The sequence below is a fragment of the Buteo buteo genome, chromosome 4 (genome assembly GCF_964188355.1).
Source record: "Buteo buteo chromosome 4, bButBut1.hap1.1, whole genome shotgun sequence".
NCBI lineage: Eukaryota > Metazoa > Chordata > Aves > Accipitriformes > Accipitridae > Buteo > Buteo buteo.
This window is the reverse complement of record NC_134174.1, coordinates 3,682,676-3,926,468: the sequence shown is the minus strand read 5'-3', so window position 1 is coordinate 3,926,468 and position 243,793 is coordinate 3,682,676. Positions and strand designations below refer to the sequence as shown.

Genomic DNA, 243,793 nt, shown 5'->3' with positions numbered 1-243,793 from the left:
GCACAGGTTGGGATCTACCCGGCTGGGGAGCAGCTCTGTGGAAAAGGACCTGGGTGGACAACCAACTCAATATGAGTGAACAGTGTGCTGCTGCGGCAAAGCAAGCCAACAGGATGCTGGGTTGCATCAACAAGGGCATCACCAGCAGAGATAAAGAAGTCATTATCCCACTCTACTCAGCGCTTGTCAGGCCACACCTGGAATACTGTGTTCAGTTTTGGTCCTCGCTACATAAAAAAGCTGTGGACAGGCTGGAGAGGGTCCAGAGAAGGGCCACAAAGATGATCCAAGGACTGGGAAGCCTGCCCTATGAGGGAAGGCTGAGAGAACTGGCTTTGTTCAGCCTTGAGAAAAGAAGGCTTAGGGGAGACCTTATCACCATGTTCCAGTATTTACAGGTGGCTACAAAGAAGATGGAGACTCCCTTTTTACAAGGAGTCACGTGCAAAAGATGAGGGGTAATGGGTACAGGTTACTCCTGGGGAGATTCTGACTGGACACAAGAGGAAAATTTCTCACAATGAGAACAATCGGCCATTGGAATAATCTCCCCAGGGAAGTGGTGGATTCCCCAACATTGGATACTTGTTAAGATTTGGCTGGACAAGGTGCTGGGCCATCCTTAGACCATGCTTTTGCCAAGAAAGTTTGGACCAGATGATCCTTGAGGTCCCTTCCAACCTGGTATTCTGTGATTCTATGATTAAATACAAGTTATTTCCTAAAATCCAGAGCAAAAAAAAAAAAAAGTTATTAAATATGACAGTGCACAAGATGTGGGAAACCACTTGGGTTCCTTCCCAACCTGAGCCTCCAGGTTGTCTCTCCATGAAGCACGTAGATGAGTTGTTGTATGGACTGAAAAAATGACCCAAGATAAAAAAACCCCAACAAACCCTGATTAATTCTGGCGCCCAGTGCTCAATTTGCAATTCCTTTCAAATGGGACTGTTGGTCAAAAGCTAAATCTGGGCACCACTCGATCATCCACATTTTCATTTTAGTTGTTATTTACTTTTATTTATCTGTTTACTGTTATTTATGGTGACTTTAATAGCTCCTTCTTGGAAAAGAAAAAAAACTGAGCCCCTCAGCATTTAAAAACGGGCAGAAATGTCAAAACGAGCTTCCTGGGAAGTTTAAGTATACACGGTCAAATATTCAGCTGATAAAACGGAGCGAGGGAGGTTAACTCTGCTACCCGTGACAAGGAACTGGTGCAGGAGCCAGCACAGGATCAAACCCCGCTGGGTTTTCCTAGATCCCTTTCCCAAGCACTCACCGCCGTGGGGCCGGGAAAGGAGATGTCCCCTTTGGCAATCAACACCCCACTCCCGCCCCACTGTGCCTCCCCCCGAGCCCCACAGCCCACCTCAGCCCCACGGGGCATCTCTCTGAGGCCCCCCCCCCAGCCCCACGGGGCATTCCCTTGATCCCCACAACCCACCTCAAGCCCCACAGGGCCTCCCCCTGACCCCCCCCTCAGCCCCATTCAGTGTCTCCCTGAGCCCCACAGCCCACCTCAGCCCCATGGGGCATCCCCCTGAGCCCCCCCTCAGCCCCACAGGGCATCTCCCTGAGCCCCACAGCCCACCTCAGCCCCACAGGGCCTCCCCCTGACCCCCCCCTCAGCCCCATTCAGTGTCTCCCTGAGCCCCACAGCCCACCTCAGCCCCACAGGGCCTCCCCCTGACCCCCCCCTCAGTCCCATTCAGTGTGTCTCTGAGCCCCACAGCCCACCTCAGCCCCACAGGGCCTCCCCCTGACCCCCCCCTCAGCCACATTCAGTGTGTCCCTGAGCCCCACAGCCCACCTCAGCCCCACAGGGCCTCTCCCTCATCCCCCCTCAGCCCCATTCAGTGTCTCCCTGAGCCCCACAGCCCACCTCAGCCCCACAGGGCCTCCCCCTGACCCCCCCCTCAGTCCCATTCAGTGTGTCTCTGAGCCCCACAGCCCACCTCAGCCCCACAGGGCCTCCCCCTGACCCCCCCCTCAGCCCCATTCAGTGTCTCCCTGAGCCCCACAGCCCACCTCAGCCCCACAGGGCCTCCCCCTGACCCCCCCTCAACCCCATTCAGTGTGTCCCTGAGCCCCACAGCCCACCTCAGCCCCACAAGGCCTCTCCCTCATCCCCCCTCAGCCCCATTCAGTGTGTCCCTGAGCCCCACAGCCCACCTCAGCCCCACAGGGCCTCCCCCTGACCCCCCCTCAGCCCCATTCAGTGTCTCCCTGAGCCCCACAGCCCACCTCAGCCCCACAAGGCCTCTCCCTCATCCCCCCTCAGCCCCATTCAGTGTCTCCCTGAGCCCCTCACAGCCCCCCTCAGCCCCACGGGGCCTCCCCCTGAGCCCCCCCTCAGCTCCATGAGGCGTCTCCCTGAGCCCCACAGCCCACTAGCTCCAGGGGCTGTCACCCTCTAGACCCCACTGGAGCCCCACGGCCCGTCCTCCTCACCGCACCCGCGTCCTCCCCACGGCGGCCCCGCCACCCACCCGCGCCCGCGCGGCCCCTTTAAGAGCGCGGCCCCGCCCCCCGCGGTCGCTGCCGGGGCCGCGGCTGCCGCTGCTGACAACAAGATGGCGGCGGCGGGGCCGGCGGGCCCCGAGAGCCGGGTGCTGGGTTATACCCTGCACCGCTGGAGCAGCTTCTCCTCCACCTACCTGCCCGAGTGAGTCCCGGTCTCGGTCCCGGTTTCGGTCCTGGGTCGCTCGGCGCCGCGGCGGGCTGCCGGGCCTGCGCCGGGCCCTTTGCCGGGGCCTGCTCGGGGAGGCCGCGGCGGGCCGCGCTGCGGTAGCGGCCGCTTTTGGGGGGGGGTGGTGGGATATAGTCAGCGCCGGCGGAGGGGTGCCGGGGCCGCCCGGGGCTGAAGAGGCACGGTTTGTGAGGGGGAAGTGTTTTGTGTGAGGGAGAGGTTGGTCGGCGTGGTTTTTTTTTGGGGGGGGGGAGCTGCGTGTGAGGGAGGGTCTGTGGAGCAGGATTGGGGGGCGGTGTGTGTGTGGGAGGCGGTGGGCAGGAGGATTTGGGGGGGGGGGCTGTGTGGGGGAAGGGGTGCTTATGAGGGTTGGGAGGGTGTTTGAGGAGAGAGTTGAGCGCCAGCGGTAGGGGTGTGTTTGGGGGAGCGGCTGATGAACAGATTGGGGAGGGGGGCTTTGTGTGGGGTGGAGGGTCTGGGATGCTGGTTTTTGGGGAGGGCCTGGCTGCCAGGCTAGGGTCAGGTGAGGGGGGGGGGTTGAGCAGGAGGCTTGAGGGGGGAGGGCAGTGTGCATGGGGTGTTGAGTATGGGCAAGGGGAGGGTGCGCATAAGGAGGAGAATCTGGCCCTAGATTTGGGGGGAAAACGGGCACTGTGTGTGGGAGAGGCTGGTCACCAGGTTAAATGAGGAGAAGGGTAAGTAAACCTTCCCCCCCAGCCCCACCCCGCAGATTTGGGTAAGTCAGGTGCCTGTGGGCAGTGTGTTTTTTGGCAGCCGGGCTTCCTCTCCTGCCCCTGACCTCTGAAACGCTGGAGGCTCGCTGGGCTGCCGTCGTGTGTGGGTTTTGGGGAAGGGGGTCATCTGCTGCCCTCGTGTTCTGCTTTTAGGAATTTGGGGTTTGGCAAAAGGAGGCTGGAGTGTGTTTCACAGTCATCAGTTTGCGCTGCTGTACTAATGTGAACCTGTCCCAAATGGGAGGCTTGGCTGTGTGGCAGTCCAGCTATGGCTTGTTAATTTCCTCTAGTTACTGAAGGTAAAATTTGGAGTGACTGTAATGTGGTCTAGGTGTGCTATTTTTGATACACCTTTTTGATAAGTTAGCTTCAGTGTTGGAGGTCAGGAGGACCGTTAGGATTACTGCACTTGGACACCTTAGTCATTGCAGGCTGTAGAGTCTTGTCTAATCATTGATTGTGCTGAATTTATTAACCTTTGATTGAAATGTCTTTAAGTCATCCACTATCAACAAGTGACAGGGTTGCTTTATTTGTTAATTAGTAATGTCATGAGTTATCTCTACTTTCCAAAATGAAATGAACCTTAAAAAAAAAAGTTTTTCTGACTAAACTAGTTGTCATATCTTTCTGTATATTTACTTTGTTAGACATTAAAAAGAACCGGTTTCTTTTCTAATTGATAATCTTTGGTGATAATTTAGTAATCCGTTTACCCTTCTGGTTAAAAAGACTTGACTTTAAGGCCTTTCTTTCAGGTCTGTCTTCATGCTTGTAGTGATTTCTACCAGCATTTCTGGCTTTCAACATTGTATTGAAGTGTTGGTCCCTGAATAGAAGGGTGGCAGTCCATTATTGATCTTACTGATGCTATATAAAAAGATAACACCATCTTTCTCCTTGATATTCCTTTCCAAGGCTTCCATTAGTTCTTTTTGCTACAGTCTTGTGTCAGGAATTAATGCTCACATGGTATCTGCAGTGCTGCCCAAAGTCCTTAATGTCATTGCCTTCCATGATACAATTCCCTTTTCCTATAGTAGGGCCGGTGTTTTACAAATGCATGACCTTGCATTTGGCTGTTTTTTAAGACGACGTTTAAATGTGCTTATCATCAGTAAAAACAATTTTAATGGCTTTTAAGCAGTGTTCAATAATCCCAGTGATGGGGTTATTCTCCAGCATGCAGACCTTGGTCTGAGGGATGCTGGTCCTAATGCTTGCATGCTGTCTTCTATGAAAGTTTTGGTTTTTGCTTGCTGTCTGCTGACTTTTGATTCCAGTGTTCTGGGAGAGAGCTTAACTGCAATCTGAAGTGGAAAAGGGAGGCTTTGACCTGCAATTTAAGATTAGATTCTTGAAAGGAGAAAATTTATAAAGAAACATATGGGAGGGTAGGTTTTTGGGGATGGAGTGAAGATGGAAAACTTTAAAATTGCTGGGACAGGAGCATAACATACTGTGGGATGAACACACAGATAGAGCTAAAAATTGTCCTAGTATTTAATATGTGGAACAGAATGATGCTTTTCTGGAAGGATATTGGGAATTCTGGTTATACTGTAGTTTAAATAAGTTTGCTAGCGTAACTGGGAAGAAACCACTTTAACCTTGAAGTAAAAGAGAGACTCTGCCATAATGTATGTAGGAATACATTACTTTATTGAATAATGTTGCTTGTTGTTGGGAGCTGTGGTATTGCAAGCAAAGTGCTTGTGGAAGAGGAACAGAGTAGATTACCCATGTTCTTTGTCAGCTAAGTACAACTTAAACACACTTCGTAAGTAGTTTTGAATGGTTTTGAATGTAAAACAAAGCAATGAAATATAAAATTTCCATTACTGCTGTCCAGGGAAAAATTAGATGTCTAGTAACTTAGATCGCATCTGCTTATGGGATGCTGAACTGATATTGAAGTTTTTCAGAACACGGAAATTGCCTGATAACTGCTCTTGTTAATTAAAAAACAAAAGTGTTTTTCAAAGACCTTTCTGGTCATGTTCTATTTTAGAATCAGTAGTCATTGAAAAATAACAGTTTTCTTTCAATGACAGAGAATTTTCTTCTGGTGAATGCCAGCATCTTTCCTGTTGTGTTTGCTGGTGGTATTAGAGGATTAGTTAGTGCTGGATCCAATTTCTGGCTGTTTGACCAGTGCTGCCGCTACCTGCATGTTTGCAAAGACCTTTCCAAACATTAAATGAAGATAGTCCTTCTCTAGGCTGCCAAAGAATAGTTCTACTGTTTTTCAGACTGCTGGAGTTATCCTCTATTGGCTTGTAGCTGCCAGCAGGAAGACTGACTTGGATATTTATTTTAAAAACTCTGTGGGTAGAAGTGAAAGAGCTGGTCTAGTAATAGTGTCTAGTTCAGCCTGCGTTGTAGGGGAGGTTGTGCCTTTGGGAAGAAAATTGATCCAAGAGGAAATTTGTTCTTGAAACATCTGGCGTTTGCAGAGACACTCTGCCTGTGCAGAGGCAACAGTGTGTTGAGAGGCTTCAGCTTGTCCAACTTGGAAAATGTTCAACCCAGCACGTCGCCTGAGATTCCTCCATCAGATCCCTTCCTTGCCTCTCCACAGTTCCTCCCCAAAGGAATGGAGCCATGTGGGAGGCTGCTCCCTGATAGAATGTCTCATGAGGGACCGGCCTAGGGATTTCCCCACCACTAACAGTTGCTTCACATGAGCCACACAGACGAGTTCTGGTGTCTTTTGACGTACGCTGGGAGAGAGAGACCTGGACTTTATTCCCCTCTCTCTTCTAGCCTTCTGCAGGAAGTGATGAGCTCAGTCACTTCTCTTTTTGGTCAAGGAGGGAATAAACAATTTATAGAAGGTAATGTGGCCCTTGTTCAAACTTGGTTTTTTTTTGGTAAGGAAGAGAACCAAAAGTTGTTGCTGTGCATTCTGAGAGAAGCACTTCATATCCTGATTTTTTTAATAGCCTGTTTTTGTACCTACTCCAATTTGAACTGCCTGCTAAGGCGAATAAAAGGTGAAGTATTGTGCTCTTTGCCATGGCAGTCATGTACCCTTTTCTATTGCCGAATGCTAAATTACTGTATCCTAGGACCATGATTTCTAGTGGTTGCATCAGACTAGTGACTGATGATACCTTGTAGTTGGCTAATGCACTCGGGTCCTTCTGTCACTGTTTTGTATGGCTGAAATCCTACTTCAGAGACTAACGAAAGCTTTTTACTGTGTTATGCTAGTCATGTAACTTTGTGAGGAAGTTTAATCCCATTTCTATTCCACAGTCATTCAGGTTTTCCTGTATGGTATCTATGTAGAAGACGATCAGTATATTTCCTAGATTTGACTTTAGGATTCTTATTGGTATTTTGCTCAATTATTTCTTGTGCTAAGGTCATTAGAAAGAATATAAAATAAGATTGGTTTCTTAGCTGATAATTAAATGCCATTAGCAACGTCCTCCTAATTGGTAGTCACTTTTTCATCCAACCCATTTTTATCTATTTCACTGTGGACTTCAGTTATCCTGATAATTCCAGTCTTTTCTAGTTTGACGCCTTGTGTGGTACTGCATCAAATGCTGAAGGCTGGATGGGTCTGTTGTCTCTTTCCTAGAGAGCAGACTGAAACAGAGAAAGATCCAGCTGATTTGTTACAATACACTTAAAATGAATGTGTGCGTTTTTGCTGTTTTTTCTGTATTTCCATCAAACCAGAGGAAGTAAATGAAGTGAAAGATGCTTTGATAGTAAAGTATGAGTGACTCGTAGGCTTCAAAAGTGAGAATGCAAGTGTTGTTTGCTTTTTAGTTAAGAGGATGTGACAGTAAGTTCCTGCCCAGTCTAACCAAACATCTACTGCTGTATTGTGTTTACTCTGAAAGAGAGATGTACTCTCCTGTGTTTTCAAATCTAAGGATTGCAAAGCATTAGTAAGAAGATACTGAGAACATGTGTAACAAACTTTTGGGGGTAAAGTCCATAAGGATTAAAAAAAAAAAAAGCAGCCTTAAAATAACCTGAATTCCAGCTACCCTGTTCTCTGAGGTTTCTGTATCAGGAAAAAACATGCATTTGTGGCTAGTGAAACATGACTTGGTTTTGCCTCCTACCGTGTGAAACCGATGATTCAGGTCTGTACCTTATAGGTTCATAAATCTTGTTATAGATGCATCCAGGTCTTGAAGACTCTCATGTTCAAGTTGAGATCAGTCATGATGAATGAAAAGGGTTGTTTTTACTGTTCTGTTTTCTGATACTGAGCTTTGTTTCCCTGACAAGGTGAAGATACCTTATGTTGAGGTCTCAGCAGTTTAGGGCTATCTAAACCAGACCAACACAGTGGACTAGCAAACTGTGATTTAGAGCTTCTCTGGCAGGGTGAACTGTGTTCATTGTCCATATGCTAGAAGTTTTAATGATACAGCTTATGTCTCATGGTCTCTTAAATAACTTCAGTTACGTAGCAGTGATGATTTCCATTCTAGTTGTAGAACTGCAACTTTGGGTTTGTTTGTTTTTTTTCTACATATAAGCATGAATGTATTTTTTTAACTTAATTTGTCAGCATTTATAGCTTTGAGTATTTTCATGTAGCCGTTTCACTTTCCTTGTCCTAATTGCTTTGCCTTTAGATATGGGAAGATGAACAGGCACACCTGTTGGCTATCTGTAATTATGTCCTTGTGATGTCTTTGCAATATTGATCAATACTTTTAACATTTACTAAAATGAGCTAGGAATGCAAACACTGGTTAATGAAGTGAGCTGACTGACTCTGTTCCCCTCTGGTGAACCCTGTGTATAGAAATGTTCTCAGTTCTGCTTCTCGTCGTTTTCAGTATCCAGTGAAAAATATTTTTTTTTTCCCATTTGTTGGTGTGGATTTTCTGGATGTTTCTAGACAACCTCATATTCTGACAGGTATTTTCCCCCTTGCTTACGTCACTTCTGTAGCCTAGGATTTTTCTCTGAAAGCTGAAATTCAGTACTTAAAAAGCAAAGTATTTCTGTAGAAAATAAAGTTACTTACAGATTGAATACATAAATATTGGGTGCTTCTCTAGTGTCTGGTAAGGTGAAGTGTTGAGAAAGAAAAAGGTCAGAGAGGTGCAGGGAGTGAAAAAAATCACAAAATTATGAAACTGTTCATTCCTTACATTGGCATCAGAAGTCTGATAGCCCTTGCTTCCCAGGTAAAAGCACAAATGCTGTAGTATGAGAAGAAATTTCTTTAAGCTGCAGTTAAAATATAGACATTATTTAAGAGATTAGACAGAGTTATTCACTGGCAGAAGGATGAAGGTGAAATGCTAATTGCTCTAGTTCCCTGGTGTGACTAACCTCGCAGAACCTGTATTACTCCAATGTTCAACCTTTTCTGGGATGGCAATTTTGGGGAACATTAAGAATGTAAAATTTTCATAGGAGGTGTTAACATCATCAGATTATGGATCATTTGTTCTGTATGTGACTTTATATCCTGCAAGCTTAATAAAGGCTTTCAAGCTCCTGATTACTAATTACTTGCTTAAAGACTAAAACATTATTTCAAACAGAGCACGTTTTCCTGGGATAACTGTTGTTACTGCTCAGACAGCATGTACAGTCTGTTTGATTTTTTTCATGGCAAAGAATATAGTTTCTTATTCTGTGCATTCATCTTCTTTTTAGTAGATTCCTCTTAGAATGCATGGTTAGGTTTATTGCAATCATTGATTTTATGATGTGATCATGATTTTTCTGTTGAGGTTAAGTGGTATGTGCAGCATTGATTCAGTCAGTTATCTAGAGGTCAACATGTTCCAAATGTCCAAACCAAGCCAGTGCTTGACTTGCTTTATTTGCATGTTAATATAAGCTTCTGAAACCAAATGTAGTTTTGCTTTTTTGACTATGGCCTGTTGAATTTTGTAGGAACAGTGGACTGTAAGTTCAGCTGGGTCAAAATTCAATAATATACTAGTTACTGGAAGGGGAGGAGGGAGCGCTGAAGATGTAGAGTGGTTTGTTACCTTAGGTAGTTGCTATTTTAGTCATTACTTGAAACTTAGTATGCATAATCTTTGAGAAATTATTTCCTGGATCAATTTAAATCAAGGAGCACAACCATGTATTTAAGTTGAGGATAGCAGCCTGCATGTCTGAATTTAAACTGCAAAAGCAAACTGGTTGATAGTGCTTGCTCCTCCTCTGCTGGTGTGTTCTGCAGTTCCTGGAAAATGACATGATCTTGATAATGGAGAAAAATTGTGCACTGGTAATTTTGAGTTTGGTGTTTTCCTCAGTCCTCTCTGCCTTTTCTCCCCAGACTGACTGCTGGGTTCATAATGTCACTCTCAAGCACTGGAAAGGTGCCTGAAAAACACTGAAACTCTGCTTAGGACATTATCTGTATTTTTCTTGAATGCTTTTCTGTAGGTACATACTTTAAGCAGTGTTTGGCTCTTACAGTAGCTATTTAAATACTAATTTGCTAGTCTGTTCTATATTTGAAAGTTGTATTAGTAAAGAGGTGCTTCTTGACACAGAGTGTTAAAATGGAAGAAAAAAATTTGGATAAGGTAAATTGACCTGTGAGTAAGGAATTGCTGAATGAGTTTCCACCCTGCTTTTTCATGACGGTGTGCTATTGCTAACTTTCACGTTTTGTCTCCTAAAAAAACTGCTTTCTGGTACAGGGTTTGGAAGCTGTACCTAGGAAAGTAATGTTGGCTTGGGAACTGGTGTACCCTTTAGCATGAATTATTTATATTGCCCCAAAATAAGGAATTATTCCATAATGTCGCTCTAGGGGCAGATGTTCCTGACTTGTAATGCAATTCCCCAAATAACCAGGACTTAATGACAGGCTGGTATTTCTTTATTTTCCCAGGTCAATATTTTGTCTTCTGGACTCCCTGAGTAGAGTTACATCATTAGTGAGAGACCTTAATTTTGAAAGGAAAGCTAATACAGTGAAGGTTGTCCCAGCTGGAACCAGGAGGCATTTTCCATAGTTCTGGTGAAAAATCTCCATACCTGATGTTAGTTTGGGTGTGAGGGGGCTTCATCTGTTTTGTTGAACGTAGTCTGCTTTAAATTCTTTTACAGGCATCGTTTTTTTTGGTGAACTTTTTACTAAGTGTGAAGTTACAGTGCTGATGAGCATTAAAGATGTGTTTATGGCTTACATTAAGAATTTATATCTTTACATGTAATCACTTAGTCTGTTTTTGTGGATTTCTCTGTTGAGTGGAAATATTACTAATACTGTGGCATGTAAGAACATTGTTGCAATGCTGTGAAAACATGGAAGACCTAAATCTACTTCCTGGCCTTCATAAAATTTTTCCATGTGTGTGTTAGTCAAACAAAAATACTCCAAGGTTGTGATGCTTCCAAAATACAGCGTAGGGGCTTGACATAGATGTGTGCTAGACATTGATTTCTTCTAATCTTATAATCTTGTCCATTTCCACGAAAATGCTTTTGGAAATGAGAAGTGAGAGCAATGCAGTACTAAAGTGCTTTATACCACTAATATTGTGGAAGATTGTGGTGATTGCTGGAAGTAGAAGAGTGGCTTTTCTGGTGATTGCTGGCAGTAGAAATCCCAATGTTCACAGACTGACTAAACTATTTTCCCAGCAAGAAGTGAGGTTTTTTTTTTTTTTTTTTTTAAATGAAAACTGAACTTCATTATAAAGTGGCTGTGGCTGGTCATGTCTTAAACTCTGGCAAATTTTACTACAGTATTTTATTTATTGGCAACAAATCCAGTGAGATGAAGAATCTAATATCTTTGTCTTTTTCCTTGAATATTGAAGAGTAGAATTCATCCTATTCTTGGTCTTTATATCAAGCCAGGGTTTTATTTCTGCTCAGGGAACCTCCTGGAACCTCACATAAGCTAGATTGCATGCATGTCATGTTGCTGGAGTTAGTACTTTGTGTATCACTTAAAAGAATGGATTTCAAATATCCTTGTGGCTTAGACATGTAGAAATGAACACTGAGTATGAAAAGTGGACAAAAGAAAAGGTTCAAGATAATCTTAGATTTACTAATATCAGTTCACTAAGTTGATCAGGTGAAGCAGTCTTTATAATTGCTGATTTCATCAGCATTTCAAGTTTTTTGGTTTTTTTTTTCTAAAAAGTAGATAGACTTCAAGTACATGGAAAAGATCTGTTGTTTCAGTGATCTAACAATTCTTAAATTTAAAACCAAAGCTAGTGTGGGGAGAGAACAAACATTGGTAATTTTTAAGCTTAAGGGTTCAGCACCACTTACCAGTTAAATTGCATCTGAACTATAATCCCTAAACATTGGGACAATTAGGCTGGTAATCATCTGTGATATGTGAAGTTACTGTGGTTACCAACATATGTGCATAGGCCTGACTTTATTTTATTTTTTCTCCAATTTGTTTTTCTGCTGTGCTAGCACTGATATTACCAAAGTGAAACTGGGAGCTCTTGCTGCTGAGGATTTTGGTTGCTCAGTGCTGTGATACAGTCAAAAGTTTAATCTGTGATTTAGGGTTGTTGAGTGTCACTAGAATAGAAGTTATTTACCAGGCTCTGATAACTTGCTGGGAATTGACTATACTGCTGCAGTTTTAGTCACTATTGGTAACATTTAATTCCTGGTGTGTCAGGAGGAAGCGCTGATGAATCAAAGATATCTGTCTTGTTTAAAGAAGCCTTAACTAGAGGGGGGGAGTGAAAAGGAGTGCTTTCTAACTTGCGTTACTGGAAATGTCTGCAACAGTGTAATTCTGTGTTTAAGGAGCAGTTTGGTTTTTAGTAAAGGCCTTTGCCTATCACTGGGCTGGCAGTGATGATGGGCAGCTTAAAAAAAAAAGTAAACTGTTCCTTGAAAGAAATAATTGAGAAACTGGTTTTAATAGAACTATTTCTAGGCTAGAGCTAAGTGATACCTGTTTTTTGTCCAGTATAGTCAGCTGTGATCTGATAAGTATATTTCTGTGTGGTGATTTCTAAATTCATCAGTTTATTTTTGTATGCTGTACTTGCTTAGCTATTTTACTTTTGATAGAAGTAAACTTATAATATACTGGATGTTTGTGTGAAACTCTGCGGCTGAGGAGATAGAAGCAAATTCGAGCAATACATTGACAAAGCTCATGACAGTATAGTATTTAAAATTGCACACCTGTGTACATGTTTAACTCAAACTTTGTTTTACTATGCAAGAGGTCCTCCTGTACTTCTCAGCATGGCGTTAAGTCCTGTGTTTTAAAAAATGCAAAACCAAAAAACCACATCCAAACCTCCCAAAACCTGTTTCCTCAATGTATATGCATACTGCATAATAATTGGGCATGTTTTACTGTGTTTCAACGAGGAAACTTTCATGTCTTCACATCCTTATGCCATTTTAAACAGAGAACTTTTCCAATGGAAAAGAGAGAAACTTTATAACAAAGTCTAAAAAGCTTTTTTTGAACTGCTTTGGGGGAGAGCCATAGGTACATATAGCTTTTTAAACATCATAGCCAGGTGGTTTGAAATCAATGTTAGCTGCACTGAGTTTCTGGGAGTTGCAGGAGAAAGATTTCTCTAATTCTTTCCAGATCTAAGGAAGAGGGTTTTTTTTGGTGGTGTGGTTTTTTTTTTTTTTTTCCTTTTTTTTCCCGTTTTTCTTGGTTAAGACTGTGTGTACATTCCAGTGTCTAGGCTGGGCAAGAGTGTCTCCGTTGATACTTTGTACTTGCTGGTGTGATGGTTCCATGTGTTTGAAATAGTTGTCCCACCATACCTTACAGCCTTCTGTAAAGGGGAGTTAGTGGAAATTTTAATCTGTGTGTTCTAGTGGCAGTATTCTTACTAGTCTGTTTTGGGATGGTTGTAGGGGGGAAAAAAAAAAAGAAAAAAAAGTGTCACATGAACAGCCCTGAAGATCTTTGTCCATTTTCAGTCAGACTGTGTTTTCATAGCACTCCAAATGCTTTTTTGCAGCTTAATGGCATGGTACCTTGGCAGTTTTCTAGAAGAACAGCATCTGAGTTCCAAGTCCTCTTGGAGATGTGCGTGTCCTTTTCTGCACAGCTGCTCTCTGAAGAGCAATTTGAATATGCCAAGCAAAGCTAGTGTTTTTGGATTTGTTTATTCTTAAGCACTTGTTCCTAAAGTCATGGATTTCTTTAACAGCAGCTTCATGAAAATATTTAGGTTAGATGCAAATTATAGCAGCCTTAAACCTAATTTGCAGTATATTCTGCAAAGTCGTCTTATTTTTCCCTTCCTCCCCCCTTAGAGTTTGTCATGCCTGAAACCACAGAGCTTTTTGCACAGAGAAGTCCTCTGGTAATACCAAGCGTGGGGACATCTCTAATTCCAGCAGAGATCAGCCAGCAGTTGGTACAACGGATATGATGGTTTCTGGGTTGGTAAAAGGAAAAATTATCAACTTCCAGCAGTTGCAAGACCAGTGTCTGCATGGGTAATAAAAGGAAACTTCCACTGTCTTCTGCCAAGAGGGCTTTCTACGCAAAGCAACCAGAATGATCCACTTCTCTTATTTAGCAATGGGAACGCTTACAATAATGGCTTAGATGCTAATAGCCACGAAGGAAGCTAGATGATGAATTAAGGCACACCAGTACTGCCTCTGGACATGTTATTGTTTGTGGTGCAAATAAAGTAGCTCCTTCTGCTTAGCCTTCAGTGTGGGGTAGGATTGCCCACAAAGTAGCAGAGGTACCATGATACCTAATTTTTTTTTTAGGAGTTACTTGCCAGTGGGAGAGTGGTATTCGGAGTTCACTCTAGTATGAACCCCTAGTCTGCATCCAGCTGCTCATCTTTTTTTCTCCTTTTGTGCTGGTGCTAGTAGTAAGCTGAATTGGAGAACTGATCTGACTAAAGAAGTTATTTATGCTAATCTTTATTATAGCTGCTGGTGTAGGGAGGGGGAGGATCAGGCATGAGTGGGTGGAATGGTCCCTCTTGGCAGTGTTGTAGATTTATGCTAGACTAGATCTTGTATCTACAGTTTATGATTATGAGTTATCTCAAACCGCATTTAATGGGTTGCTTTTTTTCACAGGAAAAGCTTGCGTAAAACTGTTTTGTACTTGCCGTAGCTCAAGGGCTTGCAAATACCTTTTTTTAATGCTTTGTGAAAATTACATGGAAAGTCATTGAGTTAATGGAATTTTCACTTCTAAAGTTTCTCAGATTTTAATCTAGGTGTCATATCTGAAAAGCCTGCCTCCAGGTACTGTGTAAGAGTTTTGTGATGTCTAGAAAAAGGGCTTTACATGGAAAAAGGCGTGTGTCATTAGGATATGCATTTGTTTGTTTCTTACTGTCTCATGACTGCTGGAATGCTGGAATTCTTCCAAATCCATAAATTTTCTCAAACCATTATGGTAAATTGGCTTTGTATATACGGACTTCTGTCTTCAATGTTTGTTTAATATTAATAAATTAATAACCCATATATTTTTAAACATATGTATAACTCCATTGACACTGCTATCTTTATCTTTTAAATTTTTTAGCCTTAATTTTTTGTGAGCTGCCCATCCCTTTTCTCTCTCTCTGCAGAAGGATTTTTATCTTGTCTAGCTGTACTGATTGAGGTCCTCTTTGGTTGTGGCAAACTGATCTTTGACCCGGAGAAGCAAACAAATCTACTTCTAAAAATACGATCTTTGGGATCTGTCCCAGTTATAAAATGCCTCTTTCCAGCAGGGTATTATCTGACCACGTAACAGTGCCAATTCCTGCAAGTGTTGCCTAATGTATGAAGAGCTTATCGTCTAATGTTTAAGCAAATGTAACAGCATCATAAATAAAATTTATTCTGTAGGGTAAATTGTCTTCTTGCATGCTAGGATAAAGTTCCATAAAGAAGAAAAACCCTACAGTGTTATCTGGTTTTATCTGCCTTCATGTCCCTTAAGTATTTAATATAAGACATATATCTCTTTCACGTTGAGCATTTTTTTCTCTCTCCAGATATTAAAAGGTATTAAGAAATAAATATGCTTTTGCCTTGCCTGTGGCATGGTATAAACAACTGCAGGTATGATTCTCCTCAAAACAAGTGTGTTTTGGTTTCTAGTGGTGACTTAGCTTTGAGATTGGCAACTTTTATTAGAAATCTGTGTCTCATCAGTACCCAAATTCTTCTCTTTGGTTTGGTTGGTTCATTTTGTCCCTGTTGTAATTAAAGACGGGGACTAGGTTTTCTCTTGGAGTTGAGCCTCTTTGCGCTGCATATTAGATGTACTTAGCTGGTCGTTTAGTTATGCAGACCAATGGCTTAATGTTTCCTATTTTGATGGGGTTAGAGCAAGAGGGTAGTGCATGTACGTATGCTGTTCAAACGCGTTTTCCCCCTTGGGGCTGCATGAATAAACCAGCTGCAGGCATGGGCCGGTGCTGGCATTGCTGTGTTAATACATGCCGTGCTATGATGGAAACTAGCTAAAGGGAGAGGGAACCTGAGTTTTGCTCCTATGCTGTGTAAAAATCATGACATGTCCCTTGTAAAGCCCGCAGATGGACAGCCACTAGGCCAGTGCTCTAAAATGTACGTATTTTAAGGGGCCACCCTGATCTAGCTCCTTGCTGTCTCCCTTGTCACTGTGCGGGACTGCTTGGATACTGTTGCTAGCGTGGTGATTTTGGTCTGCCCAATGTGGAAAGAGCGAGCTAATTTCTCTGTCTGTTAACGCTCAACCTCTGACTTAATCTCTTTCCCTTCTGAGCTTTTGTATGAGTGCTTTTTCCTCCAGTCCTTTGTAGTAATCCAGATGCTCGTGTTCTTTTCCTCCTACACAGCAGATGGAGATGGCATAAGCCTTTTGATGACTGCTTCCTTCTTTTTACATAAGTTTTACGAGCTGGTGAGTTCGTTAGTTGGACATGGTAGAACTCGTAAGCCCTGTCCAGCAGGTGGTGCATCATTACCTTGCCAATAATTATATATATTTTAAGGATTTTTTTTTAAAGTTTTTAATTTAATCTGGGAGGTGAGCTTTACCGCATGGTTATAGGAGAGGGGAAGGCAGATCCCTTATATGACTCTCTGATGAATCTGTTTCATTTTAGCCAAAAAACCTATTCTGAATTTAAGTTAATTACCGAAATGCTGCGCTATTCCAAACTGTAAGAAAGCGACTTGGAGGTAATTTTGCTGGTTGAAGAGTTGAACTTCTGCTTTCTTGTGTGTTGTTCCAGGCTTGTAGCTCATATGAAAAATACTTGTTAAAATTTGGCATGAGTTAGATGGTCATCTTCTACCCTCCAAGAAAGTTTAAGTAGGTTAGCAGCTCACTCTCTCTGTTCCAGTATTGCCTGTCTAGTGGAGGACAGTTTTTGGCTTGCTAACTGCTGTGCTGCTCGTCATTTTAACCTTATTGAAAAGTTCTCACCCCACTGAGGTGAATGAGACCATTTTTTCCATTTCATTGCGGACTTGGGCCTACATAAATTCATCTGTTTTACATTTATTTCACAATTTACTTTTTTTTTTATTATTATTTTTTATTTTTTATTTTGCAACTTGGAGCTCCATTTCACAACCACAAGGCTTGGAGGCGTATTTTGATGGGTCCTGTAAAAGAGCGATGTAGAAAATTTTTAATAAAAGAAGGGGAGCTTAGTCTCCACCTAGCGATTTAGGTAGTTGCATGAGAATGTTACTGATCTGCACGTATGACAGATCTTCCTGGAGATGTAAAATATAATGTGGCTGTTATTTAAATTAATTCTGGCTTCTCATTTTTTAGGAATATCTTGGTGGATAAGCCCAATGATCAGTCTTCAAGATGGTCTTCAGAAAGCAATTATCCTCCCCAGGTAAGCATCTGAATCTCAGCAACTGTATAGCTGTGTGGTACAACTTAATATATACTGGAGTTTTTATTTTAAATGTAGGCCCCTACTATTTATATTGACAGCCTTTATAGGCTACCTTCTCTCAGTAAAATGCAGGTTGTTGGTACATTAGGTATTTACATTTCCAGCAATTTATTTGTGATCTTTCAAGAAGTGCTTTTTAGTGGGGGAGGTTTCACGTTTCATCCTTGACAATCGCGGTTGTACTGGAAATAATATAACCTTATGGTTAGATTAAGCTGCTAATGAGGCATGCAGGTCCCCCTTTGTCAGCACTACTGGAAACTGTTGTAGATTGCTGGCCTGGAATCCTAGATCTAAGGAGCTTGTATTTGTTTCCCCAGTAGCACATTTAGGAGTGTAGACTCTGTTTAAAGAGACATGAATGTCACCTCTTCTGTTGGTTAAGCAGCTTATTAAAATAAGATTTGTATTGATTTTAGCATCTAATTTGCTTTTTCACTATTAATTAGATTGTTAGATTATCCAGAAAAATATGCCTATCCTTTTACTTAATTTTTTTCTCCAGTAGACGTGTTACCCTTCTCTTTGTGCTGGTTCTATACCTTATTACTCTGGTACTGTTTGGTCAGCTTCTCTCTCTCTTATGCTGGTTGTTTTAAATTCTTTTGTATAAAACACTGATGCGCAGCAGAGTGTGTTGTGCAGTATCTCTCTCATGCAAAGTTCTTCTGCTTATCTACTTATTTAATTCCAGTACCCCTCATGAGTTAAGTCTCAGAATTTTTGTCTACGTAAATCTTGCTACTTTGAAGGTGTGTATAGACTGGCAGCTCCTTATTGCAGCAGGTCATCTCATCCAGCTGAAAAGCTTTCATCTTGATGAGAGGGAAAACTATCCTGTTTATTCCATTAACATGTTTCATAAACCTGCTTGTGAAGACTAGTAATTTTGATCCTCTTGATGCCTTTGTGCATCTACTGCTCTTTTAATTTTGTTTTTTTACATAAATAAATAAATATATATAGATAAACAGCATAGGAATTTAGTCCATAGCCTTAAGCACTTTTAGTCTATCTAGGAACTATCAATTGCAGGGTAATGGGTATAGAGCATATATTGTATACCAGTCTGTGCCATCCTTTACTTCCTTTCATGCAGGAAGCACGTGTTTTTCTTAGGGCTGTCTTGTTCACAAAGCAAGGCTGGCTTGTGGTGTAGCTTTGGGCAGGGTTTTTCACCTGAGGTGCACTTAGTTGTTGCTAATAGTTGCTCTTTCATTTTCTGAGCCATCCTGAATATTTTGTGCTTTTAAAAACCTGATTCTGGAATGGGAATATATCTCTTGTAACTAGATGCTTTAGAATATTCCCAACCTGTGTTTAAAGCTGGCAAGCAGCGATACAAGTTATATTCAGGCATGTAGATTAAGCAGGGAATAATTAGTGGCAGACTTCTGTATAAACCACATGAGCTTGTTAAAGAGATGTCTTCCAACAATTTTCTATGTATTGATCATGACCTGAATTAAGATGCTGTTGCAGAACTGTTGAATCCTGCATGCTAAGGAAGTCATTTAAACCAAACTCTTCGATAGGGGAGAAATGAATTAACGTCACGAATCTACCTCTTGCTACCTTGCATCTACCTCATCACTCTCTCTTATCTCGTATCACTCTAGCTCTCTCTCTCACCTCTCCCTCATACACACCCTGCATTCTCTCTTACCTCCCCTTCCTCACACACCTCTGCCCCCCCTTTCCCTCGCACATCTCCCTCTGTTGTACCCCCTGCGCTGTCTCTCATACCCTGCCCCGCACCCCCCGTCCCTCCCTCTGTCATACCTATCTCTCTATATACGAGGTATCCAGATTTGAGGTCCTTTGATCTGACTTAGAAAAAGTTAGTCTTCATAGTGGCAACTGAGATTGGCAAGACAGTATTTCAGTTTTATTCTGTGTTATTTAGAGACAAAACCAACAGAAAACCTGGCTGCCTAAGTGGAAAAAGCCATCCTGCTGGATTCCTCTTACTGGAATCCCTGTATCCAATAGTGACAATATAAAATGCTGCGTAGTTGCTCGTGTATTCCACAAGCCGAATCCTGAGTGCTGAGTGAGAGAGATGATCTGTTTGCAGTGTCTCTAATATGTACTTTAGCTAATTCTCATGCTTCTAACTTGATTGTTTAATTATTCATGTAAAGCATTTTTTACAGTGTAACTTCTCAGTTGAAAAATTAACTGGAAAGAGGGAATAGGGAATTAAAATTGTCAGAAGAGGCCTGTGTGCAAAGAATGCTGCTTTTGTTATTTCTGTGTATACAGAGAAACAGTTCCAAATTGTGTTGTCTCATACTTGACAAAAGAACTTCAGATTTGGTTGCACTTTGCTCAAAATAGCTAGTTCTCGCACCTTGCCCATTGAAAGACTGCCACATTTTAATGCAGGTAAAACTTTTATACAGGTTTTCTGCTTCCTCGTTCTTGCAGATGGCTGAAGTTCTTAAGGCATATTCTTAGCTTGAAAAACTTCAGTTGAGACAGTGGGTGACTGAATTGTAAGTGTGGTGAGGAGAGAAGCCGGGGGGGAAGTTTGTTGCTTTATGTTACAATTCAGGTATTTCATATTCAAAAAAATGATGATATATACACATGACTTTAAATCCCCAGAATAACATCATGTATTCTATGGAAAATGAAGTTGCAAAGCATTTTATGGCTTGTGTGTTGGCATCATTTCATTTGAAAATTGGTCGCTTTGGCAGTGACGTACTTGTTAAAATGTGTGGGTGGCCATAATAGTCCAGGATAGGAAGTGAACTAAAACTCTGTAAAATAAAGCTTTCCTTGTTTCCAACTTTGTTAGCTGAAACTAGGGCTAAGACACAACACAAGGACTAATGTCAGTCATGCTCACTGGAATGTGCCATGAGATATTTTAATAAGCTCTGCAGCCCTAATCGCTAGTGTTTGTCTCATCAGCGTGTCTCACCTTAATGTAAGGGTTTAGTAACTCTGTGCTGAGGTGGTGGTCCTCTGCTGGCTTTGAGGTGAAAATATGAGTGAGTCCTTAAACATTGATTTATTCCGTTCCCTTGTTGAGTGAAACAAAACCTCTCCAGGAACCTTTTCTTTCAGAGTATTCCTCTTACGAGGATGAGCATGAATCAGAAGAACATAGGTAAAAATCTGAGAACGCGTTCAGTAGCTCAACAAAGATCCATACGTTGCAGTAAATGTGCTGGAGTCTGTATTAAACCTTTTTGAAAAGGGAAAGAAAATGAAAGTGGAAGTCTAGGCACTTGAAATGCTGCCATGTGACTATATTTAGTAAAGGGTTTCCTCGCTTTATGGGTATGGTAGAGTTAAATAATTCTTGTGGCCATGAAAGCCACCAGTTGGTTATGAATGAGTGCCAGTGAAAGGAAATACATATGACAGCTGTTTTTCTGTTTATTAAACTAGATATCTTTCTTGAGTCTTGAAATAGAATGACCCAGAAATTATGTATTCAATAACAAACCTGTTATGTAGTAACCTATTCAGGCAGAAGAGGGCTGATCGTTCTATTTTTAAACTAGTTCTAGGCTTACATAGGAAGTGTTGAAGCAATAAGGCTGGTAATGCTGAAGACCTTGGCCATGTCATAAATGCTCATCCTGATGGCTTCAGTGATGGCCTGACTTGGAAGACTGTGTGCAGAAGAGCAATTAATTCCCTGCAGTGGCTTGATTAATAATGCGTAGAACAAAAGGATAGATTTTTATTTAGTCACGAGCTTAATTGCAAAAGCAATGGGTAGGTTTGTGCAGTGGACAGGGGCACCTCCTGTTGTTTTGTGTTTTTATTTGCACATGTAATACAAGTTTCACTACTCCCTAATAAAAAATGCTTGAGCAGAAATGGTTAAAGAGAAAGAAATTAATGAAGTACAGTGGGACTCCAATTGCACAGGCAACTTGCATAGTGCAGTTTGGAATCTCATCCAGTGTATTTGATGTGGAGATGTAAATTTTGAACAGTTGAAGAGCATGTGTATAAAGTTAGTGACACTGTCCAAACAATTGGTTTCAGTTTTGCATCTGAGAAGACCAGTTTTCTTCTCTTGATTTCCATCCTGCTATGTAGATTGTATCAGGAACTAATTTAAAGTACATCAATAAAGTTGTGTGATGCAGAGGCTTACATATGGTTGTTATCAAATGGTAGCAGAGACCAGAGCTTCAAAAAAGCTTGGAATTTGCTGCAGCTCCCGGTGTGACAGGGCTGGATTTGCCCCTTTTTTTTTTTTTTTTTTTTTTTTGGGTGTACCATAACAAGCTGTTGAGGTGCTGAAGTTCCATACATGACTTCCTCTACTCTGCGCTTTGTGCATCTTCACTTACAAATGTATTTAATCATAAAGCAGAAGTTTTACTCTTCTAATGTTTTGTAGCTTTTTTTTGTAAGTGTTGTAATTTGAGGCTTAACAATTAGGCTGAGGTTTTTGCGCATTTGCACCAATTAATGTCTGTGTGCCATGCTTCTAATGAACAAACACTTCAGTTTATAATTTGGATTTTTGGAGTACTTCATGAATACTTGGACATTAAATGTCCTGAAGTTGCTTAGAGCAATAGGATGGAAAGGTGTCAAATATCTTTGTATATGTATTTGTCTGAAATATCATAGACTTGCTCTCTCCAGGTTGAATAAATGACTTAATCTTATGCACACTTCTATCACATCTTTCAAAGTTACAGAGAATAGTCTGTCACATCTAAAATCCCGGTAGCAGTCCAAAAATATCCATGCAGCCAGCTGTTTGTGGCTCTTGAGGCAATGTATTTTTTCAATATCAGTGGGATTTGTAGCTGGTTCCTGTGGTGGCAGCAGTGTGTATGTTTGTGTATAAAACCAAAAAGTACATCTATGTATATCTTTTTATATGTGTCTGTGTATATGTATTAAAAAAATATAAAAATGCATATGTATGTACAGGTATTGGGCCACGGGCTTTAAAGCAAACCTGTCTTTTGTTTCCATATCAGTCAGCAGATAAAATCACAAAAAGGTTGTGTTTAGCTTTTGTGCTTATGTTTTCTGTAAGGTCTGCCTGACTTGGCAGGTGATGGGATATGTGGAAGCAGGAAGGAGGGCTGCAGAGTTCCCTCTATCTGTAGGTTTAAGAAATGACTGATAGCCATGTGGAGTAATTGCCATACCTTGGTCCCTTCTAGGCATGTATGCCAGGATAAAGGATTTAACTGCAGTCCTGGTTTTCTCTCCCTTCATTTAGGGCAAGAATTGAATAATGCAGGATGATCTTTGTGCCAAGCTTTTGCAAATCTTATGTGGTACTTGAGAAAGTATGTCTTCATGACCCAAGCATTAGGTTTGTGATTTCAAGCAAGATTAAGAATTGCAGTTGCTGATGCTGGTAGTGCTAGCTTCACTTTCTCAGCTTCAGGAGAAATCTGCAGGGAAGATATGATGATGTAGGAGGAGTTCTTAGATGTTGTTGTGTACTGTCTGTTCTGCACGGGAATTTTGGCAGCGGGCTGTACCATGTATCAAGTACTGCCTTGCTCATTACAGGACCATCCTTTTGCTCATACCTTCCTTTTCTCTGCTTTAGAAAAAGCTGTTTTCTGTATAGAATTTTGTTTTTTCTGAAGTTTGGGAAGTACTTTGAGACAAAAGCATGGCTTACTGCTAGTTAAACTAACAGTGGGTTCTGACATTATGTGGATGGTGTTCACAAAACTAGAAATTTTTCGTCAAAAAAATAAAATCTGGAAAAGCACCAAAGCACTTTTCTCTTGTACCCTAGCAGTGCTGATACTCGTTTATTTTCTTAATTCTGAAAAATTTTGAGTTACTGGAAACATCTTTGGCAGTAAATCTTCCTTATTCTATTAGGTACCTATCCAGTCTGCGTTACCATCTGTAACTAGTACGTGTACAAGTATTTCTTTTAAGCTAAGTTTTTTGTAAATGTAGTGAGAACCAGCCATTGAAATCAGACGCTTATCCTGATGCTCTCTAGAACGATGTCAGTACTGCTCCTAGATTGAGTATTAGTTGTTTTGTAGGGCTGTGACAGACTGAAAACTAAATTGATGGCAAAATTTGTTCTGCTTCTCAGCCAAAAGATATGCTTCTAGGGTAAGATTGTCCTACTAATGGAGCTGTTTAGCACAAGCAGAGTGATGCCCATGGCACTTTATAGGGAGATACTAGTCTCTACTCAGGAACCATAGAAAACAGCCAAATGCATGCAAATACTCGATGTCGATGAAAGACTCAAAATACTGTGTCATGTCTAGTTTGGGAGTGCTCCTTCTTGAAGGAAAGGGCCACCAGCAGGGCCTGCAGTGGGAGGTGTCGTACAACGCCTTACTGCTCTACTTGTACTGTAGCCTTGATCACAGGGTTTTGTAACAAAATCCAACATGATGAGTAATTGCGATTCTGCACTTTGTCTCGTTTCTCTGTTGTGTACTGCTTATTTCTGAGAAGTTAAGGAAGAGAACTAAACACATTGTTTTCAGGTATAAAACTTGACGTATTCTGCAAAACAGGATGTCTCCAGGCTCCCTCCAAGACCTGTTTTGTAGGGGAAGGTTAAATAAACTTGGTGTTTGATGGTCCCTGATGAATGGTGCAAGTGCTTCTTTGCATATGCTTTTCCAGTGGAACAGATCTTTTCTTCCAGCGGTGCTGGTGAAGCTGGTAGCTGGGGCCTGAATATAAATAATCTGACTATTCATATACTGTGGGGTGGACATCTGTGTAAGGGGGGAGCAAATGTTCACAAGGGAGAACATTTTCATTGTTGTATGTGTAAAGCCCCTTTATTGTCAGTTAAGTGGCTTGGTTTTATTTGGTACGGTTAATAAGCAGTTGGTTCCTATGCTAGCCACACATCAAACTTAGTCTGTGTTCAGTGGTTAAATAGTGTCGGCCCAGAGAGGAAAAGTAATTGGATGTTCTCTTAGCATGTGGAACATACTGTATTTATCTAATTGTGTATTCAGTTTAGGTTTCATTTCAGGCTGTAGTGGGCGTTTGAATCATCACTCTCCGTAGTTTGATCCTATTTGCCAGATTTCAGGAAGTCTTGCATCCAGCTTGAAGGAATATATGTAAGCCCTGAATAGAAATGCTAGGAATAGGTAGTTTGACCAAATCTTTTTCCTGGATAAACTGCTTTTAAAGTAATATCCCTAAAAACTCTTTGCTTCATTCCAGGAACAAAGGAGAAAATATAATAATGGGGAGAGATCATCTTAACTTTCATTCTCTGGCTTTGTAAACTGAATTTTTGAAGGCTGTAATGCTTCTCCTTTTGTGTGTTTTGCAGCCTTGGCTTTAATACTAAAATTCACTGTTCTTTATTCTGCAGTATTTGATTCTGAAACTTGAAAGACCTGCCATAGTCCAGAGCATCACATTTGGCAAATATGAGAAAACGCATGTCTGCAACTTAAAGAAGTTTAAAGTCTTTGGTGGGATGAATGAGGAAAACATGACAGATCTCTTATCCAGGTAAGATGTGATTTCATCAGCTATGGTAATCATAAAGGCTGGACCAAAATGCTGTTCCCCTTCACTCCCAAGCAGACATGTGGCTAACAGTGTAATAGAGTTGTGGTTGTGATCCTGTAATTAGCTGCACTTGTGTTTATGGTTAGGTCAGAGAGCAGCAATCCCAACACTTGCTCCAGGAAGCCTTCCTTATTCTGCTCTAACCACAGAGGATTTGTGGAGAGTGAACTCTTTGAGATTTGGAAGAGCTGAGAGCAGGGTGCTGTGTTGCTGGATTGTGATTCCTTTCTTCTGTGTGCTTGAGGCACAAGAGAAATGAGTCCCCAGGTGTGGGTAACTTACAGTAGCTTTTAAAAGCCCAAGTAACTTGCCTATGTCAAGAATCTTGTTGCAGCTGTAAAGGTCTGAACTAGTCAGCTGCTCTGCCTTTTCCTGAATGGGTAAATAAATCAAATAAGCAAATGGAAAATCCGTGATTTCCTTTGTTTAGTTTGATTTGTTAGTTGTGCTGATAGGGACTAAAGAAAGAGCCTTTTGGCTATTCAAGCTATCCAGAACTTCTGAGTAGTTGCCATTGTAAATTTGCAAGGGCCTTTTAAGGAGTCTTCTGTTTCAGAAAGGGAAATGATAATTTTGGTATCTAGGAGTACAAGAGAAACGAGTAGCAAGAACTAGTCTTTTGGAGGCCTACAGAAGGAAAGCCCACCTCTGGGGAATGTATGGGTGTACATCATCTGTAGTCAAGCAGAATAGCGATGGAGAAACATGGGAAGTTCTTTGTTGCAGGTGTCCTTCAGGACCATATAGAAACTAGCCACAACCCTTCTCACCCTTTTGCCCTCTTTAGATAGACCAGTCTTGCAATTTGACTTTATTGCTGCTAGAATTACGGGGGAAGAGGTCTTAGTAGCATAGTAGTTATTGATATCTAATGCCATTTCACTTGCACTGAAGTTTAATAAAAATCCTTATTTTGGGACCTGTACTTGCATCTTCAGTAAAAATGGACTTAAGAGTTTTGATAAATTATACTAAATATTTGATATTTTTATAAAGTAATGCCCATAAATGGATCACAGAGCACTTTGGCAGTGTGATAATTCTGAGAGCTGGTCCATCTCTGTCTTGAAAATGGAAAAGTGTGGTTCAGGCAGATCACTTGCTGAAGTCGCAGGGTTACAGGTGCAGATGAGCAGCATTGATCCAATGTCAGTTCCCTCCTGAAACCATTAGCCAGTTCTGCCTCCCAGGGAGATATAAGATGGTGGATAGCAGTCCAGGCATTGGTCCAGCATGCGTACTTATGATTCATAGTAATATGAAACAAGCTTCGCATTTCAGGCATGACCTAGATTGCGTTTATTAGCTAGTCCTAAAATACAAGGTAAGATTTAGTAACCTTATTTATTTTTTCCCACAGTGGCTTAAAGAATGATTATAACAAAGAAACATTCACCTTGAAGCATAAAATTGATGAACAGATGTTCCCCTGTCGATTCATTAAGATAGGTAAATGCATTTTTTCAGCATTCTGAGTAGAAAATAATCTCTTCTTATACTTGTGCCAGTCTTGGCACTTGTGACTTCATTGTACTCAGGCAAAGTATCCACATTAGCTGTTCCATTTCATGATCTTTTAGGCTGGTTAGATTGGAACACAGTAAAGTCCTGTTACTGAGAAATAATAGCTTCATAATTTAAATCCTGGGGAATGAAAGTGAAATACAGTAATTTTCAGAAATACAGTTGCTGAGTCAACTAATTGCTGGAGAAGCTGCTTACTGTCCTACTATAAATTGCGATGCAGAGCTTTAAAAAAAAATCATTAAGCTAAATACTGGTAAAAGTTTCAGCATTGACAACCCTAGAGTTTGAAAAAGGTTGAAGTCTTTTGTTCTCAAACGTGCTCACAACACATAGAGCAACAGCAGAAGCCTTTCTTGTTCTCTTCCTGCTATTCTAATCATTATGTCTCATTTTTGGCTAAAGATGACATCCAGGGGCAAAGAAGAATTATAACCTGTGATGCCTAGTCTTGTTTCTCTGGTGAAGCTTGCTAACGGGGGTGCTAACGAAGACTGGTTATTATGACTTGTGATGGGAGCAGGTGAGGATCTCTCTTCCTTGCTTCATGCAGGTCAGAGAGAACAAGTGTCTTACAGTGGATGTCAGTGATACTTGTTGGATTTAATCCAAGACTTTAGAGCCTTTCAGCTTTTCATAGCTCAGTAAATTTATCTACCCTTCCTACCTACTGAGATAGTAAAAGAATTACTGTTTTTAAACTAGCTGTTTAAGTTTAAAAATAGAGCAAGGAGGTAATTGCTGAAAAATGAGATAAGATCCTGTTGATTAATTTAGATGCATTTAGGAGGGTTTTAAAGTGTTGGGCAATTCCTTTGCCGAGACTTGGATGATAGTGGCTGTGTAGGGGCTCCCGTTGGAGCCCTTTGCTCTAGTGTTTTCTACACAGCTTTCTGAATCTCCTCTCACATTTGCCTGAAGAATTGAAAGCTTCAGGCTGGGAATCAACTTACTTGTGTGCCATAAACAGTGGTATTTCCCATTCTCAGAGAAGTAGAGAAATTGGTTGTTCATTGGATTTGGTTTTGGCTGCTATTTTTGGAACCCTCTGTAATACTTGGCTTTAGGAAACCTCAAGAGGAGTAGAAGAGTAGTTAAGAGTTAAAGGTTGACTACATCAGGAAAGTTAAATTGATTTTTTTTTTTTAAATGTATTCTGACGCTTCCTGCATTAGGTTTTTGGGAAGTGTTATTTTTCAGTGGCTAAAAACCAGCAAGTAGTTACTGGAGGGCTTAAAGGGGTAAATGGAAAGATTACTAGCTACTTCTTTGGATGTGTAAATTATATTCCAGCAAAATGTGTTCTGAGGTTATGAAATGTAGCAGTAGGTTGAAACTTGTTAGGAAAGTGAAATGCTGATTAATTTGTACTAGCAGGATTTTCTCTCTGACATGACATGAGTAGTATTAATAGTTATGTGGCTTGTTTTGTTGGCATGGGTTCCTTGTGTAGCAATAAACATTCTGTGTTATATACATTAATATTAGATTTGTATTTAACTGTCACTTGCTCACTAGTTATGGTTTGAGATGAATTTTCCTTTTAGCTACATCTATACCTTTTGTTTTTTGAAGCTATCTTCTATGAAGAAATTCCTAAGCTAGGACAGAAATTAAAATGCTCTCTTCATCAAAACGTATTAAAACCTCTAGCTGATGGCTAGCGTCATTTTGTTTATGAAGTTGTGAGTGTGTTTTTTGCTGTGAAACAACTGCAAAATGATGTTACGAAATTCTGTTATTTTTCAGATTCACAGCTTGAATATGTTTTCAGTTTGTTAAAATTTCCAAGCTGCTAGCCAAAGTAACTCAAAATTCGAAATACCGTGCTGTGTTCCTTGTAATGCTGCCAGTAAACACGAGGCCAAAATCTGCCCTTTTGGACTCTCAGAGACTGACACCACAAAAGTTACTGCTATCAGTGAGGTTTGTGTCTTTGGGGAAGGCATTAGTTCAGCAGCGACTTGTATCAGGCATTTGCTTTATAATTCTGCAGATAAGCATACTGACCTATACACCACTGTTAATAACACAACAGTGAGGTTTATATGCACGGACAGGGCAGGAGGAACATGACATGGGTACATCTGTGAGAGGGGAAAATACTTTCTACAGCTTCCATTGCTCATGTGTTAGAGGAATTTTCAGACCATAGAAAGCAGAAAAAATAACTTTTCTCCTTTTGTCAAGAAAAGACTTGCACTTCTTTTGATTTAATTAGTTCAACTGCAGTTTCTTAGCACTGAAATGCCCAGTTGTGCAGGCTTTTGACCTACTTGATAAGTGATTTTTACGTTTAATGTAGCACCTCACTGAAGAACTTGGGAGGAGGAAGAAGATATTTATCTGGACAAAATATTGAAGAACAATCTTTTAATGTCTGTAAGCTTTGTTTCTGGCTCTGTTTTTGTGGTTACTCCAAGTAGAGATTTTTCTTTGTACTGTGTCCTTGAAAGCAGAAGGTGGTATAAAGAGTGATTCCGATGAAAGAGCTTGAAGAAATGCCGGGTGTAATTCTCATGCCAGTTCATTACTAGCATGGGAGTTACTAACTAGGCTTCAAGATTTTTAAGCTTTGGTGTAATAGAAATGAGCAATACTTTCTTTATGGATGTTTCCTGCATTTTTACAAACGTACGCTGTTTGTGTGTCTACTGCCTGTAGATGTGGCATAAGGAAATTAGCTTGAGAGAGGTATTTGAAATTACTGTACTGTGTTTAATGCCTCTGCTGCTGTCCTGTCTAGCATACAGGGTTGCAGTCCTTGTCTAGGCATAGCTTTCAATTATTGAGAAATATCCACTAAAATCATCCTTGTGTGGGTAAAGAACTGTTTAAGTGACTTAAATACCTTCCATTTCTGTTAAAGGCATATTGATTTTTTATTATTATTTTTTTTTTTTCTCTGCTGGTCACCTCCCACTGTAGAGTGACAGTTCAACTAGTCTGAACAGTTATGTGTGTTTCAGGATGGATTGCTGTAGTACATGCAGCAAAAAACCATGGTGGGGTGGCTCTGTGGTAAAAACTGGAGGAATACTATAGCTTTAGGCTTCAGGTTCAACACCTTTAATTGTAGTTTATTTCCATCTCAAAGGTGTGTGTGGGGAAAAAAGCAACGTAGCAAAGAGTGGATAGCACAAAGTGTGGTCTCTACAACTGTATTGCAGGACATGGTATTCACTGATTTTTAGAAGGGGACATTTCTCAGCTCTTGCAGAGGCTTTAGTAGGTTTGTCTCTGCCTAGGCTGTGGTGTGAAATCTGAAGTGGGTGACGGGAAGGACAAATAAAAAACAGCCCTTGGGAGATGTGAGAAAAGAATGAGTTGCACCCAGGATCCTAGACTGCTGTTGCCTCCAAACTTTGTGCAAAAATAAAAATGGGATTTGTGTGTCACACTGACAAGTAATGCTTATTGCTGTTTGTATGACTGTTGCTACTTCCTTGCTGCACTTAGTGTCTCCTTCTTCCAGGTCTAGGTTAGATTGTGGCTGCTTTAAAAGGAGATTTGTCTAAAGAGCTATGCACACCTATGGCAGCCTCAAAAAGGAGAGGGCAGAGGAAAGGATGAGAGGTGTCTCCTTCGTGTAGCCTGGAAGCCAGGGAAGAGGTTCAAAAATGGGGAGGTGATCCAGCTTGATCTTTCCTAACTGGAATAGAAATGACATTACCGTTTCAACCCTTCTGCTTTCTTGCTTTTCCTACTCCTGTGGAGTAGTTTAAAAAGATCAGCTTCAGTTTTCTCTGTCTGTGCAGCACTGGGGAAGCATTTACTTTGCATTCCCTATACAACTTAAAGTCTGTGCTTTCCTTGAAGTAGATGATTGCACCATGAAAATCTTGATCTTAAAAATCAACATTTCTGGTGTTTTGTTTCCTTCTTATAAACAAGACTGTTGAAAGCTCTGAGTTAACTGGGGGGGTGGGAAGTGTTAGCAAGTTGATGGCTTTGCATTTTTTGTGTGTTGATAGCTACCCAGGGTTCTTATGCACATCCCCATAATGTCTTTTGTGCTGTAGTTGGCTACCAAGATAAGAGGGTGAATTGTTAAATTTTTCTGGGAGAAGTTCATATAAGTTCTGAGAGAAACTGTTGAAAAGAAATAGAGGTGGATGCATCTGTGTTTTTTCTGGGATGAGGTGAGAAGGTGGTAATACATGCGTTTTGCTTTTCACCCAGTAAACTCGGTGTTATGAAGTTGGCCTCAGGTTCGCCATCAGAAAATATATGGTCTTGGTCCATTTGAGGTGGTCTGTGGTTTGGTTCAGTGTTTCAGTGCAATAAGCTGATAGATAGACTTTGATTCGTTACAGCTGAGCAAATACCAAATTTAACTTCGGTTTGGTCTGGATCTATGTGTTCAGGTCTGAAGACAGATCAATGGTGTTAGCCTTACAGGTGGTATTTTGTTAGTCTGCTGCCTTAATAGGTGGGATATCCGGGATTAAATTTATCTGTGTACTTGGACGTAAAAGTAGTAATATTTTAGGGTATTAAGGTACCATATTGGCAGCACTCACCCTGTGCAGAGGACAAAACTAAGCAAGAAAGAAGTTTCTTGGGCAGAGTGTATGCAGTGTGTGCAATGCGGATGGAAGACAGGCAGCTCTTAGTTTTTCTGAGCAGTTCACTGTCCTGTGTCCACAAACATGTCACTACTGGAAACTGCTCTGAAAGCATCTCACTTTGTATGCTAAACAGTCAAGTAGAAAGAAACTGAACAGGATGATTTGAGAGCTGTAATGTACAAAGTGCCTACTTATGGATATTAAAATCAGTTAAGAATTGAATATTCAAAGTCTCTTTGGATCTTTTCTAAAAATCTCTTCTCTTGATGACTGTTCCCGGAAGTTGTCATAAGTCTTTAGCAATAGTTTTGTAGAAACACCCTTTAAAATTTAGAAAATCATGTGTTTGAATATATGCTTTGCGCCCAAACACATTGCAGAAAATAATAGAACTAGCTTGTTTGAAGTATAAATACTTAAGAACCTTTAAGAGATCAGGAATAACTTGAAGACAAATTTTAGGTTTTATTCCCTCAAGGAGTATGTCAGAAAACTTTTAGTTCAACAAGTTTATCTCAGTGGTATTTCATAGTGGTTTGAAAGACAACAAGCAATTTCTCTGTGGCAAAAATAGTTTCTGTGGAAGGGAGGAAGTATTGGACTCCATGCTGTTGCTGGTAACTACTCATTCATCTCTAATACTATCTTTTCCTGTTTATCAGTTACGGTCAAATAAAAAGGAAACAAAAGTATTTGAAATGAAACCACTTGATTTCACTGCAGTTCTAAGGAGTCAGAGTTCACACAAAAGTTTTCCGGGAGTTGGAATTGCTTCAAAAAGCAGAACCAAGTCTTAACTTGCAGATTAATCAATAGATCAGTGCAAGACCATAGATGTTAACACAGAGTAGTAAAGAAGCCTTAGGTGAGAGGCTGCAGTGTGTTTCATGGGTCATTTAATATTTTAAGTGTGTTTGTACCAATATGCAGATAAAACAGTATTATCCAAAAAGCTGCACAGATTTAAGCTTAAAAAAAAAAAAAATAGATACAGTTTTTAAAATGGAAACTGACAGTTTTCCCTCCCTCCCTCCTCCACAACTTGCAGACGTTACTAATTTTGTAAAATTTAAAATACCCAAGCTTCTTGTCTTCACCATTAGGGAAAATAATTGTTGCTGACAAATGTGGAAATAAATGTACTGTGAGGAGCAAATACTGTCGCTGGTATGCTCGTGATTCCCATCCATGTCAAAGCTTGTTGCCTCTTTGAGCTGTTTCAAATGATAATATTTTTGCTCTTTTGCTTAAAGCAAGCTTCTGCTTTGTAATGATCTGCTGTGTTAATGTTGCTCGGCACAGGTTACTTTAAATGACAACTTTAACGTGACTTATTTGGTAATTTTCCTAAGCTTACTTAAATGAACTAGAACTTATGTCAAATCAGAAATACTGAATTTTCTGTAACCTTTAAAATGTATTCTGTTGAAATAGTACTATGTATAGCCTGATGAGACTAATGCAGTGGTTGTTAGATGTTTATGCATCCTTTTTCTCCTTTTCCTTTCTTCTCCAGTTCCACTCTTATCCTGGGGACCTAGCTTCAATTTTAGTATCTGGTATGTTGAACTTAATGGCATTGATGATCCAGATGTGGTCCAACCGTGCCTCAACTGGTACAGCAAGGTAGGCCTGCATTTTAGATGTCTGTTTGAAGATTTGTAGTCTCAAAAATCTTGTGAAACTTCTCTTACTGGAATTACGTGACCTTTTCATTCCTTGAATATCAGCTATTAAAACAACAAACACGCACAGTTAAAACACAAACCACATGGCTGACTTTGACTCAAGTGAATCTTTTTGAATTGTTATCTGCTTGTTCTCTTTAAAAAAAACAAAACGAGATCCCCCCAAAAACCCCAAGCCACCACCACTAAAAAAAAACCACAAAAAACAACAAACAAACCCCCACCCAAAACACCCTACAAGAAAAAGCCTGCTAGGTAGACATCACAAGAAAAATATAAAAGAAAGGAACACTGAGTCAAACAGGACAGTATTAGTAAAATTGTATTTGTACTGGAAGGGAAATGAACTTAACAAAACCAGATTTCATTTTTCCCTCTACTTGCCTTTTGATTAGTCATTCTTTTACCATACCAGTCTTTCTGTAGAGCTGTATGTGAGCCTAGAGCCTTTTGGGTTATATATGCAACTTTTATTACAGGGTATAAAAATGAGCTTGTTCTAAAGAGAATCCATGTTGGTGTCTTTCCTGTTGCTGCTCCTTGCACATCTGATGTTTCCCTCTTACTGTCTTTTTGCTGAGTACTCTGGAACAGAAGGGAGCTGATGCCACTGGACTGAGATATACCATTTGTCACTCTGATAGACAGAAAGTTCAAAGGGTTCTAAACATTATTTGTATAAACTGTATTTGAGTACAACGGATGCCTCTTCTGTGGGAGGGAAGTGCACATTGACAACCAGAATTCATTTTGTTGCTGCTTTTTATGCAGAGAGCTTCTGGAACAATTAATGAAATTCATATTGTGTTGCAGAGAAGACATCTTTCCCAGCTGAATAAGACTGAGTAGTGGAACAGCATATCTCTGCTTCCAGAAGGAAAAACTTAAAGGGGGATAAAGATTCTGTGTGTTAATACTAAGACTCCCTCACCAGTTTATGGTGCTGCCAGTGTGGTAAAGAAACCTTGTGGCCATGCTATCTGGCTCATATGTGTTTATACCAGCACCACAACCTTCTTCATGGAGGATTTAAGAACAGTACTAACAGTCACAGTGGAAGTTGTCTGTAGCTGCTTTATGACTAAAGTGATATTGTGGTTGTCTGCTGATTACTGATGTCCAGTTCTGAAAAGTCTGGTTCACAGAGGCTGCTAATGGTTTTCTGTTTTCTTTCTGCTGCCTCTGCACATGGTGGTCTCGCTGGCTTTTTTGACCAGTTGCTGTAACTAGGAAGCTCTGATTTTTATATTTTTTGGTCAGGAGCCATTTGATGATGATGTCAGCATCTGTTTTGTTCCATCTTATTCCACGGAATCAACACTTCTCATGTTCAGCATGTATGTAGTGACAGCTGCTTCAAGGGGTGCCAGCATTGTTCTTCTAAAGCTTAGAGCCCTAAAGCAGCAAGGCAGAGACTTAGTCATGATTGTTTGGGCTCTACTAGGATCAGTTGCCAAGTTTTTGGTGATGAGTGCATGTCTCACTGATGTTCTCTCTCGCAGTCCTGAGAGGCTGCTGTTGCCGGATCCACATAGGAGGATATGTGTTGACCCATATTTGGGGAAAGGCAGAAGGGTTGACCTTTTTCTTCCAGTTCTTTGAGATGGTGTGAATATTCTCAGGCATGTTCTTGGAAGTCTCAAAGGCTTTGAAATCTAATAATTCTTTACTGCCTGAGACATCAGATGAGAAGAAGGTTCTACACGAAGTTGCCCATCCTTTTTGTTGTGTGTGCTTCAACCAACAAAACCTCCTTCCTGAAGGGAGTGATGTTGGGGTAACAGATAAGGACTCAAAGCAGCAAGCATGCTCCTCAGTGCCCTCCCTACTGCTTTCTCTTTGCTGACCAGCTCAGCCTACTGCCTCCTGAAAGCCTTAACCACTTTGCTTTTACTGAAGAGTGGGCATACTTTAGCAACTAAGAAGTGGCAGTTTATCGATGGCTATCACTTTTGGTTTTGATAATGAACACTTAAATATTTTTAATTCTGCTAGTGTATTTGACAGTGTTAATATCTCAGACTCATGATCTTGTTACATTTTTAACCATAGGAATTATTTACAGCTTCACATCAAAGCTATTATTTGGGTTGTCATCTCTTTAAACCTGTATGACAGCTTTTAAAAAGGAGCCTTTTATATACTTTTATACACCTTTTTGCATAAAAAAAGTTTTAACATTTAACTTCTGAAGTACTACTATGGTGTCACTTGAATACAAACTTTTATATTGCATCGAGTGGCTAACCTGCATTCAAGAGTAATTTCATGTTTTATAAGCTAAGCCTATCAGTCATGAGAGGCTCAGTGGAAATACATCAAGTCTGAATTTTGTCTAATGTCTAAACTAGAGGAGCTGGAAGTACAGAAGCTGGTTATTACTGGTGCGCAGCTATCCTTTTGCTTGCTATCCCTTTGAGCCACAAAGAATCTAATGTGGTTTTGGCCTTGACTGATGTAAGTGAATATTTGCTTAAAGACAATGTTTTGGGTATCTCTTAGAAAGAAAAAAAAGAAGTTTTTTTTTCTAGTTGTGCTGTAAAACTCTTTCAGCTTTAGTATTCCTTTACTACAGTCTTGCGTTTTTATCAGTACTTGTCCTTGGCCTTTTTCATGTGGGCTGGGAACTGATTTTCTAAAAATGCATAGTTCTGGCTATTTGCAGCTGTGAAATACTGATGGATTAAGAACTAAAAATATAGCACATGGCCGTGTTTCTTTTTAGCTGCTTCAGTTTGAGATTCTTGCTATAGAGCTATTATTTTGAGAGCACTAATTTTTGTTGAATGTCAGTGTTAGTTCTAGGTTTTCAGAAAGATTCTATTCATTTAAATACTATGAACTTCACTTTTAGCAGTGGTGTCCATTTAGTAGTAAAATCTTTTGTCTGTAATTTGATCAGTCTTATAGATGCTTAAAGGTACACTTGCTTTTTACCAGAGTAGATGTGTGTTGAAGATGGAAATTGAGATTATTTTTTTCTTTAATGCCATAAAATTTAGGTTTGAAGAGTCTATTCAAAATGAGTGGTTCTGCTACTTAACAACTTAAAAATCTGTGTTACTTATGCATATTGTTAACAGCTATGAAAATGCAGTGGATGATTTGATAGGTTAGCAGCACAAGCTGTAGCTCTTACGAGTTTACTATTCCCTCATGTTTCTGTGCCTGGATGTTTGACCCAGTGTGGGTTTCTCTAGCCGTTCTCACGCCTTCCCACAGCTGAGTGGGAATGAGCAGCTTTGGTTCATCTGCGGTATGAAAGCAGGGGTTCTGCTTCAAGATGCATAGGAAAATTTTGAAAGTAAAACTTTGGTGTGCATGTAAATCCTTGCTGCCATTGATCCGAAACCCTTGCGAACCCGCAGGATTTGGGGTCAGCCCTGACTTCTGCCTTTCTGTTGCTGAAGCGGTGGTCATTGCAAGTATTCCTATTCTTGTGGTTTTTTTTTTCTTCTGCTTCTAGAAAAGCTGTGACCTACTTACTCTTCTAAATTATTTTGTTATGTAAGAGTCATACAATCAAATTATGTAACGCTGATAGCGAAGGCTTTTTCCTGCTCTGTACTTCGTGTAGGCCTCGAACAGCAGGGCCAAGCAGATGGGGGGGAAATAATGGTCACTCCAGAGATCTGGGACACTGTGCACTCTCTTCTTCTGTGCTTATTAAATTGGATGATACCAAGTTGTGTAATTTCTATACTATTGGAAAGTAAATGCCTGCACAGCTTTTAATGTCTTTCATATAGTGTTCCTCTGTAAGCTCGTGAGCAATTTATGTGCAGCGTGTATAAGAGATCCTGCTTCTGTCTCCAGGAAGGTTCACAGGTAGTCCCCAGCAGTGCTGGTAAAAGAAAAATCTACATGTCTCATAGGTTTTCTTGTGTTCCAGTAGTACCGTGAACAGGAAGCCATTCGCCTTTGCCTAAAGCATTTTCGTCAGCACAACTACACTGAAGCTTTTGAGTCGCTGCAGAAGAAAACCAAGATTGCTCTGGAGCACCCTATGTTGACAGACCTGCATGACAAACTGGTGTTGAAGGGAGACTTCGATGCTTGTGAAGAACTGATAGAAAAAGCTGTCAATGGTAAGAGAATCAGAGGGATCTGCTATGTTAATTAAAAAAAAAAGTATTGAAATGTTACTGCTTTTAATGTTGTTGTATTTAGTGGTGGAATTGGCTAGTCCATGTACTATTTCGTATCTAGTGTGGTGTACTGTCGGCTTTTGGACTTGTGAGTGTGTGTATGATGAAGTCTAAAAGTTCAGTCATGAAATCTCTTGTTGCTGCTGCTTTTGGAGTCTCTTTCCCCTGGAGATGGCAATGTGGTGCACTTGAGTGGGTAAAGAAAAGTTCTTCATGTAAGTGGCTGGCAAGCTGAAGGTGGGATTAACTATCAGAAAAGTCACTGGAGTGGTGAGCAGGGAAGTATAAAACCTGAGTTCTCAGTAGTGATCTGCATCATAGTTTCTGGTTAGAGTTTACCGCCTAGTAGGTGTTTCAGCAGTTTTTATCTGTATTTGAATGAGAATGCTGTCTTTGTGGGGAAAATAGACCTTGGAGAACGGTGTAGAAGTCACAGTGACTGGAGGCAGAGCCTGTTTTCCCTTGCAGAGCCAGGCACTGGCAGCTAGTTTCATTGTAACTACTATTAATTCTCTGCTTGGAAGCTTTCAACTTAGAAGCTCCCCACCCCTAAAATGGGGGAGATGCGCCTTCTTTTGTTAGAATGGGATACAAAAAGAGTCAGACTATTGCACTGAAGTGTCTCCCAAGACCTGTGCAGTGATTTTGGGTCACAGTCTGATAAACAGAGGTGGTCTTGGCTGTGAGTGTAGTGCTTCGCTCTTTATGGGATACTTGTACTGGTGTGAGAAGAGAACCTTGTGTCTGATGCCAGTAGTTAGGGGCTTAGTGGACCCATTTCATGGATGTGTGGTGCCAGAGATGTTTTTTTCTAATTCTGTGCTAATCAGTCATTATGTGATACTTTTTGGGTAGATGCCAGTGTACCTGCTTGACTCCTTCAGTGCGATTTGTACCACTAAAGTTGGAACTGGTTCTCAGGATATGATAGAAATGATAGCTTTCAATCAAGGTTTGTCTTCCATGAAAACCCACAATCTTTTTGTGAATAAGCTGTTCAACTAAGCAGAGCGTTAGGGAGCTTATTGCAACAGGTCATGAAAAACTGCAGTAAATGGCTTTCTACGGGTTTTGGCTCAAGGTTTCTTGACTATATAGATAGAACAGCTGAGCTCTGCCCTGCGTTGAGCTTCCTGAGCAGCTACAAGCGTTGAGATGGAATTGCCAGCATTCATCCTTGTCCTCCTGAGTGTTGCCTGCCCTCCTGAGACAATGTAGTGTTGTTGGCTGGGATGGGAGCGTGAACAGCTTCCTGCAATGCAGGGGCATTTTGCAACTGGCAGCTTCCTCCTGAATCTTAAGGGCGAGGGAGGGTTGCAGGATGAAAAAGCAGCAGGGAGCTGTGGCTGGCTGTTACTGTCTTTGCAGTGTTTCTCAAAGACATGAGTGTCTGGGGGGAGTTGATGAGCCCACCAATGTGAGGCAGGATCTGCTGAGAGCCAGAGGAGTACTATGTGCTGATGGTGATGATTTTATCAATGCGTTGGTCTCCTGCCTTGGCTGTGGCTTAATCTTGTCAGTGCCTAGAGGCCGTCCTCTTTCCACTTCATTGCAGGCTGTAGTAGAAGCTATTTCTTGAATGGAATTTTTCTAGAAGTCTAGAATGTGCTGAAAAAGTTCCCTCAGAAATGGACTTTTTTTTTTCTTGGGCACTAATGAAGTGAGTGTTTGTGGCCTCATTTTTTGAGCTGTTACCTATTAATTTCTTCTACTACTTAATACTGAACATACTGCATTTATTCTATCCAGCAGTTTTTGCCTAGGACTTGAGCTGAGGTGGTGTTTCTGTTTCCCCTTGTATGTTGAGAGTGGGGTTGATGTCTGCAGTGCTCAGCTTTTCCAGGTGTGGAAGTACTGGCAAAGGACTTGCCTGGTAGAAGACTGTAGGTCTTGTATTGTACCGTCTGACAAACAGACACTTACGTCTTGTTAGATTTGATGTGAAAAATCCTGCTTCCCTGGTTCTTGTAATCATGTCCCTTTTTGGAGGCAGAGGAACTTGGTGTCACTTAAGCAAACTAGGGAAATGTGCTGTAGCTTGTTTTATTAGTCCTTTTCTGTTCCAGCAAGTACAGAAGCAAGTATTTCTAGTAACAGGTAGTGGATAACTTAGCAGGAGAGTCTTCAAGTAGCATCACTAAGTTTTGTCACTGCTTCTGAGGGACAGAATAATATGCATGAGGATGTTTATATTGCTTCCTTTTAATCTGGCACCTGGCTAGCTGAAGTTAAATGTCAGTGTATGCATCTCCCATTGCTCTGTTGCTCATCCTTAATGATTTTGCTTGTCTTTGAATATATTAACCTTCCTTCCCCCATCCTTCTGTAATTCTTTATGCTGTCTTCAGCTTTTGTACCCATTTAAAGCTCTGTCGCCTCCCAGCACCCTTCGGAGAGAAGTGCTATCTGTCCCGAGACACTGAGGCTGTATCTCATATTTGCTTTAAGCTGACACAACTGCGGGTTTTTACTAACTGGGTCAATCCTGCCCTTACTCAGGACAGTGTGTCCCCTGGCCCCTCGTTTGCTGGCACTGGTGCTCATGCTGCCACATGGCAAACCAGGTCAGGGAGCTGATCGGGCTACAATGGGGGAGAGGATAGCCTCAAAAAACCTGAAACTGCAGCTGGAATAGTTTGTCCAGAGTTGTACAAGATGATAGTCAAGTCAGGGTGTTGAATGTAGCTGGTATTTAACAGCTGGGTCCTTCTTCTTGGTAGGATGGGAATACGTGTTTTCAGCCTTCAACATGTTGTCCTATAGTATTGCTACCGTCTGCTCCCTGTGGTCCTCCACAGTTACCTGTCTTTACTCAGTTCTGTATCTCTCTCAAAATCCTCTGTTTGAAAGAGGCTCGTTAGCACCCAGCATTTTACCATTTTATTTTCTTAGCAGCTTTGTTGTGAAGTCTCTATAGCTTTCTGCTTAGTCTCTAAGGTGTGGGTGTTCTTACGACTGAACTCCTCTCTGATGTGTTGTTTTTCCAAATAAAAGCAGATTAACTTTAGTCCTGCGTATGGTCCATGTAGTGTACTTGAAGTGTAGAGTTAATTGAGATATACAGATCCTTAAATTATCCCTGAAATTGTTCAAAGAGCAAACTGTTCTGTAACAGACTGGACATGAATATGTGAACTTCTGACCTCTTGCTGATCTGAGAGTTCATTGCCTTAAAGGAACAAACAAGTGCAATGAGGTTGACAGAGATACTGCATACTCGGTTCGGCCTAAAATGTCTTCTGTAGAGGCTAATATTTGCAGTGGTAGGTATTTAAAAAGTGAAATGCAATGCATCTCTTGCAGGTTATTTCCATAGGCTTAGTCATGTAGAAAAAGAGTAGGTGGTCAAGAATTAGTGCTAGCAGAGCTAACTCTTGTTCTTTTGCATTGCTAATGATGAACGCTGTCTTCCACCTCACATCACCAGATGATTTCTTTTGAGAGCTCAGTGGCAGGCAGCCACACTTTTCCCGCAGATTCTTTTGACTTGTGCATTACACTTAGAAAATGGGCAAATGGAAACTCTGGCAGCTGCCTGACTTCCTCTCAAAAATAAAAGGTTCCCTAAATCTCAGCTGGTTCACAGACTTGGTTCAAATGCTTCACATTTGGATTCATTCCTATAGCTTTCAGATGGCCTATATTATTGAAGAAAAAATCTGCTTAATATTCCTACAGAGAGTATGTGGAGTGCAAATTATTTAGTTGAACTGTTTGCAGCTACTGTAGACATAGAAAGCTCCTTGAAATGGATTGAAGATCTGCTAGTTTCATTTTAGTGTTCTGGGGACCAAGGTGTTCCTCCTGGGCAGTTCTTGTGTCAGTATGTGATACGTTTTTATCTGTTGACAAGTTGGCCCCGGATGACAAACAAGAAGTTGTGATGCACAGCCTGCAGGCTCAAATGTCTCCCAAAACTTGGGATGCACAGGAGCAGTTGTAGTCTCCTGGAAGCTCTAGACAGACACGTATACCTTAATTTTACCATCAAATGTGTTTGGATTTGGTTCTGAGAAAGTATGGACGCTGGCTTGCTGCTCTGTAGTACTGGGATATATGGAGGGGAGAGGCTTGCTAGGAATCCAAGTAGGTGGTAGGGTTTGTGTAGAAGCAGCGTATATTCTAGGGATTTGAAGGCAAACCTTGTTTTGTATTTGTTAAGAAGAAAGTACAAGAGAATATTACAGCTTTGAGGCTGGAAAAAATTGTGTGTTTCCTTGTTGCTCCCATGTCTTCAGGAAATTGTGGAGTAATGGCTGGATTTTTATCTGGTGTCACCTTTGTTTTCTGTTTCAGCTTTTCTTTAGAAGGATTTTTGTGACTATAAAACCCTCAGTCTGTTTAGGTGTTTTGGGTATTTTTCTTTGGTTCAAGAAAAATCTTAAAAAACCAAACCCCAACACCCAGAAATTATGGGCTAAATGCCACTCTGAAGTTTTTTCAGCCATTGGCAGTGAAGTGAATGATTTTCGTAATCCTATCTAAAGATGTGTGTTGTCTAAAAAGAAACTTAATACAACTTTTACTTGTTCCTGATTGGCTTCAGCAAGTTAAATATTTTTGTCTGCAATGTTTGTCCTAGTCCTTTCTAGGTAACCTGTAATTGGCTGACAAAATAAAGGCTTCGTTTATCAGGGAGGTTGAATTTACTAAGCTTTAACCACTGTGAACTTCATGTTGTTACATCCAAAATGCGTCACAACTTGCTGCGAAGGGCTTGAACATAGTACAAAATAAAAGTACTGGTTTTGGCTGTAATTTTAGAGCGTAAACATGGACATCGAAATGAGAGGCCTCCGGAGTGAAAGAAAAGACTTGCTTTAAAAACTTGCACATAAGACTTTTTTTTTTTTCCTACAGGATCCTTGAAATTTAGTTTAAACTACTGATTCATTTGAAACAGCTGACAAACCTGAGCAGGCCTAGATCTGATCTTCAGTGCCTTGCAGAAGCTTTGGAGACCTTTTGGTCAGCAGTGCTATCCTGGCATGAAAAATAAGGAGTGTGCTAGAATAGGTCTGGCATTGGATACAGAATCCACCTAGAAATCCTTCTTTTTTCCCCTGGTGGTGTCAGACAGGTGGTGATTCAGCTTCCAAAACAAGCTGCTGCTGGTTTGCAGTGCAAGTAGAATGAATGTGGAACTGCTTCCAGCAGAAAGAAACATTTCTGGGAAGCAAGTTGGAGTATTTCCAAACCAATGTCCCATGGAAGACAAGAAGCATTATTAAAAGAGGCTGAAGGCACAGTAGGGGAGAAGTGTCATATCTTGACAAGTGCAGCCTGTGGGTGTTGAGCATGGGAGAGAGGTTAAATCACCCTTTCAGATTGTATGTGGTGTAATTCATCCTGTTGAGCTATTTATGTCCAATTATCTATTGGCTGCCATAGGGATAAATACAATTTTGCGTTCTGTCTTGAAAACCGAACGCTCTAATGATAACCAAAAGGCTGGATTTCTGTCTAGGTTTGTGGCTAGAAAAATCCGCCTGAGTCAGTATGGGATTTCTTACAGCGCATGCATTTGTTCTGTTGGAAGTTGGCTTTTCTGAATCAGAATTCATGAAATCTCACGCTTAAAGCCTCTCATGTCTTGTCCCAACATCATAAATGCTGAAGAAGTGGGAGTTAGGAACCCTACTCATATAACCAAAATAAATCACTTTTCTACATTCGTTGAGCAAACTTTTGGCTTTCCTCAATTACCTAATGCTAGGAGAGAGCTGATGTTTTTGGCTTGAAGACAGGTGAAAGTAAAATCTGCCCTGCTTTCACAGAGTATTTAATTTGAAAAACTTGCAGAGTTGAATTTATGGAAGTGGAAAGCAGTTTTGTATTTTAAGACCAAATTCAACACCTTTCAGGAGCTCTTGAGTGTCCTTATTTTCCTATTAGATGGTCTCTAGAGTATTCATCTTCTCCCAGGAAGTATTTGCTGGCTTCAGTTTTTAATTAAAATCTGGATTTCAGTCACGACAAACTACAGGATGCCAGGAAACATTTTAAAGTATTATCTGAACTTTCTGTCATGCTTAACAAAGATTTTTACCTTTCTGTAAATAAATAGGGATGTGTGCAATAAGGCTTATTCTTTTTTGTTTGTATGTCTACCAAGGGATTTTCTATAAATAAATTGAGGCATTCCTAATCTGTTAAATTCTTACCTCAAAGCCGCAATTACTGGGATCGGAAGAACTAAAAAGTATTAGATGCAACTTAGTAATTTCATTTTTCCTTTCTCTACTGGGGAATGTAAAACTGATTCCTGAGCAATTTTGTTGAGTACCATTCTACCAAAGAGCATAGCTGTTGAGTATTACGTGATTTAGGACTCCCGAATGCATCCTACATCTGAGCGGTGTATGTGCAATGTACTGTTTCAATACAAAACTGTCTAAATCTATCATTTGAGTCCTCAATCTGCCTGTGGTAGTTATCACTGTACTAGTGATGTAAACTGGGTGTCTGAACTCCCATTTTTTTTTATTTCAGGTAATGCATAAATGTGGAAGAAATGCTTGTCATGAAGAGCTTGTATCTTGAGATGGTGGGGTAATGGGTGGCCAATGGGTGGTGGGGGTAAGAGGCTGGCCATTGGTGGTCTAATAGTTCATTGTGCCTGCAGAAGGTAAGGTAGATTTTTTTTTTAGAGGGGACATTTGAAGAACAATAGCAACAAGTTCCCCAAATGCTTGCCAAGCCCTTCCCAGACTGAAGAGTGGTCCCAGAGACCGTGCGTGTTCTGAATCTCCTTTTCAAAAAATTAACATTTATGTGATAGACTGATACCGTGTAACCAGAATTAGGAACTGACCTCTGGATGCTGAAGAGATGAAATGTGGTAGATGTACAGAGGGAGAGAGATAGGCATAAGGGGAGCTTGAGTAGAGTGCTGGAGTTAATGCTTCTTACAGAAATGATGCAGTTGGCATATCTGGCCAGTGACCTAACATGTCTTCTGTTTCTCTTCTTTCTTAACTCTCTGAAAAGAATGTAAACTATTAGTTTTGTTTTTCATTCAGTGCTTGGTTGTCCCATATCGTAGCATTTAAGCAATCTGCTTTTCTTCCCTTTTCTTAGATGAAGCTCCAGAGATGCTGCCTGACCTAGTTTTAACTTAAAATGTAATAAAATGGTTGGATTTTACATGCACTCGCAACTTTCCTTTTGCTTAAATAAGGGGGAGGGATGCTATTCTTAATTAAATACACCACACTGGAGATTTATAGACAATTGGTGTGACCTGGCAGGCAAACTGGGTAATTCTTGATTGACCAGGTAATGAGTATTCTTTTTATTTTAGTGTGTACACATTCAGTTCATTAACAAGTTTAACAAACTAACTGACATATATAGAGAATTTGCTGAAAATAAGGGCTTTGAAGTAGCATACTGGATTGCGTTAGACTGAAGTTACCTGCATTAAAAGTGGTTTTGCTGTAATGGAAGTATAAACATTTCATCCTGCAAAATTTTTGTTTTGCAGATGGCTTATTCAATCAGTATATCAGCCAACAAGAATACAAACCTCGCTGGGGGCAGATCATCCCCAAAAGCACCAAAGGTAAGGACATTTCTTAAGATATAACTCATGTACTGCTAGCTCTATCTTGTTCCTTTGAGGATATTGAGCAAGAAAATGATGCAAGAAAGCTTCCTCTAGGACAGTTGTTCTAGGGAATGGTTTCATCTATGAAAAATGTGCATTTGTCTGCTAAGTCAGTGAAATGCAGCCTCGTTTGTGGTTGAGTGAAGAACACCACAGGAACACTAGCTGAAACTTCAAGGATAGCTAATCAGTTCAGAAACAAATCTCAGAATATAGGTTAAGCATGAGAGCAGTTACCTGTATGGCTGGTTTTAATGCATGGAGTCAACTTAAATGCACACCAAAGAGTGGCAAATGAATATGTTATCTTAACAGGGAGTACTTTAAATTTGAGATGCATCTTTTGGAGTCTTGGTCTGTTGTACAGTGAATCTTTTTCCATTGCTCTCTGCCTTGAAAGGAGACTCGTAGCCTTAACTACAGAGTACAAAAATCACTGTCATGCAGCAAATGTAGGATTCAGCGTGACAATTGCCAAACGTGTAGCACTGTACCCAAACCTCTTGGGAAGGGTTATCTATGAATACAAGCAGATTTCTTTTCCAGCACCATAAGGGTTATCTTTCTAATGTTGCTTCCCATAGACGACACCTGTCCTGAGTGCTTAAGATATCTAAAGTGGTTGGAAAGCTGCTTTAGTTGGACAGTTGGAATTCCCTTATGTGAGAATTTGTAATTGGTGCAAAGCTAGCTATGCTGTATCTATACCATTGCCTCTTTGCTTCCATCCTATGGGTACATTGTCGTTTGTGTATCTGTTTTCACTGCTTAGCCTTCAGGCAGCTCTCAGGTGGGGAGAGATGGAAGGGGAGCAAAAGGTTGTCTGTATCCTCACTGCTGGAGAGCTGCAAAGATAACTCAGACCTCAGTTATGTGGACCTGCATGCTTTGGGAACTCTCAAGCTCGAAGCCTCTCACAGTTGCAGTAGAGTACTGTATTCGCTTTAGCTATCTGTAATAGCAGTCACCAGATAATTCAATGCAAAACTGTACAGTTTTATAATGCACAGAAGAATACCACCTGGAGAAAGTGTTGTGTTAATGTTTAAAGAATGATGAGTTATTAAGTTGCTCTGCTTCCCTATAGTATTTAGGACATATGTGAGTTTGTATCTTTCTTTGGTTTGAAAAAAAATAATCTTATAGTGGAAAACTTTCCCCTCCCTCTTTTTTTAAAGGTGATGGGGAAGACAGCCGACCAGGAATGAGAGGTGGCCATCAGATGGTTATAGATGTTCAGACAGGTGAGCAGTTGTTAAATTTCATAACTTAATTATTTAATCAGATGTTTTTCAGACAAATATGCAAATGAGTTTTTCTTAAGAGACTGTCTTAACTTTAGGTTTTGAGGAAGAAATTGCACTTTCTAATAGTTGATTTAATACTCTGCCGTGTCTCTGGAACTATACTCCAACTGTCTTTCCCACCCCCTTCTTCCCTGTTAGTTCTCTGTTACGCCTTAATCATTGTCTTGTCTTAACTAAGAAACCAAGAACAATTGTCTTTAATTTTTTGCCCCTCCTACCCTCTTTGAGCAGGAGCTTAAACAAGAGAAGAGAAATTAGTGATGATAATTTCCCTTACTGGCTACATACTATGCTCTTTGGAATAGTGCTCCAGCAATAGATCTGATGTGTTGAAACATTCCTTGTGTTTTGGTTGGAGTGGCTTCTAATTGTGTGCAAGAAACTCCTGTTAAATGTAACTTGTTAGACATTTTTTACAAAAATGTTTTCTATAGCAGTTTAAAGAATGGTTCAGTCTCAGTTTCAAAGAGCCTGTAGAGAAATGAAAGCGGGGGAGGGTATAAGTAGCAGTTCCAGTGATTGTTGTTCTCCGTAATTTTCTATCTCTTTGTCTTGCTTTTATTTAATCAGATTTCTGTGGTATGTCATTCCTTACTGAAATAAGGAATGCATCTGCCTGCATCTTTGCTCAGTAAGTGATTTGTCTGAGTAAAAGGATTGTTCTTAGGAAAGGAGAAACAAGATCGGGATGTGAGTAGCATAGAGGACTATAGGGTGGCATTGAGGCAGTTGGCAAAATATTACCATGTCCTTATCTGTTGTGGTCATATGGATGGGGACTGAAGCATGTGACAGGATAGTACCTTCAAGAGTAATTTGCTAAGTCATGGTGAACAAGCAGAAATGCAGCAGTAGCTGCGGTCTGGCTTTTAGTCAGTGTAGTTACTGCTCTAGAGGAAGCACTAGGAGTTATTTTGCATGTGAAAGCAAACTTTTTTTTTTGTTGAAGAGGTTTGAGTTTCATTAGAATAAAAGCTGCTGGAGGATTGCTGGTGTTTGCCTACAAAAGAAGCTGTGAACGCTCCCTAGTGGCCTCGGCGAATAAGTAGACAGTGACTGTTTCACAAGCATGCCGAAGAAACATGAGGATTGTCAACTTGGAAGTGATAGTCCTCTAGACCTCCTGAAAATAATATATTCATGGTAGTGTGAGTCTTCATTTCCACTCCTGTTGGTTTTCTTAAGTCCTAGTAAGCTTATTATCTCTGCCTTTGACTTAAGTTTTCACTCTGCTTTAACAAGGCAGTAAAAAGCATTGGTTATCTTTTTTACTTGCACAAAACTGGAGAGCACCTACAGAGGTAGAGTCCCAGTGTGGGGAAAACTGGATCTCCCTCTGTCACGTGAGTCCTTTTCTTGCTGCAGCCATATCCAGAGGTGGCGGGATACCTTCAGAAAGTTTCTGTGGAATATTTGGGAAGTTGCTCTTAGTTTTGCTTCCGGGCCTGCTGAGCCTTGTAAAAGTGTAAGTGTTTTTGAGATTGTCAGTTTTGCCATTTAATTTGGCTCGTGAACAGGCCAGGGGAAGTTCTTGGTGCTGTTTATTCTTAAAACCAGCTGCTGATGATTGCTTGAGCTTTACTTTGGAATATATGTAGTGTTTAATGAGACCGTGGGAATTTAGCCAGTTATGTCAGGATGCGTTTTACAGACTGGAGCTGTAAAGCTCCCTGGCTAATCTTGAGCAAATCTAGTGTTAATGGAAAAAGGAGCAGTGGCGTACTCTTTCCTTCAAAGACATCGTCCCGTCCTTACCCACACACTTATTGAGTTGTTTTTTTCAGAAGTCTTTGGCAACTGATGAAAAATAAGGTCACTTTGCATTCCTTGTTAGAGGGGTGAAGTCCTTTTCAAAAATCAATATTTTCTTCAACTTTAATATTTTAGAAATGAAGTGAAACACCAAAATCACACATATAAGGAGGTTCTGAAGTTTCATACCACATAGAATAGGTGTTGGAAGCAAATTTTAATCTGTGATGTCCAGACCTGCTGTAGCTATAACTGAACTATAGATGGTTCTGCTTTTTGATTAACCTCAAGGAAATATTAACCAGTTATTACTCACTACAAAAATATAATTTTATTTTTAATAAGTTTTGTGATAGTACTGAGCCTGCTGGGAGCACCTGTGTTAGTGTTAGGATAGAGGATACAGATTGGTAAGCAGTTGAGCTAGACCTCAAGTTACTGATGGTGCGCTGAGTCACTGAGACTCTGTTTATGCTTTAAGTTTCAGGTAGAATGTAGTTTAACTTGGTCTAAACTGCCTTTTAGCGTGTTTTATCTTCCAGTTAGGATAGGCTGAAAGTAACTGAAAGAGCAATTCCGGCATCTCTGCTGGCAACTGTAACTTGTGCTGTAGCTCACTTCCATCTGATGTTCATGCTCTTAATACCTGCTGCAGCTATCTCAGATTAAGGGTAGTGTTCTTAGTGCTTTGAAAAACTCTTAAAGAAGTTTGAACTGAAAGTGTAGGCATTTTGGGATACAGAACTGAGAATGCAGCCTGATATCTTCCTATTAAAAAAAAATAAAAAAATTGGGAGTTACTGATTCTCAAAATGTCTTCCATGCTTTTAATCATATTAACACTCAGACTGGAGTGACTCTGGATGGCAGAATTAGGAAGTTGGTTTTGGTATGCATGTGCAGAAACATTTACTAAGAGGCATTCCTGGTTATAGTTGGAAACCACTGTTATGTGCTTTAAAGCTGTAGACTGTAAACGAAAACAGAAGGCTTATGTTATTTCTGCTTTTTCCTGCAAGGTCCATGACTTTTGTAGTTCTCCATATGGAGAACTGGAGAGTTTTCTGCACTTCTCTACAAGGAAAGGGAAGTATTTGTGTAGTAACAACCCAGGGGCGTAGATTAAAACAAAAGTATCCCCAAAACACCAAATGTGAAAACAAGCCCAAAACTACAGAAGAACATAATGTGTTAAGTGTACTGAATGTCAGTCATGAAAAACTATACTGCTATTTATGTAGGTCCTGGTGAAATATTCAAGCAGTAAAGCGCAGGCTTGTATGTACTGTGTACATACTGTACTGTGTACTTGTACTGTGTTCCCAGATGCGTTAAGCCCTGGTGCAGTTTTGGACGAGGATGTGGGCATCTAGCACTGGTACCTTGATTAACATAACTTTGATTATGCCCTCTCAGGGCTTTCTATAATTCAGATATGGCATGCATTTTGAAATACCAATGCTTATTCTGGAAGAAAGTGGGAATGGATAAGTTGATTGCCAAATTCAAGTTTTAAGAAATAATGTTGGTACTTCAGATGAATGTGAGTACTGTGTCTTGGAGACGTGGTTTATAATTTCATAGTTGAGGTGGAATTGATCTCCTGTGCTCTTACAGGGCAGACACAATTTTGTGTGAACAACAGTGTAGTCCATAAAGCCATACAATTTATTTTGGTAACAGAATTATAGACTATATAGAAATAATTCTATTTTAAAAAAAAAAAAAGGAATTTTTTGTGGTTATATCCTGTTTGTTTAAACATTCATCTTTCTGAAGTTTTCTGATGAGCCTGTTCTAGAAATAATAGCTAAGCAACCAGGATGATTTTTTTGGGTTTGCATTTCTCTTCTCTTTGGCAAGTGAAACAGTTTTTGAAGAAAAATGTTAGAGAAATGGTCTTTATTGTTGTGTTACCTCTGTTCACTCACTGGCTTGAAACTACTCTGTAATTTTGGTTGTAGATCATTTTGCTTTTCCTTTCGTAGGAGGGAATTCTGTTTACTTCATTCTGTTAGATAAGTGAGAACAAATCTGTAGGTTGGGAACAGTGGGAGATTCAGAGCAGTGGGCCCAGTGGGCCCATGGTATATGTGGGCAACCTAGTGGAAATGATGAGGCTAGTTCAAAAGCAGCCTGGAAAGACGAAAAAAATGAAGTGACAGCAGCAGACATGAAGAAGGATGCTGTTTTGCCTGAGGAAAACACTGCTATCCGTAAGATATTTAAAGACAGGACTTGTGTACAAGATGAAGAGATCTCTGAAACAAAACACAGATGGCTTCTAAGCTCTGAAACACAAACAGCTGCTGAATCCTGGAGGTTATTCAACTTCATGGTGCTTTCATATTTGAGAGGAAGACTGTATGCCTACCCAGACCAGCTCTGGCCTGAAAAAACTTATATCCAGCCACTATCTACACAGAACTGTGATTCAGAAACTGAGTGGTGTGATACTTCAAGAAAAGTTAGTCTGGCTTTATAGTTGTGCTCTAAGTGCTCCTTACAAAGTGGACGATGCTGCTTGCAGATTACTAAATCTATGGTTAATATATAGGAAAGTGATGTCCTTTCATAGAAGGCTTTTGAGATCTCTTACACCTAGATGTTTTTACTTCTGAGATGAGCCCTTCTTAGTTCTAGGGGCATTGATTCTCAAATACGCTCTCAGCAAGTTTGGGGTGATAGCAAATTGGGAGGGCAGTGGCTGACGAACTAGAGAATAGGGCTGTGAGTCAAAGGGACCTGATGGGCTGAAGGGGAGAGCCATGTGAGGTTCAGCCGAAACAACGCAGAGCCCCAAACCTGGGATGTAACAGCTGCGTGCAATGGTGTGGTCAGAGGACTGACTGCGTGGAAAGAAGATTTGCAAGCTGGTAGGCAGCTGAATGTGCGCCAGCATTGTGTCCTTGTGGCGATGAAGGCCAGCCTCCTGCTAGGCCGTGTTAGCAGAAGTACAGCCAGCAGGTTAAGGGAAGGGATGGTACTTGAGGCCACATCTGGAGTACTGTGCCCAGTTTGGGCTCTCTGGTACGATAAGGATGGTGAAAATCTGAAAGTGAGCCTGGTGAAGGGCCACCAAGGTGGTTGGGGGCTGGAGCATGTGAGGTATAAGGAGATGCATAGGGAGCTGGTTTTGTTCAGCTGGTTTTTTTTTTTTTTGGCTTGCAGAAGAAAAGACTCATGGGAGGATCTTAGAGTTGTCTTCAACTAGCTGGTGGGAGAGCATGGAGAAGTTAGCACGACGCGTTTTGGGAGGGTGCGGAGGGATAGGATCAAAGGCAATGGACACATTGGGCGAGGGAAAATCTAGTTAGATATTTGGAAAAAAAAAATCGTAATGAAGATGATCAGTCATTGGAGCAGGGGTCCAGGCAGTCTGAAATACCTATCTTTGGAGATATTCGAAGTGTAACTGAATACTTCCCTGTGCAATCTGGTCTGTTGCTGAAGTTAGTATTACTGTGAGGGGCATGGGAGATGACTGATGGACCAGATGACTTGCAGAGGTGTTCTAGGTCCATAATTTTCTCATATTCTGTGGAGAACTGTTCTAGCAGAGACACGGAAATACCATTTGACCAATGTGTTTAGTTAAATATGTCACCAGGATTGGAATGTATTCATTGTGCCTGTTTGTTAGAAGGTAAAAACAGGGATGCTCGGGCATACCAAGTATCTTTTATCAGCCTGGCTTTAGCAGTTTGCCCTGTAACATTCCGATCGGATGAGAAAGACCTGCTGTACCAGAATCCCACCAAAGATTTCACTACACAGGGAGGATGCAGTTAAGAGAAGTTAGAAAAGCTGACTTGGAGAACATATGTGAACCTAGACTGAAACTACCCCTGGTATTTAACAGGGATTGGAGAAGGGTGCTTTGCATACTCTTCTGAAAAATAGAACTTAAGGAGAGGTTGATGGGAAATATGTTAATTGGGGAACGTACATTCTCTAATAATTTGACGAGTGCTTTGGCACCTTCTAGTTTTCCAGAGCATAAGGGAAGAAGAGAATTCAGATATTACAGAAACATTTTTGACTGAGCAAGCAGTTTAGAAATATTCAGAGAACATAATTAATTCAAAGTGTTGGATTTGTATTAAAAAATAAATGTAGAGGAGATAAGGTTAAGATGCTGAAGGAGAAATTTGACTTCCTAAATGTAGCTGGTAAAAGCTTTGGGTAAATATAGCTGCTTTCACATTTTTCTTGTTGCCTTGCAGGTAGGTTTGAAAATTCTTCTGCTCTGTCCCTAAAGCAGAATAGAGGCTTGCTTTAATAAAGCAGCATCAATATTGCTGTGTTACATACTGCTCGGATACAAAGGAAGAATCCTTCTCTCTGCCAGAGCAAGATGCCCTGCTTGCATCTTGAGTTCCCTAGTGCTACTAAGTAGAAGTAGTTATATTGATGTGAGACTGCTGTGCTCCCTTCAAGCTCTCCTGCTCCTGCTGCCTGCAAGTTTGTGGTCTCTTCCCTGTGTCTGCCTCTTGTTTGAGTATTTGCTGATACGTCGTTTATGTGGCAATGCCTGGGAGTGCTGGGCATGCATCCTGGGTCTGTCCTGGTTGGATCTCTGCATGCAGGGTGAAAAAATAACCCTCCCCACAAAATCTGAATTGACAAGTAGAGCAGAAGATGTGATACTGGTTGGGGAACAGGGTGAAGTTTGACTTGTTTGTTTGGGTTTAAAAAAAAAACACCAAAGAAACAAATAAAGTAAAAAAACAAAGCAAAACCACACCCAAACCACCAAAAATCTAATTTTTCCTTATACCATGGGAGAACAATTGCAAACTTTGGAAGAACTATGAAAAATTATTTTCTTGGCATTACCAGCAACAGATGCATTTATGCATTAAGAAATGTTCCTTTAAAAATACAGAAGCTTCCTATAAAAATATGTATATAGTTCTGTACTAAGTCATAAGACTAAAGTTGATAGTCATTCTGAGGCTAGATAGTGATGGAGCCTTTCCTTCATCTGAGCTACAGTTTTACATCAAGATGAAAAATAAATTTGGCACGCTGTTCATGTGTACTTCTGTTATCACTGTCACTCTTGGACTCCGAAGATGCTCACAGTTTGCACTAGCTGTATGATTGTACTCCTCTTTTAGTGCTTACATGCCATTTAATTCTGTCAGCTCAGTTTAGGTAACTTTCAAAATCTGAGTTTTCATCAGAGTCATTCAGGTTTGCTATTAAATTTCATCTGAGACAACAAAGCCTTTACAGGCAGGCATGACGTTTTGGCAAGGCCCCAATAGGATACTTAGCTGGTGCCAAATCTTTTATTTTTCTCGGCTATCAATGAAGCTGTTGTGGTAATGTGGGTTTTGTGAGCTGTGAGAATTTATGCGCACAAAGGGACCTGCTCTTTGCAGGGAACACTGGGAGCCCTGAGTCCAGGAGGAAGGGTAATTAAAGTTAATGAACCAGGGTAACCTTTCCATGGTGATGACCACTATCCTGATGGTAGGTAAGGGTCAGGGACTATTCCCATTTTATAATCGCGCTTCTAACTCTGCTCTCTAATTGGTTTTGGATTAAAAAGTGGCCATTACCTCTATAGTAGAACTGGTTTGTGGATTTTAAAGGAGTTTTTCAAAGCTGTGCAAGTCTTCAGTGGCTTGTTCTTCTTTGACTTGGCTTTGTGTTGTGTTTTTAATGCAGTCTAAAAATGAAGTATTTTTAGCATTTGAGACCAGATAGTGGTGTTTCTATAATGGTTAGTTATCTCTTCCTATCAGAACAGAGACTTCTTTCTTAAATGCTTCCCATGTTCAGAGGCTTCATCTAGTTTTATCAGTGAGTCTGAGAAGGCTTTGAACTTGCTGTGCACGGAGCGGTTGTGGGTTTAAGGTGGCAGGCTCTGAAGATAGGCCTGAAACACTGACTTAAATCTGTAACTCTTCTACTTATTTGCTTTTGTGACATCAGGTAAGTTACTTTGTGCAAGGTATTCCCCTTGAAGAGGATTTCAAAGTTGGAAGTAAATTTTTCTTTCTCGGAGATGGACTAAACAGAAGAGCTTTGCTGCTGCTATCTCAGAAGTCTTTCTGATATATCGATCTTGCACCAAACAGGGTACAAGCTGAGACCTCATTGGTAGACTAAAATGCACAGTGTCCAAAATGTTAAATATTGTTCATTTGTCTGTCTTGATTTTTAATCAGAAGGCTGTGGATTTGATTGCCTCTTATGTAAATGTAGAAATAGAAAATGACTCCTTGAGAATTCGCTGTCTATCAATCCTAAAAACTTCCATTGCTAAACAAAATCACACCACAGTTCTTTGTCTTGGTGACTGGTTCCATTTAAAGAGGAGCAGTGCTTTAAGTAAGAATCGGTTTCAATTTCTCTTCGGATTGTTTGTCACGGGTGTTTTGTAGGTATTAGCCTGTTTAAAGGCATTCTCTTTTTAACATAAAATTAACATGTTATTCCTTTTTTTTAATAGAAACTGTTTATTTGTTTGGCGGCTGGGATGGTACTCAGGATCTGGCTGACTTCTGGGCATACAGTGTGAAGGAAAACCAGTGGACCTGCATATCCAGGGATACTGAGAAAGAGGCAAGTTCTGCAAACATCCATATTGTTAATAATACAGGAATTGTTGCACACAAAAATGCCATGCTTCTGAAGCGTTTGTACTGATGTGTAGTGTGCAGTGAGAGCCACAAAATTTGGACCTTCAATTTCTGAAGGCTTTTGAAATGCTTTCATTGGGAAAACGTGAGAGGGACGTAAATCTGAAGTGCTAAGATTACTGTAGGGGAAAGGTTTATTTCTCAAGAGCAGATTGATTGGCCAAAAATCAGTTCAGTGAGTAAAACACGAGTGAAATAATTTGATAGGACTGAACAACTAGACTTGCTAACGAACATTCTAAGCCTGATGCTGGTATTGAGCTTCAGAAACAAATTGTTTATTCTTTAGTTTCTGTCAAAAATGAGTAGAAATAGACAACTAACAGACAGAAATCTAGAGGAGAGGGGTAACTGCCAGAGGCCACACAATCCCGAGAGCTTTTGTGGTATTCATTTGAGCCATTTTCCTTGGCTTGTTTTGCTCACTATTTGACGTATGAAACCTTTGAAATGAATGTAGCTTGGGTTATAGGACGTAACAAAAAAAAGTCCAAGACCTTTGGCTTGTGTAATTCGTTCTACTGTATACTGTGTAAGGTTAAAGTTCCATGTGGTTATTGTGTTTTGAGTTTGTTACTTGTTTGTCAGAGCATAACTTAAGGAAATTCATGCAGCCTTTTCTTGAAGGTATGAAAGTTTGAGATTCCACCACTTTTTTTATGAATTTAGGTGTTGATTTCCTCAATTGTTTGAAAAAAGTATAAAAATGTCTTATTTCCCATTTGTATTTTTCCAGTTTCTTGTCATAGCCAGTTTTGTGAGCTTCCATACTAGATTAAATAACACTTTAATATTGCCTTTTTTTCCTGGCAAAGGTGTTTAGAGGTTGTAATCAAGTAGGACAAATAGCCTGAGCTGAAAAAAATCTCTCAGTAAGCCACTTCCCGTAGTCTTCAAATCTTTGTGTGTCATGCACTTACTGTTTCTAACATCCTTTACAAAATGGGCAATAACAAAACTGAACATGATTTTCTGGTTTCTATCATAATGGAGAGGTATAAAAATAAAATCGTCCTTACATTTTGTATCCTTATAAGTTGTTTATTCTTACTGTAAGTTGTGGTTTTTTTACTGTTAGTCCTTTCATCACTGTTCATGGCTACTCATTTGTTTACTGATACGATGCTGAAGCTGGATAGTCTTTCAGTGTCCAGTCCTGTAGGCTGGGCTTGTGTTGCTTCTGTTTGTCTTGAACCATGGGTTTTACTATTTTTCTCGCTGTATACCAATAGGTAACCTCCTTAAGATAAGGAGGGGGGGGTGTGACATAACACCAAGGGGGAATTGGGACTCCTCTCTTTTACTGACTGTATGGTAAACAGCTAGACCTTCCTTTCCTTTGCCTCCCTTTATAAGGAGGTTGGGAAAGTGAAGAGCAGTGATAGAAAAGAAGGCACAACAATTTTAATTGTCTCTTCTTTCACTTTTCTTCTGGCTTTGTAGCTGCTTAGTGTGTATGTTTGTCTAGCTCAGGATGCAGTGAAATAGGGCCTTCCTGTCATAAAGGGGTTACCGTGTTTTCTTCCCGCACAAACGAGTGTGCGTAGTTCTGGTGTTTAAGGGATTAATTTCCTTTCTTGCTGGGATCCTGCCGCATCCAGTTGAGCTTCTGTAAAGCTTGGGAGGCCTGGCTGGGATGCAAGGCGTCAGTGGTGCCAGAAGCAGCGTATGTTTTCTCTTCAAGTTCCTCGTGCCTGACTCTAGCCGGGTAATGCTGGGATGGGAGAAAGAAAGGATGTGCAAAAGAGGGCTGCAGAGGAGACACAGTAGAAGAGTTGTGAGTTGATACAATAAAGTGGCTGTAAAGGGGTTTTGGAGGTAAAAAAATACAGGGTGCAATGGAAGGTCAGGAAATTCAAATGGAAGTGGAGAAGGGTCTTGGGCTGAGAGGATGCAAGATAGGGGAATTTAAAAAAAATTGAGAATGAGATGCATGTATGGGGAATTTTGAAGAAGAGATGTACTTAATAGAGAAAAGTGCGAAGAAATGTGTGTGGCTTTAGAAATGGAGTTCTAGAAGGACTGTGTGGATATAGGCCGCAGAGGAGTTCAGAAGAAGGCCTGCCGAGGCATAATTCAGGGTTTTGGTGACTTACGGAGGTACAGTGAACTGGCGGCTTCTGTACTTGCAAACCAGTAGTGGTTTGGATTTGGGTTTTTTTTTTGTTTGTTTTTATATTTTTTTTTTTTCTAAAGCAATCTGGATAAAACCTGATTTAGAAATGAAAAGGTCAGTCCCAAATGTTGAGAAGTAAATTAAAAAACAAAGATTCCAGATGTTTCTCTAATAGGGACATCAACTGTTCACAAACAATTTGCTAAAAGGAAATGTCTGTTGACATGGAATTTTAAAAAATATTCAGAGTAGATTCCAGTAGGACTTAGTCTTGCTTTTGTGTTGTTTTGTCCTGGTTCTGCTTCTAGCTCTTTTGTTTTAATTAATTGGTGACAGTGGTTAAATTAGCCACTCAATAATTAAGCTTGAATAAGAAAAGAATATGATAAAAGTTGCATCTTACCCAGTGTTATTGTAGGGGTAACACGCAGTAACACTTTTGGGATAAAGGTACTGGTAGCTTCTGTTGCAATGCAGTGTGACCTTTTCAGTAAACTCTGCTGCTGCTGTTTTTCAAAATTTGCCAGTGAGCTGGAAAAATGGCTCTTTGTCACCTGAAGTCGCATTTGTGATTTTTAACAGTTAGACTACCAAAGCTAATTTTCCATAGCCCTTTTTACGTCAGGAAAAAATGCTCACAGCACTGCTGGAGTAGCTGATCACTTACAGTCTTAAAAAGGGGGTCTACAGGACCTGCTTGCAGTGTTGGGCTGAACTTCCAGCGTACGTACCACAGCTGCTGATAGACAATCAGACCTGAATTAGAACTTCCTGACCATCCCTTCAGTGTATGGATCCGGCAAGGCTCCTGCAGTCCTTGTCAAATCCTCCTCCTCCAAGCCTGTGTCCTTCCGAGGAGATGCACCGTGGAGCAGCTCCTGACCTCTCAACTGTACCCACAACTTCGGTCCTTGTGTCTCCCCTCGGAGTGCTCAAACACGCAACAGCTCTACGGATCAGTTGGCATGAGGCATAGCCAAAACATGTTTAGTCTAAGAGCCTTAAGGGTTTTTACCCTGAACAAAGTGGAATGTTCTGACAAATGCCATTGTCTCCAGGGGTTTATTACTGGTTGTAGATGGGTAGACCTCTCCAGTGTTTGGGAATAAATAGTTTTGAAAAAACAAACCTTGTCATTCCTTCGGCATTTTGATCATAGGCCAGTGTCAATTAATAGAGAAACTTAATGTGTGTGTTTTGATGTCTAATATTTCTGGTTTCCAAGCAGCAACTTTCTCTTTTGAAGGCCAATTTAGTGAAATTCAGTACAGGAGGACAGTTTAAGTGAACTGTAGGAAAGACTTCTCTTGATATAAATTGATAGTTATGTGGATTTTAAAATAGGATCAAAATGCTGAGGGATGTTGATGCTTCTGGAGATTTGATAAAGGAGAATAAAGAATCGTGATAGTTGGCATATTTGGTATATCACTAGTATTCTTGTGCCTTGTTTCAGTATTTCCTAGAGACATGAGAAGAGTTACAGGATCTCCTTCAAACAGTGTGTTACTACACAACTTGGTAGCTTCTGTGGTGCATATTTGTAAATATGGTATGTTGACTTATCCTCATTCTGGCTTTTTTTTAGAGGAAAATCCTGCTCACATATCAGCTCTGTGAAGGTCGTGGAAATTGTATAAACGGGTTAGGTTTAGTTGACACGGTGTTTCTCAAAAACTTTTTAAGTGTTTCTTGCCAAAGGTACAAGTGAAGGTCTTTGTCATGGGTTAACTGGTTGAGAGGCTAAATTGTTTTTCACAATGAAGGAAAGCGTAGGTCAACAAGTGCCTACTGTTCAGTAGATTCAAAACGATATAGAAAATCGGTGTATTGTTAGGTGACAGTTTGCTGCTAACACCAAGTGCTTTTCCTGGATACTGAAAGTGAAAGCTGACAAGTGTAGAAAGATCTCATAATAGTGAGAGCCAGGGTGAATTTCATCTGCTACTGTATTTTGAGTTAAGTTTTCTACGGTGTCTACATGCTTTTCTTTATGTTTGTTGACATGGATGAATTTACCCAAAGCTTCCAACATCGTATTACCCCATAATCATTTTATGTATTTGTAAGCATTTGTGACACCTATGACTGATGTTTGGGTTGGTTTGTTTTGTTTTTTTTTTTCCTGGTGTAATGCAGAAATATGTAAGCTTATCTATGTAAAGCTTTAAGTGTAGGAACTGAACTACTCTCAAATATTGACTTCTTCCCACAGATGGTGATACGCTTTGGAAGACACTTCAAGTAACTTGAGGGTTTTTTTTGTTTCAAATACTGTGATGTTTATGGACTTGATCTAATATACTGAATCTGCCATGTCTTACTTCTGAGTAGTTCCAGTTATACAGATGCTCAGTTGTACAAGATGCCTGGTGCCACAAAAGCACATAGGGAGAAAGCAGCTGTCCCCAAAAGCCTGCAATAGAAACTTGGATACTGCAGATACACCTCTGAGCCAGCTTCCTAAATAGTGTAAATGCCTACAAAAGTAGGGACAAAGAAGGCAGATGCTGAAGTGAACCAAATGAAAAGTGTTCTAGGCCGATCCTAAATATCGCATGCTAATGTTTTATTTTCCTCCCTGCTTAGTAGCATCACTAGCCACTCTGCTTTCTCCAAAATGTTAGACTTTCTGATACGCCTGACTGACTTCTCCAGTGATTTCCACATAGGCAGCCTAAAACAAAAAGACCCTGTTGAGGGAAGAGATTTTTTTTTTAAAAAGTAAACTTTTTGGAAAAGATCTTCAGCTTTTAAAGGTAACTTCTTATTTGCTTATGCTACCTTGTGTGCCTAAGGACCTTTGTCCTTTTAACCCTTGTTTATTTGTCTTTTTTAACCTTGACATTTTTTTAAAGAAAAGATCATTCATATTTTAAAACAGCTCTGGGTGTTAACTTATTCAGTTCCATCACTAGGTGCCTGTAGTTCTTGCTTCCAGCATAAAAAAGTGCAGAAAACCAGCCAAACTTTAGTTATTCCAAACACCAGATGTTTCAATGTGTGGAAGTCCCTTTCCTCCACACATTGATGTTGAAGTCAGTCTTGTAGAGAAGGGAGTACTTAAATAAATGCATTATGCACAGTGTTCTGAAGGCTGCAAAACTTTGGCAGTCCTGGAGCTCGTGTGTGCCAGTCTTCAGATTATATGTGGATTTCCAAACCATCACAAAGCCTTCAGTTGCAAAGGGTGCAGCTTGTAAACCACTTTTACACCTATAAGTAATGCATCATGCATAGTGGGTTTGTGGCGTTTCTGTTCTGATAAAAATCACCACTTCAACTCTAGCTTATGATGAGTTTACTGCTCTGATTTCTGATTTGGAATGTAGCTTTATTTTACTTATATGACTTTATTAGGAAGTTGTTGCATCATCCAGTTCCCTGTAAACTGCAGATGAGGCAGTATAGAGACACGCTAGGGTGGCTGTGAATGCATCTGAGGGAAGATGACATGTTATTCAACTGCTTAAAGTATTACAGAATTTTCAGGTAAGGATTTAGCAATGTGATGGATATTGTTATAAGGAATGCTGATTTATATCCTTTTGGGTTTTAAAGATACAGAAATACACACCTGAGAGGCGAGCCAGCTGGAATCGCTGGAACCCTGCATTTCCCACTGAATGGATGGGGAAGAAGGATTTTAAAGAAAAAGGAGAGTATGTGGGGGTAGAAGATGGGAGGAAAGCTTATTCTTTTGCCAGCAAGGTGAAAGTAGTTTCACACACCAATCAACTTTGCCTTGGAAGTAGAGTAGTCTCTTATTTCAGCTAGACTGTGAAAGACTTCTGTTATATTAACTTTCCTCAAGCTGTACAAATACAGAAATCCCTGAAGAAATATTGGTTATCCCAATACGGTAACATAGGGGAAGCATTCTCAAGTAGTATCATAGACAAATTCTTAGCTGAATTGTCTGGATAATTACATGCTTGAAAATGTAGTAAGTTTTTGTGGACCTTGCTGCTAATGATGTATTTCAGCCACTGGGTTTTGGAGGTAATTAGGACTTAAGCTTTCTAGACTGTCTCAAGAGCATATACTGGCAGAATGGATAGTGCATTGATATGTTGAGTTCTCAGACCTGAAAGAACTTTGTATGTTTAATAAGACTTAGTCCATGAATTTTCCAGGGCTTGTATGTGATGGAGACTTTATTGATACTTGGATTCAGGAACTGTTGGGTCCTAGTCCTTGCATTGCCCCATGCATGCTTTGTTTTCAGTGCTCTGCCTTTAAAAGCTTGTCCACATATGCTTGCTGCCATGCATTATACTTAGTCTTCTTAATATATGCACAGTGCTTCACAGACTTCCAGTGCAAATACTTGCACTGTTTCTTGGCTGATTTTCCTGTGTGGATTATTGCAAAGTTGAAGATGCCTTGTTTCTGAGGCTGTGACACAGCAGAGACTACCTGTGAGCTGCACTTCCAGTGGTAACTGGTGCGATTCCTGCAGCTGGGTAACTAAATTATGTTCTGAGAATAGCTGAAAGGTGATATAAACAAAAAAATTCACAATCTACATCCTTCCTTATCTGTCAGTAGTTCAAAAGAAGGCATGGCTGTCTCCACAGTTCTGTTTTTTTCAATGCCGAAAATATTCTATTCTGATATATTTCTATATTTTTCTCTTGCCATGTTGCTGTAATAGCTAACAGAGGAAGCCTGCGTTAAACTGTGCTTAGTATCTGTATACCTGAGATGGCAATCTCATAGCCGTGGGGTTAGCCTGAGGGGAAAAATTATACAGCCACTTTTATGACTTTCTAACACCTCTGGGTACAAACTACTCCTTTGTCATCTGTTTAAGACTGTCTTCACTTTCTCAGAAACATCTGAGAGCCTGTGGCTGTCAAAGTATTTAGACTTGTAATTTCATGTTTGTTTATCACCAGCTTTTCAAGGACAATTAGTTAGGGAAAAAAAAAACCCCTTCAAAAATTCTAGCCTTGCTGCATCCTCATCTTTGTGGCTAAACAGTCCATAAATGACTAGTTTTTTCAGCCTGCTAGCCTGTTGGTCTGCAAGTGTGACTGTAACTAAGCCGAATAGTTTGCATCTATGGAAAAATCTCTCTTGGCTGGATCTTCGCTAGCCATTGTTACTGGTAATGAGAGGACAGTGTGAACTTATGATGCATGCAAAAATGACCTCATTCAACATCCTGCAATTGTTAACGGGGTTAGTTAAATTCGGCACACGAGGGATGTTGTCCTGAGGGCCCATCTCTCAGAGCTGGTGAAAGCTCTGGTTCTGTGGTGGGTCATCTGTTATATTTCATCAGTGTTACTGAAAGCAAAGCTGAGCAGTTGATGTGTACCAAAGCAACAATTTACTCGTTAAAATTTAAGAAGCTACGTTTTTGTTCCTGTAGTATCAGTGTGAGTAGCCATCAGTTTGCAGGTAAATTGTGTCTTTTGTTAGAAATAGTGCAGTATTGCTATCCTTTTGCCTCAAGGTTGTCTTGTACTAGGGTATTACTTCAGTGCTTCTCTCGTTTGCGTTTGTAAGCTGAATCACGTAGGCTGGGTGACTTATTTTTGTAAACTAAAGCCTAGACAAGACCTTCGTACGTGTTCCTGCAACCTGCTTCACGTAAATGAAAGAATTATTTCACACTGTTTGCATGCTTGAAGCTCTGTGAGGTTTTTTTTTCCCTTTTCCACTATTCCACTTGCTTGCCTAGAAATTCTCTTCGTCATAGGATGCCTTGGTTTACTGCAACATGAGATCCACAAGTGTTACGCATTGCTGGAAGGCCTTGATGGTACCTTGGTGTGAGAGCAAGCCAAGTAAGAGCACATAGCTCAGAAATGACCCAGGCATGTGGCTCCGCTGCACTGGCAGTAAAGCAGGCATCGGTTGCCAAAGCTGTTTCTGCACTGTAGGTAAACTCATGCAACACAGCTGTCAAAAGCGGAATATCAGTGCTTTGGAAAGTTTGTGAGTGAATTCATAGGGCACACTTTATTTCTTCAGAGATGCGTTAATCAGGGTTCATCAGAAGCCAATAGATCATGTGCTAGTTCACTCCTTTATGAAAATACTCTGGAATTAGTTGTTTCTGCAAGCAGGCCTGCTGAGAGACTAATTTTTAACAGGCAGTATCATGGGAACAGAACATTAAGCATCTCTTCGTTTTCATAGCAATGCTCATGTGCTGCACTGAGTCTGTGCTGTGCTGAACCTGCACTGATCCCTGAAGGATGGAGCAAACAGTCTGAGTAAAGTCTTATGTAGGACTGGAAAGGATGGGTCCCTCATGGGTCATCAAATCCAGTCCACTGTGATCATAAGGATCATGTCGTATGATCTCTGAGCTTAATCATTTGACTTATAAGCTCATTGAACTGTTTTTCAAAAATAGAACACCGGGCCATTTATTTTTTACTTCTAGTGTAAGCAGAAAAAGTCTCTTTGTGGAAGGCTCAGCTTGAGGCCATGAAGTATCAACAGTGAGAAATTAGGACTATCCCAAATGTGTGTATGCTTTTAGGAAGAAAAAAAAACAAAACCCCTTCATCCTGTTTTTTTTTTGTTTGTTTTGTTTTCCCACCTTAAAGAGCTGAATCAAAACTGTGTGCTAAAAGCTGCCTCTGACTTTAATCTGCTCCATCATGTCTGAGTCAGATGCCCAGAAAGGACTTTGCAACTAAATCTATTTAGTTGCATTGCTATAGGAGGGCACTTGTAAGCAGATTAGCTATAGCTCAAATGCTATGTCAGCTGCCTGACCGAAGGATATCTTCCTTGTCTTAGCTGTGGCTAGACTTATTAATAGTTAATTATTTGCAAATACTTGTCAGAAACGTTTTGATATCCAAATCTAGTATTTGTCATAAGACTTTTAACTCTTTGTGTGAAAAATGGAGTAGACCTATGGCTTTCCACTATTCATCCTGGGGAGTTTTAAGCGTCATGACTGTTAGGCAGGTTCTGATCTATTTAATAGGCTTCCCAAAATATTTATTGGCAGAACATATTTAACTTGTATACTCTCAAAGAATATTCTGTATAGCTGGTACAGCAGCTGTAAAAGTAAGTTGGAATATCTGTTATCTTCCATAAGTAGTGGCAAGAATATCCTAGAGTGGAGATGCGTGGCTGCTGACCTAGTGTAACTGTTAGCTTCATATGCTGCTTTAAGCTTCTACTTAAGGCAAACTTGCAGAGTAACTGAATGAATGGAGTCTACATTCAGCATCGAGAATATGTTTTGTGGAGCTAGACTCACATCTTGTGCTCCTAGAAACATTTGAGATCCCAGTTTAATCTTTTGCTGTATCTACCCCATGTGACGTTTAAAGGTTTTTAAGTCTAGTGCTAGAGCTGTCAAGTCTTGACACCAGATGACACGTGTAGCACTGACTTCTGCCATCATACAGGGTAGGAAAAAGTAGCTGGGATATGCTGTTCATGGGAGGGTCTTGCACACTTAAGAAACCATTATAGACGGTGCACAGCCCTACCCATGTGCCTGTGCTGGGCTGCTCTGGCCACGAGTGCTGTCTGATGCTCTGGTTTTGTGCCTGAACGTGCAAGACCCTGTTCCCTCTCGTGACTTGGCGCTCCTGGCACATGGTTGGTGACTGCGTGGACATTAGAAGCAAACCAATACACCAGCCTCTGCTCATTTTGCTTTGTGTTTTGGGCTGACAGGCAATACAAATGCCCTACGCTATTGTAAAACCCTACAGATTCAACTCTTGTTAGGTTTCTGGCACCCTTAGGTTATGAGAACTTAAAATGCTTTCTGTAAGCAACTGGTATGGGATGAAAGTGTTTTATTTTGTGTATGGCTGTAGTTTTTTTCTCTTGCTGAATTTAGTACTCATCTAGAGTAAAGCAAATAATTTTGAGCTACAGCTTAGATTAAACATTTTGAGAGTATGCATTAGCTGAAGAGTGGCATTGATAAAGCACTAACAAGCTCTAATTTTAAAAAGAGTATGGACTTGAATGAATACTAAGAATAATATGCATTTCCTTTCATTTTCGAGATTGTGGAGAACTTTTCCTTTTTTTTGGGGGGGTGGGGTGGAGGAGGAAATGAATTATACTCTGAAACTGGGAAATGAGAGCAATTAATCTCTGCAGTTGTGTGTAGGCAGGAGGGACTATTTGTTGCATGACAGCCTGATCTCAGCACTGGAAACAAAGTAGGTTGTTTGTGTCTTTTTATGTCCTCGTCCTAGTTTGCTTTAGGACAAGAGCATTTACCTCATGACGCTTATTTTTGAACTTTATACTGGAGGCAGTGTTCACATTCCATTCAGTCTTTTACAGCACCAAGAAGGGAGAATTAGTCAGCTGTTCTTTGTTTTTATTTCCCTGACTCTTGAACAGGGTCCAGGCTTGCTCCTGAGGTTTTTCATCTGGATCAGTCTGAATAAAACAGATTTTCTTGCAGCTGAAAACCCTTTATTTGCAGAAGGTTGTGATAACCAAAAGAAGCCAAACTCCCCCAGTTTTTGTTTGGGGGTGGGATGGGGAGTGGAACTGTCTTCCTGCAGTCCTGTTCACATTAAAGCAGGTTCGTAGGACATTTATTTAAAAACAAAACAAAAAAATGAAAGCTATCATGTTTGCGCCTTAGCAGAGCATGCCAGGATGCTGTTGCTAAGATGATGCATGCTGATTCAGGCATAAATAGTTATTTGAGGAGACCCTACCCTAAGGAGTTGAGTCCCAATCCTTTCTCTCCTGTATAGGAACAAATCAATTATTCTAAGGAGGCAGTGTTGTCTCTTGGTGCTGTTGTGTTGCTTTTTGAAAACGTTTTGTAAGTTAGTCCTTAAGTGGGATAATTGCTTTCAGCATTTGCAAGTTAAATGAAGAAAGCTCTAATTAGATTTTATAAAGTGGCTTAGCATGTTGAGAAGGCTTTTCATAAAGTATACTGTGTATTCACTTGGCATTGCACAATTGAATTTCATGTAGCACTGACGAAACCAAAAAATCCTATTTGGCCTTGGTCGCTCCTGGGCGCTTAAAGGATTGAAAGCCTGTCTTAGGTACTCCTAGCTGTACATAATCTCTCCCTTTCCCTATCATCCCACCTCATCAGGGCATTTATCTGTATTTTAGAAACTGGAAGAGTTGCATCAAGACCAACCTGTTTGAGGAAGGATATTAGAGTAGGGCATAGAAGCTTGGTATTTTGTAGCACTTTCAAACAGGGCCATGGCACACACTGTTTAATCTGTTTTAGCTGTTGTTATGCTGTGCTAATTGTACGGTGGTGCTGGGTGGCAGAGAGCCATTCTGTTCGGGCTAGTCTTAGCTCCATGTGGGCACTTACTAGGTTCCACAGAAACCAAATGGTGCCTATGCTTAGTAATCTTTGGTATTGTTTGGTATCCTGTAGGTTAGAAATGTGATATGCTAATGCTTTACTATTGCCATCGCAGCCTTGGCATAAGCAGAGGGACTGGCCAAAGCAGCATAACACATTGCTTACCATCTGAATAAGAACTTAGCTTAGTCACAAGCTTCTTTCACGTGTGTTTTCTGAAGTGTGTGAGCCAGGAGCTTCCTGATGAGAATTGGAAAGAGTCCCCAAAGCTGGCATTTGTTCAGATCGTTTGGGCACTGTTGCTGGACGTGACTTACTAGAGTCTGTTTTCACTAAAATGCACTCTGTTTGGGAAGTAATACCTCTACTAAATCAGTAAATCAGTTCTTGAAGCTTCACCTGCAAAAACTTAGATCCCACGTGCGAACAACTTTGAAGACAGTTTGATGAAACTAGATCTAAAGAACAAGCATTTAACAAGAAGTCTTGCATTGATTTGTTATGAGTTCAGATAACCACAGAAGTAGATAAAAGGAAACTGGTCAAAACTGTTATTTGCCTTCTGCTCTGCTTGAGGAGGCTTGGGCTTGTTTAACCTTTTGTGGTTATCAGTGTGCGGGTGGAACTGTCTTTATTAGCTGCAAATATGTTTGGGAATGGCAGGTAGTAGGTTTAGAGGAGTAGCAAGTACAATAGATACTCTTTGTGTGTCTGCAGTTTATCTTTGGTGATAAGGCCCAAAGTTGAATAAGGGTATAGAGATCTCTAGTAAGATCCACTCACCTTGGGATGTCAACTCATGGGTCATCAACCAACCTACATCCTGGGAGGAGGGGACAAAAGGTTGTTCTCCTGCTCTCTAACCATACTTGAATCTCTTCAACTGTAGGTTCAAGAGAGTCATGTCTATCATGGTCAATTTTTCTCACTTGTTGCTTATAAGGGGTCAAGTTCTCTGAACGCTTCTGGAATCAACAAACTCTTTCCCATTTGAATTTGGTGGGTCACGTTCTCCGTGACAAGTTGTGGCAGTGTGTCCTTTGTCTGAACAACAGGCTTGGTATTGTAACCGCATGATGTACACGTCTTTGAATGAACATTTGCAACCGCCCACGGGCTCTTGATTCACTTAACCACATGTGCCTTGAAGTGTTTTATTCATTTTCAGTGTCTGCCCATATCTGTCTTTTTAAATGGACTTTGTGTCCCCTTTTGAAGTATATACATATTACAAGGATTTCCATGGTCAAATTGAGTAGTTTTCAAGTGAAGACAGATTTAGGCCTTTCCCCTCTTCTGCCTCAAATGTCAAACCAATGTGTACCACTGTTTAATGGAGTTATTTACTCATATTGGTAAACATGTAGTCTAAATTGGAAGCTTTTGGCAGGTTCCATGTGATCTTCTAAGTGATATGCAGGAATAACTCCAGTTTTCTTTGAGAAAAGATTACGAATTGGATGAAGTTTTCTTTATTACAAGAGATAGTTCATGCTATGGCAGGCTCTGCAAGCTGGTGAAATCAAAGTTCTTAAGTGAACTTGAGGTGGTGAAGTGTCTGTGCCTGTATACATGAAATGGTGAAACTTAAAACCTTTAGTAGCTCTTTAAAAAGGCGGATATTACTGTATGAGATGTGACCAATGCATATCTCAAGAATGAAGATATTTTTCCTGAATCCTTTCTTATTTTAACATAGTCTTAGGAGTTGAAATTTGTCTGTTGTATACTTAGCCAGTCTAGTACTGGTGCTGTTGGTGCCAATGGCTTGCAACTGGTATTGTAGGTTCTAAGTGTCTTAGACTTATGTCTGTACTTAAACAAATTTCAGTTGAAGGTGCAGCTTTTCTTCAAGGCAAGGCAGGTCTGGAGATCGATAAATTTGAGATTTATTCCTGAAAGTGCCAAAGATGTTATCTGAGCAAATTTAGTAGGATTTACTTTAGCCCATAGAGCATATAGAGGTGAGGGAGTGGGGGAAGATACTTAAATCAGCAGGTTCATTCAATTAAAAAACTGCAATGACCTGACAAAGAGGGGAGAGTCAGGAAGCACAGGTGGGTCTTAATGCTTCATCTACAAGGCAGCTGTCCCAAGGCAACTATGTGCTCTTTGGCAGGGGAACAGTGGCATATCCTTAAGTGTCCCAGCTGCATAACTAGAGATGGATGTTCTCTACTGGGCTTACTTTCTTGTGAATCAGGAGCAACCTTTGTGAATACTCAAATCGGTACTTTTCATGCAGAGAAACTGCCCTTTGTGTTTGGAACAGGGTCCTTTGGAAGATACTGATTTATATTTTCTAGGAACAAGATAAAGTATGTTGCTGCCTTCTCTGTCAACTTTTCCTTGTGACCAAAGGCAATGAATGAACTTTTGCTGCATTTCAGGATTTTATGCTAGTGTCTTGTGCTATGAGTATTTTTTTCAGAAAAGAAAATTATCTTAATTACCATGAAGTAACTAATCCTCAAAGCTGTACTGATTGCTGACATAATGCTTCATATTTACAAAATATGAACAATTCAGTTCACCTTTTCAGATTGTTGTTTGAATTACTGTAAGCAGTTTCTTGCAACTGTTCTTTAATCAAGAAATTGAATTCTATAACATGAGTAGTAAAGTTTTGACTACACAAATGTGAAGCTTCCTTTCATATTTCATCCAACTTAATGAAATATATTTCATCAGTGTATTTTAAGTTTCAGTAATAATTTCAGCATATTTTTTTACATGAAATGGTACAATTATGAAGATTTGTTTTCTGTAAAGGCAGTATTTGGTAGCACTTGGAGCAAATATTGTGCTGATTATTTGGTGTGGCATGGCTACTTTTCTTTAAGTCTAATAAATGGTGATTTATGTTACATCTTTGCTTAATGGCATAATCTTTATTTTTCAACAGATTTTAATAGATTTTTTCTTTCATACTTCAGTCTTCTGTACATTTTACCTTTTTTTCACTTTAAGTCTTTTCAGTTTTCATGTGGGTTTCCAGACTCTCAAAGTTAGCTAGCAAGCCTTGTTCTAGCATCCTCATTTACAAAGTGCCAAAATTATGCAAACGAAGGCCAAATAAACTACAGAGTTTATCTATAAGCGTGATGCCAGTTTTTACTTTTTCTTTTGTCTGATCTTTTGCAAATAGGCTTTGCACATCTTGATTTCTAGTATTTTGGAAGAAGTATCACTTATGCTTCAAGATGAGTGTGCAAAGGCTCTCAAAGTTAGATTTGGGAAGCAGAAAGGATACTGCCCAATAATGCGTAGCTTCGTTGTAATGCCACTGAATAAATTACTCTGTGATCTAAGTTGAGCGCTCCTGGATGGATAAGCACATAATTTGATAGGGGCCCTCTGTGTTTCTCTTGACGATCATAACTCATGGCAGTTTTGCTTACCATGGGAAACTTTCTTGTAGTTGGAGACTGGAACGGCTGTATCTATTTGTGAAGGACAGGGAGTGCTTTTATTACCTTCAAATACCCATTACGGGATATGATTGCTTGTGGGAGTGTCTGGTTATGATCTGTTAGAAAACAGCCTATTAATAAAACAGAGGCTCTTGTAATAGAGCACTTCTTAATCTTCTTCCTATGTAGTTATTTATAGGCTGTGGTATCTTAATTTGCCTCTCATGTGCATCAACTTCTGTTATTTTAAAAGATCAAGTAGCTTTCACACGCCTCTGAGAACCACTTCTGGAGGAAACAGTCTGTTTTCTAAGGAATCTTACAAAAAGGCTTCAAGTCATGAGTTTGTTGTAAAAAAACGTGTTAAGCTTTTTGCTGGTGTCTTTCTAAAGGACAAAGAAATTACAGAATGTCCTGATATATAGATACTTATATATTGATCCTGTATTTGTCTGATTACAATCAGGATTTTCTTGACTCTCAAAGGATTTCCAGTTGCTGATAGTACTTATTTGCCCTTAATGAGTGTGCAGTGTCCTACCTGGAGCGATATTAAATATATTATTCTCTTTATTTTTCTGGTCATTTTCTTTATTAGAGTGGTCCTAGTGCCAGATCTTGTCACAAGATGTGCATTGACATTCAACGAAGGCAGATCTACACGCTGGGACGCTATCTGGATTCCTCCGTGAGGAACAGTAAATCTCTGAAAAGTGACTTCTATCGCTATGACATTGACACAAACACATGGATGTTACTAAGTGAAGACACTGCAGCGGATGGAGGTCCAAAGCTGGTGTTTGATCATCAGGTCAGCTACACCGATACTCTTAGTGCAAGTTCTCAATGTTTGCAAATCAATTTGATCATAGCTTCCTGCAATTTAGAAGTGCTGTACTGGGGGTAACATAGGAGTGATGAGGAAGGCTGTGATCTGCATTCAGTTAAATTCTAATAGTATTGTTGTCCAATGCCACTGACTACTGGTATTCTAATCAAATTGAGTCAGTCATAAAAACCTTCGTAAACGAATTCATTTTAGTAAGACACATTTTATTAAAGCTCAAAGTAACAGTTCATCTGGTTTTAATCAGTCTCATTGAGCTGGGTTTGCAGATCTGGTTACTCAGAGGACTTTGGGGAACAACTTGCAAAGCTGTGTGTGGTACCTTCAGAAGAATACTGTAAGCAAGCTGCTGAAATGAGGCCAACAGGATCAGGATTCTTTCAAAATTGGTTATCTTTTAAAATTTGTAGAATGTGCTTGCTTTGTAGAGATTGAAACACCTTAGAGGAGTGGCTACTAATCTTTTAAAAAGCCACACCTGTCCATGTGTTCAAACTGAATATTTTTTTTTTTACTTCTGTTGTGTGTTTAATGGCTTTTGTGTACTTGAAAAAGGTATTTTGTTCTTAATTGATTTTTATAAAGCATGGCCAAGAAACAGCACATCACTACTCATTCTTAAAGCAGCCCAAGAACTGCTTTTATTGGTACTAGCTGTTTTGTAACTAAAGCTGTTGTTTGCCAGCATAATATGTGTTTCTGCTGACACCAAAATTTAAAGATGTGTGTTGTCTGCAGAACAAAAGCCAATCAGTCTTTCTGTTCTATTAATAACGAATACCAGTCTCCCAGGTGTTGGGGAAAAGGCAAAAGTAAATTGTCAGCTGGCAAGGCTACTCTGGGTACCTTGTTTGCCTGCTTCTGAAATGGTTTCTTTTTTTTTCCCTGCTGTCTCTTAGGAAAGAATGTCCTCCCTGAATTCTTTATCAATCTGCAGCTGCTCTTCTTCTCTCCCTCAGTACCTACTGTGATAGCGGTTTTTGTTTAACCTTCATGAAAATATGCTGCACTAGAACTGTTTTGTGTAGGCTTTGCTGAGTAGCATCTCTATCTTACTGTAATCTTGTCTGTTTTGGTGGTTGTGTTTGTTTTTTTTTCCCCCTCTGGTGTTTTGTAACCCTCTGCGTTTTACTGTGTCTGAAAACATCACCTGGAGTCAGGGAGTTTTGTCTGATTTGTACTGTGGTGCAGCTCTTGTGTGCCATAAACTGAATTCGGGTTTTGGGGATAAACATGTTTCTGCTGCAGTCTCATAAAAAATCCTTGGCTAGGTTATGTCCCTGCTTTATGTTGAAGTAACGGGGTAACAGTAAGTGTATGCTCGGGATGGAATCTGAGTGACAAATCACAGGCTGATTTTTGGATTGATTAAGTGGTGGTCAGTAAATTAGCTGTGATCTTGAATTTTTCTCTTACATGCCATTGTCAAAGGTGATATTCTGTTAACTTTCTGGCAGAATTGGCTACGAATTCTGGTGAAAGACTCTAAATGTTTTTTCTTGAAATGAGCAGCTAGAGGCAAGTTTTTTAGGTGATGAAGGGTACCTTTAGTCTTTTCTTTTTGCTTATTAAAAAATAAGTTGAAATTAGACTTGCATTTTAAATTAATTAATATTCTGAGATTAATACCTGTCAACCATGAAGACGTGTGTTCTTTTCTGTTTACTAGAGGTTCAGGAGATGTGCAGAGTACTGTCTAACTTACTAGCTATTACTTGCAGAGGAGGGATGTTTAATCTGTAGTCTTAGAGTGTTCAAGTCTTAATGCGCTGGCTTAAAACTACTTCTCTCATACTTAGATGTGCATGGATTCTGAAAAACACATGATATATACCTTTGGAGGCAGAATTCTGACCTGCAATGGCAGCGTTGATGACAGCAGAGCCAGTGAACCGCAGTTCAGTGGATTGTTTGCTTTTGACTGCCAGTGTCAGACATGGAAACTTTTGAGAGAGGATTCCTGTAATGCTGGACCTGAGGATATCCAGTCCCGAATAGGACACTGTATGCTGTTCCATTCTGTAAGTATCCACACCATACTTTGATTTATGAAGCCTGACTTTAAGGAAAACATATGTTTTTGATTTTTCTTGCAAGTTTGAAGCTCTTTAATCTCCCAAGTGGTGTGTTGTCTCACTTGATTTTATATTCACTGACATTCTGATGCTTCTTTGGTAAGTGCAGGTGGTATTAATTCAAGTCTTGGAGCTTTCATGACTTCAACTGAATAAAATTTCAAGTAAAAAGCAAGGTGAATTTTAAATAGTTGATTTTATTTGAATAATGGCAAATAGACCCAAAGGCTATGGTTCAATTTGATCTAAAGAGCTTTTCTTTTCAAGTTAGTAGAGCAACTTTAGAAGTTTCTGGTCTAGCAGATACCCTATGTAGTTACTGGAATGGTAAACTTAACTAGTGCAGGGGCTTACTGGGTGTGTATTGAGATGCACAGGCCTCATTCCTTTGTGCTGAGCACTCAGCTGCTGCTTGTTGTCTTGAGCAGCTGTTAACAGCTGGGCACAGATGGGTGTTATGGGCAGCGCATCCAGAGCCTGATGGAAAAGGGTGGGGGGCAGGGTGTGTATAGTATTTTATTTAGTATTGGGTATTTAAAACCACCTTCCATTGCCCTTCCAGTTGTGCTCATCAACCGCATGTTTGCTTAAGTGCAGAACATGGGAACTGTGGGGTGAGAGTGGTAAAGGGAGGATGGTTAGTGTCATATATCTTCCAGACTAGCTTTCCACATAGGTGTTTTCAGTGGAATAGCACAGTACGGAGGGGATTACTATCAAGCAGGAATGCTTGCGTGGGTAGGTGTGGTGCAGTGGCAGTTCTGCACTGAATTTACATGGCAGCTTCTTAGTGGTCGTAAGTGGAGTTTGTAGAGTTTTGCTGACATTAAACTCTGACTTGGGAGTGGGAAGAGAATTACAATTAATATTGTAGCATTCAAGTGTATACTGATACCACCGATTCAAAACTGGCCAGTTTTGAACAATTTACTGAGTTTATTTCTCTTTACCTTTCAAATGAAAGATCAGAATTTTTATAGTGAATACTGTGCTTTCAGAGCTTTCAATTTTATGCTTGTTTTGAATGGCTCTCTAAAATCTGGTGAAAAACATTGCCACACAAAATTCTGCACAGCTACCTGAGGATTTTTCAAGTACGTGTCTGTGGTAAACATAAGAATACAGGTTTCTGTAAGCACAGGTCATGGAAGTTTAGGTCCTTTGCTGTTTTCTCAACGATTTGAAAGAAAAATAATGCCTCTTACAGACTTTCCACTTGGCAAACTTGAAAGAAGTAATAAACCTGTTATTCTTGGCTTGCTGCTTGCCATTTGCCTGTTCTGAGTTTAGTAATGTGCTGGTACCTGGATGGTTTCTCTTACAGTCTGTCTTTTGTTCCTGTTTTGGGTTTTTTTTTTGGTGGTTTGGTTTTTTTGTTGTTGTTTTTTTTAACAGTGAAGTTACGACCTAATAGGTTTTAGGTATGGAGGCTGTTAATTCTTTATATTAAACTTGAAAAATGAATTGCTGTTTTAATGTTCTGAAGTTATAGCTTGATCAGACAGGGCTACAATAGTTAACTGTAAAATCTGCCTAGTCACTCTGGAGCTGAAACTGTTGGATCCAGGTTTGTCATTTCATATAGATCATGAAAAAGAAGTCTTTAAAATTGCATTTGTAAGAGGCTTTTTGGGGTGTAGAAGCTGTGAGTCCTTAATGGTTTAGCTCTTGAAACTGAGAAGTCATAAATTCAAGAATCCAGAAGATCAAGAATCCAATCAAGAATTCTTAAGTTTTTATTGAGTTTGAGAATAATACCCTGTTCTGCATAATTGTTCCCTGTGAATCTTTGTGGAGATGACAGTAAAAGATACTTACCAAATTAAAACTGGCAGACCTGATTGTTAAGGCATGATTTTAAATTTACAAGAAACATATCTATTACTCTCCGATTCATTAATGTTTCTGTTAATGGTCACAGTTGGCCAACATGCTTTCTTGAGCTTTGTGAAGACAAACTTTTTTTTTCCATTCTAGAAAAATCGCTGCTTATATGTGTTTGGTGGCCAGAGATCGAAGACTTATTTGAATGACTTCTTCAGTTATGATGTAGACAGCGATCATGTGGATATCATATCAGATGGCACTAAGAAAGATTCAGGGATGGGTAAGAGTATATATAACTACATATTAATTTCTTCACCTTGGTACAAATGAGAAATATATTGTTAAGTAGGTGAAAGGCCAGCTTCAGTGTCCTGTGGTATCAGGTTAGCATCCTTAACTAGCCCTACGTACCCAAGTAAAAACTCCACAGTATATAGGTTAAACTTATGCCACCTCTTTTGTCCTTCCTGTCATTTGACACTCACTGTCTTCAGTACAATACAAATAATTGATGTGTGAAACCACGTAGCACCTCCGAAAGAAAAAATTTTCACCAAAATAAGAACTAAAAATATCTCCTTTGAAACTCTAGCAAAGACCAAAAATAAAAAAAAGGCTGAAAAAAGTTTCCTTTAAACCAGGAAAGGAGACAGGAATTTTTTTCCCCTCTAGTTTTCACCAAGTGAAAGATGCCATAAAATAGAAATAATCTGCTCGATTTGAGATGCAGAAAAGCAGCTAGGATGCTCAAAGATAGAGAATTTGAGTAGAGGGACAGAGATTATTTTGCCTGGCAGGAGCTGACTAGAAAGATGAGGCCTGTTGTCCTGTCATTCTTGCACTAAATTATCAGGGAGGGCCAAAAAAAAGTAAGAGGAGGGAGCGAGGCTTCAGTCCTGTTTGGTTCATACCACTATATATGTGAGCTATATACAATAGGTATAGTTCTGTATAGCAGAAACCTTTAGAACCACCCAAAAGGCATTGTAATGTAACCATAAAGAACTGATTTTGTACCTTTTCCCTTTCAATGACATAGAGAAGAATGATCTTTTTTTTTTTCCAAAAAGGATTTCTGCATGTATAAGCACATCATTTTCCTGTCGCAAATATCCTGATTTTTAGCATATAGCTCAGAAGTTGAAATTTGTGTTGCATTGTGTACTACAGAAGTTATGAATATTTCTCATATTGGGTATATTTAGTCCCCATCTTGTTTTCTCTTCTTCCAGTTACCAAAATCCGAGGAAGCTAATTTATCTTGAATTTAGGCTGCCCTCCTTATTTTCATCAGGCTTAATTTTTAGCAAGTAATTTTGCTGAACTTTTGAAGTAAATTATTGATGTTTATGAGTTATTGTTTGCTCATTAATTTAGTTATGCCAATGAGGGAGAAGAGTACCCAAGCTCTTATTCTCTGGAGTCATTTATTTACTTGAGTGCTTCCAAGAAAGAACCAGCTTGTATTGTTGACAGTCGTCTTTATTAAGGTGCCTGCATGTTGTCTGATGCTGCTCTACACACACCTACGCACCGTTTGTTGTCCTTGGAGCTTTCAAAGAATTGATTTTTTTTTCCCATGAAATCGCTAGCATTCTGCCATTTTGCTTTTTTAAAACTACATTTCTTTATAGCCAGAAGCTTTAAAACATGCGGCTTTAAGCTGACACCTGTGTCTACTTCAGATTTAAAGATACCGAGTTTGTCTTATGGCTGGAGAAGACACTGAGCTCTGCTTCTCAGCAAGTACATTAACTGCAAGGTTTGGTTAAGCAAATGAGACTATAGTATTTAGCCCTCCTCCCCATTCCCACAGGTCCCAAAGTGGTAAAGTAGACTTTGACTTTGTAAGAAAATGACTCATTGGAAATAATTCATGAGTAGATTTTCAGTTTACTGTTCTCCTGTGTATAGAAAATAAACAGATTTGCATGTTTCCCTTGCTTTTGAAAGAAAATGCTAGGATTATTTGCACTTTAACAGGAGGAGAACAAAATGCTTGTTACATTCAGGCAGCAAATGTTGACAGCACTATTTTCACCCTAAAAGCAAGTCTTTTATTGGGCTCTTGTTAGATAGTGATATACCATTTTGATCTGTATGAACAAAGTGACTCCCTAACTGGTCGCTGTGTTTAAAGCTGCTCGGTGTGATGAGTCAAGTTGAGGATGCCTGACCTAAATGTTCCTTTAAAGTCTCATGATTACTTTTAGTTCCTGGCTTGCATGTGGCATTCAGTTCTATTCTTAGTTGAGCTATTTTGATTTTTACCCTTCCTAAAAGAACTTAATTGTGTATTTGTTTAAAATTTGTTAGAGGAGTAAGAAGACTTTAAAAAAAAAAGTAGTAAAATGGATAGTTAAGAATTATCAGTAATATAGAGTTGTTGCAATGCTAGAATGCTAGAAAACTATGGTAATGATGGCTGGTTTTGCTGCTCTCATCTTCTGGATGAGATATTTATGCTGTTCAGTGTTTCTTTGCTCTTAGTTGTGCCTTTGATCCTGGAACCACTTCCTTGTATTGCTGATGTGTGTGAGAATATTGGGTGATAAGTATCACTTAAATTTTCTTAATTTGGAGTAAAGAACAATAATTTCAGCAAGTTTAGATGTGTTTTTTTCATTTCTGGGAGAAGTTCAAATTTGATCAAGGTACAATTTATAAAAAAGATGGGTTTGCACACAGCTCTGCCTACTAAAAATGTCTCCTGACTTGATCTGCTTTGAACATGGGTAAGCCTTGCAGCTCTTCATGTCTGGCAAATGCCATTTGCCAGTGAGCGTGGGTTCTTTCTCCAGCTCATTGCATCTAAAAACCTGGTGCTTTCTCTTAGTTGTTAAAGGAGGGCACTGCAGTGAAATTAGGCCATTAGGGATGGTGCATGATAACTGTTAGGAGCAAGAAATTTGTTAGTTCAGCTAGAGAATGGACAAAATGGTACAGAAGAGCAGAGAATGCAACTGTGATAATGAGTTGGATGTGAAGAAAGGCAGTAGTGGTACAAATTGGAGGAAGTGAGTACAGTTGAATGGAGCCCGTGATTGGAGGAGAGGCAGAAATGTGTATGTTGACGAACAAACTTTTTTAGAGTAGTTGTATGCTTTAATTAATTATAAAAAAACCCCACAAACAACATGACCACCACCAAAAAAACCCAAACCCAACATGCATATGCCAGAGGGTATCTCTGAAGTGTACACATGGTCTAGAGATGCCACCAGTATCAGATGTCTTCAAAAGGCTGTACTGACAGCTTGCCTGACTTGCTTAGCACACAATCCATGACTAATCACAGGCAGTCATTTCAGGTCTGAGGGAGATAATGAGAACACTTGTGGTCAAGGTTCCTGTGATAATCCTTTTTGGCCCTGACTCAGGTGGTGTGTCAGAGCTGTCGGTCAGGGGGAGAATTTCCTTCTGCAAGAGAATCAAGATCATCTTGGATCCCTTGGCATTGAGTAACTTCCAAAGCTGAATAATAACAAGCGTTAAACGTTCTTGTGGCTCCTTTTAATGGTGAAGTAGTTCTTATGGGCAAACTGCAAATATTTTTTAGCTACCATTGAAGATCCCATGTCTCTTGCTGGGGCAGGTGCTCATTCCAGATCCAGAGCTGTGCACCTGGCAGACGGGAGATTTCATGGATAAGTACCACGGACAGAGGCAACACAGCCCCATCCAGGAAATCCTGATTTAAAACAAGACGATGTCAGAAAAACATTAATCAAAACAGATAGCACAGCTTGCTCAACATGGCCAGGATCCAGCTCAGACAAGCAGTCTGAATATCTCATTTTGATTGTCTTGTTTGTGACACCTGACATGTTTTGCCCTTGTTCAGTTTAAGGTCTACCTTGCCAGTGCCCAGCACATGTCTTGCCTTGGAAGCACTTTGTTTAGTGAGGGACTTTATGTGCTCTTCATCTCGTGAGGTGCTTCTCTGAACCAATCTCAAAATACTTTCCTCTGACAGTGAAGGTGAGGAGGAGAGCAGGCAGTCACCTAATCCTCAGATGCTTTATAGAGATGACGTAGCAGCAGAATTCCATTCAGATTTACTAACTGACTTGTTTTTACCAAAATCTCGTGTTGCTTGGGAGAGAACCGAGCGCTGGACATTGGGTTACTGCTTTTTCAACATGACAGCCGAACTGTTCAAATGGTTGTCTTAGCTGCTCCTTGGCTGACTGCCAAACGCAGTCTCATCATGAAAAATCCAAGAGGATAATCATTATCTTGCTGTGTCAACAGCTGGCCTGCATGCTATCTCTATCACTCATCAAGGTTTGCTCCATTAAAGTTCGTGCGAGGTGCTGCTTCAGTTTTATGTGGATTACAAGTTGTGGTATGGAGTAATTTGCTGACCTATTGGTTTTTAAAAATTAATCTGTCGGGGAGGTGCCAGGCTCTGGTGAACAACAATATCCATGTGATCTAGCTTCCTCCAGTTTTTTCATCACGAGGCTTCACAAGGAGGGACGATACTTGCGAGTCACTTGTAGTGGTATTAGGAGTAATGTGTTCTGAGGGTTTCATAACTTAGGTGGCACTAAAAGGCTGTCAATTAATTTGCTTCCCTTAATTATCCTTCACACAAATCCTTCAGAAGTGGTCTGTAGTCTACAAGTTTTATATAATTGTTTTGCCAATGCTGTGTTTCAAAGCATGTTTAAAAACATGCTATAGCATACCCTTGAATGTGAGAGATGAGACTTAATTTCCAAACTTCTGTTTAGTACTGTGAGAACCACATCTGTGAACTCCGATTTACTGCTTTGCAAACTCTGCCTCTGTGTAAAAGCTCTGTTTTCTTGCTTAGATACTGGCAGCAGCTAACAGTGTGCTTGAAATAACTAGCTGTTTGCACATACAAGCCAAAAAATATTCAGCTTGCTGAAGTGATCACTGTGATCAAATAAATGCCAGTAAGTAGGGACTGTGGTAGTGAGAACACCTCTGTTTCACAATTAGGTGTCACTTTTGTAGAAAAGCTTTTCCAATGTGTTACATTTAAATGGAAATTATATTGTGCAGGGTTACGCAGCATCTTATCAAAGCTTTCTCAGGAATTTCTACTTGTTTATGTAACTAGCTGCTAACTCAAGGCCTGTGTGGCTGAATATTGTTTTCAAATATTGAGGCCATGAGCTTTTTATTTTTGCTATATAAAAATAAATGAAAATGTTAAGTTCTGGAGAGAGGATTCAGGCTTCTTGTTCTCAATTAGTTACTGTCCTTCTACCCTGTACTGGTTAATGAGATTACAGGGGGAAAAAAAAATGGAGCGGCACAAGAAAAGGATTCACCATCTACTAGACTTTTTGGGACTGTATTATGTTTAGTAATTTCTCTCTACAGCTTTTCCCCTTCAATCAGTAATGCATTGTCATAGGAGCCAAGTTAATATCGCATAGCGACAGGCCAGTGCTGTGTTCAAAACAACCAGGGCTAAGTCCTCAGTTGCTGCCTTACGTCCTTTGAGTTGTCTGCCCACAGCTGACCTGAGTGATCACCGCGCTTGAGAGGCACTCTGAATGGTGTGAAATTGGTGGAGATTTGCTCCAAAGCTGATTTACATTTATGCAAAGAAGTGGAAGAGTGAGGGAACTTCCATGGAGCCATTCTTAGGACTTTATGCACCCCTTGGATCTAGTACATTGCAAATAATAGTTCTTGCAGTGCGCTGGCATTACTGCGTCTGATTCTCACCCCTTGTTCATGACTTTTTACTCTGAGTTTTAAAATGTAAAAAATATATCCTAAGCAATCAGTTACTGTCACAGGTTCAATTCTGTCTCCCATGGAGGATTAAATTTCCTTCCCAATATATGCTAAATTTGTTAGCTAAATATCACAAGTACTTTTCACAAGTTTACAGCCCATGTCCCTCTCTAATATGCTGACCGCAATCATTTGAATTATATCCAGCATTTACTGCAAGTCCGCTGCACTTGCAGATTATGAAGCTCTCTTACCCCCTAGTGGAAGTGTTTGTCAGTCGTGAGGATTTTATGTAGCCCTTTTGCTCTGTCAAGGATCAGACTTCCTTGGTAAACATCTTTTTGTCGTTTCTGTTGTGTTTAAAATATCATGGCATCTCCCTCTTACTGTGTAGTAGCTTGCCTTATTTTATATTTATTTTCAGGGACTTGTTTACCAAATTTGTATTGTCTTGTGGTTTGTGGGTTTGTTTTTTTTTTTTTAAATCGATTACATTTAACTTTCTAGTTCTGTCTTCCTCTGCAAAAAAAATGAGATGTCAACTTTGTCTAGCCCAAGGCACTACTTAAATATGGTTTCTACACAGTTGTTTAGATAGGTCAAAGTTTATGTAAGTTGTTCCTTATTTTAGGCCCTTACTAAATGTAGGATATATATATATTTTTGATATATTATTTTTCTAGACATTCTGCATTTCAAACAGTCTGAAGAAAAGATTGATTTACAACTGAGGGAAGCCTGAAATTACTTGACCTGAATTTGGTTTTGATTGCAGTTGCTGTGGATAAATCCTATTCTTACTATCAAGTAAAAAACCAAGAGGCCCTGAACTTTGGCGGCTTTTCCCCCCATTATTTAAATAATTTCAGCTTCAGGAAATTGAGCATAAACTAGACGCAAAACTCATTTATTTAACACTTCAGGAGGAGGGATGGGACTTCCATAGACAAGTTTTGTATGCTTTCTGTATCAATGGTAATATAGCAACCTTATTTCTCATGATTATAATAATTTTCATTTCAATGAGCCTGAGGTATTAATGCTCTGAAGATTTGCATGCTTTTTTTCTAAAAACTTGGCATGGTCTTGAATGTTCAAAGCAGCAGATAGGGTTGCAAAGACATTTTCCATGTACATTAGAATTGCTGATCAACTTTAGATGGCTCTTCTGGCAGACATGTCTCAAATATGCCTTGAATTTAATACTTTTGGGTCAATGATTTAGTCCTTGACTATGCAAGCAAACACATTACATGATACTTTTCAAAAATTAACAATATTTAGTCTATAATTGTCTCTTTGTTCTCAATTTCCTTATTGGGTGACTTTCACAGTACTCATTAGTCTTATTTAAAAACTTCCTTGTGGTCTGTAGCTAAAACAAGGTATGTAGTTGTTGTTGTGCCAGCATTGTTCCCTGCTTTTGTTCTCTGCTCTGCCACCCATTTGCTTATAAACTGGATTAATTTTCCTTTGAAACTTTGTGGCAAAATTGGAGGTCAAAATAGGCAGGCTTATGCTGATGAGGGCTCCAAAGGCTCTGCCTCCTGCTTTTCCGTAAAACCATAAGCAAGGATTTTGTCGGCAGGACTCTGAGAGTGACTGATCTGATCTTTTTATTTTTTAAGAAATGTTTGGTTTTTTTGGCTTTGCTAAACATTTCAGTAGGGGCTTAAACTGTAGAAAACCAAATGCTGCTCAGAATTTTTTAATTGATGTTTATTACTTTCTTGGCCTATCAAATGAGAAGAGTGAAGTAGGAGACCAAAACCTATTACAGAATGGGCTTGCAAAATACCATTTTGTGTGTTCTTAAACAGCAATATTAAATGATTTATTAGAGTAGGGCTTGTTTTCTAGTCCGTGTGTGTGGTTTGCAGTTAATTGCAGGGAAGAATTTGCAAAATACAAGAGTTCTGAGAATTTTTCATGCCAAAATCTTGATCGAAGGCCAGGAACCTTTACCAGCCTTTGTAAACTGACCCAGAAAGAGAAATGAGACAAACAGGGTCTGTAAACAAAGATCACGTGCTCTTCACAAATACATTTTGGAAGGATGGTTGCCTAGGGAAACAGGAAATGGGGAATTATACAACAAACAAAAAGGACTGCCAAACAAATTTGCTGACCTTTTTTTCGGGGAATTATGATGAAAACTGCTGGAATCCTCAGTATTTCACCATATTTCTAAATCTGAAGGTGGAACAGAAGAATAGCTTGGTAATTATACCACAACTATTTAGAATATACAAAAAACTTCCTTGACATCTTTGTCCTAAAGGAAGCAATGCAAGGTTGTGAGCTATGTAATCTTGAGTTCATCTTGAATTTTTTTGAGTTTCTCAGCTTTTGCAATTAAGCTTTTTGGAATCAATGGTTCCTTTTACAGATGAGATTACAAAGTCACTCTATTCATATCTGCAAGGGTCATCTAGCTCTATCTTTAGGCAGTTTAATCCTCATTTCTGAGCTGGTTGTCTCCCAGATAGCTCTGTCCGTACCTTTTCCTAGGAAACAGCAGCTCTCAGAATGTTTTTTGTGCTTCCATGAGTCACAAATAGGAAGGGAAGAAGAGAATTTGCATTGGACTTGTCCTTAGCAGGGAAGAAGTCAGCCTCTGGATGAAGTTTCTTCCTCTCCTCCCTCTCACCCTGCTTTGGAGGGCATGTGCAAGAAGCAAATTGTTTGCTTGGCGACTCCTGCATGCCTCCTGTTTTGAGATGTGCCATTTCAGTTTTAAGTTGTGGTAAATAACGAGATCGCTGTGCAGGAGAGGTCACAGAAAATACCAGCTTGGGACACTCAGTCCATTGGGCTTGGTTTTATGTGAAAGATGAAGAGGTGAAAGTAATTAAGTATAACCCATTTTCTTCTTTTTAAGATGCTATTTATCCCAGAATACTGAAGAGGTGGTTATGTGAAATCTCATGCTTACCATAGATATTAGAAAATCTGTTGAATTGCAGGGGGAGGGAAATGCATTTGTCTGATGCTTGGATCCCTTCCTGTGTCCTCAGTTGTTTTCAGTGTGTAACTTTTTTTTTTGTCAGTTCCAATGACAGGTTTCACTCAAAGGGCTACCATTGATCCAGAACTGAATGAAATCCATGTCTTGTCAGGGCTCAGTAAAGACAAGGAGAAGCGGGAAGAGAATGTAAGGAATTCCTTCTGGATTTATGACATTGTGAGGAACAGCTGGTGAGTCAATGAAAGAGGTGCTATTTCTAGCATCTACAATGACTTTCTTTAGAAAGCAATCCTACACGATCCTGTCTCCCAGGTAACTCTATAACCTCTTATAACCATGGAATGGTAAAGTTGAAGACAACTGAATTCCCTTGAGGCACATTTTTTTTCCCATAGTCTTTAGAGACACCATGGCAATAAGCCAAATGGAGGCAAATCATGTGAACTTCTTTATTGGAGGCAGGTGGAGGGGATGAGGGGAGGTAAGCCATTATAAGAAGTTTTTCCTGTAGGAAATGTTCAAGACCAGGTTTCATCATCACTGCAGAAAATTCAGTCAAATGTAAGTTGTTAATAGCAGTGTACATGGTACTAGTTATTAGGCACTAAGGAAACTGGTCTGCTGTATGAACGGTGGTGGAGAAATCTTCATGCTAGATCTATTAGCTCTTTTCAGACTGCATGCAGTGGTACTTCAGGTAGCTGCTAGATCCAGTATTTTGAGGAAATATCTGCTCGACTGTTTGCTGTATTGTATTTGGTAGCTGGTTGCCACTGTCGCTTTCCAGAGCTGGCAGCGTTATTTTGTACTCAAGGTCTCGTCTAATGTGGGGCCAATCACTTTGAAAGGTGTGAATGTTGTTTTTAAAAAAAAGATTTTCAGTTATCACTTAAGTCTGCTTGGAAATCAGTAATTGAAATAGTAGCTTTGCTGTATTCTGTGACCTTTGCTATAGTCTACTGTGTCCAAGATGGTATTCTCCATAATGAAAAATGCATTATGCTGACAATTCTGCTAGCAAATAGTGCAACATCTAAAGATACTTCCAAAGCTCATGATGTAAAATTTTCTAGAATTTTTTTCCTGTTTGTCTTGTGATTGAGGACTGTGTTCAGCCAAGATGACGTTCTCTTGATTGTTGGATGGGTTTCTTTGTAAAGCTAAGAATGGGAATAGGACAATACATAGAGAAGTAAGAAAATCTTTGGTGTTATATGCCAAGCAGTTCAAATTGACATCATTTGTATCTTATAGCCTTCCTGTAGGTACTACTAATCCTTGCTTACTGCCTTGTATTTCAGGTCTTGTGTCTATAAGAATGATCAAGCAGCAAAAGAGAATCCAGGTAAAAGCCTTCAGGAAGAGGAGCCCTGCCCAAGGTTTGCCCATCAACTGGTGTACGATGAGTTGCACAAGGTATGAGGGTCCAGATACGTATATGGTGATTTTTTTTTAGTCTTACTGCTCTTAAGGTGTACTTGCTTTTTCAAAGATGGTACAAAGAATATAGCTTTTTGTATAGTGTTAATGTTTGGGTTAATATGGTGGGTACCTTTCATTTAACTTACTATCATCTTTTGAAATAAGGTGCTAAGCTACTTTTTATGTCAATGTGAAGTAGACATGATAGCTCCTAGTTGAAATCAAAATGCAGACAATGGGATATACTATATCTCTACAAAGTTGTCAAGTGGCTAGCTCCTAGCTGTTTCAATGCTTGAGAATACTTGAAGCTTCGTTCATTATCCTCAGGGACTTAATCTCACAACCTGTTAGTGAATAAATGGTCACAGATTGTTACCAACATTTCTAGGAGAAAGTGCGTTTGAATGAACTAATCATTGTTAAGAATCTGCTCTAACAGAGGTGCCTTACTTAGCCCTGCATGTCAGAAGCAACTGTCATTCTTTAGCACTATCTGACTTTAATGGACATATTCATGCTTAAGTAGACTTAAAATTGTTTATAGTGTACATGACTGCTCAGTAAATTTAGGACTTTGTGCATATTAACCAATAAAGCACAAACCATGGATTAGGTTACCGTAACTTCATTAACGTATGAATTTAAATTACTGTGACGCACTTACTTAACCTTTCACGGATATTTTGCAATTACAATAAACTTTTTCTAAAACTTCTTTTTAGTCTGAAACAGTCCGGACTGAAAAAGACAAATATATTTTAGTCTTATCATTCCATGGGATGTTAATCAAATTTGGGAAACCCAATTAGTCCAAAAGTTTGGTGATAAGGGTGATTTTAAAGAGGAATAGGTGCAACTTCTCTAGGGAGAACTTGTATTTTTTGTTGTCTTCACCAGCTTTAATGATAGACTGTGAATACTGTTCTGCCTTTAATGGTTTACTTCTGAGTGTAAGGTACCTTGAGATTGAGAGTAGCGTTTTATAAGTTATTGTGAAGGCTGCTAAGTCATGGCAGTTGCCCAGCTTTATCTGAAGAGCTATTTCATGTGCTTGTTTTGAAGAGTCTTATTTTTAGAAACCTCTGTTCAAATGACCTTTCTAAACTCCTCTGATATAAATAAGGAGAGCCTACATCAGTGGGATGCAGAATACATTGTTTTGAGTGATTATTTTTAAAGCTGTAGAGAAAGGTAGCCTGTTGGACTTCTTGAACCTCAGTATTTAAAGACCCTTTGTGGCATGTTTAATATCAACAGTCCAGAGTCTGAAATACCAAATGATGTGAAAAGATAAAAAAGTGAAGAAATAAACAGTCCTTTTTTAACACTTCCACTTTTCTTGAGATTTGCCTTTCTCCATAAATCTAGCCTCGCATTTCAAAGGTGTTGTATCCTGAAACTATCAGAATGGCTGTTAGACTACTTCATTTCAGCTATTGTGAGCAAAAATAGATTTTACGTACAGGTATATTTAGTATGTCCATGATTGGCATCTCAGGATTGCTAGAATCTTTTTTGAAGACAATCACAGTAATGGTTGCGACTTCTGATTCTAGATAAGTTTGGTGTTTTCTTCCTCAGTTCTTCCTAACATTACAGTTTTGGCTTTTTTGTTTTACTCTTTATTCAGTTAGCTTTTTCCTTTCTGCCCATGTAGTGTATTGAGTGTCTTGCAGCTAGACTGCTGTATTGAGGCAAGACAAATCTGCCCTTCTAGAGACCATGGAAATATTTTTCCCTGCAAGTCAGATGAAGGCTCTGTAGAGTTTATGGGACATGTGGGGACACAGGCCTGCTGGTCATCTCCCAAGATTATGCTAGACTGGGCTTGTTGTCACTTGGAGCATCTTTAGGACTTCCCACTCACTCTGTCAGTGGAACCTTGTCTTTGGGGAAGATAATGGTCTTCGCTGACTCAAGGCAAAGGCTGCTTGTTGGAACTGTGGTGCTTTAGTAGTGCAGCTTCACCAACAGTGCTCTGACCAGAACCAGAGCATTAGTCTACAAAGTCCCTTTTTTCTGAGTCTTCCTAACAAGCATAAATGTTTCTTCTTCAAAGAAAATGCATGATTGGTGGAGTCATCTCTCAATTATATGGGTGTAATCTGCTCATCCCCAAATTAAAGAAAAGCTTAATACAAGTTCCTTAATTTAGTCTCTTGTGACAACGAGAATTTGAGTCTTTGAGGACAAGATTGGAGAAGAGGTTGGTAATCTATCAGTTTAAGTATTGTTTGCATCAAGTATTTTGAACTGGGCAAAAAGACTTGGATCAGATCCTTCTTTTCTGCTCATGTTTTAGATGCTTAAGGATTTATCACGCTCATAGGTTTTTTTCTAAAGAAAGAGATGGCATGTTTTGTGGATGCTTATAAATGTCTCAGGAATCTGCTAGAGGGAGGTGCTAACAGTGCAGCTTTTTTTATTTTAAAATGTAAGCAGTTTAAGAGAACTTTCTTCATCTCCTAGGGGACAAAGTAAGGCTAATAATAAGATGGAGCAGCTTGTCTAAAAGGCAGTTTTCTCCCTCCAGAATAAATCTCTACGACGATGCTGACATAGTAAATAGTCTTTGTTTAATGGATGTACACAAACAATCAACTTTTTGATCTGCCTCTGATTTGCTTAGGTTCATTATTTATTTGGAGGGAATCCTGGTAAGTCTTGCTCTCCAAAGATGAGATTAGACGATTTCTGGTCTCTGAAGCTCTGTCGACCTTCAAAGGAATACCTGCTAAGACACTGCAAATACCTCATAAGAAAGCACAGGTATAGAAACAAAAGGTGTTTTGCAATTTTCTTTTCCAATGTGTTTGGTGGTTTGTTGTGGGTTTTTTTTGGGGGGGGGAGGGGTTGTTTTTTATTTTGGGTTTTTTTTTAAGTTGCTAAAACTTGAATATTTTGTAAATTTTTGGCAGATGTCACTTCATTGATTGTGTGATCATCTTCAGGTTTCTTGATTATTATTAACATATTTTTTTAAAAATTAAAAATAAAAAGCAGTGGGGCAGGGCTAAACTACAAAATTAACTTCATTCTGGTTTTACCGTGTTATTCTAAAACTAGAAAAATCTGGCTGTTGTGTGGGGAGTTGTGGGGAATTTTTAGATTCCCTTTTCACTCTGCTGTTCATCAACATGTGTTTTGGTACTGTCACCTCCCAAGGAAATGGAGAATGTTTCTGAAACACTGTGCTAGGAGATAGTAACAGCTCTGAAGGATGCTAATGAAGTCTGGGGGCTGGATGCCTTTGCACATCTGAGGCTCAACCGTGGTGAGGTCATCAGAGTTTCTCATGCAGAATCACTTGAAAGATCTCACTTATGCAGAATTCAGCTACACTGTGATGCTTCTTGCACTCTGGATACTTCAGAGCTGCTTTATATGTGCTATTTAGGGCAACAGCTTTTCAAAATCAAGCTTATGGTGTTGCCTTAGGCAAGAAATTGCAGCAGCGAGACAGCCTTTCAAGACCCAGCAAATTATTTGAAGCCAATAAATAGCTCTTTCTGCATTCTTGGTGAGAATACTTTGTTATCAGGTTCTGCCAAGAGTTGGAGGTCAGTTTTTACTGATGGTGTTTTACTTCTGAGGCAGTAAGCAAATTGCTATACTCAACTCATAATCACTGTGGCTGGATGAGGCCTTCTGCGCGTTAGCCACGCAATAGATGTGAATACCTACAAGAATGAATAAAGGTCTTGCCCAGTAATCTGGGAGGTTTATTAAACCCACATGTGGTTGTATGCAAATGCAGCTGTACAGCCTCCAGAGACAGCTCTGGATTACTTGTTTTTACTTGCTTAAACTGCACTCAAAGGAAATGTTGCTGCATATTGTCTGGCAGAAGTTTGGGGTTTATGCACCATGCTCCCATTTATTGGGGTCCATATGAGGGAGCCAAACATGACCAGCCAGGGACTGGTATGATGGGTGCTTTGCCTCTCGAGTTCGTGTGCCTCTCGGGGCCGGAGCTGAACTGCTGCAGAGTCACTTGGCTGCCTGCTACCTGCATTCCATCAAGCTCTAGGTACCAGAACAGGTACTTGGCTTGCATACGCAGTGAATCCACTGCATCAGCTGGAGTCCTGTTTGGCCAATTAGCTTGTTTATTACCAGTCAGCCATAGTGGAACTAAGCTGGGTAGGCGTAGAAGAGCAAGGTGTTAGTGGTTCCACTTATTTCAGGTCCTTCAGCTCTCCTGGACCATGGCAATATCATCTTAAGAATATCTATGTGAATGTTTGGAAGAAATCATGCTTAAATACCCAAATGTCATGTTCATCAGGTAATAGACATAGTCTTAGTGCTCCATACACTGGCTAAATGACCTGCATCTTTAGACAATTTCAAAATTTGGGCTACACATCTCCACTACTGTATAAATAGCCAAGTTGATGACCCAAATAAAAATAACAATGTGATTAAATCTATTCAGTGTGACTTCTTTCAGTTTGACAAGCTATACTCTGTTAAAAGTAACTGAAATATATTATGAATAAAATGTGATGTGTTCCTGTAAGGCAGTTGATACAAGGCGCAGTTAAGTAGGGTCCTCATCTCTGGAAGGATCCAGAATTGTCTGTTTTCCTGGGAAGGCTTAATACTGTGTATTGGTGATGGAGAAGGCAACAAACAGAGTGCGATACTCCACTTGGCAGATAGGTGATAGGAGAAAAAGATAGGTAATTTAAACCTCACCTTTTCTAGGCTTATGCATCCAACTCAGTGCTGCAGGGAAGTAGCTTTGCTCACTGATGGTGCTGAGCCTAGAGTCATTTTCTGAGAGCTATATTAACTTCTTCAGGGAATTCACAGAAGTTACAGTTTCTGTTCATTAAAAGAAAATGAGAAAATAATGGTGGTAGTGCACAGGATTTTTACGTACATGTACTCTTTCCGAAGGTGGGATATTAAGGTGCAGTATTCATTGAATCTAGGGGGTTTCACCCCTGTCGTCCCTTTTTCCGTTGTCTGGCAGAAGCGGGGAGCGTTATCCATCCCTGTACTTTTAGTTGCACTTCTGCACAGTCAGGAATGTAAATATCCCTGGGACTGAAGTGCTGAAGGCTTGCCTGTGTCTGAACTGTGCTCCTCACATGAGGTGCTACTCATACCTTACTTTATTTGTGGAAAACGAACTGTACTAAGTGTTTTATATTTATGTATTAAGACGTTATTGTACATATGCTTTTGAATATTTTTAGTAAGAGTGTAATACTTTGCCCTTGTAACTCCCTTACACCGCCCCAAAATTCTCCTCTGTGTTTCAGTCTGGCTTGAAAGCGTGTACTGCTGCCAGTAGGAGGCTGAGCTGCCATTAACATTGTTTGGTAATACTGGGCTGAAGGTTTTGTTAGATGGGTTTTGCTCTTTGTAGAAATAGTAGTACTTAGTCCTGAAGGAAATGGCTGTGCTCAAATTTTCTTTCTCTTTGCAGATTTGAAGAAAAAGCTCAGACTGACCCTCTTAGTGCACTGAAGTACTTGCAGAATGATTTGTATGTAACCGTGGATCACTCGGACCCTGAGGAGACAAAAGAGGTAATGATGACCGATCCTTGTCTTAGTTATAAAAAAATGTAAACTGTGTTCTCATGTGGAGTTTTGAGCCTCTTAAGCCTTGTTTTTATTCAGTTTGAAAAAGCTCTACAGGTTCATGACACTTTGCTATATCATGTATTTCTCCGCTCTAAAGATCATACTGCTTTAGAAGCAGTCATTTTATCTGGAACTGCAGTTGTAGAATAGCTTTTGTACTCATAATAGTGAAGACTAGGCCTTTGTTTTAATTCCAACATACTGGTGTGTATTTTGGGAGCTTTAATTGAAATGTAAACTCTCTGAAATGTCACGAGTCTGTAGTTGCTTGTGTGGTAGAAAGTGAATAGAAACTCTTACTCACTCTGCCTTTTGACTTGTCAATATTAAGTAGCTCTGGGGGAGGGCAAGAGATTTTTCTCTAGATGATAAGTATTTCTGCAAGTAGATTGTATATATACATTGCTTGCTAACCTTAAAATCTTATTTCCTCTGCCTTTTAAATATTATCCAGTAGGCATGTTCTTTTATTTGTTCCAGAAATTTGTTCCCATTTCCTGTTTTGATTCCATTACTGCAGTATGTGTCGCTTTACAAAAAGGCTTAAAGAAATAGTGAAAAGTGTCAGATAAGGTGGTCGATTTGACTCTGCCATTAGTTTCCACATGGAACTTGGGGCAGCCAGCTATGGAATGAGGAAGAGGAGGCCATGGTTCTTACTCTCTTCTTCCCTTAATGACTTTGGAGGTGATTCGACAGCTTCTTTTATAAAATTGCAATAGGAGAATGGGTGCTTTTACTCCAGGCTGAGTCTCTGGATTAAATCACTTGATCTGGTGGTTTTAACTTGTTGCTGTACATAAAGAAAAGATCATTATACAGGCACTAGAAGCTTTTGGGGGAGAACATGTTTCTTGCATATGCACAGTATAGAATTGTAGGGTTAGAAGAATCAAGGAAAAAATATTTACTCATATTGGGATCTTGGAAGTGATCACATTTGTCAAATTCTGGTTAGCATTTATAAACATCTGATCCAGTAAAACATTTAAGTGCTGTGCCTGTAAGGTTTCTGTTAGATGGTTTCTCATTTAAATTGTTCCATATCAAGTAATTTCACATCCTTTCTAGCCATTTTAGCATAGGAAAGACAAATAATAGATTATGCTGATTTTCTTCAGCCAGAAAAGGAGATAATTTTTTTTTCCCCCCATGCAGCATGCATCAAGGGAGCTCAGCCCAATTATGCCCCATCTTCCCAGTGTGGTAGCACTTTCCTCTTCCTATTTGAACCTGTAATAACCTATAACATACAACAACCATTCTGATGCTCTCTTCTCCTGTTCTTCTCCCTCCCACCCGCCATAAGACCATGTCCTGTGTTCTCTGATCTCCCTTTTTCTTCATGTCGTACCTGTGTGCTGGTAGCCCCATCATGCCTCTGAAGGCCATGTCTCATTTTGGCCAGTTACTCCTGGAGAGATCTTGCATCTCATGACTGCCTGTGCCTTTTTATTGCCTGAACAGAAAACATTTGTGGTGAAATCAGCAAGCGCCTCTCCTTTTAGTTCATGCTGGCTACTGTCACTAGCAGACCAAAGGAACTGCCATAAAAGCTGCCCATTGTCCACATCTGGCATAGGAAATCCTTTAATAGTCTACATTTGATTTTCCCAGTTCAGGGTGTAGTATTTCACTTGTCCACCTTGTAATAATGAAGAATTTACCTGACTGCATGGGCTCTTCTCAGATTTTTGGGGAAAAGTAGTAGCTTTATCATACAAGATAGAAATAGAATAAAAATTTTTTAAAAAAAATCATCCCTTTTCGTAGAGCGTACTAGTGTTCTGCACACTAATGATGTAGCATGTGAGCTTAGGTAGCTCAGTCCAGCTGAGTGAATATGTTGTGAATCCTTTCTCTGCAGGCCTAATGCCCGATCTGAACAAAATTCAATAGCTTCTGTCCATCATGCTGGTCCATCTGATCAACGGACACCATTCAGCAGAATTCAAGCTTCTGTTCCAGTGGTCTCCTAAAATCATTTAACAATTTCTGGGAGGCTTTTTTGTTTGGGTTTTGGTGGTGGTTTGGGTTTTTTTTTGTTGTTGTTGTTGTTTTTCTTTTTTTTTACTTGTTTGTGGTTTGGTTTGGGTTTTTTTGTTTGTTTGTTTTGTTTTTGTTTAAATTGTGCTGGTCAAAAAGCTTTAACTTCCAAAGCTTTTTATGCTGCAGCAGATCTGCCAGCTATATGGCATAGAGCCAGCTACTGGGCTGGTACTGACCGGGTGTATTTCCAGTTGACGTCAATTTACCTTCCGGTTATCACATTGAGTTGGCTTTTTGCTCTGGCATTACATCTTCAGATTGCTCTTGTGCTTTCCAAAGGACTGACGCAGGCTCTTTGGATTTTGTATCAAATTTCAAGCACCAGTTTGTGTATCTCAGCCCAGACACCTACATATTCTGTCTATATTTGTAGTTGAGATCGTCTTAATTAATATCAAAGGCTATATATCTGATTGGCTTGCTTCGTGCTGGCTACAGTGATTGAATGTTGTACGGCTTCTTAGTGTGGCAGACGTTAAGGGAATTGGTTTCTGCCTGTTCGTTTCTCTATCTCTAGGGCAACTGCTAAATTTGAGAAGGACCAAGCTGAATAAGTTTATCCCCAGCTTCGTGCTACAGTTCTCTTGGAGACTGGTCTATATGGTTTCATGTTTTATGGATTGAGATATGGGTAGTGTTATCTAATATTACAAGTAGAATTTCACTTTGGGGTAAGGCTTACTGGCTTTGTAATAGAAGTAATTTCTTCTAACTTAGGCAAGTCTCTTCAGCTGTTTTGAGTTGGATGCCAAAGAAAATAAACAGACTGTTCTTGAAACTTTGGTGTTAGTAACCAATTTTGTTTAAAGTAGCATGAATGATTGATAGTAGAAACATAGCCCCAGACTTTTGTTCCTTTGTTGTGAATTTTAAGGATGTTAATAGGATTATAGTTTTACTTCCTTTTTTATTATTCTAAAGTGAAGTAGATGCGTGCAAGTAACAGGTATTGCATGGGTGCGTGCTATAGTAGCCACAGGCTATATGCCAGCTCTGTCTCTGCTGTTCCCCATAAGTGCAGATTCAGTTCTCTTTAACTGTGATTCTGCTTGAAATAGCTTAAAACTCTTCAGTTAGTTCAGTGTTCTCTGGTCAGTGAATCTTTTTTTTACTGGCTGTCGATTAATAGCTCTGACATTGTATGTAAAGGAGGATAGATCCCCAGAGCACATGGAAGTTTGTGTGTTCTAGTTCATGCAGAGGTTGAGGTTGTGTAAAAGACTGGCATTTGTTGGTGTAAAATTTTCTGGTGGCATGGATGTTCTTCTATTTCATATACACACAGATGTGCATCTGGTGGTAGTTTACAGCTAGAGGCTTTTAAAGATAAAAGGATGGTCAAGGTAGAAGATCAAAATGAATTCTAAGTTTTGTATTTGTGTCAAGGAAAAAAACAGGTGCTATTAGAGCACAGAAACATCAGTAGATCACATACAAGGCTAAAGGTGGTGTTCCTTGAACACTGGAGTAACATACCCAGAACTTGGCTGCTGCTTAGTGGGCTATGGAAGAAATAAAGATGATATAAAAAGTGCCCAGTGCTGTCCAAGTAAAGGGGAGTAAGATGACTTTGTATGTTGAGATTGAGATTCAACTCCTGGTGAAGCTCAATCCTGTGATCTCTGTATAAAACAGGTACAAAGTGCAAGTAAAACTTGGAAGTATGTTTTTCTTGGAGCATGGTAGAAGAAAGAGCAAGAACCTGGAGGCCAGTTTGAGGCCTGACTAGTTGTAGACTGAGGCTGGAGGCCCCTGTTCAAGGCTGCTTCATACTTTCCATTCCTAAGACCTTGTCTTTAATAAATTTGCCAGATGAAGCCAGCGGGGCCCCGAAGTATTGTTTGAGTCTGCATTAGACTGATATTTCTGGGAAAGTTGAAGCCCAAATGGGAAAAATAGTTCAAGGAAGGAGCTAAGAAAAGCATGCTTCTCTTCTTCGTGTCCTGCTGTGAGGTTTTTTTTTTTTGTGTGTGTAAAGCTTCAGAGTCTGAGTGCTGCAGGAGCAGAGGCTTTGGAGCCAAGGAGCCTTTACAAAAACAGCTTTCAGCCTTCCCAACTTCAGCTAGTGATGGCTCTGTCCTCAAAGAATTTGAGCCTCTCTTTTGCTGCTTTGAGCCTACACTACGAGAGGCACCATCCCAACACAACTGGTCAAAGCTGAGAAACTGTTTTACACTGTGATCCGAGCACTCGCCATATAGACATTACAGAGGAGGAATTATGCCTGATTCACACAACCAGCTGGGTATCCCAAAAAGGAGTTACTTATTCCCCCTTAGAGTTAACCATTTCATTTGTGCAAAAGGCAGAATCGTGCAGTAAATATACTAAAACTTGCATTGGCTGCCACGGGGCAGAATTGCTTTTTTGCTGTAGGTAGAAATGTAGATAAATCACACATAACTGATAAAAACACAGTAATGTTGGAAACATGAAGGTCATAAGATGGAAAATGCCAGAATTAATATTACCTATGTAGTCTTAATTTGGCCTCTCTCTGAATGTGGTTGATTATATTAGATTATATAACTAATGCACCAGATATGTAACTAATATAGCTTCATGTTGGTTAACCGTATACATTTATCTCTGAGGAACCCCTGCCTCAGTTCAGAAGGAGGGTTGGATCTCTGAGAGAAAAGCTAGTTGTGTAATGAAGAGAACTGTTGTCTTTTGAATGGACGCTTAATTTGGAATGGATGAAGCCAGTGAGCCAGAGGGATTGTCAGAAGGAAGTGGGAGGTGGTGTGATTAAAGCATTGGACGCTTCTGCTGGGTAATTGAATTCTGGTCCTGCCTTTGTAACACAGTTGCTGTGTGACGTTAAGCAAATCTTTTTTCGTAGGTGGTCATTAATTGGGTCTTTCATTCTGGTGCCTGTTGGGAGAGAGCTGAGGTGTGATTTCCTTGAGGGCTTTGCTCTTCTGGCTGCAAGTGAATTCAGAAGGTGCTGCATAATACTATGTATTTTGAAAAAATCAGGTTCTGGTAGTTTCAAATAGGGGACCCAAAATTAATCAGTTTGAAGTGCTGTCTGTTATGATAACAATATGATAGAAAAAACTGAAGAAGTTAATTCCTTCTTTAGAGAAGAGTTTAAACTTCATGAAGAAAACACTGTATTGGATATACGCTGTGAATGGTATGTAGGAAACGTGGTCTTGAGTAAGCAGTAACCTTTCTATGGATTGGACAAAAAAGTAGGGGTACTTTGGGAGAACATTACTGTTAGCTGGCATTGTAATGCAAATGTAGAGTGAACCAGGTTAGGCTCAGTGCTGTCCAAAACTGATGTTCTTAACTTACGTGCTTTACTTTTCTATCAGAAAGTGCTTTTTAAGTGTGAGATGATACATAAATTTTCCGGACAAACAACAAACCCCAAGGTTAACCGAAGTGCAGTGTCATCAGTGAAGAAGGAGACAAGATGCTCCTTCCCCACAAAGCTGGAAAGAAACTCCTAGCTGAAAATCCATCGTGCCTAGGGCAGATGAGGCCGGAATACTTGGCAGAGTGTCTTTTAAACAAATATTTGGTCTCAGTTCAGCGAGATTCTAGCTGGATCCTGCTTATATGGTCTCTTGGTTGGGCATCCTGAGACCCAACCTCAAGCACGGCTTGCTTTCTGTTTGCAGCAGGATGGCTGCTGGCGTTGCTGGGGGAGGCAAGGGAACCCCTCGAAGCATGTGGCGTCCGCTTTGTCCCGGCATAGCCAGCTTCACGTGCTACCAGGCAGTTGGCAGCAGGCCCGTAAAGCAATTGTGTAGGAGGGAAAGATGGCCAGGACATGGCGTTTGCTATCAGAAGCAGCACAGATTTAGCCACTGGTTTTATTGGAACTTTTTGGAGCTATTTATGCTGGGCATCTGTTGAAGTGCGTTGCTGATTCGGAGCCAAGCAACTCTTACAAGTTACGCTAGCAGTGAAATACACGTGTAGCATTGCAATCCCTTTTGATTTCATGTAACCAGACCTTGCACTGAAGAGGGTGCTTAAATCAACAGCTTCCCCCTGTTCTACAGTTTGTCAATCCTGTACCTTTCTAACCTGTTCTTAAATACCTACAGTGCTAGCTTCATGTGTTAGCATCCCCAAAAGATGCAAACTTAATCTGGCGTGCTACTGTCCCTATTTTAGACTGGTTTTTTCCTGATGAAATGTTGAAACTGATCTTGATGAAGTGTTTCTGTGGCTTCTTGCACTTAGTTGTAGATTTACATTTTTGTAGCGGCCTTTTACATTTGTGACTTTTTGCAGTTTTGTCCTTGGGACTTTCTTCTGTGGAAGCTCTGCAACCCTGACTCCTTTGAACTTTTATAGAGCTTGATTTTTCAGATCACTTGATTTTTTTTCTAGTGCTTTCCTCATATGTTGCTAATTGATATAGGGCATCCAGAAGTGGTTGCCTTACTGTGGATAAGACCTACGAGCCTTGATAACAGGAGTACTTGATTTATTTGAAGATCCTACTCCTTTGCATGCATTTTCTATACATTTGTCATTCTTGCAATAGGGTGATACTGATCTATTACAAATCCTAAATGCATTTTCACAGAGCCTGTGTATCCCAACCTGTTTTGTATAGCTGATTTCTCCTGTTTATGTTGATTTGCACTTGGCCCTAGTGAATTGCACCTTGATCCATCATTATAAGCTGGATGAAATGGATACAGTCTGAAGCGTGTCTGCTACCATGCTGGCAGTCTGTCTGAGTGTGGTGTAAGGTCTGTGGACTCAGTGAACGCCTCTTGTTCTGTCAAGCAGGTTATCACTGTAAAACCCAGAATTATGCTGACCCTGGGGCACAGATGAATCACTTCTGATTCATGGCTCCGTTTTGATGTCAAACCATTGACGGTTACCCACAGTAAAGTTATTTGACCTATTTGCCATTCCCTGTTAGCTTAATCTAGGGGATGCCCCAATAATTTGCCTTAAATATCATATAAAAGCATCAGAAGTCCTATGAAAGTCAAAATGGACAATGTCTATTGCCAAGTCTGATCCATAGGGCCTGCTGCCTTGTTGTAGAAGAAATCAGATTGATGTGATACAACTTGTTGCCAAATCGACATTGGCTGCTACTTGTCACCTTCTCTGCTCCTAGATGCCTGCAAATTGTCTGTGTTCCCATTTTTTCTTGAAATTGAAATTAAACTGATGGATATGTAATTCCTGGCTGTTCTTCCCACTCCTTCCCTGAACAGATTTGCTTCTCTTCTGTTCCCCCCCCCCCCCTTCTTTCCTTCGGGCTGTGTGCTGTAAAGACACAGACAGGAGACAAAAGATTACAAGCCTTTAAGGAATCGGCTAATTCTTTAAGGAAACATGACAAAAGCAGTAAGCTTTGCTACAAGTGGGTAACTGAAAACAGCAGCCGGAGGCAGAAGAAGATACTGTGTTCACTGTCTCAGTAAGACATTAAGGGAGAATAAAACCATGAACGTGTTACTTAAAACGTTCTTACTCATGATTCTGATGTTTCCCAAGCAAAGAATTTTGGTTTGTTTTGTTAAAAAGACGTTCCCTTAAACTTGTGATACGAGCTTCTCTGGTACTTCAGAAAGGTTGCTGCCATTTAAAGCTTTCTCTGTGTTCAAGAAGTTCATGTTGCACTGTAGCAGCTACCCTGTTTTCATGCCATCTAATCGTTGCTTGCTGAGACTGTACCACGTTCTTCCTTGGGAATGTTGTGTGGAAGAGGCTATACCTTCTGCACTGCGATATCTGCCAGAGAGGCAAAAGAGTATATATATAAAAAATAGGGTTTAGGGCTCCCAGTCAAGTACCTTTAATTGCATCAATGCTCCTCTAATTCTAGGAAAAATCATCCAACTTGCTCTGCCAAGGTGACAAATTGTATTGTTCACATGAAAGTGTCTGCCGTTGTTATTCGTGTGTATGGCACAGTACTTCTAAGGATTGTGCAAAGAAAACCCAGCAACTCTAAAGCCACTTGGACTTCTGTGAATCTTTTGGGTTTTTTTCCTGTGCAATTAATAATACTGTTTTTCTTCTTTCTTTGTCCCTCTACCTCCTCTTCTGCAGTTTCAGCTTCTTGCCTCAGCATTATTTAAGTCTGGCTCGGATTTCACCACTCTTGGTGAGTATTGTGTATTAGAAGAATTATACTGAGTATGTTCCCTCTGATAATGACTGTTAGTTTCTGCTGGTTTTTATATCAAACGTTATAGTTCATGTGAATGTTGTAGGCCTTTTTCGGTTTGAATATGCAAAGTGCCACTACGTAGACATTTGAGAGATTATTTACAATGACCAGTGTCCAGTGCCTTGGGCCCATATTTAAAACATCTGTCAGCAGTGGTTTTAAACCCATGCCTCCTGGGATCATTTTGTGTCTCTTATTACATCTGATGCTTCACTGTTACCCAAATAAACAGAAGCTTTGGTCAGAATAAAGCACCTCCTGTCATGTCACTTTGGAATCTCACAGCATGGCTACGGCTCTGTTTGCTGTGATAACTGCAATTCCTGGAGTAGTTTGGTTCGCTCTGTTCTTTGCAAAACTAGTTCTTTGGGCAGAATGTCAAGAGCGAAGAAAACAGTGGCGTGTAGGGCTGGAAACGGGAGGTCTGAGCCAAAGCCATAATTCGTTTCACTATTCTGTCCAGTTAACTCTTTTAAACAGTTGAGAGATTAATCCTGGGCAAGGTATAGGAAGGCTATAGGCATAGCTTACATTCTTGGAATAATGTGTTGTCCTCAAGTTACCGACTCTCTCTAGGAGCATGGATGACTTCAGTTTTTGATGAACGTGTAATTCCCAATCTAAGGAATTCAAGGAAGGAAGAAGCCCACTGCACTATCTGCCCTGCTGGATGAGGAAGCTCTGTTGAGCTTGTGTGGTTTGGAAGACATTGTCTAGTGGATGCTATAAGATGAATTTTTTTAAAGGAAGAAACCCCAAGTTTCAGAAAGTTGTTTTCTCCCTAGTTTTAAGTGTTCTAAAAGATGAATTAGTTCTTGACACAACACAATACTTTATTTAAAGATAGGAGGATACATACATGAAGTGGTACTTCTAAAATAAAACAAAAAAACCTAAGCCCTCCTTGATTTGATTAACTTGGTTGACTTTGATTAACTGAAGGGCAAGTTCACTGAATTAAAAAGCATTCCTTTGAGATACCAGTGATTGAAGTAATACAAAGCAGAGGAAATTGTTGTATGCCCGCTCTATTGTTCCTGCTGTTGATGGTTTAAGTATGGGGATTTGGATAAACAATGCTTCTGCTGCAGACTAAACCCTCCCCGGTTGGGAGGCAGCACTTCACAAAACTATTTTGCAAAGCACCCTTGTGCCAAGATGCAGCCTGGGTCCTCGGTGCAAGTCCAGTGATTAAATAGCAACTCTGACTTGGGACTCCTACCATTAGCAGAGCTTGTCTCAGGAAAAACTGCAAGCAATACAAGTACCAGTTCTGGTTAAGACAGTACTGAAGATAATGAGGAAAGCCTGAGGACAGAAGAAATGAGGCACCAAATAAAAATAGCTACACAGATTTTGTTTTCTGGGACATCAGAGCAGTCCCCTGAGGACTCTTGCTTCCCCCATTTCTTCAGGACTGTCAATGAGCTTGACAGCCGTTTGCTTACTACTTTTTATGGCATTTTGATTGCAGTGTTGGCTTGGGGTGACGTGATCTCTGTGTTTATATGCACATAGTAGTGGGACGGAGAGCTGGCAGCCTTGTTAGTTGAGGCAGAAGTAGCAAACAGTTAACATCTGTCCAAAATGGACAACTGGCATATCCCACAGCTAAACTGAGTGTTTAAAGTAGTGAGCACTGACTTGCTTTTCCTTTTTCTTCCTCCCCCAGGATTTTCAGATGTTGACCACACGTATGCGCAGAGAACTCAGCTGTTTGATACACTAGTCAACTTCTTTCCAGACAACATGACCCCTCCTAAAGGCAACCTGGTGGACCTCATCACGCTGTAATGGAGCAATCACTGGACATGTGGAAGAGGGGAAAAGCATCCATTTTCAGTATTTTAATTTTTTTACTGCATTGATTGACTGCTGGGATGAAGTAATATAGTAACCCCTAGGTGTTTGAAAGGGGTTTTATACTTGTATGGTGAATCCCTGAAGCTTTTCCCTTGGAGTAGGTTAATAAAATGTAACTGACGTACTTCTGACTAAATATATATATTTTTTCTGACTTTGGATTTTGAGTTAGCAAATGTAAGATGAAAAGGTGGGGGGAAAGATAAAAAAAATAAAACCCAATCATGAAGTGATCATTTTTGCCTGTAGGGGAAAATGGAGATTTGTGGGTTGTCTGGAATTAAAGATGATGGGTTTTATTTTGGGTTTTGTGAGAAAGGGGGAGGAGATTGTTCTTTGCTCATTTGTAGCTAGTCATGATATATTGCTTTATCCTACAAGTCCATCCTCAGCAGCTGAGTAACTTGGTGGCAGGACACTGGCACGCGTTGAGGTAATAGTAATGTATGTGTCTTGAGTCTTGTAATCGCAGTGTGTCCTGTGAAGGGGAGCATGTGTTACAAGTTATCTGTCTCCTTGTCCCAGAATCAGGCTGACAGTGGTGTCTAATTGTATCTGATACCCGATCTCAACCTGAATGCCTACATGCCTATCCGCTGTTCTCTGGAGCCTTCCACTTAAACCTGACAGGCAAGTGGGAACCTCAGAGAAATCACTGGAAAACGGGAGTGCGGTCGCCATCTGCACAGGCCCCTTTTCAGGGATTGTTCTGTTTTCGCTGCTGTGCTCTTCTGGTAAGAAACCGTGCAGGTCCTCACAGAGCCCAGCAGAACTGGGTCTTCCACCACACGCACACCCAACCTCTGCAACCTTACTCCCGGTTGGGTGTAGGATTTCTGAAGCAGATTGTCTTCGTTTACATGCACCTATGCCTCTGTGTGCGTTTGTCAATGTGTAAATGTAAAGAGGATTGCTCCGAACAGCTTGTCTCCTTCCTATGTAGTGCAGCTCATTCACTTTTAAATGCATTTTAGACCTAGATCTGAACGTGAGGGAGGCCTTTTTAGCATAAATCTCTTTGAAAACAAGCTCATGCATATGTATAGAAAATATATTCTTCCTCGCTGAAAGCCTTCTTTATAAATAAGGTAAGGGCTTGGTGCTGCACTATGAAGTGGAATGAAGGTTATGCATACCCAGCATTAGATACTTTTTGCATTTGGTGTCAGTGAGCATTCAGTACAAACTGGCAGATGTAAATATTTATATGAGACTACAAAGCTTTATGTCCAGAAATGTTCATTCCAGGAGGGTATCATTGCTGCACCCACTGTGGCTACATGACTCCTGTTGAACTTGATGGAAGTCTTGTGTGTGCAAAGGTGGTTTGGACTCTTGAAATAAAGAGTTAGTGAAGTGTCTTTTTCAGAGCTCGAGTGTCTGCTTGCTTTGATTGCATTGTATTACCTCTTTATCATGTTCTTTGTGTGACTTTTGTAGTCCTGGTACGTTAGAAATAACTTAAGAATCTCATACTAGTGTTCAGTCACTTAAGAACAATATGTTAGAGGCTGGGCTTTGCTTTGTCTTCAGGGAGGACTATACAAATATAGTGTTTTTAAGTAACCTGTAACTTGAGACTGTTTAGACATTGTATACTTCAGTGGATGGCAAATCAGATGTCTGTGGAAGAATCCACACAGTACATAGTGCAGTAAATGAAATCTGATTAAATTGTTTCTTTGAAACATTGCTTTTTTTTTTTTTCCAGTGACATGGAAAGTTTTACGTCACCACTAGGCTTTACAATGTGCTACCTTTGACACTTTTGTTAACTAGTTAAAGTGGAGATTATATGGTACGAATGTGGATGCTGGCAGTGCTATACTGGGGGAATATTCCAACTGAGGCATTGTTTCCATTGAGATTGAATTGAGCACTTCTAATGCAACCAGCCAAAATGTTGCAGTCCTCTAGTACATAAAACTATAGTGCTGTTGTGCTCCCTTATTGCTTGATCTCATTGCCTGTGTACTCTCCAACTTCAGTCAGATGATTAATTACTTTTTGTGACAGTTTTCTAATCAGCCAAGCTCTTTGTAAACTTCTATGCGTACACCTTTGATGACTATGTTGACGCTGAACCCAAGAGATACAACTAGACTGAGGAGCCCCCAGTGAGCAGGCAGTGGAAGTTTAGGAATGCCAAAAGCTTTGTGAATGGCGTTGGTGCCGAGCAGTGCATCGTGTCAGGCTTGATCTGTGTTATAGAAATTCGATCAAAACTCATTGTCCTCTGCGTCGGGGGTGCATGCAAAGCCAGACAGCCTGGCTCAGTTTTTTGTAGCATAGCATAAATGATTTGTCTGAACGAGGTGAACACTGCTTCTGCAGGACTGACAATCCCAGCTAATGAGAGCACTTCAGGATGATCAAATATTGACCTACCTTTATCCTGAGCAGATCGATTTCAACTCGCACGAGTACAGTTTATGGATTACAGCTGGTGATTAACTAGCAGAAACATTTGCTCAGCTTTGGAGTATTTGTTGAGCAGCAGAGGCACCCTGTGGCCAGAGAGGTTAATCCAAAGTGAGGGTTTCTTGTGGCATTGCCAAGGGTCTTTCCTGGTACTGTGTCCTTAAAGCTAGGAATCAAAATTAAATTATTTCTTTGCATTGGTGTATGCTGCACTACCTGATTTAAAAACTAATTAAAAATTCTGAGCATTGAAGTATAAATTTCCGTTCAAAATAAGCCAGTTATTAACAAGCAGTTACAGGGAGAGTTTGAATTTAAGTACGTGCAGATCTTTAAAGATACTGGTGATATTCCAGGAAAGCGTTAGATGTGGTCATTACAGAAATACTGAAGTACAAACAGAAAAAACCCTGACTTGATCTGAAAACAGCCACCTGAAAATGTTTCATAGCCCAGTGCATGCAGTGTTATAAATATACAAGCTGTATGTGAGAAGTCTTCAAACCTCACCCTTCTTGCTTGCAGGCTGTAGCAAAGACTGCTTTTTAACTTAAACAAGACAAACATACTATATTTGCCTTTACCTTATATTATAAGGTGACTTTTTATATGGATTTAGCACTGCATAATCTTTGCACTACAGTAGTTTATCTCTAAATGATGTGTTAACTTGTAAATTAGATATTGCAAAAGAAAGCATCATTACCTGTCAGAGAGATTCATTTATGATCACTGGGGTCTTTAAAGCCAAAGTTATAAGGTTCTGGTATGTTTTTTAAAATTATAGGAAGTCAGGGTGGGATAAACTTGATACAGACTTCAAGACTTCAGTCCTGATTTAGCTTTTTTTTTTAAAAAAAACCCTTTTGAGATCCATAAGTTTGGTTCTTCACTGACCCTTGCCTTTAGCCCAGTTGCCCTTACAATATTATTCAGCAGATCATCTCTTTGGAAAATGTGAAATTATTCTTTAAGCAAAGTTGTTCCTATCAAGTGACACATTTTCCTAGAGAAATAAAGCCCTTCAGGTTTGATTTTTGGTCACTTGGATTAAGCAGAATTAAGTGAGTTTCTTAATGTTTGTCTTATACAACCCCTCATAGTAGTCACGAGGTAAAAGTCCTTAAGAGTTCTCCCAAAATGACTTCTCCAAGCAAGTACTGCTATCGAAGTGTGACCTAACTTGTTTTTATGTGGTAGGTGGCAGAAGGACCTACTTAGATGATGTTGTTAAGAATGAGAAGACTATAGCCACCTTCTTAATTAATATTGATCCTGGGGAGACCTGAAGGGTGATGCAAAGTGGTTATTGAAATTAGTTGTAGCTTTTCTCTTCTGGCTCTTTTAAAGATAACATTTGTGACATATTTATTCTTAAGCATCTCTTCCTTTTGCTAAGTGTAATGAGGAAGGAGAACTTTGTTTCTGAAAAGTTTAGTTTGCCCTTTCTCTGAACAGCATCGTGTATGTGTAGTTGAGGTAGTCATATCCAGTTGTGTAAATAAATGTCTGGGATTCAGTTCAGTTTGCCCAGGATGGCTCTGTGTACACACAGGTACACGCTGGCTCAGGGCTCAGGCTGGAAGTTCCTACCAGAACACCAATTAGCAACATCATACTTTCATTTTGGAAAATCAGTCTTTGAAGACCCGGTTGGAAAGGCTTTTCTGAGGTATTTGCCTTGTGCAGTGGCAACTAGAGGGAGATTAGGAAACTTTCCTGAAGAGCATGCTAAAACTTCCCTTTATGAGGATTGTACTGGAGTAAGGATGCGGTGACAGGCTTAAATTGCTGAAACTTTTTGGTCACTGATTATAATAAACTAGCCTGAAAATTTAATGATTGAGTCGTCAGTAAGCAAATTAAGTGGACCCACCTATTGGCAGGAGGGCAGGCTCTTTGCGGAGGTACGGGGGCTAGTGACTCCTTCCAAAGCAGAGTAATGACTCTGGGAGAGTGTTTTCCATAGGGCTTTGTGGAACAGCTGTTTTCCGAATCATTTTCCTGATGTGTGCAAATTTTTAGAAGGGAGTTTTCTTTGTCACAAAGTTGTATGCTGATCTTGCCCTGCGGTGCAAACCTGCACTTGTGAGTGCCGCAGACAAGTGATAAATTCAGAGCAGTGTTCTGAGAAACACTTGAAACTTGTTTGCCGCTCTTATTGTACGAAAGATTAAGCATTAGTGCTGCTTGTTTCAGGTGCAGGAGGGTGGCAGGTACCTGTAACGTTAATACTATTAATTCTCTTGCTGCCTCCTGTATTTCAGAACTGAGAAGGAAATACTTTCGTAGAGCTTATCGAGTGAAACTTTTAGCATGAATTAGCTCTGTGCAACCTTAAACTTGAATGCTCCTACATCTCTGTACATGCAGTAATTCTGTTGATGTAATGCTGTGCTGCTTCTGGGAAAAATGGCAAAAATTATTAGATACATTTCCATTCAGTACCTTTGTTTTTAGAAGTGGAAAAATGTCTTGTGAAACCTTGAGTCCTGGTGTATGCTTTGAATTTTAGCTGCTTTGTTGTGTTTGGCTCAGAATTAAGGATTATTTGGCTATTGTCAAGTGAAGTCCTGACAGTAGAAGCAATTCATGTATGTCTCTGGAAGTGCTTGTGTTGTTTTATAGCTGTAGTTATTACAGAAACAGAGGTGGGCCCAGTTAAAAAAAATAAAAATTATTGCCGTTCTAATTAGGGGGAAGATTATAGAAACTCTGAATGAGCTTGGCCAATTTTAATAAGTACACATGATCATTTGGAGATGGGTCTTATTTTGTGAAAGGAGAGTTTAAGAACAACTGTATGACTTGTTCTTGATACAGATTGATAGTAGTATATAAGCTGTAAATACGGTTGAAATGTAAATGTGCTATCAGAAGCTTGTTAGTGTATCTCTAAATGCCTATGGGTAGGGTAGACCCGATGATATCCTGTCATGGAAAAGGTTGTGCTGGAAATTATTCAAGTTGTGCTAATGACTTATAGGCAAACTCCCTGTTTTACTGAAAGCCTCTATTATAATGAAAAGTTGGAGTGGAAAAAGTAGGTTTACTGTACTGGAACAATTATAATAATACATGGCTCAGCGCTTGGATAAATTGATTCCAGATGCTTTTATCTGTAGGCAATGGATCCAAATGCGGTTTTATAGTGGAAGCCAGTTAATGACCTGCGTATTGCCGTTTGAGAGTCCCACAAGAAAACGTTACAGTTGATGCCAGCAGGTATACTTTTGGTGTTCCTGGTAGAGGTCAAAGAACTGGATGGAGTTTTGGATTATCCACGGATGCTTTGGTTATATACGTAAACCTCTGAAGAAGATAGTGGTTGTGTGGGTTGTGTAGAGCACCAGCTATATGGCTTAGGTGTAGAGGTCTGCAAGGCAGCATCTTGCCCAAGCACAGATCCAAAACATGTTGCTGCTGTCTCCTTTGCTTTCATATGCTTGAACTGGTTTGTTAGCAGTGAACTCCAGATACTTGCTGTGATCTGCATTCAGGGCTCTGCTTCTGAATATCTACAGCCACAGACTTGCTTAAGCTGCTGTCAGTACCCTGAAATCTTAATTTATACTTGGTGCAGACAAAGGTACGTGTTTCTTGGCTTCCAGCTGTTAGCTGTAAGTCAGCACAGCTTTTACTGATGACCTGGAGACTGTAAGCATTTGAGTCCTGTCAGAAATCAGTTGACTCTGTTCAGCTCTAGTGTGGCATCGCAGTTCATTCCTGGGAGAGGTGGCGTGAGTGAATAGCTTAAAACTGGCTCTACCAGGTTAGATTTTTGGGTTTGCTACCAATTTGAAAGGAAAATCTATCATACTTTATATGCTGTCCAGCATGATGGTCAAAACATGGTCCCTTGGGTATTCCCCCATTTATTCTGACTTTTTCTTTCCCTGTGTGACTGTTCACTGCTATAAAGATGCTGTGCTTTCTGACTTCCCTAAAGTTTAATGGAGCATCTGCTGAAGAATTAAAGGTTAGAGCTGTGTGGTGGTTATTGAGGCATCAGTTTCTCCATGTCACATCCATGTCACATCATCATACTCTAGTTGCTTCCTTTGCAAAACTCCTTACTGCTGCCTCTGAAACAGGGAGGATCCCTGTGATTTGCATTGTTCTCCCCAAGGGCTGTTCCTTCTCCAGGGTAAGGATGGGGAAGCGTGGGAGCCGATTTCCCAGCAGCAGCACGGTGTGCTGTCAGCGTAACGCTGCAGCATACACCTATTTACTTGTGCCCCTCCGTGACCCCAACGTTCAGCCCTGTGATAAGCCTTCCCTCCTGTCTCAGCAGGGTTTATTTTGCGTGGCCCAAGGAGCGTGACAGCTGTTTGACAGAAGAAAAAGGTGATGATACCAACCCTTAAGTTGTCGTAGGTTTCTGGCACTTGCTTTCATCATCCCAAATCTTTCACCAGTGGAGGCAAACAGCTGGTAGTTGGGGTGTTTGGTTTATTTCTGCAGTGTAGCAGGGCAGAGAGAATGGGAAGAGAAATAGGCTTGGGATAACGTAGTGGTGGCTCATGTGAGTATGTGTTTAAAATGTGGTCTATCTTTTGTGGAAGGACTTTGAAGACTTTTCTAGCAAGTAGGTCTGCTGTGTAGAGCCCATTTTTTCATGTGAGCTGGATTCTCTGGCTCTTTTTCAAATCAAAGTGATGCAATACCAGGATCTTCTAGTCCTGGAACTTCGCCTTGAGCTTTGGCCCTCTCCACCCCAAAGACACCAAAGAGACTAATACAAAATTTTTTTCTCCCCAGTCGCTCTGCAGCGATTGCAAGGAAGCCAGCTGGGCTTAACACTATTCAAACATACTGGAGGTTGTGCAGCACAACCAGCTATCAGACCAGGTCTGGCCATCTTAAGAGATTGTTAAAACCTAAAAATGTTCAGAGCTTTCTGATGAAAGCTGCCAGTGACATTAAGGGAGATTAGCTTCTTAATTAATATGCTGGTGGGGAGGCTAGACCACAATCGTGGCTCCAGTGCTTGCAGTCTTCTTCATGTCCCAAATACCAATGGACAGGTTTTTCTCCCCAGTGATGAGAAAATACACTTTAAATATCCTGACTTTGTAACTAGCTGCCCAAGGGATTCAATCAATTACTTTGTGTTCACTAAATAGAAAAGTGCTGCAGCGTGTGAACAGGGTCTGTTCATTGAAGAAGCCACTTCGAGGCTAAAAAGTGAAATTTTTTTTTTGAGCTTTTGACAAAAAACCTCAGCTCTTAAAAGGGGAAAATGGCTGTTACCAACCTGTGCTTTCTTAGTTGCAAGTCAATGACTTGACTGCAAATGCTCCAGTCTGAACAGCAGATGATCCTTCTACCGCTGCTTACCCTGCAGTAATACATGCTAGTCAAGAGATGACAGCCTGATTTCCTTCCCCAAGCACTGTGGAAAACTCTTATACTGGAGAAGAGTTTTATCTACCTTGTATCTAACCATGGAGGAGATAACTATTGTGCCGCTGACTCCTTTACCCCTTTTGTCTGCTGTGGTAATTTGGAAGGCAAACTAGCAGTGAAGGCTGAATATTTTCTTCATCTCTCCCTCATCATTCCTATCCTTCCTCCCCTCTCTCCCTCCTGTTGATGTTTTGATGTGCAAAACGCTTTTCACTTCAGAAGCTGCTGTGCTGGGTAGTGGAAAAGAAAACAAACGCCTAGTTATTAGTAGTTGTTACTATTTACTAAAGCTGCATTTTCTGCTATGTCTTCCAGCATACCCTCCTCCACAGCAGGAAATGAGGGGATGCTGGGGAGATCGTAGGCCAGGGGAAAGAGCTTAATTATACAAACAACTGTGTTTATGGGAGTCTTGAGTCATGGAGGCCCCGAACCTTGCAGACCACTTTGCCCAGGGGCAGAAAATTAAAGCCCGTTGGCTCATTCTCAGTTAATGGGAGATGACGTTCCCATCCTTGTGGGCTGGTGGTGATGTGGATCTTGTACATTTAGATGCTGAGATGCAGCGTGCCTCATTTTAGAAGTATTGAGCCTCGGTAAATGTTTTCCTTTGAACATTGTACTTTGAAACTGCTGAAATCAACTCATCTAAAAGAGAGGTTATAGTGTAGACAGGATCTGGGTAGCTTGGGGTTTAACACCGATAAGCTGGCTGGCTGGACACCATCACCTGGTTAGGGGTGCTTTTTCAAGCTGTTTCTTTGAGCTGTTCCCTCTACTCTTACTGTAGTGCTATACGGTGTGATGGTTTGTTTGTCTGGACCTTCGATGTTTATCTTGTCCTCCTACACCCTTGTGTGGTCCCCAAAAGCTGGCTACCCCTATGTAGTGCTTGGAGTTTTGAGTGTCCACCCCCTGTCCACAATTTGGCCCTTTTTTCTGTTTTGGCATCCGACTTGAAGCATTTGCATCTTCACCGCAATCCCACAGACTCTGGTGTCGGTCTGAATTCCCTTTGGTGTCTGTCCTGAAGTCGTTGGCTCAGACACCTGACACAGGAGAGCTGAACCGAGAGGTGCAGACAGCCCTGGGCTGGAAAGGAGTGTCCGTGGGGTGATGAACGCTGTGAACTGCACACGTGTTTTAGTAGGCAAGTCAAATATTGACTGGTCCTATGTTGAGCCCATGGTGGTTACAGGCATTGTTCCTGGACTCTGGTGATTCCCCATCCTGCCCTTTTCTTTACAGATAAATGGATGATCTTTGTTCAGCCTGGAGTGTTAATTTTCTTCCTTGGCATAAATCATCTTTGATAATTTCTGGGTTGATATGTAAGCCCCATGCTGTACATAAATGAATGAGTGATATGAGGAATATCTACAAATGTAGTTATGTTGTATGTAATGTACATAAGGAGAGAATGTATTTTGTTCATTTTTTTTTCTTAATAAAAATGTATATGCTAGCAAGGGTGTTTAAGATCTGTTTGTTCTAACATTGCTTGCTTCTAAGAATGGAAAAATGTCTGTGAAGGTCTTGTAGTGGTGCCGAAATTGTGAATCTGGTGGTGTGTTGTGTCTGGGTAGCGGGCACTGTTCCTGCTGGAGGAGCCTGCCGTGTCCCTCTGCACTGCAGAACAGCTGAGAAAATATCCTGTTCCTTCAAATCAGGGATGGGCTGGGTTGGTATCCCATAAATTCAGCATGTGCTTAGCAGTCGCAAGAACTTTTATTGGGGAGGAACACGGAGTTAGAACATAGGCTGATGCAAACCACTGGTTTTTAATATTTGAATCAAACCAAATTCCTTTTTTTTTTTTTTCTTCTTCCTTTGCATAAGTGGAAACTTAACCTGAAACAAAATGTTTTATTTGGGGCACTTGAAGGCAAATGGAAATGCTGAACTGCTCATGCTGCTGCTCACCCTGCTGTTGCCCTCGTTTGATGGCCCTCCTTCGTTAGGGTGTTTTGGCTTAGGGACACGAGGTTTGATTCCCTCTCTCCACAGCCTGACCGAAGTGTGAGGAGGAGTTGCAGGGTAGGAGTGAGTTAGGATGACGTGCAGGAATAAGGGCAAGCTCCCTCTCCCTTCCTTCCATGAGCCTAAAGTAGTTCAAACAGGTGCCCTGGCTGTGGTGGGGCTGCCCTCACCCACATCAACTAAGCATCCCACCCCTCTGAGTCTTCTGGTTTTTGAATTAAGAGAAATTTTCCACCACTATCATACTTCTTTCTGCATGGGGAAAAATACAAGTTCTTCTATGGCTGGTTACCTCTGAAGGTCTGGGTTGGTTTTGCTCCTGCTCGTCCGATGTTTTCACAGAATCTTGCTAGCAGGACCATGCAGACCCTGTGGTGCTGGGTTTCCAGATAAGCTCAGACCATTGCCAGTTGTAACATCTACTAAGGGCTAGTTGTGGCTCTTGAGCACAAGCTCTACTTCTCCCACCCCTTTTCACTCAGCCAAGAAAGAAGTCTTTTACATAAGAATGTTTATTGACAGAAATACATGATGCTTTCAAAATATATTTGTAGGAAAATGCAAGAATAATCTCTACAATCCAGTTCCTCAGTAAATTCCAGTGTAAATCAGACTCCTGTCCCCATGAGAGATGCTGCTATACAGTACGTAAGAGCTCTAGTATATGTGCAAGATTCAATGGGTAGCCGCCTTGGGAAATAGGTTCTCCTTCTGCAGTTCTTTGTGGATTATGTGTTCTTCTGTATGTCTTCTGTAGGCAACAGTCACAGTATCAACCTCATCAGTTGGGCCGTGGCACTGTGAGCAGGAGATAAGTGGTCCTAAAATATTTACACATTCCTCATGAATCTGAAAATAGAAAAGTCTCTTGCAAGGCCATCTGAGCTGCTTGTAAAACTCTCACCAAAAGGTAAGAGCGGTAATCTCTTTGTACAACGTGTCAGATGTTAAAGCTGTTTTGGGGGAGAGAAGAGGAGCATGGGGAAGGGAGGAGGGGCAGGGAGGGAGGAAATGAATGCCTGGGTAGATTTTTTTTTTTTGTTATTTTTGGTCTAACAATTATGGCTACAGTCTACAAAGGGAAGGATTAAGGCCAAAGATGCTCATCACTGCATTTCCTACCTGATTTTTTTTTTTTCCAAAAGGAATGTTCTCAACATAAAAAACGTACTGTTTTTTCCATGGAAATAGTTCTTTAAATAGGGGAAGGAAAATCTACTATAAAATATTAGTGGTTTAAAAATATGGTGTCTGGAAAAATAAATAAATGTACAATTCCTATTCAAATATAAATCACTATAAGCACTTGCTGAGCAGTTAATATCTTCACTGGTCTCTGCTTGGGAAGATTTAAGGTTGCTTATCTCAAGCTTTTGTAGGATTCTCTTGGAAAGTCTTTGGACCTGATTCATTAAAGCACTTTGGCATCTCTTTGCTGGGAAGGGGGATCTTTAGGCACATGCCAAAACCAGACTGCCTGGAGATGCTCTGCCAGGGGCATCCTTACGGCAACACCAGCCCCTGTGGCCAAAGCCTTGCTGCTGCCCCATGTTTTTGCCGCACTTATTTTCTGCAAAGGACAGAAACGCGAGGTCACCGACCAGCCGCTCATCTCTCGGGGCAACTGGGAAGCAAATGTGCTCACGAAAGCAATTGCAAATGCCAAGACCGGTTCTTTGAGCCTTGCTGCAATGTTAAAGAGCTGAACTTGATGCTGCTGGTGCGGGGACAAAGCCGTGGTGTGGGGTTATCTGGGCGGGAGGTGTTTTCCTGCTTCGTGTTGAATTTTGATCCCTTACCAGAGTGGCCTTTAGATTTTACTTTTTCTTTTTTTTTTCTTTTTTTTAATTCCCTCCAAAATTATTTCCCCATAGTGCAGTGCACGGGTAAGTGAAGTGTGCTGAATACGTTGCTAATGAATAGCAGGCATATTTACATACAAAAATATATAGGTTTGAACACTTGAAACTCTGCCCTTTGGTGCAGGAGAGAAGGGAGAAGAGCCAATTCCTTTGAGGAGACGTATCTTCTGCCAGCTTCTGTCCTGGGGCCGAGCAGACCATCCCAACCTTCTCCTTTGTAAGTACTTCCAAGGACTGACTCGACCTGGGTTTCTCCAAGCTTTCCATCGCTCGACTCCGCTTTTCCCCTTGTTCAGGGCAGCCGTGGGAGCGGATCCCCATCGTGTTGGCTTGGTGGCGGAGCCTGAAGGAAATCACCCCATGGTGCATTGGTGAATGCACGGTTTATGGCAAGCAGGGGAGAAGGGCCGTGCTTAGGCATTGCTTTTCCATCTGCAGCTTCTCTGGGTTGCAGAGGGCTTGGGACCACCTCCGTCCTCATGTGTTGGGAGATCCACTTGCCCAAGTGTCGTTCTGGTTCTCTCCTCTCTTTCCCATGTGCTGGAGGATGGAGCCCCACTCTGATCCCTGCCTCTGCCAGGGTTGAACTGCTTCACCAAAGCCAGAGCAAAGGTGTGAAACTCTCCCCATCCTTTTAGAGCCATTTGGGAGCTGTGATCAGGAGTGGAAAACCAGAGATGGCCTCAGTCCAGCCACTTTCTGCTCCTGCATATTTTTCTTTTGCCCTCTAAAGACTTATGGCAAAGGGAGACCTGGACAAGAGAACAAGGGCTGCAGGACAAAGCTCAGTCCCAGCTTTGCTGCTGTGCTGAAAGGTTTTTTTGCTGTTACTTTACTGGCTTTTGAAGAAGAGCTTGAATGTGGACTGAGCTTATAAACCTCGTGCAGAGGAAACACCAAGGGCTGTACCGATGGGAAAACCCTGAATACCACCAAGCTACCTGGCTCGTGCTTCTGTTGCTCTTTTACCACTTCTGCTGCTCACGCAGGAAAACGTGACTACAAAAATCACAAACCATCACAGTGTATGTAACCCACGGTCTCAGGAGAGGATGGATGTGGGCCGTGAGATGCTGCTGCATAATTACTGGAAGGCAGTCAATGCTTCTGTGGGGAAATGCAGTGGCAGCGCTGGCCTGTGCTGGAGCTGGGCTCCTGCACCACGACCAGGCATTGCTCTTGGTCTCATTACACTTCTCCTAGGAGGGATGAACTCAAGGAATTGCTCCCTTTTCCTCTCCCTCCCTTTTGCATCAATACAAGAAGCTGCTGTGCCTCTCCTGATCTCCAGCCGGGTGCAGGATCTGTCCCGCAGCCCTTTGCGGCGCAGCTGTGGGTGGTGCGGGACTGAGCATCACTTCGCACTGCTGCATCCCTCCCGTCCAGCCAGGTCTGGATGCGTTCGTTTGCCTATGGCACAATGCGGGGCTCTTGTGCGTTTCAGCCAGCAGTTTATGGGGAGAGGATGGAAACTGGATTAAAAAGGAACAGGCTGTTCCAGCTTTTTCCGCTCGATACCTGGGCGTTACATGTCGGGGAGGGCAGAGTGATGACTAAACCGCGTGGGCCAGAGGATTTTTCTAGCTCTAACTGCCAGGTGCCAGTTTGCTGCTGGGAGTTGTGCTCCCTCTCCCATCCTATTTACATTTATTTCTTTTTATTTTTGAGTTGCTCAGTAGCTGCAGGATGCAGTTGGCGTGGTCAGAGGCGGGACGGGAGGGGACGTGCTCGGAGGAGACACCAGCAGCTCTTCGGGAGCAAAGCCATCCCGTTTGCCCACGGCTGGTGTGGTAGGTCCTGCTGAGCACCTGCGGGTGATGGAGGATGCTTGTCTGGATGCGGCCACCATGGTGGCTTGTGTTGATGATGTGCCCTGGAGGTGTCTTCTTGTGTCCATTCCTCTTCCATCCTGCACCCCACGTGGTGACACAAGGGGCCATAATTAGTTCATTAAGGGATATTCTGGGGTTTGTTGGGAATTTTGCCTTGTTTTGGAGTTGTGTGGGTGTAGGGATTACGGGAGGGTTTTTTGGGGGGTGATGGTTGTTTTTTGCTTGATTGAGTTCTGTGTCCTATAAATGCGTGTCCTCCTCTTCCTCCAGGTCCTCCTTCATGAGGGTGTCGAGAGGAACGATCCAGCTGTCCCCCAGCTCGCCGTTGAGGTTGACTTTCTTTTCCTGCATTTCAGAGGAGGTCTCCATCACCTCCAGCGTGGGATTATCGTGGTAGCCGTTCTCCATCGTCTGCAGCTCCTCGGTCAGGCGCTGCTGCGAGGAAAGAAAACCCAGAAACCCCAGTGAAAAACAGCTTGGCCAGGTTGTGCATGCCACCTGGGGGCTGTCACCTCCCAGCCAGCCGTGGCTGCTGTCCCGTATAGATGTATATACAGAGACTTTGACGGTGAGGTAGAGGCTGGGGGCTGCAGTCAGCGCCAGCACAGCAAGGGGGTAGCATGGAGCTGGCAAGAGAGAGACTCTGCTAATGGTGGTAAGGAGGAAAGAGCAGCCAGAGACATGTGGAAAACCTCCAGGAGCAGCTGCCAGCTTCAGCCCAGCTGCAGCTTGGTCCCCTCAGGAACTTGGGAAAAGACTGAGCATCGCTGCCTCACCCTGACCCTGCATCCCAACTCCTGCCTCCCTAACTCAAATCCGTTCTTCCTCTCCCCTTTCTGGCCCCCCTGTCCCTTTTTAGCTGCTTTATTATTATTCTCTCCATTGACCTGGGGGCAGCTCCCACCTTGCAGATGCTGCTGGCCCACTTGCTTTCCTCATTCTTGAGCTCTTGGTTAAAACGAGGCAGGGAAAGATGAATCGGGTACTGTATCACCCCGGTCCTTTGGTATGCTGTGCTCCAGGCTCTGACCCAGCCCCTCATCCCCTGGCAGACCCCCAGTCCATCCTAATTTTGCCTTCATCCCTGTCGTGCCCTGGAGGGATTCACCGGGGAACTGCAGTCCTTGGTCATCCCTTTTCAGGGAGGGCAGGGCTCTCAGTGGGCACCCCTGTTAAAATCTGCCTGTGTTCACAGCTTGATTACAGTGCTCCTAATAAGTGTCAGGAGACAGCCATGGGAGGGAATCCACGGAGAAGGAAAGGGATGGAGAAGCAAAACTGCAGGGCTTGGCGCTAGCGGGGGGGGGCTGCGAAGGCACTGCTGGGGGTCCCCTGGCTCGCACGTGGCGGTGGGGCAGGAATCTGGGCAGGGATGGCGGGATGCTCGAAAGCAGAGGAGGCACCTGGGCTCTCGCAGGGGCTGTCTCACCCCGTGGGGTTGCTGGTACAATCCTCAGGTGGATGGATGCTCAGGCAGCGCTTTCTCCCGCCATGGCAAGGCACACCACCCCCCCCGGCCGTGCAGCAAGGGGAAGGGGTCTTTAAAGCTGGGCTTTAGTAGGCTTTAGTCCTGTTAAAAGCTACTGAACCCTACCAAGCACCAGGGGTGAGAGTTGGGGGTGTTACGGATGCGGCGCCCGCCCCTCCGATCCCTATGTTGGAACTCACGTTAAAGATCAGGGCCACATGTCCATCATCAAACCCGGGGAGATCAGGGTGGATGTGCTGGTTATTTCCAAGGTAAAACAACAGCAGGGTTTAAAAGGGCGGGGAGGGAGGGTTGGAGAAAAATAAAAATAAAAAAAACTTTCAAGTCATTTTTGGAAAAGAAGCAGGAGGAAAACAAAAGAAATAACCCAAAAACAAATCCAGAAAGGAGAAATGTGTTTGATTTTCTAAAAACCTACTGCAACTGCTTGGAAAAAGATCTTTTCCCATGCTCTGAGCAAGAGCCGTACCAAGGAGCTGGCATCCCTTGCTTTGGTTTTGCTACCTTCCCCTGTGGCTGGTAGGTATTTACCTCCAGAGCATTCAGCCAGAGCTGTTCCTCTGCACCAAGTAACTTGAGGGACATGCGTTCCCGTTGCTAAAAATACCCTATTTTTACCTGTTTTCTGAACAATATGGGACAAGAATGTTAACGCTGCTCCCTGTCCCTGCTGGGATGTTTTTCACCCCCACCAGGGAGATTTCAGCAGAGGGATGGCCCAGCTGTGAAACCCTGTAAGCTCCAAGGGCACCACGGGGGAGGTCAAATATCTGTCAAGGTCTTGCGTCCTCCCTCCTTCCCTCCTGAAAAATCAAGCCTTGGAAAAACAAGTCTGACGCCGGCATTGGTTTGCCCTTCCCTGCCTCCTGTGTTCATCTCTGTTAGACTGCAAATATTTAAAGCAAAGGCTGCCTTCTCCCTTGCCTTGACGCAGCTCCTGGCACGTGGGACAGGGATTGGGACCCCCTGGGAAGGATGAGCTGGTTTGGAGGGAAAACAATTTGTGTAGCATGCAGGGGTTTGCTTCTCCATCGGGAAGGTGGTTTACCCTAATTGCATCATTTAGTTTTTGGGTTTTGTTTTGGTTTTTTTTTTTCCCCCTTTCTGCTACTGTCTCTCCTCTGGAGCTAAATCCTCAGCAACAGCAGCAGGGGCCGATGGAAACCTCGAGCCCGTGGCAGAGCTCTCCCTGCCGGTGCCGCAGGGCGTGGGAACAGCCAGTCCTTGCAGGTGGATGCTACAGTAAAATCACCCAGAATTGCTTCCTGAGATAAAAATGATATTAATTTAATTTTTTTTTCCCCCCCCCATGTCTGTTCTTCCTTAAAATCCTGCTGCTGCTCTGAAATTTGGCCCTGGCCCAGCTCTCCTAAAGGCTGAGCCGTACAGTGTTGATGCCCTCCTGTGGCTGTTCTCCTGCCATCCTCCCACCCTGCAAACAGCTACGGGCTCCCCATAGCCGCTGGCACCCCTGCAAAGGCAGCGGCGTGATGCTGGGCACCCAACCCTGCTCCCCTACACATAAAAGTATTTTGAGAATTTTTTTGGGGGGAGGAGGGGGATTTTGGGTTGAGAAAGCATTTCTTGTCAAATTTAAGACCCAAGGATGCTGGTCACCGGCCTGGTGCCCTGGGTGGCAGCAGGGATGGGTGCTGCTCGTCACCGTACCCCACCACCACCAGCCCCTCATTTCCCTGGTTTTAATCCTGGCTGCCCCCCTCCCCAACCCTCCCAAAGGGGCAGCTCCTGCCCCTCCAGAGCCCCCACCTCTGTTGGGCACCCCTTGAGTAACAGGCAAGGGTGATGCCCGTTGGGCAAGCCAGGGTGTCTCCACCAGCGGAGACGGCAACTTTGATGATCTTCATCTCCTGAAGATGCCTCTGGGACAAAAAGGTCTCGGGGTACCTGTCCCACCCCCCCTCCCATCTTACCTGGTCCTTCTTTTGGGAAAAGCGTTGGTGGCAGCAGCCGTAGATGGCCGCGATCAGCAGCAGGGAGCCAGCCAGGGTGATGATGGTGATGATCAGGGGTGTGCTGAACTCATCGTTGATTATCATCTCCCTCTCCATTTTGCCATAGGTGATGTTGGCGATGCCCAGCTGCCATAGAAAGAACGGGTCAGGCCCCGCGGGGAGGGCTTTTGTGGGCCACCCACCTTGGGGGACATCCGCAGGGAAGCTACGCTGTGCCCAGGGACCCACTTACCTCCTCTAACTTATCCTTCTCCTGCAGCTCCTCGAGGACTTTTTCAGGGTCCAAAGGGACTGGGGGAAGAAAGAGGCTGCAATGAGCACGAGGTGGGGGGGCAGGTTGTGCCACCACCTCCCGGTCCATGGTGTGACCCCCTTTCTGGAGGAGGCGGATGGAGGTACGTGGGCATGAAGCCAACCCTGGCAGGTGCCTCCACAGCCAGACAAGGAGCCGGGACCTCTTCTCCTGGAAGGGGGACAGCCCCAGAGACCCGGGGCGCTGAATTTTAACCACTTGGGAGGAATTTTCCCTCCTGGATGCTGGTCCCTGCCTTGCCTCATCATGGATGGGAGAGGGTTCTGGTGCCTTCACTGGGGAGCAAAGCTCAGTTCTGGGGTCATTGTGCCTCTCCCAAGCCATTCAGATGGGGCAGCCCAAGGAAAGGAGCCCCTTGGCTCAAGCCTCAAGCTCCATCCTCATGCCAGGGTCCCCGACGCCATTCCCATCCTGTTCCCCTCCGGGCGGGATGGTGGGATCATACTCACGGTGCAAGACCGCCTGCACGGCCCAGTGCTGGGAACGGGGCTCACGGGAGGTCAGCATCACCGTGCACGTTTCCCTGCTGGCGTTGAAAGCGTGCTGGCCCGTCGAGCAGAAGCTCTCGAAGAAGGAGATGTTGATGCTGGCGGTCCTCCACTCAGCCTGCAGCGACAGCAAGGGCTCAGTCCTGTCCCCGAAACCGGGGACTGCCGCGGAGCATCCTGCCCCATCACCAGGGATGCTGTGGCCATCCCCGTCCTCCCCCATCCCTTTGCACCGCCGGACCGCCGCCAGCCCTCCCAGGCAACAGGAAAAGTTTAAAAGTCGTTTCTTTATGAGAAGCTGAGCTCTTGGCTGCCGTTCCTCACCGGGGCCCTGCGCTGGCCTTATCTGAGAGCCGCAGCTTTTGGCGTTACGGGAATAGCAGGTCCCAGAGGGAAGCGGGGCGGGGGGAGGCTGAGGGGCCACGGGGGGAGCGGGACAGGGCTGTGCATCCCCCCTGTCCCTCCACCAGCATCTGCGACCCTCCCATCACCTGCATTTCTACCCTCTGTCCCCACCAACACGGGTCCCTGTCCTCCCTAGAGCTTCCCCACGGCTCTGCAGAGGCAAGACAAAGCATTTTGCTTTCGGATAAACTGCAGCATCCCTGGAGGAGTTAGCCTGGATGGTGCCGGAGGGATGGTAGAGGGGTGGATGAAGCTCGTGTCCCCTCTGAGATGTTCTTGAGGCTTTTTGCATCTGCTTGATGCTTTGTAGCAGCTGGGAGTTCACTAAGGTAGAGATGATCGCTCTCCTGCACGCGCAGATGCTGCGTGCACAGGTCCTATATGTGAAGATGCTATATATACCAGTCGTGCGTGCACAAGCGCTGTACGCACAAGTCCTTTGTGCACAAGGTCTTGCCTGCGTGGGTCCTGTGTGCAGAAGTCCTCCGCGCACGCCGAAACCAGGCAAAACGTGCCTTGGCTGGGAAAAGCTCTGCTCCTGCCTGCTCCAACACCCCAAACCTTTCCCCTCCCTCTGCAACACCATCCACACGGGGACCCGCTCATCACCGATGGCCGGCAGCATTCCCCCTTGCTTTGCCGTAAGGGTGGGAGCTGCCCGGCCGAGGAAGGCACCTAATCTCACCCCATCTTATCTAAATATTTGGGAAGCGGCGGTGGAGACAGGATGCACTTGCCGGGGACGGAAGACCGGTCCTGGCCCCAGTGCGAGGGAGAGCTCGGCATCGTGAGGCCCTGGCCGTCCCTGGGAACCGCCGCTGGCCCTCGCCTGTCCTTTCGCTTTGCACGGGGAGAAACTTCCCCCAGGTCCTTCTGTTGAGTCCGCAGCATCCCGGCTGCATCCCTGGGAAAAGAGCTGGATGGGAAACCTGCCCCCAGCCCTGTGCCAGGGCAGCCCACGGGCAGCAAGGTGAGACCTCGGCAAGGCAGCATCCCCCAGAAAGCTCGTCCCCAGTGGGATGGAGGAGAGGGTTACGGCTTGGTTGGGGCGGTGTTCTTATCATCTTTGGACGCTGGGTTGTGCTCCTACGCTTTAAATGTCCTGCAGTTTATCAGTCTCTGCCTGTGCAGCATCTTCTGCTCAGCAGAGGCGTGAAAAGCCTCTCTGCTGCCTCCTTCCCCAGGTTTTGCTGCAGCTCTGCCTTCCCTCAGCCCTTAATAACCCATTTCTCCTGCTACCGCCCCACGGGGGAAAAAGAAAAGACCTTTAAAATGCTTTTTTTCTTGGTGGGAACGGATATCAGACGCAAGGCTAAAACCCAGCTGAGCACTGAACCGCTTTGCTGCCGGACGCTGAGCAGTTCCTAAGCCACTTTAGAGGCTGAACTGGAGGGATTTACCCTTTCCAGGGCTGGAAAGGGGCACGGTAAGGCCCGCTGTAGCCGGCAGGGATGCCCCGGCGGCGGTGCCATGGCCCCGGCAGCTTTCCCCTCCCGCTGCCGGAGTCGCTCGCATTCCTTGGCCGGAGTTGACAGGCGCTGCCGAGCAGCTCGAATCCGGTTCCCACACTGGCGGGGACCTAAAACTAACATCCCCGAATGAGGTAACAGCACTTGAGTCAACAAACCACCTCCGCCAGCTGGACAGGGCGAGGGGGACCGCGACCCCGCTCAGCGAGGGGGTCCCTCCGCCTGCTCCGGGGACCGTCCCGCTGTGCCCACGCTGGTGGGTGTCACACAGAAAATTCCCTTGGGCACCTGGGTGCGGGTCCGGGTGGTCCCGTGGTTGATTTTGCATCCCCTGGCTGGAGCAGGCTCTGGTGCTTCCCGGCGTCCTCCAGCTCAGCTTGCTGGGCACATCCATGTCCTGGTTGGGGACACGATGGAGGAGCCGTGCTGGTCCCCTGGGAGGTGGCCACAGGGTTGTGTGGCTCAACCAGAGCTTGGGGGACACTAGCCACCACTGACACGGTTACCTCTTGCTTCATCTAACGCATTTTGGGGTTGAGATGAGGAACAGAGCAGCCATCCATCCATCCGTCTACCCACCAACCCATCCCAAGGCTGGAGCATGGCAAGCAGCCAACAAAAACCCAACTGAAGATAGACTTGTAAGCTGGACCTTGGGAAAGTCATCCTATGGAATGCAAGGTACCGAGCTAATAAGCCTTGTTAAGAAATTCATTAAGATCCTTCTGTGATCTAAGGAAGGAGAAGGGGCAAAAAGGAGGGTGGGGGAACATGGACCAAACTGTTCAGTGCTTGGTGAAAAGCATCACCTGAAGAGGAAGGATACTGGGAACCAACCAGCCCATAAAATACCTTTGGTCCACAAAGTGGTACCAACCATGTATTTGGCTTTTTTGTTTAGGATTTACAGTTTGAGGTTTGGGGGTTTTTTTTTATTATTTTTTTTAAATTTACTTCAGCTGGAGAAACTGAGGCACAGCGGGGTGCAATGCAATGCCTGCGATCCCTGGGTTCAGTCCCAGCTGTTTTGCTGGGGTCCCTGCATCACCAGTGCTGCCCCAGGAGCCCAGGCGTGCGCGGGGTGGGCTGGTCTGCATTGCCCTCTCCCCTGCCATGTGTGACCTGGACACGTCCCCCACCACCGGGCCCCCACGTTGGCCTTGATGCTTCCCCAGCTTCTCTCTGGAGCTGAGCTTTTAGCACAATGCTGCCCCGACTCTGCCTCATTCTTGTGGACCAGGATTGGAGCCATTTCTGGAACACTTCTCCTTATAGCGCGCACTTTCCTGTTTTCCCACGGGCTGCGAAATGCAAAGGATTTTTTCACTTTGCTGTCAAGATTTGGCTACAGACTTGTTTACTGGGCCTACAAAGCAGGGAAACCAGATAGTGCCATTTCTCTGTTATCTGCTGGGCTTGGGAGGCATAAAAGTTGTTGCAATTTTCAGGAATACACCGAGTGGAAAGTTAACGGCAAGCGGGTGGGAGGCGTTTTGGCAGCCAAGGAGATGGATGCTATGGGAGGATGCACCCTTGCAGTCTTTCTACAGCTGTTTCAAGGCGTAATTGGCATTTTGTACTAACAATGCTTCGGCTCGTTATTACGCCCAGAGGAATCTAAGGGAAACAGGGTGGCAGACTTGCTGGCTCGCCAGCTCCAGCACGCCGTCGCCCAGCGGAGCAGGCAGAGAGGAGCGATGGATGATGCCAAGCCGTGATGTCTGCCCACCCCTTAGCTCGCCAGTGCATCACTGCGCACCGGCACTTCCCAGCCTCACCATCCCCATTTCCAAAAAGCCTCCTGGCACGGCTCCAGCGAAGCCACGGGGAGGACAGCGGCTCCGTGCAGAGCACGGCTGCGCCCAGAAGGAGGAGGGAAGCATTAAACATCAGCACAGTCATAAGGCGCCTGGCTGCGTTAGGCTCCAAAATTAGATTTTGTCAATCTGATGATATATTTTTATATATTCAATATAAAATTTGATGAGAAGCTTTCCCAGCGTGGACGCGGCTGCGGGTTCAGACGTTGCAGAAAGCAGGGCAGGGGATGTTCTCAGGAGAGGCTGTCCTGCTGTGGCGTCTGGGCCATGGGCATCATGGTAATAAGGTCCCTCCTTGGAGCCATCCTCAGCGTTAAGGGCAGCGTGGCTGACAACATCATTTCTGCAGGTGTGTGGGCAAGCAGCATTTACGCCCAGCAACAGCCAAAGCAGGAAGGTGACGACCATGAGATGGCACCAGACAGGTCCTTCCCCTCCTCCGTGAGCATGGTGGGTGCTATCAGGAGGTCCAAGACTTCTCCAGGGCTGCCAGGCAGGGCCATCACCAAACCACAGGGAATTTCAAGAGCCACTGTGGTCAGGAGGAATGATCGTGCTTGCCTCAGCACATATCTCCAGGGGTTTTATGAACACAGTGTGGTGGCTTCACTTCGCGTCTTACTACTGTATGGTGAAGTCAAGAGTCAGTCCATTTTACAGATGGGACAGCAGAGGTTCACGAACCTGAGCAGCTATTTCTGATGCTGTGCAGCACAAGCTGTGAGAAGGTCCTTGAAGTGCCAATTTCCCGATGCTTACGCTGCCTTGGCAGTGCCGAGATCCAGAAACCAGAGCTTTATAATGCCAAAACCCACCCCTGAGCCCTACCCACAGCTCAGATAGGTACGGTCTGTCAAGATCTCACCAGCCATGTGGTATTGGCTCTTCCTCTTTGTCATAAACTTAAAACTTCAGCCTATTGAAAAGTTATCAATATATTGCATCTTCCCTATTACAGGAAACTCATAGTTTCCACAAGAATTATTCTGAAGGTGGGTATCCCTCAGAAAAGCCAGCAGACTACCCACCCACCAGAAGAAGGGGTCTTGGTGTATAGTCTTGGGTTGAGCTTGCCTTTCCCCAACCTTGGCATTACATTTGACTACTCTCCAGTCTTGTAGAGGGTCTGAAACAAATGAAATGGAGTTTTTTGCTCTCACTTTAGGATTCTGTGAGAGCTGATATAGCATCGACGACCACAGTGATTCTCCAGGCTGCTGTGCTTCCCAGTTGCTCTGCAGTCAGATGTCACCCTACCCCAGCTGTGAGGTTGCAAGATCTCGCCAAGTACACAACTGTGGAGGAACTCCATATTTTTTGCTTGGGTTTTGGGATGGACTTCTGGTCTCTCTACAAAGGCAAAAAGCTTCCCCCCCTCTTTTTCACCCTTTAAAATTTCCCCCTGCTCTTTTTCTGAGACCTGGGTGGGCTCAGCTGGTCCTTCTACTTGAAGAAGACCACAGAGTCTTCTTCTTCTGCTATATCCCCTACCAGGTGATACTGCTGAGTGTGGGTTTGCATTTACCATTTTACACCCCAAAAGTGGTTGCATCTTCTTTTCATGAAATTACTTTCATCTCTGTAGGCTTACATGCTCAGAGTACCACAGGTTAAAAGCTGATCTCAAACAGCAACAGAGCTGCTAATCCTTCATAGAAGTCCAAAAGGGTGGTACTTACACAGGTTTTAGCTTCTTTCAGATACATGGTGGGCCAATTATTTTGTACCTCGTCTTTACAGATGACCTGGAAAGACAGAGGAAAAGCAACTCTCAAATCATTGACATAGGTTGGAAGGACAGTTGGTCACCGATAGAACAGACTGCCCCAAGCCAGGAGATATCCCAACCAAAGCTCTGATCCATCTTATGGAAATGAGACAGGCCCAGGAGCCCTTCACTCAACCTTTTATGTGTGGAAAGGGTTTTCACAAGTAACTGATGTGGTCACTAATCCGCTTCCCAAACCAGGCTTAGGATTTGCAGTATGGGGTAAAGCAGGAATTGGCTTGGGCTGTAGGAAGATCCATGCCTGTGGGCCGTGATGCAGTCCTGTCCTACAGAAGACAAGCATCTAGAAACAGAATCCCCTTCCCTCCTTTCTAGCACTGGGATCTTTAGCTATCCTGGCTTGTGTTCTGAGACCCCCTATGCTCCCAAACCATTTTCTGCTAATAACATCCATGCACAGTTGATGCTGAATTGTGGTCTTTGCCCTCTGATCAAGTCCAAGTCCACCCCAAGGCAGCTTCTGCTCTCCGTAGTGCTTCCCTCCCTCTTCCCAAATTTCACTTCTTCCCTTTTCAGCACCCAGACCATAATCCCCTTCACCTCCATCCTCCATGTCGCTTCACTGGAAAGCTACAGGAGAAGGGTTGGACTAGATGACCTTTAAAAGTCCCTTCCAACCCAAACCATTCTCTGATTCTCTGATCTACAATTATTTTGCTGCCTCATGTTTTCCTAAGGCAGATCTCTCTGACACAGACATGCACAGCAAGAAGGGCTGCAGGCTTTACACGTACGTGGGATGCCATCTAAATATTAATAGACACCACTACGAAGTGCCCACCTTCCCGTAGGCATCATTACCTCATTTTGGAAAGAAGTGTTAGGGTGCTGGTGGTGAGGACTGCTGCTCGCCGTCTGGTCCCCCAGGGCTGGGGCTGATGGCTGGGCACTGGCAGGGCTTTGGTCAGTACTTGCAGGTTTGGTTGACACAGATCCGGCGTCATGGCTTTTCTGGTCTGGGTCCCCAATATACACCAAAACACAAGAAGACAGACACTGATACAGTATAGAGGATACAGCTGACACAGCTCCATTCGTGAGCGGCTGAAAATAAGTTTTCAGCTCTAGCTCTGCCTTGAAGTTCATTGTGTCAAAGCTTGGAGAGGCTTTGGGTTGCTTCTAATTTTTTTTTTTTTTTCTTAATTAATTTTGAGCTGGAAAAAATATTATTGCTGATTTTATGTTCTGCTGCTGAAACCCATCAGACTGTTCTGGAGAGATGAACCCAAAGGCTATGATGGCTGTGCATTGGTAGATGGGTAATCATTTAAAAAAGGAGTATTGCTGGGTAAATGGGATGGCCCTCATTTCACTTTATCTGGGCTGTCTTCCAGGGAGTTTTCTACAACAGAGGTAGACTACCTGAGCTGGCTACCCATGATCTCCCAGTGAATGGAGTTCATTGTGCAATCCCACTGACAGCTGCAGCTGCCTCCATTAGGAAGGGATGAAATGCCATAACCTCTGTTGACTCCATCTGCATCACCTACGGAAGAAGAAGTTGAGGGTGTCATGCTTAGAAGTAGTGCCTGGTACTACGGGAGACAGCCTGGGGTGTCCTGCCTGCCTGCTCCTCCAGAAGGGCACATGCCCCACTTCTACCAGCCCCATCCAGGTGTCTCAGATACCTGAGATCATCTCAGATGCCTTTGTTAAGGTCTGTAGCATCTTACAGTTTCTTGTGCAATGGGAGTAGTGCAAGGAGCATAGCAGCCTCCTGCCTCCCCAAATCCTTTTGAAGAAATGGATCGCCATCTCTGGGTTCCTAACTGATCCTTAAATGGTGATAAAGAGAATTAAAATGCCACATCCTGTTCCTAGCCTGTTTGCTTTTTGGACTCCTGCCTCTTCCACAGAAAAGATGAGCGATATTTTTCTCCCAGACACATTCTGAAGGCTCTAGGAGAGAATTAATTTCAATGTAAAAGTTTTTTAGACCTCTTCATGCTCAATGCTTGAGGTCAGATTTGAACTAACATAATTTCATATATCATCATTTAATGGAGAACAGTCCTGTGGAATAGAAGGGGAAAGAAACATGAAGATGATACACATTTCACCTCCTCGTGCCTGCTAACATGCTCAAAACATGGCTTGGGTGAAGCCTCTGAAGATGCCTTACATTAAGACCTTGGCCCATTTAGTGATGCTGGCAGCTGGAAGGATGAGAGGGATGGAGATGTTTTTTTGAGTGGTTTCTGTATTGCAGGTAACTGGAAATTGGGTCAGGAACAACATTTCCAGTCCCACAGCGTGATTACTTCCCCATAAACACTACCAGACAAAATGTCAACACGGAGCCTAAACTGTGCTCACCAGGACACTTATGAACTAACATGACTCTGTAAGCTCCAGAGGTCTACAGGAAACATATTAATGGTGTTCAGCAGGATCCTAAACACCACACGGACACTCCTAATGCTGCTTAGACAGAAGACAGCAGCCAAACCCCCCCAGCACTGATAAATATCCTACCTAACTGCTTAGACTCTTTAGAGGTTGTAGACTCAGAATTTAGCCACAAAGTCTCCTTAGTCATCTAAAGTTTATTTTCTGTGCATGTGTCGTGGTTTAACCATGCCCAGACAGCCTTCACTAAGCTGTTAGCCATACTAGGGAACTTCTACAGTTAGCATTTGGGGTGCCGTCAATTTGTTTCACCGACTCTACAATGTCAGTCTCCACCTCCGAGCTCATCCCTGCTGGCTCCCTTTTGCAGTCACTGAAGATCGAGTCATTGCAGTTGATGGTGCTTTGGGCACAGTTTGGTCCATCCAAAAGCCAATGTCTACGCTTTGCCAGTTGATTCATGCCTTGAATTTCACTAACCGCATTGACTCGATCTCCACCGATGACAACAGGGACCTAAACACCCAGTTGTCATGGTGACAACTACACTGGAAAGTCCTAAAATGAGACAAGGTGATGATACCCCATAATGAGAGGAGGTGTTTAGGGTACCAAAGGAAAAGACCACAAAAGGGCTTCCCAGCACAAGAAGTCAAGGTTCTTGTCTTCTGGTACCTGCTCCAGGAGTTGACGTGATGGCTGCCTCTGAGACCTTGTCCACGCTGCCAGGTGACGAAGTCAGAGACGCTTTACTACTGGTGGGGGACACAGCTCCATCAAAAGGCGGAACAGAAGTATTGCTGCTTCCAGGTCTGGTGGAAGAGGCCGGTCCCTGGACTGGAGAACTGGAAGAAGAGTGAGGCAGCTTGGTGACAGATGTGGGAGAAGAGACACCATCGTCCTTGAGCCCAAGGGTAAGGTTGTTCTTTGGGATGCCGCTGCTCGCGGTCGTGCTGTTCGACTGGTCTGAAGGCTGGCTTGTCGGAGCTTCCGTGGTGGAAGGGGATGTGGCATTAGTCCCTAAACCTCCTGAGGTGTTTGCAGAGCTGTTCGCAGGAGTGAGGACTGCACTTCCAGCAGCGGTGGCTGCCAAGCTTCCCAAGCTTGCTGGAGTGCTAGTCTTCTGCTGGGCAGTGCTGAAGATTGCAGGAGGTTTGGTTGTTGAGGGTCTGGAGCTGGCTGAAGGGATGACCTGCTGAGGCGATGTCGTGGGGGTGGTTACCGGGTTTCCTGCTTTGCTTGTCAGGGTGGTCGCTTGAACTGTGGTAGGTGGTATCGCAGGGGTGGGTGATGTGTTTCTCAGGTTGCTTGAAGCGGTGTTGCTTTGACCAGTGCTGTGTGGTCTCTCAGAGGTGAGCGGTGAGTTTCCCGGCTTGCTTGTGGACTTCATCCCTTGAACCGTAGCAGGTGACGTCGTAGGGGTGGATGTTGTTTTTCCTGGATTGTCTGTAGTGGTCTTCCCTTGCACCTTGTTGCTGTTTGTAGGTGTGGTGATCTGCCCATTTTCTCCTGGGTTTGCAGATTTCGTTGTAACATCCTGAAAGCTGTCACCTAGGGAAAAGTTAAAAACGCCAAGATAAACTTTGAACTAAGGAAACTACCCTTGGTGTCCACCCAGAACAGGTATTTGTAGAAATAAATGCTGACCAGAAACTATGAGTCATTCACTCAGGGCTTGTCTCATGCTCTCTAAACTCATACCAAATGCCGTGTTCTGGTATCACTGAGTCAAGCAGAAAGCAGAGCAGAGGAGGAGGAAGAAGAGTCAAACTCACAGGACTTCAGAGGGGTTGGGCAAGACCTGCTGGTTCCCACAAGGCAGGTCTCCCTCGCATGGAAGGTGCACCAGCTCCCGTGCAGAGCTCTGCAAGTCATTCCCAAAATAAATTACGTCCAGCCCTTGTAAGGGAGCAGCCAAGGGATGCGCCGAGTGCTGTCTGTCCAACCCTGTTATGAGGGACTCTCACATCCCTGACGTGGTGAGGAGCCTCAGATAAATAAGGTGACACTTCTGACCATTCTGAAAGTTATATTCTTTTTGCAAGCTCAAGCTCTGTTTCTTTAATTACTCATATTTTGACTTAGGGGTTTTTTCCCTCCCAAACTCAGATAATTGCTATAAAAACATTATAAAATAGGCACTCTCACTTGAATCTACAGAACCAAACCACTGAGAGAGGTGAGACACTGGAGCAGGTTGCCCAGAGAGGCTGTGGCTGCCCCATCCCTGGCAGTGTTCAAGGCCAGGTTGGATGGGGCTTGGGGCAACCTGGTCTGGTGGAAGGTGTCCCTGCCCATGGCAGGGGGGTTGGAACTAGATCATCTTTAAGGTCCCTTCCAACCCAAACCATTCTATGGTTCTATGAAAATGCGTACACACTGAAATTCCCAGTTGGGTGAACTGTAGAAACAACATTTATTCTACTTGCTCTGAAAGAATGGGTCAACACTGGACAGAATTTGCATGTAAATACAAAAAGCATTTACTTGAAGCTGCGTTATTTTAATTTGAAGGATGTTCAGCTCAGCTGCGCATTGCAAATATTATCACCAATCTGCAATCACATACTTGTTTAGCTGATTATTTTGCTATTCTGAAAAGCCTGAGAAATTCACATAAAAATGTGTAAAGTCAGTGTTCACTTTCAAAGGAAAATCTTAAAAAAAAAATCAAAGGTTGCACTTAGGAAAAGGAGAAGCAAGCCAGGAAAACGAAGGGCTCCATCTACACGTACCATGCAAATCCCTAATGCCACCACCTGAACTGTGAAATTCCCATGTGTTTTTCCATGGTTTTTAGCCTGCATTTGTACATCACATAGAAATGCTACTATTATCATGGCTTATTTGTTTTTGAGGAAATCCATGAAGTATTTCGCTGAGAGCTGACATTACCTGAGTGGGAAAAAAACTCAGTCTCAAAGCAAAGAGGGTCGTCCATTGCTCAGTTGTCTCACATTACCATACATAAGGAGATCTGCAGTTGGTTTCTGAATAATACTTCAAATTTTCAAATTATGAAGCTGTTTCTCAGTGAGGGATGCAGCTGAAGGACAGCTTGCCTGACAAAAGTAAGCTCTCCAACAGCACACAGCTCTCCAACATCCCACAATGCTAAAACGTGGTATGTTCACTAGCAGACTGGTATAAAAACTTGGGTCCATTTTTCTGTTTGTATTCACTGCAGGAGCTCCATCAATTGCCACGGAGATAATTTCCCCACCCTCCCCGCCCATACCACACTGTAGCCACCAGCTCTGCGCTCTTGGCTCAAATTCACCCCAAGAAAGGTTCAACCAATTTTTTACCTTTCAGGAACCATGGGCTGCACTGAGCCACTTCATCCGTGGATCTGTCTGGAGTCAAGACAACAACCTGATTTTGGGGTGTGTGGGGGGTGTTGTGTGTCTCTTCCATTTGCTGACTGTGCAGAAGAGGGCTTTTTTTTTTTTCCCCATGAAACACTTGTATTATTTCCAACTCTCCAAAACAGGAGTCACACTTCCACACTTCCAGGGTTTGATTTTTAGCCATATCCTAATGCTGTTCTCCAGAGATCTGCTTTGTTCCTCTGTGCCGGCATACCGACAAAGTATTTTCTCTTACGGAGCCTGTTTATTAGCGCTGGTTATGCTTCAAAGATCTGATGAAAGCTCAGGTTTCTGAGATTCATACTGCTGGGGAAATCTAACTCCACCATGTCAGGACCCGGTGTGGTGGAGGTATGTTAGAGACAGGAACTGGGGAGTGGGATTTGGGATGAGGAGGCTGCAACAGGTTTGGGGTCCTACGGGAGCTGCCTGGGAACAGGGTGGGTTTGGAGGAGGCAGAGGAGCTACAGCTGGGCTCTGCATAGGCATCTGAACAGGGAACAGAACAGAACAGAATAGAATAGAATAGAATATTTTCAATTGGAAGGGACCTACAACGATTATCTAGTCCAACTGCCTGACCAATTCAGGGGAAATGCACAGCCAGGAGATGTGCAGACCCCCTCCTGAAACACGGTTCCTATTCCTGTTTTCCCACCAGCTGCTGGGAGTAGCTATTTCTGAAAACACCAGTAAGATGTGACTTTAACTGAAACTAGCAGTATCAATTATTTTAGGAAACCCTGGGCTTGCGAGAAAACATCTCCACTACATCTGCAGGAAAAGAGCTTTTGTGGACATAAGCCATATTTCCTATAGACTGACGACTGTCTGCAGGAGAAGAAGAGGTAAGGAAGGAAAACACAGGCATGGAGACCTAGCAGATGAAACCCAGGTACAAAAGATAGGAGGGATTTTTCATGTAGCCACCTCCTCAGTTGTATTATCAACTTGCCTGGCTTGAATCCTCAGTGATGGTTGCACCAAGCTAGAAACCAGGCATCCAGTTAACCACCAAATGGGTCTATCCCATAAACAGGGTTGTAAAAGTTTGACCGGAGTTTTGACAACAAGGGAGGTAAAAAAAAAAAAAAAAAAAATCCTTTAAAGGTAGAAACAATACAAAAGAGACGTAAATAAAGAAAGGGTCAGAAGGAAGGTGAAGGAAGTCCCCCACTGCTCCTGCTTCCTTTTCACGCCCCGGCCCCATCCCAGAGAGGCAGGAAGCAAACAGGCACCAAAGGAGAGGTAGAAAAGACAATTCAATTCAACTTGATCCAAAAGAGAAAGGGGCAGGTCCATGCTTTGGCTCTGGGCCAGCCTCGGTGGCCAGCTAGGACCCCACAAGCCAAGAATTGGTGTCCCAGCCCCATCGCTTCCTCGTCCCACCCCGGGGAGATGCAGATACATTTTTACCACTTTTAGCAAAAACGGGGGGAAAAAGCCCAAAGCAAGAGGTTGTTCTGCTGATGGAGAAAGCTGGTGTGATCCTCCAGGCTTGCCCTGGATGGGGTGGTAGGAGGGCTTCTTTCAAGGGACACAGGGTGACACAGCCCAAAAAGCAACCGGGAGAAGAACCAAGACTCAAGTTGATGCCCACAAAGCTTACTAGCATTTTATCATTCCATAGGTCTGCATCCACTCTTAGCTCTCCTCTCTTGCTAAGGTCAAGAGATGTTAAAAGATCAATTTATTCGTCATCATTAAGCCAGGCCCAGGGATTCAAGTGGGCTCAAAGCAACTTGAGGAGCCAGCGCACTCCTGCTTGCAAGTGGTGAGCCACCATGCAGGGGAATGGATGGATGGGTGGGATTGAAGGATGGATGGAATGGACGGATGGATGGATGGATGGATGGATGGATGGATGCATTCAATGGGTTCTGACTTTGTGGGCAGGTAGGACACTATCCATCCTACTACATGGGCCTGGCTGAGGTCAGGCAATGCTAAGTGCCACAGAGGTAGAAATCACTCTCCTTTGGTGGGTAATGACCTGCATCTCTTTGGCAAGTGGCAACACAAATGATATATGAGCCAGAAAACACCACACCATTCCCTCCCTACAAACCTGCTCTTGCTGCATTGGGCTGGATGGGACCACTAGGAAGTCCTTTGCAAAGGATCTCCCATCCCAAACTTGAGCTGAAGGTGATGTTTCTTTACTAACCTCCATCCCAGCTCAGCTGGGTTGCTACGAAATTTTCACTTTCTCCCTTTCTTTTTCCACAGCCTGCTTGTCTCAAAGCAGACTATTTTGAAGGATTACTGTTGCTGGCTGAAATGCAATGGCTGCGGTGAACAGCAGCCACGGAGATGGCCACGAGAAAAGGAAATCCAGGCAGGTTGCAAACGTGACACTCTTCAAGACAACGTGCACTCCAGGAGGCCAGACCCACAACATCCCAGAGGAGAGCAGCCACAGCTACAGCTGGGTGAAATCCTCCTTCCACAGAGGACCAGCACCCTTATCCATCCCCACACCTGTCCCGCAGATTTTTGGGCACCCATCTGTCAGCAAAATTTACCTTCTCTCTCCAGTTGCATTACATTAAACTCTTTTCTCACTGCTGGTGCACAAGGAGCCAGATGCTGCTGCAGTCGTGGGGTTGCACACCTTTCTGCAGTTTTATTGCTCTGGGCTTAATATTAGTTGTTTATCCAGGGACTGTCTCATTGCAGCATTGGGAAAAAAATGTGTTTTATTTAGACTGAGGAAAAACAAATTGCATTTTTTTGGTGTCTTGCAGGTTTACCACCTGCAGAAGACCTGGCTTATGCAAACTCACTGCTTTCATTTTCAGAAGCCTAGCAAATAATTCCAAAGCAGAAACAAATACAGAACAACCAGCAAGAGCACTGCAAGCCCAGGAGTCTCTGTTTTCCTTCCACACGTGCTATATCTCTTTCAAAAGCCAGAGAACTATTTTTTTATCTCTTCCTCCCTAACTGGCCGCCCGTGCCAAATTGCGGCGGCGGACCTGGGGGTAATAACTGGTAATGAGCCCCTGTTTGCCTGGGCTGGTAGCCAGTATTGCCTGACAACTGTCCTCAACAGAAGAAATGAAAAGGATCTGGTCAAAGGAGGAGAAAACCCCTGCAACCACAGACTGGCAGTAATAACAGCCAGACAGGACAGGATTATGTTTAGTGCCCCTTTAGCATGAAAATTACTCACAAAAGATGCAGTACGTCCTTTTGCAGGAAACAACCCTTTCATGCTGTGAGCCCCAGAGATAAAAGGATTTAATGCATGCTATGAGAGAGAAGGAGGAAGGAGGAGAGGTCCTCTAAGCTATCTTTCCCCTTAGCAGGAAGAGTTCCTTTCCAAAAGAAATTTCACCTGAATTTCAGCCCGAGTCCCTCACCCTGTTTTCCAGAAGGCAGAAAAAGCTACCTGCCCCTCACCTTCCTGGCTGGATTTTGGCAGGGCAAGGTCACTTATCTGCTTTCACTTTTTGGACTGTCATCAATTCCTCGTTTTAAGGAAAATAAAAGTAACGTAGCACCTACCGGTGTATTTTGACAGCACTGGTTGCAGTGAGTCTAATGCTTTGGTCTGCCCCTCTCCTCTTGCATGTATCACTCAGAAAACCCTAAACCTTTGCAATTCTGTGCTGGATGCAGGGTAGACCCTCAGGAGGAAAGTGCAAGCCCTCCATGCACACATCCGTGTGCACAGTGGCCAAACAGCCCGCGGGAAATGAGTATGCTGCAAAAACATGATTTCATTTCTGGATATGTGTATCCCATGACCGTGCCTGCAATACAGTGTCTGAGTAATGGGGACAGCCCCGGAGGGGAAACAACTTTCCCTTATTGCTAGCTATCAAGATGGGCTTGTTTGGCCCCCAGTGAGCAATATTTGGGAGGCTGGAAGTGCTGTCGTCGGTCCCTATTACTGCAGGCATTCCTGAATGGGGCTGGTGTGGGAGTGCTCTGGATAGGAGCTGCTGGGATGTGAAAAGCAACCCAAAAACGTAAAAGGAAAGCCGTGTTGGTTTGTGCCAACGCAGCTCCTTGCAATATCAGTCGAAGGCCACCGTTTTCAGCCACGGTGCACCATCACTAACCACGCCGTGAAGTGATGCTCCGGTTGTAACCTCATTGCAGTTGATACGTGGTATTTCGCAGGCTGGGGAAGATGCTTGGAGGGAGTAGCTTGTTTGGAAAGGTCACGGCTTGGAGCACAATAAGAGAAGAAAACCGGCACTAAATGCAAAGCGAAAGGACATGTCCTGTCCCTCCTCCCATCAGCCCACCCGAAGCCACCACCTCTCCACGCAGCTTCTCTGATTAATTCCCTGCCCAACAGCTTCCCGCTTCCTATTTCAGTAACGCCTCCTCCCCCCGCCGTCCACCTTGTTGAAACAGCTCAGATTGGCTGAAAATCTATTAATAGTGAGAAAAGGAAACCCAAAAGAATAACTTAGGAAATGGTGGGTGACACACCCCACGCCGGCAGGCTGAGCCCGGCTTGGAGCCTTACGCCAGCCGGCTCCTGCTCCTCCCAAGGCGGGATGAGAAACCTCGGGAGCCCGAGCGACCCAGGGAAGGGGAAGGGATGTGAGCCAGGCCTGAGGAAGTTCCTATTTTCCTCCCCTTTTTTGCAGCCTTTCCTGATTAAACAGGGGCAACGGGTTGAGTTTGTCAAAGGGAAAGTGGGGGCTGAGGCTCCAGGGGTGGCCTTTGCTAGGGGAAAGCGTGTGCCAAAGTGAGTGAGGAGGCTCCTGGTCTTTTCTTTGCATCGCAAGAAAAGGAGGGTATCCTGGGCAAAAGGAAGGTTTTATCCACCCGCTGCAATGCAGCCGTGTCTGAGCTGGAGCAGACTAGCCGCTGCAGAGGACAGGAAATTTGTCACCTCCTTTTAAAACTGTGAGAGCCATCAGATTGGCAGAGCATCACAGAACGGCGTTATTTATCCTGGAATTAAGCTGGGCTACCAGAGCAAATGGTTACCTCACCAGGTTTTAAAATTTTGCCTCTGTAGAGGCTCCCTTCCATCTGCTTAGAGAAAGATGAGCTGCAAACAAACAGCACCATCGTCCCTAGCTACCTGCCGAGATTTCGGTGAGGGATGTGGTACGAGGATGCTGTTAGCGCGCGTGCCACCCTTCGCCCTTGCAAAGAGGCACTCTCCATGTCGGAAGATACACTTTCAAACTGGCATCACCCAAACCCTTTGCTGCCAGTCTCACCATCAACGTTAGGAAATGGCTTCTCCCAGGCCAAAGACCAACTTGCCTTCCCGGGTAAGAAGACGGGGAAAGGTCCAACAGCCACTGCCAGAGCATTTTCAGACTCTAATCCATCAGTTCAATTAGCCAGTGCAGGGTTGTCTATAATCTCCAAAGCCCTGCCAGAATAAAAACTGCTCCAGAACAGTCTTAATAGAATTGCACTGCAAAATATTAAAGATGAGACCTAATGGTTGGATCTAATTAGTGCTACAGTATCACTCGGGAAGGAAACGGGTATGTCTGGACTCTGATTTAAAGCTAGCGGGCTTATTTTTAGCACGGAACCTCCTTCACCCTGCTGTGAAAAGCTCTATTGAAAAGACCCTTCAGATCAGTGCTGTTCAGATCTTGCATGCAAGTGACAGCAAAATCAAGGCAATAATACGGACAAGTCTCCTCTTCTCTGCTGTCAAGTGAAAAGAACCTACAGCCACAGCCTCTGTCCTGAAGGACATGGCTGGATATGGCAGGGAAAAATGGATATGCTTCAAGCCCTGAGGGGTTTTGCTCCATCTCCAGATGGAGAGGAGCATCCAGGGCTTCCTCCTGCATGGCTGCACTGCCAGCCTGGAGATACCCCTTGGCTGGAGATCTGGGGCATGTCCCCGCAGCACCTTAGCATCATCCTGAGGACTTTTATCAGTCTGCAGGATTTTGCAGTCACTCACATCCTTACAGTAGCCAAAAGCCGCTCTGCTTTAATTCAGACCTGGGAAAATTTAAAGTTGTCCCTATTTTACCCAGTGGAAGTAACCCTGAAGCTCAGAGAGCAGACGTTGGACCAAACCTCACGCAAGCTCTGGCTGCTCCATCCCGCCTGTTAGATCTGCCTCACTTTTTTTTATTCATATGACAGCCTTTAAATCTCCTTGGTTTTGACCAAGAAACCCATCCACAGCCTAAGATGTCTTTCCTGCCAGGACTGCAACACACATCCCCAAAATCCAGGTTCTGATGAACTGGCATTTTCTGATGAGAAACCTGCTTCATTAACAAATTCCCCATCAGCTCTTTCTGCTAGTATTTGAGCCAGCTCAGCTTGTCTGCTGTTTCACTTGGAAGTATGACAAATATTAAAAATAATCATCCCAAGGCACGTCTCCCCACTTGGACACACTCCTCTTTCCCTGCAGCCCTGACACATCTCCTCCTCACTCCCTTGGTCCCTCTAAACACCACATTTGGGGAGGCAGAAATGGGTTCATTTGCTGTACTAATTAATGACCAGACAGTGGATTTGAGGGAGCAGAAGTATCTCAGCACTCCTCACTCCCATCTTCTCAAAAACATTGTTGTTGAGTTGTCTTTCATGCCACGCTTGGACCTCTCCTGAATTTCTCCTCTAAGACTGGTTATTGCCAGAAAATTGTGATCCGAGGCATCTTTCACCCAAATGGATCCTACTGGTCCATCCCAGGCAGTGCTCCATCCCATGGCCAGCTCCAGCCAGAGGCGAGGGATGCCAGCGGTGGGAGGAAGCACCAGTCCAACCTCTCTTATGGATAAACATAGGACATCCTACTTAGGATTGTGTATCCACAACTCTTCCCATGGAAAGTCTGTAGCTATCTAAGAAGTGAAGGGAAAGACAAAAAAATAATCAAAAGGAGACAGGAAGACCAATGTGGAAAATGAAGGCTCTGAAATCCTTCACACCAGGTTGTCAAGGAGGCAAACAAACACAGACACACATGCACACCTCTATCCAAGCCACCCCCAGATATTTTTCATCACCGAGCCTGGAAACATCCTCTTTCCACCGAGGGCTGACAGGATTTGTAAGGGACCTGACTCCATCCCTGCACCTTTCCCAGGCTGCAAAATGAACCAGGGACTCTTTGCAGCCCGAGCAGAAACACGCCATCGTGCAGGAAACGGTAGCGGAGCTGCTGGAGCGGAAAGGCGGGGAGCACGAGCCAAAAAAGCCGCACGTCCCAGCCCGGCCAGACCCTCCAAAGCAGAGACTATAGCCACGCTCCTGCCGTTCTCCTGCCTCCTTTACGCTGCTAGCGTGGAGTTATCCCACGATGACCTTGCTGCTTCAAAGCAAGATTTGTGGCAGTACAGCCTACTCCCGTACCAAGCGAGCATCAATCTCCCATCAGCTGAAGGACGTCCTGGTACATTTAGCACTAAGACCCCTCTATTTCTTCAAAAGTCGCCCAAGGACTTTGGAAGAAACTCAAGGTTTACACTGAGTAATGGGCCACAGAAGTCGCTCTGCAGCAAGGTAAAGCCCAGCTACCTCTGGCCCTAAATAGCGGCCGTGAATCAAAATGACACTGAAAATCACAAGAATGCCATAAGACCACACAACTTTGTTATACATCGAACATTTGGGGTTTTTCCTATATGACTTCCATGTTGTAAGTCTTTAAGATACTCTTTCAGGGTTTTGTGTGAACATGAGTGCTAAAAAAGCCTGTTTTCTTCAAAAAAGTAAATCAATTAAAAGCCTAGATTTGTCTGAATTTGGAAAGGAATCTCAGGTCCATGGGAAGGACCAAGAGATTAAGACTACCAGATCGGCAATACCACCTTGACTTCGTGAGCAGACCACCCAGCTTCACCACCTCTCTCCAGCAAGGGTTGACGGCTGGCCCATGAATTGACTTCAGCAGTAAGGAGCTATGAAGCTGGCAGCGAGGTGGTGGGAGACCTTCAGAGAAGCCAACGCTAAGAGTTGCTTGGCCAAAGCCACCGGTTTGCTCTTGAGGGCTGAAGTGTCACATCACAGCAGCCCCTCCTGGAGACCTGACCTCCTTTCTCCAGCCCAGAGCTGCAGCTTGGTGCATGGGGATGGCTGGGGGGACAGATTTATTCATCAAGACGGAGCAGAAGTTCCTCCTCATGCTTTTCACCCCAGCAAGATGAATCATCCCGTGCTGGCTTTTCCTGGAGGACTACTCCAGACAACTTGAGAAGGAGTGAGGGCATGAGCCTCTGAGACAGGAATGATTTTTACTCAGCCTGATGGCTTGTCTACACAAAGGTACTCAAGAAAATTAATCTAAAATTAAAAGAAGGTATGATTTCAGAGTGGATTAGTCAAAGTGCACACAACCCACCAGGTGGCCACTCTTGTTCGGCTTTAAATCAGCTCTCATTTAATTTAGCTAAAATGAAGTAGGTTAAATCAAATTAAAGTCTCCTTAGCTCTGAAAGCCGACGAGGGGGAGCTGATGCAGTTTAAGAAAGATAATTCAGGAGAAATCTGGTGATGGTCCCCACACAAACAAGCCCCCAAACGTCGCATTGGGCACTGACACCGACCAAACATCGGGGATGGGGCACACCTGCCTCCCCAGGTGAGGTTGGCCTTTCCTGATTCCTGGATGTGGAAAGCTCTGATTGCTGTCAGATTTGATGTCACGTCAGCAGCTCTTGCTATTTGCTCAGTTTTTGTCATGGAGAAAGGCAGGACAAGAAGAAGACGGTAGACGGACCACACTATAGGACTGGGGCAGAGAGGCAAGGTGGGCTTGCCTATCCATAGTGAGAAACAGCCTCGCTGGGTGGCACAGGCAGACCAAATTCATCGCCCTGTCCTCCTCTCCAGCTGGCTGGTTTCATATTTGGGTTCATGTTGAGCAACGTGGGGAGGGAGTTAGCCCTGAGCTACTTATCCTGCTGGCTGAACCTCTGCCAGCTGGCCAGCACTGGGGAAGAGTTGTCACATCTAATGTCACTCAAGTTAGGCGCTGTGCATTGGCGATGAGTCTAGACTGTCCATGAGAGATGAGGGCCGCGAGGGTCTCGCAAAGGGACAAATGTGCAGACCTCCTGTGGGTAGGTTTTTCAGCCAAAAAAAATCCCCGCTTTTTGTATGAATCACACTAACTCTTGCAATGAGGAAGGAGAACGGAGGAAATATGCCCTTTCTTGTGGCAGGGGCTCTTCCTAAAGGGAAAGAGTCAACCCCAAACCCAAATAGGGACTATTGGCTTCTCTGGGACTTCACATACCAACAAAGCCAGACCACAGAGGGGCAATAGCAGGAGGGATCTAATCCCCAAACTTGTGCCATCAAAGTTGAGGATGCCAACCTCAGCTGGAGGCTGACACTTGCTGGAAGCCCAGCATGGAGGAGGTCCAAGCTGCAGTCCTAAGGGGCAGAAAACAAGAGGAGAGACTCCAAACCTAAAGGAATAAGAGGACCTCAGCCTGGTCACAGGCAGCTCCGGTACAAGGGGAAAAAAAAATGGAGACGGGTGACTGGAAGGTCAGTTTGTGCTGGCACACAGCACCGCTGTGGCGTTGCAAAGCGTTGTCCCTCGCTTCTTGCACCTCCCTTTCCTCCCCGCCTCCCCCGAAGATTTACAACAGGAATCGCCCTCCCGCAACAGCCTCTGCCTGTTCCTGCCACCGAGGTTTTCGGTGGGGAGGCTGCCAGACCCTGACCAGGGCTATGCTTCAAGGCAGGACTTGGAGGATGCTTGCCCACCCTGAGGGCAGAAAGGGCCAGCGGAAAAGCGATGGCGAGGAGGTGATAAGACCTGAAGCCTCACCCTCCTTTGTGCGCCCAGCACCTTCGGTGAGTCACAAGTCAGCCCAAATTTACGCCCTCCAGCCAGTCTATTTTTAACCTTTTTGGGGTCGTGAGTCACGTTGCCTCCCCCAGCCCATCCGTGTATTGCTCACCACTGAGCCAGGATGGACCCAAAGACAAGAAGCTGAACGCATCTTGCACTTGATGATCCTTATGGGTCCCTTCCAACTTGAGCTATTCTATGATTCTATGAACTTTGGTTCATTGAGACTCAAAGGTGCGGTGATGTGAAGTGGCTAAAGACACAAGTGATGTAGGAGCTACCTCCAAGAGGCACTAGTGACCTCCTCAAGCATCCCAGCCTCTCTAAGTAAAATTTTGGGTGATTCTTAGTCAAATACCCACTCCACAGTGACACCACTTTGGTGCTCATTGAAGCTATGCTGGGGACAAGTTCCCCTGCAGGCATGTCCGGGACACCTGTAAACCTTCGCTGACATAAAAGCTGCCACCGCACGCTCTTCACCCCACGTTTTTTTGCAGAAGAGCCAAGCTGGATGGCAGGATCTGTCCCTCTGCCGCGAAGAGTCCCCCATGACCTTGGCTAGCCAAGGTTACTGAGCCAGCAGCCCAAAGATTTCCTGTTAACGCCGCACGGAGGGCTCCACGTTTCCTTGGGATCCTTTGTGTGTCGGTGCTATTTCGGGTCCCACCTTTTTTTCTTCAGCTCCCCACCCACACCTCCCTCAGGGTGGGGTCTTCCCGGATAATTCGGAGCTCTATATATACACAAGCATATACATATGCACCTACCTATATTTATATAGCTGTGCATGCAAGTCAAGCCTTTGGGCATTGACTGGACACGGCGGACTTGGCAGGAGGCTCGGTGCTATTCTTTAGGTGGGGAGAGCCTAGGAAGGGAAGGACACAGCTAACCCTCCCTCCTATTCAAAACTATTTAAAGACTGTCTGGCACGGAGTTTCTTTCCCACCAAATGCCTCCAGTGACGATCTGGCTTTACAGGCTGTGTAATCTGATCAACTTCTATTGTTGGCAAATTCATAATTGCCTCATTATTTAACTCTCCTGAAACAGTCGGTTTTACAGAAAAAGAATATCCATTTTGGCTTGTTTTGTTTTGTTTTGTTTTTCAAGAGCACTGGGACTCGGTTTCCTTTTGAAGAACTTCTGTTCTTCAACAGCTCCTGCTCTTCCTCTCCTTAATATAATACACATGATCACAGGAATCACTGATGAAAGGCACAAATGGTGAGAGATGACCTTTTCCAGTGCTGTCCTAGTGCAGGATTCTCCAGCACAGCATATTTATTAACCAGTGGCCTCTTATATGTAGCTGTGAGCAGCACAAGTAGAGGAGCCTTAAGCATTTCCCCCCGAGAGGAAGGATGCTCTTGTAAGCACTATGCACTGGCTCACATCCTTGCTCAGCCGCAACCCTCTGAAGCAACCCTGGTTACATTTCTTCACCTCTCCCTGCCTCAGTTTCCCCTGTCTTTACATGCAAGAGTGGACAGATTTCGGATAGAGGAGCTGTCTTCTTTTACGGGCTGGTCCAGCACCTTGCTAACTGGGGCCCCAACCTTGGTTAGGTGCCAGAGCAATACAAATAATTACTAATAGTAATCCCCATGGGAGTCTATTACATTATGGTTCAACTTCCTCCCAAACAATTGCTCCTCTTCCTTGCTTTGTATGTTCTTCAAAAGAAGCGGCTGCTGTGCTTTAGGGCTGGGACACCAGCCGCGGTAAACATACACCCAGCGTTCCTGCTCTGCTGGGCCTGGGCAGCAAAAAGAAGATAAATCTGATTTAAGACAATCACATTGCGGGCAGGAAAAAAAAAAATTGAGGGTTTAATGGAAATGGCAACCTAGCAGCACTAAACAGCGTTTATCCTGAGAAGTCCCTTAGGGCACATTTATTCACTATTTACAGGATGATCTTATTCAGAATGGCAATAAGAACAAGAAATGTCGAGAGCAGAAGTGCCCACTGGTCTCAGGGCTCAAAACATCTTCATTCAGAGAGCGGTGAGGGTCCCGACACTGCAGGAGCACTCAGCTGAGGGAAGCAGTGATTTGCTGTGGACACATAGCTTCATAGGGTGTGTGGGCCAGGCAAATTGTCCTCGTAGGGTATACAGTGTATAGGAGCAGCCCAATGCCATAGGTTTAGGTGGACTATCAAACTCCTATGGGAGCTTGGAACCCAAAATATCCGGTGTCCAACAAAAGGTGGGATGGTAATGCAGAGAGGCCATCCCAAAGTGGTTTGAGCTGGGTCATGTTAGAGCACAGTGGGCTTTGGGTGGGCTCTCTTGAGGGCCTTGGTTCCTCATTCAAACAGTTAGCTTGCTCTGAAACACACGGTGGCACATGTCTAGGAGGTTTTTCCATTGCCAGGACCAGGAATTTAGGCCTACACAGCAAATCGCAAGGTGGAGAAGGAAGAAGGGTCTCGCTTAAGAGTTGGCCAACTGGCCTGACTTAATGCTGACAAAGAACAATGTGTATTTTGGTCACCCCTTCCAAGATGGAGCCTGCAATGGCTTTAATTAGTCAATTAAATGTGGCTTTGTCATAGGAGATGAGACACAACGGGGATCAGCCAGCTGGGTTCTTGGCTGCTGAATGACATTGTCTTTCCAGCCCAATGACCTCATTGTTATGACTCAATAGGGGAACAATGTTGTCCACCCAGCAGCCCAGCAAGGAGTGAGATTCCTGTGTGGTTACAGCTGAGCAGAAGAGCATGGGAAGTTGTGGGATGTCACCGGGTCGGGGATGCAGCGCTTTGCACTCAGTGCAAGCAGGCTGCGGTAGGTTTTAATGGCATGGTTGCATGTTGAGAAATTCCATCAAATCATATGATATATAATACAAATATAGCATGCAACAGTGGTCACGTTCAGGTCCCCAAAAACTCCCTGGACAGGTAGGTCCAGGTAGCGAGTTTAAGCATGAAGAGACTCACTGGTTAAGGAGGAAAATCCTAAATGCTATCCAGCGGAAAGGAGAGCTTGCAGCACTTACAGCCAAGGTGGTCTGGATGGAAAAGACCCCTGCCCATGTCACCTTTTGAGCTCAGGCCTTCACTGACATCTCCCTGCCACTGGAACCCTTCTCTCCAGGGCAGTGTCGTGCCGCAGGGCAGGCCATGGCAGGCCAAGGGAAGGGAGCAAAGGAAGCAGGAAGGAAGAAGGAGCTGCATCCCCTCCCTGCTGTTAATCATCCTCCTCTTTCTCCTAAAAGAGGCCGGCAGGTCTGCAAACCCAACGCTGGGCTCCCACCTTGGAGAGGACTCAGGGAGGTGACCAGCAGCTCTGGGTGCAGGAGGGGGACACGGGGCTGGGCTTCACGATAATATCCAAATTACTCTGCTCCCGGGACGGTGGAGACCAGATCCTGCTTTTGGCTCAGCAGCGAAACTCTGACACGTGATCTTGGATATTTCCTTTAGAAAGCCGAGCTGGAGTTGTGGTGGGGTTGGAGATGGGAGAAGAAGGCAGGGACTGCAGGTCAGGTCCGTGATGGGACCTGCAGAAAGTCATCAGCAGAGCAGAGGAGAGTGAGGGAGAGGGCTCTGCACTGCGATTCAGTGGGTGCTGCTGGTTGTAATCCTGGAGCTGGGGAGGAGGTATGGGGAGGGTGAGGGAGAGCAAATGCAGCCCAGTGTTGGGGATGTGCTACACTGGTGAAGGCTGCAGCTACCTGAACAGCTCTGTAATGTTTGCAAGTGATCACTGCCAAAGCAAAGCATGGCTTTGCTGCAAAAACTACTCTATTTTATGAGACACAAGAAAACCAGCATTCCTGATTATAGAAAGGCAGAACTGAAAAATTCCCACACAGACTTCAAATCCACATTTGGAGAAGCACAATCAGATGTGCAAAAAGACCCTCCTGTTGCCCTGAGCCCCATCTCATCCTGACATCTCTGGAAATTATTGTCTGGGCAAAATGCTCCTTGACTCCGGTCAGGGCAGCTCTCAGAAATCAAGCCCTGAGCCTGCTGACCACGGAGGCAAGAAAGACCTGAGACATCAAAAGCAACCGGCAACTTTTAGCACCGCTTATTGATAACTCTCGGTAACTGATTGTTGTATTATTGCTTTAAATAATTAAAAACTAGCAAGCCTATCTTCTCCAGATACTGCTGTCTGGTGCAAGCTTGCTCCTGGCCCATTAGCTGGCGTTGCTCTGCTTATCCATCACCAGTTCCCTCCAGTACCCAGACCTCTCTATGTGGGCCACAGTGTCACGGATGAGAGGCTGAAATGCTCGAATGATGCAAAACAACAGCACCAGGTCCTTTGCCCAGCAAGCTTTTGCCCATCACAGTAGCCAAATAAATAGGACACGCACGCTGGAAGCCAGGCATTGCATTTTGAGACTATGGACCCAGCAGATGGCCAAGTCCTGTGCTGCTGTAGGATTTGAACCAGCTTTCCCAAATGGGAGCAGAACAGTGTTGGAGAAAAGCAAGAAGTGCAGCAAATCCCCATCTTGCACACAGGGCAGATGCATGGAGGGCTGAAGGCACCTGCGATGGGGATGAGTTACAGCAGCAGGATGCTTGGCACTGTGCTGCTGCACGCACACACCGACACTCACCCCTGGGAAGCTGGGTCAAATCTTGATCCAATCAGATCCAAAAGGTGATATTTATTATTATGAAAAAAAAATGTATTATTCCTAATCTACGTCACCAAGGAGAGGGCTCCTCCTTTCCCCACTCTTGGTAGTTTTATGACAACAGCCGTGGACCGAACAGTTTGGGACAATTTGCAACTCTTTGGCTTTGGGAAGTCCAGTGAGGTCCAGGTGGCACCAAGTTGCTATAACAAGCCATTCCCTACCTTTTGGGGGGAGAAATGTGGGAAATCTGCCCACAGGCACCTCACACACATCTGTCCGTCTCAGCAAAGAACAGTCTTACTGCTTAAAACAGGAGCTGAGAGATCTGAGGTTCTTTCTCTGCCTCTGAAATAAATTCCTGCGGCAGGAATACTTCTACCTACTTCAGAGATAGGCTGTGAGCATCCGCTCTTGTCAGATTTGGGCAGAGGCAAAATCTTATTACCCCTTGCTCTCTCCTGTCGCTTGACGAGATGCACGCCTCTGCTCAGACCTAGCCGAAATCCTCGCAGAAACAGCTTGTGGGCTGCACTTTTCTTACCCTTCCCCAAGCCCCCTGCTGCGACGAGCGTCAGCCTTCAGGATGGGAGTAAATAAATAAATAAAGTGCAATCCTAAACGCGCTCTCCAAAAACCAGCTTCAAAGCCAATTCACCTACAGAGGTTTCCTAGCTCTGGTCCCACTCGCCCATCCGCATTACCAGCCCCTTTTCTTCCAGTGCCTCGGGGTACCAATTTTCCCAGCCAAAACAGAGATAAACCCCAGCCCCAAAACAGCTCCTGAGCTGGATTATAAGGAAACCCTCCCTCAAAGGCCAGCTGGGCTGTGTTCACTGGCTCTGGGCAGCCCCCGGGAAAGCAGCTTACATCCCTGCATCGCTGCTGCCGCCCCCCGAGCGAGCCCCTTCCTAATCAGATTGGAGCAGTCCCGCCAGACACGCGAAACGCTCTCACGGAAGACAAAGCGTAGAGCTGCAACCCTCATCCAACAGCTCAAACACAAACACAGCCCCGAAATAGCCGGCATTCCTTTGGCGTGGCTGTCCCCCAAGTATTTCTCATCAAATCCGCAAGGCACACGCAGCTTCTTCTTTTGGTGGTTTCCTGACTTTTTTTTTTTTTTTTTTCCCCAGGAGGCTTTTTCCAGGTTTTTATCAGGACTGTTAGTGGGATTTTTCTGCATAGCTGAGAGATATGGAGAGCTGTATGCAGCGGGACCTCATCAACCACCACGCCAGAGCTTGGATTTGGGTCTTGTCCAAAATGCACCAGCTCTCTGCGGTTCTCCCCTGACTTTCTCACCAGCAAACATCGTGCTGGGGCTCTGTACCCATCCTGATGCCTATCCAGTTGCTCACACCATGTCCTGCAATGATGAGAGCTTCTGCACTAGCCAGGGAGTGCGTGCAGAGGGTCCTGCAGGAGCAGGAGCTGCTGGCGGGGCCAAGTCACTTTGCTTCCATCAGAGATGCCGATGAGATGCCGTAATCTCCATCTCTAATGGGATGAAGAGAAGGGAGCAGCTCCCTCGGGGGCTGGCTGTGCCACTGAAAACCCTTGAAACCCCCCCCCAGTTTTACCTTGTGCAGTGTCAGCTACCCATGGCCAGACTTCATAATAGAAGCACAAAAAAGACAGGTATTTTTTAAGCAGAAAACCATCTCTTTCTTTTATCAACCCATCAGTTTGGACTTCTGCATTCCCCTCCCTAAGCCTTCACAAAGCGCATTCTTAAAGGACCGTACAAAGTACACATTGACCATGAGGTCCCCTACTTCTCTTGCTGTCAACCCAACCTTACGTACCCACTTTTCACTGCCCCCCTCCCACCCGTCCTCCCTTCTTCTTGTTGTGCCACTTTCTTTGCCAAAAGAACAGCTTTTGTTTCCCAACTCGGCTGCCCTAAATCACCCCCCCAGCAGCTGAAGCCATGATTTGGAGGAACACTGACATGAGGAAGGTGGACAGTGATGAGCGACAGGCTTTGTGCTTGGTTGTGCAGCCCACAGTGGTGGTTGTATTGGCCATCCTTGCCCTCATTAGGAATTGCTTAACACCACCCCACCTGCTATCAACCTTCTCCTGGTTGGAAAACTCCACAGAAAATAGGGGTTTGGGTGAGACGATAAATTACAGGCCAGCCTTTGAGAACCACTCACCGTGGCAGAGCTTCTCTGGAGCATGGCCATCATGGGATATTGCTCCTCCCAACAGCCCAAGAGGGTCTTGGCCTAATGAAACTCAGATTGAGGGCTGCAGGATCTGGCCCGGGGTCTGAATGATGTTAGTGCATCCTCCACCTTGAGCTGGGCCTAACTGCAGCATATCGGACAACTGTATCAGCCTTAACTGACGTGTCGTAGCAGAAGCAGATGTGTCCACACCGTGGAGGTGATAACCCAATAGCTGTAATGGCTACGTGCAGAGCAGTGGTGGCAGGAGTGGCAATTGCGATCATCTCGGTGGCAACGGATGCTCTCGGCAGCTTTCTGCCTAATGAAGATGTCCTTTGAAAAGGGTGTCTGATGGTGAGGAGCTCAAGACACTGCACCAAGGATGTGTCAGTTGTCAAGATTTTTTTTTTTCCCCTTCTTTTTTCCCCCTGTGATTGTTGCCTTAAACGGCAATGTTTGATTTTTCAGGTTTGTTGGAAAAAATGCTCTCATGTTGGATCAGCAAGGAGATGCACCTAAATAGGCTGGGTGAGGGTATCCAGGCTTCACCAGGCTTTGCAGAACTGTCTATTAGTAGTGTTTTACTTTGGAAAGAAAAGGGGGAATTAAGTTTATCACTCCCATCCTCTCGAGACTCCCATGACAGGCATGCAGTGTAGATGGAGGTCCACCAGGATCTGCTGGGCTACGTTGCTCTCCTGGACACAAGAAAGATTGCTCCAATCTGGCCTTGTCCCATTGAAAAAGGGTGTGTGCACTGCCATGGGCCACAATCCATCAGGACCAAATCTCCTCCTAATTTGTGAAAGGCTAGATTTTATCATCTAGCACCAAAGAGAAGATTAAATATATTGCAGCAGGACTAAACCCAACCAGGACACCCATGGCACTTCGGGAACTTGGATTTTCCAACACTAAATAGGACTGGATTTGGATGTGAGACAAAAACAGGGCAGCCAGTTAAAGGAAGCCTCATTAATTCTTCCTTTTCTTTCCTTTAATTGCTGTCTGTCCACACTTGGGCAGATATGCAGGGTACCCAGACACTAAGCATGGGGTTCTTCTGCCTTCAGTTAGACGGTCAAATGTATAAACCCCAGCTAGGCATTTAAATTCCCTCTGCAGATCAAGGAGAGACACATTCAGCCACTCCATCAATAGTTAATTCTAAGCTGCGAAAACAACTGGAAACTGGCAGCTGAAAAATAAAATTGCTTCCTCTCCCATTTTGAACAGTAAAAGTGAGTTTTAAGAGAATGACTCCTGTTTATTCAAAACCCTCGAGGGACATGAAACAATTCATTTCAGTCACTAACTCCATCAAAGATTGACGCTTGAGATTTGCTCAATGAATTGCTTAGCATTAAACTCAAAGTATGTTGAAAAGTTTATGTGCTAGGTATCCAGGCCCTTGGTTACTTCATATACCTTAAAGGAATTTAAAATGCTCTTTTGCATCTGTCAGTTTAACAAAAATTTCCTCTACAAGTAGAGTGATTTGCACCAATAAGCCCAAAATCAGTGTTATTCATCATTACCTAGGAAGACTTAAAAATGCATAAATTAGAAATCAAAATAGAGCAGTGGCAGGCTATAAAACTGCTTAAACAAATATGTTCATAGTGTGTCCACCTGGTTAGAAAACACAGTTGAAAGGCAAGAGTGGGCTGTAAATCTCCAAGTTTTACAATGAGCAACCGAGGAGAATCAGCCCTGCTTAAGGGATATAGCTATGAATTGTAAATGAAAAACATGATTAAAATCAAATCATTCAAATTAAGACTTTCTTCTTCTGTACTTTAAATCATGATTAAAATTCATAATTTAAGCCACATCAATTTAAATCAAAGCACCCTGCCACAAAATGAGGTTTTGAACCCTTTGTGAGGCTTTAATGAGAAAAAAGGACGTTCTCCTGTTGAATGCAGTTAATGGAGATTTATTGGTACCATTCATGGGTAGGAACTACCTTAGAAGCCTATAGAATTGCACAGACAGAGTCTTGAGGGCTTTTTTTAGCTGTCTGGGAAAATTTTAAGGAAACAAAATAATTTTCTATACTAGGGTGTTGTAATAAGCTCAAAACTTACTTTTCTGCAATATTCCACAGGACTCTTCAGGACAGGAAAATTTATCACTTGTGCCAAAGAGGTCAGCATCTCTCATTGCTTTTTTGGCATGGGAATTACCCCGAGGCTTGGGCGAGCGTGGAGGTGATGATCTCAAGAGCCACCGAGGCAGGCTGAGATTAACTCCTGCGTGCTTGAAAAACGGGGTCAAGGGTGTGATTTTTCACTTGCCGGCTTCACAGTCGATGTGATGCCGTGTCCCGTTTCGCTCATGTTTTGCCCTGGTTGTCTCTTGGCTGGATCAGGTTTTGCCGGGAGCCCCATGGCAATTGCTGGTTCATCCCATTTGCAGCACGCGCATCGCTGCTGCCCAGCTTTTCATTGCCACATGTGATTTTGGTGTGCTTAAGGCATTGCTTTGATTTGGTATAAATTCATGTGCCCTTTGCGAGAGGCAGTGGAAAGCACAAACATTGCATAGCATGTGTCAAACCAGATCAGGGGATGGATCCGTCCGAAAACTAAACCAATATTAGAAGAAAAAAATTTAAAAAAGGAAAATAAAACGAGAAGGGGTCGTTTCATGCATTTACTGCGTGTTGGTACTTTCTCCACGTTGCCAAGAGAAACCCATAGGAACAAATTTGTATTTGTTTATTTGTTGTTTTTATTTGTTTAGGCTCCGAAACCAAATCAGGTCACCAGCAGCTAGAGAGTGGGAAGAGGGCTGAAAAAATGCATGAATGAGAATGCTGGTTTTGGAGTTGTGCAATCGCAGCCTGGTTTGAGGATGCTCCTTATTAGCTGGCCTAGTACCTGGTAGAAAACTTGCTTCCCTTACCTGTGCTATAACATTTCTTCTGTTGCTTAATAAATTAGAAAAGTCCAACAAGGACAACTTTAACTGCTTATTTAGTATATATATATATACACTATATATATAGCCAGGACCTTGGTTACTTGATGTTATTCCAGTATAACCACTGCTAACTGGATCCGTGCTGGGGAGTACAGTGCATCGCTTTAACTTCTCTGCTTTTTCTCATAGTCAAGGCATCCAGTATCTTGATAAGCAGCATATAATAGTCACCCTGAGAGCTATCCATTTTCCACAGGCTGCAGCAGTATCATTTAAACTTTTCCGTTTTTTTTCCCCATTTGCGTACGTGGTGGAATGTCTTATCTCACCCTCCTGCCTTTAGACTCCAGGGAGGAGAAAAAAAAAAAAAAAGTGGTCTTTGCTATTAGGTTTCAAAGACGGACTTTCTCAAACACAGTTTCTCTAAACCCTTCTGCAGAGTCTTTCAAGTCCCCTTTGTCAAAGTTAGAAATCTGGCATTTTCTCTTTGCCTGTAACTAGCAGAAGCCACTTAGAATAAATGTCTGACAAGGTTGTCTCCTCATTTCTCTACAACAGATTTAATATAACTTTAAGTACTTCAGCTTAATAAGTCTAAGCCAATGTCTACCTCCTCCTCCAGTTAAATTTACGAAAATCAATTAAGGCTGAGAAAGAAAATTTCAGCCTTTGCCTTTAATAACTAAGGCCTTATTCTTCCACTGCAAAATGACCTTCCTCCTCCCTTTCACCAGTTTCATGAGCCATGTGGCATAAGACCAAAGCCCCCTGCACACAGAGCTTGTAAGACAGAGAAAAAGCCGCTGGATTAATCCAATTTTTATTAAGGATGCTAAGAATATGAGCCAGACCTCAAAGCAACATCTAAAATAGGACTAACTCTGAAATAAAAAATTACCTTTTCCGTTTTGGAGAAGGTTTTAACGCAGATCCTATCAGCCTATTTCTAAAGCATCTGTCCTGCACCTGACTTCCAACACAGACTTGGTTTTTAAACCCAAAGACCATGTTCTTCTTATCTGCCTTTCCATTTTGCAGCCTTTAGGGTGGAATCCTGACCCACCACCAAGAAGTTCTTCCAAATCCTGAAATCCACATTTTTAGGCAAATACAGATACTGTTATGCTACATAAGGGTTTCCAGGGGCAGATCCTGGACTTTTTTTTTGTGTAACGTCAGACCCTGTTGGGGAGCATGTATGGAGACAAACATCTGTAGGGGCCAAATCATCCCAAGACATATCTGAATTTTCTTCAGGAGGTGCCCCCCCCCCCTCTCTCCACTAAGAGCAGCTGGATTCAAGGACAACTCAGCTCCAACCTTAAACACCTGGGTTAAGTATCTGCACCTACATGGCATTACCTTGGGTCCTTCAGTGGGAGGAAAAAACAACTTGCCCACAACTGCAGAAGAGCTGGCAACACCAGGACTCCCGATTTTCCCGTCCTTTGCAAGACAGCTCATCCCAGCTTGGCCAAACCAGAGCCCATTCCCTTTCTGCTGCCACCCAACCCCAGCGCTACGCCAAGACACAGGACCTGGGACATTACGCAGAAGCGGAGCCATGCTGAAAGCCGAATCTCAACCCGGCGTGTTGCCTTCCCACAGCTGGTTTATTGCAGATGCACATCTAAAAGCAGGTGCTTCAGCGAAGCCGAATTCCGGTCACCCAAAATAAAGGGTCATTCCCCTTCGTTACCTCTTCTGCTCTATGCTGGGCGTTAAGGCATTACACTGAGTTAATTTTAATAAGTCATTTGCATTCTCCTTATCTCCTTGCAATACTTTGTCACCTAACTGTCACCGGCGTCTGCTGAGCGCTCCTGGCCTGCAGCCAAGCAAGCTGTGAGACGTACGTTATTTAAGGGACAGAAAAGGTGCCTGCAACATGCAGAGCAGCGTGCGCTGCAAAGATGCAAAGGTTTGCAAAGCAGCCCCATTTAGTGATGAGAAAAACTTCAGCGACAAGACCTGGGACCCAATAAGCAAATGATCAATGGAGGATATTGGTGCCTTTGGGGTTTGGAGCAACTTCATCTCTTGAAGAAGAGAGGATTTGTTTTCTCTTTAGGGTTGATGGGACATCCTGGCATTTGCTGTTTCCCAATGGCTTTCAGCCATATTCAGTACTGAAGGCTGACTCTGAGACACACTATGGCTCAAATCAAGTGAATATGTGCATGCAACCCTCAAGAAGGTCACCCCAAATAACCCACCACAGAGCTTTGCACTCCCAGAAGGCAGTAATATTACTCTTGGCATTTTCCAGGACTCCCCCAGGCACTCATTATTTCTAGCACTATTTGCAATTCAATGCCAGCAGCTAACTTGAAGTGGGTTAAGTCATCCTCTAAGGAACCTGTCCCTCTCCCTTGGCTGTGGAAGGAGGTGAGGACACTGATACCCATCACCTGGAAGTTTAGCTAGAAGAAAAATACCACCCCATCAGCATGGCCCCAAGCAGTCACATTGTAAAGGGGTAGAAATGAGCAGTGCAAAGTCAGCAACTCCTCCTGAATCACAGCACAGGGTCGAGCTCCAAATTTCCTAGGTGTCATGGTAAAAGCCCTCTAAATGTGACTTGTGACTTCTCCCCTTGCAGCGTCATGAGGTTGCTTCTGGCCGTGGAAAGCTGTTGTTGCATTGCAGCCCCCTGCTCGCCATCAACGAATAGTTGATGCTATTCGTACCGCAGCAGCCCCGGAGACCCCAAATGAGAGGATCTCCCCATCCCTGAACACTCACCACATGGTCTCTCCACCAAACAGCACGTAGTCTAAGCAGACACATGCAAAACAGAGAGAGAAACTGTGGCACAGCCAGTCCTTCAAACAGCATTTCAGCTCTTCAGTTTGTAGCAGGATATCTTATGTGATTTTTGTACAACAACAAGGAAGACCATCTTTTTCTCCCCCGCTCTGCCTACCTTCTCAGGCAGGGCTGTTTAGCTCAAAAGTAACATGGTTTCGGATATAGGCTAGTCCCAATGCTTAGGCACCCCGAAACTGGAGCTGTGGTACAGGCAGAGCACATCCCTCCTGCCTCCACTCAATTTTAAGTGGATCTACATATTCCCGAAGGACCTCCGGAGCAAAACACCATGAGGCTTCAGCCCAGCGCTACGACAGACAAAGACACAATTAGAGCTGTCAAAAACTGATGAAGCTCGGACGAACTGTCCCTGTCCCTCCCAAATAACAAAGAAGCAACAGGAGAAAGCACCTCACCCTGGGGTGTGGGACACCATCACGCCAGGCGGTTCGGGGAAGAAGACAGGGATTTTTTTGGTTAAGCCCCAACGGCACACGGAAAGGGTTTTGGGGGACATGGGTGGTGGATCCCCAAATCCCAGCAAGCAGTAGGACCTGCAAGACCCCCCCCCATGCAGAATCAGGCTCGAGCCCAGTTGTCTCACAAACTGCAAGACTCAGTGGATTTTCTTGGCAATCCCAAGACCAAAGGCACTGCTCTCTGCAACGTGGACTGCTCGCTGAAACCCTGGGGGTTGTGGTGAACTCAGAACAGGTATCTGGAGAACAACAAATGCCAGATGACTGTATGCATCATTTACAATTAAAAAAAAAAAAGAAAAAGCAAGGTTTGGTCGGGAGCTCTCTGTGAAGAAAAGGGCAGGCATTGCAAGAATTCAGAAACAACATCCTTAGGTGGAGATTGGCCAGTTATGGAAGAAGCTGTGCATGTAAACAGGTTTTTTGACACAGAAGTTGACAGAAGCATGTGAAAACGCTTCGGAGGGTTTGCGAGATCTCACATGCCTGCACATGGGGAATGGACCAAACCGGGCTACCCGGATTCCTGCAAAGTTCAAACCCTCTCGTGATGTTCGGCTCTTGGCAGAGCTGAGGGTGGCCGTCTGTCGTGCAAGCGTGCTGTTGGGCTGGGAGCAAGACTGAAGGTGAGACGGATACTCAGGCTCACAACCTGCACGTTTTCTGCCTGTGGGTCGCTCCCCATCGGCTCAGAAGCTGGGAGGGAGGAATTTCTGCACACCCACACCTTCTCTCTGCTCTCGTATGGTGTTATAACACCCAGAATAACAGGGGGGCTATTGCACAGCTTGAGGGATCCTCGCTGGCTATAATTAACCTCCATCAGTCCCCGTGGCCTGAGCCCCCAAACACCCCAGAGCTGGTGTCAGCAGGCTTAGGTCTTCTAGAGGGTGCAGATGGGGAGAGAAAATGCGTGATTTATAGGGCAAATAATAACCAAAGCGCAACCCCAGCCTCCCTGCAAATGCTGAGAGCAGATATTTCCAGCCGGTCTCCCATCACCGCCGACATGAATGATCACCAGCCTCCTCATCATAAGCCTTTAAAGCAACTCTCTGGAATTAAATCAGTGTATTGCATGGTTCCAGCTCCTTTCATCCAAGGATCTTCAAGTGCTTTACAAACAATTCGTTAATTAAGCCTTCTAAACAGACCCATGGGGTATCATTACTGTATCTGCTTTGCCACTGGGGAATCAAAGCCATTGCACTGCTAAAACAGCTTGCAAAAAGGTTGCAAAAATCTTATCGAAGTTCCTCCAACAGCAAATACATAAGAAGACATGCTCCGCTTCAATGCTGATCCTAAAACTCTCTGGTTAACAATTTTTTTCTCCTCCTGTAGACACAGCCCCAATTGCCTGCTCCTGCCCGTGTCGAGATTAGTATTCAATGGATAAAATGGATTTTAAAAAATGCACATCTTTGACAGCCTGTCTTGGACAAACACAAACCCCCAGTACCAGGGAGCCAGAGCAGCTTTGGGAATGAAAAGGGGTGTTTTGGCAACAAGGATTTAAAACCCATCAATCTGTGGTTAGCTTTGAGCTGAGCAAAGGGTTGATCGGTAAAACCCCTTCCTGCCTTTTTTGCCCCCAGGACAGGTTTGAGCCATGGCTCTTTTTAATCATCTGAGGATAAAAAGTATCTGTTTTCTCTTCCTGATGTAATTTTGCTATCATACCCCCTGTGGGAGAGAAGATCTAATATGGGGAAAGAATAAATAAAACGAAGTGTCCTGTGAACACGAGGTAATGGGTAACTCCGAGCCCCTCGCAAGCTGGTTGAATTTAAAGATGTTATGTGCCCGATGTCATGTTTGCTGCATCTCTTGTACGCACTGGCTGTGCCTTATCTGAGGCTGACTGTATTCTGATTTACGACAGGAGAAATTAGGTGGGATCTCTGCAGAATCAGAGGGTCGGGATGATATGAACCTGGAAGCCAGTATTTCTAGCAAAACAGCCGTACCCAAAATAGCTGCTTTTAAAAACTTCAGCAACCTCGGGCTCAGTTCTGCTCTGCCCCACAATGTTGTCACCTTCTTCCTCATGACACCTAAAACCATACTTCGAAAACCCAACTCTCTGCTCACCCACCCATTTCACATCCAATTTAAACAGAGCAAATCACGTGGGCTCCATCCCAATTACTATTTTTTAAGATACCAAAAATCTTACAGTTTCACTTACAAACCCAACTTCTTCCATTTTAGGGGGTACAAAAAGATGAATTTTAGGCTTTGAGTAACTCAGATGATTGCAGCAGATACCAGCCTCAGAGTTAAGCACTGCTGGGACTTCAAGCCCAAACACCCAGCAAAGAGGGATCCCTGTTTTGTCCCCTAAGGAAGAAAATCCTGGTGCCAATACCCAGGAAGCAACATAAAAGTGCCTCTAAGGAGCTTATTTCAAAACTTAAGAGCAGCAACGAATGGCAGAAAACACTGTTTTGAAGGCTTTAATCAAATAATTTCAGAGGAAAAATGTAATAGGATCACTTGAGAGTGCTATAGAAACAGGTGCCCCCCCATCCTCCCCCTAAAAGCCTGTTTTGTACCCATCCCAGCATATTTATCACCCCGTTTTGAAAAACAGAACAAAACCTTCTGAGAAGGCAAAGTCAGCTAAACTCAGCTACATTCTGGCCAGCACAAGAAAAATTGCATTAGCAGCTCCTACTTTATGCCAATATTAATGAGGCTGAGGCTTCTTGGCTTTTAATGGGAAGAGAAATCTTCTCTTTTAAAGCCCACGTTGGCATCAGGGGGAGATGGACCTGCTCGCCCACCAAGCCTCAGAACCGCAAGTCCCGAGAGGAGCAGGAAAAAACCAGGCAGGCAGAGATTTTAGCCAGACCTCCGTGAATTCACCCCATAGTTAAACCTCCCGGGCCCTGCCTCCACTTGTGCTTTTACCTCCGGAGCGTCGCCCAGCTTTTGTTACCTTGAATAAAAGCACATTCAGCTCAGCAGAGGCTCTGCTGGGAGACGTGACCCAGAGCAAGATTTCACCTTCTCTTATTTTATTTTATTTCTTTTCATTTTTATTTTATTTTATTTCCCCCCTTCCTCATCTTCCTTGAATACAGCGAGGAAATACCCCACTCCTCTACCTTTATTCACTTTTGAAACAATCAGTGCATTCCCTTTCCCCACTACTTTTCGGGGCTGTTTATGGCCATCTCTCCAACAAAACACCCCGCCAAAGAACGAGACGTCCCGTTTCATCACCCACAGCCCTCTCCACAGCACCCTTAACTATCACAGGACCCAAGACACCGTTTCCACTCCCAAACCTCCCCGGCGTGATGCATCCCTCACGGGTCTACAGCTGCCCCACACCAAAGCGTCTCCAAAAGTTTACCCTTTTGCCAACTCCACCATCAACTTCCATTAGGGAATTGCTGTCTCCCACCAGTTTTTCCCCCCTCTTTTCCCAAGCCATCTCCACGAACGAGGGGCGAGGGCTCACGTCCGATACGTGCAGCACCTGGCGCGCCGGACCGTTGCGAGAGCGGCCGTACCAAACCGAACCGAAGGGTCCCCTCTTTGCTGGATGGGACCCCAAAAGAGGGGCGTGCTTTGCACATCGGTGTCTCAAGAACCCCCAAACCCCTCACCGGGGGTTTTGCGAAAGCGGGTGAGGGATGAAGAAGCGGCGTGTTTAGCCGATAGCGTCGCATAAAGAAACAGAGCACTGCGGCTCTTTGCGCCCCAAGTTGAGCTGCCGTGGACGGTTTGATGTGCTTAGTTTCTAAATAAGAGGGTTAATCACCCTGGATTCAGAAAGCGGGTGGGCACTCGGCATCCCCCCAGTTTATTTTCCGCTTTTCAGCCCGATTTGCTTCAAACTAAAGTGGAAAAATAAGAGGGGGGGGGGGGGAGGCAAAAAGGCTAAAGATGCTTGAAAGGTGGTGATGGGGGGGGGGGGGGAAACCCATCAAGGCGAAGGCAAAAAAAAAGCAAAGGAGCTGAGGAAAGCGGGGGGAGAAGCTGGCACTTACCGAGCAGCAGCAGCAGCAGCAGCAGCGGTGCCCGCATGGTGCCTCGGCCCGGCCGGCCCCGCCGCCGCTCCCGGAGCTTTTTCTCCCCGGCGGGGCGGCCGCTGCCCTCCCCCGGGTTTTCCCGGTGTTCCCGGTCCCGTGTGTCCACTGTGTGTGTGTGTCCCCCCCCCCCCAGACCCCAATTCCCCCTTCTCTCGCTGCCGGGGGAGGTGCGCGCCGGCCCCGACCCGCCTCCGCCTCCGCCCGCCCTCCGGATCGGGAGGGAGAGAACGGGGGGGGGGGGATGGAGGGAGGCTGCAAGGGATTTGGGGGGGTCGTGGGGGTGGGGGGGATTTGGGGTTCTCGTCTGCATGGGGGGGGGGTGGGGGTTGGGGTGGGGTGGGGGTTTGGGGGGGGATTTGGGGGTTCTACCTACGTGGAGGGGGGGATTGGGGGGCTTCGTTGGGATGGGGGGGTTGGGGTTCTCACCTAGATGTGGGGGGGGATTTGGGGGTTTAGTTGGGATGAGGGTTTGGGGGAGATTTGGGGGTTTAATTGGATTTGGGGAGGATTTGGGGTTTTCGTTGGGATGAGGGTTTGGGGGGGATTTGGGGGTTCTACCTACGTGGAGGGGGGGATTGGGGGGGTTCGTTGGGATGGGGGGGTTGGGGTTCTCATCTAGATGTGGGGGGGGATTTGGGGGTTTAGCTGGGATAGGGGTCTGGGGGGGGATTTGGGGGTTTAATTGGATTTGGGGAGGATTTGGGGTTTTTGTTGGATTGAGGGGTTTGGGGGGATTTGGGGGTTCTACCTACGTGGAGGGGGGGATTGGGGGGGTTTAGTTGGGGTGGGGGTCTAGGGGGGGATTTGGGGTTTTTGTTGGGATGAGGGTTTGGGGGAGATTTGGGGGTTTAATTGGATTTGGGGAGGATTTGGGGTTTTCGTTGGGATGAGGGTTTGGGGGGGATTTGGGGGTTCTACCTACGTGGAGGGGGGGATTGGGGGGGTTAGTTGGGATGGGGGGGTTGGGGTTCTCATCTAGATGTGGGGGGGGATTTGGGGGTTTAGTTGGGATGGGGGTCTGGGGGGGGATTTGGGGGTTTAATTGGATTTGGGGAGGATTTGGGGTTTTTGTTGGATTGAGGGGTTTGGGGGGATTTGGGGGTTCTACCTACGTGGAGGGGGGGATTGGGGGGGTTTAGTTGGGGTGGGGGTCTAGGGGGGGATTTGGGGTTTTTGTTGGGATGAGGGTTTGGGGGAGATTTGGGGGTTTAATTGGATTTGGGGAGGATTTGGGGTTTTCGTTGGGATGAGGGTTTGGGGGGGATTTGGGGGTTCTACCTACGTGGAGGGAGGGATTGGGGGGTTAGTTGGTATGGGGGTTTGAGTTCTCACCTAGATGTGGGGGGGGATTTGGGGGTTTAGTTGGGATGAGGGTTTGGGGGAGATTTGGGGGTTTAATTGGATTTGGGGAGGATTTGGGGTTTTCGTTGGGATGAGGGTTTGGGGGAGATTTGGGGGTTTGATTGGATTTGGGGAGGATTTGGGGTTTTCGTTGGGATGAGGGTTTGGGGGGGATTTGGGGGTTCTACCTACGTGGAGGGGGGGATTGGGGGGGTTCGTTGGGATGGGGGGGTTGGGGTTCTCACCTAGATGTGGGGGGGGATTTGGGGGTCTAGTTGGGATGGGGTCTGGGGGGGGATTTGGGGTTTTTGTTGGGATGAGGGTTTGGGGGGTATTTGGGGGTTCTACCTACGTGGAGGGGGGGATTGGGGGGGTTAGCTGGGATGGGGGGGTTTGGGTTCTCATCTAGATGGGGGGGGGATTTGGGGGTTTAGTTGGGATGAGGGTTTGGGGGAGATTTGGGGGTTTGATTGGATTTGGGGAGGATTTGGGGTTTTTGTTGGGATGAGGGTTTGGGGGGGATTTGGGGGTTCTACCTACGTGGGGGGGGGGATGGGGGGGGTTCGTTGGGATGGGGGGGTTGGGGTTCTCATCTAGATGTGGGGGGGGATTTGGGGGTTTAATTGGATTTGGGGAGGATTTGGGGTTTTCGTTGGGATGAGGGTTTGGGGGGGATTTGGGGGTTCTACCTACGTGGAGGGGGGGATTGGGGGGGTTCGTTGGGATGGGGGGGTTGGGGTTCTCACCTAGATGTGGGGGGGGAATTGGGGGTTTAGTTGGGATGGGGGTCTGGGGGGGGATTTGGGGGTTTAATTGGATTTGGGGTTTTTGTTGGGATGAGGGTTTGGGGGGTATTTGGGGGTTCTACCTACGTGGAGGGGAGGATTGGGGGGGTTAGTTGGGATGGGGGGGTTTGGGTTCTCATCTAGATGGGGGGGGGATTTGGGGGTTTTTGTTGGGATGAGGGTTTGGGGGAGATTTGGGGGTTTGATTGGATTTGGGGAGGATTTGGGGTTTTCGTTGGGATGAGGGTTTGGGGGGGATTTGGGGGTTCTACCTACGTGGAGGGGGGGATTGGGGGGTTTAGTTGGGGTGGGGGTCTAGGGGGGGATTTGGGGTTTTTGTTGGGATGAGGGTTTGGGGGAGATTTGGGGGTTTAATTGGATTTGGGGAGGATTTGGGGTTTTCGTTGGGATGAGGGTTTGGGGGGGATTTGGGGGTTCTACCTACGTGGAGGGGGGGATTGGGGGGGTTCGTTGGGATGGGGGGGTTGGGGTTCTCACCTAGATGTGGGGGGGGATTTGGGGGTCTAGTTGGGATGGGGGTCTGGGGGGGGATTTGGGGTTCCCACCTACATGAATGTGGGGGGGATTTGGGGGTTTAGTTGGAATTGGGGAAGTGGGGAGGATTTGGGGGGTTTGTTGGGATGGGGGTTTGGGGGGGAATTGGGGGTTCCCACCTACATGAGTGGGGGGATTAGGGGGTTTAGTTGGGATGGTGGTTTGGGGTTCCCACCTACGGGGTGGGGGGATTTGGGGGTTTAATTGGATTTGGGGAGGTGGGGAGGATTTGGGGTTCCCACCTACATGGAGGGGGGAATTTGGGGGTTTAGTTGGGATGGAGGTTTGGGGTTCTCACCTAGATGGGGAGGGGGATTTGGGGGTTTAATTGGAATTGGGGAGGTGGGGAGGATTTGGGGTTTTCGTTGGGATGAGGGTTTGGGGGGGATTTGGGGTTCCCACCTACATGCGTGGGGGGATTGGGGGTTTAGTTGGGATGCGGATTTGGGGTTCCCACCTACATGGGGGGATTTGGGGTTTTGGGTGGGATGGGGATTTGGGGTTCTCACCTACATGGGGAGGGGGATTTGGGAGTTTAATTGGAATTGGGGAGGTGGGGAGGATTTGGGGTTTTCGTTGGGATGAGGGTTTGGGGGGGATTTGGGGTTCCCACCTACATGCGTGGGGGGATTGGGGGTTTAGTTGGGATGCGGATTTGGGGTTCCCACCTACATGGGGGGATTTGGGGTTTTGGGTGGGATGGGGATTTGGGGTTCTCACCTACATGGGGAGGGGGATTTGGGAGTTTAATTGGATTTGGGGAGGTGGGGAGGATTTGGGGATTTTGTTGGGATGAGGGTTTGGGGGAGGATTTGGGGTTCCTACTTACATGGTAGGGGGATTTGGGGGTTCAATTGGATTTGGGGAGATGGGGAAGATTTGGGGTTTTCATTGGGATGAGGGTTTGGTGGAGGATCTGGGGTTCCTACTTACATGGTGGGGGGATTTGGGGGTTCAATTGGATTTGGGGAGATGGGGAAGATTTGGGGTTTTTGTTGGGATGAGGGTTTGGGGGCGATTTGGGGTTCCCACTTACATGGTGGGGGAATTGGGGCATTTAGTTGGGATTGGGATTTGGGGTTCCCACCTACATGGGGGTGCGGATTTGGGGGTTTAATTGGAACTGGGGAGTTGGGGAGGTTTTGCCTGGGATGAGGGTTTGGAGGGTATTTGGGGTTCTCAACTGCATGGAGGGATTTGGGGGTTTCATTGGGTTTGAAGGCAGGTTTGGGGTTGTCATCAGGATTGGGACTTGACTGGTGATGGGATTCCTCCCTGAATGGGGGGCGATCTGGTTTTTTTTTTTTGTCAGGATGGGAGGTGTGGGGGGAATTTGGGGTTCCCACCTACATGGGTGGATTTGGGGTTTTCATTGGAATGGAGGTTTAAGGGGGATTTGGGATTCTCACCTGCATGGGGGTGATTTGGGGGTTTTGTTGGGTTTGAGAGTGGATTTGGGATTTTCATCACGGTGGGGACTTGAGGGATAGTGGGATTCCTCCCTGCATGGAGCAGATTTGGGGTACTTATCAGGACGAGGGCTTGGGAGGGATTTGGGGTTTTTGTCAGTCTGGGAACTTGAGGGGTGATTTGGGACTCCTGCCTGGATGGGGTGGATTTTGGGTTTTCATCAGGGTGGGAGGTTTGGAGGGGATTTGGGGTTCCCACCTACATAGGGTCATCTGGGGTTTTCATTGGAATTTGGGTTTTTTGTTGGCATGAGGATTTGGCATTCCCACCTGCCTGGGGGGATTTGGGGTTATCACTGGAATGAGGGGAGTGGGGATGGTTTGGGTTCCCCCCCCTGCATGGGGGGGATTTGGGGTGTTTACAAGGATGGCTGCGGGGGGGTGGGGATTTGGGGTTTTCATCAGGGTGGGGGCTTGGGAGGGATTGGGAATTTTCATCCGGATGGGGGTTTGTAGATTGATTTCGGATTCCTACCCACATGATTAAGGATTTGGGATTTTCGTCTGCATGGGGACTTGGGGATCAGTTTGGGATTCCCACCTGCATGGGGGAAATTTGGGATTTTTACCAGGGTGGGCATTTGGGGGTGGATTTGGGATTTTCATCTGGATGGAGGTTTGGGGTTTGATTTTGGATTCCCATCTGCTTGGGGGTTACTTGGGGATTTTCATCTAGATAGGGTTTGATTTGGGATTCTCACCATGGCTGGGGGTTGATTTGGGATTCTTATCTAGAGGGGGGCTTAATTTGAGATTGCTCTCTGCATGTACATCCCCCTCCACTGTCTATGCTCCGAAGGTACAAAATTCCCCAGATCCCTCCTCTTTCCCCCCACTAATGACACGGGGAGTCCCTGGAGTGGGAGATGGAGAAGACCCAGGGGATATACAGTGGGGGGGCTAGCTGGGGGGGCATTGCCCTGTTGGGGGGCAGCACCCCACCACTGCAGCAGCTATAGTCACCCCTAGATCTGGAGACTGGGCACGATGCTCACACCCAAGCTTCGGTCCCACACATTACCCCAGCACCCCCTCCAAAACTAAGCTGCGCTTTCGAATATTATTTAGATAAATTAATAGACATTTGTTTTCTAAGAAAGGGTTGCACCGGTTTGAGAACGTCTTGAAGGAACAACATGCCCAAAGTACTAAGGACAAAATTATTATCAAATCTTTGCATTTTTTGTGGCGAGAGGGAAGGGTGCTGAAAGTTTTTTATCTAGTGTGCAGGCAAGGAGCATTCACTGCAGCTAGGAGGAGACTAAAAATAAGCTCAGAGCTTTGCACTGAATCCTCCCCCTTGCACTGACAGATCCAGCTAAACCATGAACTTTCCCAGCCTGGACCCAGAGGTGGTAAAAATAACCTTCACTCCAAAAATGACTCTTCAGATCTGGTTTTCTTGATGCCTTCAGTTAAAGATGGACTTTCTTGTTGCAAGGTCACCTTGAGAAGACTCGAGGAGAGGCTTGAGTTAGCTCGCTCAGCCCTCCCTACCTGCTTTGCATGTTGTCCCCAGAAAAGGCTTCTTGTCCTGATTTTAGCTTCTGGGTCAGTGCAGTGAGACTTGCTGTGTCCCTCAGCCCAGCCTCACCTCCTCTTGCTATGACTCTGCATCACACAGTACCTAAAAGCCATGAAACTCGAGTTGCAATAAATGAATGAATGTGTTGATGCACATTATTGATCTTGCCAGTATTAGAGAGGCAGTTCCTTCTCTCCCTGCAGAATCACACCCCCTAATACATACACATATTCTCCCAATCAGCATATTTCGGTGTTAACTGCGAAGTCAAGACAGCCTAGGGAAAAACCCGAGCTGCATCAGTATAACAGTGTCCCTGGGATGGAGAGGATGGAAGTGATGCTGAGCTCCTTGAACTCTCTGTTGACCGCACCAGCACCCGTAATACATGGCAAAAATATCTCGTGGCACGTTGCTCTGGGGTAACAGTGCCTGGGAGACGGGGGCTCCCCCAAAGTGTGTTGGGTCTCCATGGTGGGTGAGGGCTGTGGCAAGAACAGACAAGAGCACAGCTCCCTTGGCAGCAACTAAAATAGACCTAAGGAAAATAGAATGGCTTGAAATCCACTTAACAGTAAGGCTGGCTTCAATGGCCGTTTGGTTTCTGCTGCAATGGTTGTACTGAGAGTTAGGAGGAGAAGAAATTCATCTGGCTGGCCTCATCAGCAGATCTGGGCTGTGCTGGTCCTTTGGCCTTGTGCAGGGAGGAGGGAACCTCACGCCCTGAGTATTTGACCGCTGAGTCTTTTTAGATCGCTGATCTGGGCTGTAGGTTTTCTCTTAAATTATCAGAACCCTGCCACTTGCGCAGGGAGTTTTGTCAGTTCTCAGCAGGGGTCTGCTCTCAGCGTGGCTGTTGGACCTCCTTTTCCTTAAGAGACAAGAAAAGCGCAGCCGCCGCAGGGGGAGGGTGGATGCTGTGCAGAAAGCTTCCTTTGGGGGTTTTGTGGTTATCATTGGATACTCAAATTATAACGGCTCTGCCATCTGTGCTGGGTATTGCTTCTCGCTCAGCAGGGCTCTCTCCAGAGGGTCTCCAACCTCCTCTCTGACTGATCCCCCCTGCATGGCCATGCAGCTCCTCCCTGGCTGCAACCCTTGGCTGCTGGCAATAGCCATGGTGGCTAAAATAACGGCACGGTCTCCTCTTCTTGGGAAAACCGATTCATCCAGAAACGTGGTGCTAAACCTCCTTTTCCAAGGTAGTAGCAGAAAGGACTCGCATTATTTCTATGGCTTGGCAGGGTACAGGTGCCTGCCCACTTGCGTCGGCTCAGAATCTGCCTCTCATCTCTGCTGCAAAGGGGATAATTACTAAGAGGGTGTCAGATCAAGACTATGAATCATGAGCAGCTGAAGAAAAAAAGAAAGGGATATTTAGCATGACTGCTTCAGAAGCTGGATGTCTGTTAAAGCATATCCAGCTCCGATGTGTAACCATCAGCTGGGAGAAAAGGTCAGAAAAAGCCCTAACTTGAGAAACTGGGCACTTCTAGGGGTGTCAAAAAGGCATTGGCATTTCATAGAAAGAGGTGAACAGCCTTTTACACCCAAAGACATGCTAACAGGGAGATTTATCACGAATGTCCCAGCTCTGGAGGTTTTCCTAAATACCAGCATCACGAGGTCAGGAAATTATGTAAAGGCTTTTCCTTTCAACTCCAAACATGAAAATGCATGCCTTAGAGGTGCAGAGAAACCCTCTGGAGAATGGTCTGCACATCTGCCTGAGAAACGGGAACAAAAAGATAAGAATTTACTCTAAAATTTATTATTAACATTATTTTTATTTAAAATCTCATGGGCTTAAGTCAGTCAGCTGTCTTTTTTTAAGCTTGATATTGATGTGATAAAGCACACAGACTTACGTATACCTGGCTCCTTGTGACCCAGCTAAATATTTATCTAAGGTGTGAAAGAACAGTGGTTTTAAGGTATGTAACTCAGCTGGCTTGAAACCGTCTCAGGAGGAGGAAGATGTCACATGACACGAGATTTCTTTGTTGGGGAAACCCTAAGAGGCTTTCACGGTTCCCCAAAGGCCATGGAAACCCCATTTTTTCTGCTATTTACAGGTAAAGTGGACAAAGGAGAAGGAATCATAACATAGGAGATGCTCTTCTGCCTCACAGCACTGGGATAAATTCCCAAAGAAAGCTTTTTCTTCCCTGTACCATGTAATTCCTTCTCAGCTGTGTTCAGATTCGTCATAACATTTGACTGACGTCTCCAGGCACCCTTGCAATATTTACCTCCTTTCACAGAAAATGACCGAGGAAAGCCTACGCAGCATGAAAATCCTCGGGCTAAGATCCAGCTTAGGATCATTTAACTTGCTGGTAATCCGATTTTATTGAATGTCATCACCTATCTTGCTTGTGCAACAGGGCACAAAGTAATAATGTGTGGAATTCAAATTTGGGGTTAAGATGGGAAGACGAACGGCAGCTCACGGGGCTGATACCTCTGGTATGAGTAACAGCGTGAACAACAGCATGTGGGCTCCTGGGGTGAAGAGCACCAGTGGCTATTTCAGGAAGGAAAGCAAAAAAAACCCAACCCCAAACTACAATCCCTTCAGCAAGAGACAAAAATACCTACGGTCTGATATCTGCCTGATAGATAACCTCAAGGAAATGGGACCATTAATGGAGCGAAGCTTGCAGCTAGATCTGAAGTGAGGAAAAGAGGCTGTTCATGAGAAAAAAACAAACAGGAAAAGGTTTATGGTGTGCACAGGATGGGCAATGGAGGCAATTTCCATGTATTTCAGGAGATGGGGAGTCAGAAGCATCATGTCTGTTCCTTAATCTGGACCTGACCCAGCAGAAGGAACCAAAATGCAGCTTGCCTCGAGAGCAAGAATTGTCTCGAGAAAGCTAAGAACAGTCTGGGATACCGCTCACAATGCCAACTGCGGTTTCTCAAACTCCTGTGAGTCAAGAAGCAGAAATCCTTTTGGAATCGACTTATTAGACAAGGACTTATAAAATCTGGGTTCAGCCCTCAGCTCTGAAATAAGCTCCTGATCTCAACTATGATCCTGTTTTGAAGGACTTCTGTTCCTCCACTTTGCTTTGGACTTGGCCACTTGGACAGGTATAATTTCTGATTCTCTTAGGTTTTATTTTTTAAAAGAAGAAGCAAGGAACCTCATTTTCAGCAAGATGCCAACCCTCTTGCAACGCACATGCTCCAGGAGGTCGGTCACCATCTCGACCACACACAGATGCGCACATGTACCCATCTTTGGGTGGATTCGGGTCTGGACCAAGACACCTACATTTGTGTGTCCATGTCTCCAGGGTAGTTGCAGGTATCTCCATTTGAGGTGGTGTTGGAGCTGCTGTTATCATCACTGGAAAAGGAGGGCACAGTGCAGTTGCTTGAACATAGGCGCCTGGAGGCATCTTAGGTGCTGGAGATGTCTTCATGGGGAAGCACAAGGCATCTGTGAAACCCAAGCCCTCTGGGGCAGAAGCTCTGGTCCAGCTGGCATTACACCACAGCCTGCAAAATCACACCCCACAGACTGTTTAAACAACCGAGTCCCGTCCCTACTCTGAAGAGCCTGAGGAGAAATTATCAGCCTGAAGGACACAAAGACATCAGGTGAGCTGAATCGCTATCTAAACTCCACTCACTGCCTTGACTTGGGGTGCAATTCAATTGCCTAAAAATAGGTATCCTGCTTGGTAAGGGGTCCTGCGCAATAGTCCAGAGGGGCATAGTTGTCTCACACGTCCCATGTCACACCCACCAGCCCCAGGGGATGACTCAGACCACCTAGGGCACCTCAGGTGGCTGCAGAAGGTTTTATCAGGCACCTGAACCTGGGGCTGAGCCCCACATATAGCGCACGGAGAAGTGCTGCTTTCAGATGGCTCAAGAACCAACCTAATCTCGGCAGAAGCCGGTGTTGCACACCATATCACGTAACTGCACTGGCTTAGCACGTCCTCCTTGAATCCTTTCCAAACCACTCGGTGAGTCCTACACACAGAGGTCAAACCCATCCACCTCCCAGGACAAAGCCCCCTCTGTGCTTAGAAGGCATCGAGCCCTGCCTGCACATCACTGTGTCTTTGTGAGGGAAGAGAAATGATTTTGATGAGCTCGATTCAAATGGTCACGTTTCTCTTCTGCTCTGCAGGCTGTGTGGCAGCCCTGGTTAGACTATTGATGGGATGGGGTTGGATGGATTAGACATAGATGCCTGGAGGCATCTCAGGTATTGGAGATGTCTTCATGACAAGAAGCATACTCCCAGAGAGATGTAGAGCTGCAGCACAGAATATTAATGGCTGTTGTATGGCAGGTACGTTGGAAAGGGCAATGTGGAGGGGCAAAACTCTCCCCATTGGGGCTAAGGAGCATTCATAAATACGTTTTGAAGTTTCATATCGCATCTGTCTTGCATAGTCCTTCATGCAGAGCTCGCCTAATGGTTTGTATTAAAAGGAAAGGGGGAGGGATGCAGGAAAGAAAAACAAACAGCCCTTTAGGAGGGACAGGCAAGCAGCTAGACATATTTTCCACTGCTAGAAGTAGGCACTGGTGGAAACCTGTTGCTCTGCATGTCTCCAGCTAAATAGAATAGAATAGACTGTTTCAGTTGGAAGGGACCTACAACGGTCATCTAGTCCAACTGACTAATTCAGGGCTGACTAAGTTAAAGCACGTTGTTAAGGGCATTGTCCAAATGCCTCTTAAACGCTGACAGGCTTGGGGCATCGACCACCTCTTTAGGAAGCCTGTTGCCGTTTGGCCACCCTCTTGGTCAAAGCATTCTTCCTAATGTCCAGTCTAAACCTCCCCTGGTGCAGCTTTGAAGCTTCCTTTCCAATTCCCCTCCTTGGAAACCTGTAGAGAGCAATATAGGCTTCCCTTTTTTTCAAGCACAGAGTGGAGTATTGTATCACTCCTGCCCCAAAGTCCCTTCTGTTCATCCTCCCCACAAACTCCTGCAGAGGTCTGTAGGTTGGAAAGGACCAGTAGGAGATCTCTAAAATAGATTTAGGGTGGATTGCTCCCTTTTGCTGGACAATGGACCAGCATTATTTCCTTTTGGATGGAGCAGGGGAGCTCCTTGGGGTCCCAATCTCCTGGATTCAGTGGGAATTTCCTAAATGATCCTTTGGGCCTTGTGTTGGATGCAGCATGTCCCTCCAACCCAAATATCTTCCGTGCCTCCCACTTGGGTGCATGCTGCTCTCCAAATGCCACCTCCGCATCTCTTCCCATAGGCTTTGGTGCCTTCTCTTCCCTCTTTGACAAGGATTTGCCCCGAAACAGCCTGGGAGTTACCAGGGCAACCTGCAAAGTTCCGGCAGTCCAGATCATTGTTCGGGGCTATAGCCGCCCCGAGGAATTCGCTATTTGTTTTAGAGATAAAAGCTGCAACTTCCACACATTCTTCTTCAATTTCACTCTCCATTAACTGCATGGCCCTGTCATAACAAAGCTCATTGAATTATTAGAGATGAGGCGAATCGTTCGAAGCCTGGACTGGGGAAAGGGATGGGGCAGAGCTTGTTGTACGTGGTTTTTCTTTGTGAGCCCCCTCCATGAAGCATCCTTTGGTAGCACAGTGTATTTAGAATGTGGTTAGGGCTTCGTGGGGGTGCACGGGGGACAGTGAGCGTTGTTGAGCATTGCAGAGAGCTGGGAGTCAGGATGGGAGGGTTAATGGTCAGGTTGAGTCAGGTAGCCTTGGGCAAGTCCTGTTTGCTTCTCTCTCTGGTCCTGTCCTGGATTGCAAGCATTTCAGTTCATGTTCTCCTTCTTTCCCTTGTGTCTTTTTAGACTTGGTGGAAAAATAGAGGGTAAAGATGGAGTCAAATGGAAACCTCATGTCCCAGAATAGTGGTTGACCCCTCCACTTCCTTCAGTACCATCAAAAAATTCATACTCTCTCCACTACGCCAGTGTCGACTATGGGGTTGATGCTCCCAGCTCGTCTTGTGAGCAGTTTCCCTTATGTCTGGTGCAAACTGTGGGTTGCTGAGATATGAATTACCACAGCCGGGTTCCTTCCTCCCCCAAAACCTCTCTCTGGGATATCAGCATGGCAGAGCTGGTGTAAATCTTGTGTCACCCGAGCACCTCCGATCCTTAGGCTGGCATTTGTTTGCAGTCGACTAAGGGGAGAAATATGCTTTTTGTGAGGGGAATTCACTTCTTCAGCGGGAACCCAAGCTAGTCCAGATGAGTAACTTATTGCAGCCAGATGAGGTGAACCCCACTCCTAAGTCTCAGTTCTAATGCTGATGCTGGTTTAGTTTTTAACATGTGTTTTTCTCTTCCAGTGCTTCGGTTTCCCAATGCAAGCTGTAAATTGCATCCTGCATCTCAACAAGATTAACAAGACAGTAGTGGTCTGGGTCTCGAAAGGTTTTGAGATCTACAGAAAGAACATGCAGTAGATATAACAAATGTTATTATTTCCAAGAACTAAAGCGTTATACAGATAAAGTCATTTGCTCTTCTTCTTGCTTAATAGTGTGTTTTTTTAAATGTATTTTATATGGAGCTCTCCTGTATTTAAAGACAAGACTCAGAACAGACTGGAAGCTAATTGAAACACTGCCTTCCTTTTATTTCCCTACTCCCATGTTTTAGTGAAGATTAATTTAAGGGACATTCATCCAGTTAGTGGAAATGCGTCATTCTCATCAGCAGTAATGGGAATTACAGAAGGACATTGGTTGCACAAAGAACCCCCTTAAATCCCTGTAGCCTAAGAAAGGTAAGTACAAATCACAGCATGTTTCAGTTTTATTTGGCATGTTTAATGGACAACAGTGCTAAACTGCATCAGTAAAACATGCTGGCTCACTCCTTGGCACGGATTTAACATGGTGATTCCTGGCTGCGGCAGTGTCTTTCTGAGGAAGGAGAAGAAATTAAGTCTGTCTCAGATGAATTTAGCATCACCAAAATATTGATAAGGATGGAGATGCAAGTCCTGTATTTCCCTGCTGGACAAGTGCAAAGAAGACAGGAAAATTCCTGCTTGCATCACAACATGTGGCCAAAATACTTACCTCTGCAGTAGAAGAGAGCTGAAACTCTAGCTCTCTAGATGCAGAAGAATCCACCACAATAAATAGCTAGATGTTCACTGAATTTAGCTTGCTTATGAGAACAGAGAAAATAGGAACTGATTGTACCTTGGTACTGGTGTAGTCAGGAGTCCTGCTGAGACCAGAACCTGTGTGACATGCAAAGTCCTTCAAAGACTGCTTGCACCAAGACAACCATCATATCATATCATATCATATCATATCATATCATACCATCATATCATCTTCTGGAAGCAACTTCTTCAGGTGCACTGTCTTCCAGACACATCAACAGTACCCTCCGCATGACAATTTTGCATGGTGTTTGCAAAACAAGAGATATCTCAGAGCCTTCCAAGCAGCTGGGAAAGAAAAGACCTTCAGGATGTGAGACCCTGTCATCATCTCTTCTCTGCACAGTGCCAGGACACCCAGCAAAGTGCTGACCTTGGTGCACCTCGGGAAAGGTTTATGGTACATTTCCCTGCTGCAGATGGGTACCGGCAACCTGTGTTGGGTTTAACTTTCTGGTGCTCAGGTCTAGGACAGGTTAGGCAGGAGTTATTAACCCAGGTCACCCCAAATGTGGGGTCGCTGTTGATTCAGCTTAAGCCAAATTTACTGCCCGGATGCTGGGAACTTGTTGCCAGGAGACCTTGTGCAAACACTTCACCCACTTGCGATCAAGCCAGCCCGGAGGGAGTCTGCCTACAGGTTTGTACCAGCAAAAAGAAATTCTTTTAGCCTGGGACATTAGCAAAGAAATGGGACTTATTAGAGCTAAGGAATATTACTATTCATTCTTGTGTTTTGGATTGATCTAAGAAAGCTTAAATGGTTTCAAATCTGTCTTTTGCTAGATGCTGTGCAAACAAGTGTTGGAGAGCATCCCTGTCCCAGCACAGGATAAAGCCACATCCTCTTGGCCAGTTTAAGGACATTTTACATCCGATATCACCTTGGTATTTTACATCAGATACAACCCTGCTTTTTACAGCAGGTACCTCAGCTCTCTGCTACCTGTAAGAAGAGGGATTCAGCTCGCAGATGCAGGCTGCGGTGTCGGGGGAGTTGCTTTGTCCTAAAAATGTCAGCTTTGCCTCTGAGGTTGAGAAGCCTGAAGGAGGGAGCTCTGCAAGTGCACCCCTACACTTGCACCAGCCTCGTGCATGCACCCACTTACCCCCTGCCCTGCAGTGTGATGGACTACAGCTGTACTCAGATAATAAAGGGAGGAGAGTTAAAAGCCAGGGTGGAGAGAAAAAGAAGAAAATTAACAAATAAGGCAATAAATGCCCAGTAATCTGTGGCATGTGACCTGGTCTCTTCTCTCTGGGAGTCCTTGCAGCAGGGTTGTTGCAGTTACATGAAGATTACAGTATAGATCTAGCAACCTGGAAGGGTGCTCATCGCATCCAAAAATCCCCCTTAGGGTTTTGTTGAAATGCAACCACTTCTGGGGCACAAGTTAAGGGTTGAGTGTGATTCAAGCTGCCGATTTTTTGGACATTCACGCACAGCGGCACATGTCTCCCAGTAAGCAGAGAAGGCATGTGTCCTTTTGGAGCAGTGGCTGGAAGCCATGGGGGATTCTCTGGGGCATCTCAAATGGACACTTTATTTATTGAGGGGACCAGAAAGACAGTCTGTGCTCCTGGAGGTGAAAGATGTGGCTGCTTTGTTGGTGTTTCTGCATTTGAGAGATACGTTTATACAAAGCAACCTGTGCAATGGTGCATGCACGCAGAAGGGCAGAAGATCTGAAGACACAGCAGAAAGACACAGAGGGTTTTGCAGGATTCAGCTCTGCAAGGTAGGGCACAGCAAAGCAGAGCTGTTCTTCCTGAGTCAGTTAAAATAACAGTTAACCAAGGAGGCAGTTTGTCTCCTTCCAGAGAAGGGATTAAACATCATGAAAAAGGGTTGCTGGTTAGAAAGTCAAATGTCCAGAAGAACACTCCAGCTGAGGTCTATGTTTCACACTGTTGAGATTAACAATAAAAGGAAATTCCGTGAAGAACAGGGGGCTGGGCTGGATCTGCTCCAGCGTGCTCAGTAGCTTTGCAACGAACGTGGTGGGAATGCCCCCACTGTGGGGAGAGCTTTGCTGAAATTTCTGGGACCAAAGGAAGCTGTCATTATGTCTCTACATCCTGTATGTGAGCGAGCTGAGATCTACTTAAGAGAACATCTGCAAAAGATGCACAAGGACACGCAAGACTTCGGCCTCTCTTTAGCTGGTGGAGTGTGATTGATTCCCCTGCTAACAAATGACAAATCCACTCGAAGAAAACCTGCAATTCCTTCCCAACAGGCTTGCAAACAGCCAGAGCTAAACCCACCACCAGCAGTGACCAGCCTGCATGTAGTCCTGGAAGGCAAACATGGAAAGCAGGCTAGGAAACATTAGTGACTGTTTTCTACAGATGGCAAAACAAAATATGGGAGGCTTGAACTCACCCTCAGACTTGGGTGAGTGGGTTCCCAACTTAGTTGGGTTTTTTTGAGTGCTTAACCTCAGATGAGTGAGAACCAGAGAACCAAGCCACAGTGATGACTAAGCCCAAGCTGGGATGTCTCTACCTATTTCGATGTGACATTGCTGAGTCTGAATCATCTGCTTCCCTGGCTTCTACAGCACCAGGCAGGGTAGAACCAACCATTCCTCATTAAACAGCACAGGGAATAATCACAGGAAATAATGAGAAAGAAAATGGAAGCCTGAAACCTTCTCTGGTGTATTAGCCACAGAGAGTTTTTCCTCTCCTGTGAGCTCTGATTTTATGAGAGACATGCATTTGCCAATGAATGAGAGAGATTCTCTGTAGATGTCACTAAGCAGTGCTTTTGCATCTTCTGAGCATGGTCAACAGAGGGGCAAACCATTCAAAAGCAGGAAGAGGAGCAGGGAAGGAGAGGTGCAGGAGGTGGTGAGGAGCTCCCCTTTTCCTTGAGGTCACTCTTGGCAGGAGACAGAAGCACAAGGCAGCACGTATTCAGGGATAAATGAAGTTCTTCCTGCCTCGGTTCCTTGGCTCTTGTCATGTCTTATTTACTAGCCAAAAGCTGAGCTACTGGCAAGGCACATATTCCACCCCACCTACTCGTGCCTCAGAGCAGCTCTCCCTATATTTAGCATTCACCATTTTCCATTGTGTTGCTGCAAACACACGTCCTGCCGGGTGCGCCACGGGCACACCAAGGTGGGGCTTGGTGATTTCAGATTGACGCTCCCTATTTTTAGCTATTAGATGGTGTGTGGATGCGTCGGCTCATCGTAATTCTTTCCATGCGACAGATCTGGACACAGTTTATAGCTCTCCATGATGAAAAAAAAATCCCACGCATTTTTCCCTCCTGGTGCCAGGTGGATGGAGGAGGGAAGACGGACTGGGAGTTGTGTCCTTCAGGTAGACTGGGTGGGATAAGGCAAGATGACTCTCCCAAGGAGAGGCAATCTGGACAGAGCTCAGGTCTTATGCTGTCAGGCACATTCATCTTCTCACGGGATTGTGTGGATTGCAGGAAGGCTTCTTGTGGGAATGCTCTCTCATGGCCACCAGGAAGATGTGGGCAGAACATCAAGAGTGACGCCATCCTGCCACTGTGGGCTTTCTGGCTTCTTTTGCTGGGCTCTGTCAAAAATATGGGTGAGATGGCACATAGGTCAGATCCAATCTGATTGGACTGATCCAATTCCTGGGAAGACTATCCTATCGTCGCTATTCACAAGCTGCAGTGGATTAATTAGATGTTCAAAGCTGGGGAACAAAGAAGAGGAACGCATGGCTGATTTTCCCAGTAGAGACGTGATGCTGGTAGGCGCAGCCTCTTCTGGTCTTGTTCTGCTCAGTCTTTTCAGGGGTGGTCTGGCAAAGGGGGGTGAATAATGAAACCAGTAGAGATTTATGCAACTGAAAGCTCAGCATGAAAAACTGCAAAAGGGTTTTCTAGTCTGCAGGAGGTGAGCAGGAAAAGGGACAGTCCACGTTTGAAAAGTGTAAAAGACTGCACATGGAAAAAAAAGCAGCCAAACCATTCATGGGCCCCAAATTAGCCATTCCCAGGATGACACCTTTGTGTCCCTGGAAAGAGCTGACTGAAATGTCATCACTGCACTCAGCCAGAGTAAAAAAGGTCAAATAGAAGTTTAGAGTTTTTAAGCAAAGAATAACGTTAAAAAAACATCCCATAGCATTGAGTAAATAAATCTCTGGGGCATTGACCTCTTGCATGGTGTATACAATGCTGATCCCCCCCACCTCAACAGGGTACAATAGGACTGGAAAAGGTAAAAGCACCAGGAACAATTATAGTCGCTGAACCACTTCTGTGTAAGCACTACCTAGGGAATAGACTGGGACTCCATTGTCTGCCGAAGAGAAAGCGGAGCAGGAGAACAGCCCCTGGGTCACAACATCCTGAGTGATACGGCGGCGAGTGGGAGGAGGCAGGAGCATTCGCTCCTTCCCGTAACTCCGGCAGCTGGATGGCATCCCTCGGCCGAACAAAAGCTGGGCAGAGCTCAGGTGTGGCTCTTGCTGCCTCAGGATGCCATGGAGACCAGAAGCATGAATAAAGCTGAGAAAGGATTAGAAAAAAAATCGTGGCGGACAGGTCTGTCAGTGGTTGATGAACATGATGCTCTGGGTAGACATCCTCATGCCGGAGCTCCTGGGGAGGTCACCTGTTGCTGCAATTCTCATACTCCTCCCTAGGAATATTCCTTCATGCCCATTCTCCCTCTTTATCCACCTCTAGTTATTTTGGGGACATGGTGGTGGCTCAGACCAGGCTTTGCCCTGATCCACAGTGGTTGCTGTTATGCCCTGAGGAATGTGACTAGCTGGGATCTGACAGTGAAACGAAGCAGTGTAGCATCACGTCAAAAGAGGAGCCAGGGGAACCCCATCAAACAGCAATTATAAAGTGAAACCAGACAAAAAACCTGAAGGGTTTGAGCCCCCGGGGATGTAGGGAGAAGATCTGAACAGGGCTTTCCTGTGGGGATCAAAAGGAGTCAGTGTTATCAAGGGAGATGTCAGGGAGACCTCAGAGTTCCCTTGAGAGCTACGTCTCCCTCAAAACCCCACCAAATGTGTAGCTTTTTTTTCTTGGAAGCCGACTAGGAAAGGGGATAAAAAGGCTCTCAGTTCTGCGAGCACAATCCTTTCTCTTCTTGAGGGGGCAGGAGGCTTAATGCAGCTCTGCATCCCTCCCTTTCAGTTCAGCCCCCAGACACAAAGGCAGAAAAATGCCAGGAATTTCCCAGTGCCCTCCCCAAACCCTCTCCCATCTCACTTTCCCCCCCTTCGCCACCTCCTCCGGCTGGGAAGGAGGAATACTAATAAGTAAATAGGGATCTTTAATAGGCCCCTTGCCTGGTCACTTTGAGATTGAATGCTGAAAGGGATGGACGTGACCAACCGTAAGGAATGAGGCTTCTTCAAGTCCTTGCATTTCTTGTTTTTGCTGCTATGTTTTGTTTTCCCTTCTCCAAATTCTCCCCCCTTGCTACTCAGCCCTGAAAAAATTCCTTTCGGCCCCTCGCCTCTCTTTCTTTCCCTTGGAGTCAGGCTGCAACTCTAATCTCTGCTGGGTGATTAGCATGTGAAGGGAGAGGGGGAAAACAAAATCTTTATTGGTTGCTTGTGGAGCAGGAGCAGCTGTCTGGATGGATGCTGGCTCCTGTGTTATCCTCCCCACCACCGCTGATCTCTTTCATTGTGAAAGTTTTCCTGTAAGAACAGGCAATATACCAAGGAAGGGCAGAAAATGGGGTGGGGATGAAAGTCAGAGCAGGTGGACTGTTTTTCATGGGGGAAAAAAAAAAATATTTTTTTTTTCAGCGTTGAACTTGGAGAGCTTAGGGGGGGACAGGGACTTCTGTGCTGTGCCGAGGGGACGACAGCAGGAATGAAAGGATAATTTGTAGTGCCGACCTCAATAGGAGCGGGAGGCACAACACAGAGCCCTTTGATGGGGCAAGGCTGGGGATGGAGGAGGTGGCTTAAGCTGGAGGCTAGGAGGGAAGAAAAGGCAAACGCCGTGTGTTGGTTTGTGGTGGGGGACCATCCTTTGCAAGCCATCACTGTCCTCTGCAAGAGAAATCTTGGCCAGAGGAAGATGAAGTGCTGGCAGGTGTACGGCATCTTTTTTGCTCACCCTCTCCGAGTTCCTTGACGAGGGACGGCATCTGCAGAGCCCGATGCGATGAGCGGCGTAAGAAGTCTGCGGGCAGCCTGGAGCTGGTGGATGGGCCGGCTCTTGCTGCAGTAATTACAGCTTGAGGCTGGACAGTGACTCCGACGGGATGTGCTACTGCGATGGAAAACACTATCTATTTGTTATTTGTTATGAGACACTGATGGGAACGCCAGTGCCTCTGGGGCGGGTATTCCCTGCAAGCACCAGAGCTGGCTGTGCTCAGCCCCTCCTCCCCTCACTCCAGGTGTTTCCTTTTCTGAGCTTGATAATGAAATCCGTGAGCCTGCGCCAGTTTATATTTAGTTTCCATCGTTGCTGGCAGGGGTCTGCTGGTGCCTGACAAACAGCAGCAAAACACCACTGGTGGGTGCCCAGACCCTAAGGTTTAGGAGCTGCTGACGTGGTGGGAGGAGGTGGGGTATGAGGGATGGGGACAGTGGCACGACTGGGCTCAGCATACAGCTCGTCATGCCATTAGCCACTGCTTTGGACTATTCCCCCCCAGAGCTATGAGATCCAGACCAGTTTTGTTTTGAGAGCTGTCTGTGGCTGTGCAAACTAATCCCATATAAAGTCTGGTATTCCTGACCTGCCTCTGCTCCCTTTGTGAAGAAGCTCTTAACCAGTGCAAGTAATCCTCCATCTTCCATGCCACTTGGTGCTCAAGCTGAGCTTTACTTTGGACTACTGCCCATGCCACCCACGGTAGGTGGGATTCAGCTACCTAATCATAGATATATTGGGCCATCTGAGTGGTCTCTGTAAGGTATCTGATATATCTGTAAGATACCTATATCTTACATATCCTAAAGTATCTCAGCTGGTACTAGAACTCAACTGAGTTGAGCCCTAAATCTCCATTGACTATCATGGGAGCTTAGATATCCAGCTCACAAGGATACACCCAAATTCAGATGTCTTAATTTTGATGGGAAAGTTGGGATTCTGTTTCCTAAACAGAGGTGCCCGATGCCATAAGATCCACCTTGTATTGTGTAAGACCCACAATCTACATGGGGCTTACCAGTATGACATAGGACTTAGAGAAGAGCCAGGCCTTTTTGGACAGGCAGCAGAAGATTGGCCATAATACCCCCCAAAACACTAAGTACTTGCTTTCTGAGACCTCGATATTCCCCAGAAGGTCTAGTCTAAGACACAATTCTGCTATTTCTGGCTACTTCCCAGAAGATGCTACTCCCGTGCCACAAGAACCTACCACATATTTACTCAGTTGTTTTGGGTAAGGTCAGAGGATACCCTAGGCAGGCAGTCAGCATCCTTTATACCTCCTTCTGGAGTGGCACTTATGTTTTGTGTTGCTGATGGCTTTGGTCCTGGGTGGCATCCTCTTCAGGGTGATCTCAGATGTGATGTGGGAAGAGGCTGATGTGCATATTCTACATTCTGGTTGACATTGTAAGGTCATTCTTACCGCAGTTGCTTCTTCCTGAAAATTTTGGGGCATGTCCCCCCAGTTTGTATACAAACCCTCTGTCATATCCTTCCCTGATCAAGGGCAATATTTTTTTTTTAAAACTCAGTTGAAGTGAGGATCATTTAGGACAAGGGAAATGCAAAGGTCTAGATAATACTGCCTGTGGGTGCTATCATTTCAAGTGGAATAAAATTGATGAAAAGGAAGCAGGAAACCTAGAAAGAGGGGTTAGAAGTGGGAAGAGGAAAAAGGGAATAAATTACATCGACTTTCTAGAGGTGTCAAGGAGGTAATAGGACAGAATGAGATGATTTTCACAGTGAAAGTGAGGGCTGGAGCAAGTATGTCAAGCTGGAAGGACTCTGATTCAGGAGTGAGTCATGGATGGTCCAGAAGGATCTTGAACATCTCCAGAGTGTCCTTGAGGTTCTGGCACCTCCTGTTCCTGAATACTCGTTACTCCTTTGGCCTATCACCTGCACACTCCTTACCTGCACTATTCTCTGGCTGTGCCCTGCCTCTTCCTGCAGATTGCTGTCTTCCCTGCCCAATTTAACTCATCCACACTGTCCGTCTGACTTTGTCCATGCTCCTGGAAGCTCCTGGCTGCAAGGCAGTGCAGAGCTCCAGTGTGCCTGCGGTTGGAGGCATCCAGCAGCCAAATGCTCTCGTGCTTTCTGGAGAGCTACTTGCTGCTCACTTTGCCCTCAGCTATTGCTGCAGCATCCTTTTGTCATGGCTGGACTAGCACTGGGACACAGAGGGAAGCAGGCAATGGGCAGAAGGGAGGAAAGGGAAGAAGGACACTTGTTGATTCTTGGGGCTATGCCCTGGGCCAATTGTGGAAGTATATTGGAGAAATTCTTCTGTTCTGACCACACTGCCGAAAAATCTTGAGCCACCTGTGAAAAGTTTTGACCAAGCTTTTTCTGGGGAGGTAGGCAGGGTGGAAAACCACTGAATTTGGGGGGAGAGTACAAAGCAAAAAGTATTTCTCCTTCACCACCAGGCAACATGAGCTTGCACTGAGCACCATTTGATATCAGTCACATCTCACAAACTCCCAACCCTTGCCTGCTCTGTGGAGAAGTTTGAGCAGCTGAATCCCCATCGCTTGTAAAAAACAATTAACTCATCTACTGTTTCTCCAAGATTTAGGCAACTAGACTGAATGGTGTCTCGACAACTGTTCCTAGGGCATGTTTCGATTCCGGCCACAGGAAGCACTTGATCTACTGGCATCCTGTAGGATATCTGGATCTCACCAGCTAGGCAGGACAGAGAGGAAACCTCTGAGAGCTGGATCCTTGCATCTGCTCTTAAATCATCCGCTTGTGGTTGGGTAACTCTCTGTCATTTAGGACTCTCTCTATAGCCTTAAATTAGAAACAGCATTGAAATTAATGGACATCAGGCAAGGAACTCTTGATATTCCCAGAGTATTTGTGGCACTAAAAGTCATCTTGAGTGATGGAGATGAATTACTACCAATAAGGTTATTTTTCAACCCTTCTGCTGGAGGTAAGCTAATGCCTCACAGTTGCCGTGACTTCTGTCATGATGGATCCTAAAACAAAAGACACTTGGGTCAGAAAGTTTGACATTACTGACTAGGTCAGAACTGCAACATACTTTAAAACTCATTCAGCATGTGTTTGGTGCAATGGTGATGTGATGCCTGTGTGTGTCTATTTACTCACAGAAAGAAAATTCCAGCCATGGGGACAAAAATGCTATGTATTGCCACATGTATCTGTGTACCTATGTGCTTGCACTGGACACTTATTTTAAGGGTCATGCTCCTCTGAGTACTTAAATGACACCATGTGGCTTTTATGACCAAACAAAACATCTGCAGTATCAAATTTTGAATACTGAGCTGTTAGCAAGAGAACCACTACCCTGAAAACTTCAAACCCAACAAAACTCACCCAACAGCACTAGGGAATTATAAAACAAAGGGTAGTAAATCCCCTCACCCTGCGTAGGAGGAATTGCCCAGTTTAGAGTTGAGGCTGAACTAGTTGCACAATGGGACTGCTGAGATCACCTGACCCACTGGAGACATCTTACAGAGGGTTCCTCCTCCAAAAGTCGTGCGGTGTATACAGTAGTCCACTGACAAAATACTACAGCAGACAGCCTACTGAACCTGAAATGGTGAGTAAGTTTATGTATAATTCTGGTAAAGCATTGGAATTGAGATATTTTATCTCATAATAGGTTCCAACATGTCTTAACTGTCATGAGTTCTTAGGACCTTTGCTTTTTCTCTTCAACCATAGCTAACAACTCCTGTGTTACCATCTGTCCTTCAGCCTGGAACGACAGTAGAATGCACTGTTTGTCCTAAAAGGCAGAGCTTTCCGTGGGCTTGAGACCATCATACAATGCCAGTTGAGATATATTTTTGGCAAGAGCAGTGACGTTTGAAGGAACATCCTTCTTGATGATTTCTATAGATATTTCCATTAAAAATAAACTTTTGTTTAGTCAGGGTTTTCATTATACACTCACATCCTCTTGAGAGTTGAAGAACATAATGAAATGCATTGTTAAATGAAACCTTTGTTTTAGTGGAAATTCGTGGATACAAGCTACTTGAAAGAAGTTTCAAACTGAAAGGTAGTCAGTAGATTTTTCTTTCTGGATAAATTTAAAAAATGCTTTTCCTAGTATAAGAGTATGTGAAAATAAAAGGAACACATTGATCACTGAGACTGTGTCTACACTTTCACAAATTCTTATTAAAGAAATAAAAGGAAATTTGCTTCATGAGAAGGAAATAATTTATACCCACTTCTACACCCCCTCTTTGCAAGGGGAACCTCTTGAGAAAATTAGAGGCGAGAACACAAAACCAGAATGAACTTTACATAGTCAATATGGATGAAAAGCAGACCAAGGAGAGGAGTTTGGGGGTAGGCTGATAAAACAGTAAACACAACAGCATGGCAAATAAACCCGGGTGAGTTCAAAATCCAGAGGAATCAAGGCATACCATTTTCCACACACATATAATATCCCCACAGCTCAACACTCTGCATAAATGGTTGAGGAAAACATCCAGAAGGAACCACAAGGAGTCTTCATGCTGCCAGAATGCTCAGGGCTTTCTGCATGGGTTCCCTTTTCTTGTGTTGGCCACACAGCCAAGGAGGGCCACAAAGCGGTGATGGCTGGAGGTAGGCCACCATGCGTCTCTGGGAAGGGGCATGCAAACTTCTGCGTGAACATTGTATAAATGGCATGGGAATTAAAAGTAGTGTGATCAAGCTGTGCTCAAGACATGGTGTGTGTATTTAGAATATCTAATGGTCTTGCAAGGGATAGCTGTGGTTTGACATGGAGCCAAGAAGATGGATAAGCTGGGATCTCCTCCTGTTGTGGGGTCTGGTTGAGGCCCATGTCCACCCTGGCCTTCCCTTGTCTGTAAATTTGGAACAGTGACGTTTAGTCTTAAGGTGACCAGAATGCTGCCCAGTTTGCTGACCTGGAGTTGGAGAAGCACAGCAGAAATGCCACACGTGGTTGTTATCTGTCCTCATTCATCAGATGACTGGAAAGGCTTCACGGAAGCAGCCTGGGCAATGGGAGATGCCCATGTCTCTCAAACTGCCCTTTTAAGAGATGTGGGATCTTACAGACGTGTTGGATGGAGAGGTTCTGGGGAAGGGGACAAAGCCTCAGTAACGAGAAGAGGAAAGCTTTAAGCAAGGGTGCGGACATTGAGCAGCAAACTCACCAACCTAAACGTATCCCCTCTTGCCTCTTCCCACAGGGGTGAAGCAGAAACATCCCCATACCAGGGGCAGCACGCAAACTCTCCTCCTGCTTCACACCTAAGGGCCTCCCCGGGAGCGGCAGAAACGGAGGATTCGAGGGCAAAAATTCAAGCCTGGCTAAAGGAGCTGCTGCGCTGGCCTGGCAGGGGGGAGCTAGCTTTGTGCCAGCGGCTGCAGGAAGCTAGGAGGGTGTGATCCGGCATCGCGCTGCTCTGCCAAGCATTGTCGCCAAGCACGGCGATGACCTGCCTGTTTGCTGGAACGGGCTGTGAGCCGCCAGATGGGGAAAGCTGAGCCCAGGGGCCTTGGTATTTCTTTGTGGCTAGTCATAAAGCACGTCCCACCTTGTTATCTCTCTGCTAATGCATGAGGCAGGGATTGGGTCTACGCTGCCTGCAAGGTGGATGCTAAAAGCGGCCAGGAGTCAGGTTCAGAGCAAGAATTTGCACTTTGTTTGCACAAAGGTAAAGCAAATAGTCACTGATATTATGCTCCTTCCAGGCAAATAGCACGCTGCTTCTGTGTCTCTCCCCCAGAGCCCTGCATAAGTCCGGGCAGGAGTGAAAGTGCTTACAGACAATATTTTTTCCCGGACAGTTGACCCTATCTTCTCCAGTAGTACTGCAGACTCAGTTTTTCCTCCACAAGTGATTCATGTTTTAAAATAGCTCAGATACTAAGTATGTATTCAGACTATTCTGTTTTCAAAATACACTGAGGAAGACTTGCCAGTGATTCATTGTGGTGATTCAAGGGTTGAGGACATGGATCGGTGGCACCAGCATGACATTCCCACTCTCCAGATGGGCTTGCGATGTAAAATTTGAACACAGATTTGTGAGTTTGATCCCAGAGCTCAGGGTTAATTGCTTAGAAGTGTGTGTGGAGGTAACCAGGCCAGACACAAACTCCTTTTGCTTCACCTGGCTTTCTTCTTGAAGCATCACCTGAAAATCTCTTCATCTTTGCAGCTGGACCTGAGTTGGGATGTGAGAAATGGCCTAAGGTCCCTCTTGGAATACAGAGCAGACACGGCCAACAGCTCTTAATCACTTGAACAATTTTCAGTGCATCTTAAGTGAGTGAAGGGAGTCAGCCTGTGGGATTTGCTGGTTAGAAATAAAATCAGTAAGTAGAGTCAAATGGGAAAGAAATTTGAAAAAAAGCAAGATATCTGCACTTGGGAGTTCAGTCAGTCTCTCTAGGTGGATCAAAGGCTCATCTTCATTTTCAAGGTCCTTCCCTAGAAGACCTTGGAAGTACCCTACATGCTGGTGTGTCCATGGAGGGTCATCCACAGCAGACTGAGCACAGCGGTATGTCCCAGGAACTTAGGAGGGATTTCTGATTTTGCTATTGATGCAGGGAAATGAGGTCTCCCATTTTCATAGATATTTACCAAAAATACCTACTTAAATGTAGATGATCTCCATAAGAACACAGTGTCCGGTGGTTATCAGCTGGTAGTCTGCATTGAATGGCAGAAAACCGTAGTGTCAAAACAGGTGTTATATCTTCATCTGGGGAGATTTTTTGGCTCAGAAGCTATACTCAGAAAATATAGTCAGTCAAAATCAAAATACTGATATTGGGTAAACCAAAATGAAATTATTTCTTTTTTTCTTTTTTCCTTCACAGAAATAGAAAAGCAAGCAAAAATCATGCCAGGTTGAGTCATCACTTTGGTTTTGTCTTAAAATTAAACACTTCATACTAAAATCAGGTGGCTTTTTTGCTTATCCTTGCAAACTCTCAAGAAAGGTCAACTTAAATCACAGCCAGTTTTGCAATTTAACACTTCAAACTTTCAATTTGGAAATGAATCAAAATATTTGTTTTTAAACACCTCCAGCTTTTTTTTTTTTTTTTTTTTTTCCCCCTCTCTTTGAGGCTGTTTCTCTGAGCAGTTCACAGGCAGATCTGTGGTACCCTCCAGTAGTACCCTTGCCAGTACAACTCAGTCTGGAGGATGATGTCTCTCTATGGTTAGATTGGACCATCTAGATCTTCCAGCCTTCAGATAAACCTATAAGAAGAACACATTTTTGACCCCTCTACACATACAGGGAGATTTAGGCAACTGGAAAAAGGGAACCTGTCAGTATTCAAAGCCCAAACTCCAGGAGTCATGCCAATATGCTCCCATTGCCATTTAAAATAAAAATAAAAAAAAAAATAGACACATTTTTTGACATCATGGTAGCAGAGAAAAAAAGGACAAGGAAAATGGACAATTAGATCTCCTATCACTTGTGGGTGAACCTCAAAGTATTCTCTTTGGAAGCAAAAAAGGCTAATTTAACCCTTCTAATGTTTGGGGGTTTTTTTGGATGGGCAAGTGTCCAGCTGAGAAATGCTGACCTTTACGGCCAGTCCCACTGCAATGAGAGGCCAAGAGAGTGAGAGGAGGTGCAGGGATGGCTTCCCAGGGGCTGCATCGTTCCGCTGCAAAGCAGAAAAAAACCCAGGGATGGGGATCACACCTCAGAAGTGTGACCTGGCTCAGTGAAGTTCTCAGGGAGGTATGAAGACCTCGTTCAGTTGATAAGGCTCACACACTTTGCCAGGCAGAGGACTCAGGGTATGTGTCTGAAGAGAGCACTAAGCATATTATTTCTTTTGCACTGTCAGCCTACCTAGCTGTGAGGAATGTGATCCTCCTCCCTCTTCCTTTTTATCAGCACACTATTACTCTGTAGATTTGTAACTGTCTTGATTTGCCTTTATAATCCTGACGCAAACCCATCAGATCTGTGAGTTATTACTTTAATTGGGACATTCTGCTCGCCTTCCACAAGCTGATTCCAGTTATGGGAACAAGAGGAACACACGTTTGGGGAAAAAAAAGCTACAGTTCTCTCTGTAGTGATGTCTATCTGTGTTGGTGGTGTCCTTCGCGGTGTTATTCCAACCCATCTCAACTACTCAAAAACAGCCACAGAGAAATCTTCAAAATTCATCAGCATAAACGGATGTGTAGATAGTTATGTGTCAGAGATGAAGGTGTAGCCAGCACCTAGCTCTCTGCTAGGAGAAGCCAGCAGTTAGGTCTATACCATTTGCTGAGCATCCAGCCCAGCCTTGTCTATCACGTAATCTTCAGCGATCCACACGTGGTAGCCAGCGTCTTGGCATGGCCAAAGAGGGGCTCTGCAAGGCAGTTGTGTGGGATGGAGATGGGTCACACTGCGTACACATCCTACATTCAGAGCAGCACCCATAAGGACCTGCTGGCAGGGGTTTGGCCCCTGTTGGGCAATACTTTTCTGAACACTGAGCGTCTTCCTTTCGATGAAGGCAAGAAGAGATTTTCATGACAGATCTGCTATGAAGACGTCTGTTAAATCTGTACGCTACATCTTTGTAGGTTAAGTGCGCTGCACATAGACTATCCAGCCATCTAAGGCACACATAGACATTCGATTGCTTGCAGTGGGAATTTCTCAGATGCAGGCACTGGGGTGGAATGCCATGGGAGGCAGCTGGAGAAATTACCTGCATGCCAAGGAGCTGAGTCAGTCTGGGACTGAGTTTACTTATCAGGGGGAACTGGTACATGGTGGAACATTGTTTAAATGTAAAATCCCATCTGTGTCAATGAAGCAGAACATAAATTGTGGGGAGTAGAGGGAGGGGACGGAGACTGGCATGTGGGAAGGCAGAGAAATGAAAGGCAGATTTCACCTTGAATTCAGACCAGAGCCCCAACGAGAGAGGGCTGAATTTAAGGCAGAAGCACTGGGGTTGGGGCAAAGGAGGGAGCTCAGTACTGGAAAGAGGAACAGATTAAAAACGTACCTATGCTCTTATTAGTATTGGCCCATATTAGTAGTGGAGCTCAGGAGCTCCAGACGTGGTTCTCTGTGCAAGCATGGGTCAGTCCTAACCTTCCTCCCAACCCAACCCTGTGCAGACACAGAGCCAGGTTCTCCTTTGGGGTAAAAGATGGATCAGGAGGAAAGGCTGAGTTACACCAAAGTAAGAATCTGACCCTGCACCAAGACTAGCAAGATGGACTGCAGCAACACTCCTTCCTCTGCTCTTCCAGCTTAGCTTTCCAGGCAGCGTATGGTTGTTATACATTGGGTTTTAATCCTGAAGCGTGAGGTAAATGGTAACTGATGGATGAGACTGTTTCACCTGCAGCAGTGATGAAGAGTTTACTCTTCCCCTTGCCCCCCACTCAGCAATATCAGCGTTTGCTGCCCTGTTAGTAGGGCTCTCTATAAACACAGCTTTGCTAACTCCCTGACATCTGTGGGAAAGGTTAGTATTTACTGAGCAGGCAGCCTTGCACAATATGTTGAGAAAAACAGCTTTAGCTCCAAAACAAGCAGCTGATATCGTCATCAGATATTCCTTAACTCTGGTCTAATGATGGTGATATTGCACAGAAAAGCTACCCTTAAAAGTGAGTGTCTCTGATTCAAACTTCTCCAGGAAAAGGTCATAGAGGCAGCTGCTTTCTCCGTTGCCACAAAACTGTGTAGAACTATTTATATGGAAATAACTGAGGTACATAGTGCTTCTTTGCCTCAGTATTTACCGGAAAATTCTTCTCTCAAACTTCCCAGAACTACCTGCCTTGTAGCAGGGGAAGAGAAATACTACCCAGAGCAGAGGAGGATTAAGTTAGGGACTATGACAGTAAGCTAGACATGTACAAGTCTATGAGACAGGAGAGAACATGTTCAAAGGGGATGAGGGAGCTGGCCAAGGTCATTGTGAGGTTTTTTTAAATAAGTCTGGCAACTCCAGGAGTTTCCTCATGGAAAAAGGCAAACATCACACACAGCTTCAAAGGGGCAACTAAAAGGGTCCAAGGAACTTAAATTTGGTCGACTTTTCTTCAGTTCTTGGGAAAATAATGGAGCAAGTCCCCCTGCAAGCCATTTCCAGGCATGTGAAGGACAAGAAGGTGACTGTGAACATTCAGCATGATTTACTGAGAACAGACTGTGTTTGGACAACTTCTTTGACGAGCTGATTGGCTCTACAGACAGACAAGGGCAGCTGATGTCATTTACCTCTACTTGAGCAAGACTTTTGACATGGTCTCACGTAGTGTCATTATACACAAACTGGAGACATGTGGACTGGATGGGTAGACTATGAGGCTTATGCAGAAGATGGAGGTGGACTTTGTTCAGAGAAGACACTCCTCAAAGGTGAACAGTGAGATGGCAAGAGACAAGTAAAATGTTGCAGAAAAGGAAATTCTGGCTAGATTTAAGGTGCAATTCTTCACCATGGGCATGAGTAACTATTGCAACAGCTGCAGAATCTCCTTCTTAGAGATGTTCAGAGTTTGACTAGATGAGATCCTGCACAGCTGAATCTAACTTCGAAGTTAACCCTGCTTTCAGCAGAAAGTTGGACTGGAGCCCTTCAGAGCTTCTTTCCAGGCTATGGTTGAATGATGGTCCGTAGATATGCCTCAATGTACTCTTACCAATGACTGTTAGAGTCCAGCGCTTTTTCTGCTCCCTACCAGAGGTATAAAAATGGTTAAAAAAAGCTATGCAAAGAATGGCATGATATAGGAGAAATCACAGGATTTTATTTCCTTGTTCCTGAGGTGTATGAATTCCAGCAGCTTCCAAAGGCAACCTGCACTGTATGGTGGTAGTGAATATAACGTACATAAGCTCAAAGACCTGCAAGAGAGAAAAAGATAAAAGACCCCACTAATGAAACTTTATGTCCAAAAGGGGTTTCCCTTAGTCAAAAGGGGGAAGCTTTCAAGAAGAACACTGTAAGAAATGGCAAAAGGTGCAAAATGCCTGTGGATGGCACAGCAAAGGCTTTAAAGGCAACAAACTGGAGACTCAGAGGATAAACATATACCATGTATCAAAAGGATTTTGAAAAAGGCTAGACCTAGATAAATAAGTCAAGTAGTTAGTAAAAGACTAAAAGTAATTGAAGCAAAAGGCAATCCTTAGAAATATTTAAATGAGAAATGAGGAATAGAAAAGAGCTTGATGTCTGGAAGTTTAACATAAAACATCAATAAATCATGCCAGAAAGATTTTGAGAACCATTTTACTAACATAATGAAATAGTAATAAAACTTTCCTCAAACTTATTGGTTCAAGAATCTGCCAGGGACTCTATGGAGTAAAAGAGTTGTGCACTCCATGTACAGCAGAAAGGCTTGATGAATTCTTCCAATCATGTTATCTATGGAGTAGTTTAAAATGGTTCCTACATCAGCATTTATCTTGAGGAGGAAGCAGGAAGGGGTCAATCAAAGGAATGATTCCTAACAGAAGGGTTAGTAAAATAAGTTTTATAAAATCAATTAAAAGAAAGGAAACATGATTCAAGAGTTCTAGGGAAATGGATGTATGAAACCACTGTATTATTAATTGTGGTATGCAACTTGTCACTTCAGACTTAGCTGCAGGGGAATATAAAATAGCAATTGTGTTGTGAATTTTTGAGAAGAGCACCATGAAGGATCTGGGAAACTGTGGTTCAGTAATGCTGACATCTGTATTAAACTCACTCGTAGGGTCTACAAGGAGGAACAGCATCCATAGTCTCAGGGCTAAATGCAACATATTGAGGAAGAGGCAACACTGCTTTTAAAGAAATTATTCCCCTCAAATCAAACTGCTTTGAAGAACTTTGTGAACATGTGGTAGAGTAATCCAGCTGGTGTAGTAGAAATGGAAGAGTTCTCAGCAAGGTCTTTCAACAGAGGATTCAAAAAATGAAATTGTAGGATGGATTACTCTTGGGGGTTATTAATTGATTAAAAGGTAAGAAACAAAGAATTGCTTGGGTTTAATAATGGAAAGCATTGCCAGGAGAGTCCTGCAGGGTTTTCCACTGGGAGCTGTGTTCTTGAACACACTTGTAAATGATTTGGAAAAGATTGACAATAAAGGAGTGATAAAATTTGCTGATGACACAGAATTATTCATGGTAATTGAAACTAATATTCCCATCAGGAGTTGTAGGAGCTTCTCAAACTCTTGAGATACCAGGCAACAAAGAGACAGGTGAAATTGAGTGTTAGTAAATGCAAAGTAATGCACACGTGGGAAATGCAGCCTTAAACATTTATACACAGTGATGGTCTCCAGAGTAGCTATTTCCACTCAGAAAAGAGATCTTAGCATCAAAGCTCAGGGGAACTGAATGTTAGGAATTACTGGAAGGGAATAATGAACAAAACAGAAAGTAACAGCATGGAGCTGCTTAAATCTGCAGTGTATCCACATCTTTTGTATGGCATCATTCTAATTTCTTTTCTAAAGCCATATTTTAGAACTATGAACAGTGAATGAAGAACAGAGAAGGTGAGTAGGAAATGGTTACTCACTGTTATTCCTAGCACAGGAACTAGGAAGCATGAAGTAAAATGAGCAGGAGTCAGACTGGAAGACAAATGAAAGGAAATACTTCATCACACATGCCCATATTAATGCAATTCCTTCTCTCTGAGTCACTAGGGTGGGATTCATCTGACCTAGCTTTAAGAGTGCATTCACCCCACTTGAACTGGGCATCTTTTGTGTTGGAGGCCACTTCTCAGCTGGGGACTGAGGCTCCAGTTACAGTCAACAGATAGTCAGGAGTGGTAGGCATGTGGTTCACCTCACCCACTACAGACATTTGTGTTAGCAGAGGATGCATCATACCTCATTGTCCACTGACTGTATTGGCCAGCTCCTTGGTGTGTACACAGAACCGTGGAATCATAGAATGATTTGGGTTGGAAAGGACTTCTAAAGATCACCTAGTCCAACCCTACTGCCACAGGCAAGTACAAGAAAAGCTTCTATAGATACATCAGTGATAAAAGGAAGACTAGGAAAAATGTGGGCCCTCTCCAGAAGGAAACAAATGGGAGGCCTGGTTACCCGGGACATGGAGAAGGCTGAGGTACTCAATGACTTTTTTGCCTCAGTCTTCACTGGCAACTGCTCCAGCCACACTGCCCAAGTCACAGAAGGCAAAGGCAGGGACTGGGAGAATGAAGAACTGTCCACTGTAGGAGAAGATCAGGTTCGAGACCATCTAAGGAACCTGAAGGTGCACAAGTCCATGCGACCTGGTGAGATGAAAGGTTACCAGCTGGCTTTGGAAGAAAAGAGAACAATACGCTAATGGAGAAATGTGGCTGCTGTTTAGTCTTATTCTATATTTAATGAGATTATTGTAATGTGGTTGCTATCTCAGGCTTGTAAGAACAAAGAATACCTAAGGAATATCTTCTTCCCAGAAGCTTTTCTTTTCATGGAGGAGGAATTTCTGACTCTCCATAAAATGCCATGTACCCTCTGTAACAATAACACAACAGCCTCGGAGTTTCAGTATCCTGAGGGAACTGGTGGATGAAGCGGCTAAGCCACTATCCATTATATTTGACTGGCAGTCTGGGGAAGTTCCCACTGACTGGAAAAGGGGAAACATAATGCTTATTTTTAAAAAGGGAAAAAAGGAAGACCCAGGGAACTACAGGCCAGTCAGTCTCACCTCTGTGCCTGGCAAGATCATGGAGCAGATCCTCCTGGACACTATGCTAAGGCACGTGGAAAATAAGGAGGTGATTGGTGACAGCCAACAAGGCTTCACTACAGGCAAATTGTGCCTGACAAAGGTGGTGGCCTTCTACAACAGGGTTATAGCATTGATGGATAAGGGAAGAACAACAGATATCATCTATCTGGACTTGTGCAAAGCATTTGACACTGTCCCGTACAACATCCTTGTCTCTAAATTGGAGAGACGTGGATTTGACGGATGGACCACTCGGTGGATAAGGAATTGGCCGGGTGGTCGCCCTCAAAGAGTTGCGGTCAATGGCTCGATGTCCGAGTGGAGAGCAGTGACGAGTGGGGTTCCTCAGGGGTCGGTGTTGTGACTGGTGCTGTGTAACATCTTTGTTGGTGACATGGACAGTGGGATTGAGCGCACCCTCAGCAAATTTGCCGACCACACCAAGCTGTGTGGTGCGGTCGACACGCTGGAGGGAAGGGATGTCATCCAGAGGGACCTCGACAGGCTTGAGAGGTGGGACTGTGCGAACCTCGTGAAGTTCAACAAGGCCAAGTGCAAGGTCCTGCACATGGGTCGGGGCAATCCCAAGCACAAATACAGGCTGGGTGATGAGTGGATTGGGAGCAGCCCTGTGGGGAAGGACTTGGGGGTATTAGTGGATGAAAAACTGAATATAACCCAGCAATGTGTGCTTGCAGCCTGGAAAGCCAGCTGTATCCTGGGCTGCATCAAAAGCAGCGTGACCAGCAGGTCGAGGCAGGGGATTCTCCCCCTCTACTCTGCTCTGGTAAGACCCCACCTGCAGTACTGCGTTCTGGGGCCCCCAGCATCAGAAGGCCATGGACCTGTTGGAGTGAGTCCAGAGGAGGGCTATGAAGATGATCAGAGGGCTGGAGCACCTCTCCTATGAGGACAGGCTGAGAGAGTTGGGGTTGTTCAGCCTGGAGAAGAGAAGGCTCCAGGCAGACCTTACAGCAGCATTCTAGTACCTAAAGGGGACCTACAGGAAAGATGGGGAGGGACTCTTTATCAGGGAGGGTAGTGATAAGATGAGGAGTAACGGTTTTAAACTGAAAGAAGGCAGATTTAGATTAGATATTAGGAAGAAATTCTTTACTGTGTGGGTGGTGAGGCACTGGAACAGGTTGCCCAGAGAGGTTGTGGATGTCCCATCCCTGGCAGTGTTCAAGGCCAGGTTGGATGGGGCTTTGAGCAACCTGGTCTAGTGGAAGGTGTCCCTGCCCATGGCAGGGGGGTTGGAACTAGATGATATATCTTTAAGGTCCCTTCCGACCCAAACCATTCTATGATTCTATGATTCTATGATCTTTCACTAGGTCAGGTTGCTTAAAGCCCTGTCTAACCTGACCTTGAACACTTCCAGGGATGGGGCATTCACAACTTCTCCAGGCAACCTGGTCCAGTGTCTCACCACCTTCAACATAAAAAATTTCTTCCTTATATTCAATCTAAATCTACCCCTTTTCAGTTTAAAACCATTGTCCCTTGTCCTGTCACTACAGGTCTTGGTAAAAAGTCTTTCTCCATCTTTCTTATAAGCCCCTTTTATATATTGAAAGGTTGCAATAAGGTCTCCCTGGAGCCTTCTCTTCTCCAGGCTGAACAACCCCAATGCTCTCAGCTTTTCTTTACAGGAGAGGTTCCAGCCCTCTGATTATTTTTGTGGCCCTCCTTTGGACTTGCTTTAACATGTCCATGTCTTTGTGGTGCTGGGGACCCCAGAGCTGGATGCAGTACTTCGGGTGGGATCTCACCAGAGCGGAGCAGAGGGGCAGAATCCCCTCCCTCAACCTGCTGGTCACGCTGCTTTTGATGCAGCCCAGGATACAGTTGGCTTTCTGGGCTGCAAGAGCACATTGCCAGCTCATGTCAAATTTTTCTTCCACCAGGACCTCCAAGTCCTTCTCTGCAGGAGACGAAAGGACCCTAGTATGGCTAGTTCAGTTGTAGGCTCATTGTGGAAATCAACCTTTAGACACCTGAACCCAGCAAGTGTTGTACTGGCACAGCAGCTAAGTGGGTTCACCTGCAAATGGAGCTCAAACACTTGGGATAGGTGCTCCAAGAGGAGGATAAAAGGCAGGCAGAAGTCTCATTCCCCAGTGATTGCTGTGATGACAGGCATGTCTAACACCCCCGAGCTACTAGGAAAAAACCAAAGCTTAAAAATGCTCCTGCTTCTCCCTTTTTTTCAGCAGGTTGACCTTAAAGGGCAACATGCTCCACTTCGTCTGGTTTACAGGCAGATAAGACCCACATCCTGACTCTGGGTGGATGAAGGGGAAGATAAGTTGCTTTCATGGATGTGTCTGGGAAAAGGATAAATTATCTCCTTTATGGGCTCTTTGTTGCTCCTTGCCCAATTCAGGACTATCTCTGGCAGAGCAAACACATATTTGTAACAGAATGAAATGCTGTACATCACAGTGGGACATTTCTTTTCTGACTGGACTGCACACTCTGTACTCAAGGCAAATGTCAAGAGAAAATGGATGGAGATGAAAAACACAGAAAAAGAGGGTCAGTGGTTTTCTGCTGCTTTTGATAGTGGTAGTAGAAAGGGTGGTGAATAATTATGCTCATAGTACAGAAGCATCAATGAGATAAGAAAACTTGGTACTCAGGCAAACAGGTGTTCCTAAAAATCACATCTGCCTATTTTTGTCATATGCCAGTCCTTCCCTTCTTCCAGCTTTTGATTCTGTCAGCCAGAATAGGCAAGAGAACAAAGCAATAGGCTGCCAGGAAACCTGGATTCACCTCCTACTTCTACCAGTGATCTACTGTCTGCACCTGGGTGTGTCATTGTTTTCTTTTTAATCCTTCTTCTGTGTTCTCAAATATGAACAATGTTTTTTCTAAGTCTCTAAAGCTTTCTGGGAGCAAGCTTTGCTTTTATTATGCTTTCATATACAATGCAAAGATACTTTCTCTTGGGCTACTACACACTCCAGCCGTATGAGTAGTATTAGTCAGACAAAAAATGCACCGTGAAGTAGCAAAGCCCAGTTCAAATGGCTCCCAGAGCTTCCTTCCTCAGACTTGCCTGAAACCTAAATCTTCTTTTCCCAGAGCCTCTCTTTCACCTCCCAGGTATCTGGATGGCACAGAGGACCATTGGTTTCTCTAAGTCAGAGCTCAGCAGTCTTTTATCAATGCACCAGGCACAGAAGGCACACTAGCCTTGTACCCTTCACTGTCTCAATTTCTTCTATGCCCACATACCCACAGCGCTAAGAATTTATTGATCAAGATCAGCAGTTATGGTTTTGTACGTGCAGCTGTGTTGGCACTGGTTGTACCTCAAGTAGCCAAGCTCCCAGCAGTCTGTAGTGATGCCTTAACCCAGACCATTTCTCTGTGCGTATTAGCAATGGTATTAACCCAGGCAGTGCAGATTGCAGTTAAAATTGAGAGTGCCTTTATGCCCAGTGCTGTATATACTACTGATCAGGTGTGGGTAGTACGTACAACTACACATCCCTGATAAACTTTCTTGCTCAAAGGAATTCTCCAGATGTCTTAGGCTGACAGGTACACACAGGGTCTAAAGCAACTGAGGGACCATGGCTTAGAAATCTATAACCCATCAGCCGAGCCCCTGGTAACTGCTCATGTGAGTGGTCTGAGCCTGCCCTGCCACAGATGTAGTACAGGCTGACACTTTGGCAATCCGTATGAGTTAAGACCACAAATATGGGTAGTCAGTTACTGCAGATCAGACGATGGGTTAATGAAAAAGGTTTTACTCATTTATAACATCAGAGCTTGTAATAGTGACCCCACCCTTCCTAGTATTTTTTTTTTTTTTTTAATTACTTCCTCCAAGAATAAAGCATTCCTGAACACAGGTCCTCCCAGTAGCCTAGGGAAGGATGTGTCTCTACTAAAACAGATGATGATTCACCCTAGTGAGGGCTCTTTATCCTCTACATAGATCTTTCTTAGCCTTAAGAGTGCTTTTAACCAGCTCCTGACAAGATGTCAGCTGAAAGTGTGCGCAATTTATGCCAATAGGCTTGTGGCTTGACCTCCCCATCCAATTGCTGAACAAGCACATTTATAACACCAACTGGGATAAACTTTTTTTTAAAAATGGAAAATATTTAAAACTGAAAAAATATTCTGCCTTGTTCTCCCTGACAGGTATCTCCAAGGGTTGCACTATAAGGAACTTGCAAGTTCTTAGGAGGCAAACGAGCTTTTAGTCTTGGCAGGACAATGGTAAGGGGTTTGCTTTCACTAACTTCAGACTCCTCCATCTGATCTGGTCATCTCTGCTACCTTAATATTTAAAGGAGAGGAACAGACACTTTTAGGGATCAGTTCACCCACAGTTTTGGCTATCTGTTGTAGTATGAGATGAATTGCATTCTGGCATTGCCCCTTTTGCCCTGTGCAGGGAGCCTAGATGATTGCCTTATTGGCCAGGTAAAATCCCATTTTAGGTTATAAACAGTTTTAGGGACAGTATTGGGAGAAGCAGATCTGTGAGGTACCAGACAGTTTGCTCTTGGCTCGAGCTTTGGTAGGAGTCAGGTCACACAATCACACACTAAAGGTTGAGAGGGACCTCATGGAGTCTTTCTGTTCCTCGTGGCACAATTAACTCTAAAGGTTGATTAGGAAATATAAGCACTGCCAATGGGCTGAGCTTCCTCAGAAAGGGACATCTTGAATTAGTGTATTAAGTACAAAGGCAGCAAAGACTGGCATGCAAGGTCACCACTTTTTTTGATGGTGATCTTGAGGTTTACCAATGGCCAGAAGGAGAAACACCCAGATCCCTAGGAGCTAATGACTTTAAAAGAAAGGACAACACATCACCTGCTAAGAATACAAAGTGGAGGTCCACTGCATTTTATTTAGCACTTTCTGAGGCATAGTCTTACCGTAGCCAGTGGGAACGAAGAGCCTGATGTCCCTGGGAAGAGTTTGGGAAATTTCTATGAGCATTGTCTCTGGATTTCCCCAGAACTACTGACTGCTTAGCCTAGCACAGGTGCTTTTCAAGAGTAGATGCTGACAGCTTTGCCTACGCTTGGAAGAACAGACTTTGTCTACTCAGCCACGGAGGTAGGCTTAAACATGTGAACTCCCATGGTCTCTTTGCTTTCCATCGGCAACAGCTATTGTTGACCTGGTGGCAGTTCAGATTCAAATATTCTCTTAGGAACAGAGCGGAGGAGTGGAGGTCAATTCTGCTCAGTCCAGGTATGGCCCAGCAAGAGTACACACACCCTCAGGAGAACGATGTGCTCATTACAGCAAGTGGTAATGTTTCTGCTGAGCTCTTTTATACTGCTATGAGCCACAGAGAGGTATTTAAGAGGGTATCTATCCAACCCAGATGTTATTCTGTCTGCCAGCTAAACCGTTTTGCAAGGGTACCATCCTCCAGGAGGAGAAAAGCGTGGCATCCTGGCAATGACACCTGGGTCAGCACTGAGTTGTGAGCAGGGGAAGAAGAAGCTGAAATATTCAGGCTATGTTTGCTGCCCAGACAGCTGCCTGCTTGCCCCAGGGAAAGATGCCAAGACAGGTTTAAATATCTGTGCATTTGCACACATGGGTTCAGCTTGCATGTGTATGTATGTCTGTGTGTAGACCACTCTGACCTTAAGGTTTTCTACAACTTGGGAACTGCTGAGCTAAGCCCTTCCAGTGCCCCCAGTGTCTGGAATATCCATGCAGTTGCCAAGGAAAATCAATGGAAATAGCCAAGCGGTGGAGCCAGACTTCTGCCTGAAACAGTTTTTTGCCATCGGGACTTGAGGCTAAAAAAGGCTTTAAGCATTGAATGTGTCATGCTTATGATAAAAAATCTGTTTTCAGAAGGGGCCACTTTCTCAGAACCCGACTCCATTTCCTCTGGGTATTTGTTCTCTAACCAGTCCCCTTGATCAGAAACATTCTGCCTGGGAGCTCTCAGGCATCTTCTGATCTTCTTTGTCCGACCGGAGGAGGAGCTGTGATCCATAAGATGGAGTTTGGTCTTTATGTAGCAGGGATGGAATCCATTATTTCCTTTGAAAATGATGACTCTGCCTTTCAGCTGGCATTGGAAATGGACTGTCCCTAACTTCAAAAGACTGAGAGGATCTCTTATCAAATGTCTTCAAAAGCTGTGAAAGGAAGACTGGGAAAACGCCAGCCAATTTCCTCTGTTTTTGCAGTAACTTGTTTATGTTTTTCGAGTTCTACTCTGGAAAAGCAGTTGGCTTGAATTAATATGCAGCACGTTTGGTTTTTGCTGTTCATGTGTATGTGCACTTTGATTCCCGGAGGTTGCCTCAGACTTGTTTTCTCAGAAAGGATTGAATTGTTTATTGATCTTTGCTATTGTTCTGCACTAGAGTGCTGGTCTGATGCAAGTTCTCATTCCTCGCTTTGCTGTAAATGAGTGCTCAATTAAAAAAAAAAAATAACCAAACCCATCCCTTGTATTTCCTATTTTGAAGAAAAGAAACAGCACTGACTGAGAACTGAAGAGAAAACTGAGAATGGTTGTGATATAACAGGGTAGGATTTACCTGGAGGGGTGACGGAGGAAGGGAGCTGTGTATCTCGACTCATGCCTGTGTTGCACTGCAATGGAGGGGTTGCAGGAATATTGCCCCCCTCCACGCCCTGACATTATGTCAGCCTTCAGCTCAAAATGGTTGGCTCCCTGTACTTGCAGAGAGAGGAGGATGAGGCTGGCAGAGGATGAGAGTCTGCGCATCCTTCTTGCCTAAATCGGCACCTCAGAGTGACAGCGGAGATGTCTCTAACTTGGTGGCTCCAATCCCTTTCTTGGTGCTACAACTCTTCTCTGGAGGGGGTCACCAAGGATGGGGTAAGGATGGGTAGGATCAGGATCTCCAGGGGAAGGAAGGAAGCAACAGATAGCCACAACCCTCCTGTCCTCTGTTAACAGCACACACTTCTTGCCAAGTCTTGTGGAAGAGGTTGTGTCACTGACACTTCCCGACTAACCCAAAGACCAGCTGCATCTGTGGGAAGACTGAGGAGTGGGAGGCCAGATCTCCTTGTTGGACTAATTAAGGAGGAGTTACAGAGGAAAAGAGAAATGCAGCTAGTAGGTGTGGGTACATGGCTCTTCACTGCCTCATGGCAGAGAAGCAAGCCCTGAAGAATGCAGGGATTGGAGGTTGGTCTTGTCCTCTAGGAGACATTGGTGGGACACCAAGATATTGGTGTGAATCTCTGCACAGCAAGACCTGCCAACCAGATCAGGCTGTCTAGACATGAAAAGAGCTGAATAATAAATGAGACAACAAACTAGACAAATGGGAATAATGAAGGAGTGAAGAGAGAGGAGGGAACAGGGAGTGAAGGGAGAGCTACTGGAAATACCTCTAATGAAACAACTGCTTTTCAGCACCTATGAGTACTTGAGGTCTTTCACTTCCTGATGAAGGTGTAGAGGGTTTCTTTCTTCTTTTATCACTGCCCTTCCCCCATATTATTAGTTCTCAAAGGGATAACTTTTCTAGCTTTTCGCCATTTATCCTCATTCAGGTTGCTATGTACAGAGACTTCATCAGTCACAACTGACCCAGGATGGTTACTGCCTCTTAGCGTCTGCCTTAGCTTTCTGGGCCAACCAACCCTGCGAATGATGCTGTAGCGATATCAGGCCTTCAGAGTGGGGCAACAAAGTGACGTAGAAAGGAATGTTTCCCACTCCTTATCACCAGCCTCATCCCACAGTCTTTCTCAATAGTTTCTTCATCCAGGATCAAGTGTCCCTGTGAAGCTGTTAGGGTGGGCTGCACTTCTTTGGATTTTGTGCTATCCTTCATTTTGGGGATGAAAGAGAGGACCCAACCACAGAACCGAAGCTCAGAAACCCCACGTGGAAGTCCTCAGTTCAGTTTGATGGGCCAAACAGGCTGAGGTGATGGAGGAGAGAATCTTCCAAGAACATTCCTTGAGTTTTATTGTTGGACAAGTGGGCTGTCCTTGCCCACCCAAAGGACATATGAACCATCCTTGTGAAGCCACACATCTGAAGACAGCACTGCTTCACCTGGCTGGACACTGTGCACATGTTCAGACCAATTCTTTCCTCCTCATCACCCAGGAGGGTTTAATCACTCTTGGTAAAAGTATTTGCACTAGTCTGAATTGTGTGCTGTATAAACAACAGTGTTTCTTCTCTTGATGAGGCAAGAAAAGAAGAAAATGTCTCCAAATTAAGGTATTTCACCTAGCACATGGTTCAGCCTGTGTGTCAGAGAGCAGTGCTGGATCTGTTGTCACCTGTCATGTACTGTGAGGACCAGGATCTCTAGGAACGTGGCTGTGATAGACTTTGAGGCTGCTATTTCTAAAACACCTAATTACCACCCAAGTTTCCACTGGCTGTTGGGACGTTAAGACTCATGAGGATATGTATGGTAACCTACTTCACAGCTTGTGTCTGCACCAGCCTGTTAAACTGGTCATGGGCCCAGCATGGGAACTTAAAAAGTTGGATAGTGCCTCACTGTATCTGCTGGCCACCAAACAGACTCGTGAAATGTTTGGTTTAGGTGTAGTTATGGGAGTGAGCTTGGTAGCCCATTCAGACACATACATGCTCATACGTATACAAACATATCAGTATATGTATTTTATAGAATCATAGAATCACAGAATGGTTTGGGTTGGAAGGGACCTTTAATGGTCGTCTAGTCCAACCCCCTGCCATGGGCAGGGACACCTTCCACCAGACCAGATTGCTCCAAGCCCCATCCAACCTGGCCTTGAACACTGCCAGGGATGGGGCACCCGCAACCTATCTGGGCAACCTGTTCCAGTGCCTCACCACCCTCAGCATAAAAAATTTCTTCCTTATATCTAGCCTGAATCTACCTTCATTTAGTTTAAAATCATTACCCCTTGCCCTAGCACTAAAAAGTCTGTCCCCATCTCTGCACACAAACACTTCACGACAGCTGCAGCTTTCCATTTTTTTTTATTTTTTTACTTCCCCGTCACTGAAATGGTGTCCCTAAACCTTTCAGTTAGAGATTTCAGGCTTTTTGGTGAAAACCATCTTCTATTTTTCCCTTCTGGGGCTTTTGTAAAACAAGGAAACAAACAAAAACCTACAGAAAAAACACGATAACAAAACACTTTCACCAACAAAACAAACAAACAAACAAACAAAAAATTTGGTCACTTGAAAAATCATTCACACATATTCCAAGGAAAATGTCACTTAAACCACTGGTTTACTTTTGACAAAATTCTAGGAAGAAGAAAAAAATCGACTCCCTGACTAGTGCTGTCCAAATCTCAAAATACAAGGGGTTGAAAGCCCACAGGAAATCTTCAGAGATAAAGGTCACCTAGACCCCCCATGAAGGGAATCAAATTTCAAGTAGGCACAAGATTTATGGTGCTCTGCGGTCTTGCAGGGATTTAGTAAATGCCTTTCTCAGTCTGCTCCATAGCTTACCCTGTTCTCTGCAGAATACCTGTGTTTTTATACCATACACTCCCATGCAATTTTCAAACTCCAAACTTAAAATGCGTTTCTTGAGATCAGTAACAAGGGAACCATTTAATTTTGTTGGAAAAAACCCTCTGCAGAGGATGAGAGCACAGGATCTGCTTAACCCCGGGGACTGTGAACCAGCAGCAACTCGTACCCAACCTTGTGCGAATGCGTGTGTAAGGGCTGGTTTATTTGCTTTCCTTGCAGTCGTTTCAAGGACAGCTTTCTGTTCTCCAAGGGAGCACCAGTGGCCTTCTGGTACCTCAGACTGAGCAATGCTGCTTTGATACATCACGGTTTTAACACAAAAACTGTGGTTTTGGCATGGGGAAGCACGGCAGAAGGGCAAGTTCGGTAAGGGTTGCATGGAGGAAAATATGGATGGGGGTAGATCCTGGGGCCCTGATGAGACACGAGGTTTGTGAGAAGCAAAGAAGTTCAGGGGAGGGGCTGAGAGAAGGAATTACCAGCAAAATAGGGGAGGGTGCTGCCTCTTTCTAAAACACTTTAGAGGGTGCTCTGCCTAACTCAAGCCAGGGATGTTTTAGGTATCACTGAGCTGTGTAAGTGGACTCAAAGTTATATTTAATCACTTAGGTGTATTAGACCACAGCCAGCCAGAAAGCACCCTAGAGGGTGTTTATATTGGGAAAAAAAGCTCCTGCAGGGCATATGGACATCTTCACAAGACAGCTTGCAGCATCCCCTGACCCGTGTGCTTTCTGCAGTGCATCAAATGAGCCAGGCTGCAACTGCTCTTCCAGAGCTTCTTGTTGAGGTCCTGGTTGCTCTTTTCCTTCACCTTTTTATTTATACCTTCCTCCTCCAAGGCCTCAGCAAATCACAGGGTCTCCTTGTCAACCTCACCCTTGGCAAGGGAGCAAACCAGGGTGGGAGATCTCAGCGATGACAAGGACAGTTTCTGTTCCCTTGTCCTGCCAGGATTCCACTCAGACAACCATCTGGCAGCCTACCAGCTCCTCGGACACCTTCAGGAGCATCTCGGCTTTAAATATTCTTTTTTTTTCAGACTTTTCCCCTGTTCCCCTAGCTTTTACCCTCCTTAGAGAGGTCTGTTTGGCTTTGGTAGGGCAGTCTGATGCTGCCTGTAAGAGGAAAACCAACAGAAGAGTGGCTGCAAGCAGATCCCAAGAGAGGGGTCCAAGCAGGGCAAGCACGTGTAATGCCTCCCTCTAGATATTCAGTTATTTTCAGCAGTTTGTCTAGCTAGTAGCCCCAAGGGGATCCCTCTTTTCAATACTTGTCTTCTAAGGTATGAGACCAGACGTCTCAAGTGGAGACACAACTTCTTAAGCATTCATATTTAATAACACTTATTTTTTAACTCCATAAAAGCATGCTGGAAGGTGGACCATCTTTAACAAACAGGGGGGGAAGAGGTTTAATCGGGGCAGACTCCAGGAGGATGTCCGTTAGGCAGAGATCTGAGCTGTGTTGACATGTGTATGTTACAGCTTCATCTTTAACCTCTGTCCTCATGGAGCCAGCTGGGAGATGAAGCTGGAATTAACCTTTCCCTGCTGCAGGATGCCCACAGCTATCTGCTTACTGGAAAGTTTCTTTTTCTTCTTCTTTTTTTTTTTTTTTAATTATAGTGATTTCATGCAGCTGTTGCCATCTTCCTCTCCTCCTGTTAACATGATATTTGTAAGGAGGGTCTCTTTTCAGGAAGGCAGCTATTTTTTCTCATTCCTTCACTTAATTAGGATGTGAGCTTCTGCTACAAAAGATGTCAGAAGTCACGTTGGGCTCTCCAAGTTGAGGAGTCATCTGAATTAGAGGTCTACAAGGAAAACAAGTGGTGCTTAGATGCTGCTCAACAGTCAGGGTTTGCATGGTGCAGACAGCTAGCATTTGTTCGATATTGCAGCAGTTTATTACACACAAACAGATATGTTATTTGCCATTTTACCTGCATTCACAGAGGTGACTGTGACATTGGCTTGGGCACTTACCATCCTTGGAGGTAAGCACCCAAAACAAGAGCTGGATCTAACCATCCCCATAGACATGTGGTCGATATCTGAGCATGAACTTGGAGCCATGGACAATAAAACAGACAAATAAAGGTAGGTGGTGAGGTTCTTCCATTTTAAAGTCATGTAAACTCTTCCTATTGTCTTCTGCATTAGTGTCTGTGAGGCTTCAGGTCTTCAGATCTTGCTGGTCCCCTTAGGACCCCATTTGTAAGAGACCAGTGGCAGCAGCAACAAGGAAAGCTACCCCTTCAAGGTTGCATCCACTTTTACAGTCAGCTGAAAAATACAAGCACAGGATTGCAGAAGCAATCTCTGGACCATATTTTAAACTCAAACTGTACCCTAAGCTTAAAGAAAAGTTCACCTCGTGTTGCCCATTGGATAGTCACAGGTCAGAAACTTCAGATGGTGTGCCATGAAAGCTGAAAAAGGGGAACTGAGGTAGCAATGCCAGGGGTGACATTTCCAGCAAATTCTGATGCAGTTTGTTAGTGTTTGTTGTTCATCTTCAGCCACTGGGACTGTTGTATGAGGTTCTTGGGTTTTGTTTGTAAAGAACTGAGAATTTCTAGGAAAATAAAAATTTGAAACAAATGTAACATTAGATTCTAAAACCCAGCGAAGCAAAAGTTTTACTTATTTTAAATGCTGACTATTCTGAGCAGAAAACACTAGTGAATTTTCAACATTCAGTGGTTTCAGAACTACCCAGTATTTTTCCCTGTTGTCTCCTAACTGTGCTGAGAACAGAGGTGGAGGACGTATAGGAAAAGAGGAGAAAACCCTGTCTTTACTTAGCTGCTTTGACATGGCCCATACCCAACATTTCTTTTGGACATCCTTGCATTCCTGGTGCTCTTGTTCATCTGGGGCTTCACTGTCCTGCAGGCCATACTCTTCTGGGGTGCATATTTACCCTGGAGGTGTGGTCCCCCACCAGCAATAGTTAGTCCAGGAGGTGTATTCCCAGTTGTGTGACAGCCATAGCCCCAGTTCATGTTCCTGTGCTCTTTCTTTCCCATGTGCACGTGGCCTTTGGAAATAGTCCTGTTGGCACATTTTAGCTATTTTAGCTATACTTTTAGTGATCGTCTGTCTGAAAATTGTTCCTGTCGTGAAAAAACAGGTTAGTTTTAGAAACATGGAGCCCATTATTGTCACTGCGTGGAGAAGTGCTCGACCACTTTTGAAAAATGGTCAGTGGGAGCTGTACTTTGAAGCTGAAAACAGACTGTGAAGGTCTGGATTTCCATCCAAGCAAAGTGCTACATCAAGCAGCTTTTCTCCGTAAAGACCCAGGCAGGAAGGCGATAGCTCCCTGCGGCTAGCTCTGCACCTCTCAATTCGCCAGTGCTCCATCTCTGTCAGTGGAAAAGGCTTTGCTGGGAAGGGAAGCACATTTCCTTAGGGAACAATCTCAAAGGCTGATTAGATAATGCTTACAGGCAGGCAGGCAAGCTCAGGGTCATGGTTTGAGGAGGTCCTTGGGGTGGATCCAGACTGCAAATACCCTGATGGCAGAGAGTCACGGCAGGGAGTCACTCGAACGACAGCATTCCCTGGGGAGCAATGTGGAGTGTCAAGCTCAGGACCTCTGCCATGGTCTACTAGGTGCAAAGGCTTGGAATTGTGAGGCTTGCAGGCTGTCCCTGCAATGGCAATTAATGGGGATTTTTCCTTGCAGGCCATTTTGCAGGAACGAGACCTGGTGTGCAGGGCACTATGGGTCCTGTGGGGCTGTTATACCTGACATGTCAGGTATGCAGAAGGACAGGAGCTGGATACCTGTCTAGCAGGGACTTTCTTGGATGGGGGGACAGAGGCCACCTCTGGGAGAGTTATTGCCTCTTCTTTGCTCACTAGAAGTTCAGGGCCTCGTTCCTCTCCAGCTCCCCAGCCAAACTTCCCAAACTGCCCAAATCAAGGAACAAATGCATGTGCCATGTCCTCTAGGGGAGAAGTGCGGGAATGATTCCAACCACTTAATAAATAAATGACAGGAAGATCTCTGATACTATGCAGTGGAGATAATATCCAGTGAAGCTAGGGCAGGACAGATACATTGGCTTCCTTCTGTGCATGGCTTCTGGCACCTTTATTTTCCTTAAGGCTGATACAAGTATGATTACCCGCAAAGGATGGTTTGGAAGCTGGGATCATCCCTTTAATGCAGGACTTGCTCAAGAGGAGATGACTGCAAACTCCTCCAGGTCTCCCTTTTTAATGCAATTGGTTTTCAAAAGCTCTCCTCCTCATCACACAGCCTGACGGGGTTAAACACCTCCGAGGAGGCTGGAGGGAGGAATGTTTTTAATCCCATTGATTTATTAAAGTCGTCTAAAGATAGCCAGCTGCAACAGATAAAACTGCTGCCCTCTGCACTTCAGAAAGGTCCTCCCTGAGCCAGCTCTGCACGGAGAACCCTGGCAATGGCTTAGCAACCTCTGGGACGTGGTGGTACCTGCCTGACAATTGCTGGCCAAATCCATCCCTGGCCAGTTTTCCAGCTGGGCTGCCTTCTGCCAGCTCTTGCATCTCCCCTGGTTGTAGAGTTCATGGAGAAAGGTGTCGGGGGGGAAGCGGAGATAGGCACCGAGCTCCCTGAGAAAACTGCTTCCGAAAGGATTTCAATCCTTGGGTGCTAGCAGCAAGAGGAAGAAACAAACAAACAAAAAAATCCTGGCAAAGTGAGACAGAGGGATTTTGATTTTTCCCTGAAGGGATTTATTTTGGGTATTTATGCATGTGTGTGTGCACATGTACAGACTCCTTTGGGGTCTCTACCTGAGATTTGAGGATCTGGAAGACAAAAAGGATATTCATGAAGATTTTTCTGTCCTTCAAACCCCTGCTATGATCAGATCTTTACCGTGCTTTGCTCTTCCCCTCCCAGCTGCGTTCCCTGGACCACCAGAAGACTTCTGGCTTTGCAGTGCTGCAAAACCCCATCCTTCAAGATTAGTGTTCGAGGCGGGGGGATGAGGCAAAAGAAGCATCCGAGTTTGTACCCCACACCTCTCCTGCCCATAACAAATGGTTGCAATAGGGCAGAGTTCAGAGCTCTCTGCACTCCAGACCAAACCAGGGCTCTGCAGGACATGACAGCTTTGATTTGTGCCTGTCCAGCGCCCACCAGAGACAAAAGACAGTGTCAAGAGTAATTGAATGAGCGTGGCAGGCAGACCCAGCAGCACTCTTATCAGCTGGGGGAGGCAGGGCAGATCCAAGGAGCAGAGCAGACCAGGTACCAGGAACCAGATCTTAAGGTTACATTCCTCACATACGTGGGATTTCCTGCGGTCTCCCCTAAGTGTTCTTTGTAAATTGAAAATCTACAATCTGTAAGGAAAGAAAAAAACAGAGACTTACTGAAAAAAAGGTAATTAATTTCCTGTGGTGTATTAATCTGTTAAGTAATATAGTATAAAGCAACCCTTAGCCCAAGCTAGAGGGAGTGTATTGTTTAAACCCCAAGAGAAGCAATGTTTAATTTAATTTCACAGGTAGCTCTTTTGCAAAGTCTCTGAGGGAGGAAACGCTTCCAATACCACCACTCCAAGAATTTGACACAATATAATTTATATTGCCATTGTACTGAGAGACCTCAGGATGTTGCACACACATGCGGGCACCCACGCACACCCACAGAGAAACCCTCCTGTGAACTTCCAATGTAATGACAAAAAAGGCAGCATAAAAAAATGGAGCAGAGCGGTGGAGTTGGCCAAAGTCTCAACAGAAGTCTGTGATGAGCCAAGAGCAGGATTCCTGGTATCCCATGACACTGTCCTGGCTGTTCCCTTGGGATCGCAGTGCCCTCCTGACTGCCTTTATTTTTACAACGGTTAGGAGACAGGAATGCTGTTTTTTAATATATTTTCAGTCAGAGTAAACCTACGCAGAAAGCATGTATTTGCTCTTGGTGGCCTGACTGAATGGCACAACCATGCCAAGACCGCACAACCTCTTCCCAGCGCTAATGCCACCAGAAGTCACTGCTCTGTAGGGTAAGAGAGGGAACCTTCAGGTACCATTTGCTCTCATTTCAGCTTCTCATCTGTCCCAAACCTGATGGAAGTTGCAGTGAATAGCAAGCGGTTTCAGTTTGCATGGGCAGAACGTACCAACAACCTCACAGGCGGCCTAAAACTATAATCCATGCCCCAATGGCTGTAGTGGTTCAGTGTTTTCTGGCAACAGTTTAATCTCATTAACTCTTCTGGGGTCTGATCTAGCCTTATCTCAAAGTGAGAAGAGCCTTTTTCCCATGTTATTCCCATCAGTCACTGATCAGACCTGCCACGTCTCATGCATGGAGTGATGGAATTGCAGAACTGACTCCCTCCTTCTCTCCTGCTGTTATTGCACGCCTTTCCCTCCAACAGCCCACCGGCCAGACCCAGCAGGCTGGCGTGAGCCATAATTTCCAGCCTGTTTGCATGTTATGCTGATGACGACTAAGAAGGGGCGAGACTATAGCACGTCATCAGCTGCTATGTCATCTAACTAAATCCCAGTCTCGCATAGCCCCTGGAAAAAACACATTTCTCAGGCATAAGCCGGTCCTGCAGCCTGGGGTCTAGAGACCAGGCACCACGCTCCCCTGTTACATAGCCCCGTAACGGGCTTTTCAAGCAGCTAAGCAGCTTTCACAGGAGCTTCTTGCCAAGATCTGTGCTGTGATCCTGCCAGCTAATTTGGATCAGGGTGGGACAGCCTAGCCCACATCAGTCACTCCTCTGGAGAAGAGATACCCAAGGGACCGGGACTTTATGGCTCAAGGGCATCCACTCAGCTCCGCTAATCCCTTTTCAGTTCAACAGCTGTCCTGTGGCTCCTTGCCACCCATGAGCTTGTTGAGTGTGAAAGTCTCTTGCTTCACAGCTAGTTTTGTAAAATCTATGTTATTAGGATTTCAAAAAGTTGTTCCTGGTCCAAGATAAACAGAGAAACCCAAGCAGCCTGTGAGACCAGTCTCCTGAAGGGAGAGACTTGAGAGGGCAGATTAGAAAATAAAAGGAGAAAGAAATGTGTAAGTCCTGGCCAAATTATGACTAAGGCAAAGATAGGATAACGACTTTCAGTTCTTTGAAGAACGTAAACACCATAATGTGAGAGCAGATACAGTTCAACAAGATGGATGAGGCCGAGGAGAGAAAAATATTTGCTGCGGGTTAGGAGATGATTTGAGGCCACTGTGGAGGTTATTAATTATTCAGAGGGAGAAGCAGAAGCCCTATGGCTGTTGTCCATTTAAGATGGACAAACCCATGTATAGGGAACATGCCTGGATGACGTGGTGGTGGCAGGCTGACCTGAAATCAGATGGGAGAAGCCAATGAAAGGAGGGAGGGAGTTGTTCCTCTGGGGTTTTTGTGTGGTTTCTGAGAGCAGGGCTTGGTTTGCTCATTACACCCACATAACCCTGTATCCTGAGCTGCATCAAAAGCAGCGTGACCAGCAGGTCGAGGGAGGGGATTCTGCCCCTCTACTCTGCTCTGGTGAGAGCCCACCTGCAGTACTGCCTTCAGCTCTGGGGTCCTCAGCACAGGGAAGACATGGACCTGTTGGAGCGAGTCCAGAGGAGGGCTATGAAGATGATGAGAGGGCTGGAGCACTTCTCCTATGAGGACAGGCTGAGAGAGTTGGGGTTGTTCAGCCTGGAGAAGAGAAGGCTCCGGGGAGACCTTATTGCGGCCTTTCAGTATATAAAGGAGCTTATATGAAAGATGAGGACAGACATTTTAGTTGGACCTGTTGCGATAGGACAAGGGGTAACAGTTTGATACTAACAGAGTAGATTCAGACTAGATATATGGAAGAATTTTTTTTACGATGAGAGTGGTGAAACTCTGGCACAGGTTGCCCAGAGAGGTGGTCGATGCCCCATCTCTGGAAACATTCAGGGTCAGGTTGGACGGGGCTCTGAGCAACCTGGACTAGTTGAAGATGTCCCTCCTCATTGCAGGGGGTTGGACTAGATGGCTGTTAAAGGTCCCTTCCAACACAAACCATTCTATGATTCTGTTATTTAATGCCTCTGCAAGCACAGCTTGCCTAGCACACCTGAGATGCAAACTGTGCCACAGGGCTGAGGGATGAAGAAGGGGTATGAAATCCATCTACATTTGAAATAACTTGGTCCCAGATGCCTGAAGTCTCTGAATGCCCAGGGTGTAACCCGCGCAGCCAGCCCTGGCAGAGCACCAGTCCCTGCAAAACAGTGATTATGTTTCAAAACAATCCCCAAACTTTAATCAGTTCTTAATTAAGAGGTGCCTCAGAACTAAAAGAGCACATTGCATTTAAATCCTTTGGTGCATTGCACCAAGAAGTCATCCTCCTGTCTGCAGTCCCTGGAAGCTACATCCTTCCAAGGGGGCAGCTGTGTGTTTCTCAAGCAGTACTGAGGCCAATGTGACAGCAAATTTAAATAACATGGTTAAAATAAGGCCACAGAGAGATCTAGTTTTTGCTTTTCAGCCTACCAAATCAAATATAGTGAACTTGACACAGAAAAACAACCCTCAGGATTTCCAAGCTCTAAAGAAAATCATCTGGGAACATTTGTGAAACCTGGCTTCACAGCCAAATCTGTAGTCTAAGCTCAGGCATCTGGGAGCAGTTTCACTGGTAGAATATTGTAGTGAAAACTGTTTCAGCAAGAAAGTCAATGTAATACTGTAGGAAATAGAAGAATTGGTATGGCTAAGTCCTTCAATTTGATCATGAGTATGCATTTTTGAGGTAAAGTCCCAGCTGCTGCAATAATGGTGTGTCGCGGGATTCCCAGAATTACATTGCAGTTGTAGCACACTTGATTGCAGAGAAAAACTGCAAAATATGACAGCTTTACCATCAGAAGGCAAATAAATGGCTTGGGCATGTTCTCAGCAGTCTCCTTAAAATAGGCAGTGGCAAAACTTAATCTGGGGGTGGAAGAGATGCTGCCCCTGAGGTGGGAAACACTGCAGATGGGGATCAACACCAAGATGACAAAGTGTCATCTCAAACCCTGGACAGAGGGTTTTCCACCAACCATCAGTCTGGGCATAAAGATTTACTTGCCATTTGCCAACCTCTTTAATTTTAGAGGAAAACCAGAGTAAATTGTCTGTGGTGGAAGGAGAGAGGATGGAGAATTCCAAGGTGTTTGGGAAGCTGGAGCTTCTCTGTGCACCATCCACATTCACCTGAGGGCTATTCCTTGTAGGAGTACGAAGCAGAGCTATTAGGACCCTTTCAGCAAAGCATGCAGAGAGAGGTAGAGGCAAAAAGTTTATCAAAACAGAAGATTTGGGGAGACCATAGTAGGGCAAAGTGTGTGGAATGAGGTAACTGAATAAGTGGCATCCCAGATAAGCCTGTGGTAGGGACAGAAAGAAATAACATTTTATTCTCACTTCTCACCATCAGACTGCAGGGAACAGGGCTCTGTGCCTTGAGAGAGCAAGAGCTGGGACCATTTCTGCTGCCAGACAGATCCTGGAGGAGCCATATCCTCTCCTAGATGCTGACAGGGTTGTGAATTAGGGGCTGTGTGTTGATGTGAGGCAAAACCAGCCTAGAATAGATTTTTTCCTCACTGCAAAGGTATCAGCGAATTGTTTCTACTTGCTCAGTCTGGGAAAAGAGCTGCAACAACTGCCCTCCCTGAGAGCAGAGCCATTCTCTGCAGCTTGGGGTAATGCAGTGTAATTCGGACAGCGTGGGAAAATCCTCTGAGTTACCCCAGAGAGACGAGAAGTAGATAGCTGGGGGGAGGACGTGGGTCTTCCTTTATAGGAGGTCTTTAAGGGCAGGTTACACAAACATCTGTCAGTGGGGCCAGAGGAGAGCTGATCCTGCCTTGCGGGGATGTAATGGACTGTGTGACCTTTTCAGGTCCCTTCCCACCCTCTGAGGCTGCGGGCAGAGGAAGGGGGTGGAATATATGCTTTCTGGCTATAGGGAGGGATGTGTGTGTGTTTGCGTGTGGTTGTACTTGCCTGGGTACAGGCAGGACCATCACTAATGCTACAGTCTGGGCTGAGACCTGATTTGGGTGCAGTTCGGTGGGACTCGTCAGTGCCTGCAGCCTTGCTCAGTTGCCTTTTGTGCTTGCCCATCTCTTCTTTGCTACATTAACCATGGATTTAGATCTGGAGAGGCTGGGCTGAGACCCTCACAGAGGGAGAACTGAGGCAGGGAGGGCTTAATCTCCCGACAGGCAACTGGAGACCACTGTAGCTTCCCTGGGGGCTGTGCTGGCTGCTACCTTGCCACGATGGGCTGAGAATCACTTGTTGCTGCCTTCATCTGAATAGAGAGCCAGAGCAGGACCAGACCAAAAGGCAAAGCGTGAAATTGGGAAAAGTTTCCTACAGTTTAGGTGCTGCCGCCAAGACTAAATGACTTGACCAAGGTCATGCACAGCGTCACTGGCAGAGTCACGATGCGAACCCAAGCATCTTGCGACCAAAGCTATTTTCCTAACACCAGATCTTTTTAAAAGGCCCCCCAAATGCTACAGAAGCATTGACCAAAACTTGCCAAGCATCTCAGAAACCCTTGGGACAGGTGGCTGGGATGTGTTACATCTCTAGGATCACCTGTAGCCACTACAGGAGAAACTTCTGATTTCACGAAATGGAAATTTCCTTTCATTGCAGAGAATGGTGATGGCTGCAAGCAGCAGCATCTCCTTTACGTGAGCTAGGAGCAGCCCCGGGCTCCACGCAGGAGTTAGTTAGCTGAGGATGTCCCCTCCGATGGACGGCATCCGGGCTGTGCGTGTGCCCTCACGGGGAAGGAATTCGGGGTGGAGCCCGGGGAAACAATCCCAGCTTCGTAGTGGTGATTAAAATGGCCATTAGATTACAGCACCGGATCAGGTCAGATTAAACAATGAGGTCAGATGACGGAAAGGAGCCATCTGTGCATTGCAGAGGGCTGGGATCGCTCCGGGGACAGAGTGTGACCCGATATCCCACAGCCTGGCGCTGTCACCGAGGCCACTGCTTCCTTCTCCTACATCAGGTATCACCGGCAACCCCCTCCCCACCGGGGCTGCAAGGAGTGCTCCGGAAAGAAGCACTCTGCCCAAATCTAATCAGCTTCGGATAGGAAAATACCCCCCCCCTCCCGCTGTCCCCAGTCCCCTTTCCCTGTTTCTGCTTCACCTCTCCCCTGTGGGAGTCAGGGATGTGAGGAATGATGGGATGAAGGTCTGCCTTCCTCAGGTCACTGGGCTGTAGGGGTGGGAATTTCACCGCGGCCAGGGCATTTGGGGATGGGCAGGAGGGGATTTGGGAGGGTCCATCCTCCTGTGTTCACGGTGAGAGTGGGAAGCACAAAGAGCTGCAGAGGTGGGAGAAGCGACTTCTCCAGAAACTCCTGCTGCAGTTCCAGCTGCACTTCTCGACTTTTATTTACACTATTTCTGTAAGCTGCTCCCTGCAGTCATGAGGTCTTTTCATTGCCATCCCCCAGCCCTGAGCACACATCCTGGAGAAAGATGCTTGATTTTAGAGGATTCTTGCTACCTCCAGGGCTCTCCCTTGGCCTCCCGCATCCCCAGGCTCAGCCTTGGTGGACAGTGGGAAGATGCTTCAGGGAGTGGGAGGACACTTTTCTCTGTAGCTCTTTCCACTTCCCTCAGCTTGAATTTATTGCTGTGTTTATCCGTCATCCCTGGTCCTTTTTCGTTGTTCTCCCTCATTTGGTTCTCCAGTTTCTGTGTGCCAGGAAGAGCTGCAGGGACTTGACCAAGCTACCTGGACACAGCTGTCTGATGCCACTGGAGATGTCCTAGGGTACCTGCTATTTCCACACAAGGCTAGCAGATGTGACACAAGACCCATGGGAGATCTGCGTCCTTTGGGATAGCAGTTGGGTGCCTGGCAGGACCCTGGGCATCTCCGGTGACACTAGGCATGTCTTTCTTAGAAAGATAATTATTTAATTTCTTTCTAAATTTATTTTGACACTAAAATTATTATTTTTATTATTATTTCTTTCTCATGTCTTTTCAGGATGGATTTAGGCCACCCCAGGAGGAACTGTGGAGAGTGTCAGAGGCTGCAGATGCAGATATTGTCCAACCGTCATCTTCCTCCCCCATGGTTTAATGTTGATTTCTAAATGTTAGTGACAGCTTAATTCTTCGTGTCTACAATTAGCAGTTTTCTTCTGTCATTAATCATAACGACTCTTGGCTGCTGGCAAGAGCTGATAGAGTGAGGCTGGAGTTTCCCAAGAAGCATCACAGGGGTTCCAAAAGCTTTGAATTAGCAAAGACAGCAAAAAATGTTTCTCGAGAGGACAGCCCTGCTTGCAGAAGAAGGTGCATGGAGGGGATCAGTCAGAACTTCCCCTTAGTGACGGCCACGATTGCCTATGCAGTAGCAAAGACTTCTTTCCTGAAGAAAAAACAAGTAAACAGAGTTAAACACAAACCATCCCCCTGCCCCACTGGTCTTTCCCTTTTTCTGCAGGGGGAACACATGCGGCTGTTTGTAACCCAGAGCTCTGTTGCTGTGGGGATTATCGACTGTGAGGTAGACTGGAAAAAGCCCTAATCTCTTTCCTGCCAAACTTTGTGCTTATCTGCAAACCAAAAAGGCCATGTTGGGTTGTTTTTTTTTTTTTCTCTTTCAGGACTTTTGGTGATTTACGAGTTCACAGAGTTACAGCTTTTTTCTTTCTTCATTTGCCACCTCCTTTGGCATGGAGTGTGAGCCAGCTTCTCCTAAAAGGAGGATAGATCTGTTGACGTCTGTGTAGCTTCAAGGTGTCTTTGGGTTTACCAAAATGATATAGAGGTTCTTTAGATGCTTCCTAAAGCAGTACTTCTCCAGGGCCTTCTCCTTCCAGCCTGCATCTGGCCAAGGTGCCATTATGGGGAAGAAAAGGATGTTGGATATAGAAGAAGAAAAATGAACAACTTTTCTTCTTTGGTGTCAGTAGATCAGGAACAAGGGAAACCTTGACTTGCTTGAAATAAAGCCATGGAAATGTTTGAGTATCCATCCTTCAGCATGCACAGGCATGAGAAGGTAAAGCTGGGAATGGCTTCAGTCCACCAGAGAAGAGAAACGGGCTCTTCGCGTCCCTGTCCCAAAAGCCAACATCAGCAGCATCCTCCAGCTACCCCTTCCCAGGTCATGGGATGTGTCTGGGGAATACCCATGCCACGCATGTCCTGTAGCTTCCTGGTGAAACTGCCTTGTTGCAGGTATCTCCCTTATCCATAGTGCAGGTATAATGGTGGAGTTTGGCTGGAGGTTAACCCATCCCTAACAGCAATTCCCCAGACACCAGAGGTATGGAGAACATGACACAAGACCACATTTGCCCTCATTGGTCACTGCCCTGATACCTTGCAAAATGCACTCTTTATTTTTCCTCCGTCTCTCAGCTTTTGACACATGGTCTGTAAATAAAACTTTATGGCCATTTTACAGGCTCCTTCTTGCTCCAGTGCTTGGATGCTTGGGGATTGAAAGCCTAAGAGCTAAAAAAGCTGCAGATTCTTTTCCCTGTATGAAAACAGGTTTGTCCTGGCTGGTTGTTGGTCAAATGCTAAACTTGTGTTCTGCCTTAGCCCATGTTTCTCTGAACTTTTGTGTTTATTTAGGTTTTCTTCACTTTTGAGTGAAGCAGTGCTTTGCCCTGGTGACCGTGGGACCGTGATTAATCGTGCTAGGCAGAAATGTGAACTGAGTTGATCTCAGCTGCTGGGAATTACCCACTGGAAGAACAAGAGGCTGAACACATCTTGCTCTGGCCAGCAGGCACCATAAGATGTGCTTTAGATGTGCCTTTCATCCCAAAATAAAAAAGCACTCCAAGGGGATGTGCTTTGCTCGCTGCTGTGAGGTAGCCACCTTTACACAGAGGACAGCTTTTGAACAGCATCAGCCAATGTCATCCTCTTGTGCAAGGGATTTACTACTTTGTGAGAGAACCTTCAAGGTGCTACACGCGTATACGTAGTATACATAGTGACCCCAAAGCTTTCAATTAGGCAGTCATGTCAGACGAAGCATGGAGGAAGGGAACTGGCTGGAGAAAGGTAGACTGAATTTGTTCAAGACTATTGTTCAGAGCTGGAAAAAGAAAACAGCTGGTTGCCAATCCTCTCTGGTCGTGCCCTCTGCTTTCCAAGACATCACATCTCAGCAGTTGCTCTCTATACCCGACGGTCCCCGCCTCCCCCTTATATACAACTTACAAGCATTGAATGCAGGAGAAAACCCCTGGTGAAGCAGGAGAAGCTCAGACCTTTCATATCACTGTGAGCTGAGAGGAAGGTCTAATGCACAGGGCAGCTTGGTTTGAACTTGCTGGTGTCTTCTCCAACTCAACTGTGCTCCTTCAAAGCAGCTGATAGTGCAGAGGCTTTGAGACACCTTTAACCAAGGCCCTCATGCTGCTTGACATCCCTCCATAAAGAACATTAACCTCTGAGCAAGCTTTAGGTTATTTTGTCCCCTAAATCAAAAGAGCAGCACAAAAAGATGCTATGGAGGACTCTTGTGCACTCCTCATCAGAGGACTCTTCTGCATCAACCCTCAGAGCATTACAAGAAATTTCCCATCATGACACTGTAGGCTGCAAGCAGTCCTCAGTGGTGTCTCAGACTTGAAGGGACAGCATAAAAAAAAAGGGCAGAAGATGAAGGAAAACGTCTAGAAGCTGCTCTGTGGGGCAGATTGATGAATTGTCCTCTACGTCCTTCATGCTGGCAATACAGGAACCCATGACTTTGCCTTTTTTCCCTATCCCTCTAAATTCACCTGCTCGCTGGAGGAGTAGATCTATCCTAACTTGCATAACCTAGTCAACGTGATGCAGCATCTGTGAACACAGCTAGGTCTCAAGAGAGCTTCAGAAAAGAGAAACAACAAAGACTTTTGAAATGCTGGCTGTGTCCAGAAACCCTCCAGGTATTTCCTCTGGCAGCCCTCCACCACTGCACACATTCTGTTTTCGTATTGTGCTGAGATTTTTTTTTCTCCTCAAGGAAAAATCATTATGGTCATATTATCAGACTGATTTTCTATAGCAGTGCTTCTGCACAGAAGCTAATATACACCTGCTGTTTGTTTGCAGGAGAGCTGTTATAATATCACTGGCCATTTCCCAGCCTAAAAGGAGGCACGCATAGGGAAAAATTTACTTCCATAACGCTGAAACAAAGGTGCAGCACTTATCTTGGTCTGATAAATGTCCTCCCACACAGATGACGGGTAGGTAAGGCGAGAGCCAGGGTGTCATCTCTCTCATCTGAGGGCACAGACTGGATCAAAGGAATTGCCAATAATCCCCTCTCCATCACCAAGCCTTCACTTCTACCTTGGAGATCTCTCCATGTTGTGGGCTCCTCTGGTTTTAAGCTGGTTGAGACCTGAAGATGGCAGGTAGGAGAGACCTTCACAACTGTTCTTTCAGTCTGCACAAACCATTCCTGGGGTGGCCTGACGCTAATCTGCTTTCAGCCCATGCACCGTTTTCCCTCAGTGGGGTGCCAGGATGAGATGATGAATCTTTCTGCAATAAACTGCCAATTCTTCTTTTGCATGTTTATCTATCTGTGGCAGTTGCCTGATGATTTCTTTCTTATTTGGATGGATTGGCACCACAATAAACCACACCCACTTATCTCTGGGTTTGCAGCTACTGGATGTACCCCCTTTCCCCCTCCTTGCCAACGAATTAAAACCACACCATCTCCCAATCCACAAAGTGCTCTGTCAGATATAATGATTTTTATTCCAGCTCTTAATTTGCTTAATGTGTTAAGGCTGGTGCCAGACTCACTACTGCTCTGATACTCAGCCAATTGCTCGCGCTGAGGCAAAGTGGGTGTAAATTGATAATCTTCCCGATTAACTTGCTGGGACACTCTGCAGATCTGAGGCACTGGGGAATCAGGCTCAAGGCTTGATTTCCTACACAAATTCAGCTCCTACACACTGTCAAATGGCACAGCCAGGACCATGACAGTTCATCAGGTTGGGCTCTGGTCTTTTTGGCAATCATCTGCTGCGTATGGGTTGTGGCGAGCATGGGAGGATGCTGCGTGCTTTGGTAGATGAAGACTCAGTTCATGGGAAAAAAACCTTTCTCTCTGGAGAGGTTAAGGAAGATTTCTTCCAGAGGCTAATCGTATACACAGAGCTTAAGCATAACACTTCAACAAATTCTTTAAAGGCACCCCAGGGAGAAATCTGGGACCGGTCTTTAAGGAGTGTTCATAGAAACGAGTTTACTTAATGATATTCACTGCTATTCTCTCTCTCTCCAGAGATTTTGACTGCAAGGCTGGCATCCTCACTCAGGGCTGCCAGCTTAGACACATCAGGGTTATAGCAGTGCTGCGACCGCTGAAAGAAACCACTCTGGCTCTGCTGATCTGTGCTCCATGAAGGCAGGTCTTTTACCTCCACTGGGATGTGAGTGCACAAATCAAGGGTCCAGGGAACAGCAGAAAAGGACACTAGCTAGAGCGAATATTTAACCCCTGTATGTAATTCAACCCCTTCAGCTGGATGTTCTCTCCCCATCCAGCGGTGACTCCATCAAACAGCAGCTGATAAATTTGCTGCAACCTCTGGGTAGCAAAATCAGCTTTTATTTATCTGCTGTAGGGAGTGGTCCTTGGTGTAAGAGCCAGAAGAATCTGGTTTGTGCCTGTTGGAGATGACTTGCTCAGGAACGCAGCATTACACACACCACTACTCAGCAGTCATAACATTTATCATATTTGTATTAGCCTGACACTTTCAGTATTCACAGTTTGAGGTGTGGGAATACTGTTAACACTGTCCTTAAGCAATATTCCTATAGCTCCAGGCATCCTTTTTGGAAGACCTGTGATGACATTTTTTTATAATGGGGCCATATTTGTACATCTGTTGTTGAAAATCAGCCAGCAGTCAGTATCACTGGAGCAGTGCTATCACCAAGAGACTTCAAACAAACTAAAGAGCCTTTTATCCTGGATTTGGGAGGTTAAAGGGGGATCTTTAACATGCGAAGGTGGAAGAGGCTGCCCTCGTGTGGTAGTTTTAAGAAAACTTCCCTTTCTAACATCTGGCTTTCCGAAGCTCAGGGATTTCCCAGGGAAAGATAAACTCTGCAGGGGGGTTCCCTGAGTCCCATTTGCATTCAGACCAGAGGCACTGGAGATTGAAGAGATGAGTGAAGGGATATCCTTTTCCCAAACTTAACACAGTTGCTCTCTAGGAAAGCAACACATCTTCAAGTTAGTGTTAGCCAAATAAAAAAAACCCAAACAACAAATCACTAAACAAAACATTGGAGGAGTTTCACAAAGCAAAGCTAGATCACGTCTCAGCAGGTGCCTGTGATGGGGAAACTTGCTCACAGGTACTGCCTCATGGTCCCGAAGATATTGAACCTTCTGTGCAACCTCGGCCTTTGCTGTTATCTTGTCACGTCCTGGTGTACCAGGTACCCAGCCTGGCTCGGGTTTCTCAGCAGGCTGTCATAGAAACTGTCAGGGATCTGATACCATTTTATCCTCTGTCCCTGGAATGACTCTTCAGCTGTAGGACTTGCTTTCAGGAGTTATTCTTTCTCCCTGCATCCCCTAAGAAATGTTAAACTGCATTTCTATCCATTCCAATAGCAGGTGCCACATGGAGCAGGGCTGTGTGAAGGCACTGCCTTCCTTTGCCCTCTAATTCTGTCTGTCAGGGCCTGTGCTCTCTGCATTTGACCCCACCTGGGTGGGTGGTGAGGGAGGATTCCTCATGGTGCTGATGGAGTCTGCTGGTGTCAGCTTCTCCCCACTTGCAATACTAAGGGCAGACTGCTGTCTTCAAACTAGGCATGGGAAAAACATCTGAAAAAGCTCCCATAGAGCCCTGGTTTGGAGAAAGCTCAGCTGTGATTCCCCCTCTGCAGAAGCCCAGGCCAGAGAGAGAGCTGAGGCTTGGGTTGATCCCAAACGGACCATCCACATGGCTGCAATGTTGGCTCTCGGGCATCTTTAACTGCCTGCATGTCTGATATTACCTCCTGGGAGCATGACCAAGCAGTTTGGACAGCAGAGAAGCCAGCCCAGATTCCCTCTCCACATCCACAGTGACCCTCTCCCCACCCACGTTGGGTGATAGACATCTGACCGCCGCAGGTACTGCTGACGGTACGACTGAGAAGCTCGCTCTCCCCACCACGACGATGCTCGTGGTACCCCCAAGCAGCACTTTGACAGCTTGCTTCTCAAGGTGGAGCAGCTTTTGTTCCCCTCCTTAGCAGCCCCCCCCCGGCCACGCTTTCCCCAGGGACATCTGCTTTAAATTTTCTCCCTTCACTTCCAGCTGTGAGATCTCCAGAACAGCAGTTAATTACCGCAGGCGGTGTTGTCAGAGGAGCTGTCAGCATCGAGGACATGGTTGCAGGCAAACCGATGGCAGCCCTTCCTGCCTATAACCCATAGCTCCTCGCGTACTGACACATGACCCTCTCCACCGTGATAGTCCCAGACTGAGAAGTTGTAAGGAGGGATCTCAGCCACTTTTTAGGCAGCAGTGTACCTGCTTTCCTTTGCAGGGATGCCTGGGGCAGGGGTAGGCAGGATTAACAAGCAGCACAGCTAAATGCGTGGACCCCCGCAGACCTGGTTGCACTGACTGGGCTGCTGTTACCAGCTCAGTAGCTGAACTAGCTGACATCTATGTAGGAGGAAAAAGCATCGGTTCTCTGTAGAAATGGGAAATCAACCTAGGCATGAACCTCTATCCACTGCATATCTGGAAAAGGCGAAGGCGTGAGAGTCCTTAGAAATGACAGACATTCAGGAACAGACCCTTCTGTTCTTCCTGAGACACCTCCTTTGGGACAAGGAGAGCTGTGCCCTACAGCCGTCTCTCTTGGACTACAAAGAGACCCTGAAGTACAGCACAGTTGCCCTGACATTGGTACTTTTGAGATGTCATAAAGTATCTTTTTCTTAATCTCCAACTTACATTTCAGAAGCATGAAAGGCTCCTGTAGGTCCTGTGTTACATCCACTGGGCCCAAGGAAATGTTTGGGATATGCTAGGGCATCTCAAAAGATACCAGAGAGTTGATTCAGTTGCCTAAACAATGTTTAGAGCCTGTGGTTGAGATGCAGCTCGCAGATGAAGATGCTTGTCGTGCCTCCATGCTCACCATCAGGGTGTCTCCATGTAATCTCAGTGTGATCTCCCATTACTGCCGGGGGAGGTCCAGTCAATGCAGGTGATGGGAATGGGGAGGCGTGTGCTCACATTTGATCAGCTGAATCTCTCTTGACCCTGCTGTGTCACTGATTTTCAGAGGCTGTCATGGGATCTCAGTTACCAATTCACGAGGAGATGCCTCTAAGTAGATACACACACTTACATGTCTCTACCCCTGAGCTAAACCCTCCCTCCCTTAAAGTCTGGTGGGACAAAGGCCACCCATCACTATTTGGGTGGATTCAAGAGATTTGGCAGCATATTTGAAGAGCCTGAACCATGGCAGGACCTGAAACAACTTCAGGTTATGTGTGGGACAGACACACCTGTACAGACAGATGCTGTGTCTGTGAGGTCCTAATCCCCTCTATAGACAAGACCCATCTCACCCTTGCAACATCCTTTGTGCAAGAGTACAGACTGCTTTTCCCACCACGACTGGGCAATGGGGAAACTCCATGTCTCTAACAGCGAGCAGCACGTCCATGCTACCATCCCTCCTGTGGGAAGCACACAGCTGAGTTTGTTGCAGAGATGAGTGTGTGTGTATTTCTGTCCTTTGCCTGTAAGAGATGCCATCACACAGCCTGAACCCTGGAGGCAGGTCTTGTAAACAGTTTGAAGAAATAGTAAACGAATCCATCTCCTCTTTCCTGCACCTGAATTCGCTGGGCTGTGCTAGCAAGAAGGCAGACAGCAGGTTGAGAAAAGTGATTCTTCCCTTCTCTTTAGCATTTGTGAAACTGCATCTGGACACTGTGTCCAGTTTGGGCTCCCCAATGCATGAAAAGCACTGATGACCTGGAGTCAGTAAGTCCAGCTAGAGCCACCAAGATATTCAGGGACATGGAGCACATGACATATGAGGAGAGGCTGCAAGCTGGGTCTGCTAATCCTGCAGAGGAGAAGGTGCAGGGGAGACCTTATTGCCATCTGCAGATACCTAATGGAAGCCTGTAGAGAAGCACAGCAATAGGAAAAGAGGGAATGAAGACAAGTTGGAACACAGGAAATTCTGATGAGATATCAGGAAAAATAAATTCAAAATGAAGGTGCTCAAACCCTGGCTTGGGGGCCCAGGTTGCTTATGGCAACTCCATTCTTGAAGATATTCAAAACTTGACTGCATGGGACCTGGAGCAAGCCAGTGTACCTTTAAAGCTGTCCCTGCTTTGAGCCAGAGACCTTGAGAGGTTCCCTGCAACCTATATTGTTCTACGAATACATTATTTTATGCATGTCCCAAAATCTAGGAGCCCTTGCCAAGCAGTGGCTTCACCACAACTGGGGTGGAGTGTGGCTGTTTCCTCAGCCAGTATGACCCGAAGTAGACAGAGGAAGGCCCACACCAATACACCTGAAGGTCTGATGGGAACTGGTCATGACCCAGAACACCAGCAGCAGCCAGAGGCTGTAACGTTGAGCACCCATTTTTAATTTCATGTCCCTATCCCAAAGGTTTTTCCTCCAACCCCCGCCAGGCAGACATGGAGACTTGTGCTGTGCTTCTCCAGCTAATGAGCAGCAACATGAAGGGGTCTGGTCTCCACTAGTTACCCAGGTATGCTGATAAAAGAAGCATAATAACGTCTTTATTTCACAGGTGAGGGAAACTGAGGCATGAGGGAAAAGCTTGCCCCAAGAGCTGGGAGGAAAACATATGAACCCTGAGGTGGTTGTTTGAAGATGTTGTAATTATTGATATTGATTTTTGACTTTACTGAGTTTATTGGTTCCTTTCACTAAACAACCCATGCAAAGCTTTATTGGGAAAGCCTAAGTTAGCAAGTTTTCTAAACAACCCAGCATGGCAGAACCCAGGTGAAAGACACCTCCGTTATCGTGGGGAACTGCTCCAAAAAGCCTACCTTTAAGACACCTTTTAATCATTGAACTAATTTACATGTGGACCCACGACCACCTTGGGGCTGGACCATGTCCTCTCAGTCCCATGTCATCATAGTGACATTAAATAAAAGCATTGCTGTAAATGTGTTCTTCAAGTCTGAGTAATATCGTAATGCCAGAATAACTCACCCATGTTTTGTGGAAGGACTTTTCCCCTTCCACTTGTCCTTGAGTTGATCCCATAGAGTTTAGTGCCCCACATTCTGGAAGCCCACACTACACACCACTGTTGTCAAGGGTAAATCACTTTTTCCTTTCTGTTTACCATCAAAGTTTTACAGATCAGACCTCTGTCTTACAAGTTTCCAATGCTTTGCCTGCTAACTGTAAAACAGTAATTAAGATCATCACAGAGAGTCCCTCGCTGAGCCCCAGCTCAGTCTTCCTCCAGTCTCATGCTCCAGCACTAGCTGTGTCTCCGTTAATCAAGGTCGGAGACAGGGGACTGCATCAAACTCTCCCTGAGTGTTGCTGAGGTGAAGGCTCCTCTTCCATTCAAACCGAGCTGACTTTGAGACTGGATATGATTTTGCAAACTGGGCACTTTGCATTGCGGTGTGCAGCCAGCTGAGGGCAGGAGAAGCCCATGCATTAGGCAAATGTGTGTGCATGTACCAGTGACTGTGAAGGAGGAGGGGGGGCCATAGGAGAAGGAAGCAAGCAGCACTTCCTTGAGCATGCCTCCTGTAGCAATTCCCCCTGTTTTAAAGCTCCACGACTGAGTCTGGCCCCAAAAAAGGGCCTCGAGGGAGGCTACGATGGGAGGTGGTGGTGTTGAACACCCCAGAGCTGGAATGATAGAGGAGAAGGGATGCTGAGATTTTGCACTATACCAGTCTGAAGCATGAAAAAGAGTCCCCATGAGCCTCAGGAGTTGGTCTCCAAAGACCCTGGGGTGGAAAAGCCCTGCTCATGGACTCAGGCTTCTGGTGAGACCACCACACCCCAGCAACAGGCAGATACGAGCTCCCTTCAGGCAGGCAGATGGGAGATGATGTCCTTGCATTTCCTATTTCTGAAGGAAGGATACTGTCCAGCCAATGAGAAAGGTTTTCGTGATGGACAACAACCATCATGAAGCTGTTCCTCCTGACAGTGCCTGTGACCACCCACCATATACCAGAATTTTTCATCTGACTCCCAGGGTCTGCTGCGTGGTCCAAATCCCCTTTGCAGCAGGGCTGAGTCCAGCGGGGCTGTTGAATTCTACAGTACCACTTTGCTCTGGGACCTAGCTACAAATCCAGCCCTGCCTTGATGCTTAATAAGTCTCCTGTTGAGCTTGTCTGCTGCAGCCTCCTGCCTACCCACAGCTCGTTGTGACTTTTCATCATTTGAAGATTTAAAGATACATACCTAACACCACGGTACCATGGCCACCCTTGGTTTATGTGTTATCACAACCGTAGATCCCTCAGTTCCTCCTAAGTCAGGCCAGGACATAGTCTCCATAGGGACAAGGGACAGTGTCATACCAAGACATCTTTTTCCAACGATGTCTTCAGACCTTCACACGCTGGTGAGTGTGTAGTGCTAGATGGAAAAAACACACATCAGAGGAAAGAGTTAACACTGCAGAGGACGGGTCGACCTCAGTGCATCTCAGGCAGGCTGCTCACACACTAGCGGTAACTGGTCTTACCCAGATTATCCCAGCTTTGCACACTTCTGAACTAACCTCTGATGCATCTGTTGACGGTGTGTCTATTTGAACCCTTTCCTTTAGCACCTGCGATATCTCACGGTCCAGTCAGTCCTATCGGTCAGATAGACTCCTATTTTCACTATAATCTTCCTTTTGCTCACTTCTCCATATTTTTTATTATCATTGTGCCTTGTATGGAATTTAGGCAGGGGGCTTCATGGCTCTCATTTTCTGTTTAATGTATCCCTACACACAGACATGGTGTTCTCAGAGATATAGCTACGGTGATTTCCCTCGGGAGTACTTAATATTGCTTCATTCCAGTTGGTTTTCTTGCTGTAAAATAAGTATTACTGCTTGTGTAAGAAAAGCAAAGTACCATGGGGTGGCTGAAAAGACTTTTCTCTCTCCAGACCATTCACATGTTTCATATAGCTTTTGCAAATGTTTTTCTTGCCTCTTCAGGTTGTATTGATGGACACAGTTAATTCATAAACTGGACAGAAACAAATCAGGGAAGTGGTGGGGCTTCTGTATTCCTCTCCCTTCCTAACATGATGCACAAAAAAGGTGCTTAAAATTTGCTCTTGTGCCCTTAATTTTAAGCCTGACTGTTAAAGTGTTTTGGTTTTTATTAATAGCATTCTTCTAGACTAATTTTTGGCCTTCAAAATGGGTTTGCAAAGTCTCTTTTTCCCTGACTTTTGTTGGATTATGTTTGCAGGAGTCTCATAGCGACTTTCTGTAAGTATTTTCACCTTAGTAGGAAGGAACATCATTTTGAATCTCTGACAAAAAAATGTTCTTCCTGCCAAATCCTATGCTGGGACTTGTGCTAATTAAGAAATCAATCCAAATGAAAGGGGTTTAAATAGTTTGACCCCAAAACCCTTTTTGCAACAGTTGTTCACCATTTATCTTATGTACTCTTGCAAAAGCGTGTTTTCTTGGAAATACCATATTTTGAGTGCTTCAGCCAGCATTCATCTTCTCTAATTTTACCCACCTAAAAGGTAAGCAGCTAAACTTTAACTGACTGGAAAATTTGCTTCAGAGCAGTGAACTGAATTTTTGGGTAGATGGTACACATCAGCCCTCCTATTACCTAGCAAGGTTGAAGTGATGTTTGTTATTGGCTAGAAAAAACAACTGTGATATCTTTATGCTAGAACACTTGGTTATGTATGAAGAATTGGTCTTGGGTTTGAATCAGATGCAAAGGCAAACTGCAATACTAATATAACCATAGCAACGCAATAACGTGTGCTTGAAATGATCTGTATGGTCAAAAAGAGCAGAATATCTGAATGCCTTAGCCAGCAGAGCTAAGAAATGACTATGACAAAATAAGATATGAAGAACCACATTTAAAAAGAGGAGGCTGTTGAGGGCTGTCTGGGATGATGTTTGTGGATGCCCCGAGGATAAAACCTCAATGGAAAAAACTTCACGTATTCTAATCCTTGACTTCAACAGAGGCAATCCCGTGATTTTATGTGATGAATTGTAGCATGACTAGCCCAAGTCACAGCTAGAACAAGATGTCCTTTTAACACTTCCCTGCATCTGATGGACAGCATCCTGCCCAACATCCAAGCTGCTGAACACTGAAATACTTCTGAGCCTTCCTCATCAGCCAGGCTCGGAAATCTCCCCACCTTCTGCAACAGAGGGTTTTTTTCCCCCTAGATCTCTTTGTCTTTGCCTGCACCAAGACCCAGTGTTTCAGGGTATGTCCCACCAAGTTGCTGGCAGCCCTGGGAGGTCACAGGGCTCTGCCCAAGCGACCTCAGTCCCGTCCCATCTTACAATACCCAATGGACAAACCTGGTGCCAGAACTTCCCCCGTAAAATGACCCTGCATACCCCAAGCAGTGGCTGCCTCCTGCTTACTCAGCAGATCAGCACAGCCAAGTGTCCAGCGCCATCTCCTCCAAACCCCGCTGCCAGCCCTCACCCAGGGCTCTCTGTCCACAGGAACAGCATGTGCAGGTGCAACCCAGTGCGACAGGTAGTACTTGTAACTCAGACCCAAATATCTATGAAGAGCACCCAAACCATGGCTCCAGAGCTGCTTGCCACCATTTCAAGCATGGCTTGCACCAAGCCTGCATCCTGGGTGGTGTACGGGCAAGGAGGAGGACATTTGCATAAGCTGAATGTACTTGATTAGTTAAATCGCCTCTAGCAAATAATTTGCTTTCTCTGTTAGTATGACATGGCTAACTCTCCCCTCCTTGCCCCAGGGAGTCAGCCAGCAGTGTCTGTTAGTAATACAAGACTGGTCCCCAGTCCTGGAAATGCTGCGCTTCAATAAAGAATTCAGTCTTATCACTGCCGAATGGGTTAAAAAGTCACTGCATTCCTCTCTGCAAGTCCCTTCGAGGATTCAGGGGAGTGATTTCTTAGAGCAGAGAGCTCGGTCATTCAGCAAGGAAAAGTGTAATAGGATCCGTGCAGCTGGCATCCACAGCAAAAGGAGAAACATGTGTAAGTGTTTAAAACTGGGGCAATTACTCTTTCAAACAATTTACCAATGGAGGGCAGAGGAGAAAGGAAAGAATAGGGACCAGGTGGATTCTCCTCTTGGGAAAGAAAGCCTGGATATCTTTCTTGCACAGAGATCCTCTTGTCCCACCCCAGGCTCTGGGCTTAACGGGAGGATGCTCAAGGCGAAGCCGTTGGGATGTGGAATGTGGGAGGTCAGAGAGCATGGTCTGAATATGGGTAGGGGTTTGAGGGCTGAGCCTGCAGGCAAAGGGCAAACAACTCAGATAAGAAACAAAGGGGGATTTTTTTTTTTCTTTTGGATTCACTTTAAAAAATGGAATTAACATGAAAAAATAGAAGAACAAAAGAGCAAGGAAAGAATGCCTGAAATACAACATACAAGTCTGCCTCTGTTTAGGGCCTGGCTGGAGATGAAACTCAAATGTTTCTGAATTAGAATAAAAACAACAAACAGAAGGACATTGTGTTTTGATGGGTTTCATTTTATCCTTTGATAATTTTTCATTTGTATCCCGCAATGGCATTTCATTCGGGTCTCTGCCTGGCTGCACATTGTATTCTGGAGCTTGATTTCACGCTATTACTGCATACATCAGTGGCTCCTGAGATTCAGTAACTTGGTCCTGCTCCTTAGCAAATAGACATGTCTGTGGTGCGCTTTGCTGTAGATACTTTTACAAGCCATTTCCCCATTGTACAGGCTCATAAGTATTCCTCTGGCATGGCCTTTTCTTCTATAGGAAAAAACAACAGCAGTTAAACTGAGAGTCAGTAAAAACTAACCAATTTGTCAGTGGCATCTTTGGACAATTAAAAACCCCTACATCTCTCCCTGTTTTTTCTACCCTCAAGAAGAATAGAGAAAACCAAAGATGAGAGTAAATGTACCTGCTGATCATCTAACAATTAAAATCCAGGAACAGGGTTAAAAAAATGCAGAATAGTTGGGGGCTTTTAACACTGGGGCTTTGTAGAAAAAAACCCCAACCAAAACAATTGATATTGATGTTAGCTGGGAACAACAGGGCGATAGAGTGTCTCAGCTTTGAGTAGAGGGACTAGTTTAAGTGATCTTGCCAAGTCCCTTTAAGCTCTGTTTTTTGCTGATCCTATTTGTTGCTGAGGCTTGGATAGAGGGTGAAGCTGTCCCAGTCCATGAGTTAAGTGCTCTGTGTCTCAGTTAACCCACCAGAAAAATGAAGATGCTCCTTCTTCGTGATGCAAGGGGTTAGTCAGGGTTCAAAAACACATGCCCTCTTTCCAAGAGGAGATGCTGAAAAGGGTGTGTTTCATGCACAGCGCTGGTTGTACAGTGAGTGTATACAAGAAGAGGTGAAGATTCACAGGAGATGCTTTCTGTTCTCACAAAATTCCCTTTCTACAGGGGTCTAGGAGCTCCCTTACGTTATTAGCAGGATCCCATTCACAGGAAGCAATTTCTTCAACTTCTCTGGCCCATTCTATGTTATGGAGAACTTCTGAGGTTGTAGATCCAACAGCAACCTCCATGGCCCAGCCCAAGGGTTATACTGTCCTGAGGCTCAGCATACTGCCTCAGCTCTGGAAACACCATTCTGAGGTATGTAGAAGGGGACGGAACACATCTTCTTGGGGAGATTTCTCTACACAGTGGGGTGTCTGTTGTGTTACAGCATTCAAAGCCAAGAAGGAGAGAAAACGTTAGTGGGAGAGGAGCTAAGCAGATAAATAACACGTGGGAAAGAGCTGTCCCTCCCCGCTAATGCAAATGTTCCCTTCAGCATGTCCCATAGCGTTTGGCCTCCCAGAAGTTGAAGATATCTCCAGGAACAGCTGCTTCCAGCATTTCCCTTTGAAAACAGTCATGTATCCAAGAGACTGTTTAGGGAGCTTTTCCCAGCCACCTAATATTTTTACTCCACAGTGTTGCCCGTTAACCTGTTAACCCCTTTCATGTTTTCCTAAGTAGTCCCACTTCCTCCATCCAGCTCACAATCATCTCATGCTCAGCTGCCATCATGATATTCCCTTGGTCATCACCATTTGGCTGAAGCACATCGGTTGGTTCTGCAGGGGTGGGAAACTGGCTTGAACTCAGGATTGTAGCGTCAAATTCTCTTCCTTTTCTACTAAAATTTTTCCCAACCAAGTCTTTGCTTGAGCTCATAATTTCTGTTTCCAACCTGAAGAACACATTCTGTGCTCAAAGCATGTTCCTCCTTTAGATACCACAGTTGTACTCCTTCAGAAAAGAGCACTTCCTACAAATAGTTCAACCATCCCAGTTACAAACAGTGTGATCGCAGTCACAAATGGATAATGCCAAAGAGTGAAATTTCTTTTGGCTGACATTATAAAGGATGGTGGTTGTGGGCCAGGGAGTGGTGTGTTATGCTCTTGTCGTTCAGCTGATAGTATTCACTGTGGCTGTGATTTACAGCCTGCTGATGGGTGTAACATGAGTACTTGGTGTTGTACTCTCCCCAGAAAGGCAATCTCTGCACCGAAGAAATGACCATTTAAATAGAGCAGCCCATCAGGAAAAAGGGGAATCATTTACCCATTTTGTGAAAATTAATTCTGTAATTAATAGATGCAAAGCCTGTAGCCAAGCAGGGATCTGAACCCAGGTCCCAGCCCAGCGCTGCAATCACAAAGCCTTCCTTCCTCTATTCGCACTGCATTAGGAAAAGGTCTTCATGACCTAGAACGATCTTTAAATGACTCGCTTTTCAATCTTTCAGCATTCTTTTTGAGAGGAGGAGGGATGGTGAGAAAGGCAGAGCTTTGGTTATTGTTGTTTTCCATCTTTTTAATTTGCGGCTACATTGCTTGTTAGTCTAAAAGCAAATTGAGACAAGGCTGAAGTAACCATCTCAGCAATAAAAGCTCTCTGCCGAGACAGACCAAACACTCTATGAAAGTGCAAGCAAGAGTGAAAAATTGGCTGCTTGAGCTAAACAACTGCTCAGGTTGACTTTCAAAGACAGTCGAGTCTCATGCCCTGTATGGGACACACACACACACACACACACACAGCCGTGTCCCCTACCTCTCCCTTCCCACCCACATTTAGAGCCTCTTTCCTGCTCTGGGACCCCATGTTGGACACAGCTGGGTGACCAGATCCATGTTGTACTAGCAGCAATATTTTGCTAGGTATTTTATCTAGGGTGGGAGAAGGATGCTGGACTACTGTGATCATAGAAGCCCTAATGCTTCCAGGCAGGAAATTTCCTTGTCACGAGGCCTGAGAGAGCTGATCCTGGATGGCCTGACCAGTGCCTTGGCTGGGAACCCCTTCGTGGGAGTGGACCTGTAGTCTCATGGGCAGGAGGGAAAAACAGAGTGAAGAACTGTGATTTTGGTGAGAGCAGCCACTCTGCAGGATTTATGGCTAAAGGAGAGGAAACGCTCAGCATCCTCTCCCCCAGAACCCAACAAACTATCAGTGGTTGATAACTAACCTTTAATACATAAATGTTGAAATTTGCAGCCTTTCACCATAACCACAACAGACAAAAACCTGGAAAAAAGTACAGAAAGTCTGAAAGTATTTACGTAACTCCAGAAGCAGAAAGCCACAAGAGTCATCAGCCATCAGAGCTAGCAGCACCGCCTTTAAACTCAAGTGTCTCAGGAAATGTGACCCCAGAGATGGTGCTCTGGTAGGAACTGGAGTGGTGTTTTACTTGGAGCTCTCCATAGGGAAATAGTGAATATTCAAGTGAGAGGGGAAATGAAGACTGCACAAAACTTTTTTGCAGCTTAGCCAGAAAGGCTCACTTCTCTGCAGAGCCACGGCATGGTAGCAGACCCACTTCTGTGCTGGGGTCAGGATCTGCTCTTTGGTTAGAAGCTTTTGTTCAACAGCTATCTCCTGAACATAGGTTGCATGTCATTAACGTATTTGAGCTTTTCTAGACCTATCTGTATTGAATGTCCCAAGACCCCCTCACTAAAACCCTTCTGTCTAATGAAGTAATTGGATTAATAGGTAAACAGCAAATCAGTATGCATAATTGATGTTCCCAGGTAAATCAGCACAGGTAGTGCTTATGTTTAAGGGCTGTTCCTGAAGGAAAAGCAGAACTGAATTAAATCCTTTTTGCAGCTTTCTTATGATGTCTGAGACTGATGTGAAAGGTTATGATTTTCTCCCCATTTGCCTTTTGCGTTAGAAATAATTTTGATCTCTCCTGTCCTGCTCGCATGTGTCTCATATTCCTGGAAGATACCACGGGTGACTGGAAAACTGATGGGGCTGCAATATTGAACACTGAAAAGTGTGAAGGAACTAATATTTAGAGATGGAGAATTTTTTCTTAGCCCTGGTTTAATTTGCACTCTTCATTTACCTGCTTGTAACTGAAATGCCTGTTAAATGGTTGGGAGGACAAGCACTTTCATGACAAACCCAGCACACTGGCTCTTTGAGTTAAGGTATGTGCAAGCATCAAGAGCTTCTGCCTTTGGCCTTCCAGAGGAGCATTCCCCTGAGAAGGGAAGAGCTTCATGCCACCCTGCTCTTCCTCAGGATTAAAAAAGCAAGGAAAAAAAAAAAATCACAGATATGAAAATGATGCTGTTAAAAAGAGAAAAAAATACTCCAGGCTTTTCTGATTTCCTTTCCAGCTCCCTGTTACAGACATGGCACTGCTGTGTCTGGTCCAAAGGTCTTTTAGATCAGGGGACTTCATGATGCATTGCTCTTTCAGAGACTCTGAATTCCACCACAGTAGCTGCACCATTGTGCTCCTCCACAGACACTGTCCTTAGAGGGAGGGATAACAGTGCACAGGAGAGGACAGCGGAGAAGAGAACCAAACACGTGCGAGTGGCCTGGAGGAACTGGTTTGTGAGCTGAAATCCGAGAGAGCTAAGCAGGGCAGAGCGAGGACAGAGGAAGGTCTGGGAAGGTTCTTCCTCACAGGGATTTCCCCCTCCCCAAGGAGAGGGCAAGACTGTTTGGAAAAACAGTGGGATACCAGAGGAGTGCCTACCTAGAGGTTTCTACTGGACTGTGGGACAGCTTCCAGCGCTGCTTGGGACATTTTAAACAAGGCAGGGTGGCTCAGAGCCTGCGTTAGGGAGGATGCAGGCAGACCTTTCTCTCTGCACTCCTTGGGATTTAGAGCAAAGTTCTTCTTGTAGCCCCTCGCCTACTTCTGCAAAAGCCCACGAATGAAGTGCTGAGCCCTTCCCTGCTCCAGGGAACCCTTTAGCACCTTTGCCCGGGTGTCCCTGTTCCCTGCACACAGTCTCTGCCTCTGAACTCACGATGGCAGCAACGTGCTGCAGCAGAGCACAGCCAGGCGCAGGGTGGTGGCTTCCCAGAAATTCAGCCTCTTCCTAAAAGATCCTGACCCTTCCCTGGGGCACATCGACTGGCAACGCTCAGGAGGCAACGGAACCTGTCCCAGGGACTGCACTACGAAGCTGGAGTGAGGAGAAAGCCAGCACTGGACAGAAGATGGGACCTTGCTTCCTTGCTTCAAGCAAAGGCTCTGTCAAACCAACATTTTCGCAGGGGACTTCCCCCCCCCCTTTTTCAGGATGTACCCGGGGGGATCCTGCTTTTTTTGCCAGCTGCTAAGTGTAAGGCAGTGGGTGGCTTTGTGTGGAGCAGGCCATGGAGAAATGTCACATTTTGGGAGGTGGATGTCACATCTGTGACTAGGGGGAGTGGATGTCTGGGACCAAGACCCTGCTCCACCTGCACCTTTGCTTGGGCAAGGAGATAGATAGGTGGGTGCTTGCTTGCAGCAAGAGAGGGCAGCAACGCCCTCTATCTCTGGCATAACTTCACAGTTGAACACAGGTTCATGAAGGTTTATGCTCTGCAATGTCCATGGGTAGCAGCATTGGGCCAGACCCCCAGAGCATCTTCTTCCACTGTCCTACTGCACACACCAGTTGGCTAGCACAGAGATGGGACCTGATGTCAGGGAGGAGGATAAGGATGCTGGGGACAGAAGACACTTGGTTTCTGGCCCTGTCTTTACCATTAGCTTTTTACGTGGTCATGCACATGCTGTAAAACCATTCCCAGTATTACCCATGAAGGCTCTGAGCTCCCTTGGAGAGCTGGGGCTGGAGTTTGGGGAGGTTTTGGGCAACATTTAGCACAAGGCAGGAGGGGCTGAGTGAGGACTCCAGGCAGCACTGGAACAGAACTACATTAAATTAAAAAAAAAACTATTTCTACAGATTTACTTCCCTCTGATCTGGTGTGGATGTTTACCTGGCCCTGAGCTGAACCAGTTCAAGCCATTAACCTGCTAGAAAGCCAGTCTTTTCTTGGTTGAGTTTATTTTATTCCTCTTTAGAGAGCTGAACTGGCACACTGAGGTGTTGTGCAAGAGCCAGACTGACACCAAGGACGTGGTATGAGTGAGGAAGGGGCAAGGTCGAAACATTTTTAGACCGGTTCTGCTGGTTTTGTGAAACCACACTTTCATGAGGCCGGGATGCTGCTGCCTGGGGTCAGCTCCAAGGGTTTGCTTGTCCCCGGATGCTCAAGTGCAAAGATACCCCCACAACTGCATCAGATGTGAGCTGAGCAGGTTAGTGGAAAGCCAGCCCTTCTCCTCCAAATAACGGTGTCACAAGCCATCGGTGACCTCCCATGCATCAGACATCTCTCCCAAAAGACATGTAGAGGTTTCCTGAATCCTCCTTGTGAAGGAGCCTTAAATCACAGCCAGCAGTTGTCACAAACTGCCCATTGATTACTTGCAGCTTGTGAATGTAGCAAGTGGCACAGAGTTGATACTGCAGATCCATAATTAATGCTTTGTGATCCCAGATCTGAAGGCCCTTTCACAGGCAGAGGGACTGCTAAACTGCCCCTGAAGATGAGGGATAGAGTCGTGGAAGGGATTAACAGCCAAGTCAGTAATGAGCTCAGAAAAACACAAGCACAGGAGATGAAAAAAATAATCCAAGCTGGGAGTGAAAAACTTTCATTTATGAAGTGCTTTTTTTCAGAAGATGGGTGTGTCTGAAGCCACCTAAAGAGCTGGTATTCTTGTTGCTTGCTTGCCTGTGAAAGCCTGAGTCAAACTGACAGTTGGAGCCTAGACTTCCCAAGATGTGGTTCAGCCAGATGAAGCTGGAAGAAGGTTTGGGGGCTGATACTCTCTATCTAGATGGTAGAGCAGTGACATCGGTCTCCAGACTGGTGGATCTATCATTGGGATTGTCTTGCTAGGAAGGTCCCAGTGAATTTTCTTACATGCGTTGACAGATGTGTAGATGGCTTTGGCTGGACAGTGGGAGAAGAGAGTAAAGGAACTAGCTGAAGGAGCTGAATGAGGACCAAGCACTTTGAGTTGCATGAACAGCCCTTAGCCTGTCCCTTCCTCCTGATAACTCCATGCCCAGCAGAGACTGGGGTAAGACCTTGCCTGCTGGGAAGGTCTGTCTAGAAGAGCTGTTCCCTGACACTTCTGTTTTGTCCTGCTGCACTGGGAACCCACCCTGTGGTGTTGGCACCCACTGTGAACCCACCCACTGTGGTGTTGATACCCATGCTGAAGTGGCAGATGGGTCATTTGAGGTGTCCAGTCCTTACCAAGAAGGTCAGAGCTTGGTAGTGTGAGGGCTTTTCAGACCTGGTGATGGATATTCACTAGGACTTAAGCAGAAAATATAGACACAGATCTATCTATCTATCTATCTATATGATTATATATAGGCAACAATGCCAATATTCTCACATGTACCGGGGTAAAAAAACCCAAACAGTGAGAGAGCCAGGAGAGAGGTCTTGAGGACAGATGCAGGCTGTCTCCTGCTTAGGGATATTGGCTGTCTACACAGCCTGAAAAAGAGGGATTTAAATCAGCTGGAACCTATAGGTAGATAAAGAGCCCACTTCAACAGGAAAATGAAGCCATTATCCATAGCACAGTTAGCTTATGAGAATGAAAAAAGAGCATTTGGAGAAAATATCTGCCCATTAAATATGAAATTAAGAGCTTGGCTTAGGTTCAGAAGGGAAAAAAAGGCTTTTGATTAACCAATAAAGCCAATGGTGATGTTGAGATTATTCAGGGCTTATTGCTTTTATGAAAAGAAAAAAAAGAAGGAAAGGAAAAAAGTGAAAACAAAAAAAGAAGAAAGAAAAGAAAAGAAAAGAAAAGAAAAGGATGGTCTGTTTTACATTTGTTGGGACTGCAGTAAATTGCTCTTGCCAGGGTAATAAACAGTAGCTTGGACACATCATGCAAGGCTGGTTACAAAGATGAAAATATGTATCTCTTTGCATTTTAAAATGGTTAGAGGCATTTTAGATGACAGCAGAACCTTCTCATGCCTCCATGGAGGGAAGATTGACTACAACAGCCTTGTTTGCGGTTACTTAATCTCAATGCAATTCTTCTACTCGATGGAGCAACGGGAGGCCTTCAGCTTAGTTACGACATTAAGGTGAACCCATTAGAAAGAATCATGAGAAGAGTGAACCCAGGGCTCCCTCTCCATGAGGAAAGGTGGAAGAAGCAGGAGTGTTTTGTCCATTGAGGAGGGGGCATGTCACCACTTTTCAGTCTGTAGAAGGCTAGCACAGAGGGGAAGGGAATACAGTTTTCTCTATGGGGCAAGACATGAAGCTCTGGAATAAATTCAAGGGAGATTCAAGTGAAGAACTGGGAGACATTTCCTAATGTGACACTGGGCTAGATGGTCTGGGAGGGACTGGAGGAATCTCAAAGCAGATTAGGTGCACATCAGTCTGGAACTGTCCAGTTAGGGTTGAGGCTTGGCACTGCATGGTAACACATCTCCAGGTTCCTCCAGGACTGAATTACCATAATCAAAGCTGTAGGTGGCATAAAATTTGGGGAATCATACCTTTAAATGGCCAAATGAATAGGATACAGCACTGCAGTGTATCCTGCTCGTGCCCCTCTTGCAGCTGGTCACTAAAGCTGCTTCCTGGAAAGTGGACATAGACAAGTAGAAATGAGAAATAAAGGGAAATAATTTTAAAGACTCATTTTGAGACTAACTGTTGGAATAACCTGCAAAAGGAGTCACTGGGATTCCTCACCCCAAAGGGACAGTGGATTGTTCCCTCATCTAAAATAGATGTGGAAGGAAATTCTGGAGAGATCAACATAGTTTATGCAAGTAGCACTGACTATGATTTACTGCTATGGGCGACTTAGGAGCTCAGAGTGATCTGAAAGGTCCTTTCTAGCCTTGAATTATTCCCCTGTTCCACCAAGTCCATCATCTCTTGTGTCTGAGTCTGCCTCAGCCAGGGGCTCTCTTCATTTTGAAGACATCCATCACACAGAACTGGACTCTGGCCATGCCCCCTTTGCAGACGGGACTTGGCTTTCTCTGGCAGACACCCATAACAATCAGAGTCTGTTACGAAGAAGGATTCCCTTGTCTAGTCCTTTGGCTGAGACCTGATGGGATTTCAGCTCTGAGTTCCCTCATTTCAGCATTTTTTTTTTTTTTTTTTTGTCTGAGGCTGGAAATGATTAGGCCTCTTCTGAAGTGACTTTCTGTGAGCACCCTATAAGACCCCAGTAGGGCCTTAATTAAAGCTTTAGGAACCAGGACAGATTAAATGAGAAACAATCACTGCAGAAATCTGGTCTGCCTTTTCTGAGTAACAGGTAAGAGGGAAGAGAATGGCCCCATTTTACTTGTTTTTCACCTGTCAACCTGAGAAGACAATTCCCTACCAGAGGTTCCTGGTTGTTTCTTGCAGAGCTCCACAATACATGCGCCCTTGGGTGTTTTGGAGGTCCCTGTTGCTCCTGAAAACAGACACATCATTTCCATAAGAAAGCTCACAAAGGACACCATCAAAAAGTGGTGGCCCATTGTTCAGCTCCGTCCTCCTGGCTCCTCATGTCCCAGCCCTCAAGAGCCTGCATTTACTGGTGTATGACTGGTGGGATGTGGGGCTGATCCATAACCCTGCAGGAGAGGCTCCGCTGCCTGCTGCCCCCATCGTAACCTCATCTCTGCATGGTGGGAGAAACTCACAGCCCCTCAGTGAGCAATCAAGACGTCCAGGCAGATTGGGCTAGACCCAGGGCGAGATCCTCCTGTTTCCAAGCACGACTATTCACTCCCAGCCCTCCACCCAATGCTGCGCAGGGATTTCAGGCTTGACCTGGTGAGCTGTTTGCTGCATCCCGCTCCCATTGCCCACAGTCTCTCTCTAATCTCTGTCTGCCTTCCCAGTGGTTCCCTCCAGTCATCAGCAAAAGCAGGGGCTGCGTGCGCTGCTAGGATAATTAGAGTGCTGCAGGGTGCTTAGTATGCAGGCAGTGGCTGTGCTATCGCTTAGGAAAAAAAGAAAAAAAGAAAAAAAGCAACTGAATAAAGCCCATTTGCCCAAGCAAGAAAAAAAACACGTTTTACCACTCGATTCTCTGCTTCCCCAGGAAAAAACAAACCTCCGTACAGAAGCACTTCTCCTGGCTGCTATGGGGGAGAGCTGTCTGTGGAGGGATTACCAGACATTGTTTGGCCCCGCAATAAGGCAATGTTGTCTGCTGATGGCTGCAGAGAGAATGGCTTTACCCCTTGCCTTCTGCAATGGAGGAGACTGCAGAGCCACAGCGGAACAGGGGTGGCAGGTTCTCTGCTCCCTTCAAAACCAAGGGCTGTGTTGAGGTCTGATGGAGCTGAGATGTTCTAGGTTTGCACGTTTAGGGCCAGTTGTGCAATGCAGACGTGATGGCCTCTTGGTGCCCTCCATCCTAGACGTGATGGGAACCAGCTCTGATATCCCCGGCATGGGAAGAAGAACTGAAGCAGGATCCAGGCGTGGTACCAGGGATGCATAAGGGACCGTCTACTGCCTGTAGCCTCATTCCTCTTCAGGAAATATCAAAGGAAATCATCTCTGGTTCACTCTGCTCCATGCCTCCATGGTGAGAGGGGAGAGAAAAGCAAGAAAGGCAACTCACCAGGGAGCATTTCCACAGCAGATGTTAAGCACAAGGCAGGAAGCTGTATGGATGCCCTTGTTTAGGCAGGGAACAGAGACCCAGTCCTCAGCCAGCACAGAGCAATTACCACCTGCTTCGTTACCTACCACCAGCCTTCAGATGGTCCTCCCCTGTTCCCACCAGACACTCCCGCATAAACCCTGCAACTTTCCACCAAAAGTGGCTGCTTTTCACGTGGAGGTGGAAGGGCTAAACTTTTTCCTTCACCTAAACCACATGCCCAAGGCAGTAATAGCAACAGCAGAGATTACAGCATCGCTTCAGAGTCTCAGGCAAGACTGAAGCACAGCACCTGGCACGCAAAGGCAGCGGGGAGCATTCCCCACCTGAAAACCCCATGGGCTGTGGGGACAAGAGAAGAGTATGAGAAAAGGGACATCCTCCTTCGTATTACACAGGGAGGGAGCTAAGGCACAGAGGGGGGTCAGTGACATGGCCCGTGAGCAGGCTGTGGCAGAGCTGGTTTCACACCAGGACCAGGTAAAAGCCTTACCCACAGGGCTGTTATCTGAAGTGCTCTGCTGCAGACGTACTGTTTCTCTCTAGCTCAACGCATCCAGTGTGAATCAAGCCTGGGTACAGGCATGGGAAGATCCTGAGATGTCTAGTGCTGTTCTTATAGTCCCAGAAGATCCTGAGAGATCTCAGGGTCCTTGGGTATCCTCAAGAAACCAGAAGATCCAGATAACACAGGCCAGGTAAAGACCTTATCCCACTGCCTCATGCCATGCAGCCACTAGACCTCTCCCCAGATGACTTACTGTCCCTGTTGCTGTGGTGAAAATACTGCTACTGGGGATGCTTTGCCATTTTGGGTAACCCTCCAGTTTTCTGGCCATCCACCAGCCCGGGCAGAGCAGAATGTAGCCGATATCCAGAAATCCCAATGAATGTCACGGTGACACTTTGATTTCCTGTGTACGTGAGATAGAGTCCATTGAATTAATATTGGTGTTTGTGCAGATGTTAGCAGATATGCTAACCTGCCCCAGTACAAAAGATGCTACTATTTTCCCAGCCTGAATGTGAGGACAATTTTCCTAATGTCAGTAACCCTTGTGGGAAATCAAGCTAACTAAGCAACTTAACTTTCTTGGACAGCTTCAGGGACAAAAGAAAAGAATTGTCCTCCTTCTAGCTGCACCAAGTACCCTCACTGAGAAATAATGAGATGTCCTCCTTTGTACCTCCCCAAATAAATTTGCTTTTACATTACTGAGCTTCAGCCTGTGGGTGCTCTTCATGCCCCTAATTCTCTTTTCCAAATTTCTGCCTATCCTGTTATTTCCTATTTTCAGATATCCAATTCTCTTTCATAAGTTTAGCCATTTGCACTGGCAATGAGGTAGCTGTTGCCCTGGAAGAGGGAAGGACACACTGTGATACCTGCTGAAAGCCATGTTGAGTCTGCCTGGAGGACAGTGTATGTAAGCAAAGCACAGAGAAGGGGGTGGATCTAAGCAGAAATAATGCATGTAAGGAGCCTGGGCAGACCCACCTTCAGGTGAAAGGCTAGAGAAAGCTTGGAGATAAGGATATGGAGCTGTAATGGATTTCCTATCTTTCTGATTCCAGGTAAGGATTTACAGATTGCATTAAGGCAACAAAGATAGTGTTAGTCTGGAACAACCAGACCTTGCCTTTGGAGAAAGTTTCCTATGAAATTTGTATATGCAGAAAGGGTAGAGACTTCATCAGAGAGACGAGTTGTCAAGAAGTAAATTAAAACACTTCCTTCAGCACTGAAGAGAGGATCTCCTCCACTTTGTAAGGCATGAGCACAGTTCCAGTAGGCGATGGCTGAAACATAACGTAAGAGGTCAGTGCCCCTGGGCTGGCCTGACACTCCACATGGCAGTGTTGTTTTGGATGTTTATTGGTGCTCAGTACCATTCCTTCACTGCTGACTTTTTGGTGCTGCTTCAGCCTGAAGCAATCAGTAATCATCTCACTAGGCAGAATTCAAAGCAAGTGGAAAGAGTGAGGGAGGGAAATGCCTTTTCATGAATAAACTGTGTTTTCCTGAACTGAACATCCCTAAGCGTCTGGAAATGTTGACTCTGAATCCAGCCGGATTTGCCTAACTAGAGCTGGAGCAGGGGGCTATGTGTGTTTCAGAATTACACCTGGATGATGAAAATAGCTAGCTCTTCTGCAAAACTTACTAATACCTAATATCCTGAGACAAAAAGTTCCTCTGGTGAATCTGGGACTTTGTGAAAAAGGACTCCCTTGGCTTGAATTACGCTGACTGACTGTTTCACTGGGAACCTCTTAGTTCTTGCATGGTGGAGTCAACTTTTATTTCAGCCTGCCCCACCAAACAAGCCTTTAGAAACCTTCAGATGTTTCTTTCCTACACTGGAAAGCCCTGTGCTACACAACCCAACTCAATTCATTCTGCAAACATTCCCTCTGTGGGGCTGCAGCTGACTTCTTACCTGTTTCCAGCAGTTTGGTCTCAGCCTCCATCCCTCACAACAAGGCAGTGCTTTGGGCTGTAGACTTGCTGTCCATTGAAGTCCTTGATCTTGGGGAAGCAGAAGCCTTTCCAATATAATAACTCCTCCAAACACCCTCATAAATGCTCCCTTAACAGCAACCAGCTTCTCCCATGCTTCACTGCAGAAATTGGCTTAATTTATACCAGCTGCTTACAGATTGATTTTGGGTGTCTGGCTCTCTTGGAGAGGAGCATATTAACCCCTTCTCTGTGGAAACCTCAAAGCACTCTGCCACACGTGCTCCTGAGAGGCACTGGAAGGGAGAAGGGCTGTCCTCCATGGGAAGGAGGACCAGGCTGCTGGAGATGATGGGCTGGAAAAGCCAACCTGGACTGCAGCTGTGGATAATAACACAGAGGAGTGCCTTGCCCTCCTCCTGAGGATCCATGTGGGCAGAAGTGAAGTACAAGGTGCCTGTTGTGCCCAAACCAGCCAGGATGTCCTGGGATATGGGGACTAGCAACCAGCTACCCTAGATGAACACCAGGAGATGCTTATGCACACTGGTTATATCTAGCCTGGACCTGAACGATGGATTCCTTGGTGCAGCTCCTGATATTGGTGTGTCCCAGGAAGCAAGGTGGACTCAGACTGCTTCTGATCCCACTATTTCTTATGCAAACAATCTCTGGGCTTTCCTTAAGAAGGACCTGTGATTGTCTTCTCTGTAGACCATATGATATCACTGCAAGATGGGTTGGAGGGGGCTCTCTGTCAAGCCTCAAATGGAGGGGACCAAGGGAGACTCCACAGATTCAAAATTCCCTTGAAATCTAGATCCAGCTGTCACCCCCTGGAAGCTGCATGTCCCCAGAGATGACCCCAAGGAAAGTCCTGCAGGCAAGTGTGCTTCAGAGCCCCAGCCCATCAGCTGGGCAGCTATCAGGACTCATGCTGGCATGGTACTGGGGGCCTTGATGAATCCTAATGGAGAGGAGATCCTAAGGGACCTAAAAATAAACCCACTGAGGAATATGATGTGCCTGTTCTAGGACCCAGAGACATCTGTGCCAGCAGCTCCTGTGCTGGAGCAGAGCGGGGGATAGCCATGCACGTCTTTGCTCAGACAAAGGGAACATGGGCAGACTGATCCCACCCTGCAGCTGACTGTGAAGAGTGACTGCAAAATCTTTTCAATCAAGTTTTCCTCCCTCTCCTTCTCTCCACCAAGTATTGAGTCATCGTGAGTCACTTAGCAGTATGGGTAGTGGTATTTAAGTCACTCAGCACATTTTCAATGGGTTTTCCTCAAGCTGAACGCTTTGTGGGACATGTGGTGGAATGGATAAGGCTGTGAATGGTGAGTTAGGAGACTTTGGGATCCTTTGTCTTGTGCCTCTGTTTCTTCCTTAGCTCAAGATGATTTAACACCTGTGGCACCCCAGTAGTCATGATAGCTGCCATGAGGGCTTGGGCTCTGGCCTTGCTTCATTCCTGATATCTGAGTCTGTGTTTGGGTCTGTAAGTCCCTGCTGCCTTAATCAGGGGGGTGAGGTGATCTGGGTGGAAACTGCTGCTGAGAGGTCTGTCCCAGGGTGAGTTTTGATGGAAAGGCAGAGATTGATTTTTCTGGTGAAAGCAAGAAGATTTGGGTGTGCAGGATTTGGGCAGTTCTCAAAGGGAGAGGCCCTTCTCTGCTGTTGAAAAGCAAAACTTGTAGTTTAAGCAAGTTGTCTAGGCTCCCTCGAGAAGGTAGTGGAGAGACAAATGCATTTTCAGGGAAGATTTTTGGGTTACCTCTCTCCAGCTGGGCTAATAACCTTCTGGAAGTGTCTGTCTCTATCCATTCACTATCAAGGGACCCCAGGTGACTGTTTAGCCTGGACATCTACCTTGCTAAATGCTAGCATTAGGTGACATTACTGGATCTTAGGAGACTAGGCATTCCTCCAGTGAGGACAAGGGTCACTCCAATGCTTGGAGACCTGCAAGCCAATGGGGAACTTTTTTGGGTGTTAACTCTGGAACCTACTAAGGGAGAAGGCAAGTCATCCAATTGGTTGGAATATGAGACTCTGAGCAAATTTCCTTCCTCTTTCCTTTTCAATCTCATTCATATCCTGGTATACAGCAAAACTCAAGGTAGCTGGTTGCCCTTCCTGACAATGGCTGCTGTGATTGAAATGAGAACACAGACAGCTTTAGGGCTTCATATTCTTCTTTTCCTCTGCTTCTTTCAGTCCCTCTTGCAGCAGAGAGTTGTTTGAAATCTGCGCTGAAAAACTCCTTTCTTTTCCAGCACCCTAACCCACCTCAGCAACTCTAACAGGCACGTGCGCACGCGCGCACACACACACACACGGCACAAAAGGCTACAATGATCTTTGCTGCTGTTGCTGTTGTTTTGATGCTGAACAAAAGGCCTGGCTCCTACCCCCCTCCTTGCTGTATCACCTTCAGGATTGTGTGTCAGGAATCAATGCTACAGATGTTGACTTACCCACGATGCTAGCAGGAGACTTTTAATACATTTCAGATACAACAACAAAGAACAGATGCCAATTCATAGGGAGGGAAGAGAGATGTTTTGATCTGGGTTTTTGGAAATGAATTTTCATGCAGCCTTTATTTCCAATTTTATAGTTTTTTTCTTTTCCCTGGAATGCATATTAAATGCTGATAGCCTGTTATCCTTGACCTTTAGAGCCTGTGAATTTGAAAATCCAATTCCCTGTGAAAAGCAATGCATACAATATGGACTTTGAAGAAAATGCCAACAAGTGTGTTATTTTCTTTTTGGCCCTGCAAGGGCCTCCTACCAACAGAGAAAAGGCAAGAGCACAACTTGGGTGGAATACAGTCAGGAAGAAGCGAGGTTTCTCTAACTCCTTGCAGGTTGTGGATTTTGTTCACCCAGTGGGAAGAGAGGAACGTTAAGATGTTTGGAGACATAATCCGTTTTCCCCTTTCTCAGCACTCCAGTTATTGTGCTGTTTAACTCCTCTAGTGCTGCCAGATGGGCTCTGAGCATCTTGGTAGAATGTGTATCCAGATGTGCCACTGTGTCCTGGTGGGGTTTTCTTTAAATGCTGCTAGATGATGCTGGAAACATCATGATCACCTTTTCTTTCTGATATGCTGAAAGCATTCTGGTGACCTCCAGCTGTGTTGGGGGCATCCCTTGGACGCTGCCTTCCAGATGTGCTGGAGATACCCCAAGGGAGTTCTCTTCCAGCTGTGCTGGGAACATCCCTCAGGAATTTTCTTCTAGGTGACTTGGAGATATGTCAGGAGACTATTTGTCCAACTGTGCTGGTGGACATCTACAATCCAGTAAACCCACTGCAGCCCTCAATTTGCCAGATATTTCCATTCTCTTGTCCTTAGCCAATCACCCCCTTCTTAAAACTGCATTTACTTGGGCAGAGATGCACTGGCACTTACAAAGTCAGCACAATTCCCCCCACTGTCTAGCTTCTGGCCAGGAATGATGGTTACCTTATTTTTGCTTTTAATATATCCTGCATTTCTTTATGGAAAAAGGCTGGGGACTGTGTTCAATAACTGTGTTAAACCCACGAGTATGTTTACCAAAGGCTGTTGGGTGGCTTTGGGGTAGGTAAGGTGGGAATTCCAGCTGTTTTAAGAACAAAATAAGATACTTTGCAAGTAAAAGGGTCATTCACTAGTGTCAGTCCCTGCAGACCTGCTGTCTTCTCTGGGTATCAGAAGACCATACTGACACCAAGGAGCAAAAGTTGGAGTTTCCATTCCTGAAGAATCCAGGCACAATCACATTACTTTTCAAGCTATAGGCCCTTAGCAGATACACAGGACCTCTGCAGCCTGCATATTTGAAAAGCCGATCTCTCTCAGTCTCCATGAACAGTAAGACAGGCAGTGTGGCCCTCCACCATTTGTTTGGCCATCACCTAGCACCATGGCACTTGGATGCTTTCATGGTGTCACTGAGAAAGGGCTGTAGGAGGAATTAGCCGTGTGTGCGGGCACTGTAGCCCAGGACCAAGGCAGAACACAAATTCTTTGGGATTGAATTTTCCGATTTTTATGAGGAAGCCAAACTTTATATGAAAGCCAAAGGCTGGAAAGTCACGTGGACCTGAACTCCCCAAAGTCAGCAGCATTCTGAATCATTTTGCTGGCAGCTAAACTCCGTCTCAAATAAGACACAGCTCCTAAGTCCCTTTGTGCAGATGGACCTTTCCACCACAGCCAGGCTCAGGCAGGGAGTCTGCGGTGCAGCAGGAGAAGAAACCGGGCCTGTCAGACTCCAGGATGGGTCTGCGATCGCTAGACATCTCGCCCCTGGCTGTGCTGCCTGTGAGTGGCATGAAACAAATCTTCAAAGGGCTATGCAGATCCCCTGCCCTCTCTCATCCCCGTGGTGGCCAGCCCCTCAGTCTTTGCTCGCAGACAATGAAACTGCAGGGTGGTTGGCGCACACAGATATGCTGTGCCATGCTTGGCTTTTCTAATTTTTTTCTTCCCCTTCTTATTTTTTTCCCCACTCTTTTCCTTCTAATTTAGAGCTCTAGATTAAATTCAACTTAATTAGAAGGATTATACATCTTATAAATTTAATATTTAATATGCAAGCATAGGCTTTTATTAAAGGTGCCCTAGGAGGAATGGTAATGAGTTATTGCACAATAAATAGTTGGATGGAAATGAGTGTGATAAAGGACTGGAACTTCTGGAGCAAGGGAGGGGAAAAGGGGATGTGACTGCTTGGGAAACATCTCTGGTGACTGCTCGGAGTGCTGCTGTCATCTGTCTGCTGCTCACACAGCGACCGATCCAAAAGCAAGAGGAATTTTCCTTCAGCATAAGCAGGAGAAAAGATTTGAGAGGCTGGGGAGGATAATGGGGAGGGAAGGACATGAAGAAGGTCAGGAACTTGCAAAGAGAAGAAATTCTGAAGTCAGGTCCTCTCTGAAAGCCATGTATAGGAGTTGTGAACAGCTCACTCACTGCCTCTGTAACTGTTGGAGGGACTAGCTTGGGTGCAGTAGAGAGTCTTTATTGCAGTGCCCATCCTTCTTCCCTCAGGAGCAAGAGCATGTCAAGAAGACCCTGCTTTTGTGCTGCCCCTTTGAACTGAGAGCAAAGGTGGGATTCATCTCTTCAAGTGTCTACAATGTGGGCGTCTTGTGAGCTGGTGTCTATATTCCCACCATAGACAATGGAGATCTAATTAATACCATCAGCAGGATTTAGGGGGTGAGTCATTGGGCCACGAGTAGGTGTTTGTTTTAGGATGAGACAACTTGCACTGTAAATTCTGCACGCTGCACAGGAGAGGTCTCCAGTGACTATAAGGGATCAAAGGCTATATTTATGCTGGTAAATAAAATGGGCCAGAGCTAAATAAAATTTGCCCTCTTCAGCCTTGAGGGCAAATGGACCAGTCTGATTCACACTTGGTATTTTTTGCGAGAGTGCTAGCAGGTCCCTTCATCTGTGTCAGGATGCTTAACAATGAAATAGCGTGGACACTGTGGGCTAGTGCTTGCTACCATACCCAGTCCCAGTTTGATGCCTAGGACAGAGAAACCACTGCCCAAACACCATTGTCTACACTGAAGGCACTCAGATGAATCTTTCCCCTCCTATTGAATGATCTGTTGCAGAAGAAGATGATTTTGCTGTCCTGGTAGCATCCCAGCCTGGTAAAGCTGTGTGTCTTAGATGGCCAGCATCCCCACAGCAGCTCCCGGCAGCCAGTGGTTGTTGCCAATCGGCTGATGGATGGTAAGTAGCTCTTCTGGTAGCAAAACCATACTATTGCTAGTTGTGCAACCTGTCTGGGTGCCAAAGCAGAGCTAAGTCAAGGCACATCTGGGAAAATGGGGCTGTCCATCAGTGAATAACCTTAGGGTGGGGAAAGAAAATACCAGCATGCAATTGGGGTCCCAGTGTGAGGGTGTGGGGAAAAAAGGCTGGAAGTATGTGGTGGAAGGATGGGAGTTGGGTGATGTTGGAATGGGTTCTGGTGCATCTCCATGCAGCCTGGTACAGAACTGGGCCCATCGTGGTCTGTGGGGGAACTGACATAGAGAAGCATCTGACTGGTGGTTTTGTAACTGACAGACCCTCTGGGGCCAACACTCTGCCATGGTCTTAAATGGCCAGTGAGAAGAGAAGGCATCTTCTTCTGGAATTGAATTCAACCCAAGGTTTTGGGGAGTTGCAGCATCCCATTAAGGTGGTCGTGTCACACTTCACATATATGCTTTCAGGGGCTACCCTCCTACTGTGCCAAGTCCTTTCCCTCCCACTCAGCCAAGATTTTCTCAGCTGATTTTACCCAGCCAGACTAAATCATCTCCAGCACTGCCTGTGTGTATTTCTGTATGGGAAACTGCTCTCTGGAGGTTGTACCTGAATTCAGGTCTCCTTGCCCACCCACAGGATTCATCTTAAATCCCAATCAATGCATGTGTTTTTCTTCGGCTCCAAGGGAGGCACAGGGTGCAGACAAAGCTGTCACCCATGGGACTGGCAAACCAGGCTTCAGGGCTCGTGCAAAGAAACACCTCTTTGTTTCAAGCCAGGGCAGGGAGACTGCCCTTGACAAGAAGGGAGTTAAGGCGCCATGTAAATACACAATTTTAGGCCCTTTGGATTTATACAATGGAGCTGGCAAATAGCTGGAGCTGTCTCTGGTTGCTCTGGTCAGCAAACAGGGCAGTTGTTATCTCTACAGATGGCCCCCGTGGCCCCCCATGACTGATATTTGTAATTACAAGCAGGGATTATGCGGGAAGGAGATGGAATCAACTATGAAAAACCAGCAGACAGCAGGGGAGCTTAGGCACCGGCTGGTTCCTCGCTGATGAAGGCAGAGATAGTACCAAGATATGTGAACAGGCTTGGGGTGCATATGTCAAATCTACGGGGATCCTGATAGAGGGATTAAAACTGAGGGGAGGGCAAGGGGCGAAACATCTGATTAACATTTTTGATGCAAGCCCAGGGCTAACACAGTGTGCTGATGAATACTGGTGTAGTAGCAATGCTTTCTTGGTGCCCTCTGCTCTGGACAGCCTCACAGTAAAGCTAGACATGGAGAGGCATGGACAGGACGAGGGAGACATCAGGGCTGGGAACTTTGCAGAGAGGTTGAGGTGGGAACAGAGCAGGGGCCTTGGGGAGACCCAGCCTACAACCTCTTCATGTCCTTGGGAAGGTGAGATGGTGGAGTCAGCAGAGATTCCTTCCAGAGACCAACACCACCCACCAGCTTCCAGCTTTGGGACAAATTTATCTCCCTCATCCCCTCGAGAAGTGCAGTGGGAATGTCAGTCATTTCTCTTGCCCTGTGGATAAAGTGAGGACAAATCCCAAGGGCAGCTGTAAGCTGTTCCTGCAAATAAACAAGAGTCCTTGAACTACTGCAGGGTTAGCAGGGCTGGTAGGAAAAGGGACATCAAAACCTTTGCACAGGATATCTACCATGGTTGATGAGGTTATTATTAACAGAACAGAACCCTGTGGGACCAGGCAGTGCACAAACGCAGAGCTGGAAGGTGCTGCCTTGTCTCAGAGCACTTGTGTTGCTCCTGGGCAAATAGCACAACCCTTAGGATGAAGACACCTGGGGAGCTGCAGTCTTGGCAGTGGCTGAATTCAGCCACCTGTATGAA

At 44.5% G+C, this 243,793-nt stretch overlaps 2 protein-coding genes and 1 long non-coding RNA gene across 7 annotated transcripts; 2 read left to right on the top strand and 1 right to left on the bottom strand.

Annotated features, from left to right (window-relative positions):
- Positions 1-2,549: 2,549 nt before the first annotated feature.
- On the top strand, positions 2,550-108,742 carry MKLN1 (muskelin 1). 5 transcript variants are annotated; one of them, XR_012649983.1, is made up of 19 exons: positions 2,550-2,668; positions 17,153-17,222; positions 24,613-24,755; positions 26,176-26,264; positions 32,427-32,536; positions 36,494-36,686; positions 44,233-44,310; positions 45,534-45,599; positions 53,881-53,993; positions 69,499-69,711; positions 71,547-71,768; positions 73,800-73,929; positions 82,424-82,571; positions 83,643-83,757; positions 86,396-86,535; positions 89,207-89,309; positions 97,464-97,518; positions 99,257-99,880; positions 99,973-108,742. XR_012649983.1 is itself a non-coding variant. In XM_075024597.1 (18 exons), exons 1-18 carry the CDS (start codon positions 2,577-2,579, stop codon positions 99,376-99,378), a joined length of 2,202 nt encoding a protein of 733 aa, XP_074880698.1. In that variant the 5' UTR covers positions 2,550-2,576; the 3' UTR covers positions 99,379-108,742. The 5 variants fall into 5 exon arrangements, 4 of the variants coding, with proteins under 4 accessions (XP_074880698.1, XP_074880700.1, XP_074880701.1 ...); XM_075024597.1 differs by having other exon boundaries at positions 99,257-108,742; XM_075024599.1 differs by lacking the exons at positions 2,550-2,668; positions 26,176-26,264 and having other exon boundaries at positions 99,257-108,742.
- A 1,011-nt stretch (positions 108,743-109,753) lies between these two features.
- On the bottom strand, positions 109,754-155,348 carry PODXL (podocalyxin like). Its single transcript, XM_075024601.1, has 9 exons — positions 155,202-155,348; positions 125,722-126,597; positions 123,499-123,653; positions 122,588-122,653; positions 117,176-117,332; positions 116,646-116,704; positions 116,372-116,539; positions 114,620-114,676; positions 109,754-113,386 (listed from the first exon to the last, which is right to left on the bottom strand). The coding sequence occupies exons 1-9, from the start codon at positions 155,236-155,238 to the stop codon at positions 113,192-113,194; spliced, it is 1,770 nt and encodes a 589-aa protein (XP_074880702.1). The 5' UTR covers positions 155,239-155,348; the 3' UTR covers positions 109,754-113,191.
- LOC142030523 (uncharacterized) lies at positions 128,692-131,762 on the top strand. Its single transcript, XR_012650201.1, has 3 exons — positions 128,692-128,768; positions 129,155-129,265; positions 130,647-131,762. It is a non-coding gene; the product is annotated as an uncharacterized LOC142030523 (long non-coding RNA).
- Positions 155,349-243,793: the final 88,445 nt, after the last annotated feature.

Excerpts from the sequence above, each read along its gene's own strand:
- PODXL (XM_075024601.1), bottom strand. The coding sequence starts at position 155,238 with ATGCGGGCACCGCTGCTGCTGCTGCTGCTGCTGCTCG. Across the intron at positions 123,654-125,721 it reads CACGTCAACTCCTGGAGCAG|ACCAGAAAAGCCATGACGCC; the intron begins GTACCAGAAGAC and ends TTGGGGACCCAG. Across the intron at positions 114,677-116,371 it reads TTTCCCAAAAGAAGGACCAG|CACATCCACCCTGATCTCCC; the intron begins GTAAGATGGGAG and ends GGAAATAACCAG.
- MKLN1 (XM_075024597.1), top strand. The coding sequence starts at position 2,577 with ATGGCGGCGGCGGGGCCGGCGGGCCCCGAGAGCCGGGTGCTGGGTTAT. Across the intron at positions 17,223-24,612 it reads AAAGCAATTATCCTCCCCAG|TATTTGATTCTGAAACTTGA; the intron begins GTAAGCATCTGA and ends TTTATTCTGCAG. Across the intron at positions 24,756-26,175 it reads ATGACAGATCTCTTATCCAG|TGGCTTAAAGAATGATTATA; the intron begins GTAAGATGTGAT and ends TTTTTCCCACAG.